General features: G+C 38.4%; 2 protein-coding genes and 1 pseudogene across 2 annotated transcripts; all 3 read right to left on the bottom strand.

Moving 5' to 3' along the window:
• Positions 1 to 49,139: 49,139 nt before the first annotated feature.
• Positions 49,140 to 81,116, bottom strand: GUCA1C (guanylate cyclase activator 1C). Its single transcript, XM_065875871.1, is given in 6 exon segments — positions 49,140 to 49,245; positions 55,635 to 55,768; positions 60,450 to 60,511; positions 60,514 to 60,565; positions 80,912 to 81,065; positions 81,067 to 81,116. Coding segments are annotated over 6 exon segments (558 nt in total).
• A 10-nt stretch (positions 81,117 to 81,126) lies between these two features.
• Positions 81,127 to 266,057, bottom strand: MORC1 (MORC family CW-type zinc finger 1). Its single transcript, XM_065875870.1, is given in 29 exon segments — positions 81,127 to 81,194; positions 94,614 to 94,632; positions 94,634 to 94,717; positions 97,771 to 97,965; positions 105,814 to 105,867; positions 107,320 to 107,407; positions 115,290 to 115,433; positions 118,677 to 118,743; positions 120,871 to 120,940; positions 140,139 to 140,243; positions 147,588 to 147,639; positions 147,833 to 148,080; positions 149,060 to 149,125; positions 168,486 to 168,624; positions 173,633 to 173,738; positions 177,054 to 177,182; positions 195,992 to 196,146; positions 198,352 to 198,495; positions 200,717 to 200,781; positions 203,151 to 203,224; positions 203,926 to 204,005; positions 209,013 to 209,138; positions 249,604 to 249,709; positions 251,499 to 251,658; positions 255,464 to 255,572; positions 256,223 to 256,313; positions 259,473 to 259,541; positions 265,477 to 265,511; positions 266,044 to 266,057. Coding segments are annotated over 29 exon segments (2,862 nt in total).
• LOC136122579 (uncharacterized) lies at positions 204,998 to 206,831 on the bottom strand (annotated as a pseudogene).
• Positions 266,058 to 287,272: the final 21,215 nt, after the last annotated feature.

The following is a 287,272-nucleotide window of genomic DNA, read 5'->3' as shown; positions in this document are numbered from 1 at the left end:
TTGTAATGAGAATGCATCTCAGCACATAGTTGGTACTTGTCTGACTTCTCCTTGAGGCTAAATGTCTAGGAAAAGAACTGCTGCTTTAAAAGGTGTGCATTCTGTAAGTCTCTACAGAATATATTTCTGAAAGACCAAGAGTTCGGTCAAAGTGTGTGTCCTATTTAAACTCATAAGTGCTCTTAAATTGCCCTCCAAAAAAAAATTTTAAAAAAAACTTTCTATCTCTCTCCATTTGGAGTAGGCGTTTAATTCGGTCTCAAATCAACACTGACCAAGGAAATTGTACATGACGGCTATCAGTCCTGCCCTCTGACCAGAGCTTAGTCATGCTTTCTTCAATTGTTTGTGGAACTCCTGAGGCAGTTTATGTACTAAGTTATACAATGATGAGGGAAACTGAGACTCTGCACCCGTTGAACTACAGGCTAGGAGAAAAGATGAGTAACAGGTTAACAAAGAAAAGTGTAGCTACTAGTAAGAAAAATACTATTAAGAAAACAGAAGAAAGAGGTAATGGAGAGAGGGCATCACTGAAGAAGAAATTTTAATTCTGAGAACTGAACAATGAGAAGAAGCCACCCAAGTAAAGAGAGGAAGGAAGAGCACATTTTGTGGAAGAATTCTATCCATATTTGGAAGTGCCTACTTCTGTCAATAATTATTTTCCATTATGAATCTGTAGAAAATTAAATGCTGATGACAAAGTAAAATATTTTAAGTTGTTCACAATGCCATAGGAAAGACAAAAATACTAATATTTAAGTGCAGAAGGAATCAGGTTTCTGATTCCAGAGAAGAGCCAAGAAAAACCCACAACAAATAAAGTTAATAATTACATACTGACTTTAAGTTTTTATGTTTAATTTAAAATAAAATCTTTGCTATCATATATGCTTATGTTGTTGCATTTCTATATATACCATGGTTCAGTAAAAATAAAGTTAGATTGTATTTTTGGCAGTTGTTTTTTCCTGTAATTATTCCACATCGTTCACTTACATTATTTACCTGGCACCTGGAAATATTTGAATTTTTTGCCTCTGGTTTATATCATTTGAATTCCAAAATATTTTAAAGTTTTTTGTACCAGATATATCTGATGCCCATTAGTCAGGAAGGTTTTTAGCTACAAATTTAAATTCTTTAATAGATATAAGGTTTTTCAAGTTACCTATTTCTTGTTGAGTGAACTTTGTAAATTTGTGTCTTTTGAGGAATTTGTCCCTCTCATCTAAGTTGTTAAATTTATTGGCATAAAGTTGTTCAAAATATTCTCATATTATTCTTTTAATATCTGTAGAATTGGTAGTGATTTCACTTCTCTTTGATACTGATAATTTTCTTCTTTTTTCCCCATCTAGAGATTTATCAATTTTATTGATTTCCTGAAGAACAAGTTATTGTTCACATAATTTTTCTATTGTTTTTACATTTTCTGTTTCATTGATTTACCCTCTGATCTATATTATATCCTTTCTTCTGCCTATTTTGTGTTTCATTTGTTCTTTTTTCAGCATTTTAAGGTGGAAACTGAGGTCATTAATATAAAACTTTTCTTGTCTAAAATAGGGATTTAGTCTCATAAATTTCCCTTTTTAAAAATATTGTTTTGCTTTAGCTGCATCCCACAAATTTTGATATGTGCTTTCATATTCATTCATTTCAAGCACTTTCAATTTCCCTTTTGATTTCTTCTTTGACCCATGGGTTATTTATAAATGTATAGTTTCCAAATATTTGAGGATTTTCCAGATCTCTTTCTGTTGTTGACTTCTAATTTAATTCTATTGTGGTCATAGAACATATGACTTGAATCTTTTTATATTTATTGAGCCTTTCTTTAAGTCAGAATACAGTCTATCTTGATGGATGATGGTGTACACTTGAAAAAAAAAGATGTATATTCTATTGTTGTTGGTAGAGTGTTCTATAAATGTCAATTAGGCCAATTTGGTTGATAGAGCTTTTCAAGTCTTCTATATCCTCACTGATTTTGCCTACTTGTTCTATCAATTATTGAGAGTGGAATGTTGAAATCTCTGACTATAATTGTACATTTGCCTATTTCTCCATACTATTCTGTCAGTTGTTGCTTCATGTTTTTTGAAGCTCTATTATTAGGGGCACACATGTTCAAATGCACTGTTTTTTTGATGAATTTAATCTTTATCACTATGAAATGACCCTCTTTATCCTTGGTAGTATTGTTTTCTCTGAAATCTACTTTGTCTAATATTAATATGGTTATTCTAGCTTTTGATTAATGTTAGCATGAAATATCTTTTTATATCCTTTTTCAACCTAGTTACATTTTTATATTTAAAATGCATTTTTTGTAGGCAACATATAGTTTGTTTTGCTTTTTTAAAAAATCCAGTCTGAAAATCTCTCATTTAATTGGGGTGTTTAACCTATTTTCATTTAATGCAATTATTTGATACTGATAATTTTCTTCTTTTTTCCCCATCTAGAGATTTATCAATTTTATTGATTTCCTGAAGAACAAGTTATTGTTCACATAATTTTTCTATTGTTTTTACATTTTCTGTTTCATTGATTTACCCTCTGATCTATATTATATCCTTTCTTCTGCCTATTTTGTGTTTCATTTGTTCTTTTTTCAGCATTTTAAGGTGGAAACTGAGGTCATTAATATAAAACTTTTCTTGTCTAAAATAGGGATTTAGTCTCATAAATTTCCTGGTTGGGTTAAAAGCAACACTCTTGATATCTGTTTTTTATTTGTCCCATCTGTTCTTTATTTTTTCCTCTTTTTATAACTTCTTCTAGATTACATAAGGTTTTTTTTTATGATTCCATTTTTATCTTCATTGTTGGATAATTAGTTACAAATCTATGTAGTGTTATTTTAGTAATTTCTTAGAGTTATTAATAAACATCTCTAACTCATTACAGTCTACATTCAAATGATAGAATACCTCTTTAAATCTTAAAACAGTGAACTTTTACTTCCCTCCTCTGACCTTTGTGCTCCGGGTTTTATACATTTTATGCATTGTTATTATTTTTTACTTTAAAAGGCCAATTATCTTTTTTTTTTTTTTAAGCGGTACGCAGGCCTCTCACTGTTGTGGCCTCTCCCGTTGCGGAGCACAGGCTCCGGACGCGCAGGCTCAGTGGCCATGGCTCACGGGCGCAGCCGCTCCGCGGCATGTGGGATCTTCCCGGACCTGGGCACGAACCCGTGTCCCCTGCATCGGCAGGCGGACTCTCAACCACTGCACCACCAGGGAAGCCCCAATTATCTTTTTAAAAGGCTTAAATAATAATAAAAAAAAATGTCTTCATGTTTAGCCCTGTAGTTAACATTTCTAAAACCCCTCAATGCTTTGTATAGATCCAGGCTTCCATCTAGTATCAGTATTCTTCAGCTTAAAGGACTTCCTTTAACATTTATTTTTCAAGCCTGCTGGTGATGAATTCCCTCAGCATTTATGTATCTGAGAAAGTCTTTATCTGCCTTCATTTTTGAAAGATATTTTCATTGGGTAAAAAACTTCAAGGTTGAGTTGACTATATGTTTCTTTCAGCGATTTAAAGATACTGTTCTATGGATTTCTTAGTTGCATTGTTTCTGAAGAAAAATCTGGTGTCATACTTGTCTTTGTCCCTCTGTGTTCTTATCCTTCTCTGATTGATTGTTTTAAGATTTTTTTTATCACTGGTTTTAAACAATATGCAATATTTTTTAAAATATATTTTTTATCCCATTCCCCATTTCCAGGTTCTTCAACTACTTGCAAATTATCCCACATTTTACTTATGTTTATTTCAGTCTTTTTTTTTTTTCTGTGTTTTATTTTGGATAATTTCTCTTGCTGTGTCTTCAAGGTCACTAATTCTAAAATGTCTATCTGTCAATAATCCCTGAGAGATATTTTTAATCTCAGACAATTTAGTTTTTATCTCTATAAATTCAGTTTGGGTATTTTCTTCTTGCATCTTTCATGTCTCTATCAAACATGTTTAATCTTCTAACTTCTTGTACATATTGAATACAGTTATAACAACTGTTTTAATGTTTTTATCTAATTCTATCATCTGTCATTCAGAGTTTCAACTGATTGATTTTTCTCATTCTGGGTTGTATTTTCCTACTTTCAAAAATTCTTGGTAATTTTTCATTAGGCAGAAAATACTGTGAATTTTACTTTGTTTGGTGATAGATATTTTTGTAATCCTATGATATTCTTGAGTTTTGTTCTGGGAATGGTCAAGTTACTTGGACACAAATTGATTCTTTAGAGTCTTGCTTTTTAAACTTTGATAAGCAGGACCAGAGTAGGGTCTTGCCTCAGTAATAGGCTGAATTTAACTTAGGTAAAAAGCTATTCTGACCCTCTGAATTATGAGGTTTTTCACCCCAGCTGTTGAAAACAAGTACTATTCCCAGCCTATTGTGAGCCATAGGCACTGTTTTCTCTACTCTTTTTTCTAGGTCTTTCCCCAAGCTTTGCTAGTTTTCTTACATGCATGCACTGATCAGTATTCAGCTGAATCCTCAGTGCAGACTCTTTACACATCTCCAGAGTTCTTTCTATATGCAGCTTTTTCCTATTCAGTACTCTGCCTTCTTGGTTTCTCTTGACCTGCAGCTTCATCTCCTCAGTTCAGGAGATCAGTGGTCAATACTTACACTCCCTCTACCTGCTCTAGGGCCTGAAAACTTTCTCCAGGCAATAAGATAGGGCAATAGTAGGGTTCACCTCATTTATTTCCCATCTTTCAGGGATCATTTTTCTTCATTGCCTGATGTTCAAAGTCTTGGGTATCATTGTCTCATATACGTTGTCTGGATTTTAGTTGTTTAAAGTGGGAGGGAATATATTCAAGTGAGAGGATAAATCCAAGATGTTATTCTATCTTGATGAGAAGCAGAACCCCAAGCACCTCATTTCACTTTAGTGTAATTTTACAATATATTTTTAGTGTAATTTTGTGTAATTCTATAAACTAATCAGGACTCTTTGAAACGTTAATTAATAAGCTATGAATTACTGATCATCATGCAATCATTAAAAATATATATATACTTCACCTATGACAGTTCTCAGAGATTATGTCCCAGGAGGAGTATCATTATAAACTTTCACATTTCAACTGAAAAAGAAAATGTACAGAAGAAAATATAGAGAACATTTTTGACTAGAAAAACAGATGAATTCCAAAGTCTTAAGATTTTCACTGAAAATATCTTAAGGTCCCAAAAAGTTCAACTTAAATCTCAAGAACAGGAACAATAACTCATTTTCCTTTGGTATTAAAGGACTTATTTCTAGAAGAGTAAAGGCAGGATGATTAGTTTTGAAATATGCTTAAATCTCTCTGAGGTTTTGCCTTCACTTGATAAACAGAATTGATAATTTATATTAAGACACTAAACAAAATTTAGAGAAGATAACAAGAAAGAATACAAATTTGACAGATGCTCTAGTAATGATGCTTGCTGTTCCTTTAACCTCTTCTGAAGAAGCTGCCTTACCTACTCATAGCTTCTACCACCTAAGACATCATGGCAACACAGTGCATCCTCTAAACCAATCTATAGATTGGACAGTTATCAGTGGGGGCTGAGCCAAAAGGATGCTATTAAACAGAACTGGGGCCTTGGGAAACAAGGCACAATTGCAAGGGGACAGAAACTAAGAGTAACACAAGGAGATAGTTGGTAGAGAATGGAATTCAAGACTCTATAAGTGGTCAGATTAATTAGAAAATCAGTATAACAACTATTATTTATTAAGAACTTACTAAGTGCAAGACACTGGTCTAAGTGCTTACCTGCATATATAATTTAATTATATAACACCCTAAAAGATGGATGCTATTATAATCATAATCTTACAGATGAGAAAACCAAGACTGATAAAGATTAACTTGCCCAATATTGCACAAATAAGTTATAGATTCAGGATTTGAACAAGCAGTCCAAGTCCAGAGCTGGATCTGTTAAGAAGCTGATACCTTCAGTTGGTTAAAAGCACCTTGGGCCCTAGTTCTGGATTGTCCTTACACCCTACCTATTTAATCATAATGCTCTCTCCCTATTTCTAGTATTTAAAATCAAAAGAAGCTAACTAAAACAAATTGAAAAAAAGTATTTCTTAAAAATGTTGAAAAATAATGAAATTTATGGTAGTTTTCACAATACTAAGAACCTCTCTAGTTTAGGACGAATCTAAATATAAGTCCACTTAACTGACAGTCTGTAGCTTTCAATAAACACCAAGACTTCTACCACAAAATGTTCATATTAAAGTGTTTTTTACAAGCTAGTATTTTATTAATGCCACTTGCCTTTAAATACCTAGGCACTTCTTTAACAGTCTTGTATCCCAATTTTAGGGGAAAGAAATAGATGTCATTGCTTCAGTGACTTTGGATGCTAAGTCAAGTTCACTCCCATAAAAGACAAAATCCAAAACAAACTTGCAAAAAAAATTCCAATGTTAAAGCTAAAACCTTGTTTTGTGCTCAATTTTGTCTAATTTTGAACACAGAGTTGAACGTTATCTCATTTAGAATCAGAGAAAATTTTATTTTAATCAAAATGGAAAGAATGGAATAAGAGTTTCAATGAGTACTGTCTTCAGCTGCCTTTGATATAATAAAGAACTCTTAACAAATCAGTATCCATCACCAACCTTGAGAGTTAGTAGATATTTGGTTTGGTTTTATTTTCATCTAACTTGATTGAGACAGTAGTTGGTAGATTAATTTTAAAAACTGGTCCAAGTGTTGAGTAATAAAAAGGTACCATTAGCATTTTAACTTAAAATGTATAAATATTTTTTATTAAACTTTTGATGTAGGGCAAGACCATTTCTTAAGAAAGCCTATGATAAGAGTTCCATTCCATATTGTATAATTCTCACTGCCCATAAAACACTGTCTATAGTCCCAGTTTTAGTTTCTTTAAAGTGAACTTAGAACTTAAAAACATTTGTGATGAAATGTAAGTGCAGAATCCCTCTAGACCTTTTCTTCCAAGACTTTTATGGGAACTTTACCCACATCTAATTTGGCAGCAATTTTTAAGCAAGTAACATTTTTTTTTTCTTGGCAAAATAGTAACTTAATTATCATACAGAAAGTTCTATCCACACCCACATTTCATTAGGACACATAATAATTATCTTATGTAATTACGATAACAAGTATAGCTAGCAAGTTTAGAGATAAACACCGCTGACTCTCAGGAAGTATACAACCCTGGTGGTGGCAGAAATTCAGCAGGCTATAAGAGTCTTATCTACTGGCCTTTACCACACAAGCAATAGTAGTAGCTGAAATTCTACCAATAGAAAGATTAATTTTTGAATTAAGCATTATTGTGTTTTTGTAGTCTTTCTTCAAAGAACAGAGAGAGAAAACTATTGAGCCAGCAGGAGCAAACTGTCAGTAGTTCTCCAATTTTTATTCTCCCATTTATTCTTTCTCAGTATAGAAACTTGATTTTTTAACTGGTGACCAAAAGCAGGCCTTAATATTTCCCCAGCTTGAAAAATTTTAGACAGATCTCTTCCTGACTATAAGTCCCCGACCTCCCTTCTCCTGGAGTATTCAATTTAAAATACTTGTAATTACAAATTACTTCTTTGTCCCCTTTGAAATGTATATAAATTTTCTTAGGAGGCTTTTGGCAGTTTGAGGACCCAGGGGATGTCTTTCTCAAGGTCCTGGGAACCACTTCTTTGAAATGTAAACATCAAGGATGATGGTGCCCTTATTTCTCAGTCTCCTTGGGAGGGTAACTCTAGTGGGTACCTTGCTCCAAGTTGTAAAACTACCTTCTGTCATGGAGATAGGAGAAAATTTACATTTCCTTTGGGTAAGGCCAATTAGCAAACAGGTGGCCTAACTGTACCCGCACCCCAGCTCCTAAAATTTTTCCAGTCCTTTGTTTCAGTGGAGTTGAGTTCAGTCTCCCCCTTCTATTGCAACAGTCTTGAATACAGTCTTCCTTGCCTGTTTAACTTTGTCCTGTGCAATTGATGCTGGGTGCATAGCTGCTGGAACAACTTTCCCCCCTGAAGCTGGGTGTGGCCTACTTAGGTAGTCTTTTTCTCTAGCTGGAATAAAGATGAGACAGCTAACATATGATTCAACAATCCCACTCTTGGGCACATATCTGGAGAAAACTCTAATTTGAAAAAGTACATGCACCCCAACGTTCATAGCAGCATTATTTATAATTGCCAAGATAAGGAAGCAACTTAAGTGTTCATCAACAGATGAATGGATAAAGAAAATGTGGTCTACATAGACAATGGAATACTACTCAGCCATAAAAGGAATGAAATAATGCCATTTGCAGCAACATAGATGGACCTAGATTATCATACTAAGTGAAGTAAATCAGAAAGAGAAAAACATACACCACATGATATCATTTATATGTGGAATCTAAAATATGATACAAATAAACTTATTTACAAAACAGAAACATAATCACAGACATAGAAAAACTTACGGTTACCAAAGGGGAAATGAAGTGGGGGAGGGATAATTAGGTGTTTGGGATTAGCAGATACAAACTACTATATATAAAATAGAGAAACAACAAGGTCCTACCATATAGTACAGTGAACTATATTCAACATCCTGTAATAAACCATAATGGAAAAGAATATAAAAAAGTATATATATATATATATATATATATATATATATATATATGTAACTGAATCACTTTACTGTATACCAGAAGCTAACACAATATTATAAATCAACTATACTTCAATTAAAAAAAAAACAAGATGTGACGGCTGAATTTGAGCAGCCATGTTAGATCACAGGATGGAAGCCACAGGCTAAAGATGGCAGAGAAACAACAGGAAGAGCCTAAGCCCCTAACACATGCAACATCATTCCAATCTTGGACCAACTATATCCAGCTTCTTCAATGTGAGAGAGAAATTTCTGTTTTATTTAAGCCATTGCTATTTTGATGTTTCTGTTACTTCCAGGTGGGCCTCATCTAAGTAATGCATCCACAAACACCTTGGTTTCATTCTTTAGCTAACTTTTCTCCAGCAGGTAATAAGGAGTGCTAAAATAGTGTTGTTTGGGGTGCGGGGGGTTGGCAGAATGAGATCCATTGGTATATATCCATGCACAGTATCTGTTCCATACCAGTCAGAATAATCTTAGAGATTAAAGAAAAGCCAGTTTTCAGGAAGATAAATACATATTGAAATTCCTCACATATGCATAAACTTGTTTCCTCTACATTAAAATTTAGACCTTTTTCTTTTTAATTTAGACTGTTTTATATATGATTTTGAAAACTAAATTTGCATACCGTTATTGATTATTTACAAGTTCAGAGGAAATACAATCAAAAGAATAAAATTGTGCCTTAAGAGATCACTGAAAAGAAACTATTTGGCAAGATATTTTAAATATTTTAAATAAATATTAAACAACTAGTTTGTCACTCTAATCTTGCTATCAAATTGTTAGGGACAATAACACTTGCTGTACTTTTAATTACCAAATTGTTATCAGTTTGACCTAATTCAGTCAGCCCATCTGGCCCTGGAAGACAAGGTTCCAGCAAAGATGTAAATTAAGTGGGCTGCAGAGTTCAACCCTGATATAGGTCAGAGGAAAGCAACAGAGAAGTGAGATCGGATTCTAACCAGGAGGCAGGTGTGCAGCCTCTTGTTGTAGAGCACTTAGGCAAGCAAGTTTCCTTTCTCCTCTAGCCTGAAGTGCCGCAGTGTCCCCTGCTCTATAAGTTTTTAAACCTTTGATTACCTTAAAAATGGAATACCTTTGGGGCTTCCCTGGTGGTGCAGTGGTGGAGAGCCCGCCTGCCGATGCAGGGGGCACGGGTTCGTACCCCGGTCCGGGAAGATCCCACATGCCGCGGAGCGGCTGGACCCGTGAGCCATGGCCGCTGAGCCTGCGCATCTGGAGCCTGTGTTCCGCAACGGGAGAGGCCACAACAGTGAGAGGCCCGCGCACCGCAAAAAAAAAAAGAAAACCTTTGCCTGGGTCTGTTGACATCTTTTTGTCAATTTTGCCATTCTTGCATCCTTTGCATTCAATGAGGAATAACACATACTTCATTTGCAGTATCAGAATGTGGAAGATTAATGCTATATACACCTTCTTTCACTGTTAATAAGTAAAATCCCATTCATCTCTTAGTCCATTTCTGCAAATAAAAATGAGGTCGCAAGCCTGCTTTTTACTTTTTATGCTAAGTAATGAGGTTTACAAAGCCTCGTCTTAAAAAAAAGTACCAGTCTACACTATTAACAAGAAGAGTCTAAAAGAAATGATGTCCCCTCTCTCCTTAAGTTACAGAGATAGAGAGCTTTCTGCATCATAAAACAAATTCAAAAGTTCTGATTTGATAAGGTATTAAATTGAGAACATTCACATCAATCTCGTCTCTTGCGCAAAAAGGAGATTTTGTGAATATTCATAACCATTACCAAATGGTACTGTTCTATTAATATAAATTTGTCCTTGGAAGCAGCATTTGAAGAAAAGATTCTTGTAAGACTTTGAAGACTTTAGAGATTGTTGCCATGCCCTGTAATAACAACCAAAAGAAACTTACAGTTCTGATTAGTTATCTTACCTGAACCGGTAGTATTATTGTAACTGTCATCTCAGTGTTTTTAAACAATATAAATACTTGTTGTACTAGTAAGTCATAACAGGAAATAATCACCGGCATTTTCCAGTTCTCTGACAATCATGATTGAACAACTTAAAGCCAATAACTGCAATTTTTCTTATTTTAACAAGGAGATTGTCTACTAACTTATCAGGAATAACATGTCACAAATATTTGAAAATGGAGGAATAATCCACCTATAGGCAGCCTACAAGTAATATATCTAAAACATAAGGATACAAAAAATTAAAAAGATGAAAAAAGATATAATAAGCAAGTAACAAAAGAAAGCTGACATAGCTATAATGATGTTAGGCAAAATAGACATGAAAACAGAAAGCAATAATAAAGAGGATCATTGCAATTCATAAAGTTAACATTTACTAAGAATATATAGTGATTCTAATTTGTATGTACCTAATATCATATCTAAAGCCAAAATTTACAGAACTAAAAGGAGAAAGTATAAAAATAAGAGACTTTGTTAAGGAGGAAATTTTTCCTCTACACTTACTGGTTCTTCTGGCTGGTATAATAATTAAATTAAAATAAGACAGATTAACAGAAGAAAAACCAATTTAGTTTTGTATGTATGGGGTCCCCAAAAACCTGAAACGCAGAGAAGGGACCAAAGCAGGAAGCTTTTATACCTTTTAGACAAAGAGACAATAAATTTGTGAAGAACTGACAAGACAAAGAAGCTTAGATCTGAGTACTAATTAGTGAAGAATCTAAGCAGAATTTGTTTACATAGCCTTCTCAGCCCTAATTCCCTATCTTTGGTGATAAGGATGTCTCTTTACCTTCTGGTGCAGGGAAGCTACCTTTCATATGGGAGATTTATTTCCTGCTTTCAGGGGGACAAAGGAGGGTCAGAGGGTCCTTCTGGCACTGGCTGTTTCTTAAATAACTAAAATAATCAATATGCCACTTTGGCGTATTTTGTTATGGCCTGCCCTGAGCCACATCAACTTAAACGCAACTTTCTCTGTAATTTATGGATTAATACACAAAGAAATCAATAAGGATTTGGAAGATGCAGAAAATATAGTTAATATTGACCCAATGCAAAACGTATAAGCTGCTATGCTCTGGCAAACTGTTATACTGTGAAAGGGTTACAAGTTGGCCCAGAACTCGATTCCCTCTGTCCTAGGGAGTACAGACAGTTGGTGTCTTGAGCCTCACAGATCAGTCTCATCTGACCTCAAGTAACCTCATTCATTTACCCTAGTAAGACATGATATGAAAATGTTTGAGAAGAACTGAGACAATGGACTTGTATAGAAAACTATATTCAGTAATTAGACATTCTTTTCAGGAACACATGGAACATTTATGAAAATTATTGACCACATTCTAAACCATAAACTAAGCCTCAATATACATCAAAGAGGCAGAATTACACAGACACATTCTTTGACAATTAAGATAGAAATTGATTTTTTAAAAAAATAAGTAAAAAAATCATAAATTTAGAAATTATAAAAACATTTTTAAATAGACCATAGATAAAAGAATAATGAAAGTTAAAACTAAAAGGTAAAACTAAACTCTAATACCACCTACTTGTGTGTTGTTTTTAAGTGATACTTAGAAGAAAATGCATAGTCTTAAATGCTCATGTTAGAAAAAAAATAAGGTGAAAACTGAAGCATTAAATATCAACTGTAAAAAGCTGGAAATAAAAATAAACATCAGTAAGTCTAAATAGAGAAATAAACAAAGGTAAGAGCAGCAATTAATTAGAAAAAGGAAAAAAACAGAATTAACAAAGCCAAAGTTTATTCTTTGATAAGGCATAATACTTTCAAACTTCTAGATCAGTGGTCTGCGACTGAGAGCAATTTTGCTCTCCCCTCTCACAACCTTTCCCAGAGGACACTCTTGTCAGTGTCTGACAACAAAGTGTGATTGGAAATACAACGTGGGGTGGGGAGTGCTACTGGCATGTAGTGGGTAGATGCTAAAACTCCTGCAAAGCACAGGGCAGCCCCCAATAACAGAATCATCTGACCCCAAATGTCAAAGTTGAGAAACCCTGCCTAGTTAGATGGATTAAGAACAGGGAGAAGCCATTAGTACACAGTCTTAGGAATGAAAAGGGGCTCATGTCCACAAATACAGAAAAACATTAAGAAAGATAATTATATTGTTACCAAATGTATATATGCAAAAATGGATAGACATTTAGATAAAATGCATAAATTCCTAGGAAAATACAAATTACCAGAACTAAAGAAAAGACAGAAAAACTAAAATGTTCTATAACTGTTACAGAAGTTGACTCAATAGTTTACAATCTTCCTACTGAACACAGGTACTCTCCTACTCTGCTGGTAAAGAATAAAATACAGTGCACAGTGGAGGGCAATTTGGCAATACTTATAAAAGTTACAAATCCATTTGCTCTCTGACACAGCATTCCCATTTTAAAGAATTCATTCTATGGATACATTAGGATATATTTGAAATGATATTTTTACACAGCATTTACTGCAGCATTATTTGCAACAGCAAAGCAATAGGAATCTTGTTAAATGAACTCTGGTAAAGTCACTAAATGGAATACTATGCAGCTATAAAGAAGAATGAAGACATACTGTGCATTAATGTGAAAAGCTCTCAGGATATGGATTAAATTTTTTTTAAAAGCACAGTCTGTAACAGTGTATAATGTATGCTGTCTTTTGCATAAGCAAGTCAGGGGTGGAGGAATCAGCATATACATATATTTGCATTTACTTTTATTTGTATAAAGAAAAATCAATATACACACAAACAAATCAAGAAATGAGGTGAACATGGAAAAGGTTGGGAGTGTGACTTCTCACCCAGAGAATAGAAAAAGAGAAAAGAGTCCTTAATCTATTTTATGAGGTTATGATAATCTTGATAGCAGAAACAGATAACAATGGTATACGTCCACCCCACTTAAGAATATAGATACAAAAAATTCTAAATAAAAAATTAGCAAAACAAACCCTGCAATTTATTAAAAACAGCTTGACAAAAGATAGCACTTTACCACATTAAAGATCTCAATATATGAAGAAAATGCAACATTTATTCATTAAAAAACAAAAAAAAACCTCTCAGGACATTTAGTCTAGAAAATCAGGAGTCAGATAAAGATGCCTACTATTATTGCTCCTATTCAACATGATTCTGTGGGATTCTTTTTGGCATGATAAGAAAAAATAAAAAGTAAATTTAAAAACTAGAACTATAATAACAGATTATATTATAAACTTTAAAAAATTCCTAAGTTACAGAAATATTAGAATTAGAGAGTTTATAAGAATGCTAGGCATAAAAAAAAAAATCAAACCAAAAGCAATTGCATTTTTACATACCAGTAACAGAATACAGCCTAAAACAGTTACCACTTATAAATTAATTAAACGGTGCCTTTATGTAAATATAGCAGAGATATGAAAATTTAAATGGAAGACATTAAAGTCTGTTTAAATAAATGGAAAGAAATGCCATGTTTGTGGATCACAAGAGTCAAAGTTGTAAAGATATCATTTCTTCCTAAATATATGTATAGATTCAATGCATTTCCATCCAAATTCCAATAGGCTTTTTCATGCAAGTTAGAGGCTGATTCTAAAATTTATATAGAAATGTAGAGGGCCAAGAATAGCCAAAATACTTTTGAAGGAGAATAAAGTTGGGGAGAGAAGTTGGTGCTGGGATGTGAGAGCACACCAAAAAAGAGGGGAGGGGGAGAGGAAGGAGGGAAGTAAGGAGGGGAGGAGAGAGAAGGAGAACAAGATAGAGGGCTTTTGCAAGCATGGGGGAGATGATGGTTGTTTAGGGGGTATCTTCAAAGGGCAGATATATGTGCCTTACTCTTGGGACCCCATATTTGGTGTTGGCTGTGAAATGTCCATGGAAGCAGGGTTTGAATCACAGACATATTGGGAGCGGTGTTAAAGGTTTCTGAGGCAGAACAGGGTGAGGACTCCTGTGAGAAACAAGTCAACAGCAACATGCAGCAGGAGCAAAAATGGTAACAGGGACCTTATGTTCAGGCAACATGAAAGATTCCCTCTAGGGAAGTGGAGGTGCCTCCAAAAACACACTCAGGATTGAATTTCATACAATCTTAACACGTGCATAATTAATTTGATTTACACAATAAAAGCAATGTAACTTTTCCTGTTCCAGAGACTGATCTACTCAAACACCAACCCAAATGAACAGGGTTTCTCTTGCAGAAATAAATCACAGCACTACAGCCAGAGAAACGGGGCAACAGCAAAAATATGGAGCACAACTTCTTTCAAGGCTTTTGTTTAATGATTGCTCAGATTCACCTTGCCTGAGATGGCTCTGACAGTAAGTGCACTAAATATTAACAAAGCAATATAATAAAATTGACTTTTTAAATGTTGACGTTGTTGTGTCCTGATTATTTTATTTGGTGGCTGTTTATCAGTATAAAGCTGTACAAAAGTGATACAAATTTCTGTCTTCAACATTTTATTGGCCTCACTTTCTATCCAGGATAATTAAACAAGTAAAGATAATTGGGCAAATGAAGGTGAAAAAAGCATGGTAATCACTTGTCATTCTAATCTCATCAGCAGATAATTCATCTAGCTCAGACATGCTACTATTTAATGTACCTCCTTTCAATTTGGGTAGTGTTGCACTCTAATCAGGGGAATTAAAGCATACTCAGTTATAGAGGAACGATCTATAAGGTAGGAGGGCTGAAAAAGCTAAGCTCTCTGTATGTGCATTTTGCCTAATAGCACCTGCCTATGTGTCACCAACAAAAGTCAAACTCTTTGACTCTACTTTCAAAGTCAATTGGTATTGAGTGAAAAGTAAATAAATGTTTCCTTAATAATCAATATCTTGTGTTCAGTAAGGAAAAGGAAATGATTCTGAAGAAAAGTGAAAACAAAAGCCTCTGCTAAATTTGAAACTGGCCCATTTTTCCAAAACTAATTAGACTCATATTAAATCATTCCAGTGGTTCTTTGGGCTTTAGTAACTTTATCACGATTTATTCATAATAGCTTTCTCCTTTCATCACTAGATATGGGGGGCAGGGGGGGGAAGCCCACCAAATAACATAATAACAAAGAGCTGTTGGATGTGATAGAAATTTCCTAAGAAGGAAAATATGCTTAATATTATTTTTCTCATCTTTTTGCTGTGTTTTGAAAGCTGCTTATCACAGAACAGGTTGTATATAATGTATTTATCATGTTACATAAAAAGTGAGAGAGTATACAGTGAGCCTAATCATGCTGTGTGTGTTGGAAACAGTTTTTGCCTGAGTAGGGCCAGAAAAGGATTCCTACCAAAAATCCCAAATCCACACTGACTCCAAACTGCTGCCCACTACTTATCATGCCACTCGGCACTTGGTTCTGACGTTTCTACTTTATTTTTGTATGCTTCCAAGGGAGCTCAGAGAGCTCAGAAAAGCACTGCAGTGGGGCCATATGATCTGAGACACAGCACCCCACCCCCAATAACTCTCAAGGGTTTTGTAGGGCCCCTCCAGGATATGCTGCAAAGCAAAGGGCTTTGTCACTTTTCTGACAATGCATAAACCCAAGAGGAAAGCCTTTCTGTTTGTTTTGTATTGAAATTCAATTTCATTTCAAAAATAGAAGTCGAGTCAAATCAAACTATTTGCTATTTGTTGCATAGATTCTTAAGTTCTTCAAGGAATGAAGTTCTCTACCGGGCAGAATGTCAAAAAGGTCAGGGATCCCTTTGATAAATGCTGAATCGTGATCTTGTTTCCATTTTTCTAAGGTGTGCGTGGGCTGAGTAGCTTGTATACAGATGGAACAGTCAAGGAAAGAATCTAAGGATTTCATTTTTAAATGTGTACAAATTTTTGCAAGTCTACAGATTGGCTTAGCACATCAGAAAAGGATCTTCTCCTCTCTGGGCCTCTGCCTTGCCCACTTGCTGCTTTTGAGAGAACTACCCAAAGCCATGTGTCCAGCTGAGATGGTCACATACTATACCACTCAACCCATGGCTGACCCAAGGGTAGTCCCTGGTCACTGGACTATAATATGATCTGTTATATGGATCTTTTTCAAGCCAAGGAGTAATGACAATTCACTGGACCAATCAGATTCAATATTGCTATTTTTTTAGGCTGGAGATTACTGAAAAAAACCATAATTTGTAGTGGGTCTAGAATGAGAAAGACAGTAAGAAGCAGAGGGAGAAAGAATATCTGAAAAATATAGTGGCATAACTCTAGAACAAGGATCTGTGTTAAGTGCTCCTAAAGGCAGCTTTACTAGAATTCAGTTTGTATCACCAGAGCTGCCATCCATCAGACCACTAGAGCTATTGCTGTGTCATGAAGATATTTCTGTCTCACTGAAACTTGGACGCATAGGTCATTTATTAATTCAACAGATATTTATCAAGCACTTAGTATATGCTAGGCACGGTTCTTGATGTGGACAACACCACAGTGAAACAGCAGATGAGACAGCATGTCCCTCGTGGGATGTATATTTTAATGGGGAGAGGCAGAGAATACAAAAAATAAATTAGCAAATTGTATGATCTATTAGAAGGAAAATTATTGTGGGGAAAATAAAGCAAGAAGAGGAACATGGTGGGTAGAGGGAGTGATGGGTAGTTACAGTTTCAAATATGGTAATCAAGAAAGGCCTAAGAAGGTTTGAGCAATGATCTGCAGGAGGTGAAAGAGCTACCCATGAGGATAGCTGGGGCAAGAATTTTCCACATGAACTAAACAGTAACTGCCATGGTTCTGAGGTGGGAATACGTTCAACATATGAGCAGAATAGCATGCAGGCCACTGTGGCAGCATCAGGGTGAGTGAGGGGGAAACAGGAGGAAAGGAGTCAACAGAGGTAAATGGGGGTGGGAGGGGAGAATGTATGGGACCTTATAGGCCACTGTATGGATTTTGGCTTTGGTGACAGGGAGCCCTTGAAAGATTTAGGGCACAGTGATTAGACTATGTTTTAACAGAGTCTCTCTGGCTGCTGTATTAAATTTAGATAGTAGGCAGTCAAGGGGAGAGCAATCATGAGATAATTGCAATAATTCATATGGGAGATGATGATGGTTTGAGCCAAAATGGTAGCAGTGATGAGGAGTGTTTGGATTCTGGGTATGTATTTTGAGAGTGTCCATGTTCCTTTCTGAGTTTTTTAGATTCTTTTATTTACCAAACTCAAGAAGAGAGCATTTGTTTGATGAAAATACATTAATTGAAAAAAATTGACTTCTGCTTCCAGGAACATGGAATGTACATAATTTTCCTATTTCTCCCACTGAATACAACTAAAACCCCTGAGCATTATATATGTGACAAACATAAGAAGACTTGAGAGGTTGAGAGAAGAAGCAGACCAGCTAGGGACTTAGAGTCCCAAGAAACAACAAAGAAGTGAGTTTCTTTTTGTCTCATACGTCCCATACTTGGAACTAAAGAAGCCAAGCAACCCGAAAATGCCAACAAGCCCAAACAGAAGAGCTTAGTCTCTCTAGCTAAGGGACCAGGAAAGAGGCAGCCTAGCAAGACAAAAAGCTTTTAGACAATAACTGGTCAACTCCAGTCAAATACCATAGAGAAAACTGTGGCCTCATCTCCATTCATGCAAGCAAAGGCTAAGTGAGAGGCCTAGACTTCCACACTCATGACGCTGTAAGAGGCATCCCAAAACCCCCACCAGAGTGGTGTCAAGGAAGGCCAGTAGAGAGCCAGGATTTTCATCTCCCTCCCACCTCAGATGGTAACAAGGTCCTCCTCTCCATCCCGCAGGATCAGTGGAGCTCATACAGAGAACATAGACTTCCCCCTTTCACCCAACCATTTTAAGGGAGCCCTTCTCCTCATCACTTGGCAGGGGTAGGGGCATCAGAGGAGGCTTCATGGAGAGTCAGAACACTCAGCATTGCCCAGCAATTAATGAGACCACTCTCAACTGATTGATTAAGACACTCAATAGGTGCCAACACTGAGATGACAGGGATGTTACAATGATCTGAAAAAGATTTTAAAACAGGAATGATAAAATAAAAAGCTTCAATGAGAAATTATGAACATGCTTGAAACAAATGAAAACACAACCTCAGCAAAGACGTAGAAGACATAAAGAACAAAAGAGAAATTTTAGAAATGAAAAATACAAACCTCAAAATGAAACCTCAGTAGATGGGCTCAACAGCAGAATGGAGAGGACAGGAGAAAGAATCAGTGAACTAAAGATTGAACAGTAGAAATTATCCAGTACTTTTTGAACAAAAGAGAAAAAATAGACTGAAAAAAATAGAGTATCAGGAATCTGTAGGATTATAAAAAAAATCAAACATTAGTATCAATGGTGTTTCCAAAGGAGAGGAGGAAAAGGCCAGAGCTGAAAAAGTACTCGAAGAAAAAATGGCTAGAAATTTCCCAAATTTGGCAAGAAACAGAAACCTACATGTTCAAAAAGCTAACCAAACCCCAAACAGGATAAACCCAAAGACATCCATGCCATTAATGGGTGTTGAATTTTGTCAAATGTCTTTTCTGAATCAATTGATATGATCATATGACTTTTCTTCTTTAGTCCCTTAATATGGTGAATTACACTGATTGATTTTTTTGAATGCTGGACTAACCTTGCATCCCTGGAGTGAACTGTTTGGTCATGGTTTATAATTCTTTTACTACGTGGCCGAATTCTATTGGCTAATATTTTACTGAGGCTTTTGCATCTATATTCATGAGGGAAATCAAAACCCCTGCAATTTTTTTTTAGATATAAACAAGTATATTCTAAAATTTTTTTTTTGCTGTTGTTTTGTTTTGTTTTGTTTTTTTGCGTTACGCAGGCCTCTCACTGTTGCGGTCTCTCCCGTTGCGGAGCACAGGCTCCAGACGCGCAGGCTCAGCGGCCATGGCTCACGGGGCCAGCCGCTCCGCAGCATGTGGGATCTTCCCGGACTGGGGCACGAACTGGTGTCCCCTGCATCGGCAGGCGGACTCTCAACCACTGCGCCACCAGGGAAGCCCCTAAAATGTTTTTTTAATGTTTTTATTGGAGTATAATTGCTTTACAATGGTGTGTTAGTTTCTGCTTTATAACAAAGTAAATCAGTTATACATATACATATATCCCCATATCTCTTCCCTCTTGCGTCTTCCTCCCTCCCACCCTCCCTATCCCACCCCTCTAGCTGGTCACGAAGCACCGAGCTGATCTCCCTGTGCTATGCGACTGCTTCCCACTAGCTATCTATTTTACATTTGGTAGTGTATATATGTCCATCTACACACTACCACTCTCTCATTTTGTCCCAGCTTACCCTTCCCCCTCCCCGTGTCCTCAAGTCCATTCTCTAGTAGGTCTGTGTCTTTATTCCCGTCTTGCCCCTAGGTTCTTCATGACCATTTTTTGTTTTTTAGATTCCATATATATGTGTTAGTATACAGCATTTGTTTTTCTCTTTCTGACTTACCTCACTCTGTATGACAGACTCTAGGTCCATCCACCTCACTACAAATAACTCAATTTCATTTCTTTTTATGGCTGAGTAGTATATTCTAAAATTTATATGAAAAGGCAAAGTAACTTGATATAGCTAAAACAATTTTGGACAAGATAAAGTGAACATAATCAGTCTACTTAATTTCAAGATATTATATAGCTAATGTAACCAAGATTGTGTGTCATTGGCAGAAGTTTGGACACATATCAATGGAACAGAATACGGAACCCAAAATAGACTCACATAAATATGTCCAACCAATTTTTGACAAAGTTGCAAAAGCAATTCAATACAGGAAAGATAGCCACTTCAACTAAAGGTGCTGGAGCAAACAGACATCTGTAGGCAAAAAAATGGACTTTGACAGAAGTCTTATATCTTATACAAAATTTAATTCAAAATAGATCACAGACTTAAGTGGTAAATATAAAACTTAAAACATTAGGAAAAATCACAGGAGAAAATCTTTGGGATCCAGAGTTAGTCAAAGAGTTCTTCAATGATACCAAAAGCACTATTCATAAAAGGAAAAAAGTTTGATAAATTAGTGTTATCAAATTAAAAACTTTGGACTTTGAAAGACCCTGTTAAAATGATGACTAGGCTACAGAAAGAAAGTATTTGTAAAACACACATGTGACAAAAGATGAGTATCTAAAATATATAAAGAACCCTCAAAATTCAACTGTTTAAAAAAAAAATCCAGTTGAAAAATAGGCTAAAGACATTTCACTGAACAGGATATACAGATGGCAAATAATCACATGAAAAGATGTTCAACCATTAACCCTTAGGGAAACTCAAAAATATAATGAGATATCACTACATATCTATCAGAATGGCTAAATAAAAAATAGTGGCAAACCACAAGCTGGTGAGAATGTGGAAAAACTGGATTATTCACACATTATTGGTGGGAATGTAAAATGGGACAGCTATATAATCCCTATATTGCACTACAGTTTTGCAAGGTGTTACCACTATGCAAACTGAGGAAATGGTACAGAGAATCTCGCTGTATTTTTCCTACAACTGCATGTGAATCTACAATTATCTAAAAATAAAAAAAGTTTAATTAACCAAAAGCAAGTTACTACATGAAAATCAGTATGGAAACAGAAAATATGGTATCCAATCTGATTCTAAAGTTTGAGAGGTCATGCTGTGCCAACAATTATAGTAACTGTAATTAATTAAAAATAAAATTAAAATATTCCTTTCCAAAGAATTTTATTTTCTTCCAGATAGTAGCACATCTACATAATTCCACCTCCTTGTGCTTTTACAGCAATTCAATCACACATCCTTCAAAGAAACAAGGAAAGGCAGTGATATAAACACTTTCAAGATCTCAGAAGGTATTCTGAAAGTGTCATGAAAGTCCTCCATGTCCACTGAATAATTGAATTACCATTGTTTGTAAAATTCTGAGTTGAACTGTCCTTGCTTTCTTTCATAGTGCTTCTCAAGATTTGCAGTTTTATACTCCTAATGTAATTTATTTGTTTAATAACTCCCACTGGCATTTAAACTCCAAGAGGGCATGGTCCATGTCTGGTTTTATTGCCTCTTGTCTCCGTAGTGTCTCTCTCAGAGTCTGGCAGACAATAGGTCTACAATAGATATTTTATGAATTAAAGAACAAACTAATGAATGTCTCTTTCTGTCTCTGCCCACTTCATCAATCCCACTCTCCTAGCAGCACAGAGACTCATGGACTTATCTTTCTGTCTAAAGAATTCACTGGGCAGTAGGCTCAATGGGGGCTATGGCTAGATAGATGTGGATGCACCTTCTTCATTTCAGTTCATACGTTTAAGGGATATCCAGCTCTACCTGGGGTGATGGCTGCTGCTCCTGCCTCTTATTCCTATTAGAAGTGGTTGGAAAAAATGAAACAAAGAGGTTGTGAAGAAAAGGGAACTCTCATGCACTGTTGCTGGGATTGTAAATTGGTACAGCCACTGTGAAAAACAGAATGGAGGTTCCTCAAAAAATTAAAAATAAAACTACTGGGATTCCCTGGTGGCGCAGTGGTTGAGAGTCCGTCTGCCAATGCGGGGGACGCGGGTTCGTTCCCTGGTCTGGGAAGATCCCACATGCCGCGGAGCGGCTGCGCCCGTGAGCCATGGCCGCTGAGCCTGCGCGTCTGGAGCCTGTGCTCCGCAACGGGAGAAGCCACAACAGTGAGAGGCCCGCGTACCGCAAAAAAAAAAAAAAAAACTACTATGTGATTCAGCATTTCAATTCTGCATATTTACCTAAAGAAAACAAAAACATTAATTTGAAAAGATATACACACCCTAATGTTCATTGCTGCATTATTTACAATAACCAAGATATGGAAGCAACCTGTGTCCATTGACAGATAAACAGATAAAAAAGACGTGGTATATATACACATATACACAGTTGACCCTAGAACAACATGGGAGTTAGGGGTGTTGACCCTAACTTCACAGTTGGCCCTCAGTATTCTTGGTTCCATATCCATGTATTCAACCAACCATGGATCACGTAGTACTGGAGTTTGTATTTAGCAAAAAAAAAAAAATCCATGTGTAAGTGGATCCGCACAGTTCAAACCCATGTTGTTCAAGGGTCCATTGTACAATGGAGTACTACCCAGCCACTACAAAAAAAAAAAAAAGAAATCTTGCCATTTATGACCACATGGGTAGATCAAGAGGGTTTTACTCTAAGTGAAATAAGTCAAAGACAAATACCATATGATCTCACTTACATGTGGAATCTAAAAAAACAAAACGAAACAGAAACAGAGTCCTAGATACAGAGATCAAAATGGTGGTTGCCAGAGGGAACCGCCCTCTGGTGGGGGGTGGGGGTTTGGGAGAAATAGGTGAAGGGGATTAAGAGGTACAAACCTCCATTTATAAAAAGATAAGCCATGGGGATGTGATATACAACATAAGGAATATAGTCAATAATATTGTAATGACTTTGTATGGGGCAGATGGTTACTAGACTCATCATGGTGATCATTTTGTAATGTATGCAAATATACAACTTAGTGATTTGACATCTGAAACTAACTTAATATTGTATATCAACGATATAAACAAACAAAAAAACACTTGGTATCCACTCAGTTGAGAATAATGCAATTGTGCAAAATCACTTTGTGTACTAGTTAATGTAATGTAGATTTGGTTAGGGACTTTCTTTTCTTTGAGCTACAAGACCATTAGTCTGGTTTTCCTCATAACTTTTTTCAGAGAAAAATAATTGATCTTCTACTATAATAACTATAGTACCTGCATTTTAATGTTTCATGATCCAAAACAGGTCACACATTCTATTTTTCTCACCTGATACGACCTTAGCGTTTTAAATTGCTATTCAGTCAGTATATGAGGAATACTAGCTGTGACCACACTAGCTTTGTTGCAATGTATTTCTGCCTAAAAGAATGTAGCTGAAAATACTGAATAATTTTCAAAATTGAAAACAATCAGAGTGTGTGTTTTAATGGACAATCTTAGCCTGTACAGAAAAAAATAATACATTTCCTAACTTTAATCAGAACAGAAGGCAACACAGAAAGCTACTTATTCTCTTTTGTATAGACACCAATTATTTTACACTGCGAGATCACTGAACCATCTGTTATATGTTAATTATGTTGGGTATTCAGTGCTACTGCACAAATTTCACATTTTTTCACAACAGGGACTCTGGAGGGACTCTTGCCCGGAGAGAACAGCAATTTAGAGTTTTTTGTGTAGGAATTACGTTTCTAATGCAACTGTCTTGATTATCAGTCTCCCCTCCAACTCCCCATTTTCCCCTACTACCAAAACACACTTTCCTACTGCTGGTCTTAACTTTGCTCACCTGTCCTAGCCAACCTCATATTAAATTGGAGGATAGATTTTAAAAGGATGCTGTGCGTTTAAGCCCTCAAAATTCATGATTGGATCACAAACTACCTTTATAGACTATTTTGGGGAAAATCCAAGTAACAAATAATATTTTGAAATCAAACTGTTTTGCTTTCAACAGTGTCTTCTTAAATTATCACTGAACAAAACCACTGAACAAATTGCCGTATCTTCTTTATGTAATGTTTCATATATTTTTTGCTAAGCGTAAGTGTAAACCACCAAAAAAGTCTCTCCGCCAAATGAACAGTATTGGAAAATAATTAAAGTGACCAGTGCTTCAGATGGTGATTTTACTGCAGAACAGTTTTCCACGTCTAAACTTGTATGTGGCTTTTTGCAGCTGTTATCATGAACAAAATGTCTGCATCATACATAAAATATCTGTCTCATTTTTTGTTATTATTCAGTTTCAAATAAACTATTTTTTAAAAACTTACTTGAAGTCATTTTCCTATAAATGGACATCTTATTCCTGAGCTTTACCAGCTTTAAATATAGCTGTGGAAAATGAAGTTTGGACTGGCTTGATAGTACACTGTTCATATTCAAATTGCCATCATTTTTCAGCCTCAAAGCTTTTTGTTTGGTTTTATTTCTTTTTTGTGACCAATATACAAGATTGTCATTTAAAATTATGCCGACACAATGTCTAATACCACCTTTCTAAAGAGGCAAATGGTCAGAATAAATATTCGCTGAATATTAGTGCCTGGTAGGTTTCTAAAAGTGTTGTTGGAAAGAAATTAGACTGAGAAAACATCACTGGTTATAAAAATGTAATCAAGAACTTGTTTAAGCCTGCTTCAAATGTTCAAACGAACATATCCGATTTCTGAAAAATAAAGATATATTTCAGTAATATTTTACGTAACCTAGTGGGCTACATCTGAAGGGAAATTATATGTCAAAGGATTTATAATGACATCTAATTTAAAGATATGTTATATTTTGGATAGAAAATATGAACAAGAGCAGAGTTTGTTATATAAACTTTTGGGGAGCATTCTGCCATGTCCCCCTTTAATTAGTGGAATTCTTAAGATATACTGTAAATAATAAAAAGCAATGTAAATGACACTTGGAAAATTTTTTTTCAATCTCTGTCTGCAAACTTTGACTCCAGCTCTGGGAAAGCGTATTTCCCTATAGATTCATGTTGCTCATTAAACGAGATCTCGGTGACTCCGTAGGATAATCATCACCACAGCCTGTAATTCGCCTTAAGGAAAAAAAAAAAAACTACAGACATTTACCCATCTATTTCATTCTACTGCTTGCTGGAAACAGGCACTGCAATTAGAGGGAAAGGAAACATGTAGAGATAAAAAAAAAAAAGTAGGAGAGAGTGGAGGAAGCCATGCTGAGTCAGTAGGCTGAGGTCTAGCTTCATTTATTCATTCAAAAACTATTTCGCAGCCCCTGCCATTTGCCAGCTGGATAATAGCCCTAAGATAGAATGGGGGAAATGAATAATTATACAAAGAAGTGTAAATCAATGACTCCAGAAAAAAAAAAAAAAGGATCTTGTTAGGGAATTTGGGATCATTTACCCAAGGGCGTATCATTTGAGCTAAACTCTGAAGGAAGGTAGTACTGGATAAATGGAAAAGAAAAATCTTTTCTGAGAGTGGTTACAGTAAAGCAAAGGCCCTATGTCAAGAGGAAGCATGATGAAGAGAAATTGAAAGATGACTGAAGCACCCAGTATGGAGGAAGCACAGAGGAAGCACAGTGTGAGCTGAGGCTCACAGAAAAAGCCAGACAAGGTAGAGCCTTATAGAGCCTCATATTAATGACCTGTGGAGGGTTTGAATTCCAATGACTGATGAATTAACTCCCTTAAACACAGGCCACCTGGGCTTGCAATCCTTTCATTGGAAGATAGGCATACTGATCAAGAGCTGGCTGCCCACACTGCTAATCAGCCAGCAGGGATCTGGAGCAGAAAGTTGGATGGCAGAAGAGCCACACAAAACACTGTGGTTCCAGAAAGTCAATTTTCCATCTGCCTGCTGGTGTGAGGGTCTGCCCTTGAGTCATTAAAGTGGTGAACAGAACAGGGTATCTGAAGGGAGACCAGGAGAGAAGTAATAATACAAAAGTGACTCGTTGTTTTCTCTTTATTTTAATAATCTTTGGAAAGTTATACAGAGACAGATTTAAGACCCTGACAACAAATAACTTCCTAATAGAGTGACCCAAAGACTGGGTAGGCTTTCAAGGAGGAAGACTGTTGCCATGTTTGAGATGTTCATGTAGAGACGACAGATGGGTCAGATGCCTGAAGCAGATATGGTGGATTGATATGCAGTAGCCGATCAGTTTACCATTCTTGATATTTCTTATTATGCTGTGAACATTATAGTGTTTAATGGGCGAAATTTGTTGCTTCAGTGGGTGGGAAACAAAACAGTAGAAAAATGACCCTTGTTTGTCAAAAGCCAAGGCAAAGAGCCTTGAAGGACTCAGACAATAAAATTTTTGTCCTAAACAAAATTTTGGGAATATTTGGAAATATATATGAAAAGCCAGGCTACAGTGTCCCCTCTTAAATAAAGATTCTTTAGAAGGAGAGTGTTTAATATGAAATAATAGAGTTAGAAGCTGAGATTTCTGAAAATTATCTGTGCCTTATTTCAGGTACCTGATCCCTGCCTCTAACCTGGCCCAAACCCAACTCAAACCTTAAGGAAGGGGAAATCAAGAGCAGGGTAGTCCTCTGACACCAAGCCCCTTCCTCCAATTCTTGTGTAGAAGAGGAAGATGTGAGGCCCATAACCTCCCCCATGTCCCAAGGACTAGTAAAGAAGACACAGTTCCTATGGCCCAAAGTGGGATAAGTGTAGTATAATGCATTTAATATTCCTGTGAAGCACTTGGATACGGCATAGAAACTTCTATGGGGACAAAAATGTGGCTCTGGCTTGGGTGAACCAATAGTTGAAGACCAGAAGGGCAAGGTCATCAGTAAGTGTTGTTCATTTGTACTAATTAGTTACTACAGGCATCAGTTTTGATTGTGCCTGTGCCATTTTGAGTTTTGAATATTCCTAATATATTTGGATGATTATTCTTGATCACTATGGAAGTCAACTGGATATATGGCAACACACACTAGATCCCACCCTCTCATACATCGGTGTCACCAGCAAAGCCCCTTAACAATTCCCAAGAAATAAAAATAGAATCTGGGTGATAAAATGAAATATCACATTTTTCCTTCCTTTGTGCCTAGTCTAGTTTCACCTGCACATAGGGTTCCACGAGCAGACGCCCTGCACCTCGCCCTTCAGACCAGAGTTCCTCGTGCAAAATGGCTGCTCATGACACCTCATCTCCGCGGGCGAGGGCAGAATTCAAGATGGCGGCAGCAGGCTGCATGCAGAGATGCAGCTCCCACACTGAGATCTGGAGCGAGAGCAGCACAGCCGTGCCAGCCTCACGAGAACTCTTTCCTTCCCAGCCGATGGGATCCCTGCTTTGTAAAGCAGCCCCCAAGGGCCTTTCTCAGGGAGGTCATGTACTCTGGAGCTCGAGCTCGCACCTCTCCAGTCTTTGATCAAAGAATAAAGCTTTCCTTTGCTTCTGAACCAAACTCCTTCTTGTTCCACTGGTTTGAACGACACTGGGCAGAGGGACCCTCATTGGGGAACGACTTGAAAGGGTTGGTAATGTTTAGTATTCAATAAGTTCACCTTACTACAGGCGAAAGAGAGAATGGAAAAGAGTTTCTAAATTGAGATTAGCGTTCTTCTTGGTAGTAGAAATGTAATCTTAAAATAGTTTTTAAGTTCAATTATAGAAAATACATTACACTCCCCACACATCTGACTCTGTGGACTAACAGTTCATGCATACATGAACATTTTACGCACACACACACACACACACACACACACACACAGTCCCCAGAGTTTGTAGCAATGTCATGTTGCTATTTCATTAGTGGCTTTTTGTGTAGATTCACTTTCTGTGACATCTATCAGTATGAGACAGGCAGTGCTAATTCAGTACTCTGTTTACCATCTAAAACAAAAATCTCTTCCTCTTTAGGAGAGGAAAATTTACTTCCCTGAGAACAAAATAAATAAATAAATAGAAATATAAACATATCAAAGTAAGTGACAACAAAAACACTGAACCCAGTCAACTTATGAATTCTCCCAGTTAATATCATCTAGGTGTCAAGACTCATCAAGGATGTTGTTTATTTTATATAAACTTTCCACCAATAGCCCAATTCTCACAGGCATCTCAAACCTAATGAACTGCTCACTAGAGGAGAACAGCCTAAACACCATCCTTTTTAAAATTGGCTGTAGTCGTTTTAAGTCAGGGAACATTGGCAAGCTGTTCCCTGCCTCTGAGCCTGGCTGTCAGAACCATTTCAACTAAAACACATCACCAAAGCAGGTACACACATCTCTTTCTGTCCACATCTGGTTGGTCCCTGATGCATACTTCCACTGTTTTTAATATTTATTGTCTTTCAGTTAAGTGCTAGGGAAATAAGTATTGGAAGAAGCTGTATAGGTTAAAATAGGAAGCTCTTTGGTGAGGTTGGCATTTTAGGAGTGGTGGTCAGGGGGGCACAGAAAGTTGCATTCATCAATCTTACTCATTTTAAATTCATTACTTATTTCACCCTTGAAGCCACAATTGTTGGGGCAGAGTTAGGAATAGAATCCAAGCCTTTTAACTTCAAATCAAGGTTATTTCTATTGCACCAAACTGCTTTTAATCATATTCTGCAATGTGGGATGTGGGAGCAATTTTGGGAAGCCCAATAGTATGGAATCCTCACTCTGCCTGGTACCGTGTTTTGCCAAATGAACTGAAAATAAAAGAACAGTGGGTAAGACTAACTCAGCTGATGGCAGACAAATAACAATAAGTGGACAGCGAAGAACATTCTGATTCCAGGGATTAATGTCCAGAGAGGCCGGGAAACTTGAAAAAAATCATGTTGTATCTCTATTACCCTCATTTTGTACCAAAGTATCATTCTCATACTTAGTTTCCCTTTCTCCAGTATTCCTCTTTCATATAGATACATTTAAAGATTTTTAATAGAGATAATATGTAAATAGAGTCTCCTTTTTCAAAATCTGACACAGTCTTATCTCTTTCTGGTCTTGAATTGGAAATGAGAGTCAGGGATTGATGTCACTATAACACAGAAGATGCTTTGGTTCCTATATGAAATTTTCCATCTTGTTAGTATTTTGAAGTGATCAGGACAAGCTTTTTCACAATTCAAGAGAAAACTTTAAAAACATATGAAACCTTAGAGAAAAAAGGAAAATCTTGCAAGAGTATCTTCCTTCATCCCAAGTAGTGGCTGAACTGCCTCAATTTCCACACCTTTAAGCTATCTGGTGAGGCTGCGAGTACAGATAAAGAATCTATGAAGGATATAATTTCCCCTTGGTTAAAAAAAAGTGATTGATGGAGAAGGCTACCCTTTCATTTTAATTCTGATGAGCTTGGCCTCTACCAGAAGCAAATGCTGTCAGGGGTGCACATTCTGATGGAGAAGGCCTGAGTTGGGGTTTAAGGCCATGGGGATCTACTGACTATGGTTGGAAATTTAACTGTTTAGTATTTTTGATACAATTTTTATTAGTTTTTGAGTGCGTGTTCTACTTACACAACTGCATTGTTTTTGAATAGTTTCCCTCTATTTTTTCCATAAGCCCAATTATTTTTCATGTACAATTTTGCAGAACATGTGGCTTTTCAAGAGTACACATGTCACTTTATAACAGAAAGACCACCGTTGCAGGTTGGGTTCTCTGGAAAGCAGACTCCGAGACAGAGTATTCGTGCAGAATGTTTATTATGGACGATCCGTGAACAACACCTGTGGAAGGAAGTGAGCAGGGATGCAAGCTGAACAGCCTCATCTGACTCCACTGGGTAGCTGTGGAGCTAGAGTGGTCCTTAGACTGCTTATCATTGGTCTGAAATAGCTGGGGTTTTCTACCCTCCCTTTGATCAGTTATTCTGTGTGGGACACCCCCTTCTAGCACCAAGGGTGTGACCTTGAATGAGACAGCTCTCTGCAGTTGGAGCAATTCCAGAAGGAGCTGCATCTGGGGGTTGTCTGCTGAGAACACATTCAGCAGCTGGGGCAACAAGCCCTTCCTTGAAGCAGGATCTGGGCAACATCACAATTGTGATGTAGTCAGTAGATCCCCATAGCCTTAAACCCCGACTCAGGCCTTCTCCATCAGAATGTGCACCCCTGACAGCATTTGCTTCTGGTAGAGGCCAAGCTCATCAGAATTAAAATGAAAGGGTAGCCTTCTCCATCAATCACTTTTTTTAACCAAGGGGAAATTATATCCTTCATAGATTCTTTATCTGTACTCGCAGCCTCACCAGATAGCTGTCCACCACATCCTGAATTATATATAAAACTAGAGACTCTCACCCACCACCCTCACAATTAATCATTCTTGGGATTTTTGATGTGTCCCAACAGACCTTTTCCTATGTATCACTGTACTGTTTCCTCTGTGTCTGTGTGTGTGTATGTGAGCGTGTAAGTGGCATTAGACCATAGGTTTTGATCCATAACTTTTTCATTCACCAATAGGACTTAGAGATCTACCTTGATTCTTTTGGATTAGCAAGGCCCTAACAATATACCACTTATATGAATATTGTTAAGAACTGATATTTGCCAATCCAGTATCCATTCTACCCTTCCTCTTTCCTCCTGATTTTATTTAGGGTGACAATGTGCCCAGATAAAGCAGTACATTCTCCAGGCGCCTTTGTATGCAGTTCTGGCCAAGATATAGAAGTGGAGGTCACTATGTGAGGCTTCTAGGAAAGCTCTTCAAACGCTGCTGACTCAGCTGTCATGTACTCTCCCTCCTCCCTTCTATTTAGAGCATAGTTGTGATGCCTGAGGAGAGTGTCAGGAACCTCCCTGAGACCAGCTGGATGGGAGCAAGGCTTAAGGACAGCAGGGAGGAAAGGTAGAAGGGACCTGGTCTGTTGATGGTATTGTGGATCTGTTTCACCAGCCCTGGACCAACTATCTCCAAATTCTTCAGTGTGAGAAAGAAATCATCTATTTGGCCAAGGCACTCTTATCTATTATGTGCACCAGGAACCAGTCCCTAACTAATGCAAGTATACTACAGTTTACCAATTCCAAGTTGATAATTTGTTTTCGACTTTACAAAGCCACAATAAGCATCCTTGTATAAGTCTCCTTGTGTGTGTGTATGAATGTTTCACTAGACTAGGTTCAGAAACGAGGAATTTCAGGCTGATAGGGCAAAAACATGTTCAATGTTAACCAGAGTGACTCTAAAGACAATGAGATCCTTACAGAACCAGGTTCATTTGGCCCCGAGGCACAGCAAGCCAAAACACTGAGGCCCCGAGGTAGCAGCAAAGAGAGTTTCTTTGCAAGCAGCTAAGCAAGAAGATGGAAGGACAAATCTCAAGTCCTCCTACACGAAGGCAAGGGACTCAGGGTATTTATGAAATAAAGAATAAAAATACAGGGCGGTCTGAGCGGTGGGGAGCATGGGGAACGGTGATTGGAAAAAGGTGCGATAATCATTCTGTGCAGGTGTAATTTGGCTTCTGGGCTCTGCACATTCTGAGGGTGGAGTTTTCAGCCCTCTGATGTTAAAAGGTCACACTCTCGCATGCCTGTTTGGAGGGTTGGAAGTTCCAGGTAGTCCTAACCTGCAGCTCAAAATAGAGGCAGCTGACTCCAAGTTCCTGGAAAACAGCTTGGGCAGACATCTTATTGTTTAGGCTACATGCAGCTTAGAGGACTTACAAGTCTTAAAACAACCTTGATTAGTGAAGGCAGGGGAAGTGGATTTGACTAATAATTACCTACAGTTTCAACATCGCCTCCACTCTTTGTTTTCATCCACCATCAATTTCAATCTTGATATTATTACCTCTACTTTTTCCCAATTGATGACTACAACATTGTTTTATTTTGCATTTTCTATATTATTAGTGGTAAACATATGTTTGGTGAATAACTGTTGCCAAACTATGTACATTTTTCCATTTGGTTACTTATCTTTTTCTTACTGATTTTTAGGAATTTTTCACTTGACATTTAACTTTCTCTTTATATCATGATATTTTAAACCTATGATAAAAAATTAATTCTGGAATTTTATCAATTTAAGTTTAATGTTAGTTGATAATACTTTAGAATTTGGTTTCTATAATAATTAAAATTATAAAGGTAATTTTTCCATAAAACTTTACTGCCTTGGAGCAATTAAGACAAACTAGATTGAATTGGAAGGAAAGCCCAATTTATAGATGAATATAAACCAGTGGTTATGAAATTGTATTAACAAAGTGTTTGGTATAGTCCTTCACTATTCAAAAAAATATTTGAAATTAATGTGCAAATTGTTTAACTTCTAATAGCTATTGCTATATCATTTTGGAAATATTTTGTATTTTATATGTTCCAGAATTTTTCAAAACCACCATCAGGGGGTATTTTTTGGAAATTTATACCTGAAAATTTATAAAATTATTCAGTTTAGTTAAATGTAACAGACATTTATTGAATATATACTAAGTGCAAGGGACCATGGCAAGATTTGTAACATGGGTGGACCTCAAGGGCATTACGTGTAAGTGAAATAAATCAGACAGAGGAAGACAAATACTACATGATCTCACTTATATGTGGAATCTGAAAAAGCCTAATTCAGAGGAACAGAGAGTAGAATGGTGGTTGCCAGGAGCTAGGGGTTGGGAGTAAGAAGGAGATATTGGTCAAAGGGTAAAAACATCCAATTATAAGATGAATAAGTTCTGGGGATAATATACAGAATGGTGACTTTAGTTAACAATACTGTATTATATACTTGAAAGTTTTTAAGAGTGTAGATCATCATATACACATACACACACATGGTAATTATATGAGGTGATGGAGGCGTTAATTAACTTATTATGGTAATCATTTTGCAATATACGTGTATATCAAATCATCACATTGTACATCTTTAACACAATGTTATATGTCAATTATATCTCAGTAAAGCTGGGGAAAAAGGGACCATGGCAAGGGCACAGAATATAAAAAGTGAGTAACAAATCGATTGGAAGGATTGCTGTAATAATTATAAGACCTAAATTTTATTGTGCACTTACAATATATATCTAAATACAATGCTAGGTTAGTTTCAATAAGTAGTTGTAAATCAGAAATTGTCGATAAAGATAGGTACATATCCTTGAGGTAGTTGATCACAAAATCCTCAATATGAAATTTGAGTCAAATAATTAAAATATCTTGATAATTTCCTCTCTAAATCCCCAGCAAATTCCATTTTACTATACACTTAGTAAATAACTTGGGATCATATAACAAACTTGCATTGCACGGTTTGTGGGATCATAGCTTCCCGACCAAGGATTGAACCCAGGCCCTCAGCAGTGAGAGCATGGAGTCCTAATCACTGGAGTACCAGGGAATTCCCTGGATCATATAAGTTTGAAAGTGAACAGTAGTTTAGCAAGGATTAAATATTTCATAAATTCTGGATAAGTAGAGTCCAAATTAACATTAACCGTACCTAGGCTGCTCATTTGGCCCTTAACCAAGTTAAAACCCTGACTTTGAACCTCTGCTCTGTGGAGGCCAGGGAATTGTAGTTGATCTCAGCTAGTGCCTGGAATGGTTTGAAACAGACTTAGCATTCATAAGACCGTGAAATTTTCTAGCTCCATTGCCCATCACAACTTCTCAACATTCCTCTCCAACTGTTATTATTTGCGGGGGGAGTACAGTGTTATGACTTAGAGTATAAGATTTAGGATAAAAAGCATATATTTAAGTCCTGATTTGGGGACTTAATGACCTAAGATCTCTTAAGATGATCTGAGCTTTAATTTCTTCATCTATAAATTAGGAAACTTAATAAAGACTCCCTCAAATAGCTTCTATGAGGATCAAATAGATAACGAACGAGTGTGAAAGTTCTTTGTAAATTGGAAAGTTCTGTACAGATGCTATTATTTGTTGTTGCTGAATTAAACTGAATTCAGCTGATTCCCTTTGAAGATAGTATTAATTTTGCCTTGGTGGAGAAGAACAGCATTGAGATCTGTCTCCACGTCTTTTACGGTCCGTTGATAGTCATGGGAAGTCTTGTTAAAGGTGTGATATATCTATATCTACAAGGACATATGTGTCAATATATCTCTGTATCCATATGGAACCTAGTATCTCTATGACTTATTCTGACACAGTCACTCAAGAGAGATTTGTGTCCAGGGGAAAAGTTCAAGATAATAAACACACCTTGCTACTACTGTGAGGCCTTTATCCATAACAATGAGGAACCCAATTCTAATGAGTTACATTCTATTACATAAAGAATTCCTTTTGCCTAGGTTACAGGGAGGCTTAGTACCTAGAAGTGTCTGTAAACTGAAATGCCCAGAAAGCCAAAGCAAATCTTTTTAATTAGTGACCCTGACTGGTCATATCAATACAAAGTGGTGGAAACTGGGAAGAACTTTTTGTCTAGAGGCCACAGCTGCTACTCAACAGCTGCCCACTATTTCCCCAATCTTCCAACTTTAAGAGAAGATAAAAATCTAGATTTTTATGGAATTTGTTTTCCAATTTTCAAAATATACTGTGGGCAGCAAAAAATGGTTGCATCTGGCCCATGAACTTCTTACTTCGGATTCATGGCCTACAACCAACACAGGCAGAGCTACTTCCTTGTCTATTCCCTCTGAGGCTCCGATTACATCTCAGTCCTTTGTGTTTTAGAAGCAAGACCTGTCTAGGGAGGAGTGAGCAAGCAGACTGACATCAGCGGGTCAGTGGTGGCAGCCTTGGTTGCATATTGTGATCATCTGAAGAGCTTTCAAAAATGCTGACGCCTAGGTCCCAATCCCAGAGATTCCAATTCACCTGACCTGGTTTACATCCCAAGCATGGGAATTTTGTAAAATTTCCCAAGAGATTCTAATGTGCATCCCAGTTGTTGTCACCAGAGTGATAAAGGGAAGTGGAGAGTTTGCCCAACACCTAGAGTAGTGGTTGTTAGTACATTCAGACAGACGCGGGAAAGTGCTGAAGCCTTATGGGGATCCACATCAGAAAAGGAAATAGTTTTGAGCACTGACATTAAAATCCTAAACAGGAAAGGATTTATACAGTATTTTTAGACCATGTTTAATGTTTCAGACCACGATTAAAATTTGCATAGACTCTGCAAAGTTTGTGTTTCTACAATATTTCATGAAAGATGTTTTGCCTTACTTTGTCATGCACTTAGTTCTCTAAAGGAGAGGTAGTTGAACACTGCCACAGGTGGTGTGAAATGAGGCCGAGTACTTTTGGAACTTCAGTGACATATGCTATTCTCGTCTATCCAGCTTTCCCTCCCCTCTGGAAACAGAGCTCTTCTCTGTTGTGGGAAAACCATTCTTAAGATTCAGGGGAGGCTGATGTTTGCTCCCACTCCCAGCACCTCAATATACACCAATTCAAAGAGGGTGAGCACGTGAGCAAGTTTAGCCAAGCCCCCCATCCTCCTGGCCAGTGACTGATGCAGGCAATGACCTGAGAGAGTCAGTCTTCCCTAAGATTTGATATCTGGGTGCTTTCTGGGAGGAAGGGGGGAAAAGACAGATACTGATAGAGTTGGAGCTATAGAGATAAAGAAAGAAATAGAGAGGGATAGAGAGATGGGGGGGCGGGGAGGCTCTCTTTCTTTGGAATGGAGCATTGTAAAAATAATTTAGGTTAGGTTCATTTGCAGCCATCTGTCTCAGCCTCAGGGAGGACATTGAAAAGAATGAGGCCAAGTACAGAGACAATCAGACATGAGAGATCCAAAGAGCTGATACATTCTTTGAGCCCCGTATCCAGCTGTCTGAATGTTTGTTATGTGAGTAGATTCCCTTTTCTACCTAAGCTATTTTAAGCTAGCTTTCTGCGGTTGACTACTGCATTGGAATTAATCTGCATCCTCAATTCCTAAACTGGTGTGAGTAGGGTCATCAATTTACTCTAAACCATGATACACACACCTGGTAAAATGGGACTTAGTTCAGAAGACAGGAAAAATGAGCTTTCTTTTCTACACCAGATTAAAATTTTATCAGAAGGGAATAATCCAAGTGGAAAAATATACCCATTACACCAGCCAGTAAATCTGCAGAGACCTAAGATCTCATCAGGTCCAGTTTTATTCCATATACAGGACCTGAGAGAGGAGCTCAGGGAGCATTAACAGAGGAAGACATACACATCCCCTATCTTTCAGTTCATTCTCCCTAAACTGACTTATAAATTCAAAGTAATTCTAGTGATTTTTGTGGAAGTTGACAAGCTGATTTTACACTTTATATGGGAATGCCAAGGGTCAAGAATAGCTGAGACAATTGCAAAGTAGAAAGCAGATATCAAGACTTATAACATCGTACTAATTAAGAGTATGAATCACTGCAGAGATAGAGATAGAACAGAGCATCTATTATTTTCCTAAACTTTTTGAACAAATTTTAAACTTACAGAAAAGTTGCAAGAATAGTACAAAACAATTATCTTATATCCAGTACCCCACAACCCCTAATATTACCATCTTATGACTGACTTTTAAAATAAGCTATTTTTTATTGGAGTATAATTGCTTTACAATGTTGTGTTAGTTTCTGCTCTACAACAAAGTGAATCAGGTATATGTATACATATATCCCCTCCCTCTTTGACCTTCCTTTCCCCCACTGCCCAGCCATTCCACCCATCTAGGTCATCAAGATGAGCTCCCTGTGCTATACAGCAGGTTCCCACTAGCTATTTATTTTACACATGGTAGTGTATATTTGACAAGTGAAACTGTTTGTTTTGTTTAAATTTGTGGTGTTTTTTTTCCTATTATCTGTGACCTTGAATACTGATTAACAAACACAAAGAAAAGTTTTCAGTTGTATTTTCTACTTTGCACATTTTCTTTCCTGATGACTTCCCAATCTTTGGAGTCTTAGTGTTTTTCCTGTAAATCTGTCTGAACTTTTATATTTTAAGTGTGATGTCACACTGGTACAAATAAATTCAACATATTATTTACCTTTTAATTTTTTTATCCAATAGTTTAGTTAAAAATCTAATACTTAAACATCTTTTTAAAAATCTATTCACATTTTGAGAGCTATATTGCTCTCAATGGTGACATATCATTTTACTCTTTGGGAAATATTTTGAATTCTGAAAAGTGCCAGGAACCATTCATAGCTGGTTCTGGTAACCAGAGTACAGATACACAAATATCATTTTGGTAAAAAAAATGAACAAACTAGAAAACAAAACCATCAGCCAGCTGTGATGATAATATGATGATAACACTATGATTTTCTTGTGTGATTAAGAAACTGCTTGAAAGCAAATTTCAAAAGCATTTTTTAAATGGCAGCATCAGATGGATTATATGAGATCTTATGGAAGTTAATTTGAAGGATAATGGAAAAAATTATTTCACCATTCTGACTTTTGTGACATAATGAAGGGACACATGAGGTGGAAGAAAGGCTCTGCAGAGAGACTCAGAGGAGCTCTGTTAGCTCCAGTCACTATTAAGATGTATAATCATTGGCAAGTTTCACAATTCCTCTATTCATTCAACAAATACTTATTGAGCAGAAGCAAGAGAACTACAGTCCTGCCGCCTGTGGAACAAAAACCACATTCACAGAAAAATAGACAAGATGAAAAGGCAGAGGGCTATATACCAGATGAAGGAACAACATAAAACCCCAGAAAAACAACTAAATGAAATGGAGATAGGCAACCTTCCAGAAAAAGAATTCAGAATAATGATAGTGAAGATGATCCAGGACCTCGGAAAAAGAATGGAGGAAAAGATTGAGAAGATGCAAGAAATGTTTAACAAAGATCTAGAAGAATTGAAGAACAAACAAACAGAGGTGAACAATACAATAACTGAAATGAAAAATACACTAGAAGGAATCAGTAGCAGAATAACTGAAGCAGAAGAACGGATAAGTGACCTGGAAGACAGAATGGTGGAATCCACTGCCACAGAACAAAATAAAGAAAAGAGAATGAAAAGAAATGAAGACAGCTTAAGAGACCTCTGGGACAACATTAAATGCAAAAACATTCGCATTATACGGGGCCAGGAAGGAGAAGAGAGACAGAAAGGACCTGAGAAAATATTTGAAGAAATTATAGCCAAAAATTTCCCTAACATGGGAAAGGAAATACCCATCCAAGTCCAGGAAGCACAGAGAGTCCCATACAGGATAAACCCAAGGAGAAACACACCAAGACACAAAGTAATCAAACTGGCAAAAATTAAACACAAAGAAAAATTATTGAAAGCAGCAAGGGAAAAATAACATACAAGGGAACTCCCATAACGTTAACAGCTGATTTCTCAGCAAAAACTCTACAAGCTAGAAAGGAGTGGCATGATATACTTAAAGTGATGAAAGGGAAGAAACTACAACAAAGATTACTCTACCCAGCAAGGATCTCATTCAGATTCGATGGAGAAATCAAAAGCTTTACAGATAAGCAAAAGCTAAGAGAATTCAGCACCACCAAACCAGCTCTACACAAACGCTAAAGGAAATTCTCTAAGTGGGAAACACAAGAGAAGAAAAGGACCTACAAAAACAAACCCAAATCAATTAAGAAAATGGTAATAGGAACAAACATATCAATAATTACCTTAAACATGAATGGATTAAATGTGCCAACCAAAAGACATAGGCTTGCTGAATGGATACAAAAACAAGACCCATATATATGCTGTCTACAAGAGACCCACTTCAGACCTAGGGACACATACAGACTGAAAGTGAGGGGATGGAAAAGAATAATTCATGCAAATGGAATTCAGAAGAAAGCTGGAGTAGCAATACTCATATCAGATAAAATAGAATTTAAAATAAAGAATGTTACAAGAGACAAGGAAGTACACTACATAATAATCAAGGGGTCAATCCAAGAAGAAGATATAACACTTATAAATATATATGCACCCAACACAGGAGCACCTCAATACCTAAGGCAACTGCTAACGGCTATAAAAGAGGAAATCGACAGTAACACAATAATAGTGGGGGCCTTTAACACCTCACTTAACCAATGGACAGATCATCCAAACAGAAAATTAATAAGGAAACACAAGCTTTAAATGGCACAGTAGACCAGATAGATATAACTGATATTTAGAGGACATTCAATCCCAAAACTGCAGATTACATTTTCTTCTCAAGTGCTCACAGAACACTCTCCAGGACAGATGACATCTTGGGTCCCAAACCAAGACTCAGTAAATTTAAGAAAATTGAAATCATATTAAGCATCTTTTCTGACCACAACGCTATGAGATTAGAAATGAATTACAGGGGAAAAAAACGTAAAAAACACAACACATGGCAGCTAAACAATACATTACTAAATAACCAAGAGATCACTGAAGAAATCAAAGAGGAAATCAAAAAATACCTAGAGACAAATGACAATGAAAACACAACAATCCAAAACCTATGGGATGTAGCAAAAGCAGCCCTAAGAGGGAAATTATAGCTATAAAAGCGTACCTCAAGAAATAAGAAAGATCTCAAATAAACAATCTAACGTCACACCTAAAGGAACTAGAGAGAGAAGAGCAAACAAACTCCAAAGTTAGCAGAAGGAAGGAAATCATAAAGATCAGAACAGAAATAAATGAAATAGAAACAAAGAAAACAATAGCAAAGATTAATAAAACTAAAAGCTGGTTGTTTGAGAAGATAAACAAAATTGATAAACCATGAGCCAAACTGATCAAGAAAAAGAGGGAGAGGACTCAAATCAATAAAAGTAGAAATGAAAAAGGAGAAGTTACAACAGACACCACAGAAATACAAAGCATCCTAAGAGACTACTACAAGCAACTCTATGCCAATAAAATGGACAACCTGGAAGAAATGGACAAATTCTTAGAAAGGTATAACCTTCCAAGACTGAACCAGGAAGAAATAGAAAACATGAACAGACCAATCACAAGGAGTGAAATTGAAACTGTGATTAAAAATCTTCCAACAAACAAAAGTCCAGGACAAGATGGCTTCACAGGTGAATTCTATCAAACATTTAGAGAAGAGCTAACACCCATCCTTCTCAAACTCTTCCCAAAAATTGCAGACGAAAGAATACTCTCAAACTCATTCTATGAGTCCACCATCACCCTCATACCAAAATCAGACAAAGATACTACATAAAAAGAAAATCACAGACCAATATCACTGATGAATATAGATGCAAAAATCCTCAACAAAATACTAGCAAACAGAATCCAACAACACATTAAAAGGATCATACACTGTGATCAAGTGGGATTTATCACAGGGTTGCAAGGATTCTTCAATATATGCAAATCAATCAATGTGATACACCATATTAACAAATGGAAAAATAAAAACCATAGGATCATCTCAATAGATGCAGAAAAAGCTTTTGACAAAATTCAACACCCATTTATGATAAAAACTCTCCAGAAAGTGGGCATAGAGGGAAACTACCTCAACATAATAAAGGCCATATATGACAAATCCACAGCAAACATCATTCTCAATGGTGAAAAATGGAAAGCATTTGCTCTAAGATCAGGAACAAGACAAGGATGTCCACTCTCACCACTATTATTCAACATACTTTTGAAAGTCCTAGCGACGGCAATCAAAGAAGAAAAAGAAATAAAAGGAATACAAATTGGAAAAGAAGAAGTAAAACAGTCACTGTCTGCAGATGACATGATACTATACATAGAGAATCCTAAAGATGCCACCAGAAAACTACTAGAGTTAATCAATGAATTTGGTAAAGTTGCAGGATACAAAATTAATGCATAGAAATCTCTTGCATTCCTATACACTAATGATGAAAAATCTGAAAGAGAAATTAAGGAATCAGTCCCATTTACCATTGTAACAAAAAGAATAAAATGCCTAGGAATAAACCTACTTAGGGAGAGAAAAGACCTGTATGCAGAAAACTATAAGACACTGATGAAAGAAATTAAACATGTTACCAACAGATGGAGAGATATACCATGTTCTAGGATGGGAAGAATCAATAATGTGAAAATGACTGTACTACCCTAAGCAATCTACAGATTCAATGTAATCCCTATCAAATTGCCAATGGCATTTTTACAGAACTACAACAAAAAATCTTTGTATGGAGACACAAATTTGTATGGAGACACAAAAGACCCTGAATAGTCAAAGCAGTCTTGAGGGAAAAAAAAACGGAGTGGAGGAATCTGACTCCCTGACTTCAGACTTTACTACAAAGCTACAGTTATCAAGACAACATGGTACTGGCACAAAAACAGAAATATAGATCAATGGAACATGATAGAAAGCCCAGAGATAAACCCATGCACCTATGGTCCACTAATCTGTGAGAAAGGAGGCAAGGACATACAATGGAGAAAAGACAGTCTCTTCAATAAGTGGTCCTGGGAAAACTGGAGAGCTACATGTAAAAGAATGAAATTAGAACACTCCCTAACACCATACACAAAAATAAATTCAAAATGGAGTAGAGACCTAAACGTAAGACCGGACACTATAAAACTCTTAGAGGAAAACATAGGAAGGACACTCTTTGACAGAAATCACAGCAAGAACTTTTTTGACCCACCTCCTAGAGTAATGGAAATAAAAACAAAAATAAACAAATGGGACCTAATGAAACTTCAAAGCTTTTGCACAGCAAAGGAAACCATAAACAAGACAAAAAGACAACCCTCTGAATGGGAGAAAATATTTGCAAATGAACCATTGGACAAAGGATTAATCTCCAAAATATATAAACAGCTCATGCAGCTCAATATTAATAAAACAAACAACCCAATCCAAAAATGGGCAGAAAACCTAGACATTTCTCCAAAGAAGACATACAGATGGCCACGAAGCACATGAAATGCTCTCAACATTACTAATTATTAGAGAAATGTAAATCAAAACTACAATGAGGTATCACCTCACACCAGTTAGAATGGGCATCATCAGAAAATCTACAAACAACAAATGCTGGAGCGGGTGTGGAGAAAAGGGAACCCTCTTGCACTGTTGGTGGGAATGTAAATTGATACAGCCACTATGGAGAACAGTATGGAGATTCCTTAAAGAATTAAATATAGAATTACCATATGATCCAGCAATCCCACTACTGGGCATATACCCAGAGAAAACCATAATTCAAAAAGACACATGCACCCCAATGTTCATTGCAGTACTATTTACAATAGCCAGGTCATGGAAGCAACCTAAATGCCCATCGACAGATGACTGGATAAAGCAGATGTGGTACATATATACAATGGAATATTACTCAGCCATAAAAAGGAATGAAATTGGGTTATTTGTAGAGACATGGATGGATCCAGAGAATATCATACAGAGTGAAGTAAGTCAGAAAGAGAAAAACAAATATTGTTTATTAACACATATATGTGGAACCTAGAAAATGGTACAGATGAACCGGTTTGCAGAGCAGATATTGAGACACAGAAGTAGAGAAAAGATGTTTGGACACCAAGGGGGGAAAGTGGCGGCAAGTGGGGTGGTGGTGGGATGAATTGGGAGATTGGGATTGACATGTATACACTGATGTGTATAAAATGGATGACTAGTAAGAAAAAATAAATAAAAATAAACAAAATAAATAAATTAATTAACAATTAAAAAATGAAACAAAAAAACCAAATACTTGTTGAGTGCTTACTGCATGCTGGGCTCTGTCTTAAGCACTGGAGATATGTTAATAAACCAAACAGCCAACAACTTTGCTTTGTAGAATTTGTATTCTAATGGGAAGTGGCAAAGAATAAACAAAACAAGCAGTGAAATAGTAGATTAGAAGATAAATTTATTCGAAATTTATTCCGTAGCACTAGTTAAGTAGAGAAGGGCCATAGGGAGCATGAGGGTGGAGAGAAGGGACATTTGCAATTTTAAGTAGGTAGTCAGGGAAAGACCTCATTGAGAAGGTGAGAAGTTAAGCATACAGCTTGAAGGAGGTGAGAGAAAAAGCCAGGTTGCTATCTGGGGAGAAGCATCCTAGGCAGAGAGAAGAAGAAAGTCCCTGAGGAGGACTGGTGCCAGGGATATTTTAGGAAGAGAAAGCAGCTACTATGGCTGAGGTGAGGTGAATGAGGGGAAGAGTCACAGCAGAGGAACTGAGAAAGATACGGGGAATGGGGAGGGCAGATCAGGCCAAGAACTCTGGCTTTTATTTCGAGAGAAACTAGGAGCCACACGACGTTTGGATTGACGTGATCAGCCTTTCGCTTTAGCTGGAGCACTGTGGCGCTCTGCTGAGAACAGGTTGTGGAGGGAAGAGGGTGGGAGCAGGGAGTCTAGTCAGGAGGTTGCTATGATAATCCAGGTGAGGGACGATGGCAGCCTAGAGCTTCTGGTTGTGTGGGAGGTGGTAGCTTGGTAGAGAATGGGGTCAAGTTCTGGATATATTTTTTATTCAATATTCTCATATGGATTGCTCATAATATGATAATCGTAATATCTAAATTATCTTAATAAATTGTGAATAGTTTTGATATTATGTTTCTTAAGATGCTCATAAAAGTATAAAATGTTATAGAAATGTAAAGTGCGTGATCAGAAGGAATGATCGTATGTACTGGAGCAGGGACCAAGTGTACAGTCTGATTGTAAGACTCTTGTCTGTAAATGCATATGAGGGTTCATTGTCATTTGAAGAACATGGGCAAAATAGTAAAAGTCTTCAGCTGACAGTTAGATGACCCATTCCCTGTGGGCATGTTAAAGGTTTTGCCCACCTAGAGATAATAGTTTATCGATGACTCTTTTCTCAGATTTCATTAGAAGAGCCAATTAAATATGGCTTGAGAAGCTAGGGATTAAAGTGTCTGGGACAAGCATATAGTCTCTCTCTAGGCCAGAATGGAATCTATTCCCTAAGAAGTAGGCTTAGCTCCATGTATCTAAGGCCTTAAATATTCTAAAAGTTAGAGAAATAGCATGTACTAAGCGTATACTAGGCCAAGCTCTGTGGTAGGTGCTTATATATGTTCTCTCCTGCCATCTTCATAACAATTCATTGGAGTATTTTTAATCTCATTTCATGAGTGTGGAAACTCAGACACATTGAGGGAAAATGACTTAAAGGGTAATACAGTTCGTGAGTGAGGGAGGTAGGATTTAAATTAGTCTGCAGGCCTACATGCAAGACTGATCTTTTTGTCGAATGTTATAAATGAAGTATGCAGGACTCCATGGCTCCAAAGAACTTAAAAAGATCAATGCTGGGAGACAGTGTGGATGGATGACCGCGGAGGTGGGTATCTCAGAGAGGAGATGTGGGCAGTTGAGGTTTCAACACCTGGTCATGCATTAGAATCACCAGGGATATCGGGGATATCAAAACATTTATTTTGAAAAAGACTTTCAGGTGACTTCTCTGTAGGCAGCCTGTCAATTATCTTCCCTTCCATTCAGGATGGGGAGCAACTCAGATTGAGGGGTTAGGCCCCAAAGTAACAAACGGAAACATAGAGCCCACAGGGAGCAACCTGAAACTCACTGGCCATGAGTCTAAAGAAATCTGGGCTTCATGCAATTTGTGTCAAACAAGTTTTCTCTTAAATTTTGTTTCTAAGCAACTAATCTTTTTGAGGTACTGAGGTGTCATTCCCTGCATTATGAATGTGTCATGGAATCATAGAAAACTAAAGGTGGAAGGGACCTCAGAGATTTTCCCGACACCCACACTGCTTTGTGAGCTGAGCAGACCGAGACTCAGAGGGGTAAATGGCTTGTCAAAAGGTCACAAGAATCCGGGCCACTGCTCTTTCCACCAAGCAATTCTGCCTCCCCAAGTATTTTTCTCAATCTTGTCAGTCATCCTACTGATAAAACTTTGTATTCCCTGGGTTTAGTCTGGATGTCCAATTTTGCCTACCTACAGCTGTCCCCACAGACTCTGAGTATTGAAAAAGCTACTCCCTGTCCACACTGTTTTAACGATTTAGGTTTCTTCAGCAAGCATAAGACTGTAGCTTGGTTTTAAATGTCAGGAATTTTCTGTATTTCATTTTCATTTTAAAGGTTACTCTAATATAAATTTGGTGGGTGAGGGAGGGAGCAGAGGAGGCAGGTTCTTTCCAGCACTCATCTTGTTTCTTTAATGCAGTAACCCTTCCTTTAGGCCTCTTCATTTGCCTCTCAGACATATACTTAATTTTAAACAAACCATATTTTCTCATTTCTTTTCCCATTACACTTATGCCAATACATTTTGGAAAGAAAAATGAAGGAAATATTTGCCCTACCTAAACCATTCTGCTGTCCCCACAAGCATACTCTTCTGCTTTAAACCACAGTTCTATGTCAGTAGACTCTTCTCTAGGGGGAGTGTCCCCTCTCTGTGCCAGAAAGAACCAAGGCAGGCAACAACTACACACCAGTCTCTGACTTGAGGAGAAAGAAGAGAAATTGCATTGGAGAGCTCATTCTCATCTTGCGCCAGCTGCCACTCATCTCTTTTCCCTTCTTATTTCCTTCCTTTGTGGATATTTGGGCCAAAGAAACAGGCCATATTCCTTCTGCTGCATCTTTATGTAGAGAGATGTGAGTGATAGGATTTCGGCCTTCTTTTTTAAGGGGGGGGTATTTTTATAAAGGTAAAGATTATTAGCTCCTTTAATACCTTCCCTTTTATCTTTTTCTCTTCTTAAAATAGAGTCACTTTCCTTCAAAACATCAAAGAATTATTTTTTAAAAAGAGGAAAATACGTTGGAAGATCTAGGATCTCGTTAGATGCTATAATTCTACTGCCCTTTGATAAATGGGAGTGACAGTCTCAGAAGTTAAAGTTGTTGAGGTTCTTCACACACCAGTCCCTACTTGTCATGGATCCCTTGCCTGAAATTTTACTGTAAAACCATTAGTGGGGAAACACATGGAATTCTGATAAATACAATAAAAATTCAAAAAAAAATCACTGGGCAGAGGCTCTGATTAAAGCTTATCATCTAAAGGAGGAATTTAAATTTACTTTAAAATATTCAGTTCATTAAAGTAACATGACCTCATATTTCAATTAGGACTATTTCCTTGGACTGAGCGTCACAATGCTAAGTTACAGAAGAAACCATAGAGAAGAACATGACTTTGGGGAGATATGGTCTTAAGAGATGCAGACTGGAAGGAAAGAATATGGTTCTGTTTTTCCAGCTTTTTTTTTTTGACCTCACCTATCCATGATTTAATCTAAATTCTTTGGTACCTGAATTTCAGCTCATCTCCTTCTTAGGACCATCCTCAGCAAAACTATGTAGTAGACATTATTTTATGATTTGTTTTCTAATAACAGACAGCTAGTATCTTCACATCCTTCAACTATACCCACAAACCCACTTTCCTAAGAAGCTGACAAGTGTATGCCCTGTGGGCTTACCTACTCTTCTCACAGATGAACAAAGCTATTCTTTGGAAAGGGAAGGGAGTACTGCTCTCACTTCTCCTCCATAAGCCTTGGGTCAACTTGAGAAGAGGTAGATCTGGAGTGAGAGCTGGGTATAGTGATGGAACAGAGCTTAGAAATCTAAGAGGCAGCATCCAAGAAAAAACTGAAACCGAACCTGGTAAATTAAACAAACCAGTCATGATTCCAAAGCGGGTGATGAATGGAGGAGGAGAATCCAAGGAGGCAACAGGGTGACTGGAGCCTGAGGAGGCCACCTGAGAACCACAGGGTTCAAAGCATAAAGTGGTAGATGGGACCTGGGATAAAGCAGAGCTTGGATGCTCTTACTATGGTACCTATGGGTGGGGAGGTGTCCTTAAGTTGTCTACTGGGCTTGTCCCACCTATTCCATCTGTGCTGGTAATTAAGCTATAAACCCTCAGCTCCAAACCCATCCTTCCATATTCCTCTCTGTGGTGCTGGGCTGGGGTCCTGCTGACTACATTGCTCTGTTGCCAGCAGTTTCCCTGTTATGCTCAACCTGTAACATGTGATACTATCAGGCAATAATCTGGGAAAATGATCACTTCTTTGAGTCTCAGCTACCAGACATAAAGTGGGGATAACAGTCACATCACTGGGCTATTAGTATTAAACAAGCCCACTCAGCACAATTCCAGAGTAAGGACTCAGTACATAGAGGGAAAGGAAGGGGTGAGTTTCCCACCCTAAAGAGGACTGACCCTTCAATCGGTCAGGGCCCAGGATCAGTCAGGATCCCGTCAGGGAAACAGGAAACACACCAATTATTTTACCAGAGAGAATTTAATACAAAAAAATGGTTTAAAAGACATTGGAGGACTGGAAAAGCACAGGGAAGACACTAAAGTAACACAGAAATGGCAGGGAGCAGCTTCCATCCTAGACTGGGAAAACAAAGGGAAGGGGTTGAGGTTATTAGAACACAGAAGCCTGGAAGGGGGAACTGGGACCCATTTTTATGTGGAAAGGATATTGGGTGCCTCAGAGGAATGTGGGTGAAAAAAAAAATGAAATCAACCACTACTGCAGGATGGGGCTGATGCTGGGGTAAGACTGTAATGATGTTTTCCTTTTCACCTCTACTGCTAGGGAGCTCAGAGTCCAGTGGGTAGCCCACCTTCGCCAAATGAGCAGGACTTTGTGGCATTATGGCTGCAATGATTTTTCTCACCTTACTTTATCTGTGATCATTTTATTTCAACATATTTTACATTACATTATGTACTTTGTAAATCTCCTCAAAGCCTACTGGAAGATCCTAGAATATTTCTACTTCCATCTATATGATCTTCATCTGTATCTTCATCAATATATTTGCCTATAACTTTCCTACCTCCATTTACACTTCATTTCTACTGCCATGTGTGTCTCATCTATAACTCTATCTATAGTTTATCCACATCTGTAACTATGGAGGAGATAGGGACAGTCCACTCCTGTATTTGTAGTTTAAGTTGTGTGTTTTTAACCCAAATTTGAAAGTGTAATTAGGAAGCTTTTAACATAAAGACAGCTTACATCTCCTCTTCAATCTCCACTGTGCTTCCATAAGAAGCATGGCATTGACAGAGGTACTAATGGGCCTGTGATATAGAACCCAAAACTTTAAAAGTTCTAACCCATCAAGAAATCCCATTCATCATTTCATTTTTGGGAAAGGATATAAAAAATGAAATGTCAGAGCTATAATGTCAGGACTGTTTGAAATGTCAAGTGCTTATTGTTGCACAGCCTGGCTGTCTGCTGTTCTGATCAAACCTCCAACTGGCATAATAATTACAGATGATGCATCGCATTTTCATGCACAATTGGACCCAGATTTTTAACAAATCAGATGGAAACATTCTCATTGCCCAGCTGGAAATTTTCTCCTTTTACTACATAGTTTAAGACTTTTCCTTCGGAGCAGGACATTACTACTGATTCAAGACAGCGTTCAGAGTAGGGGAGGAGAAAAAGGGCAGAAAAAAAAAAAAGTTTCTCAACAGACCAGAACTCAGTCACTTATAATATACAGATGCGACAAGAGCCACGAGGCAGCAAACACATGTGCCAAATGCACGTTTAGTCTAAGAATGCTAAGCTGTGGAGACACTGCCCAGATAATCCAGTTCTATTTCAAGATGCAGACCAACTTAGGTGGGCAAGAAAACATACATGCGAGCTCTATTTTGAACTGATAGCTATGGAGGCAATCCTTCAGTTTAATCACCCCATTCTAATCTGCGGAGAGAGGACTAATGTATAAACAGAAGCAACACTGCTTCTGTCTAGGATCTTTATGACAGTCTCTGTGGGACTTAAGTGGGTTATTCATAAGCGGACACCAATGATAATAAAAACCTGAAATCAATAGCACGTATGTACAGAAAATCACATTTCTTCTCCACTGAAAGTTTTGTATCCAATGAAAGCTGGCTAAGGCGTTCCCATAGCCACTTCATTTTCACCTTCCCTAGACAAGCCTTGTCAGATGGTTTGGAAGAAGCCTCTCTCCTACGTCTATCTGGCTGTTTCCCATCACAGATTACTTGCAGTACATTGGAAAGGTCGAAACTCTTGGAAACAACCTCCAGAAGATGCTATTCTTTTTTCATGCCATTGATAAATTCTTCTAAAGTCAATTCTCCCATAAAATAGTAAAAGAACAATTAGCAAGAGCCTTTGTCTAATACCACCCACTAGCATATACAATATATTCACTGGCATTTTTATCGACATTCGTCTTTTTATATCCTTTCATCTCAACCAGACTCTCAATTCCTTGAATGTCCTTATATAGAAAAGCATTCAATGGTAGGGTTGTTAGGTGAAAATACAGGTGACGAATAAAATCTCTTTTCATTTTGAGTTGAGAACATCAGGTAATGTACCTGTGTTCACATATACATTTACATCTCTACACGATATTGATTATTTGACCTTTAATCTTGAAGCTATGACCAAGTCATAGGAGCATGAAAATTGCAGACTTCTAAGATCAGAAGGAAATGACTGTTTGCAAGGCTGTTTTCAATATTCTTCTCCCTGAGGAAATAATTTCAAGGACCATCCAAAGCTGTGCAGAAGGTTAAACGTTTATTCATTCCCTAGTTCTCCTCTCCTTTTCTGATTTTTTGATTTCTCATTGTATCACCTTGACTTAAGCCTTAGGTCTATGCTGACCAGCCCAGTGCTATAAAACTATCGCCTTATACCCATGGGCACCTGCTGACTTGTTTCCCACTACCCTCATCCTACAAGACAACTTTTCAACATTTGGGGGTTGGGCATGAGGGGTTCTCGATTTAAATCATTTGGATTGTAATTATGGGCATATTCAAGTTGAAAGGTACAGATGAATTTTCTGATCTTAAGGAGACTGTACTTAATAGGGTTTGTGGCTTGGTGGGAGGTCAACCAAGGACAAGCGAAGTACACTGAGTCACTAACTAGGGAACATGCCCCTGAGGCAGAAAGTCAGCAGGAAGTGAAAGCAAGTGTTATACTCTCCCTGTACTTTTTAATGGATAAAGACAACTATCTAAATGCCACAATAGTGGCTCAAATATAAAGCATACATCATCACATTCTCATAAGATACTTTCCTTTTGGTTTCCATGGCAAAATACTAATATAGGTTTCGTCTTTTTTTTTTTTTTTTTTTCACAGAGAAATCTAATCTTTGTTCCTTATGTTTTCCTTATGCCAAAGAAGTCTGTGCAAAACCCCGGTAACAGCAGGTGGGATTAGAATTCCCTATGTATCCCAGGGAAAGTCAGGGGATCATAAGTAACAGAAGAATAACCATCCTTTGCAAAGGGAAAACACACTGCTAAGTTCACAACCCGAAAGATTTTTCAAACTTCTAGGGACTCAGCATGACCAACAGAGAAGTGGAAGTGGAGATAGGGGAGCTGAAATCTGTTTTGACCACTTAGTTATAATAACACTTCTCCATTCTCACTGCTGGCAAGGAAAGAAGCTGTATCGGAAGGTGCTGGGAGATAGTTGCCTGTGTTGAAAAGCAATGCAGGTTACTGATGTGGAAAAGAGAAGAAAGAAAATGCTTTTTGCGGATTCTTTTTATTGCAATATAATTGACATAACATATTAGTTTAAGGGGTGCAACATAATAATTTGATATGTATATATTGTAAAATGATTACCACAGTAAGTTTAGTCAATATCCATCACCTCACATAGTTACAAGTATTTTTCTTGTGATGACAACTTTTAATATTTCCTCTTTTAACAACTTAAAAGATGGAATTTTTCGCTGATGTTTCATCACGTTTTTCAAAATACCATGAACTCTGCATATTTGCTTTTTCCACGTTATCACTTACCAAAAAAGAATTTCTCTTTTCCAAATTAAGCCAACCTCTACCTATAGCAACTTATGATGCTTACTATTTCTAAATACTTATTTTGAAGTTTTCCTCGCTCTTTTCCTTCTAAGTCTTAGCATTCATTCATTCATTCTCCGAACATTTATCAAGCCCTGACGACAACTGCCATTTCCATCACTACACGGCCCCACCAGCACAGCCAACCAGGGTTGTGAATGTGGAAGGTGCTCAGAAATCCTAGGCTGACGAATTGCTTTCCTTCTTCTGATATTCTTACACATTGCTTCCTAATCCTCTTCAGTTTGCCTGTGGATTTACGCCCAGACAAATTAGAAGGTTGGTTGCTGGGTCTCCCTAGAAAGGATTGCCTGTGCAGATCCAGAAGCTTCCCATCAAAAGATCGACCAGCCAAGAGCTGAAGCTGCTGAGAGATGATTGAGCTGGAGATCATGGGACTCAGAAGGACCTAAAATCATGTCTGAGTTTTCATTATTTTTTTTTCTATTTAAAAACACATATCAATCTTTGTCAGGCATAATTCAGAATTGCACAGTTTTTATATGTTGAAATATACATATGCACATAATTTATATCCACGTTATTCAGGGCTGTTTGTTGTGTTGGTGAACACATTCGCTACCCCTGGGGACTCTGAAGTTCAGTGCTGTGGATGCTTCTCCATTACTCACTACCAAGTTCAGCAGTTTAACTGGTGATAGGACAGCTGCTCGAATATTGTCTTTAGTCTTGTTTTTGCAATCTGGTTATTTTGCTGATATTTATGGATCATGTATTTCTTCCCATTAATATCTTAAATGTTCTTATAACGCTACCCAAAAATTGCCTCTTCCCTCCAAAAAGTCAAAACTTACTGCACACGCTCACATTAGCATTTCTTGCTCTAAAGAAGTCAACCTAGAAAAGAAGCCAACCTGTGTCAAGGAATTGTTGTTCAATTCTTTCAAATAAGAACCTCATGAAAATTTGTGCTGGGGCTGGGAAATTAGCAAAGGTGGGACTGGAGTGTCTCGGGAGATAAGAAGAACCAGATTCTCAAGGGAGGATGCAGGATTTTAAATGACAAGCTCTGTATTCATTAGCAAGGTGGCACTAGAGGCATTTAGCAGTATTTTATAGCAGAGTGTTAAACGCTGCAGTTTTTTCTCTTTTATAAAGAAACTTGATTCCGTATTATTTCCTGGTAGTTCCCAGTTTCCCAGTTTGATTCCATAGTGTTCCAGTCTAAAACACTGGTCTTTCTGGTTAGTCGCTCAGTAAAAGGTCTTCCATTATGTTCTGTCCCTGTTTTCTTTTACTCCAAATATCTGCTCAATAACCTTTCATTTCCTCTCTTTTCACTTGCATGGTTTATTATTACGAGCCACTTAAGTCTCCTTTGTCCCTGGGCTATTTGGCGCTTTGTTGTCTGGACACTTTCTGCTCTTGAGGTTGTGAACAGTATCTATAAATCTTCCTAAATCATGTCAAGAACGACTCCTAAGCGGCGCATGGTAGCATGCCAATTGCTATACTTCCAAGTAAAGTCTGCAGAATTTCATGCTCGATCATGTATCCTGACTTGTCTTGAGGACCCTTCTGTTTTCATTCTTCAATAATATTGAATGTTGAGCTTCAATTTTCTGTCCTTGTGATTCTCTTCAAGATCTCCTTCCTGGAAGCTTTTGTTCATAAAATAAAAATAAAAACTAACTTGTTGAATTATAGCAATGATACATGCTTATGGTAACAAAAACAAAAAACAACTAACCCTACAGAAAAGTGTAATAAAAAGAAAGAATCTCCCTTTAACCTCTCTCTGGCCCCCCAGTGCTACTTTCCACTGGTAATTAACTTCTGCTAAACAATCTGTGTTTATATTTTGACATTTGCAATGCATTTTCAAGTATATGTTAATTTCCAAACTTGTCTCCTAGAGGCCTTTCTTCCTACAGATAGCATTGCATATTGCTCGTTTCTTCTTTATTTCTTCATTTCCTTTTCATATGACATCTTATCAGACACTCATTCATTTTACAACTATTTATGGAGCACTTATTATGTGCCAGAAAGTGTGAGAGCACAGGAAGTACCAAAGTACGTAAAACAGAATAGCTCTTGCCCTCATGGAGCTTATGGCTCTTCATCATTTTATTATCTTAGCATTAACCCTATACCTCTCTTTTGATTAATCTTCTAACTTTGATTTGCTAATGACCATGATAATTATGTCTAGAATTCTACAGCTATTGTGTATTTTTCTGTTCCAACAGATTTGATGTTGGTCATTCTTTTGCAGACAATTGGCATTCAAATTGGGATTTTCATATATGTTCCTGAAGTTGTTTTGGTTGTATCTGGGTGTGCTGGGGATCTGTGGTTTCAATATTCATTGGATCACCAGATACCAGTAGTGTGCTTGCTGCTTTTTATTTTGAGAAATCAAAAAAGATATAAGTTGGCACATAGGCTACACTATTCTGGTACACCTAATCAAACATCCCCATTTCTCCCAACACTGATGTTTCGATAACAATGATAACAACAGAAATCTTATTTGAGGTATATACACTTAGGCTTGTACAACTGCAAATATTCTCTGTGATGCTCACTTTCCCTTTACATGTGAGTGAAGCACTTTATTCTCCTCTGTCAAATACTGGCAAAGTCCTTTTACACTTCTGCAAATATCAGCCCTCTATGTCTTCATTACTTTCTCTTCCTTGTCCTCTGGTGCACCGAGCTGTCTGTGTTCAACAGAACAATTTTAGCATCTTTTTTTCTTGATACATGGAATGACCCAGCTGTCCCTTGACGAGATAATACAACAGTCTCCAATAATTTCCATGTAAAAGCAAGTTCTATCAGTTTTAATTCCGTATATGCATTTGCCAAGAAAGTGTTTCATTGTTACTCCAGAGTGCAACTAGTTTATTTGATATCTTCATTTTACAATATTTTTTCTTAAAATATAAGTCTTTATATCAGAGGAAATGAATTGTGCGATTAGATCTCTAAACTGTCCAGAAATCATAATGTATCCTCTTCCTTCTGAGATACTCTTACAGGTCAAAGATCCTAGTTCCCGAATTGCAGATAACCTCAGTTGCCTGAGCCCAACACCTTCTCTCTTTCAGATTCACATCCTTTTTCAACTTAGCTCTTTCTATTTCTAGGCCCCTTCCAACTACATTCCCTATTTTATTGGTTCCTTATACTTTGTTCTTGAGGAACCAGCACAGATAGGAAACAAAAAGTCCTGCACAATTTTCTGTTTTCTGGAACATGTTTTCCGACTCCTCAAACTGAGCCACCCTCATACTTCTCTATGGGAAGTCACTTTTCCTATTCCCCAACACCCCCCCGCCCGCTGCCAGCACTACAAGCAGGATCCACGGATATTTTCAAACATTCTTGACCTGTCCTTTTGAAATTCACTTACAATGCTAAGTCTTAAACGTTCATGATGTTCCGTCTACTTCCAGAATACTCATCCTTTGAGCAACGATTTTGACCCTGGGTTGAATGGTTTATCCTCTCTACTCCAACCCCTGCCATCTTGCAGCCCCTCTGGGATTAAAAATGAAAACAAAACACGACAAAATCTCTGGCATTTCTCCTGTTTGATGATTACCATTTTCGGATGCATATTCCAAATAAAGTTTTCAGTGGCCTCACCGGGCCTTCCTCTCTCCATTTTTCTGGTTCTTTTCTAGCTTTACTTAGCCTCCTTATCAACTCTGGGTGGTCTGAATCTGTTCCTTGCAAGCTTTCACATGAACTGACTTGTTCGTTTGGTTTGTTTGTTTTTTGCAGTACGCCGGCCTCTCACTGTTGTGGCCTCTCCCGTTGTGGAGCACAGGCTCCGGACGCGCAGGCTCAGAGGCCATGGCTCACGGGTCCAGCCACTCTGCGGCATGTGGGATCTTCCCGGACCGGGGCAAGAACCCGTGTCCCCTGCATCGGCAGGCGGACTCTCAACCACTGTGCCACCAGGGAAGCCCCACCCCTTTTTAATCTTACTAACATCATATTTTCCACAATTCCAAGCTTTCTGTTTCTCAAGGATCATCCCTAGATATGATGCCTCCATCTCAAATATGCTCATCTCCCAGTTTACAGATTAAAGCCATTTGGTGTAAACACTCTCCCTTCTCACTCCTACCTCTGAAGAAGCGCACCTTCTCTGAGATAAAGAGGAGACCAGATTTTCAGGTAAAAAACGCAGCTGAAGAAATGAGCAGAAAGAGTAGAAATGTAGAAAAGATAGAGCAGAAGTGGAGGCAAGTGTTGACAACTCTTTCCGGAAATGTACTGCCAAAGGGAAGGAAAAATCTGATAGAAGATGGCATAATTGAAGTTAGGAGGGAAAACAAGTTTATTCGTAAGTTGATGAGAAGCCTGTAGTAGAAAGAAATTCCCAGAGCAAACAGCGGAGGGCCCTTCATCTCCTATTCTCTAACTTTTTTTCCTTTTATCTCCCTTTACTCTTCTTTATATATACCAAAGTCTCAATCCCTGTGCATTAAGTGTAAATATGGTCAATAAATATTTATTCAATTCAATTGTATCAACTGGAGAACATTGTACCGGTCAAATTATGAAGCCCCAGTGATATTACAAGTGGGGTTTGCTTGAAAGGTTCATGCTTTTGTCTAAATGGGGCATCTCGCACACTGCCACTAACTCCTGCTCGGTAAGAAAAGTGAGACCAAGGTGAGTAGCTACTTTGCTGTCATCGTTTGTATCGATCTTATGGAACACCAAGTTGGTAAATTCTTCAAGATTCAGAGTTTGCTGGCCATTGAGGGCTTGTAGTGCCTGCAAAGAAACTAAATCAGAGAGTTCAACTCTTCTGGAAGCAAACTCATTTTGTGACATTTCTTACCCCAATGTGACAGAATTGGGGCAATTGTTTATGTCAGTTTTGCTATCCAACCTGTTTCAGTTGTTAAAAACAGATAAAAAGATTGTGTATCAGTTCTGGGTAATGAGGCTTGGAAATTAAATGAACTGAGTATAGTCTAGGTTTTTTCTACAGAACAAAGGGATCCATTCAACATATTAAGTAACAAAAGATTCTAAGAGCCCATTGGAGAAAACATCGAAGTGGTAACTGTCATAAGAATTCTGGACCCAGAAAACAGTGTTCTCATTTTAGACTAATTATCTTTGATCTTAAGATGAATATAAAAGGATGCTCTGTAAGCATCTAATCCTTCCTCTCTGGCTTCTGCCACTGGCACCTTTGGTTTTTTTTGTGCCCTTTTGCAGAGTGATCAACTGGAAAGACAGATACGCATGCCTTGGAAGGACACTGAATTTCTCACACTCCACTAGCAACTTTTCATCATAAAAGCTATCAGGGGACGCAGGGAAAATGACATTTCCAGCTTTCCTAGAGAGACGATTCAACCATCCTTCCCCCCCCCACCCCCACCCTTGCCCCAGGTGATTAAATTAAATGACCCAAATTTGATGTAGAAATTCCTAATAAAATGAAAGAGAGACAGAGAGAGAATGGATTAGTCATCTGGGAATTTGAACATAACTATCCTGATTGAACATGAAGGAATCTTTAGAAAAACTGCTGGCAACATATTTCAATTAGAGGCATGGTCTTAAATAGAACTCTCTCTTGCTGCTTCCCAAGCATTACTAATCCTGAATCCAAGGATCAATCATAATTAACAGTGGCAAAGCACCACTCTTGGCCTTAGCAAGCTAAGATCTCACAGTCAAATAATACAAGAGTAACGGTTAGATACAGGTAGCCTATTAGATGAAAGTTTTTAAGGTTTCTCAGTGTCTTTGCAGAGGCTCCGAAAGCCTTGAAAGATTGGCTAGGCATCCAGTATTCCCACATCCTGAAGTGATACTAGACTGCATGCATAAGTCATAAGAAAAGATTATGAAATTTCTAGAATTTGTCCATCACCCAACTCCAGGCAATATAAGTGAGAGTGAAGGATTGACTGGAAGATTGATGAGGCCTAAGAGGATAATAATTTGAAGGGAGATATCAGGGTGCCTCATACTTTCCCTCTTCTTCTAGGAGAAGCATGGGGGTAGGGCAAGGAGGCATGGTTTGTTTCCTTCTTTCCTTCCTCATTTAGTACATCTACTCTTTCTCCTGCATCTTACTAAGCCCTTCTCTGACCCCTCTGAGTGTGAACAGCAGGAGAGAGGAGAGAAAAGGGGACCAGGAGAGCCCTGACTTGGCAGGTACTGTCATGATCATATAGTTTCAGAGCTCTCCGGATAGCAGATGTTTAAAGACCACTATTTCTCTGAGGCCTCCCACCCCCTTTTCACTACTGAGACTCTCCTGCAACTCCCTAGACATGAATCACGCACTTTTTTAAAAGTATGTGGAATTCATGCATGTTGTTGTACATAGCAATAGTTTATTTATCCTCATTGTTTTATAGTATATCATTGGGAAAATATACCACAATTTAAAGTCATTCTACTGTTGATGTACATGAGCTATTTCCACTTCTTGGTTATTACAAAAATTGTTATGAACACTCCTGGTCAGGTCTTTTGATGATCATGTATACAAATGTTTGTTGAGCATATATGCAAGAATGGTATTTCTATTTCTACCTATTCCAGCTGATCCCTTGAGGCTCCCTCTACAGGCTCCAAGTCTGGGTTTCTCAACATCTGCACCACTGACATTTTGGACTCGACAATTCTTTCTTGCTCTACATTGTCCTGTGCATGGTAGAATGTTTAGCAGCATCCCTGGTCCCTAAACAATAGATAGTAGTAGCACCACACCCTACCCATCTCTCCAGTTGACAACCAAAATGTCTCCACACTTTGCCAAGTGTTCCCTGGGGGAATAGGAGTGGAAAGTCGCTCCTGGTTGAGAACCACTCTCCAGATCTACCTCCAGCTTTCTTCTTCTGAGGATTCCTCACTTCTCCAAGTGGCTCAGCTGGACAAGATCCAAGACAGCTCTCTGCCGGCTTCTTCTCTCAGTGGCCCATAGCTGATCCATGGAGAAACCCAAGCATCCTTTGTCCCAGCAGATTCCAGGAATGCATCCTGCTACTCTGCTGCCACGGTCTGCTCTTTAGATTTCTCACGTGTGACTCAAACACTGGAACATCATGTTCCCCAAACTGCAGGGCACGCCACACCTCACTGGTCTCCTTAAACCCTCATGCTACTGACGTGGGGGCTTTCACACAAGAAATCCTCTCCAGCAGTCCTTCTCCAAAACCCTCATCTTGACCGTTTCATACCCTTAAAGTGAGATTAAGATGTAACTACTTCCATTGTAAATTCTGCCTATAATCTAGTACTTCCTTCGAATCTCTTGATACCTGGGCTGAATTCCATTTTAACATCCTGGTATCATATGTTGAGAGAACTTATGTTATACAGTATGTATTATTCTTTACCCTGTTTTTCTTTCACTTGCCATTATATAGAGAGTATGTTGGTAGACCACTGATTTTTTTTATAAGTACATATTCCATTGCATTAATTTTAAAATTACCCTCCTTTAGGTTGTTTTTTGTTTTTACTATCTTAAATGATTTTGTGATGTAAAATCATAGAACGTTTATCTTTGGCAACATTAATTATTGTTTTTCCTGACCAAAAGTAAGTAACGTTGACCCTAAAAATGAAGATAAATTTTAGCCTGTTAATGCAGACCACCCAATTTCCAGGAATGTTATATCCATTTATGCTCCCTCTACTGTGTGTAAGGGCGCTCTTCTCACAGTGCCCTTGACAAAATTACATCTTATTGTTTTTAATCTTTATTGATTTAATCAAAGACAAATAGTATCCAATTATTAAATTAATTTCTGCTCTGTGCTTTCATTATTTGTTTCCCTACTTTTATTTTGTTCTCTTTCTAAACATTTTAAGGAAAAACTCAACTAGCTACTTAATATTTCTCTTTCCTTGACTCACTAAGCTATACATTTTAACTAATGAAAACCTATGTAAATTTTCCTATAAGATTTAGAAAATAATCACTTTTATCCTTCTGTTCTTCCTAGTTCTTTTGAAAATATGATGACCCTCTCCCTCCCCTGAAGAAAATGGATCACGTGCAGGCAAAATTTTGCCCTTGATTCCAAGGGGGTGGCCAAGGATTCCTAAAGGCCATAGATCCACAGATCCCAGAATACAAACCCCTGATCTGAGTACTGCTTTGGAGGCACCCCCTAATACTTGTATGCTGTATTACTTTTTTAATGTTTTTAAAATAAGTATATTTAAGAGGATATTTGAAAATTTACATGGGGTTGGGAATTCTCTATAGAATATTTTAGATTCCCAATTTTGTGTTGCAACATGTAGTATGTATGCCGAATTTCTGAATTTTAATGCTTACAAAGTTCAACTACAAAATACATCTTAGTACTCTTTCTGATGAGATTAAAGTGGAAGCAATATTAGTATTATCATACTCTTGAATTCTTTCCATATATTGGTTAACTATACATTTGCTAAAATAGTTTTAAATTTTTAACAGCTTTGTCCATTTGTTAAAATATTCAGTCATAATTGTAGCTCTACCCATTGATTTTTCCTCGCATTTTTGCTAAGATTTATACTATGTATCATGTTTGGGACTCAGCTGCATCTATAGAGGGGAGCATTTGGACCAGATCATTTCTAAGATATCTGATTCTGTGTTACAAATTCAGTGTATTACATTCATAATGTTTATTTTACTTCATATCTTTATTCAGGCACAGTGTCCCACTTAATACTCTTTTACTCTGGGACCCATTTTATCTCATACCATGGTAATCACTATCCTCATTCCACTGGCAGAGGGTGGGGCGGTAAGATTTATAAAGGGACTCCTTGAACTTTAGAGGTGGAAAGGATCTCTGAGATCCCTGAGCTATCTATTAGAAAATACTTTAGTCGAGCTCCCAGAAAGATTAGTTCCTCAGGTACCTTTATTCTTTGTCCATGTCTTTTTGCTATATAAACCATCTTGTATTTTAGCTGCTCCCACAGACTTTCTGCACCGAGGCAGAGAAAACATGATAAGTTGTTTTAGGACATCATGTTTACTTTATTATTATTATTATTTTTTTTTTTTTTTTGCGGTACACGGGCTCCGGACGCACAGGCTCAGCGGCCATGGCTCACGGGCCCAGCTGCTTCGTGGCATGTGGGATCCTCCCGGACCGGGGCACGAACCCACGTCCCCTGCATCCACAGGCGGACTCTCAACCACTACGCCACCAGGGAAGCCCATCATCCTGTTTATTTTTCATCTCAATACCCTGCTAAGTTTGTAAGCTTCAGAGTGGACTGCACCCAGAAGAAAATGCTGATACACAATTGCACATTCAGTAACCAACAGGATGGTGAAACTGACATTGCTTCAGCCATTCCAAACATATATCCCGAGAATAGCCGACCACATAGGGAACTGTCACTGACTCCACAGGGAAGAAAACTGAATTAACTATATAATGTCCTGAAAAGGATACTTTACTACTTCACTTACCACGAAGATGTTCAGTAGTTCCCTTTTGTCAATAGAACCATTTCCATCTGCATCATGGAGAAGTTTTGCTTCATTTTTCCTTGTACTACTAGATTTACAGCAGCAATACATCCATCCTATGGAAAGCAAGGTGGAAAGGGAAATAAATATTTAAGACCAATTATTTTTTATTTGCAAAGTCATCATTCATGAGCAGGACCATCAGTACAATTTAATACAACCCACAAGATTTTGGCATAAAACTTTTCCCTGGCACTTAATTTTTTTTTAATGGGTATAAAGTATACAAAAACAAGTAACTTTAAATAGGTGAGTACATTTTTAGAGAAAATGTCTACTTCTTATGACAAAAAAAGGTTCTGAAATGCCATGATGGAAGGCTGAGTCCTCACCACTGAGCACCCTACAGTAGTTGTCTTCTTCTGAATATCTTCAGGTTTTGTCGTCCACTCCGCGAGAAGACCAGGAACAAATATTTAATTGAAGGGAAACATACCAAGTAGCTAAATTCTGTACTGTTTTAGAGAAACTGGTGGAAGTTTTTGGACTGCTAATCTCCAGGATTCCTTTTAATTGCATCGTTTTCAGTATGAATCAAAATTTATTAGCCTCCTTTTTTTTTTTAAATTCTTGGCCTCCCAGGGGAGATCGAACCTGTGCCCCCTGCATTGGAAGGCGGAGTCTTAACCACTGGACCCCCGGGGAAGTCCCCTTATTAGCCTCTTTTTTTCTGTTTTTTTCTTTTTTCTTTTTTTCTTGAGGAGGGACCAGGATCCTGTTTTAATTGCTGCACTACAGTTTCTTGATCGTTCCTCCTTTGTTACTGCATTCCCTCTTTCCTTGATTAGTAGCTGTTTGAATCGGCCCTTTGGAACTCAGGGCAGGTCTAGGAGGCTGAAACCTTTACCCTGGAAATAAGAAATGGGGGACCTGGAAAGTCTTTTGTGCCCAGGAGGGCCCCACAGGGTCCTGCTCGGTTTCAGTAAGAAGTTGAATTCAGCATTGCTTCTTAAATTCTCCAAAAGCATATCAACATGACATTATGACTCCAATAGATTCAAAATTCAGAAACATTTTTGTATGAGACATGGTTTTCAGAGATTGTAACAGCAAGAGGTTTGTGAAGCGGAAAGAGCCTTGAACTTGAAGCCGTGGCAGATTTGGTTTAATCTTGGACCTAATGTGCAGTATAGGAGGAAATTTCCCCTGGTCCTGGTGGAAGGAAGAAAAAGAGGAAGAAAGAGAGAGAGAGAGAGAGAGAGAGAGAGAGAAAGAAAGGAAGGAAGAAGGGGGGGAGGGAGGAAAGGAGGGAGGGAGGGGAGGGAGCAGTATCCCTCAGAGAATCACTTTTACATGTTAGCTCATTTCATATTCAATCAAAGTACCTGAAAGGAAATAATGCAGACATATACCAGTGATGCCGAAATCTTGGCCTCTGTGCACCGGTGCCAAATCGAATCTCAGAGGCAGAGTTTTGGGTGAAGTAGAAAAGAATAACTTTATTGCTTTGCCAGGCAGAGGGGGACACAGTAGGCTTGTGCTTCAAAAACTGTGTGTCCCCAGCCTCTTTTTTAATAATGATTTTTGTTATATTCAATCTTAGAAAAGATTGTTTAAGGGGTGCAAGCTTAGGTGGTTCCCCTCGTTCTGTTTTAAATCTGTAAAACATTCTCAGTTGAAAACAGAAACAGCCTGTGCCATTCTTAAGAATCATATACTTCAAACCTTGCTCAGCCAAAGGCTCAGCTGTTTTGAGAAAGGTGGCCAGCTCTAGGCAGGTGTCTGACTCACTCTCCACTGTTTCTCCATGCGCTTTTAGCTGCTCATGGCAGCATCTTCAGCCCAGGAAAACATGCTATCTGCTGCATTCTCTTTGGAATATTTGGGATATCAAGTCCTATTTACAAAACAGAATGTGATATAACATACCCCTTTCCCTTGGAAATAAAGGGCTTTAGGCTTATTGGTCTGTAAAGTGATATGTGTTTGATTTGAGTCTTAAGCTTTTAAGTCTAGTTCCACCAAGTCTCTAAGAAAAGTAACTGAGAAACCACCAGCAGTTCTGGATGTGAAGCAAGCCTGTTTGGCTGGTTAATGCTTTTTTTTTTTTTTTTTTTAAGACAACAACAACATCTCAGATATTGGAAGCCTGTGTGTTAATCACTATAGCATTGTCTTCAAAATGTATTACACTTTAAAATTTTCTACACTGTGGAAAGAAAGAAAAAAAATATTTAAAAATCATTTCACTACCTTTGGGTATTAGATTTTTACAACAGGCATCTTTAGCCCATCAATAATTAATATGTTTTTTAAGAGATAAGACATCTGCTAACAGATAGGAATCTGGTAGAATGGTTTCCTAAAGGAAGTTGGCTCAAGTATCCAAAACATTAAGTGGTTTTACCTTTTATCCATCTGCCTTTCTTATTGCTTGCTACTGCTTCACTTATTAATCCCTAGCAGAGCTATGGCTGAGACAAGGGAAATACATTATTATAGAGTTGAAATTTATTTAAGATGAATATCGTCTTCAAGATATCATCTCCAGATTTGGTGGGACATGATCATTACAGGATAGAGAGGTATGGAGGATATAAGCTAGGTGGAACAGTATCTAACCACGGGTACATCTGCTCCTAGGTCTTCTTACTCGTGCGTCTCCAGGGCTGACCAATCAATACAGCCATTTCCTGGGTAGTTATTGTGCATGTTTACCAAAAGGTCACAGAAGCATCTTCCCTGGAGGACTGAGCTGGCAAGTTGATATTCCAGCGTTTCCACAAAATCATATATTTCATAATGATTCATTTCACATTGAGTCCCGCTTCAGGAATCACAATTTTCTGTGTCACCTGCATGATGAATGGCGACAGGCTAGATTGAGCAATGTTGTCTTTAGAACTTTTGGTATTTTATGATGAGGCACCATGGGTGGGTGGTCCTAACACCTTCCAATCAAGGCTCTGAAAGCTCTAGGCAAACCCTACCAGGAGACAAGCATAAATATTTTCATTGTGTGGTTTACAAATGGGCAACCTGGGTAATCTACAGCCAAAGTTGATTATGGGTGAGGAAACATTTCTACTTAGACAGATGCAGCCTCTTTCAAAGGCTCCTGCAAGCAAAACATTTCGTGTTTTCATTGCAGCATTCTGTTATGTAGTCAGGCAAATTAATCCTTACAATCCGCACCCTACTACTCTTTTTTCCAATTATCGTCCTATTAAGATTTTGTAGAAATTTGCATTGGTGAGACAACCCCGGTGAATGTAATTTAATAGCTTGTGTTCGTGTTGGAGAGGGTTTTAGATAAATGCTTGTTCTGTAAAACAGAAAAAAACAATTCTTGTCTTCAGTTGATCTACAGATTACAAAGAAGGGTGAGGGGAGATAAAGAGCCCCAGAGAAGGCGAGATGTCTCTGCAAAAATGACTAGGAAGCATGCAATAGAAAATGTCTAGAGACTTTTCTTTGGGCCAACCCAAAGGAACACTGCTAAGATTATATTTCTGTGGTTGAGCTACGGGAGCCCCCATGGCACACAGAACTCTGGAGAAGTCTGACACTTACTGGCCTTGAGCCAGAATGGGGTTCATAAACACTCTGTGTCAGAATCATGTGGGGACAATGAAATATTGCAGATTCCTAGACTCTGACCCCAACAAAGCATCAAAACTACTTGGGATGGGGTCCAAGATGTAAAATGATCCTCAGGTGACTCTTATGTATCCTAAGCTCTGCGAACTACGGACCTACGCTGTTTTTCTTATCCGTGGCTCTTCGTAGGTGATGTTAACATCTAACCAATCACTCCAAGTGGCTCTTATCATTGTGGCTTTGTCTCACATGAATTTAACCTTATTAAGACTAATTAGAAAAATTATGACCCACATGGTTCAGTCTCAGAATAATGACATAGTCATGAATACAGTCCAGCCACCAAAAATTAATTCCAAAATAACAGCAAGTCTTTCATTTCTGGAAAGAACACAACTTGCAAGACATTTATGGGTTTCTTCACAACACCGCCTTCCTCTCCCATCTGTTCCTCCACGTACACCCTGCTGCTCAGTGTTCAGCGATCTCCATGGCCCTATTCTTTCACTGCCAGCCCTACCATGAGAACATTTCATTCTTTTCTTCCACCAACTTCTCTCATAATTCTGCATCACAAAATCCTAAAAAATGAGTTTGGCAAGGGCAGGATCCTCCTTTGAGGTTGAAGGAGAGGGGAAAATTGGGTGCAGACAAAGCCATTCTGGTGAGCCTCAGGAAAGGAGAGTTTGGGAGCCTATGTACAAAAATAATTTTACTCCCAACATGTTTATAGATTTATATATCTTGTTCTTAGGATGGAGTAGATTACAGGGAAGAGTTAAACAGGGGTCAAAATATGGAAACATGAAAGTTTCTCAGGTTCCTGAAGGAGTTTGGCTCCATTAATATGTTATCATTTTGTAGAGGGGGGTTCAAATGAGAGAAAGAGAAAAAAAATGCATGGAAACTTCAAATTTAAGCTTTCTCATGGTCTCTAAAATGTACAGAAAATATAAGGTATACTTTATATCTATAAAGGTTAAAGATTTAAAAACTAAGTTTTTGCTACCACTAAAGAGATGAAATTTTAGAAGTCTAATAAAAAATAAGGAAATCAGTCATGTGTTTTTGTCCAACAGGAAATCCACAGGTGAATGTGTGATCTCCAGGTGATGTTCATGCCCCGCCATAAATCACAGTTGTTTTAAGAGTATAATCAATTTGAAATGAAGGTAGAAAGTTAAATTATAGAGCTGATATGCATATGAAGACAATTGTTTTATTATTTATTACTAAGAATGAAACTTAATATATTTTAAGAAAAGGTCGGGAGTAGCCCACGTCCCAGTGACTGTGCTGGTCACTCTCCATGCATCTCTCTCATTCTAACAGCAGCCTTATAGGTAGCCTTATTCTTATCTTACACAAGAGAAAACTGATTTTCAGAGAGGTTAGATAAACTAGTTAAAGTAGCAAAACTGGGGTATGGGTAGATCCAGGATTTAAGATCCAGTCAGCCTTACTCTAAGACTCTTCATATCATCCAATATTGCCCTCAAAATTCATAACAATTGAATTCTCTTTCTGGAAGAGGTGTTTGTAGACTTGAATAGATGGGACATGTTCAGTGCAGTGGGTTGTTGTGGATTCCTACGTGTGAACTACTTGGTAGTGCAATCATATAAGGTGAGCTAACTCAAGAGCGTCTGAAGATGCTGCACCTTGGGGCCTGTTTCCTTCATACCTGGTGTTGCCCAAGGTAAGGCTGGCCATGTGCTCTAAGCCACTCAGCCTAGGGGAGACTTGTGAGCCTCCACTGCCAGGCCTTCCCTCATCCTGCCACCGTAAGCATCTGGCTCAGCAGGACAGAAGGTGTTCATCCTTCCTCTTGCCCTCTCCTGCTCCCATGTTTGATGAACATTTCTGTCCATTCTGGAATCCTTAGCCCCTCTTTCCTGACCCATGGTTTAGCCTCCAGCACCCCATAGAGAACAGCCTCTTTCTGCTTACAGTTTCCCCTAGGAAATGTTCCCAGCTGCTCCTCCAGGATGGCTGATTGGCTGAACCAGCACACAAACTGGTTCTCTTTCAGCCGATCCTGTTCTTAGTTTTCACCCATGCTCTTGGCTGGGAATCTAGAGCCTTCCTTTACTGTGCAGCTGGTCCTTGCTTTGGTTCAGCATTTCCCCCCCCCTCTTCAGGGCTTCACACCTGCATTACATTCTGCATTACAGCCCTCACTCCTCCATTCTCCCCACCCTATAAAACCTTTGGGTAAAATCTCACTGCAGATATCATCTGATAGGCTCAATATGGTCCCGCCATCATTGTTTGCCTGAGTGACCTTGAGATATGTATATTGAAAGTTATCTCAGTATATTTGAGACATTCTCTTTAGGGTTTTGTCCCAATGATAGAACCATGAATTTATGAATTGGGTAATATCATTAGGGAAACTTGGCTTCATTTCATTGATTCAAATCATAGAATTTTAGTGGAAACAGTCCTTCATTTTGCAGATGAAAAATGGACTGGACTAGTAATAACAATTATAATAATAATCATGACGGCAGTGACAACTGTTGGTGTTGATGTAATCTTTGCTATACATATAGGGCCAGGCATTGTGCTTTACATATAGGAGCTCATTTAACCCTAACAAGGCCCTAACAGTATTAACCATGAAGCGCGGCATCTGGGTTCTAGTAACATTAAGATCGTGGAAATAGAAATGAGTGTTATTACAACAACTAGCCATAAAACCCCGTTTGTTCTAGTGCACCCTCAGGAAATAATCCAAATCCAACAAAAATCCAAACTTTAGCCCAGATGAAAACTATTCCCTTCAACAGCATTAACTTTCTGCTACTTTTCACAGAATCACTATCTGTGAAAAATTCTTGAATCGTCACAGCCTCTAACCTAGAGACATTTAGATGTTTTCATTCTTTTACATGTGACACTTCAGTGACATTTTGCCAGTTGTGGCAGGTCAGTAGCAACATATGAACTGAAATTTCTGCCTGAAAATGGTTACTCAGATGGTCGGAAGGAAACCCAGAGAGCGAGTATAGCACATTATATTGTTGATCAACAATTGTCCGTGATACTTATGTTGCATTTTAGGAACTGAAAAGAAAGTAGGCAATAAGGGTCATCTCTGTCACATCAAATACATGTGAATACTTTTTAAATACTTTTGTGAATTTTTAAAACCTGTTAAGGGAAACGTGATGTTTGGCATTTATGACCTAGCTCATTTTCACCTACTGACACTTCTACTAACAGCAAACATAGTCTCTTTCGGCCATGGAATTGCTGGAATGTCCTGAGGAGAACCTTGCCTCTGTGACATGAGAAATACGATGCTGGCCTGGTAAATTGGTTCTATAATGTGATTGTTATGCAGATCAGACATGGTTGTTCTTGTCTTGGCCGTGACGGTACAAAATCTGAGGATTCTAGGACAAAGCCTTGTCAAACAAGGTCCTGACTGTTAATAGGTCTCCCGGGTATCAGGGAGCCTTGACCATCTGACCCCAGAATGCAGCCAGCAACGTACCCGGCCCACGGTGAATTAGAAGTCAGTCTCGCATATGTTTGGGAGAAGGCAAGATAATCGTCCGAGTTTGATCACTTGTGCACAAGCCAACTTCAGAAGACCTGCCCCCGACTATAGCAACCGCAGCCTTCCGCAAGGAACTTCTTCAACTAGCCAATGTGGGTTTCTTCTTACGAGCACCTGTCTCCTTCAACTGATACTGCAACAGATAAAATAAAAGCCAGCCTCACCCTAACTCAGTCAGCCTGCCTCCTAAGACTGTATTATTTCCCATGGAGGAGGCTGGACCCTAGTTCTTTAGTAACTAGGAGAAGTGGGGATATGGACGCCAGCAGGCTAGAAGGTAGAAAGTGTGTACCTATATAATTCCTGGCTTCAGCACTTTTTTTTTCTTACTATGGCTGTATCTAAAAGAACAGTCAGAGGAACTGTTTCTGAATTAATAGTTTGGGACCCAGAATTCCCTTTTTATATGTATCCATGGTACACAGCTCTTTGTACCAATGGGCCTAGAACCCAGTTTTCTGCCACTCTGCGGTCTTTCTGGTATAACAGCAGTGCTGGCTGCACATTTGAACCCCCTGACAGAGTAAAACAAAACATCATTTTGATTCAGTTGGACTGAGGTGGAGACCCAGCCCCTGGTATTTGTAATACCCCCAGGTGCTTCTGTTACCGAACCAAACTTGGGTCCGCTCAGCTGCGTGCAGTAAGTCTCCAATCTACCAATACCGGGTTGTGCTGAAGGAAAGTGCAGGGTTTGATTGCAAGGCCAAGCAAGGAGTATTAGCGGCTAATGCTCAAAAGACCTGAACTCCCCAGTGGATTTCAGGGAAAGGTTTTTAAAGACAGGGTGAGGGAGAAGGTTGCTGAGTGCTTGATCAGCTTGTGGACATACTTCTAGTCAGCTGGTGGCGAGGTAATCCGAAGTCAACATCAACCTTCTAGTTCCAACCAGTTTGGGGATCTACGTGCTTGTGGTCAGCATGCAGTTTAACTTCTTCCACCTGGTGGGCATTTCAGTATCTGCCCAAGAGCTCAAGGGTGTGGTTCAGGAGGAACTAAAGGTCCTTGACTTGAATGGCTAAGCTATTATTTTGTCTTGCTTGACTGTTTTCCTTTGTTTCTGCGTTTTCTCACTTTTCTGATTAAATTTGCTCTTTGGAATCTGGGGAAGGCCTTAGAAGCTCAAGTTTTCTGTAAGCAAGAGGCAGGCAGAGGACATGGGGTGGTCTCTCCCAGGAAGGTCCCATAGGGTTCTACTCAGTTGCACCTCTAGTATGCAACGAGAATTAAGAACCACAATTCCAACAGATTTTGTTAACATATGAGTTACAACAGCTTAAGTTTAAATGTACTGTACATCAGCAAGTACAGTTGGTATCTTTAACAGGTAAAAGCCTGAGAGACTCAGCCAAAATGTTAATAATCGGTGGTATACGGGAAAAGGCTTTGTAAATTCTAAAGTGCTAAACAAATGAGGTATTTTTATTAATCACCAACAAATGTTTCCTAAGAATGTCTGTGCTGGGAGTTCTGAAGTTAGTAGCCTTGGTTTTCACCCTTATTAAGAGATTTTGGCCTAGTTGTTTACAATCGAATAGATGGTCATCTGTTTCCAGTAAATGTGTCCTATAGCAGTAATTGCAATCACCTTGTAGGCCAGACAACCAGATACAGTATTACAGGCTGCAGGGCAGCCAGGGGGTTAATGATCAGCAACAATTATGACACAAGTTAAAAAGCCAGGTTGCCTACTGCAATTTTTAAGGGCTCTCACACAAAGAGAAGCTAAGAAACCAGGTAACCAAAGGTCACTTCTGAATGTCAAGTAGAGCTGGGGCTCCCTTTCAGGTGTCCTGGGTTAGATTAAGAAGACAGTCAAAACTCTTAAGATGATTCCCATGTAATAAATTTTGTTCTGTGACTGGCAACCATTACATAGGGCCAGTGTTGCCCCAACCAGCAAGGTGAATGTCTGATGCACTCAGGTCAATAAAAGACAAGAAATTGCAGGAAAGCAACCCCTGCACGTGTAGGCATGTCTTGTCGTTTGGAAGTATAACTGGAGCTGGTAACAAGGAGAGTTAATCTGTTGGGGCCTGAGGTCAGTGTTACCTGCATTTTACAGATAAACATACCCTCCTTTTGTGGGCTGTTTATTACACATATTTTCAAAGTTTTCTCCAACATTATTTGACATGAGCTCAGTGATAATGTAGGCAGTATAGGTTTTGCCTCAGTTTGGGGATTGAAGACTTTGACACAAAGAGGTCATGAGCCTTGTCCACAGCAGTAAGGGTCAGAGGTGGGCCAGAAGCCCAGCAATCCCACCCTTCCCAAGGTACTGCCCCCACTGGCCCTTCGGTGACCGGCCGGTGATTTAAGAGATTCACAGAAGGGCTCCTTAAAAAGAGCAAGGACTTCTGATATGTTAAAGCAAAGATTTGATTTGTGTACATATTATGAGTAAACTATTACATTGTAATCATCATTAAATCCCACAGCTTGCCCTTCTCACTTTTCTTCCTGTAAACAGGTTAATCACCCATGCTTCTAAAACTTCCTCACCATTCCCTCATGCTTGATTCCCAGGATTTGTCTGAGGTCGCTAATTTAAATAATCTGAGAATTTGTGTTGGCGGTTTTGTTTTATCCTAGTGTTCCAATGTATCCTTGTTGACAATGTTTTCTGGCTCAAACCACTGCTCTATTTATGGTTTTGTAACAAAGAACAGAACACCACATTGAAACTGTTTCCCTCATTCTTTAGCCTATGTATTTTACTACTTTAGCCCTTCAGGTCAAAAGTTAAGCGTTAAAGAAATGTTTCTTGTGACCGAATAGCTCATTAAGTCCCCTTAAGAAAGTTCCCATCCCGTAGTCCTGGGTTAGTTACAGACATTACTTGTAGATAAATTCACTTTTAGCCTAGAAACCTTTCGAATAAGCAGAGATAAGAGTGGTAAAGTAAAAGTAACTGCTAACTACTTGAATTTTTTGCTGGAGCTCTGTGATCCAGCCCACCTGAGCAAGCAGAGAAAGAAATGGGATGCTTTCCTTCAAGGCCAAGTGGCTCTAAGAAGTCTGCAATCCCGCTTTTTCCTTAGCAGTAGAGAGGCCTGAATTGTACCCCGAATTAAGATAGCTCTTTAGGATATTAGCCCGCCATCTTCTTGGTCTGATGGCTTTCCAAAAAGTCTGTATTCTGGCCCTAACACCATCCCCTGACTTATTGGCCTGCCGTGCAGCAAGCAAGTTGTACGAGCTGGGACTCGGTACGAGTTTGAGTTCCAAACCCACAAATTTAGAGAAACTTCTACCTCCCTTGTAAGCCCTCAGAGTTTTACAGGAGCCAAAGCTTCTGACAAGTCTTTTAGGTCCATTTTCCCCCCACCATTTCTTCTAGACCGGTAATCAGACTTCTGTTACCCCACTTCTGTCTGAGGAAATGGCCTCATCCCTGCCCTCCTGCAGGTCCATACCTAACAAAAGATTATTCTTAGAGAACCCTGGACTCAGTCTAAGAGCTGACAATGGCACTGCTTGGAGAGCACCAGTTACGGTTTGCTTTGCCCTGACCACAGCAAGCCAAGATGCTGAGATACCGAGATTTGAGGCAGTTATATATTTGCGGCAAGGCAGTCAGACGAAGAGACAGAAAAACAGAACTCAAATCTTCCCCGCAGAAAGCAAGGGGCGGGGGTATTTATGGGATGAGGAATGAAGCAGCAGGGTGGTCTGAGGCGTGGAGAGCATGGAGAGGTGGGGACAGGTGATTGGAAAAAGGTGCGGTAATCGACATTCTGCGCAGGCGTAACTAGGCTACGGGCCTCCACGTTCAAAAGGTCACTGAGCGACACTCGCGCATGCCCAGTTGGATGGTCGGTGGTCCTATCTCATCTTAATCGGCTCAGCTCGAACTAGGAGCAGCTGACTCTGAGTTCCTGGACAACAACTCGGGCAAACATCTTATTATTTAGGCTACGTGCAGCTTGGAGGACATGCAAATCTTAAAATGACCTTGATTAGTGAAGGCAGGTGAAATGGATTTAACCCACGGTTTCATCCCCAGATGCCTAGGTGTGGCCCTGAGGGTTGTGCATTGACCTTCACACCTATTACAGCAGCAAGAATGCGGATCAGGAGCCAGAGGGACCGAGGGCTGGTTTTCTGCTTTGAGATTCTCCAGGCAAGTCCCTCCTAGCATCTTGGTTCTTTGAGTGCCTCATTTCTCAGCCACAATGTAAGAATAAATGTAGTCCCAGCAACAGACTGGTTGTCTGCATGGATCAAAAGATACAGGTGAGGCGCCTAGAGTGTGTGCTTCCAAGTTATGCTCTAGCAGTAACCCTCTGCCTTAGTTAGGTCCCCACTGACCCTTCTGTCTCCTACCTTGTACTTTAATTTGAGCTGTTCTCTTGGTTGAAATATTCAACTATTTTGTTAAAGGTGGAATACCATAGCAATTTAGAGTGAAGCCCCTGGAGTCAGACTGCCAGCATTCCAATTCTGCTGTGTAGTTTTAGGCAATTTACTTAACCTCTCTGTGCCTCAGTGTCCTCATCTATAAAATGGGAATGATAAAAATAGTACCTACTTTTACGTTATTGTTGAGGATTCTATAATAAATGTAAAGTGTTTAAGACAGTGACTGGTATAGAAATGTTCAGCAACTGTTACTTTTCTTAGTAATAATTCAATCTCTTAACTTCTTTCAACATCTCAAAATGTCTCAGCTTCTCCAAAAGCCTCTCCTAACTCGGCAACTTAGTTTTCATTGCATCTTCTGATCCCAGTAGATGTACCTTGAATAGCACAACCCTGCTATAGTTTGTTATATTATACTGCCTTATTTTCTTCTTAAGGCATTTAATCTCGACATGACTTTTATCCACTAGACTGTAAACACTTTGGGGGCACAGAAAATCATATCTTCTACCTGCCTGCTCACACACCCCTTCAAAATTTGAGTGTGATTTTTCTATTACCTGTCCTGCTGGGATGGGATTGAAGAGTTCCCCTGGCCCTTCCATCCAGTTTGCCTGTCTAGGCATAGGCTGGATCACTACTCACAATACTGGGCAGGTCTTAAAAGCAGCCTTATAATATCCAAGACTCATCTGGAACCTTGAAGCTAGAGAGTCAGTACAATGCTTTTCCCTCTTTCAATCTGACTCTTCATTTACTAACTTTTATTTTTTGAGGATGCATTTGTCATCTCACTAGATTGTAAACTCCTTTGAGTACAGGGATCAATTCCTATAAATCTTTGTGCCTTCCTTCCTTCCACCATGCCTCCCAGCAGCTCAATAAAGTTTTGCAAATGCAGTGGAGTAATAATATTGTGTATCAAGGATGTGACTTTGTTCCTGGTAATCCCTTCTATCATCCAGCCCTCCCACATTCAGTAAAGACATTCATTGCCTGAGAGATAAGTCATTGTAACAGAAAAGCAGAAATCGAGAGTTCATTCTTAGCTCTTGAGTTTCAATAGTTTAAGCCATTTAGGATTCACAGCATAAAGTTTATGCCACAAACAAAAGATTTGGAAGAACACATAATTAGAGCCAGTTTCTCCTGGCTACTCTCAAGCTAGATAAAAGCTCCATAGGCTGGGGAAGTGTGGAACAGGGAAGGAAAAGAGAATTACAAGAGAGTGGGTTAGGGGCACTGCTCTGTGAGGGTCAAGACTAGTTGGGGGGGGGGGGGGGCGGGGCGGAGAGAGACACACCAGGTGTGGCTGGCAGATGTAAGAGCAGAAGCACTTGTGATTTACTGGGTAGAAACTCACCAAGTTTCCCTGAACCTAACATAGCTTGGGAGGAAAGTCTGTAAGGAGTATCTAGTCAGACAACCCTGAGCCAGCCTAACAGGCTTCCAAGCCTAGGAGTATAAAGTAACTGAGAGAGAATCTGACTCAGGAGGCCTAGCCGTGCGGAGACAGCAGCCTTCTAAGTGAAGCAGGAGATGAGAGATTCTGTCTCAGTGAATACCAGTGTGGACGGGTGCTCCTCTGACCTGTGTTAATACCTTGAGTTTTAGATGCACCCGTGGGGTTTATATGCAACCCTGGTAAGTGGAGGGAGAAATCTCCTTGGTAAAATGGGGACTCAAAATATAAATTAATTTTATTATGAAAATCAAAAGTTACATTTTTAAAATGCCTGAGTGTGTGAGCTGAAATTCTTACCAACGACACAAATAAAAAATACATTTAAAAATTTCCCTTCAGATAATCACTCCAGTTGGGCACTAGGTTAAAATTTGGAAGACACAGTAGCCTTCCTTGGTATAAATACGGGGAAAAGGGGGAGTGAAGGAGAGAGAGAGGAATGGAAAGGAAAGAAGTCCATGTATAAAAGATAGGGTACTGAAGTTGTTACGTCCCTTATTATTTTATTTAATGACTCAGTATATATTTGTTCAACATCCACTTTATGCCAATGTGCTAGGGGCGTAGTCTGCGTTAGCACGTGGGGTTTACAGGGGATGATTAATTCTTCATTTTTATTATTCAGTTTCTGCACTGCTGTTTCACGAGGATGAATTCATGTACCACTTGCATTTAAAAAGAAAAAAGAGACACGAAGAAGGGCAAACTGAAGGTGTAGTGTGAAGCAAGCAGTGTGGCTGGAATGCAAGGAGTACAGGATGAAGAGCAGTGCTAGGTGCTCCTTCATTGCCAGGCTCTGCCCGAACTTCAGCAGAGCAGAAGTAAGTTCAGTGTCATGCACTCTGGATGCATAGAGCCCAGGGTGCAGGGTCATGTCTAGTATAGGAAGTAGTTTCCAGGGAACTGGGCATTTTGCATCCATCTCTCAGTGAAGCATGTGGATACTTAGGTGAGAACAGTGTAGTCCATGTCCACTTTCACTGCCTTTTAGGAACCAGTATCCAGCAACATCTACAATTTCACAGTGTTTCTTGTTTTTGGAATATTGGTGCTGGCCCAGACCCAGCTCGAATGCTCATCAGCCTTTCATCAGCTTCTCCTTTGGCAGTGAGTCAGTAGGCAATGACTCATTTTCCCTAGCAAATCAATGGCGTAAATGTTGGGGGAGGAGGTGGCCCTGGTCAGTCCTTGGAGCCCACTTAACTTCAAGTCCCACAGTCTCACCCTGTGTGTGTTTAATACTGACCACGAGAGCCACACACTTTCATCATGTTGCACTTTTTTTTTCAGTTTTTTTTTCTTAATTGGAGTATAGTTGCTTTACAATGCTGTGTTAGTTTCTGCTGTACAGCAAAGTGAATCAGCTATACATATACATATGTCCCCTCTTTTTTGGATGTCCTTCCCATTTAGGTCACCTCAGAGCATTGAGTAGAGTTCCCTGTGCTGTACAGTTGGTTCTCATTAGTTATCTATTTTATACATAGTAGTGTATATATGTCAATCCGAATCTCCCAATCAATCCCACACCCCCTTTCCCCTCTTGGTAACCACACTAAGAAAGTCAGAAAGAGAAAAACAAATATCGTATGTTAACGCATATATGTGGAATCTAGAAAATATCGTGTTGTACTTTTTAATGGAGACTTCATGTTTTGACGAGGTTACTCACTACCAAGTTTGGGCCAGGCTAGACCCTCAGCTTCAAGTCCATAGGATTTCCATAATGGAATGGACAATTCCTAGTTGTAGAAATGAGGGAATCTATGTTGTTTCTTGCACAGAGACAGACCTTTTTTTTTTGAGGAGAGCCGTTTCCATCACTGACCTCACCTACAAAGATTTGCTAATATCTTTCGTGTTACCATCATTTTTTCCATTTCTTTTTTGTTATAAAATTTTTAAAAAATCAGTTTTAATTTTTTATCATGTATGTACATGTATAAGACTAAAAGTCTCATAATTTAAAACTTTGAACTTTGGGGCTATTTTTTCTTTTATTTACATGTTTGCAATTGAGATGCTTATTCTGCTTATGTCCTGATTGATCAATTTTAGACTTTATTTACTTCCTGTTATAGCAAGTGACAAGTATTTAACTCTGTGACTCCTATACATATCCCAGTGGTGTGCTGGAGCTTATTCTACCTGCTGATAGGAGCTGACTGTTAAATTTTCAGAAAATTTGCAAGTCAACCATTAAATGATTGTTAGCTTGGAATTGGCCATGGTGGGAGTATTTATGCCATGGAAACCAGCAAATGTTATCAGGGCTATTTCCCCCCAGAAAACTAGTTGTTACACATTTCCCAGCATACCACTGTTCCTCCTGCATACTCTCACAATTGTAGATTAATCTAAAAGTCAGAAGTTTGATTTTAACAACTCTGGTAAATTTTGTTCTCTGCATAGCTCATTGGTATACCAAAATTATTGACTTCCTTATTTTATATGGAGTTAATAATTGCCTCATTGTGCTGACACCTTCTGAAGTTAACGGACAATCCACAAAAAGTAAGGCAACCAGTAATTATGTGCTTATGAAGTATTCTTGCCAAACAAATGAATCTGAATCTATTTAAGCTTCAACAGCTAAATACCAGTTTATGGGTAATACGAAGAATAGAAAGCAAATTAGATGACACAAGAAAGCAACCAACTAAATCTAGAATGTAGGATATTCTACAGGACCAACGACTCACTTTTCCTACTAACTCAATAGCATAAATGAAGCAGGGAGGTAGGAAAACTACTATTATAGAAAAATCAGACTTAAAAGTCATAACCCCCTGTTTTCATGTATGGACCTTGTTTGGACCCAAACTCAAATCAAGGAAAAATTAAAAAGTATATTTGAGACAATCAGGAAAATTTGCCCATAGACCAGGTATTAGATGACATTAGGAATTATTGTTGTCTTTGCCATGTATGATAATGGCATAGTAGTTATGGCTAAAAAGTGTCCTTATTGGTAATAGGTGAATAATGAAGTATTCGCAGGTGAAATCCTGCAAAGTTTGAGTAATTTTTTTCTTTTAAAAAACCCTGGGAAAAATATAGGGGGACATGAAACAAAGTGATAAAATTTGGTAACTGTTGATTGAAGATGGATGATGGGTCTATGCAAGATTACTAGATTATTCTACTTAGGTGTAAAATTTTCATAATAAAAGAATGTAATTGCTTCACTCTAAATCTATTCAATAGTTTTCTTTGTGCTTACTAGCCTTGTAACTTTTTTCCAATGTACCGCATCAGATTGGTTAAATATCAGCTAATGAATTAATACTGTTTTTGAAATCCTTAAACATAGATAATCCATCAATGTCATTTCTTCAGGTTTTCCTCCCTGAGTCCCCTTTCTTCCTTTTCAATCGGAGAGCAGCACGTTGGGCTTTCTGCATAGCTGTTGATCTGCACTGCCCTCCTCCATGACCCTGAACTGCCCACATCTGTTTTCCTACGTTGGATTCATTTTCTCCCTCTTTGTTGATCTAGTCCCTCATTTTGCTGGAGCACCTGTTCCAGTAGCTTCCTAAGAAAAAATAAATGTGAAGTAAAACTTTTCAGCCCTTGAATGTTATTTTTTTTCCCCCCACATTTGATTTGGCCTCATACCTTCCTCCTCAAAATTTTGGAAGATTTTCTCCATTTACTTCTAGTCTCCGGTGTAGGTGTTAAGAAACTCAGTGCTAATTTGATTTCCATTTTCCCCCCTTTTATGAAAATCACAAAATTTCTCAGCATATGCTATAGGTTGATCTCTATTTTTGATTGTGCCAGGCCCTTATGAAACATGTGTCTGATAGTGTCTGATTTTTCTGGTTTGTTATGTCGTCTTACATTTTCTCTGGGCTGTTTTTCCATGACTCTCACTCACAGGATATTAGACCTATCAATCCCAATTTAAGGATTTTATTTGGAAAAACGCTGTGTGGAAGGAAACAAGAAGGAAGTCAGGGAAGGTTGAACGAGCTGCCAGACCAGGATGCTAAGCTGACCCAGGTGAAGAGAGCAAGAGAAGGTTGGGTGGAAGTGTCCTTGACACTCCTGAAACTTACGGTTCAACAAATCCGCCAGGGAATCCTTGAGCCATCGCCAGCTGACAGAGGAGACCCCTTGTCTTAGGAACGGGCTGACCGTATTATTTCTGTTGCACTCAATCACTGGTCATATTCTAAACCTGGGCACAGACTCAGCTCAAGTGCAGTGATGGATTTCAAAGCGATGCACCTGGGGCCCTGGTCAATTACCTTTCCTGGAGGTCTGGGGTGCTAACATCATGGCCACTATTGTAAAGCAGGTTTTATTATCATTATGTTGGGTGTGTTAGTCTATGTACTGTGCCTAGAACAGGGGTAGGCACATCACAAGTGCTCAGAAAGCCTTAGCTGTTTTTACTGAGTGCCAAAGAGCAGGCTGCAAATGTGTGTGATTAGCCAAAGAATAGTTATAAACTTTATACTCTAAATTTTGGAATCTATTTACTTTAAGCACTATTCTAATAGTCTTGGTTAACTTGAGTACAAGCCGAAGCCACTTAGAAATGGCAGAGTAGAAAGAGATTGGAAGCTTTTTGGTATTATAACAACCAGAAAGATGGGTAAAGTGTGTTTGACAGCAGGGAAAGGGACAGAAAAACAGTAAGAGCAAACACAACAAAAGTGCATACTTTCAGGGTTTTTGACATCAGGGAACGTAGCTCCAGCAACTTCAATAGGCATAGGTGCTTCTTGGCATTTCATAAATGAAATAACCAATGCTCATAATAATGACTCTAATATCAAGAAAATGTTTTACCAGCACTTTGAGGAAGCAGGAAAGTGTTTTAGAATGTTGCCCATCCAGAATAGTAAAACTGCAGAGGAGCTTCTCAGAGTAAATCCTCCAGGTTTCTGGACAGCCGATAGTTTTATTGATCTAATTAAACATGTGGCTTTTCTGTTTTCCTGTGCATAACTGCATATCATTTCTCGCGATCACCTGATAATGAGCAATCCTTACTCTACTCATCTTACGACCTGATTTTACGTTGACATCTCCACACCTTTCGTGGCATTAGTCATCACTGCCTGCCTAGGTTCACTTGCTCCCTAAGCAAACATGAAATCTCTATGATAAATCATAAAGAGAAGAACTTCCAAGCCATTTCAGTTGAGCTCCTGAGATGGGTTTGGCCATCCCATGACTGTCACTAAGAGGATTCTCACTCCAGTGGCACACAAGCCCCAGACACTTTGGCCACTGTCTGTGCCTGCTTCCTCGACAGCATGTTCCTGTTCTTGCATATGAACCACTGACACTCACAGTGCTTCCACAAACATTGGGCTAACAACAAAATTACTGGCCTGGGACATGACATCAACACCTTTGGAGAATAACTAAAGAACGTGATAGTTCATCTTCTAAACTCTCAGGAATGCCACCATCGGAGCCTAAGAAGCTGCTGTCTAGAGCAACAGACTTCCATTGTGAAATAGGGACGCTCACAGCAGGCACAGTGGGTCAGCAGCTGCCACATGAGTGAGACACAGAATGACAGAGAGGGAGAGAGAGCAGAGAGATACATATACAGGCAGAGACAAAGAGAGACAACATGCCAGTGTGCACACAGGGTCGTCCTGTTTAGTCCAGGCTGCTACCACAAAAATACCATAGACTGGAAGGTTTAAACACATTTATTTCTCACATTTCTTAGTCTGGGAAGTCCAAGATCAAAGGCATAGGCAGATTCAGTGTCTGGTGAGGGCCCATTTCCTGGGCCCATAGACAATGCATTTCCCGTAGACAACCGTCTTCTCATTGTGTCCTCACATGGAGGAAAGGGCAAGGGAGCTCTCTGGGGCCTCCTTATAAAAGCACTGATCTCATTCATGAATGCTCTGCCCTCATGACCTAATCACCCCCCCAAGACCCCCCACCTCCAAATACCATCATATTGGAGTTTGGATTTCAACATATGATTTGAGAGGGGAACATAAATACTCAGTCTATAGCATATCCAAAACCTTTTTCAGAGTTAAAAGCAGAATCTGCCTCATTTTTCTACTGATTTGTAAGCTCCTCGGGGGCAGAGCTGGGTTTGCTTGCAACTACACTAAGCAAAAATTTATGAGGAGGGAAACAGTCATGATAAGCAGGCAGTCCTTAATTCATATTTTAAAACAAAGAACAAAGGACAGTAATGTCCTAAAAGAAATGTTCCTGACATTGCTACAAGGATTCAAATAGCTGTTAATTTTGCATAGGTTTAATTTTCCCCAGTTCCTGGATGTTACCTCCTTTTAAGTCATCTGGTTTTTTTGGCCTAAGGGCTCAAAAGGCTGTATTAGATTCCATACATACTAATGGACAGCCAGTTGTTTTAACTGTACTGAATTAATTATCCCTTCTTTATCTTCTATTATCATGCACAGCCTTCTAAAGTCATCTATTTTTCTACCAGTAGTATTTCCCATTCCCTTTTATTCTAGATGGCATCAGCACATTTTGAAATATACAGATCTAGAAGTAAAACAACTGAAATGTACAAGGAAAAGCAGACAGTAGCCTAGTATTTCAGATTGTTACTTTCTGGCTTATTTTTTTTCTATTCCATATTTTCTTTTCTCGTTTTTATATTTTTTTAAGACATGAAATAAAACGTGCTGCAGCTCAGGAATGAGTAAATTCAAGACAACAGTTGAGTAACAATCTTTAGAAACTAATATTTATCTGAATTTAAAACTAAATTATTTTGTTTTTCCCCAAAATAAATTGGTCAGATATGAAAAAAAGAAAAGGATTATGAAGCGTTCTAACTTTTGATTTGAGTATGAACATGTTGGCTAATTTGTATTTTTATCTGCCGATCTAGATGCAATCACACTTTTAAAAGCAGATTCCTGTAATTTGCTTTTCTATAAAATGTCGCCAATGCATTAAATACTCTGAAAACAGTCTTTGTAAATCAATCTGCACTTATTAGATTTGTTTAAAGGATAGCATTAGAATTCCATGCCAAGATTTAATTTGGTTTTAAAATAACTCCCGGGCTTCCCTGGTGGCGCAGTTGTTGAGAGTCCGCCTGCCGATGCAGGGGACATGGGTTCATGCCCCGGTCCAGGAAGATCCCACATGCCGCGGAGCGGCTGGGCCCGTGAGCCATGGCTGCTGAGCCTGCGTGTCTGGAGCCTGTGCTCCGCAACGGGAGAGGCCACAACAGTGAGAGGCCCGCGAACCGCAAAAAATAAATAAATAAATAAAATAACTCCCTACATGCAGAACATTTCCAAGGGCACAGAGGCTAGTTCCCAATTATCTTCATGCCGGCAGTGCTAAATGTGTTTAATGACTCACCTACAAGCTGTGGGTTCTCTGAAGACCTCCACATTCAGTGGAACACACACTTTTTACCTTAGGCTATTTTACTGAAAAAAGAGGGAAATGGAGAATCATAGCCAAATGATAAGTGAAAGTTCTTACTTTGTTCTTGTCAATGGTATTACAGATTTGATCAACACGTTGACTGGCTTTTTGATTCAGACCTTGCAGACGCAAGCATGTCTTAAATTCACACAGTGTTTGCAGACCGGATGGATATTGCATTTTAAGTTTTCTGTACCACACACAGGTCTCTAGCAGGAGGTGCTGTCTCACCACCAGCTATAGATTCGCTATTCCCCAACATGATTCACAGTCTACAGGTTTTCTCCTGCTGTTTTCATGTAAGGTCTTTCTGGATTTAGTCCCTCACTCTTCACTAAAACTTGAGGTTAACATATGCACTTAGAAACTACGCTAAACCTCTTATGGCTATAGGCTAAGTAAGAATAGAAAGCCAGTGAGATTAATTTACCTGTACAATTTTAAGACCAAGGTCACTTACTAGCTGATGGGATTGTTGCTTACTGCCATTCAGAGATAGAGTTTTCTGTAAAGGACAGAGACAGTATTTTAGAGGGTAACCCTTGCCATATCGTTAGCCATAAGTTACGCCTACATTATTGAGTGGTACAGTGGGGTTTAATGGAAGGAACTTAGAGTTGCAATCAGAAAGTCTGGGTTCTAGTCTTTGTTTACCACTTGTTAATAACTACATTGAACGATTACTTCAGTTAAGTCTCAGTTTCCCATCTGTAAAATAGTATTAAGAGTATCTGCCTTCTCACATCTGAATATTGTGAAGATAAATTTAGATGAAGAACATTGTTTTAAGCCATGGAAAAATTAAACATTCTGAGTACTGTTAAAGGAATTCTATGTACGAGAGGGAAACAGGCAGAGATAACTAGATAATAAGTAGTTAGAAGAGTTGTAGATGTAGTAGGCTGTAAAGTGTGGACTGCACGTAAAGGAAGATACGGGGCTGTGTCTTCCGGCATTGTACCTGTCACTGCCCGCACCCACCCGCCCCACCCCCGCTTTCTGTTCTTGTCTTTTGTCTCTCAAACCTGCATCTAGCCATACCCTCTGCCTGCTGGTTTTATCCCACTCTAGTTCCTGAGCTTATTTGGTCCCAGCCAAGCCCAAATTGCCAATGGACTTCAGAGCTGATCCAATGGGCCTAAGAACTGTATCCATGGTCTAATAATGGAAATGAATTGCCCCGTGTTGTCCCCAAGCCATCTTGCTACCAAACATACTTAGGAGCAACAGAATTATATTATTTCCTCCTGGAGTCATCTGGTCCCAACATGGCTCTCCTCCCCTAAACTTACTCCATTTTTCCCCCCCGATTCCCATGTTGACTCAGTTCATAAGTCTAGTTACTACTTTAGTCCCCATTCCTTAGTCCTAGCTGATTACCTATTTAAAACCCCAGATCCTCAAAGAACTGGAGACACTGGGGCCTAAATGAACTGCCTTGACAGGAATCGGAGAGGTTATGATTAATTTTCTGTCAAACATACCAATATAGACTTTCAATAGAAAATTTCTATTTCATACCTAGATTTAAATGAAGTGTTCAATCAGGTCATAGAAATTTAGAACTTATTCATTTGGAAGTATTACTTGAAACCATTAGAGTACATGAGATTTCTTACGCAGAGTAAAAAGAGAGATGAGATAATGAGGACTCAGCCCTTGGGAATATTCAGTTAGGAAATATGAGGAATATCCTGTAAAAATCTTCAAAAACCATTCTCTGAGGAAGTCCCCCTTCAGACTCTTTCTAAATGTCTGCCAGAAGAATGCTCAGAGGCATTGACTTCTTATCGCCATTAATATTCATTAATCACCAATTTTTAGATTAAAGGAAGAATGGATACTGACGTAGGCAGAGGAAGATAATGAAAGTTTTTAAGGGGCCAAGAAAATCCCTTGTGGAAGGAAAACTTTGTATAGATCAACAATGCAAGGACCTGAGATCCAGAAACTGTTTGATCATATAAATTATGCTTTAAAAAAAACTGCATAATGATTACTTGAAATAAAGAGAATTCTTACACTGGATACAATATTTATATCTCAAAATCAGAAATCTTGCTATATAAAATATTAACTAGTCATAATGGGAAAAAAGATTCATTTTTAATAGGCCATAGAGTACATCTAATTAATTACAAAAAATATAACTATAATATACTAGATATATTTGAAGAAAAATTTTAAATAATAATATGGGTCACTAATGAAGCCCTGAACATACAGAAAGGCATATTTCGGTCTTGGGTAGAAAGACTTATATATATATACATATATATGCACAAAGTACAAAGTACAAATAAAACTTGAGGGGTAGGTACTGAATTGAAACCTAATTCTAAGTTTGAATAAGAATTATACACGCGGCTTCCGGGAAGATGGCGGAAGAGTAAGACGCGGAGATCACCTTCCTCCCCACAGATACACCAGAAATACATCTACACGTGGAACAACTCCCACAGAACACCGACTGAAGGCTGGCAGAAGACCTCAGACCTCCCAAAAGGCAAGAAACTCCCCACGTACCTGGGTAGGGCAAAAGAAAAAAAGAATAACAGAGACAAAAGGATAGGGACGGGACCTGCACCAGTGGGAGGGAGCTGTGAAGGAGGAAAGGTTTCCAAACACTAGGAAGCCCCTTCGCGGGCGGAGACTGCGGGTGGCGGAAGGGGAAAGCTACGGAGCACCGGAGGAGAGCACAGCAACAGGGGTGCGGAGGGCAAACCGGAGAGATTTCCGCCCAGAGGATCAGGGCCGACCAGCACTCACCAGTCTGAGGCTTCTCTGCTCACCCACCGGGGCAGGCGGGGCCTGGAGTTCAGGCTCTGGCTTCGGTCTGAGCGCCGGGAGAGGACTGGGGTTGGCGGCATGAACACAGCCTGCAGGGAGTTAGTGCGCCACGACTAGCCGGGAGGGAGTCCAGGAAAGTCTGGACCGGCCGAAGAAGCAAGAGACTTTTTCTTCCCTCTTTGTTTCCTGGTGCGCGAGGAGAGGGGATTAAGAGCCCTGCTTAAAGGAGCTCCAGAGACGGGCGCGAGCCGCGGCTAAAAGCGCGGACCTCAGAGACAGGCATGAGACGCTAAGGCTGCTGCCGCCGCCCCTAACAAGCCTGTGGGGGAGCACAGATCACTATCCACACCCCTCTTCCGGGGAACCTGTGCAGCCCGCCACTGCCAGGGTCCCGGGATCCAGGGACAACTACCCCGGGAGAACGCACGGCACGCCTCAGGCTGGTGCAACGTCACGCCGGCCTCTGCCGCCGCACGCTGGCCCCGCCCTCCGTGCCCCGCGCCCCCCCCCCCCCCCCACCGGCCTGAGTCAGCCAGAGCACCCGAATCAGCGGCTCTTTTAACCCCGTCCTGTCTGAGCAAAGAACAGACGCCCTCCGGCGACCTACACGCAGAAGCTGGGTCAAATCCAAAGCTGAGCCCCTGGGAGCTGTGAGAACAAAGAAGAGAAAGGGAAATCTCTCCCAGCAGCCTCAGAAGCAGCGAATTAAAGCTCCACAATCAACTTGATGTACCCTTCACCTGTGAAATACATGAATAGACAACGAGTCATCCTGAATTGAGGTGAACTTTGAGAGCAAGATTTATGATTTTTTCCCCTTTTCCTCTTTTTGCGAGGGTATATGTGTATGCTTCTGTGTGAGATTTTGTCTGTATAGCTTTGCTTCCACCATTTGTCCTAGGGTTCTATCCGTCCGTTTTTTGTTTGTGTAAAATTTTTTTTCTCTTAATAATTATTTTTTTATTTTAATAACTTTATTATATTTTATCTTACTTTATTTTATTTTACTTTATCTTCTTTCTTTCTTTTTCCCCTTCCTTCCCTCCTTCCTTCCTTCTTTCCTCCCTCCTTTCTTTTTCTTTCTTTCTTTCTACTTCTACTAATTCTTTCTTTCTACTTTTTCTCCCTTTTATTCTGAGCCGTGTGGATGAAAGGATCTTGGTGCTTCAGCCAGGAGTCAGTGCTGTGCCTCTGACGTGGGAGAGCCAACTTCAGGACACTGGTCCACAAGAGACCCCCCAGATTCACATAATATCAAATGGCAAATATCTCCCAGAGATCTCCATCTCAACACCAGCACCCAGCTTCACTCAACAACCAGCAAGCTACAGTGCTGGACATCCTATGCCAAACAACTAGCAAGACAGGAACACAAACCCACCCATTAGCAGAGAGGCTTCCTAAAATCATAATAAGTCCACAGACATCCGAAAACATACCACCAGACGTGGACCTGCCCACGAGAACGACAAGATCCAGCCTTATCCACCAGAACACAGGCAATACTCCCCTCCACCAGGAAGCCTACACAACCCACTGAACCAACCTTAGCCACTGGGGACAGACACCAAAAACAACGGGAACTACGAACCTGCAGCCTGCTAAAAGGAGACCCCAAACACAGTAAGATAAGCAAAATGAGAAGACAGAAAAATACACAGCAGATGAAGGAGCAAGATAAAAAACCCACCAGACATAACAAATGAATAGGAAATAGGCAGTCTACCTGAAAAAGAATTCAGAATAATGATAGTAAAGATGATCCAAAATCTTGGAAATAGAATAGACAAAATGCAAGAAACATTTAACAAGGACCTAGAAGAACTAAAGATGAAACAAACAATGATGAACAACACAATAAATGAAATTAAAAATACTCTAGATGGGATCAATAGCAGAATAACTGAGACAGAAGAACGGATAAGTGACGAGGAAGATAATATAGTGGAAATAACTACTGCAGAGCAGAATAAACAGAAAAGAATGAAAAGAACTGAGGACAGTCTCAGAGACCTCTGGGACAACATTAAACGCACCAACATTCGAATTATAGGGGTTCCAGAAGATGAAGAGAAAAAGAAAGGGACTGAGAAAATATTTGAAGAGATTATAGTTGAAAACTTCCCTAATATGGGAAAGGAAATAGTTAATCAAGTCCAGGAAGCACAGAGAGTCCCATACAGGATAAATCCAAGGAGAAATACACCAAGACACATATTAATCAAACTGTCAAAAATTAAATACAAAGAAAACATATTAAAAGCAGCAAGGGAAAAACAACAAATAACACACAAAAGAATCCCCATAAAGTTAACAGCTGATCTTTCAGCAGAAACTCCGCAAGCCAGAAGGGACTGGCAGGACATATTTAAAGTGATAAAGGAGAAAAACCTACAACCAAGATTACTCTACCCAGCAAGGATCTCATTCAGATTTGATGGAGAAATTAAAACCTTTACAGACAAGCAAAAGCTGAGAGAGTTGAGCACCACCAAACCAGATTTACAACAAATGCTAAAGGAACTTCTCTAGGCAAGAAACACAAGAGAAGGAAAACACCTCCAATAACGAACCCAAAACAATTAAGAAAATGGGAATAGGAACATACATATGGATAATTACCTTAAATGTAAATGGACTAAATGATCTCACCAAAAGACACAGATTGGCTGAATGGATACAAAAACAAGACCCTTATATATGCTGTCTACAAGAGACCCACTTCAGACCTAGAGACACATACAGACTGAAAGTAAGGGGATGGAAAAAGGTATTTCATGCAAATGGAAACCAAAAGAAAGCTGGTGTAGCAATTCTTGTATCAGACAAAATAGACTTTAAAATGAAGACTTACAAGAGACAAAGAAGGACACTACATAATGATCAAGGGATCGATCCAAGAAGAACATATAACAATTGTAAATATTTCTGCACCCAACATAGGAGCACCTCAATACATAAGGCAAATACTAACAGCCATAAAAGGGGAAATCGACAGTAACACATTCATAGTAGGGGACTTTAACACCCCACTTTCAGCAATGGACAAATCATCCAAAATGAAAATAAATAAGGAAACACAAGCTTTAAATGATACATTAAACAGGATGGACTTAATTGATATTTATAGAACATTCCATCCAAAAACAACAGAATACACATTTTCTCAAGCGCTCATGGAACATTCTCCAGGATAGATCATATCTTGGGTCACAAATCAAGCCTCGGTAAATTTAAGAAAATTGAAATTGCATCAAGTATCTTTCCTGACTACAATGCTATGAGACTAGATATCAATTACAGGAAAAGATCTGTAAAAAATACAAACACATGGAGGCTAAACAATACACTAATAACGAAGTGATCACTGAAGAAATCAAAGAGGAAATCAAAAAATCCCTAGACACAAATGAAAATGGAGACACGATGATCCAAAACGTATGGGATGCATCAAAAGCACTTCTAAGAGGGAAGTTTATAGCAGTACAATCCTACCTTAAGAAACAGGAAACATCTCGAATAAACAACCTAACCTTGCACCTAAAGCAATCAGACAAAGAAGAACAAAAAAAAAAACCAAAGTTAGCAGAAGGAAAGAAATCATAAAAATCAGATCAGAAATAAAGGAAAAAGAAATGAAGAAACGATAGCAAAGATCAATAAAACTAAAAGCTGGTTCTTTGAAAAGATAAACAAAATTGATAAACCATTAGCTAGACTCATCAAGAAAAAAAGGGAGAAAACTCAAATCAATAGAATTAGAAATGAAAAAGGAGAAGTAACAACTGAAACTGCAGAAATACAAAAGATCATGAGAGATTACTACAAGCAACTCTATGGCAATAAAATGGCCAACCTGGAAGAAACGAACAAATTCTTAGAAATGCACAACCTGCCAAGACTGAATCAGGAAGAAATAGAAAATATGAACAGACTAATCACAAGCACTGAAATTGAAACTGTGATTAAAAATCTTCCAACAAACAAAAGCCCAGGACCAGATGGCTTCACAGGTGAATTCAATCAAACATTTAAAGAGCTAACACCTATCCTTCTCAAACTCTTCCAAAATATAGCAGAGGGAGGAACACTCCCCAACTCATTCTACAAGGCCACCATCACCCTAATACCAAAACCAGACAACGATGTCACAAAGAAAGAAAACTACAGGCCAATATCACTGATGAACATAGATGCAAAAATCCTCAACAAAATACTAGCAAACAGAATCCAAGAGCACATTAAATGGATCATACACCATGATCAAGTGGGGTTTATTCCAGGAACACAAGGATTCTTTAATATATGCAAATCAATCAATGTGATACACCATATAACAAATTGAAGGAGAAAAACCATATGATCATCTCAATAGATGCAGAGAAGCTTTCGACGAAATTAAACACCCATTTATGATAAAAACCCTGCATAAAGTAGGCATAGAGGGAACTTACCTCAACATAATAAAGGCCATATATGACAAACCCACAGCCAACATCATCCTCAATGGTGAAAAACTGAAAGCATTTCCACTAAGATCAGGAACAAGACAAGGTTGCCCACTCTCACCACTCTTATTCAACATAGTTTTCAAAGTTTTAGCCACAGGAATCAGAGAAGGAAAGGAAATAAAAGGAATCCAAATCGGAAAAGAAGAAGTACAGCTGTCACTGTTTGCAGATGACATGATACTATACATAGAGAATCCTAAAGATGCTACCAGAAAACTACTAGAGCTAATCCATGAATTTGGTAAAGTAGCAGGATACAAAATTAATGCACAGAAATCTCTGGCATTCCTATACACTAATGATGAAAAATCTGAAAGTGAAATCAAGAAAACACTCCCATTTACCATTGCAACAAAAAGAATAAAATATCTAGGAATAAACCCACCTAAGGAGACAAAAGACCTGTATGCAGAAAATTATAAGACACTGATGAAAGAAATTAAAGATGATACAAATAGATGGAGAGATATACCATGTTCTTGGATTGGAAGAATCAACATTGTGAAAATGACTCTACTACCCAAAGCAATCTACAGATTCAATGCAATCCCTATCAAACTACCACTGGCATTTTTCACCGAACTAGAACAAAAAATTTCGCAATTTGTATGGAAACACAAAAGACCCCGAATAGCCAAAGCAATCTTGAGAACGAAAAACGGAGCTGGAGGAATCAGGCTCCCTGACTTCAGACTATACTACAAAGCAACAGTAATCAAGACGGTATGGTACTGGCACAAAAATAGAAAGATAGATCAGTGGAACAGGATAGAAAGCCCAGAGATAAACCCACGCACATACGGTCACCTTATCTTCGATAAAGGAGGCAGGAATGTACAATGGAGAAAGGACAGCCTCTACAATAAGTGGTGCTGGGAAAACTGGACAGGTACATATAAAAGTATGAGATTAGATCACTCCCTAACACCATACACAAAAATAAGCTCAAAATGGATTAAAGACCTAAATGTAAGGCCAGACACTATGAAACTCTTAGAGGAAAACATAGGCAGAACACTCTATGACATAAATCACAGCAAGATCCTTTTTGACCCACCTCCTAGAGAAATGGAAATAAAAACAAAAATAAACAAATGGGACCTAATGAAACTTCAAAGCTTTTGCACAGCAAAGGCAACCATAAACAAGACCAAAAGACAACCCTCAGAGTGGGAGAAAATATTTGCAAATGAAGTAACTGACAAAAGATTAATCTCCAAAATTTACAAGCAGCTCATGCAGCTCAATAACAAAAAAACAAACAACCCAATCCAAAAATGGGCAGAAGACCTAAACAGCCATTTCTCCAAAGAAGATATACAGACTGCCAACAAACACATGAAAGAATGCTCAACATCATTAATCATTAGAGAAATGCAAATCAAAACTACCATGAGATATCATCTCACACCAGTCAGAATGGCCATCATCAAAAAATCTAGAAACAATAACTGCTGGAGAGGGTGTGGAGAAAAGGGAACCCTCTTGCACTGTTGGTGGGAATGTAAATTGATACAGCCACTATGGAGAACAGTATGGAGGTTCCTTTAAAAAAACTACAAGTAGAACTACCATATGACCTAGCAATCCCACTACTGGGCATATACCCTGAGAAAACCATAATTCAGAAAGAGTCATGTACCGAAATGTTCATTGCAGCTCTATTTACAATAGCCCAGAGATGAAAACAACCTAAGTGTTCATCATCAGATGAATGGATAAAGAAGTTGTGGCACATATATACAATGGAATATTACTCAGCCATAAAAAGAAATGAAATTGAGCTATTTGTAATGAGGTGGATAGACCTAGAGTCTGTCATACAGAGTGAAGTAAGTCAGAAAGAGAAAGACAAATACCGTATGCTAACACATATATATATATATATGGAAGTTAAGGGAAAAAAAGTGTCATGAAGAACCTAGGGGTAAGACAGGAATAAAGACAGAGACCTACTAGAGAATGGACTTGAGGATATGAGGAGGGGGAAGGGTAAGCTGTGACAAAGCGAGAGAGAGGCATGGACATTTATACACTACCAAACCTATGGTAGATAGCTAGTGGGAAGCAGCCGCATAGCACAGGGAGATCAGCTCGGTGCTTTGTAACTGCCTGGTGGGGTGGGATAGGGAGGGTGGGAGGGAGGGAGACGCAAGAGGGAAGAGATATGGGAACATATGTATATGTATAACTGATTCACTTTGTTATAAAGCAGAGATTAACACACCATTTGAAAGCAATTATACTCCAATAAAGGTGTAAAATTATATATATATATATAATTAAAAAGAATTATACACGCAAAGATACAGAGGAAATTTTCGAAAAATAAAATTATTAGCTAGCCCTACCAAAACAACATGGATTCAATAAGAGAAAAGATGAAACAATCAATGGAAAAAAATAGAGATCTTTTTGTGTTTTAGAACTCAGTGCAAATACAAATAGGAATTTAACCTGCGATAAGGTGGTATTGCAGATCATTGGGGAAAAGTTTATTCAACTGATAATTCTGGGACATTATTGTGGAAACACACACACACAACAACATCAGATCTCTAACTTACTCCTGACAGCAAAATAAGTTCTAGATGAATCAAAGATTTAGCAATATGATTATCAAAATCATTAGAGAAAACAATGTAAAATTTCTTTACAATTTTAGCATTGGAAAGTACTCTCTAAATATGACTAAAAGTCTCAGAAGCCATAAATGAAAGGAAATTAAAGCAAACATTTTTGAAAATCTCACATGGCTCATAACATAATAAAAACATTAAAAAATGAAAAATTATGAGAAAACATTTGTGACACACATCATATAAAGAAGATAATTGCCCTAATATGAAAATAGTTCCTATAAATTAGTAGGAAAATATAACCAAGTTGAAAAATGAACAAAGGCCAAATTTGAAAATTCAAATGAATTTTTTTTTTTTTTTTTTTTTTTTGCAGTACGCAGGCCACTTACTGTTGTGGCCTCTCCTGTTGTGGAGTACAGGCTCCGGACGCGCAGGCTCAGCGGCCATGGCTCATGGCCCCAGCCGCTCCGCGGCATGTGGGACCCTCCCGGACAGGGGCACAAACCCGTGTCCCCTGCATTGGCAGGCGGACTCTCAACCACTGCACTACCAGGGAAGCCCTCAAATGAATTTTAAACATGAAAAGGTGCTCAGTCTTACTCCTAAGAAATGTACATTAAAGCTACAAGTATATACCACTTTTCACCTATTTGATCAATGACATAAGAATGCTTATAATTCACGGGATAGGTGAAGGTGTGAGAAACAGACATTAATATATTGCTGGAGGGTATTTATTAATACAATTTTTATGAAGTGTTATTAGGCAATATCTATTAATAATATCTGTATGTACCCTTTGACCCAGCAATGCATCTTCTGAAGTTTATTTAACAAGTATAATTGCATATATGTGAAATGAACATATTTACAAGAATGTTCACTGTTGTGTGCATGTAAATCCAAAAGGATGAGAACATGTAAACGTGAAAAAAAAATGAGCACTAACAATGAAATATCAGAAAGGGAATGTAAAAGAACAATCCGTTTTAAAATTGCATCAAAAAACAATTATTTAGGAATAATCCTGACCAAGGAGGTGAAAGACTTATATGCTGAGAAGTCTAAAACATTAATAAAGGAAACTGAAGATGATTCAAAGGAATGGAAAGATATTCCATGCACTTGGATTGGAAGAATTAACATTGTTAAAATGGCCACACCACCCAAAGCAATCTATAGACTTAATGTGATCCCTATCAAATTACCCATCACATTTTTCACAGAACTAGAATAATCCTACAATTTATGTGGAACCATAAAAGTCCCAGAATTGGCCAAGAAATCCTGAGGAAAAAGAACAAAGCAGGAGGCATAACCCTCCCAGACTTCAGACGATACTACAAAGCTACAGTTATCACAACAGCATGGTATTGGCACAAAAACAGACATATGGATCAACAGAACAGAATAGAGAGCTCAGAAATAAACCCAAACACCTACAGTCAATTAATCTTTGACAAAGGAGGCAAGAATATACAATGGAGAAAAGACAGTCTCTTCAGCAAGTGGTGTTGGAAAAGCTGGACAGCTGCATGTCAATCAATTCAGTTAGAACATACCCTCACATCATACAGAAAAATAAATTCAAAATGGCTTAAAGACTTAAATATAAGACATGATACAACAAAACTCCTAGAAGAGAACACAGGCAAAACATTCTCTGACATAAATCATACCAATTTTTCTTAGGTCAGTCTCCCAAGGCAACAGAAATAAAGCAAAAATAAACACATGGGACCTAATCATACTTAAAAGCTTTTGCACAGCAAAGGAAACCATAAACAAAATGAAAAGAAAACCTATGGACTGGGAGAAATTATTTGCAAATGATGTGACCAATGAGGGCTTAATTTCCAAAATATATAAACAGCTCATACAACTCAATAACAAAAAATCAAACAATCCAATCAAAAAATGGGCAGAAGACCTAAATAGACATTTCTCCAAAGAAGAAATACATATGGCCAATATGCACATGAAAAGATGCTCAACATCACTAATCATTAGAGAAATGCAAATCAAAATTACACTGAGGTACCACCTCACACCAGTCAGCAACAGCCGTCATTAAAAAGTCTACAAATAACAAATGCTAGAGAGGGTGTGGAGAAAAGGGAACCCTCCTGTTGTTGGTGGGAATGTAAATTGGTGCAGCCACTATGGAAAACAGAATGGAGATTCCTCAAAAAACTAAAAATTGAATTGCCATATGATCCAACAATCCCACTCCTGGACATATACCCAGACAAAACTATAATCCAAAAAGATATATGCACCCCAATGTTCATAGCAGCATTATTTACAATAGCCAAGACGTGGAAACAACCTAAGTGTCCATCAACAGATGAATGGATAAAGAAGATGTGGTACATATATACACAAGGGACTATTATTCAGCCATAAAAAGGAGTGAAATAATGCCATTTGCAGCAACATGGATGGACTCAGATTATCATACTAAGCAAAGTAAGTGAGAAAGAGAAAGAGAAGTACCATATAATATCACTTATACATAGAATCTAAAATATGACACAAATGAACTTACCTATGAAACAGAAACAGACTCACAGACATAGACAACAGACTTATGGTTGCCAAGGTGGGGGGGGAGAGGGAGGGATGAATCGGGAGTTTGGGATTAGCAAATGCAAACTATTATATATATGTATAGCTGAATTACTTTGCTGTACACCAGAAACTAACAAAACACTGTAAATCAACTATACCTTAATAAAATAAAATTTTTAAAAAAGAAAGAAAAGCAAAAGCCTTATAAAAGAGAAAAAAAAAGAAAAATGTAAATGTCCATCATAAGATGGATATTTACCTAAAATAAATTTTGGTATACCTACAGAATCGAACAATAAAGAGCAGTTTAAAGACAATGAGACAGCGCTACATATACTGATCCTGATATGGAATGATCTTGAAGATATATTAAATGGAAAAAAACAAAAGCATATTCTGGATGCTATTACACCCATATTTATATTCACATAATGATTTATATGGTTTTATATACATTGACTGCTTTTGGATGAATTCATAAGTAACTAGTAAAACCATGCCTCTTGAGAAGAGTAATTAAGTAACTAAAGACAAGAACGGGATGAAGACTTTTCACTGTACTGTATTCCATTTCACATGTTCTGAATTTTGTACTATGTGCATGTACATAAAAATTATACAATTACACAAACATTTATTAAATGTTTTATTGCTTTTGTCCAAAGTTGCAGACATTTCTAAACAAATAAAACAAACAGTTGTCAAGGAAAATGTAAAACACAATTCTTACATATATGTAATATGTATTCATATTATGCTTAGAAGATTGGTTCTTTTACTATAACTCAATAATAAAATTAACATATAAAATATATCTCAAAGTTCTTTTGGGATGTATATTATCTGCTTTACTGAGTACTGGCTGTAGTGGAGAAGGGGTATAATGTCTTTCTTTTTCAACTCAAGTTTCAAAAGGAGGTGATTCTGTAGTTCTTTGGCTCTTAAAAACCACTGTTTTCCAGTTTTTACAATCTTTTTAGTGAAAACAAAATTTAAGCCTAAATGACATTTCCATCTTTCTTAGCAGCTCACGGGAACTAGAGAACTCTAGAAATGGTTTCTGAAAGAACAGGAATAGTTAGGGAATAGAACTGGGAAACATACAAATTGTAAACCAGTCTCCATTTCTAAAACATAAAATTTTCTTACTGTTAAACAAGATGAACTTTACAATAACAAGTGCAGAGGAGATATTTTTACAGAATCTTCTTTTTTTCTTATTAGCATTTTAAAAAATGGAATGTCTTTTCTTTTAATTTTGAGAAGTACTTTCCTTTTTTTCTGAAAGGAGACTATGTCCTGTACCTGCAGTCATTTTATTTAAAAGTCTTCTGAAAAAGGAGATTATCTTCTTTAAGCAGAGCTTCTAAATAACTGTCAATTTGCTCCAGGTCTCCTGCTGGACCGCCCTGGAAAAGAGAAGCAACAATCATAGGAGGGGAAGAAGCTACAGGGTTTATTCCTGTAATCTGGGTGGCCTTGGACCAGTCTTCCCTATGATTAATGTAGCAACAAAACCCAGCTTGCATTCGAATAATGCTTTTAACCTTTTGAAATATTTTTGCATTTAATCTCATTTTATGCTCACAAGTGGTTAGGAACTTGAATCTTTTTTTTTTTTTCTTCTTCTTCTTCTTCTTTAGTGGAAATTAGTTCAACTGTGCTTTTTGGGGTTTTTTTTTCCCCTTCTATATAATTACTTGTCATATTCCTAAAGCCCCCGCCCTCATCTCATTTTTCTGTTATAGGCTCTCATGAATTTTTAGCCTTAGAGGCAAAACAGACGGGTAGGCAAATTCTGACTTCTCTGTTTCTCCTTTTTCCTCTGCAGCATCTTTTCCCACAACCTTTGGCTTGCTGCCCTGATCTGTCCCCTTTTCTCTTTCCCTCAGTTCTCTATTGGGGTAATCTCAAGCTCTCCTTCCTTGAGCTTCTTGATCCATGAACAGCTGGACAAATGCTCCCCCTCTTTACTGACCTAAGTCTCACTCCCTCAGGCCCAACCATGGGATCAACTCATTCTCCAACTGCACTGATGGACAGGAGAATTTTTAGGAAGGACCTTTCAGAAATAATCCCAATGTTATTATTGTTTCCAGTAAGTGTCTGGCACTATCACAGTTTCTCCATCCCTCATCTGGTTCCATTAAATGTGTTTTTGCTTTGCTCCCTTTGCCCTAGATTTGCTCAGTCTTCTAACAAGCCTGAATTGTACTGAGTCCCAGCTTTGTAACTAGGACGCTGTTTGGGTTTCCATGATACTGATATTCACTAGGATTTCCAAATATTCACTGACCCTGAGGAATGCCCTGTGTGATCCTTTCTGACACCGACAGCTCTCAGCCTGTTCGGTCTGGTCTAATCCTTTGGCTCCTGCTTTCTACCCTGCAGACTAGACTTCCTGCTAGGACTCCAGGTTGATCCTGTTCCCAGGTTCTTCACGTGCTGCCCCAACCGTCTGTTCCAGGTCCACCGCATCTCATGTGTCTGCTCTACTCCATTGTAGCTGCTCGCGCAATTAAAGGCACTGAAAATGTAAATTTCAAGTGGGGGATGAGAGTAAACATATCTGGGCAGGAGCCTTTTGAGTACCTCTCCAATGATACTGGATAAAACATTTCACATTCTGTGGGCTAAAGCCCTTCACCTCTTGACTAAAGTTTGTGAATAAAACAAATTAAGTTAGTATAATTACCCTGGCTACTGTGAGGGAACCCAGGGGTTTGACACAGAAGGAAGAGTAAACTACTATTCTTTCATTCTGTTTTTCCTAGCTGAACAGATTTGCTATTGTGAGAACCAAATAATTTTTATGAACTTTCTTGATAGACAGTGGTATTCCATTACTATGATAAAGAACTTCTTTGGTCTCTCTAGTTGTTCTTGTTAGTGAAACAACAGTCATCACTGAAACCCTACCATGTGTGAGGCCCCACCAGACCTTTCACATGCAAAAACATTCACCACCCTCTGTAGCCAAAAGAACCCAAAGGAGCTCCACTCAAATCCCACTCTCACAAATTGGCTTAGGTAGTACTGTTGACAGAAGGACAAATATAATTACCATTATGTGAAAATCATTAGCTTTAATCATCCTTTTTATTTTAATAATGAAACATTTTAACTGTTGCCTAGACCACCCAAGAAGAGAGGGATTGTCTCTTTTGGCTATATACTTAATCAAAAATACTTTGTGTTTTTATTTTGTATTTTATATAAGAGAAATCCCAGCAAATCCAAAGATGTGTAGTTTTTGAAAGAGCAATGAACTCTCACACTGACTGAAAACCAGACAGTCGGCTTCAAAGTCCACGCTCATCATGTTCAATACTGATGCTCAGCAAGTTTCCTGCCTGTCTCTCCGCGACCCCCTTCCTGGGCAAAGCCGTCCTCCAGGCCTCCAGGCAGGTTTCTCGGGGAGACAGCTCCTGCCCTCTCTCCCTGCATGGCCCAGGAAGGACCTGTCTCCTGTTCCAGACTCAGGGCCTATGTCTGAGTTTTGTCTGGGTCCTGAGACAATTTTCTCCCCGTCAGACCCTATTTCCATATACTTTTTTAAAGCAGGCTAGATGATATCTAAGGAGCTTCCAGTTTACCATGACAATAAACTGAGCCAAAGGGTAGTCTTGAGGCAGCCCAGAGAGTGCCCAGGTGTCCATCACCAGTGCTGGGGAAGCAACACAAAGTGCTGGGTGCTGAGTGTATGATGCCAAGTTGCTCCAGACACAGACCTGCCTTTGCAGGCCCCCAGAGAGCTCTCTGACCCCCTCTTAGGGAGCTTTCCTAGGAGTCCCACTGAACAACCTTCGTTTATACCCCAAGGAAAGCTGAGAAACACAGTCATAGTTCCTGGGCTCACTGTTGATTTCTCAATTTATTTCTAGCATCTACAGAAAGACTTTTCAACATTGGATATATATACTTTAATTTTTGATGTTTTCTCCCCAGCATTTGTATATGCTATAGTAGAAGATGGGTATTTCCTCACTGGCTCAATCTATCATAGAAGCCCAATTCTTTATGCATTCAAATATATAAATAAACAAGAAGAACAGTAATTCATTGTTACATGATATTTTCCTCTAAGATTAGAAGAGTCTGTTTTTTTAACCTCTGTATTAGGATAAAAATTAAAATATTTTGTTGTCTGAAAAAATTAGGAAAAAATTTCCTACTGGAAATATGCTACTGAGGAGACAGCATGATCGAACTATACCAACAGCACAAGCAAAGCGTCTGATTTTTCAAAGGGAAAATATAATAGGCCTTTAAAACAGTGTTCTGATTTATACTTTCAAAGTTCATTTATTTGTGATTTCAATATCCATTAAGAGAGAGTTGGGGCTCGGTTAAGTGACTCGTCCAAAGTCATAAGTGGATGACGACATTAGGAGAGGAAGCTAGCCCAGTGCTCTCTACACAATGTGTGTTCCTATTACTCAAGTAAAATTTCATTTCTTACCAGCTGAAGTTTCTGCAATAATACTGTCAGTTTCACACGAAGATTATTCAGTTTGTCTTCAGTGATTTTTCTTTTTTTTTCACATTGTCCCAGGGATACTTCATTAACCACTCCTCTTCTGTTTGCATCATAGATAATGGATTGCATGGTTTCCTTTAGTTTTTTTTCATATTGGACCATGTAAACATTATGGATCTGGGAATGTTTTAAAAACAGTTTTAGTATATTCTTAAAATATTACTTTCCTCCCTAATAGCAGAATATCATATTCCAATCCTACACATATATACCATGTGTCAACTCTGTACATATGTACTATGGGTGGTCTACATTTAAGATATGTTGATCCCTTAAGGAACTAACAATCTGATGGAAGAGGAAGAGAAAGAAGGAAAAATGCACAATAGTCCAGTAACTATAGTATAAAGAGGCACGCCAAGGTCAGCTCAGAAACCCTTGCTTTGGAATAAAGAAGAAACCTAGTAATGCTTGAATTTGTTCTCCTACCAGGGCTACCGTAGTCTTCAAGGCACAAAGGGGACAGGTGCCTGTGACTACTCGCCACAGCACCAGTAACTCATAGATGACGACAGAGTGTCCAGCCACTTGGGGCTTTAAATGTGTGATTTATAACTCAAGTCTGTAGCATCTGAAAAGCACAGAAGCTACAGTAAGAGGAATTCCTAGTCTGCCACTCTCCTTGGGTTCCCTAATCTGATGTAAAGAGTACGGTTATATACTAACACATGTGACCTTTGCTAATTCAAGAGTCTTGGTTATTTTCCAAGAGCTTGTGTTGCACCTGAGACACTCACAGAATAGAAAGAAGTAATGGAGTGGCCAAATGCTTCAATTTCAAGATGACATTAATTGCCTGTATCAACATTTTGAGAGGGCCGGGGGATATTCTGAGAAAAGAGATACAGGGCAAATCCTGTTTTGATAAACATTTGCATGTTTCAGCAATAAGAAGATTTCTGTATTCTAATATGCTGGGTTGCCAGGAAAATTGTAAGGTAGCCTCGTTTGTCTTCTGGGTCCACCCTGTCCCCCTTCACCCTCCTCCACTACACTCACTAATACATGCAGGCCCTTCCCCAACACTGCCACATCATCCCCTTTAAGCACTCATTGACCTCACACATTTCTCCTTTTTCTATAAAATTCTTTAAACAAACAAACAAAACCCCCTGAGTATACTGAATTCTGTTTAACAGACGTTCACCAACTACTTCCTAAATTCGAGGCACTGAACTTTATTATAGGTGATGCAGAGATATGTAAGATTCAGTCTTTGCCCTCAAGAAGCTTCTAGTCTACAGAATGAGATAATACAAGTACGCAAATATTGTATCTTTATGGGAGAAAATGTATTGTGCCCCAAGTAAGGCACAGATATTATTAGAGTTGAGAGGTGGGTGTGGAGTCTCCATTAAATAGAAGAGCATTAAAGTCCTGACTTAAGGTATTTGAGTTGGATTGACATCACTAATTTACCTCCAGTTATGTATACTATTCATGTGCTATTAACTGAGAGGAATATTTGGGAGCAGGGACCCAAATACCACTCCACAGTAGTAAATAATGGCCACATATGTGTGCATTTATATATATACACACATACATTCACACATATATATCATATGTTGTATTAAAGGTGAGACTTAATTGTGAAATCTGTAGATTGCCACGTAAAGAAATCTTAGATTTCTTTCGAGACTTACACTGCCTGGATGTTTGTGTGAGGGCACAAGGAATTAGACTCTGAAATCCTTGACCTGGCTCTGCCTATTCTTACCTCATTTCCTGAGTTCTAGGCCTCGCCCTTCCAGGTATACATCAAGCTCCCTCCTGCCACAGGCCCTTTGCCCTTGCTGCTCTCTTTGTTCAGCAGATTCAGCTCCAGATATACACAAGGCTCACTGTTGGTCTCAACCAATATGAAAACATGGCTCAGATATTCCTTGCTCTCTGTATCTGAAATAGCCTCCCCTTCCCCAACACACCATCACTGTCTATCCCCTGGCCTTGCACAATTATTTTATGGCACGTCACATTGTATGTTTATTTATGTTTTATTTAAGTGTTTGTTATCTATCTTTCCCTTGGGAATGTAACCTCAATGTAAAAAAAAATTTCGGTTTTGTACACCTCTCTATTTCTAACACCTGCCACATGGCACTAAATAGTGAAGAGTTAGGACAGCAGATGTTCAGAATTCACAGCAAAGGGACTTCAAATACGAGGGCCAAACCTGCCTTGAAATGCAGGCTACATTCTGAGATCTTGGAGGGGCATCCTTTTTTGAACATGCTCAATTCAACCTACAAGAAGTTGATGGCTTAAAACTAAGGCAATAACCACCTCCTCCAAGAAGCTTCATAGGTTCTTCCCGTGGAGGCTTCTGTCGAACCCAGGAAGTGAGTTCTCCCACGGCCTGAAGGTAGGGTAGGGTAAATAATTCAACACAGCTGGAATAATGAGGACAGAGTCATGGACAGTTCAGATGTCAGCAGCCAATAATAGTTCTTAGTTTTCAGAAATTTAGAATCTTATAGCTTTTGCCATCCTAAACAATAGCCAGGAAACACTTTCTTGTAAAAAGCAACAACAATAATAAAACAAACCAAAACAAATAAAATTAAAAATATGAAAAACAATATTACCTAGAAAAAGAACAGTATTGCTCATCAGCAATAAAAAGAAACACACGATTGATATACTTAATGGATCTGAAGGACATTATGCTGAGTGAATAAAGCCAATGATAAAGTGACACCTACTGTATGATACCATTTTGATAACATCCCTCAATAAGTGGTGCTGGGAAAAACGGACAGCTACATGTAAAGGAATGAAATTAGAACACTCCCTAACACCATACACAAAAAGAAACTCAAAATGGATTAGAGACCTCAATGTAAGACCGGACATTATAAAACTCTTAGAGGAAAACATAGGAAGAACACTCTTTGAGATAAATCACAGCAAGATCTTTTTTGACCCACCTCCTAGAGTAATGGAAATAAAAACAAACAAATGGGACCCGATGAAACTTCAAAGCTTTTGCACAGCAAAGGAAACCGTAAACAAAACGAAAAGACACCCCTTAGAATGGGAGAAAATATTTGCAAACGAATCAACGGACAAAGGATTGATCTCCAAAATATATAAACAGCTCATGCAGCTCAATATTAAAAAAACAAACAACCCAATCCAAAAATGGGCAGAAGACCTAAATAGACATTCCTCCAAAGAAGACATACAGATGGCCAAGAAGCACATGAAAAGCTGCTCAACGTCACTCATCATTAGAGAAATGCAAATCAAAACTACAATGAGGTATCACCTCACCCCAGTTAGAATGGGCATCATCAGAAAATCTACAAACAACAAATGCTGGAGAGGGTGTGGAGAAAAGGGAACCCTCTTGCACTGTTGGTGGGAATGTAAATTGATACAGCCATTATGGAGAACAGTATGGACGTTCCTTAAAAAACTAAAAATAGAACTACCATATGACCCATCAATCCCACTACTGGGCGTCTACCCAGAGAAAACCCTAATCCAAAAAGACACATGCACCCCACTGTTCACTGCAGTACTATTTTCAATAGCCAGGTCATGGAAGCAACCTAAATGCCCATCGACAGACGACTGGATAAAGCAGATGTGGTACATATATACAATGGAATATTACTCAGCCATAAAAAGGAATGAAATTGGGACATTTGTAGAGACGTGGATGGATACAGAGACTGTCATACAGAGTGAAGTAAGTCAGAAAGAGAAAAACAATTATCGTATATTAACGCATATTTGTGGAACCTAGAAAAATAGTACAGATGCACCAGTTTGCAGGGCAGAAATTGAGACGCAGATGTAGGGAACAAACGTATGGACACCAAGGGGGGAAAGCGGCAGGGGTGTTGGTGGTGTTGGTGGGATGAACTGGGAGATTGGGATTGACATGTATACACTAATATGTATAAAATAGATAACTAATAAGAACCTGCTGTATAAGAAAATAAATAAAATAAAAATCAAAAGTGAAAAAAAGAATGTTTGTACAGCATGCTACATTCAAAATCATATTCAGTCTCTCAACGTTCACTATTTTGTAACCAGCAAACTGTATTTCCTTCAAGCACTAGCGGCCAGTTTAGCCAGTTTCCTGACTTATGCTTCTTCCTTTCTCAGGCTAACATCTCAATGAGGTTTCTATAAAAGGTAACACTTTTGACAACTTTTAAAGCTCAATATAAAAGGACTTCTGGTTGTTTTAACATTTTAATTAAGGTGAGTATAGAACTGTAACAGGATGAGAGGCTTAGTTCTGCTGGTTAAACTCACTCTTGTAGAGGTATTTGCGGCAAATCAAAAATGGAATTCTTCCAAACCCCATTAATTCAGAATGGAATTAGGATTTGAAAGAAAGGATATTCAACTGAGATTTTAATTTTCTGCCTTGAATTTAAAAAGTCAGAGTTCTGGCAGCTCTGGAGCTCCAGAATCCTAATAAGTTTGCACAAAGTAAGGCAGGACTACAAAATCTATAGATTTTGCACCCTACTTACAAGAAGATGCATGTGTTTGTGTGGGCAGACACTACAGCAAAAACAATCAACTTTGAGTCAATGCACAATAGTAAAGTCCAGATGCATTCAAAGCTACTTACTGATGTTGCTAGGATATGAGAGGATTGCTAATTTCAAGGATTCGATAATCTAGTTGGGGAGAAAATAAAATACAGGAAACTACTGTAATGCAAGGCAGAAAATTTAATTAATGCTAAAGTAGAGTTTTAAGGTCCTCTCAGAACACAGAAGTCAAGATTAATTTCACACGGAGAGACTGAGGTAGGCTTGATGTAGAAGGTAGCATTGATCAGGCTGTACAAAGGGTGGGCAGGATTTCCAGAGGCCAACCGTGGACTGGGAGAGTGGAGAAGAGTATTCGGGGGGACAGCACGGGGAAACGCTCAGAGGCAGGCCAGTCTAGTAGGTTGGAGCAACTCCACTTTGGATGGAGCAGATGGCTTGCAAGAGGAAAGAATAAAAGATGGTGGTTCAGGTTGGGTTGCAAAGGACCACCAATGCTGTCATGAATCATCTGCTACTCTAATAGTTATGGACACTGCTGATGTGGTCAGGGCGAGGTGACCAAAAAAGTTTGTGCTTTACAAAGGGTCCTCCCTTTATTAAAGGTACACACCTTAAAGCAAGGTACATAGAGTTAACCCTACATGGATTTCAATAAATGATTTCAATAGTTTTTATAACCATCCACTTAAAGCCACTAATCATTAATAAAGTCCTTAAGACCAGTTTCATGTGAAGAAAATCGTGATTCCAATTGTTCTGTATTTTGCTTGCAACATCTCCATTTCAACAGGAACTCATGGTCTCTTGACTGTTTATCTTGCTTTGATTCTTTGAACCCCACTTGCCCTGAACATTACGAGGATTCTACTCATCATCTATGCTAACACCTTGAATAAACATTTATTCAGTCTGGCCTCCAAGACCCAACAACTTGGCTCCATTACTGAGTGTAGACACTGAAAAAATACCATTTAGAAACAGACATGAAGGACATGTATAAGCTTGGATACGCTAAGATGTATGATAAACTAATTCTTAGCAAGTTTCTAAGTTTTTTCGTGTAAATAGTTAAATCAGAGTTCCCTAACCAGAAGGTAAGGATGTGTCAAGAGGTCCAGGAACCCGGCTGGTGATTTGTCAAGCTGGCTGCCACAGACAGAGTTGGGACAATTCCTGGTGGGAAAGTAAACAACCTGCCTACCACATGCCCTCCCCACACCATATTTTACTGTCAGCATCTCCCCATATACATCTCACCATGTAATATCAAGGTCTCTAGTAAGTAAACAATCATTCTTTTATGCCAATAGGCTGAGAAGCTGTAGTATACCTACTGCAAGTAATACTTGCAAACTTTATCATAAGGATGAAGTATTACAGTCTGGATAAGAATGAGATGGTATAAAGTGAGGTAGTGAAAAGAGCTTTGGAGTGGCACAAATCTGGGTTCCAATCCTGAATCTACTACTTACTTGCATCACGACATTGGAAGGTTATCTTTCTGGTTCTCCATTTCCTCATTACTAACATGGAGAGAGTGGCACCTGTACATCCCAGAGTTGTGAGAATTAAATGAGGTAACATATATAAAAGGCCTAGTTTAGTGCCTGGAGCTAGTGGCTCTTAATCAATCACAGTGTTAGATTTTTTTTTTTTTTTTTTTTTTTTTTTGCGGTACACGGGCCTCTCACTGTTGTGGCCTCTCCCGTTGCAGAGCACAGGCTCCGGACGCGCAGGCTCAGCGGCCATGGCTAACGGGCCTAGCCGCTCCGCGGCATGTGGGATCTTCCCGGACTGGGGCACGAACCCGTGTCCCCTGCATCGGCAGGCGGACTCTCAACCACTGTGCCACCAGGGAAGCCCCCACAGTGTTAGATTTGCTGATGAAAATAATACTAGTAAAATAATAATAATAATAGTGCTAGAATAGGGTCAAAAATATGTTGGATAAAAGCTGTCTTTTACTCTAATTAGGAAATGACAACTAAGTCTTCACACCGAAAATGTTCAACTACTGCTTTTTCAACAAAATGCTGCTCAGAAAATAAATTCACTTTTCAGTTGAACAATGATGAGAAATTAAGAACCACAATATTCCTTCATTCCCAGTTGCTTATCACAGGCCAGTAGGCACTCAGGCAGAAATATCAGAGGAAAATATATCAACAGGGGTATTACATTTAGGCACACCCTAAAATCCAAACACTTGGTGACACAGCCTTTCTAAGAAGAAATCTAGTTTAGGTTCTAATTTTCATTTCAAGTTTGCCTAGTTATATACTTTGGGGAACTTACGTCCCAATTCTATTTCATTTATGAAACATGAGTATTCAAATATATTCCATTCCCCACAAAAGAGATGAGGCGGCGCCTGTGCTTACAGCTGTGCTGTGCACAATTCCAGGGAGCATCATTCATCTCCCAGTCTTGCATATTATTATGAGAGTTTTCCAGAAGATGGCTGTAAGCATAAGCACTTGGAAGAAGATGCTAGTATATGTGCTAGTGACAGAGCTGGTGCACCTGTTTGAGCAAACAGGTGAAGTGTCAGCAGAGACCTAAGCATCTCAATATTGATCCTGGTGGCGTGAAAAGTTCTAGACTGTTGTGGCCTCCATGAAGTATCTGGGAACCTCAGTGGCTGTACTGGCTCCAATGCTAATGCCCTGTGTTAGTTGGGCCAGGTTCACATCTTGGAGTCTCAGTTCCCTTGACCGTGATTTAAGGAAGTTGAGGGCATATGATTTTTTGAGATATTTCTCTAGTAGAACTGAAAGACTATGGACTCTTCCCTGCCACCACCAAGGAAATCTTTAAGAACTAGATACACAGTATTATAAGAAAACTGTAAAAAAAAAAAAAACAACAACAAAAAACAAAAAACCATCTACCCAGAGAGAGAGAAAGGTTGTAATGAAACACACCAAAAAATACCAGTGATCTTGGAATGGTTTGGGACTATGGATGAATTTCTTAAAATTCCTTTTACTTTCTTTTATTAGCATTATTTTATAGCTGCTTTTAAAATAGAAAAATCATAAACTTAAAAAAACTGTTGATAGAATTTAAAAATCCCAGAGAGATATCAAATTGTCCAAAATAATTAAAGACTTTTGTACAAAAGATTTCTGATTTAGCACAGTGTCTCGAGGATCCAGTGAACCTATTACTTAAAGACTCAGAATGTCATGTTTCCTGTTCAAAATATAGTCCTACTCCAAGTGTTTCATAACCTTTATGGTTTGGAAACATTTGCATCTTTAAAATTCAAAAAGATGTTGCTTTGTGGCATCGGATATGCTACAGATTAATCTAAGTCTTGATAAGTAAATGCAAATTTGATTTCCTTTCAAACCTAACATTTGGAAATGTATATTATTTCTCCTTTGGAATACAGGATCATTTAGAATATAAATGATTACGTTGAAAGGAAGCTTACCTGGTTGAAACACATTTTCAGCTTCTTGTTTGTCTGCTCTGGGCATTGCTCCAGCTGTTTTCATAAATGATAACAGAACAGGATATTAACTTTTAGGGAATGAGCAGTCTACAATAGAGTTATAACATGCAAGTACCTAGCATAAAAAAGCATCAAAGCCTAGAACTTGCCAACATTGGTGCTGTGGGTCTTTTAAGCCAGGGTCTAATTATATTATACAACATGGTTTTAAAATTTTTCAGATGAAAAAGAAAATCAAGGTGAAGGAAAAGTAAATGATAAATAATAAAGCCGTTGGAGTCTAGATATCTTGGATGGGGACGCCACAGAAATAGACCGGGGAGAGTCACTGGCATGTGGGATAGTATTTAAAGTCAGAGACTAGCTGAGGTCACCTAGAAACAACATTTAATAGAGAGAAGAAAGTGGTCCAGGAACAAGCCCTCAGACACACCGACATTTAGAAACCAAACAGAGAAGGAGCTGCCAGCGCAGAGGATGGGAGGGAGGGAAGCAGGAAAATGAGAAGTGTGTTGTCATGGAAGCCACATAAAGAAAGTGCTTCAAGAAAGAAAGAGTGGTCAGCTGGGCTGAAGAGGTCAGGTAAGATAAGTGACTACTGCACTTGTCAGCACAGTGGTCACTGGTGGTTTGACAAGACAGTCCCAGTGACGCTGTTGAGTCAGAAGCCCCACGGGAAAGAATGAGGTGAGAGTAGATGGTGAAGAAGCAGAAACAATGATGTAGGAATTCATCCAGGATCAGATGAAGACATATGGCACCTCTGCAAATTAATCATGTGGTGCTCTTTTCACTGATAGCTTTTCACGTGTATCCATCCCTTCCACAAGCAACACCGAGCACGAGGGTGGCGAAGAAGGCCCCCACCCTCCTGTACCTGGCAGGGTTCTTCCAGTCCCGTGAGCAGCTCCGGTGGCCTGAGGCCTGCACCCCTCACTCAGCTTCCCCACAGCCTGCTGTGACTCAGCAGCTCAGGGACCGCCCACTGTGGGCCAGTGCCAGGCTCACCCTGTGCACCCCAGGTAGCTGCTGATCAAAGTTTTCCTTCCCATCATATATAGTATGGCCTCTGAGATGAGATTTGGTAAATGCAATTTTCTTCATCTTTCCCTGTGATGTCTTAGTGATTCTAACCCAATCTTCACCTCAGTTCCTCATAAAAGGTAGCTGAGGAAGCGTATCTAAGGGATAGGAACTATTTTTGGTGCAGGGAGAGAAGTTAAGGACTATATCCTGTCTCTTTTCATCTCAGAGACTGACTACTCTCAGTCTGTACAATCTTCCCAGAGTTTATTTAAACCTTGGCCATGCTGGTTTCCCATGCAGCTTTAATTCCGAGTTACCCACTTAGTACAAAGATCCCCATGCTCATTCACTTAAGCTATTCTAGGTCCTCTCATTGGTAACCCTTTACATTTTTCTTCACTGAAGATTCAATTCAGGGTGTTCTGTCATTCCCTCAAAGTTCAAAAAAAGTCAGCTTGCCTCCAAACTTGCTGTAAGTTCCTCCAGAGACGTGTGGCCAAATTCTGATGGTAGACAATACTCGGGGAAAAAATACAGAAGAATCTCCCTAGGAATATAAGCACAGCAGAGATGAGAATATACCAGGAAAAGAGAGGCAGCGCTCAACTGTCCGAACTGGCTCTATCTCCTGGGTTTTGTTAAATATCTTGGCAAAGACGAACATTTGTGCCTGCCAAATAGTTTGTTTTTATAAGTGGCATCAAAGTGTTCTTCAAAAGGCATTGACTGGGGAAAGGGAGGTGGCCATGGCTATAAAAGGGCAACAGGAAGAATCCTTGTGGTGATGGAAGTCTTCTGTACCTTGATTGTGTCAATGTCAATATCCTAATTTCCGTATTGTTCTATAGTTTTGCAAAATGTTACCATTGGGAGAAACTGGGTAAAGGGTACAGGGGATATCTCTGTACATTTATCTTCAAATAAAACGTTTATTAAAGCAAGCAAGCATGAGCTCACAATGCCCATCCATAACCAAGCAGTGCAGGAAAGCCTTGCACCTACCTGAATTTCTCCTTGGCAGACAGCTAAGTCAGCATTGCAAAATTCTCGGAGGAAAAGAGGCTGACTACAGGCTTACTGACTTTTCCCTAAGAAAACCAAAGAACTTAACTCTTTGGAGTAATTCTTTCATCGGGGCCTCTGGGACTACCCCTAGAAATCATACATGGACCCTGCTCTTTCCAGACAGCCATGGTCATTGTTCTGACAGGTGCTTCATTTCGTCAAAAGGCAGGAGCACCCCACCCTTCTAGTGTGATGGCTTTTCTAGGATTAATCCCCTAGATGACATACATTTCACTCCTGGGAGAATATGAAATCTAGAAATTTACAGTTACCACATCTTAAAAGTATATAGAGTGTTTTATGTTGAAGTGTTCCAAGAACTTCATGTATATTACCCAAGGGACTTATAAAATTTTTCAATTATAAAATAACATGGCACACAAAGGATAAAACAGCTATTTCTTATATAATTTACATTCCTAGTATTTTAATTATATTATTTGTGGCAATATTCATTTGTAATTTTAAGGAGATTCAATCCAAAAAGTTAAAAATCCTCAGCATTTCACAACATCAAATGTTAACACACACACACACACACACACACACACACACACACACACACACACACAGAGTCCTCAGAATTATTTGCCTGGCTGGTAAGAAGATGAGTAGGGAAGAGGCAGGATGAGAAAGGGCTTCTGGGTATTTGAGCTGAGCAGAAATCAGATGGCATAGAAAGAAAAGCTTCAAGTGGAGTCCCTGGGAAAGGAAGCCTGTGGTCAAGTTTACGGTAGGTTTCGTGGAGGAGAAGTGGTGAGAGGTATTTTTAAATACAAACCACCTCTTTCCTCCCCTAAATCCAGCCTCCCTTCCTCCAATACAGGGTTGAAACCCCTGTACTGGTCCTGAGTGTTGGTCCTTTTCATGGTGGGTATAAATTCTGTGGGGTTTAGATTTAGAGCTAATCAGCAATCTTCCAAGGAAGTATTTCTAGAAAAACAAATATTCGGAGGTGGTGGCATTTGGTGGGGAGTGGGAAAGGGTGAAGGGGCAGGTTGGGGAGAGACAAAGTTCTGAATCAGTTCTGGATTATTCTCAGTCTGTGAAATCTCTACATCAAAATTTACATGAAACACCATTATAGTCTGAATAATGTCTCACATGTGTGTACTATTATTTCTAAAGACAGGTAAAGAGACAAAGACACACAGAGAGAAGGAGAGATTATTTTATAGTGAAACACTTTATGTAAAGGTTTTATTGGAATCACTTGTCACAAGTAGCTCATCATGTTGTATTTTCTCAATATCCTCAAGCTCATTAATTCCACAGACATTCCCTGAATGCTACTAAAACAAAGCCTTTATCTAGTGCACCTTCCAGAGCCTGGCATTGTGCCCCATGCTAGGAACCCAATACATTCTAATTACACTGAATTCAGCCTAGTAGGGAACGCAGACAAGGAAGCAAACTATTCCAGTGACAGAAGGTAGAATGGGAATGCAGCACCATGGCTACCTAGAGGAGGGGCCCAAATTCGTATTTGGGAAGCCCCAAAGGAAGGGTAGGAGTCAGCTAGCTGTGCGGGGCAGGCGGGTACAGCCTGTGAAGAAAGAATGCCAGGCCAACTGCACTATATGTTGGGGAACTGAGTATTTTCTGACGGTATTGAGCACCCTGGTCAAATTCATCCATTCTTTATAAAGTGCTGGAAATGTGCTAAGTGTTGCTATAGGCTTCATATACAAAACTTCATGTCATCTTTATGGAAGCTCTTTGATTGAGGACTTATTCCTCTTTTGAACGTCTCTGGTTCCCTAATTGTTAAGGATCCTCATGTCCACGCCCACCTGTACTCTCCTTTGCCCCTCTCCCTCCAAGACCTTAGTATCCACCTTTGTACTCTCTCCTCCATCTCACTTCTGCTAAATGGCTCTTCCCTTGGGGATTCTGTCCCACGAGACTGACTGGAGAGGAAGACAAATTATCCTGCTCCTGTAGTCTCTAAGCACAAACGCACAGACCTCCGCATTTTCCTTTTCCTGAAAAAATAATCCAGAAAAACTGTTAGATCCTCTTAAAAACTGTAAGCTACCAAAAATCATAAATGTGGGGGCTGAATGTAGATGCTTAAGAACTCTTTAAAAATTCCTTCATTTATTGTCTTGAGTCCCTTTCTTCGATGCAATTCTTCAATGACACCTTCTTTTGTTCCTGAGGAGGGTATATATAATCAAACTTCTCTCCACCCTCAAACTTCAGGTTTCCTTTAAGACAGAAACAGTGATCCTCTAATTCAAAAAAGGTCCTTCAACGATGTCCTCAGCACAGAACTATAGGAATAACCTGGTGTCTGGAGTATCGAAATGTATACTGTGTATTTTGGAGGGACTCAAGAACCAAGTGCTACCATTCAAGGGGAGTCTTTTCTTACCAAGAACACCCCTTCTTCCCTTGGAGCTTTTATTCATAGTTCCACCTCCAAACTTGCTAATAAAATCAGGAATTTGTCTTTATTAACATTATCTCTCTTCTTGGGGATTCAAGAAATAAGTAACCTGAAGATCTTCCAGAGCTATTGTTTGTACCCAGGACTGTAATAGGTTCTTGGCTATAATGCCCATTTCAGTTGAATTCCTACAGAAACCATATCCATATCTACAAGTTTGAGTTGGAAATTTTTATAGAGTTCAACTAGCTGAGCTACAACACTAAATCAGCTCTGTCTCCATATATGACGACCAAGCTTTGAAAAGCTCCAGCTAAGGGCCATTTCCTTTTCATTCCGTGGTCATATCCTTTCTCAACAGGGTAATTTTTCCTTAAGAAAAATCTTTCTTATGTTAATATAACTCTGCTCTTTCTAGACATGAGCAGAGATACACAGAGGTTCCTGGTTATCCTGCTGTTCTTTTTAAAGAGTAAACTAGTTAATAATAAGCTTGGTCTTGGCTAAGGAGAAGAGCAAGCCTCCTACCTGAGGTAGAGCGAAACTCTCTCCTTCAACCCAGTGAAAGGCTATGGAAATGGCATGGCTCCACTTTCTAAAACCAGGAGTCAGGTCCTGGTTTTTGATAGACCTCAATTGCTAATTTTCTTTTTTTTTTTTGTGGTCTTTTCTTTTGCTTCAGTAACTGGCAGCAACCTGTAAAAAGTGACTTTCATTTTAAAATTTATTTTTGGTATTTTTAAAAGTTAAGATAACATGAAGCATGTTTGCACTTTTGTAGAGGTGAAATAAATGAAGCCTGACTTATATCGAGTTTACATATACAACGATAAACTAAAACAAGGCATTATAGGTTAGCATTTGTGAGTAAGGACTATGAGACCAGACTGCCAATATTCAAATCCCAGCTCTACCACTTAAGAGTTATGTAATGCTGGGCAAATTACTTAACCTCTGCATACCTCAATTTTCTCATCTGTAAAATGGGGATAATAAAAGTATCTATTTATAGGGTTGTTGTAAGGTTTAAGTGAGTCAACATATGCAGAGCCCTTAGGACAGTGCCTGGCACATAGTAAGTGCATAAAAAATATTATTATTATTGTTGTTGTTGTTGAAAGTGATCTGAGGTTTGATACTGCTTCAATGTTTAGGACCATTTGGTAAAATTTAACAATCTGGATCTCAGTTTACCTTATTTACCTCTGATTTATTCACACAACTCAGTTGCACCCCATTATTTGAAAACACTTTAACATCCAGTAGTACTATTCACTGCTTTTTACATTAATCCCTTTCAATTTAACTAAAATTATTTTTGAAAATCTACTAATACACGTTGGACACTGTGGAAAATTCAATCTGTTTTCAAAGGAGTTACTACATTTGGGGATTAAATAAATTAATACACATAAAACAAAACATAATGCAAGATAGGAAAATGTTAAACTGAGCATAATTGGGTGATAAAAAAGGATAATAAGAATGACTATTGTTTATTAATTTATAACATGAAACTAATAGAAGAGGCCCATTTAGCAGTGTAGGAAGGGATAAGGATGATGTCATGTTCAAAGTGAACCAAGTGGAGGGAACACTCCACACACTTCAAAGGGCCTGACTGCTCTCTTATCTGTGACAAGCAAGGCAAGTCTGGTGAACAATCGTGAGTGTAAAGAACATGGTCCCCTCCACACTGTACATGGCCAGCCACAATCTTCATGCCTGGAGGAATTTAAAGTCTAGTAAACACAAGGACTAATATGTGGACCAGACAATAGAATAGTGCAGTACAGGGAAGAAAACATAAAGAAGACAAGAAATCTGTTTTCACTGGTGAAATGTGAGAAAACATATGACATGCTGCCAAAGGCAAAAGAGAAAATTGGTAAATGAGGAGCTCCTTTTGTTCCAGTTAAAGCCTTGTGTTGTGTACAATTCTTTTCCCACTGAATATTTTTATAAAACAATCACCACAAAAAAATTCAAGCTGGTACAGAAAGGAGCTTATTTATTAATTCATCTGGCTTTCAGAGTGTTCAGTTGATAACAGTATGATGATTTCAAGTACTAAAAGGTTCTACATGTTCATTAGGGAGATGGTTTCTGGGAAATTTAAATTTTCTATTGATGCCTAATTATAGAGGTGGATGCACCTTAAAGCCTTAGTACACTCAATCAGATTATCTCCTTTTTGATCACATGTAACTCATGAAAATTAATAATGATGATACACTTAGAGGCAGAACAAAAATTAGCCAAGAAAAAATAAAGAAAATGATAATGCAGAGCTGTACATCCAAACTCTGCTGCAACACAACCAGGCAAATCTCTCCAGGCGCATAGTGCGGAGAGCAGCAAAGCGTGTGTGGGTGTCTGTGTGTGTGTATATGTAGTGAATATTACAAAGTGTGTGTGTTATGTATGTAAGTATGTACATATGTATGTGTGAGTATATATATACACCGTGATTAAAAGCAAGAGCTTCCAAATCAGGGAGCCCTGTCCTTAGTAGCTGTGTAATTGTCTTTGTGATTTTGAGTGTTACTCAGTTTCTCTTTTTCAGTTTAGCGTTTTAAAAAAAAAAAAAAAATTAAAAATAATACCAGCCTTGTAAGTTTGTCTAAGGAGCTAATGTATACAAAGCACTTAGGTGACTGTGTAAAATATAATAATGACTCATAAATAGTGGCTATTATTATCATCAAGAAGGCCTGGCTCACTTGAAGCAATGTCCCAATCATTGACATGTCATATCCATACATTTTTTAATAATATGCACACATTTATTCAGATATACACAGGCATATTGATATATAATTTTTTCCATACTACCATGTCTTAGGGAACAATTGACATGCCTGAATCTCAGAACTAGTGAGTAAGAAACCAGGATTCAAATTTAAGGCTCCCCAACATCAAGGATGAGGATCTTACATACGTCCGGACGAACACTGATAGAAGGCAAGAAGATGGTTGGAGAATCCCATTTTCTAGGGACTATACTGTAGGCCATGGCAGTATGAGACTGACATCCATCCAGATCACTGGATGAACGGCCTTTTCAACCTCATAATATTTGTACAACCCTGAGGTCTGGCTTGCTTCTGTCCCGTTCCCAGGCTCGTGCAAGCTTGCCAACCCAGACACTGTGCAGATCTGGTAGTCAGAACTTACTGTTCAGGAATGCAGCACTCTGGCTTCACTCCTTGATCAGTGACTTGTTTCTGGATCCCTAGTGTCATTAGTGAAAATGTGTCCTGATGCAAAGGCCAAGTTGGATCCACCTGAATATAACAAGAGCATCCTCCTTTCTCCTAGGGCAGGACGGATGTTAGGTGTGTGTTCCTAAAGGATGGTAGGTGGGGCCCTCATCCATGTAAGCACAGCCCCACAGCCCTAGACACAGAAACTTCCATAAAGCCCAGGGCAACTGCAGAATGGAATTCATGGCTTCCAGTGGTCTGCAGTCTACTGTCACACACAGGAACCTAGACCCTATCCTGGACCTGCGTAGGGGCCATAGCTCCCTATATATATGCCCCACCTCTAACTTTCTCTTCCTTCCTGTTTCTATCCTTTGCCAACTCCTTTCTTCAGGAAGATTTTGTCAGTCACTGGTCAGAAAGTCAAAGTAACATCCTAAGGGAAAACACTATTCCAGCTAGAGCATGTTGTATTTCCCTCTGCTTGAAAGCCTCTTTCCTCACCCAGGCCCCTCAAAGCTTGTGAAGCCCAACCAAACCAACTGGCTGTACTAATTTAGTGGTGCTTCTGCTACTGTCCCCCACCCGCTCATATGACACCTATTTGAGAGCACTCTTCTGTATACTAACTTCTTTGGCTTGACTGTAAAGCCCCCTCCTATCATTGGTCTCTACCTGGAAAAACTCTGAACCTTGGACTTTACCCCCTCCCTGTCTCCATCCTTTGAGAACTGAGATCCAGACATTTAAATCCCTCATTAACCGTGCCCACAAATGTTAAGATTGTACACTGAACCAAAAAGTAAAACTCAGTTTCTCTCAATAAGTTCAGTAGCTAAAGCTACAAAAAGAGACTTTCTAGAAGGCCATAATGTCATGAGGGTCTTCGTGAGGCAGTAAAAAAAAAAAAAAGAGAGAAAGAACGGAAAGAAAGGGAGGGAGGGAAGAAGGAAGGAAGGAAGAAATTCAGTAAGAATTTTTTTTCCCCCGTTCATTATAAATGGCCCCTATTTGTTTTTGGTTTTTTTTTTTAAACATCTTTATTGGAGCATCATTGCTTTACAATGGTGTGTTAGTTTCTGCTTTATAACAAAGTGAATCAGCTATACATATACATATATCCCCATGTCTCCTCCCTCTTGCGTCTCCCTCCCACCCTCCCTATCCCACCCCTCTAGGTGGACACAAAGCACCGAGCTGATCTCCCTGTGCTATGTGGCTGCTTCCCACTGTCATACAGAGTGCAGTAAGTCAGAAAGGGAAAAAAAAATACCATATGCTAACACATATATATGGAATCTAAAAAAAAAAAATGGTTCTGAAGAACCTAGGGACAGGACAGGAATAAAGACGCAGACATAGAGAATGGACTTAAGGACATGGGGAGGGGGAAGGGTAAGCTGGGACGAAGTGAGATAGTGGCATGGACATATATACACTACCATTTGTCTGTTTTTAATAGCCCTTTCTGTCCTGTCTTCTATCCTTACAAATCCTGGTTCTTTATTACACTGGAGAGAGGATTAACATCCACCATATTGCTGGACCATGTAACAAGAGGGCAGTTAGTGACAACAGTTCTCTTTCAAAAGACATGTCACCCACGTTATATCTAAATCAGTGCAGTTAGGAGACAAGTCATAAAGTCATTCTATTGAATTTTCTCAATAATATCACCACCCAACAGAGAAAAGAATATCAGGAATTGTCACTGCTTAGAAAATTCAACAAAGCATATGTAGAAATATGCTAGTAAGTATCTTTACCTTAAATTAGATGTCAGTTTTCTTACTGTTTCCTTGACAGATGTGCTTTGAGAAGATGTTGTCAGTGAAGAAGCAACTTTACAACCACTCCTCACAGACACGCTGGCTTCGTATCCAGAACTTGAATTTAAATCTTCCACTGGCCTACTGGGCAAAAACAAGCCAAGGTTTATAGTTTCTAAGTAGAAATCACATTAGATACTAATAAATTCAGAAATATTAATACACAACAAACGAGATATTAATACACAAAAAATGAAAGCTAGGACATAGATGTAATGCTGAAAACTGTCATTTATGTAGTTATATAAAATCAATTCTCAGGTATAAGAATTACTATTTATTCCTGACAAATCTTGTTTCAAGGTTTTTGGGTAGCCCCAATTAAATAGAATTGGCAGTAATTTATTCTTAATAACAGTAATCATATACCATTTGTCTCTTATTTGCTGAAAGAGGCTTTTAAACCCAAGTTCTACTTTAGCCTGGGGGAAGGTAGGTACAGAAGGTAGGTCCAGAAATAAAGCAAAGTCAGTTGACAGAAATATGCAGTCAAGATCTGGTGGAAGGAGAGCGTTCCAGGTGAAGTGTAATGATCCTGGGGGAGAAACAAGGTAGGGCTGTCGAGAGACACACGAGAAGGCCAGGGCTGCAGGGGGGGTGTGCACAGGAAGAAGAGGCAGAGAGAGGAGGTGAGAGGCACTGGCCATGGGGTGGGGACTGGAGTTTATTTTAAGCAGAGCAGGTGCTACCATTGGAGGGTTTCTTCCATGGGAGTGAGGTGATCTGATTGATACATGTTTTAAAAAGATAACTGGCTGCAGCATGGAGAAGAGCTCACAATGAGGATGCAAAAAGTAGTGTGTAGTGTGTTAATGAGCCCCAAGGCTTTCAGTACTGGGGCAACAAAAAAGCTCAGGAGGGCTGGGGGACACGCAATACGGGAGGCGAAGCTGGGTAGGCAGGTGGGGGCCAGATCACGTAGGGTCTTATTTGTCAAGTGAAAAGGAGATTTTAGTAATCCCTTCATGCTAACGCCCATGAATTAAGACCACAACTCTAGAGAGTTTCCTATGTTTACAATGTATGGACCTTTTTTAAAAAATTGGATAATAGCTTATATCAAATGGAACATGTTTCTACTGTCAACAGTTCTTTGTCAGTAATTATACTGCCTAACTTCAGCTGATACTTTATATAAGATTAAGAACACTGTGTTATAACTAATGCTTAATTGTCTGTTAAAGAACACTCACACAATGTCTGAAGCCTATTAATTATAACCTCTTTTATGCTGAAATTTTATTAAAGAAGTCCTTAAATTTAATTTTTTTTTACCATTTTTGGGATGCTGGAAATTTGTGCTGGGGTGGGAGGTGGAGGGTAAAATGCACTACACCAGAGCACAGAGATCCCTCCCTGAACCTTTGTTTCTTCTTCTGCCAAATAATAATAGTGCCTGCCTCACAGAGCTGTGCTGAGGATTACATAATACATACACAGAACTTAGCTCAATGCCTACTAACAGTAAGTGCTCAGCAGATAGTACCTAGTTATCAATGTTATTATAATCATCTCCATTATTACTACCACTACTAATGAATTTGATAAGATTCTCCCATTAAGATTGTTTTAATTGGATAATAGTTCTAACATTCATATTGTAGTTATGACTCAAAGATTATTTTTAAAAAAACACAAGTTCATAAAAGCCTAAAAGTAATATATGAAATAATACACACACAGGCAAAAAAACATGTTTTAGTTTTTGGATGGATTTTAAATTTCAACTCAAATTTTAGTAAATAACTTTAGGTTAAAGCATCGTCCATAAAATGACCTAACAACAGCACTGGGGGGAAAATTACATCATTTATTCAATCAACAAATATTATAGAATGCCAACTCTGAGGCAGGTGCTATTCTGGACACTAAGGACACAGTGGTGAGTAAGACAGCCCCTGCTCTTGTGGAGTGAGTTAGTTTCAAGTGAAAATACAGAAAATAAGAAAGCTAGAATGTAAAGTGTTAAAAGAAATAGATAATTGAATAAGATACTTTAAAATAATAATAAAGGCTCTGAAAGAAATACAGTGGGATGATACAATTTGATGGTGTGCGTTATCAGAAGCCGGGTGGGCTATTTTAGATGGAATGTTCGGGAAAGATCTGTCAGAGGCCAGAGTTACAAAGAAGAAAAGATATGAGCCCTGTCCTTCATGAAGCTCACATGCAGAGGGAAGACAGATACTCAGACGACAATTCCACCTGACGTGAGGAGTTGTTCACACTGTGTGTCAGACGTGGTTGGTATTTAACAAATAATTACTGCAGTTGAATGAACTATGATGCAATCTGATCCCCGCAGTGGTGGCTCTGTGAACACCTGAGTCTGTCCAGGAGAATCGGGGCCCCCAACGGAGAGAACACTTGCACTGGGACGTGAATGAAAGGATAACAGACCAGTACACAAGAGGGCATTCAAACCCAGGAAGTGGTGTGGAAAAAGAGGTGGAATTTTGTGATATAACAGAACGGGAAGCAATTTTGAAAGTCTGGGAAGCAAAGTGGGAGCTAACCTGGGAGTCATGAGCACAGGGGGCTTGTGCCATGCTCAGGAGTTTCTGCCTTGTCTTAAAAGTGGCGGGGCTATGAAAGGCTTCTGAGTGGAAGAGTGGAGGGATGGGATTTGAGGGTTAGAGTGACTACTCAGTCAGCAAGTGCAGGACAATAACAGCTCCTCTTAGGTTTGGTTTTGTTTTGTTTTTCTTGTACTTAACTCAGTGTGCCCCTCTGCAAAAAGAACACAGGATTCTTCCCAGCAACACTGGGTCTGAATGCTTGGAAAGCAGCTTAGACAAATTTGGAGCAGCGTGAGGATAAGAATCTGCTTCCTTGAAAACATTTTTTTTTCATTCTATTGGATAACCAAAATATCCAGCTTCTATTTAAAAGTGACAAGAGTCTTAGGTCAAGAAAATTCTAGCATACGACGATTATTGCACATATGTATGGCAATAAGATAATGAGAGACACACAAAAAATCAGCTCATGATTTCATAGTCATACATATATGTGACGTTTTTAGTTCTTTGACTATATTACAATAATTTGAATTAGTTGCTTTCTGTGAGCGGGAGGGAAGTTAAGCCTGTTCCATTTCGTAATTCCCAAATCCTCACAAAAGAAAATGAAAAAGTTTGGGAAAAGGGTAAGAAATCTAGTGTATTCTATTCTTTCCTGTCTCCTTTGTAAAATCTGGTTCCACTCTTCATTGCCTTTGCTTGTTGCTATTATTTTCTTTCTTCTTGTATTTAAACATTGATAATTACTTTTCAACAATATAATTGTACTCCCTTGGAATTTGTATAATTGCAGTACACTCACCTTTCCCAGTTAGGTGACGAAGGGTTTCTCTCTATTTCTGCAGTATCACTGCACAGCTCCTGTTTTTCTTCAAAAGAACATAGACAAAATGAAGAAAGTCAATCACATTTTGGCAATTACACAATGAAGTGAACTGAAAGAAGTGTTAGCAGTTCATTAACAAATTGTATATAATTTGGCTTTGTATTCAAACACTCTTTTGTAAAACTGCACCAATATGTTCTTAAGGCAAGTTATAATAATCTCTTAATAAAGAATCCAAGAGCCTGTTTTTTATAATTTTAGCTTGTTTTTTATAATTTCTTTTTAATGATGCTTATTTTTTGCTATTGCTGTGCACGGGATGACTAATGGGAACTGTCCAGTGTCCCTTCTCTCAGCAGCCTCTGCCCAGACAACCACTTGTCTTCCCCCAGTATCTTACTCTCTTCCATTTTGAGTTCAGGTTCAAAGACATCCTGACAGATCCCAATCAGAAATGTGCCTCTAGGAGAGAGCAGAACTTTAAAGCAGAAAGCGACCTACAGTCATCGAGTTAATCTCACTCAGGGAACTTCAGAATCCGAGGTTCAGAGAGGTTAGTGATTTGTTTACAGTCCATAGAAGAGCGGAAATGCTTTGATCCCCTCGGATTGGTTTCAAGAGTGTCTTGGGGAGCGTGTTAAGGAATAGGTCAATGTGTTCTTCTTCCAGCTAATATCTCTAGAATTCTTTTTGATAACTGTGATCTTGTGCCACCAAGTAAACCCTTGCCAATAAGTTTAGGGCCACTGAAGGCCAAGGGGAACAGGACAGCAACAAGGAAAGTTTTGGATGGTGAGTAAATGGCTGAGGACCTGCCTGACTCCTCTAAGGAAACATAAAAGAGAATAGACAGGTTTTCCAAGCACACTGCAGGCACAGTTGGTTTTGCTCATGATCTGCATGCAAAGTACAATTTCTTAACCCATTAGCCAACTAATTCATAACTACAGTCATTTGAAAATATTTCACAATTCGTTCCTTCCAAATCCAGGGTGAGTATTTGAAATTAAATATTAATTTTAGGATCAAAATTGTATTAACAATTTTTTCATTACAATTTGGAAATCCAACAGGCACATACTTGAAGGCATGTTAATAGTTTGAAACTTCTATAAAAGACTGGCTTTAAAATTAAGAGACCCTTACAAAAGAAATCTTGATTGTGGAATGGCTAACTATCCTAGTTATGATGAAAGAGAAAAAGTGTGATTTCTTATGGACCTCACTAATGGGTTCAAATATAAAGATTGAATGACTGATTAGGTTACCTAAGCAACGAAGTATCAAAGAAGGGAGAGCTTACAACCAAGAGTGAACACGAAATGATAGCATGGATCGACACAAAAACAACTGGAAATTATGGAGTCAAAATGAACTGAGACCTGTTTAGGAGACTAAGAAAGGCTTTAAAACTTATTTCAGAATAAGAAGATGACAATGAAAAGAATGGTCCTGCTGCTTAGGCCCAATGGTATAATTTTACAGTAAAGGAGACAATGGTATAATAATACTATAACACATAATAAAAGAATTCTACTAATAATAATGAATGGACACTAAGAAAATAAAATTTTCTGAGTCCAGCTTGTTTCCAGCTTCTCTATGCAGGGAAATTGTCTTTAGATTGAATATTATCAGATGGCAACTTTATGCTTAAAAGAAGCTCAAGTCTCTCACCTAAGACAAATTACATCCCATGGACATGAAGGAACTAATAAATGCGTTTGTTGAACTATTCTTAGTGATCTCAGAGGAATCATGCAAAATAGGGAAAGAACTAAAATGACTGAAAACAGAGGAATGTCATCGTAATATTCAAAAATAGTTTCTGAAAATTATAGGCCTGATATCAGTTGTCAGCAAATTTCTAAGTAGAATTCAATGAGGGGGTGACAGACGTCCACTGTTGGAATTTCAGGCAGTGAGGTAGTACTGGGGGAAGTGCGCTCAGGCAGGAAGTGTCCCCCTGCCCCTCCAAAATGTGTGAGGTTGGCAGCTCACTCTCTATCCACCTCTCCTCCCACTATTGGAACAACAGATTTAATTTTTTAAAATCTGAACTGCTACCCAACTTCTGATCTATATCCTACATAAGATATGTGGCATAAGTCATACTGAAAAAGACTCAAGACATTACAGCTAATATATGTAAACTGAATTCTTTTTTTACCTTTATTCATAAGAGAAACTTCCTTTTCTTCTTGTCTCAGTGAAACATCAGGGTCACTTTTATCTAAAACCTGAAAAACAAGCTCTGTATTTAAAGCTGTACAAAAACAAAGGACATATAGTAAGGTGCAAAACTGACCTTGAACATCAATGCTCATATCAGAGAGAGACCATAAGGTTGCCAGGACAGTTTAGGGACATGTTCTAAAGGGAGACAATCATACGTGTTGTCAAAAATTATACTGGCATGCAGCTCAAGGATGGTTGCATTATTATTGGGATTTTTACATTTCTACCAATATTTGCATAGAAAACTTACATTTTGGGAATGCGCTTCTTTAGATCAGAGAGACAGAGACAGAGAGAGAGAGAGAGAGAGACAGATGGAGTTTGTTTATGCCACCCAAGAAAACAGATCCAGAAGCTCCTTTCACGTATTTTTAAGTGTCTGAGAAGGTGGGGCAAAGGCAGTAAAAAAAAGGAATCTGAAGAAGACAGGGGTAAAGCAAAAGCTCTGTCTGCTCCTTGATCTGAAGACCCCTGAACACGTGCTGAGACACACTGGGCTCCTGACTCCATCACCTGGTGTGAGGTGTACAGCTCTCAGTTTTCTGGAGCTTACCCATTGTGTGTATCCTTCGCCTTTCAATGCCCCCTCTAAACTGCTAAACAAACGTGGGATGCGGAGGCTATCAACCTTCCTTTTCTCCCCTCCCAGGAAACAAAGGCATATATTTTACACGGCATTCTGGAAACTGTGCTCTGTCAGGAAGCAGGTTAAATGGACACACATGTAACCTAGCAACGAAAGAACTGTGAGGCCGTCCATCACCGTCATTTTCTATTTTATCCAAATTAAGAAAAAGCAAGCCTTGTAGTAGGGGGAAATAAATAAAACTGATTCTAAGTTACTTTGGTCCATTTCAAAATATTTTTATTCTTATACTGTAAATAAATTCATGCCCCAGGAAGTAAATAAAATGCATATATATATTTTTTAACATCTTTATTGGAGTATAATTGCTTTACAATGTTGTGTTAGTTTCTGCTGTATAACAAAGTGAATCAGCTATATGTATACATATAACCCCATATCCCCTCCCTCTTGTGTGTCCCTCCCACCCTTCCTATCCCACCCCTCTAGGTGGTCACAAGGCACCAAGCTGATCTCCCTGTGCGATGCAGCTACTTCCCACTAGCTATCCATCTTACATTTGGTAGTGTATACATGTTAATGCTACTCTCTCACTTCATCCCAGCTTACCTCCCCCTCCCTGTGTCCTCAAGTCGCAGGACAGAAATGCATATATTTTTAAAGTTCATTTTGCAAAATGACTTTAAAATGGTATCTTATTTATTTCTGATGTAACATAAAATCTAAAGTTTTCTCCTGATGTGTTGATATGTAAGGAAAAGCTCCATACTTTGTGTCTTCCCTTTGAAGTGAATATTTTTTGACCAGTTTATAAGCAGCATAGACTATTTCCTACCACAGTTAACAGCAACCACAAGATAAGCTCATGAGAAGAACTACTTCACGCCTTTAGTAATAACCACTTTGTAATAATCTATGATGATCCTACTCAGGATGTGTTCATTTTCTTTGGTAACTTCTCCTTATGACGGAAATCAGACAAGATAAAAGTATCCAAGCTTAACAAAAATGACAGCACTTCCAGCAGGGAACTCCTGGTGGCGGTATTATTAACACAGCCTCTTGAAATTATTTTTGCATTTTATTGTTTGGTTCTCTGCTTTGAGCTCTGCCGTGTGAGGGCTGTTTCCATGAGGGTCAGATATGGTCCCCTCACCCCAAAAGTGTTACTTACACGAGGCTTTACCGTCTCTATTGCAGGAGAGATTTCCTTCTTTTCTTTTCCTTTCTTTTATTTCCTTTATTCTTTGGCATAGTAATGTTTAAAATATTTTGGATAAACAATTCACAGCCTACAGTGTTTCCTTTTAAATGACACTGTGTAAATATCTGAGTTCATAGGATGCCGCCTTTTTTTTTTACAATGTACTTGCAGCTTTGAAGGTCTGGATTTTTTCAAGCTGAGACAAGAAAACGTGCAGTTGTCTTTTCAATGACACTATTTGTGTATTTTGATACTTGTGAAGCTCTTTCACATACATTACTTCATTTCAGCATTAGAAATGCTCTCCAGCCACTTAGGCTTAACTGTGTCTCATACTCTGCAGTTTGAGGATATCGCTTTCCTAAGATTTTACTTCCGGTCATGGAATAGATAATACTTCCCACACAGTAAATGAGATTACAGTTAAGTCTTAACAAGGGGTTTTAGACACCTTAATTAAAATTATGTTAACAATGAGTAGAGTGGGATTTGTCAACTCCCCGAGGCATGCAAAGGATCAGCATGATATCACATGCTCAATTTTGTGAAGTATCTATTTAAGAGGATAAATAAATCATAACTAAGTTAGAGAGAGGAAAAAGAGCATAGCATAGCCAACTGTGTAACACTTTTCTCATGCAACCCGCGTTAAGGAAGCTTAAGAACTGGTTGATGACACTTTGTCTGGCTTCTTTCCTTCTGCTTCTTTGCCCCTCCACACCGACCCCAAACATTTTATCAAGGACCCATAAAGGCTACCAGCTCTTGCCCTCCTGCCAAGTTCAAAGGCCCTTCCTGTTTTTACTCTTCCATGGTTAACATTACGTTCTAGGTGCCTCCCTTTTGTTCATTAGTTTATTCAGTAAAACTGAGTTCCCAGTTTGAGTCAGACACTGTTATGATGAAGACTATGGAGCTCATTTTCTAGTGAGGGAGAAAGATATTAAATAAATAAAAAGATGGATATGTAATAATATAAGTTCTCTGAAGAAAAATATCACAGGTGAGAGAAGGAGAATGACCTGGGTTACCCAACTGCCTCTCTGGGGTCACTGTAATCATCTACACCCTCCTTTCTCCAGGTCTTTGAGTTGCTGTTGATTTGTTTATTCCCCTCAACTTTTTTCTAGTCTTTCCTCGAGCATCTCCCCTCAACTGGGCCTTGCTTGTCCCCTCTATATAAAATTGCTCTCACTCTCACCACACCCACACTGACACTTCCTGTCCCCTTAACTCTGCTCTATTTCTCTCCTTAGCACTTACGATTGCCTACCATGCAACATGTTTTCCTTATTTATCTTGTCTATTGTCTGACTTCCCCACTAGAATGGAAGCACCATGAAGACAGGGAGTAGTGCCTAATTTTTTCCTGCTGTATCCCCAATGTCTAGGACAGTAACTGATGCTCCATATGCTCACAGAATAAAAGAAAGTTGAAACACAAGTCAAGAAAATCCACGTATGTTGCTGGGGGTAGGAAGCAGTGGAGTCCGGGCATTATGAACAACAAAGGAAGAGGCTGTGAAGGAAAAATAAGCTTAGGGTGCTGGAGGCCAAGGAAGGTGAGGGTGACTAGAGTGGAGTGAGAGAAGGAATGAATTACAGGCAGTGAGGACAGCAAGGAAGTCAGGCCAGGTCATGTAGGGCCTTGGAGGGCACTATATTTCATTCTAAGTGTGAACAGAAGCCATTGGAGGGTTCACCTCTTACACTGTTGGTGGGAATGTAAATTGTCACAGCCACTATGGAGAAGAGTATGGAGGTTCCTCAAAACACTAAAAATAGAGTTGCCATATGCTCCATGAATCCCACTCCTGGGCATATATCCAGACGAAACTATTATTCGAAAAGATACATGCACCCCTATGTTCATAGCAGCACTATTGACAACAGCCAAGACATGGAAACAACCTAAATGTCTATCGACAGAGGAATGGATAAAGAAGATGTGGTACTTATATGCAATGGAATATTACTCAGCCATCAAAAAGAATAAAATAATGCCATTTGCAGCAACATGGATGGACCTAGAGATTATCATACTAAGTGAAGTAAGTCAGAAAGAGAAATACAAATACCATATGATATCACTTATATGTGGGATCTAAAATATGATAAAAATCAACATATCTATGAAACGAAAACAGACTAACAGACATACAGAACAGACTTGTGGTTGCCAAGGGGGAGGGGAGGGAAGGAAAGGGAATTTGGGATCAGCAGATGCAAACTAGTATATACAGGATGGATAAACAACAAGAGCCTATTGTATAGCACAGGGGACTATATTCAATACCCTGTGACAAACCATAATGGAAAAGAATATGAAAAAGAATACATGGGGGGCTTCCCTGGTGGTGCAGTGGTTAAGAATCTGCCTGCCAATGCGGGGGACACAGGTTTGAGCCCTGGTTCAGGAAGGTCCCACATGCCACGGAGCAACTAAGCCCGTGTGCCACAACTACTGAACCTGCACTCTAGAGCCCGCGAGCCACAACTACTGAGTCCGCAAGCCACAACTACTGAAGCCCACGTGCCTAGAGCCCGTGCACCACATAAAGGAGTAGCCCCCGCTTGCCACAACTAGAGAAAGCCTGAACACAGCAACGAAGACCCAACACATCTAAAAATAAATTAATTAATTAAAAAACGAAGAATATATGTATATATGTAAAACTAAGTCACTTTGCTGTACCAAAGAAATTAATACAACATTGTAACTCAATTATACTTCAATAAAATTTTAAAAAAAGAAGCCAGTGGGGTTTCTAAGTAGGAGAATAGCATAATCTGACTTATGTTTTGGATGGGATACTCAGATTTTTAGACTGTGGAGGCCAAAAGCAGTGGAATCATTTATAGGGCTACTGCTATAATCCTGGTAAGAAATGTTAGTGAATTGGCCAGGTGGGTAGCTGTGGAGGGGGTAGAACAGAGTATGTGTTTGAAGGTTGATTCAGCAAGATTGGCTGATGAGTTTAGTGCAGGGTGTGAAAGGAGAGAAATTCAGGTGTCGGCCTGAGCAACTGTGAGTGATGGTATTATTTACTGAGATGGGGAAGCATGAAGAGGTCCCTTGGAATTCTTTCCTCTCTTGATTTTGATAACCTTCTGTGTCTCAACTCTTCCTGGGTAATTATTATTTTTCCCTCAAAGAAAATTTCAGGGGGTTAAATTATCACCCTTATGCAAACAATGGCTTCCCAGCATCATCAACCCTAACTTCTCATCTGTGCCCCAGTTATTTCCAACTGACTTCAGGACACTTACCCCTGAATGTCTTGCTGAACTTCAAATCCTCAGTCTCACCTTTGCCCACTTAGATTCCTCTGGTCAAGTCCTCTTTCTGTTTATAATAACATTTTCATTCCAGATTGTGCCATCTCAAAACTGCTGTCACTGTTTAGTCTACCATATGCCTTTCCAAGTTGTGCTATTTTCCTTCAAGATGTTTCACTTTTCCTTGTCTTCTTGTACTACAATCTCCAGGCAGCAGCAACGTACTTGGTTTTTTGGTCTTTAGTTTCTCCTCTTTCCAGTACTGCTTCATTATCACAACATTTTCATAACACAAAGAATTAATTCTTTAGACAAAATCTCCATGATTAAATGTTCCTTCTCAAAACTTGCCTACAGGTCCTGATTACTTTCTCCCTCAAGTACAAACCCTTTTCTGGTATTCAAAACTCTTCTCAATGTGATTCTAAGATATCTGGAAATATTAATAAACATTCTCTATAATAACCAAAAAGTTCTCTTCAGAATTCCCTGTAACCACTAGGTAGACTTCTGCCTCCATACCTTTGCCCACATAGTTCTCTCTACCTGAAATACATTCTTTCCTCCTTTTCTTATGTCTTTCCCACTTTTTAAGACAAGTATAAGTCATACTCTTTCCAAAATGTCTATTTTATTTACTCTAGCACCTGCTGATTTCTTCCTTTCTCTGAAAAAGTATTAACAGTAAATTACAGAGAGTTTTAATTATTTTTAATAGCCAACCCTCATATCTACGGGATCCAGATAAGACTGGGATCCTGTAGTAGCCTTGATTCTTGCCATGACACTTCAAAACAGAATTCAACACTTGGGTCCACCTCCCAAAAAGAAATCCAACTGTACAAAGCATTAATAAATATATTAATTATATAAGTTATATTTATATATAAATATATATTTATATATAAATATAATTATATAACATATTAATTATATAAGTTATATATTCATATATATAAATATATGAGTTATATTTATATTATATATTAATATAATATAAGTATATTAATTAATAAATATACAGATTTTACTGAAAATTGTGTTGAGAAATGGAGGAAATAGTTACACAAGGCAAAAATCAGCTTAAAATTACCATGAAGCAGGTCTACTTTACTTCGTCAATTGTTAGCCTACTCATCTCTCTCTACAAACCTTCCCCTCCAGACTCTCCGATTCTGCAGCACCAGTGTTTTTCTGCTTGTGTGATTACATCCTTTCTCCTTCCTCCCACCCCTTCCCACAAACACAGGGTCACTCTCTAGCTCTACCTTTTCTTCCACAAAGCAATGTCACTCTCTCAATTTTCATTCTTTACTCCCATCTCCTGGCCTACCCAAAGCTGAATTTTCCTTCTTTGGAATTACAAAGGTGTGTTTTAAAAACGTTTTTTCTGGGGACTTCCCTGGCGGGTCCAGTGGTTAAGACTTCACCTTCCAATGCAGGGGGTGTGGGCTCGATCCCTGGTCAGGGAGCTAAGATCTCACATGCCTCGTGGCCAAAAAACCAAAACATAAAACAGAAGCAATGTGGTAACAAATTCAATAAAGACTTAAAAAAAAAAAGATTCACATCAAAAAAAATCTTTAAAAAAATGTTTCTTGTAACACAAGGAATTATTTTCATTCTGTCACAAATCATCCCATTAATTCTCATAATAACCTTGAGAGTCAGTAATATTATTATTCCCCTTCTATAGAAAAGAAAACAGAAGACCATAAGTTGATACAACTGACATGTGGCATGCAGGTCTGAATGTGAACCTGGGTCAATCTGTCAGAGTTCACAGCCTGTCTCCTTTCCATAAAATAATGCTAACTCATGGTTCTGTAGAATTGTCTTCCAATTTTTCTGCTCCTTTAGAGAAGAGATCATGTTTTTTTTTTTTTGGTGTCCTTCAAAATCTCTAACATAGTACTGTTCAGTAAATGTGTCTTGAATTGGTGCATGGTTCCTGATAGTTCACACACTAGCACATGAATATTTAGATTCATTATAAATTGCCCAGGAGATTTTCCTTTAAGTCAGGGGATGTATCACATATTGTCTTTGTGTCTGTAAGTCTGTTGGTGAGTTGATGGATGATGCTATGGAGGGTGAGTATAGGCAATTCTTCCTCCAAAGCCCTTGGGGCAGCTCTGGTTTATATCTCATAAGGGGGCAGCTCTGTCTGTGAAAGTTCTGATACTGTTAGCAACAATCACAGGAATGTGAAAGTTCTGATACTGTTAGCAACAATCACAGGACTATACAGGTTCATATAGAGGCAATGGTAACATCATCACCCAGGAAAACTGACTAATAAATGTCTTGCTTTTGAAATTAAGGCAACTTTAATCATCAGAAATCATGTTATTGCAATATCAATGCAGTTTCCCATTTAAAATAAATTTCTGTTAGAAGAGTCAGAAAAATTTGCCTATTTAGGGTGGATGCAGCTGATTTAGGTACTGACTATGCAGGTTATTTGCTTTTCTTCTTTCTTCACCTCTTTTGGGTTACTGAGTCACCTTTTCACTTTCATTGTTATATAGTAGTGATGCCAAAACAGGGTACTTACTGTCATTTTTTGTCGGTTTGTTTGGGGGTTTGGGGTTTTTTTTTTTTGGCTACCACAGAACATAAACCTAGACACTGGAAACTCATCAACTCTTCCAGACATTCCTCAGCTTTTGTAACATACCACAGAGGCCCCATCAATGACCCCAGGGATTCAGAGTGGGTTGATACCTTTCCTGAGCTGGCATCAGCTTCTTTTGAAAGATGCCCTAAAGAGCTAACCAGATGTAGTTGGTAAAGGATTATTAGCTCATGCCAAAACAGGAAGATGGTTCCATCCATTCATTCCTTTATTCATCAATCTTTCTTCAGCCCCAGAAAGTATCACACTCTGGACTAGATGCTGGAGGTTACACCTTTCAGAGTAAACCCCAGAGACTCCATTGCCAAACTCTTAAAATACATCTGTCAGTGGTGATCTGGCTGTTGAGTTTTTTAAATGTCTGCAGATTGGGAAAATGAAATGAATCCATCTGCCAGTCTGCTCCTGAGGCCAGGTGAGAGGCAAAAAGACCTAAATGACCACAGAGGACAAAGGGGCCAAAGCCAGTCCAACCAAAAAGGTAGTATGGCTCCTGGTTATTAAACAGGCAGGTCCAACCTGACTTAAAATAACCACACCCATAGATGTTCTTTCACTGCCTTAGCAACTGATATTCAGAGCAGAAACTGAAAGAAGGTTATTATAAAATATGGAAAAACAACAAATACTAGCATAGGAAAAAGGTAAATGTTCCTTCATATGAGAGTCAGAAAATATGCATAATGTCAACTTGGAGTACATGCTCCACCAAGATGAACAAAAGCACGCCCATGTGTAAGAAAAAGTTAGTACTTCCATCAGTCTGACTTAACATCTCAGAATATTTTTCCTGCTCAATTTCTCTAACTTACTGTTGGCATTGGTAATTTTATTCCCCTGGTGTTCCTGAATTTCCTCCCAATTGATCATCCGCTTGCCTGACCATCTGCTGTGGTTTGGCAACCTAATTTTCCCAGTCACCTTTCAGAATAGATCCTCTAGGATGTCTATTCTGTATAGTCATTTCTTACATCTCAACTGGTGACATAACTTGAGACTGCTTACCTCTTGGACAAGATGCTTGGGAATCTAGTCCCATTGCTTCATTTTTATTTTTATTGCTTCTATTAAGCATGGTACAGTGACAGCTGATCAGATTGCATTACTCTGAGGGGCACTGGGGTCCTACAGAGCTCATATGTCAAATTTTTGCCTGGAGTAAAGTTGAAGTGCCAATTTATCACATAGCAGTGCACAAGGAGTCTTTAATTGAACTTAGAAAAACCCTTAATTACAACAGTACCACAGGGCATTGCTCCAGTAAAGCAGAGCTGTAGCAAGCTTCACTTAGCTGTTGATTCCCCTGACATCTGTAAGGGGTGCAGAAAAGAATTTCTACTTCCTCCCCATCTGGGGTTAACTGGGACATATTTGAACTTTACACATGGGTTTGTAAATGCTTGAGACAGAAACAGTTCAGAACATCCAGTATTCATTAAAAGAGAGGGCAGGGCATGTGTTTTGAGCTGGAAGATGGGAAATAATAGGATTTTCTGGAGGCCAAGGGTCAGGAGACACCAGCTCATGGGAGGGGTTGGTGCTATGGTTATGACCGCAGCCATATTACTAGACTCATAATCTTGGGCAAGGAGAAGACGCTCCTTTCCAGGAATCATCCCTGAGATGATGATCCTGATGGTTCCAGGTTGACTGGAAAGAAAAGAGTCAGATATTGAGCACAAAAGAACATTACTGTGTAGGTCAGATATGGAGAGAATAAGGTCAGAAATGGGCTAACAGGAAGTTAGCTTAATCTGGGCAAGGAGTGGATGATGGCTTGATTTTTTTTTAAACGAATTCAAGACTCTTGGCTGGAGAATGACCATCTATGAAACTTTGGAAACCTGTCTAAGCCAAAATATTCAAATCCTCACCCCTGAGAAAAGTGTATTTGTGCACTCCAACCCACCTGTATGCAATAGGCTGAACTGATATGGGGGTCAGCCCATGCAGATGGGCAATAAAGGGAGAAGTCATAATGAGGAGTGGTTAAGAAAGTGGGAGCTGAGGTTGAACAGCTAGGGTTTAAGGTGACCAGTTCCTGACTGTGATCCTGAGTGAGTTTATTTTCTTCCTCTGTAAACTGGGGATGAAAAGAGAATATACCCCTCAGGTTATTAAAAGGATTAGATGAGATGATACATGTGAAGAATAGCAGCTGAATTTCATCGCAGCCGCATTGAAAAAGGAAAGGCTAACTCCACTAAAACACACATGCACGCACACACAGAGTAGAATTTCAGAAAAATACAATTTTGCAGGAGCTGAGATAATAAATCGGGATCACACTAGTTGCCCTGAAATGGGGGATGGAATGGTAGCTGTGCTAACAAGATCATGTAAAATAATGAAAGAAGTTTGCTGCAGCACAGACTGATGGCTCCACACATAATGGCTCCAAAGGTCCAATCAAGCAGCTATCTAGGGCATTATGAAGAGGATTAAGAGGTCCTTAAAAAAAAACCTCCTCATTATTTTCATGACAATTTTTTAATCTCTAAAAAAATGTCTGGAGTTTTAACTGAATCCCAGCTGGAAATTGCCACAGCCACAAACGACATATGCAAGCAAGCTCTTACCAAGAGCACTCTCACTGCATGGACTTTGAAAACAAACGGCCCACCCTGGCTGAAAGGCCAAGCACAAAGTAATATCGAAAAGGAAAAAATGCCACAGAAGTGACACCCACAAACTATGTGATCAGAAGCAACTGGAGAGACCCTGGGAGGGCTCACGCCAAGGAGTATTTCCCGGAAATTCTGCTGCCAGTGTCCTCACGGTGACACACAGCCATACCCTGCCTCAGCAGGAGACCCTCCAACACTAACAGTACAGGCTCTTGGTGCTCCAGCCAGGCGTCAGGGCTGTGCCACTGAGGTGGGAGAGCCAACATCAGGACACTGGTCCACAAGAGAGCTCCCAGCTCCACGTAATATAAAATGGCAAAAATCTCCCAGAGATCTCGATCTCAACACCAAGACCCAGATTCACTCAACGACCAGCAAGCTACAGTGCTGGACTCCCTATGCCAAACAACTAGCAAGACAGGAACACAGTCCCATCCATTAGCAGAGAGGCCGTCTAAAATCATAATAAGGCCACAGACACCCCAAAACACACCACCAGACGTGGACCTGCCCACCAGAAAGACAAGATCCAGCCGCATGCACCAGAACACAGGCACGAGTCCCCTCCACCAAGAAGCCTACACAACCCACTGAACCAACTTTAGCCACTGGGGACAGATACCAAAAACAACGGGAACTATGAACCTGCAGCCTGCTAAAAGGAGACCCCAAACACAGTAAGATAAGCAAAATGAGAAGACAGAAAAACACACAGCAGATGAAGGAACAAGGTAAAAACCCACCAGACCTAACAAATGAATAGGAAATAGGCAGTCTACCTGAAAAAGAATTCAGAATAATGATAGTAAAGATGATCCAAAATCTTGGAAATAGAATAGACAAAATGCAAGAAACATTTACCAGGGACCTAGAAGAACTAAAGAGGAAACAAGCAATGAGGAACAACAGAATAAATAAAATTAAAAATACTCTAGATGGGATCAACAGCAGCATAACTGAGGCAGAAGAACGGATAAGTGACCTGGAAGATAATATAGTGGAAATAACTACTGCAGAGCAGAATAAAGAAAAAAGAATGAAAAGAACTGAGGACAGTCTCAGAGACCTCTGAGACAACAGTAAATGCACCAACATTCGAATTACAGGGGTCCCAGAAGAAGAAGAGAAAAAGAAAGGGACTGAGAAAATATTTGAAGAGATTATAGTTGAAAACTTCCCTAATATGTGAAAGGAAATAGTTAATCAAGTCCAGGAAGCACAGAGAGTCCCATACAGGATAAATCCAAGGAGAAACACGCCAAGACACATATTAATCAAACTATCAAAAATTAAATACAAAGAAAACATCTTAAAAGCAGCAAGGGAAAAACAACAAATAACACACAAGGGAATCCCCATAAGGTTAACAGCTAATCTTTCAGGAGAAACTCTGCAAGCCAGAAGGTAGTGGCAGGACATATTTAAAGTGATGAAGGAGAAAAACCTACAACCAAGATTACTCTACCCAGCAAGGATCTCATTCAGATTTGATGGAGAAATTAAAACCTTTACAGACAAGCAAAAGCTGAGAGAGTTCAGCACCACCAAACCAGCTTTACGACAAATGCTACAGGAACTTCTCTAGGCAAAAAACACAAGAGAAGGAAAAGACCTACAATAACAAATCCAAAACAATTAAGAAAATGGGAATAGGAACATACATATCGATAATTACCTTAAATGTAAATGGATTAAATGTTCCCACCAAAAGACACAGACTGGCTGAATGGATACAAAAAGAAGACCTGTATATAGGCTGTCTACAAGAGACCCACTTCAGACCTCGGGACACATACAGACTGAAAGTGAGGACATGGAAAAAGATATTCCATGCAAATGAAAATCAAAAGAAAGCTGGAGTAGCAATTCTCATATCAGACAAAATAGACTTTAAAATAAAGACTATTACAAGAGACAAAGAAGGACACTACATAATGATCAAGGGATCGATCCAAGAAGAAGATATAACAACTGTAAATATTTATTCACCCACCCAACACAGGAGCACCTCAATACATAAGGCAAATACTAACAGCCATAAAAGGGGAAATCGACAGTAACACGTTCATTGTAGGAGACTTTAACACCCCACTTTCACCAATGGACAGGTCATCCAAAAGGAAAATAAATAAGGAAACAAAAGCTTTAAATGATACATTAAACAAGATGGACTTAATTGATATTTATAGGACATTCCATCCAAAAATAACAGAATACACATTTTTCTCAAGTGCTCATGGAATATTCTCCAGGATAGATCATATCGTGGGTCACAAATCTAGCATTGGTAAATTTAAGAAAATTGAAATCGTATCAAGTACCTTTTCCAACCACAACGCTATGAGACTAGAAACCAATTACAGGAAAAGATCTGTAAAAAATACAAACACATGGAGGCTAAACAATACACTACTTAATAATGAAGTGATCACTGAAGAAATCAAAGAGGAAATCAAAAAATACCTAGAAACAAATGACAATGGAGACACGATGACCCAAAACCTATGGGATGCAGGAAAAGTAGTTCTAAGAGGGAAGTTTTACAGCAATACAATCCTACCTTAAGAAACAGGAAACATCCCAAGTAAATGACCTAACCTTGCACCTAAAGCAATTAGAGAAAGAAGAACAAAAAAATGCCAAAGTTAGCAGAAGGAAAGAAATCATAAAGATCAGATCAGAAATAAATGAAAAAGAAATGAAGAAAACGATAGCAAAGATCAATAAAACAAAAAGCTGGTTCTTTGAGAAGATAAACAAAATTGATAAACCATTAGCCAGACTCATCAAGAAGAAAAGGGAGAAGATTCAAATCAATAGAATTAGAAATGAAAAAGGAGAAGTAGGGCTTCCCTGGTGGCGCAGTGGTTGAGAGTCCGCCTGCTGATGCAGGGGACACGGGTTCATGTCCCGGTCCGGGAGGATCCCACATGCCGTGGAGCGGCTGGGCCCGTGAGCCATGGCTGCTGAGCCTGCGCGTCCAGAGGCTGTGCTCCACAACGGGAGAGGACACAACAGTGAGAGGCCCGCATACTGCAAAAAAAAAAAAAAAAAAAAAAAAAAAAGGAGAAGTAACAACTGACACTGCAGAAGTACAAAGGATCATGAGAGATTACTACAAGCAACTCTATGCCAATAAAATGGACAACCTGGAAGAAATGGACAAATTCTTAGAAATGCACAACGTGCCAAGACTGAATCAGGAAGAGATAGAAAATATGAACAGACCAATCACAAGCACTGAAATTGAAACTGTGATTAAAAATCTTCCAACAAACAAAAGCCCAGGACCAGATGGCTTCACAGGCGAATTCTATCAAACATTTAGAGAAGAGCTAACACCTATCCTTCTCAAACTCTTCCAAAATATAGCAGAGGGAGGAACACTCCCAAACTTATTCTATGAGGCCACCATCACCCTAATACCAAAACCAGACAAAGATGCCACAAAGAAGGAAAACTACAGGCCAATATCACTGATGAAAATAGATGCAAAAATCCTCAACAAAATACTAGCAAACAGAATCCAACAACACATTAAAAGGATCATACACCATGATCAAGTGGGGTTTATCCCAGAAATGCAAGGATTCTTCAATATACGCAAATCAATCAACGTGATACACCATACTAACAAATTGAAGGAGAAAAACCATATGATCATCTCAATAGATGCAGAGAAAGCTTATGACAAAATTCAACACCCATTTATGATAAAAACCCTGCAGAAAGCAGGCATAGAGGGAACTTTCCTCAACATGATAAAGGCCATATATGACAAACCCACAGCCAACGTCGTCCTCAATGGTGAAATACTGAAACCATTTCCACTAAGATCAGGAACAAGACAAGGTTGCCCACTCTCACCACTCTTATTCAACATAGTTTTGGAAGTTTTAGCCACAGCAATCAGAGAAAAAAAAAGAAATAAAAGGAATCCAAATTGGAAAAGAAGAAGTAAAGCTGTCACTGTTTGCAGATGACATGATACTATACATAGAGAATCCTAAAGATGCTACCAGAAAACTACTAGAGCTAATCCATGAATTTGGTAAAGTAGCAGGATACAAAATTAATGCACAGAAATCTCTGGCATTCTTATACACTAATGATGAAAAACCTGAAAGTGAAATTAAGAAAACACTCCCATTTACCATTGCAACAAAAAGAATAAAATATCTAGGAATAAACCTACCTAAGGAGACAGAAGACCTATATGCAGAAAATTATAAGACACTGATGAAAGAAATTAAAAATGATACCAACAGATGGAGAGATATACCATGTTCTTGGATGGGAAGAATCAACATTGTGAAAATGACTCTACTACCCAAAGCAATCTACAGATTGAATGCAATCCCTATCAAACTACCACTGGCATTTTTCACAGAACTACAACAAAAAACTTCACAATTTGTATGGAAACACAAAAGACCCCAAATAGCCAAAGCAATCTTGAGAACGAAAAATGGAGCTGGAGGAATCAGGCTCCCTGACTTCAGACTATACTACAAAGCTACAGTAATCAAGACAGTATGGTACTGGCACAAAAACAGAAATATAGATTAATGGAACAGGATAGAAAGCCCAGAGATAAACCCATGCACATATGGTCACCTTATCTTTGATAAAGGAGGCAAGGATATACAGTGGAGAAAAGACAGCCTCTTCAATAAGTGGTGCTGGGAAAACTGGACAGGTACATTTAAAAGTATGAAATTAGAACACTCCCTAACACCATACACAAAAATAAACTCAAAATGGATTAAAGACCTAAATGTAAGGCCAGACACCATCAAACTCTTAGAGGAAAACATAGGCAGAACACTATGACATAAATCACAGCAAGATCCTTTTTGACCCCCTCCTAGAGAAATGGAAATAAAAACAAAAATAAACAAATGGGACCTAATGAAACTTCAAAGCTTTTGCACAGCAAAGGAAACCATAAACAAGACCAAAAGACAACCCTCAGAATGGGAGAAAACATTTGCAAATGAAGCAACTGACAAAGGATTAATCTCCAAAATTTACAAGCAGCTCATGCAGCTCAGTAACAAAAAAACAAACAACACAATCCAAAAATGGGCAGAAGACCTAAATAGACATTTTTGCAAAGAAGATATACAGACTGCCAACAAACACATGAAAGAATGCTCAACATCATTAATCATTAGAGAAATGCAAATCAAAGCTACAATGAGATATCATCTCACACCAGTCAGAATGGCCATCATCAAAAAATCTAGAAACAATAAATGCTGGAGAGGGTGTGGAGAAAAGGGAACCCTCTTGCACTGTTGGTGGGAATGTAAATTGATACAGCCACTATGGAGAACAGTATGGAGGTTCCTTAAAAAACTACAAATAGAATTACCATACGACCCAGCAATCCCACTACTGGGCATATACCCTGAGAAAACCATAATTCAAAAAGAGTCATGTACCAAAATGTTCATTGCAGCTCTATTTACAATAGCCAGGACATTGAAGCAACCTAATTGTCCCTCAACAGATGAATGGATAAAGAAGATGTGGCACAATGGAATATTACTGAGCCATAAAAAGAAACGAAGTTGAGTTATTTGTAGTTATTGAGTTATTTGTAGTATTTTTCAAATGTAAAATAGATAGCTAGTGGGAAGCAGCCACATAGCACAGGGAGATCAGCTCGGTGCTTTGTAACCACCCAGAGGGGTGGGATAGGGAGGGTGGGAGGGATGGAGACACAAGAGGGAGGAGACATTGGGATATATGTATATGTATACCTGATTCACTTTGTTATACAGCAGAAACTAACACACCATTGTAAAGCAATTATACTCCAATAAAGATGTTTAAAAAATAAAAATAAAACCCTAACTGATTTTTGAAGAGAAGCTCAATTAGAATAAAAATTCAATTTTATTATTGTAATAAAATCTGACAACCCCCCCAATAAAAAATGATTAAGGGGAGTAGGAGGAGGAAGAAGTTAGGAAAACAGATCAAACTGTTATAACCCTGAGCCACAGCAGATGAGGTGATCTTGGACAATATAGCTGAAATAATCAGCAGTGGTCAGATTCAATATAAATCTGAAAAGTAATCAATACTCTTATCATTTCACTTGAAATCGCACAACTGTTGGTACAAGAGCCAGAGTGACATGTGCCTGAAACTTGGAAGAGAGGGAAATGAAATGCCCTAATATGAAAAAAAATCCTTTCCAAAGGCAGACTGACAGACATTAACAATACACAAAAGTAAGAACGTGCTGACCGGAATAGAGATGTTCTGCATATAATGTGAAAAAAACACACTCAGAAGAGCACAGGGAGGCACAGGACGAGGGTGCTGGGCCAGTGCCCTTTTCATGTTACAGTTCCAATTGGTAACATCAACCCTGTCATCCCATGCAGGGAGATGGACACAGTGGGCTGTCCTAGCTGGAAGCCCTTTAAATATCCAGGCACATAGCTCACCAGCACCATCAGACTGTAACTGGCCAACCCATGCAGACTGGTATAAAGGGAAAGAATACACGATGAAAGTCAGAATGTAACTTCCAAGTGGACTGAGGCTGGATTTATCTTTTAAATGACTAAACTGCTGTTATGATATAATATGACAGTCTTGGGAGTTTGGATAATGTGAAGTCATTCCTGTGAGATGGACTTTGTTTGTGGAGCTGAACATATATTTTGGAGCCTATTACATCTGAAAATAAGATCCTGGGCTGCAGTAGATTCACCAAAATAATAAAAAGCACCTAATTGCAGCAGGTGGTAGGTAGCCAATTGCTCTTCCTTAAGTGATAACCTCTTGCAGCCCTGCATACCCTCCTTCTTTAAATTTGACAGGTGCAGGGTCAGAATTAAAGCACATACACACACACATACACAACACAAGCACCACAGTTAGCCGATAATTGGGGAGGAGCCCAGGGGTTAAGAACAATCTTTTTTTAATTTCTGAGTTTAAGAAGTCCAGGCAGACAAGCATTCAGAAGCAATTATTTCCTACTTGAACTGCTGCAACCGCAGCCAAACAGAAAAATTAATGGGCATTACTGGATAATGTACAGTATTTGTCCAAATTAATTAGATACCATGAATTTGAGAACAGACCTCCTGTCAGGATCATAGAACACAAATAAATCATACCACACACATTCACACAAGTAACATAAGAACTTGAGAAATATTACATAAAAAGACAGCAAAAAATTTAATATAAATGTCATACCTAATTTGTGAAAAAGCACTTGCTAAAAGCTGCATGCAAAGCTTAGGGAGGTGACAAAGCAATGGCTACATGAAAAACACACAAAGACTTTGAAGATTCTGCAAAGCAGGTCGTGACTAGTAATATTCACAGGTACAGTTATATCACATTTGGCTTCAAAGGGGTAAAGAGGTTGAGTTATTGACAACACCAGTTGTAGTCTTCTGGCCTCTGATTAAAGTTTGACCCTTTTCCTTTTGGAAACATGTTGGTGCTCACTTTCTTCACATCCTGGATTTAACTGTCAATAAATTCTCATTCACAAATCACTCACTCCTAGAGCTTTTCAACATCACTTCAGATACCTTCTTAAACCAATTATAATGATGGATGAAATGATATGATGGTTGGGAGTAATGAGGGTGGCAAGGGAGGGGGAGGATACAGATGAAACAAGACCAGCCATGAGTTGATAATTGTTGGAGCTGGGAAATGGGCACATTCGGGTTGACTGTGCTATGTCTGAAATGTTCCATAATGAAAACTTTTAAAAATAAAACCTCCATTACTGTTATATCATGTGGCTTGTGTCAATATTGTGTTGCTGAAGAACACATAAATTAGGCTAAAGTCAGAAGACATTATGCTCCTCACTGATAATTGAAACTCAATCCACAATCCTAAATAGCATTTTGAGGTAATTTACCTTAAGACATGTATAATGACACAGGCCTTTTCCTGAATACTCTCACTTATATTATTATGTCAGAAAATAACAACAATCATGGCAACTATAGTTATTCTTATTTCAATTGAAATTTAGTTATAAGCTTCTTGGCAACTGAGGTATAAAGAGAAATACAGTGAGTAATAAAATTCATATTCCGATAAAAGAAAATATGAAATTGATTTTTTCCTGATATTAAATTTAAACATTCAAATGAACCTTTTTATTATAACACAAAGGGCTCTCTATAACATAATGGACAGTGTCTTTAACATGGCTTCACAGATGAAGTGTTGCTCATATTCCTTGAGTCGATTCTTCCTATACGCTAAGGGCTTTTACACTTGGTTCAGTGAGGGAAGGCAGCTGGGGTCTAGGGTACAGTAGTCCAGATATGTAGGTCTTTGAAATTGACTACCAAGTTAGAATCAGGGATACACAATCTACAGAAGTAAATGGAAAGTATGTCCATATTTCTTGAAAAGACTTCTCTTAGCAGGACTTATGGCAGTGGCCTAATTTAAGTCAGATTACAATTATACTTTCTGGTGAGAATCCACACTGTGAATTACAGAAGGGTTCAGAGGCTTTGGATTTGGGCATGCAGGTTTTGAGATGAACTTTCAGTTTTATATATACACACACATACACATTAACATAATATTAAAGCTTTCTCACCCTGATAACTAAAATTAAAAGCATTATGGACTCGTGGTCAGGAGGTATAAGTTCCAGTTGTATTTTTACTAGTTTCTGTAGCTTTGGGCAAGCAACAAACTTTCTGAGTCTTGTTTCTTCACCTAAAACCTAGGTTATTCAATTAAACGTTTCCATTACTTGAGGCACTAATGTGAAATGCTTCTTGGATTCCTCTCATCTTTATGGATGTGAATAAATTTCAAGGTGTCATTTAGTCAGTAAAGTTTATCTCACCTGGATTATATCCAAATTGCTGTTGCTGGTTTCAACTTCAATCAGAGCCTTACATTCCTGCACAGGGTTTTGTCTCTGCTTCCTCTTCATTTCCCAGGAAGAGGCCTATAGCAAGGTATTAACAAAAAATATACAAGGATTAGTAGCAATCAGTGGTACACATTAAACCACCTTCACTCTTTCCTTCTCCAGCCTCTAGTAACTGCTGACTTCTGTAGGATAAACAGAGGAAACTCATTTTTTGATCTTTGCCTTCAAGAAGTATGACTTAGATATTCACATGTGAAGGCTAAATAATAGAAAACAACAACAACATAATATTATAATGCAAGTTAAGTATGAAATGTGTGGTGTAGATTATAGTGCTCAATGGTGAATCAAAGGGCTTGTAGTATTTTGCAAAGAATCTGCATGAATTACTGTCTATATACTGAATATATAATGTCTCATATGGATATATACGTTGTTCTTAAAATTTATGCCGATGTCGCTGGGGGAAATAAGATATATATTCATTTCAAAATATCTATGATGGCTTTCTTTTATTTTATTATTTTTTAAATAAATTAATTTATTTATTTATTTTTGACCGCGTTGGGTCTTTGTTGCTGTGAGCAGGCTTTCTCTAGTTGCAGTGAGCAGGGGCTACTCTTCATTGCAGTGTGCAGGCTTCTCATTGCAGTGGCTTCTCTTGTTGCAGAGCACAGGCTCTAGGCGCATGGGCTTTAGTAGTTGTGGCACACAGGCTCAGTAGTTGTGGCTCGCAGGCTCTAGAGCGCAGGCTCAGTAGTTGTGGTGCACGGGCTTAGTTGCTCCACAGCATGTGGGATCTTCCTGGACCAGGGCTTGAACCCATGTCCCCTGCATTGGCAGGCAGATTCTTAACCACTGTGCCACCAGGGAAGTCCCTATTATATTGTTCTTAATCAGTAGACACTGAATATGCCTAGTATCATGTGAGATGTCTGCAGTCATTTAAAAAATTTTTTTGACAGTTTCAACATACATTTTATAAAATATTGGCTATATTCCCAGTATTGTACAATATATCCTTGTAGCTTATTTTATACATTAGTGGTTTGTACCTCTTAATTCCCTACACCTATATTGCCCCCCTTTCCCTTTCCCCACTGATAACCACTAGCTTGTTCTCTATATCTGTGAGTCTGCTTCTTTTTTGTTATACTCACTAGTTTGTTGTATTGTTTGATTCCACATATAAGTGATATCATACAGTATTTGTCTTTCTCTGTCTGCCTTATTTCTCATAGCATAATGCCCTCAAAGTCCATCCATGTTGCTGCAAATGGCAACATTTCATTCTTTTTTATGGCAGAGTAGTATTCCATTGTATATATATGAACCACCTCATCTTTAGCCATTCATCTGTTGATGGACACTTAGGTTGCTTCCATATCTTGGCAATTGTAAATAATGCTGCTATGAACAATGGGGTGGCTTGTATCTTTTCAAAGTAGTGTTTTGGTTTTTTCGAATATATATCCAGGAGTGGAACTGCGGGGTCATGGGGTAGCTCTATTTTTAGTTTTTTGAGAAACCTCCATACTGTTTTCCACAGTGAATGCACCAATTTACATTCCCACCAACAGTGTACAAGCATTCCCTTTTCTCACCAATATTTGTTATTTGTGGGTTTTTTGATGGTAGCCATTCTGACAGGTGTAAGGTGATATCTCATTATGGTTTTGATTTGCATTTCCCTAATGTTTAGTGATATTGAGCATCTTTTCATGTACCTGTTGGCTTTCTGTATGTCTACTGTGGAGAAATGTATACAGTAGTTAGATCTTCTGCCGTTTTTTGACCGGGTTGTTTGTTTTTTTGATATTGAGCTGTATAAGCTGCTTTTATATTTTGGAGATTAATCCCCTGTTGGTTGCATCATTTGCAAATATTTTCTCCCATTCTGTAGGTTGTCCCTTCATTTTGTTTACTGTTTCCTTTGCTGTGCAAAAGCTTTTAAGTTTAATTAGGTTCCATTTATTTATTTTTGCTTTTGTTTCCATTACTATAGGGGACAGATCAAAAAAAATATTGCTGTGATTTATGTCAAAGAGTGTTCTGCCTATGTTTTCCTCTAGGATTTTTATAGTATCCGGTCTTACATTTAGGTCTTTAATCATTTTGAGTTTATTTTATTATCAATTACAAGGAAAAAACTGCAAAAAACAGAGACACGTGGAGGCTAAACAATATGCTACTAAACGGCTAGTGGATCACTGGAGAAATCAAAGAGGAAATCAAAAAATACCTAGAGATAAATGAAAACAAAAACACAATGATCCAAAACCTATGGGACACAGAAAAAGCAGCTCTAGGAGGGAAGTTTATAGCAATACAAGCTTACCTCCGGAAAGGTAAATCTCAAATAACCTGACTTTCCACCTAAGGGAAGTAGAGAAAGAAGAACAAACCAACCCAAGTTTAATAGAAGAAAAGAAATCATAAAGATCAGAGCAGAAATAAATGAAATAGAGACTAAAAGAAAAAAATAGAAAAGATAAATGAAACTAAAAGCTGGTTCTTTGAAAAGATAAACAAAATTGATAAACCTTTAGCCAGACTCATCAAGAAAAAAAGGGAGAGGGCCCAAATCAAAAAAATCTGAAATGAAAAAGGAGAAATTAAATGGACACCACAGAAATACAAAGGATTATGAGACTACTATGAACAACTATATACCATTAAAATGAACAACCTAGAAAAAATGGACAAATTCTTAGAAAGGTACAATCTCCCAAGACTGAACCAGGAAGAAATAGAAAATATGAACAGACCAATTACCAGTACTGAAATTGAATCAGTAATTTAAAAAACTCCCAGCAAACAAAAGTCCAGGAACAGATGGCTTCACAGGTGAATTCTATCGAACATTTAAAGAAGAGTTAACACCTATCTTTAGAAACTATTAAAAAAAATTACAGAGGAAGGAACACTTCCAAACTCATTCTATGAGGTCAGCATCACTCTGACACAAAAACCAAAGATCTCACAAAACAAAATTACAGTTCCATATTGCTGATGAACATAGATGCAAAAATCCTCAACAAAATACTAGCAAACTGAATCCAACAATAAATTAAAGGGATCATACACCATGATCAACTGGTATTTATCCCAGAGATACAAGAATTTTCAATATCTGCAAATCAATCAACGTGATACACCTCATATTAACAAATTGAAAACTAAAAACCATATGATCATCTCAATAGATGCAGGAAAAGCTTTGGATAAAATTCAACATCCATTTATGATAAAAACTCTCCAAAAAGTGGACATAGAGGGAACATACGTCAACATAATAAAGGCCAAATATGACAGACCCACAGGTAACATCCTACTCAATCGTGAAAACCTGAAAGCATTTCCTCTTAGATCAGGAACAAGACAAGGGTACCCACTCGCACCATTTTTATTCAACATAGTTTTGAAAGTCCTAGCCACAGCAATCAGAGAAGAAAAAGAAATAAAAGGAATCCAAATTGGAAAGGAAGAAGTAAACCTCACTGTTTGCAGATGGCATGATACTATATAGAGAAAATCCTAAAGACACCACCAGAAAATGACTAGAGCTCATCTATGAATTTGGTAAAGTTGCAGGATACAAAATTAATATACAGTAATCTGCTGCATTTCTATATACTAACAATGAAATATCAAAAAGAGAAATTAAGGAAACAATCCAACTTACCGTCACATCAAAAAGAATAAAATACCTAGGAATAAACATACCTAAGCAGGCAAAAGGTCTGTACTCTGGAAACTATTAGACACTGATGAAAGAAACTGAAGATGGCACAAACAAATGGAAAGATATATCATGTTCTTGGATTGGAAGAATCAATACTGTTAAAATGACCATACTACCCAAGGCAATCTACAGATTCAATGCAATCCCTATCAAATTACCAATGGCATTTTCACAGAACTGGAACAAAAAATGTTTTAATTTGTATGGAAACACAAAAGACTCCAAATAGCCAAAACAATCTTGAGAAAGAACAAAGAGGCTAGAGGAATCATGCTCCCTGACTCCAGACTGTACTACAAAGCTACAGTAATCAAAACAGTATGGTACTGGCACAAGAACAGACACATAGATCAATGCAACAGGATAGAAAACCCAGAAATAAACCCATGCATTTATGTTCAATTACTGACAAAGGAGGCAAGAATACACAATAGAGAAAAGACAGTCTCTTCAATGAGTGGTGCTGGGAAAACTGGACGGCTACATGTAAAGGAATGAAATTAGAACGTTCTCTAACAACATATACAAAGATAAACTCAAATGGATTAAAGACCTAAATGCAGTCACTTTTTGATATTGAAAAGTGTTTCTTCATACTTGAAAAGGTGAGAAACCACTGGAATGAAAAACTTATGATACAGGGAAAGGTCTCCTTTGATTGGAATGGCTAGAGGTAGACTCAACTTCTTGAGGGCAAAACCTGTTTTATTTATCTCTGAGTCCACAGCACCCAGCCCAGAGTAAATGCTTAATAAATGTTTGTTGAGTGAAATGAATTAATCAAGGAAACTAAGGGAAAATTCAAAGGAATTAAAAGTTGCAGATGTAGGAAACAAATACATTATTTTTATTGGAAGCCCCATCTTCAGGAAATGGTGGGGGGGGATTAGTATAAAAAAAGTGGAATCTTCTGAGAAGTTCAAGTATGTGATAAAACAATTCTCTAGGAAGAACAATTAATTAATTACCTGTATTAAGAGAGCTGAATTGTGGTATATATAAGGTAAAACACTGGCTAATTCCAGAGCCATTTTTATCAAGCTTTTGGAACACATAATAAGATTTAGTTGGAGTGTTTAGCCTGTCTTCCTAATTCCATCTACTTAGGCTAATATCAAAATTAATCACACTTCCTGTACTTCCTCTGTCTGGAAGTGGTAATGCCTATTGTTGTGTTAACTGGATAGGAGATTAGAATGTACTGCAAATAATCCTCAAGTAATCAAAAGCCTTTTGAATTGCAGTTTAAACCTGACTAAATTCATTTTTCAAGTTCTTATCAAAAATTTCACAGTCTTCTGATCTATCCACTTCACTTCCAGATTTTCTTAGTATAGACTATCTTCTGAGGTAAACTTATCTTCCCAAGAGTTGATGTACAACATGTCTTCATTTCTTTACCTTCCACTTGCTAATCAATCCATTCTAATCTGGTTTCTATTCTCTCTAGTCCAACAACAATAGAATTCTTCCTGTGATCATCCCTATTACCACTAAGTCATTAAGTCAATGGACTTTTTAGGCCTTTGCCTGGTTGAGTTAGCCTCTCAACAGAATTCAGCTTCTCTGACCATCTACATCCAATATCTCAACAAACAGGTCAGTGCTCCCTCCTCAAGGCAAACACACAAGGAACAAAGTATCCACTCCTCTTCACTCCACAGGATCACCCTCACCCACACCGTTATTTCCCCACAGGGCCATTGCAATAGCCTTTTAACTGCTCTGCCCACATTCACTCTGCTCTCTACTAATCCATCTTTCATACTCAACCAAAGCAATCTTTTCTAAAGGAAAATAAGATCACACCACTTCCCTGCTTAAAACCCTTCAGTAGTTTCCCGTTGCTTTCAGGATAAATACAAAACCACTTATCAAAGCCTATAGGCCTTCATGGTTCTGATCACACCACAGCCCCCTTTTCCCTCTCTGCCCCACCATAGCTTAGTTGTCTTCTTAAGTTACTTTGTATTACATGTTCCCTCATTAGCAAATGATGTTTGCATTGATTGGAAATGCTCTTCCTCTCCTCTTACCCACTTAGCTGGAATTCGATCCTAAAAGTTATATGTCATTGCTTTTTCAGGGAAGACTTCTCTGTCCTCCCAGAGTCAAATCTCCTATTACAAGGACTCATGCTACTATTTCATAAAAATTACCATAGTAGCATTTCACATTTGTCTGTATAATCATTGGATTGTCTGTCTCCATCACTAGACTATAAGTTCAGTGGGGGCTTGGGACCATATGTGATTTTGCTCATAGTTGAATCCCCTGTAGCTGGCTGGCATACTGAATGGCACATGATAGATGATTTTATATATATATATATATATATATATATATATATATATATATATATATATATATATATATATATATACACATATATATATTCACATATACCTATGTGAATCTCCATATTTAAAGTCTAAAATGTGTTATTCTAACACCTGGGCTCACTTCAACTTTGCGATCACTTGTACGTTGTTTTTGGAGCATGCAATCCACCCATAAAATAGGCCTACAAATCCCAAATCTTGAAATTCCACAGCTAATGAATGGAAATCAGGGGTTAAAGGAGATATAACTATAAAGTAATAGCAACTACTTTTTATACTATAAGCATGAAGTTTTTTAGACATAGCAGAAGTTGAGTATCTGCTGAACAGATGAATTTTTACATTCAAATATGATACATAATTCGAAGTAAAATTCTGAAGATTGTAGACAGATTCAGCTTAGCTTCTTCTATAGTCTCAAGAAAAGACTTAGGACCAAAGTTTCAAAATTATAGGGAACTGGATTTCAAATATTTTAAGAGAATGAGCTACCCAAAAATGAAATGAGAAAGGCTGCCTTAGGAGGTAATGAGTCTCCATCACTAAAGATTTTCAAGAATCCATACCATTTTCCAAAGATATTACAAAGATATCTCACAAATGTGTGAGATATTTCTGTAATGTAACTATTATTCAGAATAATTCCTTCTGAAAGAACCATGTCTGAAATCTTTTCTCCCACCATGCTTAACACAGTATCTTACACAGGGCTCAGTGGATATTTGCTAATCAAATTAGTTTCTTGCTTTCAGAACCTATGGTAACTCATTTGAATATTTTCCATGTGCCCCATATTCACCCTTTAAGGGTGAATTTAATTTTTGGAAAGAGTAAAAAGACATTAGAAGTCAAATTTGATTAAGAAGGCAGATAAACTAGGTAATAAATTTTGGCTTATAAAAGATTTTTTAAAAGGTAGTGAGATAATATCTGTAGTCATTTAACACTGAATCTGGCACAGGGTAAATGCCCACTCAGTTGTAAGTGTTGTTACTGTTATATACTGAATCTGAGGGCAGATTCTCAAAAAGGAATTAAATAAGTGTAACCTTGTAAGAATAAAAGTGTAATGATTCCTTTTAAAAGAAACAAACTCACTTAGATACGTGGAAATTCTAGGGTGGTACATTCATTAAAATCAAGCTCAGCACTTAGTTATATTATCAACATCACATCTCATTTTTCCAGAACTTTGACTACAGGGATAACTACTTATGTAAAATTTGGCTAAGCATTTTTGCTATAAAGCATTGAATGCAAAATCCTCAAGATTACAGGTTTATCCTATACAAATATTTCTCTCTTAAATACAGATTAAAATCTTTATCCCACAGAGGTGTTCTTTAGGAGCCCTTCAGTGCTGATATTAGCAACCTGACTTTTGCTCCAAAAGAGAGAATATAGAAAAAAAAAAAAAGAAATTGGGACCTTGTCCAGGAAACTCAGATTACAATGTGTATGCTATAATTAGAGTGCTTTAAAAATGTGAAAATGAAGCAAAACCCTTACAGAATGCTATTCCTGGAAAAGTGAATTACTATACATTTGTGAATAAGAGAAGAAAAAAAAAAAAAAACACCTGGGATCTCTCAGCTAGTTTGACATTTTCCAGCAGGGCGGCTGGATGTCTCCACTGTTGAGGTTTCACTTTCTTCTGCATAGGCTTCTTCGTAATTTTAGTCTCTGAAACATACTCTACACCGGAATCTGCCTCTCCTGTGTTACTTTTCCAGTCTCTATGGTTGACCGAAAGCTCAAAGGATGAAAGAGACTCTTGCATCAGGTCATCACCGGAAGGCCTGATTCTCTGAATTTTTGTATTTCCCTTAAATAACAAAGAACATGCTTTTAATTTTTGGCAGCTGGCTTATTTATAATTAATTACCATTTCCCTTATAATCTTATGACATTAGATGATATTTATTTCTAATAAAAATTATAAAAATCAGAAGCTTAGAATTTTGGCAAATGTATGTTGCAAATACGTTGGCAAATGTATACAGCTGTAATGGCTCATTCAGAATTTGATTTAGCAGAGCTCAGCTGAGTCAAGAAACGTTCTGATTTTGAGGATGCAAAAGACCCCAAATTGAGAATACACTTCCTGACTTCCTCCCCAACAAAGACTTTCTTGCTTTTGGATCCCTGGTGCATACAGGTCAGTAATCTATTCATCTGAAGTTTGGCTGGGGTTATCAATCCCACCATTTGCCTGTTAAGAAATGTGAAGAAACGAAATTATAAAGAGTTTTCCATAATTTTTTGTGTGTGATTGGTATAACTCTAAAGGTTTGAAAAATTTTAAATTTTAGATAATAACAGACATTTGAGGAATATAATATGACATTTAGCAGAAACAAGAAACAATGTAGAAATTACATATACAACATATTTCTAGGCAAATATATATCCAAGGACAAACACACACTCACTCTGATTTTAAATGTATAATTTTATATAATACACAAATATATATTTTTCTATGAAATATATCTTGAAATATATTGGAAAGAATATACTGAAAAGATACAATTATAAATACATTAAAATATTTAAAATGGTCAATGTCTCCAGGCAGTAAAACAATGGGTGATTTAAATTTTCTTATTTATATTTTATTTTCTGAGTTTTTCCTAATAAACATGTATTACTCTAATAAAGAAAAAAATGATGACAGTGAAAAAATATGTAACAGTGCTTCACTTTCTGAACCTATTAAACCATGATGACATTTAGCCCTTGATAAGTCTTATCCTTCATTTGGGAAATGTTACAAATGGCTCAATCCCACTCTAATTACTCACCTTAGGTGCTGAAGTTTGGCAGGTGGTAGTGAACTCAGTGATCCTAATTGTTGGTATAAACTGAGGCTATTATGGAAAAAATCATTAGACAAATGTAAGTAAAAATAACTTTCAACTGACATATTAAAATAATTCAATATTCTTCATTTCTTAAAGAAGTGCCAAGATCACATACTCTCACCAATCATTATTAAGGAGTCCCTTTCAGTTTAGACATAGAGCAATGATGTCTGACTGGTAGTGACTGGACAGTACAAGACAATCCAATGAAGTGTTATAAATCAAATGTCTTAAAAGCAATACAAGGGGCCACTGTATTAAACACTGTCTCCACAGCCCTCATCTCCCCTCTCTGGAGACCTTTTGTCTCCACTTGTAGGTCCCAGCATCTGGAATAAATCTTGACCTTCAGCAACAGCTCTGTATAGTTCAGAGCTCTGGGCCTGAGCTTCAAGGGACTTTTGAGGATAGACTGGCCTTAATTGTGTCCCTGATAACGGAGATGCTGCCTTACCCTCAGCAACCAACTCCTGCCTTGTACTCAGAGGCATAAGTAGAGAGAGAAAGCATTTGTTTTTCCTGAAAAAGAAGCACCTTCTAAGCTAATACTTTGATGTGATAATTGTTACACTAAAATGATGAGATGTTAATGAAATATTCAAAGAGAAGATAAAGAGTAATGTGGGCCTGCACCCCAGACCCAGGGTCACTCCCCTTGGAATGAGACCCCGGTTAGGAAATCTGCTTGCACCTCCTTTTTGGTGCACCCACTTTCTTTCGCTGTGCCACAGATGCCATCGTGGTATCTAGCACAGTGTCCACGCTCTCTAGGACAGAAAATTTACTTTGCTCTTGTTAATACCCTAACATCCAAACTGGAGTCCTGACTCCAGTTTGGGTTGGATGTTAAGGGTTGGAGCTGCTGAAAATTTTTCCAGTGTGAATGGCCTGCATAGATGTTGAAATAGGGCCTTTTCCTCTGTCCTGAGATCCAAATGGCCCTTGGTGGCATCTTATAAGTTGTAGGTACCTTTAAGGCAACCCTTCCAAACCTGAATTATTTCACCTGTGTACCTGTACCCAACCCCAATCTGTACTTCCTCGTGCAGTCCCTCTTTTGACTAGTAACATCACCAAACACCCAGACATTCAAGCTAGGCTGTCCTGGGCTAATAATCACTCTCAGTCCACAGGTTTGCATTAGCCTCAAGTCACCTCCCTGTTTAAATGACTTTATTGTCTTTTGCTTGAACTATTTTCTATAACCTCCTCATTTTCTTGCTTCCAGTTCAGAGACTTCTCCAGACCTGTGCCACAACCCCTTTCTACACAATATTATTCACTTCATTAAAATCAGGAAGACAAGAGAGAAGAAGAGGGGGAAAGAGAAGGGGAGGTGGAATTCTCAAACTTGGATCCATTTGCTTAGAATCACCTGGTAAGACTTTTAAAAAAAACTATTGATGCCAAGTCCTTACACCCTGACGTTCTAATTCAATTATGTGGGGATGGGGCCTGGCATCGGTAGTTATTAAAGCTCTCTGAGTGATTCTCATACGCAGTCAGGACTGAAACCACTAGCTTAGAAGACAGAGTCTCATTTCGGTAGCACCTGCCACATGGTGTGGCACACAGACCACATTCAATTCAAGTTTGTTAAATAAAGCCAAACAGCACCTAGCATGACATACAAGCGGCTTTCACATGGTTGCAACTAACTTTCTAAATTCTTCTTCTGAACGTTTTTCCCTCCATCTGACACCCCTTGTTGCCCTCATACACTAAATGCTCAGTCACATTTACTATTCCTCAGGTTCACTTTCATGTCCCCATGCCCTTGTATCACCCATTTCCTTTGCCTGGAATGACCTTTCTGATATTCTCCAGTTGTCGAATTTGACTTATCCTTCAAGTCTCAGTTCAAGTATTACCCACTCCGAATTCCTCCTCCTATTCCCCAAAGGAAAATTAATTGCTTTAACTTCTATACTCCCCTGACATTTTTCTGGATGTTTATATAGATATCTCTCACTATATATACAGATTCACATGGAAAAACATATATTTTTAAAAGTGTATTTTTAAGTCTCCTTATTACTCCATTCTCTATTTGTCCAGTTCATATTCCACTAACAAGTAACCACTGCTACTTATTTCTTGTTTATTTTTCCAGAGATTTGCTTATACGTCATCTATAATACAAGCGTATATACATAAGGTTTCCCTGCTTTTCCGAGGTGGGGAAAAATGGTAGTACATTATACACACAGTCTGCATCTTTCTTTTTTACTTAAGGATATATCCTACAGATCTTTCTCTATTAGTACTTAAAAAGCCTCTTCATTCCCTTTTTACAGCTGCATTGTATTCCTTCCCCACCTCCAGTTAGTTTTGAGATATAACTGTCATACATCATTAAGTTTAAGGTAATGGCTTGGCTTACATATATTGTGAAATGATTACCACAATAAGTTTAGTTATCATCCATCATCTCATATAGATACAATAGAAAAAGAAAAAAGTTTTTCCTTGTAATAAGAACTCCTAGGATCTACTCTCATGATAAGTTTCATGTATATCATACAGTGTTTGCTATACTTAACTATGCCCAAAGGTTTCCTTGAGCTCCCTCCCTCTGACCCCTCCCTACACCTCTTCCTACCCCCATCCCATCCATGGGCAACCACTGATCTGCTTTCTCTCAGCATAGATCATCTGCATTGTCTAGAATTTTATCTTAAGTGGAATCATAAATCTTTTTCATCTGGTTTCTTTCACTAGGAAGAATTATTTTGAAATTAATCCATATTGCTTTGTGGATCAATAGTTCATTCCTTTTTATTGCTGAGTTCTATTCCACTGAACGGACATACCACAATTTGTCCTTTCACCTATTGATAGTCACTTGGGTGACTTCCAGTGTTTGGCTATTACAAACAAAACTACTATGAATCAAGACAGTATGGTACTGGCACAAAAACAGAAATATAGATCAATGGAACAGGATAGAAAACTCAGAGATAAACCCACACACATATGGTCACCTTATCTTTGGTAAAGGCAAGAATATACAGTGGAGAAAAGACAGCCTCTTCAATAAGTGGCACTGGGAAAACTGGACAGCTACATGTAAAAGAATGAAATTAGAACACTCCCTAACACCATACACAAAAATAAACTCAAAATGGATTAAAGACCTAAATGTAAGGCCAGACACCATCAAACTCTTAGAGGAAAACATAGGCTGTACACTCTATGACATAAATCACAGCAAGACCCCTTTTGACCCACCTCCTCGAGAAATGGAGGAGGAGAAATGGAAATAAAAACAAAAATAAACAAATAATGAAACTTCAAAGCTTTTGCACAGCAAAGAAAACCATAAACAAGACCAAAAGACAACCCTCAGAATGGGAGAAAATATTTGCAAATGAAGCAACTGACAAAGGATTAATCTCTAAAATTTAAAAGCAACTCATGCAGCTCAACATCAAAAAAACAAACAGCCCAATCCAAAACTGGGCAGAAGACCTAAATAGACATTTCTCCAAAGAAGATACACAGATTGCCAACAAACACATGAAAGAATGCTCAACATCATTAATCATTAGAGAAATGCAAATCAAAACTACAATGAGGTATTACCTCACACCGGTCAGAATGGCCATCATCAAAAAATCTAGAAACAATAAATGCTGGAGAGGGTGTGGAGAAAAGGGAACCCTCTCGCACTGTTGGTGGGAATGTAAATTGATACAGCCACTATAGAGAACAGTATGGAGGTTCCTTAAAAACTACAAATAGAACTACCATACGACCCAGCAATCCCACTACTGGGCATATACCCTGAGAAAACCATAATTCAAAAAGAGTCATGTACCAAAATGTTCATTGCAGCTCTATTTACAATAGCCAGGACATGGAAGCAACCTAAATGTCCATCAACAGATGAATGGATAAAGTAGATGTGGCACATATATACAATGGAATATTAGTCGTAAAAAGAAATGAAACCGAGTTATTTGTAGTGAGGTGAATGGACCTAGAGTCTGTCATACAGAGTGAAGTAAGTCAGAAAGAGAGAAGCAAATACCATATGCTAACACATATATATATGGAATCTAAAACAAAAAAAAAATGGTTCTGATGAACCTAGGGGCAGGACAGGAATAAAGATGCAGACATAGAGAATGGACTTGAGGACACAGGGAGGGGGAAGTGTAAGCTGGGAACAAAGTGAGAGAGTAGCACTGACATATATACATTGCCAAATGTCAAATAGATAGCTGGTGGGAAGCAGCCACATAGCATAGGATGATCAGCTCGGTGCTTTGTGACCACCTAGAGGGGTGGGATAGGGAGGGTGGGAGGGAGACGCAAGATGGAGGGGATATGGGGACATATGTATATGTATAACTGATTCACTTTGTTATAAAGCAGAAACTGACACACCATTGTAAAGCAATTATACTCTAATAAGATGTTAAAAAATTATTTAAAAAATAAAAAAAACTACTATGAGCATACAAGGTATAAGTTTTTGTGTAGATGTATGCTTACATTCATGTGTTTATTTGCTGTCTGTATATCTCCCTTAGTGAAATGTCTGTTCAAATGTTCTTCCCACTCTTTTAGAACAGAAGGAATTTACTACAGTGATTGGTAACAGAAGACATGGAAGAGGCTAAGAAGACTACCAGCAGATGGAAGGTACCCTAGATGTTAGCAAAAGCAGGAAGCTCTTAGAGCCCTCAGGTTGGAGGGACAACAGGAAGAACTGATAGTACCAGTTCTACAGGGCAGAAGCCCAAGTACAGTGTGTCAGCTGAGTCCTCTGTTTAGAGTCTCAAAACTGCCTGTTTTTTAAATGTGTTGTGTGTCTTATTATTGAGTTTTTAAAGTTCTTTATACATTCTAGATATCAGTCCAGATCAGATAGAGTTTTGTAAATGTTTTCTCCCCGTCTGTGGCTTGATTTTTTGATGTGTCCTTTGAAGAGCAAAGTTTTTAAATTTTGATGGAGTCAAATTTGTTAAACTTTCTTTTATAGCCCATGCTTTTGGTATCATATTTAAGAAATCTTTGCCAAATCCTAGGCCACTGAAATTTTTTCCCACGCATTCTTCTAGAAGGTTTATAGTTTTAGGTTTTACATTTGGCCTATGCTGCATTTCCCATAATTTTTATTTGGTTTGAGGTAAGAGTCAAGGTTCATTATTTTGAGGTATATATGACTATCCAAGTGTTTTGGTATCATTTGTTGAAAAAGATTATTTCTTTCTCCCAATGAAATGTATTGGTCCCGTTGTTGAAAAACAATTGACCACAAATGTATGAGTCTATTTCTGTACTCTTTATTATGTCCCATGGCTCTATTTGTCTCTTTTAACACCAATACCAAATTGTCTTGATTACCATAGGTTTATAATGCCTTGAAATTAGATGGTGTCAACCCCACCAACTTTGTTCTTTTTCAAAGTTATTTTAAATCCTCTGCACTCCATATGAATTTTATACATTTTACAATTTCTACAAAAAAAAAAAAAAACCACAAACAACTAGCTTGGATTTTGATTAACATTGGGTTAAATCTATAGACCTATTAGAGAGAACTGACATGTTAACAATATTGGGTCTTCAAACTCATGAACATAGGTTATCTCTCTATTTATTTGCTTTATTTAATTTTTTCATCAGTGTTTTGTAGTTTTCAGTGCAGGTCTTACTCATCTTTTGTCAAATTTTTCCTGAAGTACTTCATGTATTTTAATGCTATTGGAAATGGTATTATATTTTAAAATTTCAATTACAATTGTCTGATGCTAGTAAGTCAAAATAGTTGATTTTTATATACTGATTTTGAACCCTGCAACTTTGCTAAGCTCATTTTATCAATTCCAGTAACTTTTAAACAGATTCCATTCAATTTTCTACATAGACTATCACATCTGAAAAGAACCAGTTTTACCTCTTCCTTTGCAGTCAGAATGCCTTTTCTTTTCTGTCTTTCTTGTACTTCTAGAACCTCCTGTAAATGCTGAATTGGAGTGATGACAGCAAACCTCCTTGTCTAATTCCTGATCTCAGGGGAGAGATTGTAGTCTTTCACTAGTAAGTACAATTTTTGCTGTAAGGTTTTTGTAGATGTCCTTTATCACACTGAGGGAGTTTTCTTCTGTTCCTGATTTGCTAAGAGTTTTGTTTTTTTTTTTATCAGCAACGGATGTAGTTCCTCCTTTTTTGTCATTTATATCTTACTGGATTTTGTTTCCTTTTTGTTTATGATATTTATATGTTATATATTTATATGGTGCCATATTCATATTTTACGGGATTTTCTTTTTTTTGTAGATATTTAGCTATGCTACTAGTTTGTTTCTTAAATACATCATTATAAGAGTTAGGTTTTCCAGGACTAGCTCTTTCCCAGAATTTTCTATAGGAAGGGTAGGTAGAGGATAAGAGTTTAGGCAAGTTTTTTTTTCCACAAGCAAAACCTCTTTTCTTCTAATCTTTATCCAAAAATCACTGCTTCTGCAAATATGGCTTTTTGGAGTACTTTCATATGCATTCCACATCTTCTACTTCTGTGAACCAAAGCAGGTTCAGTAAGGTTCCTGTTGCCTCCCAGCTATTGTAGATAAAGGCTATAGCTTTTCCATCTCCAGATGAACCCTTCTTCAGTAAGTGTATTTGTGTTAATTCTTTAGAGGTGCTATTGCTGTGCTCGTCTTTCCATTCCTCTTCCTTTCCTCCTGTGGAGCTCCTGCATTATCTTGACTGCTTTTGGCAGCACTGCAGTATTTTGGTATATGTTTCCTAGCTTGACTGAAATTGGAGTTGCATTTTTGTTTTCTGTTTTCTTGTTGCTCTTAGAAGACTCCCAGGAAAAAAACAGGAAGATGCTACATCTATATAGCCATATTTATAGCAGAAGCCTCCTATATCCCTTTCTACCTATATTTATCATGGTATGTATCACACTGTCTTATAGTTATGGTAATACGGGTATCTCTCTCAACAGACTGTAAACTCTCAAAGTCAGTTTTTATCTGTAGTACCTATCACAACGTTTAGCACTTTATAGGTACTCAATAAAACGTTGGTGATTAACAGATGCTCCCAGGGTCTACTGCTCATCTCTTCCACTGTTGAAACACTGCCACAAGTCTATTCTGCACTCATAATGTGACTGAACTTCTCTACTACCTGTCAGATGTTATCACATCTTTGAGATGCTTTATATTAAATGCCAGTGTCTTGTTCCTAATATAGCTAAATGGATTGAGCCTAGCCTAGTAACAATGTATGATACACTTAAATCATTTGGGTTTGTATAATTTTGGTGCTAGCTTAAAGATAATTACTTTTGGCTATAAAATTTTACTGTAATGAGTTTTGACCTGAACTACTAATCTCATCACTAGAGTTGTGAGTAATAAAAAAAATTTTTTTAATTCCATTAGTTTTCCTCTTTTTATATTCATTTCAGAGTTGTGTTTCTACAAAAGAACTTCAGACATCATAGAAAAACACAGCAAAAATGTCTCAACTAGGGACTTCCCTGGTGGCCCAGTGGCTAAGACTCCACATTCCCAATGCAGGGGGCCCAGGTCCATTCCCTGGTCAGGGAACTAGATCCCACATGCCGCAACTAAGACCCGGTGTAGCCAAATAAATAAATAAATACAATATTCAAAAAGAAAATGTCTCAACTACATTTTGAATAGAAAAATATCAATAATGTTGGCACATCTTTGTATTTCTTTGCAAAACAGAAATCCATGTAACATAGCTAATCCAGTTCAAATTCTGTCTCAGTTACTTAATGAGTAGTTGTTTACTAGTGGTATCATCTTTATCATCACCATCACCTTTTCAGATTTCAAAGAATCATCATCACCCTAGAAACCTTTCTAATATCAGTATTTATTTTTATATGACACTCATAAACTCTCCCGGCAAGACTGTTACATTTCCTTACATGTTTGGAAAGTCCTGAAAATCACAGATTCAATAGCAAAAGCTGCATAATATGAAGTATCTCTGGCAGCAGAAAACCTGAAGGAAGCTTAACTCAGGAATAAAGAAGAGAAAGTCTGCGGTGCATAAGCATCGTGTGGGGAGCTGTGCAGAAATGCAGATTCTAAGGCTTCTGTCCCACAGATTCTTGTTCAGTCAGTCTGCTATAGATCTCGGGAACCTGCATTTTTACAAACATGTGACATTCTTACACAGATGGCCCAATCATCATAGACTCACAGCCCTGGAAGGCAGGGGATTCTCGCTTTTAATTTTATATCCATGCTTCGTGGGACTGTAGAGAAAATATTTTTATGTTTCTGCACCGTGAAGGCTTTCTGATCAAATTTTACCAAAACTTGAGACCTAGCCTAGAAGAACAAATCTTGGAATTTAATTTATGACTAATTATTAGTGAGAGAGCATCTGAAGAAATTTACCTCCCTGGAGGTATGTGTTTACATTTTAAGGAAGGAATGAGATCTGGGGCCATGGAGACATAGCCGAAGAAGCTAGTCTTATCTTGCCCCCAAAATATTTATTTATATTCCAAAGGGTAAGAGTAAGAACCCAGAATCCTTCTCAAAGAGCAAAGAAGTGTGCTTGTCTGTCAGGGGGTAGTGTAGGGCTAGGGAGATGGCCGTCCCTCTCCTATATAAATATCCAGATTCATTTCTTTCAGAGTTCCATGCTAGTGGTACAAACTCCAGTATATGTAGGATAGCATACGATCTGCCTCATCTCATCCGTTGCCCCAGGGGTACAAATTAGGGCAAAAGGGAATCAGCACGATTATTTGCTATAATTAAATAATGATCTGCTCTGCTCCAGAAACCTCATGTTTGCATTCAGAATAAAATTAATATATATAGATATTTTAAACTTAGCCTGTAAATGAAGATGGGCAACTAATACGCATAGGCTCTAAAATTGGATGTGTCTTCATAAATATCTAGTCTAATCCCCTTTTACTGAGCTGGAGGGGGAGGGGTATACTAGGATCAAGGACTAGTGACATCAGACAGACCTGAGGTCACTCAGCTTATAAACAGCAGAGCCAGGACCTGAAGTTAGGTATTCTGACAGCAGGCCAGTGTACTATCCGCCATATTCTGCTTCCACAGCCTCCTTCTTCAAGGAGCCCCTAAGCATCCCTCCCTCTGCACAGCTTTCCAAAATGATCACTGCCCTCCAACTCTGCCTAATATAGTCAGAGCTCCTCAAAAAGTAAAAAAATCTGATTACCATTAGTTATTAATTACCCAATTTCTCCCACACTGAAGAGCTATCAATCCAAACTGAAAGCAGGAGAGCAGAGTAGTTCAAACAGCTTTGAACTGAGAATTAATCTCATTTTTAATTTTTTTTGGCCATGCTGTGTGGCATGTGGGATCTTAGTTCCCTGACCAGGAATCGAACCTGTGCCCCATGCCGTGGAAGCACGGAGTCTCAACCACTGGACCTCCAGGGAAGGCCTTCAATCTCATATTTTTGATCTAGCTCTATTCCTACCTTGTTTCTGTGACCTCAGCCAGAGAGGCAACACAGTCTAGTAATAGAATGAGGGGTCTGGAGCTTGACTGTGTCAGTTGAAATCACAGTTCTGCAGATTCCTAACCCCACACTTGGCAAGTTACTTCTCTGTGTCTCGGTTTCCTCGTGGACAAAACAGGACTCACAACAATCATAAGGATTCAATGAGTTGTTATATTTAAAGCACGTCATAGTTCCCTGATAACTCAGTGGTTAAGAATCCACCTGCCAATGCAGGGAACACAGGTTCGAGTCCTGGTCCGGGAAGATCCCACATACCGTGGAGCAACTAAGCCCGTGCACCACAACTACTGAGCCTGAGCTCTAGAGCCTGCGAGCCACAGCTACTGAGCTCGTGTGCCACAACTACTGAAGCCCGCACACCTAGAGCCCATGCTCCACCAACAAGAGAAGCCACCGCAATGAGAAGCCTGCGCACCGCAACGAAGAGTAGCCCCTGCTCGCCGCAACCAGAGAAAGCCCAAGCACAGCAACAAAGACCCAATGCAGCCACAAATAAATAAATAAATAACTTTAAATAAATAAATAAAGCACCTCTAAGGGGGGCACATTGTAAGTGCTCTTATCATTTAATCCTTCCATTCAACCTTCTCATTTAAGTTTCCACATGTATGTAATATGTACATTTAGAGTAATCATTCAGGGTAGTTTTAGAATTCACCAAAATATACATAACTATGGAAATCTTAGGGAAGAAACTGGAGAGGAGAAGGGAATTGGACATACAAAAACTATGCAATTATCTTTTACTACAAAAAACCTGCTGTGATCAAACGGTACAGTATATACAGAACCACGTGGCAGATAAATCATGAAGCAAATGAAGTGTGAGCTTCAGGACCCCTCCCTTACACAGGGCCCTGTGTCTCACTTCGTGTTTATAACTTTGCACCTTCTTTTTTGAAGGGGATCCCCCAAAATGTATAAACCTCAGACTCCAAAAAACTAGATCTGCCCTTGTTCAGAAGTATTTCAAATAATACTTAGTTATTTTCAAATGCCAGGTATTACTACTAGTGGTCTCAGCTAGAAGACCTTCTTGAGGATTCTCAGAGTAGAGGAAGGATGATTCTAGACCACTGCAAAGCAAAAGTCATGGACAAACTTCAGTTATTTCTCTTGGATTGGATTAGAACCCCCCAGTGTGTCAAGAGACCCCATGCCCTTTGTTAGAAGGCTGGGCCCAGCCAAGCAAGATTGACTGGAGGAGTGGGAGGTTAAATCATATACTGGTAAGGGACAAGGTGGAAAATGTAACTCAAGTGAGATTAAGTTTAAATTCTGCTTAAGCCTACAGGAGTTAGGACAGAAGAATGATACAGATTCAGATCAAGAATATGATCAGGAAAAAAAAAAAGAATATGATCAGGAGACAAAGACTTAACAAGGTTAAATTGAGGGGCACAAGCTATGGAGTTTGAGTTCAAAATCAGAAAAATCATGAGGTACATTTCCTTAAACTGAATTCAAAATGTAAAGTTGGGTCCTGAGTAAGAAGTGAGATTAGGTCTAACAGATGAGAAACAGTATTCAAGCTCAGAGGGGAGGGCTCAGGAGGGCTGGTGCTCAGAGGTACAGGCTCAGACACACAGGGTTCCTTCAGAGGGAACCAGAGAGTAGCCTGCTCTGCAAGGAAGCCAAACACCTGAACCTCACTCTGAGAAGAGTCAGGAAACAGGCCCTGAGGTGCATCTGGGATACGAGGCAGCCTCTGACTGTTCCTGATTAGTACGTGCACTCATCAAAAACTGGTTGTGGATAGAGTTCAGGTGCTTATGGGCACTGATCAAATAGGTGTATTTGCAGTGAAACCCAAATTAGTATTCTCTGCAGTGAAAATCATTCAGGCAACACACCTAAACCTCTCCTTCTCTCTGTGTCTCTGCAGATGTGACTAAGAATGGCTGATTGACATGCAGAGAGGGAAGTAATGCGGCAAGACTGCCAGCCACTGTCAAAGCTACTTCTGTCCTTCTCAGAGGAAGGATGAGCTCCCTCTGGAGTTCCTACTGTCCCTCAGCAACAACGTTTGGTCACTTATGTGAAACCCAGGAGCAGACAACAATGGATGGCATTCCTTGGTCCCAACCTCCAGGACAAAACAGGGTGACTTATGAAGCCAGGAGCTGGGACTGTCATAGACTCCCCACACCACACTGTTCCCTGAAGCCAGGCTGTTCTGATGCTCCTATCACAGGTACTATCCTGGTTTGTTTAGTAAACTACAGTGCTGTTCTGTCAGGTAGTGTGACATCAGCTCCTCAAGAAACGATGAATAAGAAAATAATTTGACGGACCATTTTCTCATACCATATACAAAAATAAACTCAAAATGGGTTAAAGACTCAAATGTAAGACCTGAAACCATAAAACTCCTAGAAGAGGCTTCCCTGGTGGCACAGTGGTTGAGAGTCCACCTGTCGATGCAGGGGACACGGGTTCGTGCCCCGGTCCGGCAGGATCCCACATGCTGCAGAGTGGCTGGGCCCGTGAGCCATGGCCGCTGAGCCTGCATGTCTGGAGCCTGTGCCCCGCAACGGGAGAGGCCACAACAGTGAGAGGCCCGCGTACCGCAAAAAGAACAAACTCCTAGAAGAAAACATATGCAGTAAACTTTTTGACATCAGGCTTAGCAATATTTTTTTGGATCTGTCTCCTCAGACAGGGCAACAAAAGGAAAAATAAACAACTGGGACTACATCATACTAAAAAGCTTTTGCACAGCATAGGAAACCATCAACAAAAGGAAAGGCAACCTACTGAATGGGAGAAGATATTTGCAAATCTGACAAGGGGTTGATATCCAAAATATATAAAGAACTTACATAACCTCAGTATCAAAAAAACCCCAAACAACCCAATTAAAAATGGGCAGGGAACCTAAATAGACATTTTCTCAAAGAAGACATAGAGATGGCTGATCAACACATGAAAAGATGCTCAACATCACTAATCATCAGGGAAATGCAAACCAAAACCACAATGAGATTAGATGACACCTCACACCTGTCAGAATGGCTATCGTCAAAAAGACAAAAAATAACAAGTGTTGGTGAGGATGTGGAAAAAAGGGAACCCCTGTGCACCACTGGCAGAAATGTCTTGGTGCAGCCACTATGGAAAACAGTATGGATGTTCCCCAGAAAACTAAAAACAGAACTATCATACGATCCAGCAATTCCATTTCTGGATATTTATCCGAAGAAAACAAAAACACTAATTCAAAAAGTATATGTATCCCTATGTTCACTGCAGCACTATTTACAATAGCCAAGATATGGAAACAACTTAAATGCCCGTGGACAGATGAATGGATGAAGAAGATGTAGCATATATACATACAATGGAATACTAGTCCACCATAAAAATAGAATGAACTCTTGCCATCCGTGACAACATGGATATATCTAGAGGGTATTATGCTAAGTGAAATAAGTCAGACAGAGAAAGACAAATACCACAAGATCTCACTCATATGTGGAGCATAAAAAAAAATGGACAAAGCAAAACAGAAACAGATTCATAGACACAAACTGGTGGCTGCCAGAGGGGAAGGGGATGAGGAAATGGGCAACATAGGTGAAAGTGATTAAGAGATACAAAATTCCAGTTATAAAATAAATAAGTCAAGAGGATGTAGTGTACAGCATAAGGGATACAGTCAATAATATTGTAATAACCCTTTGTGGTAGCAGATGGTAGCTAAACATTGTGGTGATCATTTTGTCACATAAAAAATATTGAATCAGTATGTTATACACCTGAAACTACTATAACACTGTATGTCAATTATAATTCTATAAAAAAAAGAAAAGAATTTGGACAAGTAAATCAAGCTAAGGAGTTGAACAGCTGCAGTTCAACGTCTACTGTGCCCAACAATGAGCCAGATGTGATGGTGAGAGGTACATGAGAAGATGAACACATGATACCTGCTCTCAAGGAACTCCTACATTAGTTCCTCATGAGCAATAACATCTCGTCTGCTATGCTGTAAACACAGGGCCAACCAGGGTGAGTATATCATGCATTATCCTTTTTGGAAAGGCAATGCATCACCATAGAAAAATGGGATCTTTGTAGCAAGAGTAATAAAGTAAAACATTTCAATCACAGGGAGTATATTAGCCTCTTGTTAGACAAGAGTCTTTAGGTGTCATAAATTTTAGATCATGGCAGTTTATGTAAGGAGGCTGAAAATTACTCAATGAATAAATATATTTTCTAAGGCATCTGTCTCCATAGTTATACAGATTTGAAATCTCAGCATCCTACACAATAATGACACATTAAAACGATTAAATTCTAAATGGGAAAATGCATCCACATTCTTCATTATAAAGTTGTGCTCAGACATGCCATTTCAATTTGAAAAACACGGCTACAAGTTCAGCAAGCCTTCTTTGCCTCACATTTACCGCTAAAACAGCCAATGTGGGAATTGCCAGACTATACGGTTTCAGTTTGTGTGTCCACATGAGCACCGCAAAAGAACAGAATGCTACTGCTAGAGTTCCTTTCCAACAGGCATGGAATTTTACAAAGGCTATTCATTTGACGCAAAAACTATGAATGTGACAAATGAAATCCAAATATAGTCTCTATACTCCCACTCAAATGCAACACTTTATTTTCACCAAGTGTAAGAACATTATGGTCTCCAAGAATATATGCAGAAGATTTTAAGTCTAACCTACATAACTTCAACCAATCCAATGAAAAATATCTATTATCTTTCTACCTATTTGTGAAGAATCCTTTTACCTATTTGTGAAGGAACAAATCAAATTGTTCCTTCAATTCTTCACTCGTTGTTTGGTGAACACCTACTCCGTAAAATGGCCAGGCCTAGGTGTTGTTGGAAACGCAATGAATAAGAATGGTCTCTTCTTTCAAAAATCTTATAGTCGAATATAGGAGACCGATCAGGTATACAACTAACTATAATACCAGGTAGAAAGTGAAACATGCTCTTGAGAAAGACAAACATCAAGGGCAAAGGGGGCTGGAAGGAAGGAGATATTTTTACAGGTAGGGAAATGAGAAAAAACTTCACACAGCAATGACATTAGTTTGGGATCTTGAAGGACTAGGGAAGGGGCAGAGGTCATTTCAGAAAAAATGGCAGGAACGAAGGCACTCAGCAGTGTGGAAGTGGAGAAAGCAGATAAGGAACATGGGGCAGCTCAGTGGGAGAATGCTGCAGAAGGGAAGAAACTCAGGCCAAAAAAGGAGTAGTGTCAGATTAGAGAGAGCCTGAACTATGGCTCCAGATGAGAAATAAACATTAATCAGAAAAGATTAACCCAGAAAGACCTAGAGAATACATAAGCAATACAGCACATTTGCACAAACATATTGATTATATAAATATACTACCCATGAACTATACTTATGTACAAATGGGTAAATATAGAGCAGGCTTCATTCAGGGAATCAAGTTATCATCTGCCTTATAATGATTTGAAGACATTAAGTGGATTTGAAGTGATACCAAAAATCCCTGAATGAAATGGACCTAAAACTATATTCCGTGTGTTTGATTATGACATAGTTGTCCTGTCGTACAATAGAAGGTAGAAGAGACTGTAAATTGTGAGTTAAAACTGAGAAAGGGGAAAAATTGAGGACTGGAAAATCCTCACATGCAGAGGACTTGACTCTGTAACTCTACCTTATGGTTTTAAAGTTATTGTCTAGGCTTACTGAAAAACAGAATAACAATTATCTAGATGATAGGCCAATTAGTAGCTAAACAATCACGAGAGACGATGAAAATGCTTCATTGCTTGGCCAGCAGGTGGCACTTGTCACTCGATATAGAAGGGTGAGGGGAAACGTGGAGTTAGGAATTCATCTATTCAGAAAGGAGAAAAAGAATGGGCTGTTCCAGAAGCACAATTTATAAAGAGCCCTTGGCTTGCTGACACAGCTTATCAATAACATCTTGGATTTGAGTCCTCCTATTAGGTTTACGGAACTTACACATTTCCCTTAACAAATATGATTTGCATTTTATCAGTTTGTTACCTTTGTCAATGTTCTCATATCCTTTTTGTCTGTATTTATCATATGATACTGTGAGCAGATCGGTGCTGGAATTGGGCAAAAAGGAAACAAAGTCCAACTTCACCATTTAAAGATGTTTGGCTGATTCAAGTTATCGAACTTCTCTGAAATTCACTCCCCTTCTGATGCTATAATTGATATAATTAGCTGTAATGTTGTGGGGATTAAATATGATACCATCTGTGGAAATGACAGCTTTGGGCCTAGCTATTTCATTTTCTCCTAGAGGACAAGATCTAATCATTGAGGTACCTCTTCTACCAGAAGAGTTTTCTGAATCACTGTGAATTTTCGGTAACTAGGGCACCCTGTGGGTAGGACACCTAAAATTTAGACTTTTGTCACCCTACATACCAGTAGGGTGTATGAGGGGTGGAAAAGAGGCTGTAGCTGCTGATTTCTGATACTAGTACCATAATACTACCCTTCCTACCATTATTCTATCCCTTTTGGTTGTCAATGACACAAAACCCAGAACCAAAGAATCTAGATCCAGAAAGGTCTTTGATTTACTAAGTCAACATTTCATTTTCCAGATCAGGATGCCTTCTGCCACTAAAGCTGAAATGCAAGACAGTAAGAAATAGCGTGGGCAGATATAGGTCATTTTTATATTTGCTCCCCAGATTTAATCAATGGATAAGTGAGCATTGGCAGTGGGAGGCAGGAAGAGAGAACAGGAGGTGGGCAAACCATAATTTCATAGCATGCAGCTCATTATTTCCTGATATTGAGAGACTGGGCACCATTAATAGACAGTGGAATCATGGTAATACACTAGCCATTACTTGATTTTCCAGTGGTGCCTACCCTACACCTGAATCACATCTGCCCTGAACGTGAATGGCACCAACGCCCTGTTTTTGTAGCTTTCCCACCCTTCCTATGTCATAGTCTAACAGCACTTCTTCTAAAAAGCAGTCAGGAAGAAAGTAAATTCTCACTGAACATTGGATGGTTTTGAGTCTTTTTTCTGGCATCAGGCAGCTATCACCTAATTAGTTTTTGAATACTTTCATGATTTATTTTTGTGAAAGGGGAACTGAGGTCACCTTTCAGAGGTCCTCTATTCAGTAATTACCATATTTTATAATGAGTTACACAGTTTTTAAAAGACAAATATGTCACACAAATGCTGACTTTATTTTTAAAAATACGTAAGTTTAGCATGTAATTTAAAAGATTGGTTCTATGAAGGAACAAGCCCATGCTCATCTCCAAGTCTACATTTATAATGTTCTTCTCACATATAAAATGCCCTGTACTTTCCCTTTATTTACCCTAAATAGACTTCAAGATACAAGTTAAGTGCCACTTCCTCTATGAAGCTTTTTTGAATGAAGCTGCCCTCACTATCTCCTTGTAATAAACTTCTAATTTAGTTTCCACTATGATCAGACAAGTAGTAAACTAGTACTGTCTTACAGTAGTGGCTATCTTTTAAATAGCTGTCAGACTTGGTCCTCAAAGGGACTGTATATTATCTGAGGGCATATTTTATTTTGTGATTCAACCACTATCTGTTGAGTACATACTACATGCCAGGCAGTGTTTTTGGTAATACAGACAATGAACAAAACCAAAACCAGCCTTGCAGTCACGGGGCTTACATTCTGGTGTTAGAGTCACTCTATTCCCCACCATTCTTAGCATGGGACAGACCCAAGGGCAAGTATGTGTTCAATGACCACATCAAAATCAACTGGTTGCCCGTGGTTAGGTGACCCCTAGCCAAACTCTTCCTTGACTACCACAAAAATAGGGTCAGTGAAGGGCTCTGCATGCTGGAAGTGTGTTAAAGATGCAAGGATTGGGACTTCCCTGGTAGTCCAGTGGTTAAGAATCTACACTTCCACTGCAGGGGGCACGAGTTTGATCCCTGGTCAAGAAACTAAGATTCCACATGTCGAACGATGTGGCCAAAAAAATTAAAAAGGAAAGAAGAAAAAAGATGTGAGGATTATTTTCACAGAACGGGGTAGGGGAGGATGGTGAAGAGTCTTAAAGTCCTTTCAACCGGTAGGAGTATGTTTCTATTTAAGTCCTGCCAAAACTTCTTTGTTTATATCTAAAGCAGACTGAATCTATAAACCTGGCTCAAAATTTTTATGAAAAAATCAACTACCAAGAAAGAAAGAATAAGTAGAACAGATGGCCCAAATCTGTTACTCCATCAGCCTCTATCAAAATCTCTACCTCAATGATGAATAAAACATCCAATCCCAAACAAAGAAAAAGTAGTTAAGACTTAGTGATTGACACTATCACTATCTAAGGGTCAGCTCTGACCTCTGTAAGAAAAGAAATATCCAGACTACAATAAAGATAAAATCAATTCAGGATGTTTTGAATGCCTTCACAAAGCTACAAGAAGTGGTAAGCAAAATAAGAAACAAAACAAATTAAGATATTTCACACTGAAAAGATTTGACTTCACCTAATTGTTTATAAAAATAACCACAGGGCTTCCCTGGTGGCTCAGTGGTTGAGAGTCCACCTGCCGAGGCAGGGGACACGGGTTCGTGCCCCGGTCCGGGAAGATCCCACATGCTGCGGGGCGGCTGGGCCCGTGAGCCATGGCCGCTGAGCCTGCGCGCCCGGAGCCTGTGCAGAGAGGCCACAACAGCGAGAGGCCCGCGTACCGCAAAAAAATAAAATAAAATAAATAAACACAGGGGGTGATATTTTTACATCTGACCTGTTCTCAAAACCACAACCAGATGCTCTAAGAATTGTAAAAAGTTGAGCCACTTTTAGGGATTGAAGAATGCTTAGGAGAATATGTTTCTAAATAACTCTCAGTTATCTTCCCAAAAGAAACCCTGAGACTCCAGACTGAAAAGGGAGGGTCAGGTTTTGTTGTCTGTGATCACAGGTGCTGGTTGACCTGCATGGCAGATCCCCAGCAACGTGGGAGGGGTAAGAAGATGAAGCTGGGGTAGAAAAGAAAGTTCATCTTCTAAGAACCCAGGAATACATGTAATAATCAGGTGGTAAGCCTGGATGTCTTAACTCCCACCCAGAAAGGCAGTTTTCTACTCAAGTAAGCATCTTATTTCCTGACATCTACACAGGAGTCAACATATTTGGACATATGCTGCGGACCTCCTCAATTCCTATTTGAGGAGCTTGACAGGCTACACAATTAAAAAATGCTGAAGTTGGGTGCTAAATTTATAAACAGAGATGTAATTAATTTATTAAGAGATTAAAACAATAATTCTGCATGCCACTTTCACTTGCAACTGTCATGGTTACCTACATTTACTGATAGTAATATTTTATTTATTGAATTTTCTTAATAATTAAATACGACTTTAAATTGCTGTATTAACAGGCTAATATTTTAAAAGAACAACTCTTTATCTCAAAAACCCAGGGAAGAAGCCCAAAGAAATAAAAAGAGCCTAATCTTTGGAGTCATACAGACCAGTGTCCCAAACTTGACCCTGGGCCCTTCGACACGCTGGTTGGCTTCTACATCCTAGAGTGGAAATATATTCCCCTGTTCCTCACACACACTGTTGTGGAGATGGACTTGGATATCACGTACAAAATGTAGTATTATTTGAAGAAGTTCTCTTCCTTTCTGGACCCTTGGAGTACTAGGGATCAACTCTAGAACAGTCCTTAGATCCAAAATTAAGAGGGGGTGACAAAAAAAGATGAAAAAAAGAGGCTACATATTTTACTCGGGTAAAACACATCAGTCAATTTGAACACACAAAATCAACAGCTCAAGACTCTGGGTAGATTTTGGAAAGAATAACTAACGGCTCACCTGTTGATGAGGTTCTTCCAGTCGATTTTGATACCTCTGGACTGACTCTCGAAGTTGCTTGTCTTTCTCATTTTTTGATGGTGATACTGTGCTTGTAGTGCCCAGGGGGATGGAAGGTAGTCGTTGGGTCTGATGACAACTTTTCACAATCAACAAGTACAAGAGATAACATCAGGAGGAAATATAAAACTATTTACTGTCCGTAAAAGATTATTTACTTCTACCAGGAGTAACTTCTCTGGCTTATATCCAAAACTCAAATGCAGCCTTGCTCAAATAGAGCATTATATTGAGAATTTAGGTAATACATGACCTTAAATCTCCAATTTGCTTGGAAAAGAACTTACTGGAAAATGTGGAGGGTAGTATATATTTATGAGAATGGGAGAATATTCATTATTTACTAATGCTTCACTTATCCTGCGTTATCATGAAATGAGGCCTTTTGCAAAAATGTTTTTTAGATAATTGAAGCTTACCTTATTACTACCAAGCGTTTTTTTTCTTCCAAAAAAATTTGGGATTGAAATCTATATGTCTCTGTAAAATACACCAAATAATTCTGCTTCTGAAACATAGAGATCCTTCGTTTGATGACACAGAATCACTGTGAAGACCAGCAACTACTGTGATGGGAGGTGGTACTCAGGGACCACTCTGGGGGTTACGGAGCCACGTAGTGGAGTCCTTCATCAAGCTGCCCGGTGACCTGATACAGCACCCTAGCACCCTCCTCTCCCTGCTGCACCTGATGCTGGTGGGCACTCTGCTTCCCAGCCTTACTGATGTGCTGTCTCCAACCACTAGTAGGTTAATACATGTATTATTGTACATAGTCAAGTAGAATTGTGTTTAAATTGTGATAAAAAGGCTGTGCGTGAGGGCGTCCATCTTTATGGTTACAAAAAATACTAATGATTTTTGAGACATATGGTTGGAGAGGTTTGAAGCCTTTTTTTTTTCCTACTTCTGGTTTCATGGCTATGTTTTGGGGAGCTGAGCTAGCCAAATTGTTGAAAAATTGAGATATCATCTTATTCACTTTGGTATGGAGGCTTGGCAGAGACAAGAAGTTCCATTCCCACTGGACATGGCCTCAGTTCAGGGCATGGCTGGGGACATGGTGGGGGGGTGGGAGGAGGGAACAAAATGCTGAGGTCTATTCTTAGAGCCTGCTTTACACAAGAATGATTTTTCATCATTGGTAGGTACCAAAAAGAGGGGGAAGTTCATGTTCTAAAATAAATGGGTATTAAGCTAGGAAAGGGAGGAGGAAGTTGAAAATAGAGAAAAGGACTTCTCCCACCTGAAACAGTGTAGGAAAAGCAAAGCATATCATACCCACTATATTTCTCTATTTTTCAAGGCTGCAGCATATACTTTTCTTGCTCCCACCAGCAGAGAAGAGTGAGGACTACAATCAAATTCAAATACTACTGTGAAAAAACACTTAATTTCACCCACATATGGTATTTGTTTTTACTGTTATTTTCAAAGAAAGGTGGTAGGTAAACAAACCAGGGGACACCTACCTACATATATATAACCACCTGCAGTGTTCATTTGAAGACATCTGTGGGGTGGTGCCTACACAGGTTTCTATTTCATTTGAGAAAAGAATCTTGTGGCAGCATTAAGTTTTTATTTAGAAAAGAGAAACCTCAGATATTTTATTAAAATGCAATCCATCCAATTGTCCTCAAAGATTTTTAGAAACAAATTAAATTTTAATATGAAATACAAGCCACAGATATTTTTTAACATCCTTTTCAAAATTCAGATATTTGGGTTTAGTCAAATGATAGGCATCATTTTTACCCTGCTGGTGAACCCTATTTTCAATACAAAGAAATGTATAGAATGAATGTAATGGAAGCACACTGATATTTACTTCTTGGGTACTGTGACAAAAATGTGTAGCCTCCCTCTGTGCTTAAGGTGGAAAACAAAAAGAGGCTTCGGTGGTCTGAAAAAGAATGGCTCCTTTTTACCCTGCCTGGGTCACCAACTCTAAATACTACCATTTGTAAAATGGTGTGTTTTGTCACCATAAAGTATTTGTCTGGAATTAGGCTTTCTGAGATAAGGATCCTTTCGGAGAGTCCATGATATAGTAAAGCAGAAGGAGTACAGGTTTTGCATCAAACTGCTTGGCTTCAAGTTTCAGGTTTAGGGAGGAATCCTGGACAGGTCACTGGACCTCCCTTAGTCTCACTGTTTTCTCCTCTGAGAAACAGATAAAGCTCACGTGATTATTGTAAAGAGGAAATGACATAATGTGTAATTGCTATGTAAGAGAGAGCTATTATTATGTTTCCTGCCCCAGTTCTGGTTACACAGACATTGTTCACTCAAATGCTATTCAGTGGCATTAACCCTGAGGACAACTGGCAATTAACTGCTGACAATAAACCGTATTTTCTGTAAATACAGACGATGCCACTTTTCGCCCCATTACTCTGTCCTTCCGCTCATCAAATGTTGCCTAATAAATAACTATATTTCACATCTCATCACTTTAACACACTTATTTTATGTGATTCTATCCAAATCCAATAGCACATATGTATCAGGGTTTTGCTATTTCATGGTTTAGTCTCAAATTATGCATGGCCCATCCAAACATACTGGATCAGAGGACTGAGCGAGGTCATCAGATCAACTCCTCTTCCCTTGGGAATCTTCATCTGCATTGCTGTTAACGATCTCCCATAAAGAAGTGTCAGCTCTCAAAAAACTGCCCGGGCTTCCCTGGTGGCGCAATGGTTAAGAGTCTGCCTGCCGATGCAGGGGACACGGGTTCGTGCCCCAGTCTGGGAAGATCCCACATGCCTCGGAGCGGCTGGGCCCGTGAGCCATGGCCGCTGAGCCTGCACGTCTGGAGCCTGTGCTCCACAACGGGAGAGGCCACAACAGTGAGAGGCCCGCATATCGCAAAAAAAAAAAAAAAAAAAAAAAAAGAAACTGCCCTTATAATCAGGAGTTTTTCTCTACAGCTCCCATTTCTAAATCTCTTGCTATCACTTTAAGCATATTTTTTGTCCTAATCTTTTCAGTGGAAATGAAATACAGATGGTCAAAATTATGTCAGTATATTTAAAGAATCAAGGACTTAAGAAATTAGAAATATAAGAAGATTTTTTGCATTTCAGGCTTTTAAGGTCCATCAGTTTCCTGCCAACATGGCAAATTTATGTTGCCTGTCATCACAAGTGGCAGTGTTGTGATGTGTAAAAGAGAATTAATACAGTTCTGAAACTAATTTTATAACGTTCTGTGATGGCATCATCACTTTTCAAGGAGACGAGGGGGCAACCATGCCAATTCAAGGACAATAGTAAGTTTGAGAAAAGGGAAGCTACAGAGGACACATTCCCAGTTCTGTGGGTCCGAGAAGGCCTAAGACTGGGGTGAGAAGTAATGGGTATATGGTTAGAATGTGGGGAGGAATCTAAATTCTCATGGCTTGTTACCAAGGGGCCCCCAGTGACCAGGGACTTAGATTGTCCTTACAAGGGGCTCAGTTGGACCTAGAAAACAGGCAGAAGGTCCTATTATTACACTCCATCCTAGGTGATGGGAAGATGAGTTAAAGAGAGGTTATATCATTTGTCCAAGGCTTCAGAGGCTAATGAAGCCAGGAGTCAAACCCAGGCAGTCTGGACCCAGAGTCTAAACTCTAAACACTATCCTACACTGTATGAAAGTTCTGAGCTCACAGAAAGTGATCAATATTATTAACTTTTTTTTTTTTTGACACTTGCGGGCTTGGACCAATTTTACTTACATTTCCTAGCATAAGGCTTTCCACGCAGAAATTTAAAAATCAAAACCAAAACAACAACAAAAAACTTCTCTTAAACAACCCTTGGGTGAAAATCATGACAATGACAATGAAAACACTACCTATTCTTAATATTGAAACTGAGCCGCCACTGTGTTCCTATTTGGAAGATATTTAAGTTACAAGTTAGGACTAGAATCACGTTGGGAGTTAGAAGACCTGGGCCAGTGGCTTCATGAACAGGCTTCTCACCCCCACATTTTGGGCTTCAATTTCCATTTCTCTAAAATGAAGAAGTGAGACTATATCACTGTTTTATAATCACGCTCCCTGGAGCTCTAAGCTTTTTAGAGAGAGTAGAGACAGAAATGAGAAGTGGATACTTCTGGCCTCCAGATTCTCAACCTCCAATTAAATCAGGACAGTTCTGTTTTTATCTGTTTTATATACTTGAGGTCAGAGACAAATTTTATTTGGGGGAGAAAAAAAAAAAAGATTCTGCTGCAAACCAAGAAAGGGAGACTGAAAAACCCCTTGGGCCATGTGAAATCTAAGAGCCCCTGTCACCTCTGACATTTTTTGTTAATCTCTAAATATGATTAACCTGGAGACTCCAGGTGGCAGGGGTTTTAGTAGCAGTTTCTAAATGTTTTCTTCTTTCTAATTTTTATTCAGTTGCTCTTTATTTTTTATTCAGGGCTGGATAAAAATAAACAAGAGTTACTACCCTAATGTCTGTATTAGCAATATTGATCCACCTATCCAGGTCAAAGTACTTAGAATAAACTCCATGGAAAAGCGATGCTTCACTTAAGGGTGCCTTTGTTAAAGGGGAGTATTAACTCTTTTGCCCACAAGGAAAAGAAGTAAGTCAAAAGGGCTTGTAATAACATTGACATTCATCAATATTTAATTGGGTTTTTTTTCCTGTTTTAGTCTGAACTTCTTCCTCCAAAAGCACAAAGCAATGAAATCAATATATGACTTAAACAGGAAAAGCACATAGTCTAACAGTTTAGTGCCTCTAGAGACACCCTCTAGATAAGACTCCTGCAGGATAAGATTGTACATTGCGTGTAAATGAACTGGAAGGCAGAACTCTTAAAACACCAGGGTAGGTCTCCCGCTAGTGGAAGCACAGAGCTGCACACCAAATGCTGACAAAAAGTTACACCCAGGACTCTTCTTAACTTGATGGAAAAGAATACTAACGAAATATCCTTCCAGAGGTGGCAAGGAGCTAGAAAGAGTTAGAAGAAATGACAGCTACTAAGCTAAAAATTATCTATGTATCCAGTGTCACACATATATATTTTAGGAATTAAAAATGAATAAAGAATTTTAGAAAACTATCAAAAACTACCTGTTTTCCAAGAGGTTAGCGTTATTAGCACAAATCCAGATGTCATAAATTTCTTTTTCCTGATAATTAGTAGAGGGAGGCAAGACTCTCCATTTAAGGCAAAGATCTAAAATAATCAAAACAAAACCATGTACATACAAGAAAGACCACAATCAGAAGTGAATCTAACGTAGTAAGATGTCAGGTTGCATATACCGAAAGTATGAGGTATTTCAATCCAAAGACAAGTGAATCCTTGATCATATACCATTATATTTGATGGCACAAATAGTTCAGGATTCTATGAGCTACCCTAGGACACCATCAATAAATTATTATTGTTGCTGCTGTTATTATTATTATCGCCATTATTGCTTAAGTTCTTTCCAGTTGGTTTCTACTAGTTTCAGCCAGAAGAATCTTAATAGGTCCCTCTTCACCTCTTCCCAAACCATATGAAGAGCTCCAGTGACCTGACTCTCCCATTTTTTCTGACCTATTATCTATCTGCCAACAATACCACTGTTCATCTCCAACCACATGACTAACATAACAAGGAAAATCAAGCTTTCTCTACCATTTACACATAGTTCCTTGCTCTGCATTTTTTTTTTTTTTTTACATCTCTTATCCTACTCTCCAGTCTACAGTCTTAACTTCTTTATCTCTTTCTCCCTTTCAGTCCCTTCTGGTTTTTAGGACTAAGGCACTCTACTCTCCCCAGGCTATTCCTTTAATCCTCAGTTCCCTCCAGACCCACTGTTAATGGCTCTTGGGTAAATACTTCCCTCTGCTCATATAAGATGGAGGCAGTTTGCACAGTGGTTAAGAATCTGAATAGCCCAGAAAATTAAAGTTATGGCAAACTCACTCATTTTTGTAATTCCCACAACCAATACCTACATCTTACTGCATCTGGCAACACAACAGCAAGCACCAGTTTTTAATAGAGTAGCCCTCACATTAAATAAAACCATCATAGACTATATTGTACAGTTATGTTGTTAATTTTCCTTTGAAATGTAAAATATTTTAAGCTTTTTTTTTTTGGTCAAAAGTGGTAACATCTTAACATACAAATACAAACCTCTTTGTAGTTGTAAGATTTAGCTTATAAATCGTTCAAATTGAAGTGAAAGATTACCAGGTCATTGTTAATGACCTAGTCTATTAAGAATATGTGTATTTTTGTAAAGGAAAAGCACTTGTAGATATTTAATCAGTACTATATGTCTGTTTTGAAGAAATAAAATGCTGCTTAGAGATTCTCTTTAAATATTTTTTATTGTTGTGCTCAAATGTATTTTCTGTTGATCTATGGAATGTCCTGTACAAAGCTGTATGGTTGTACTGTTGGGCTAGACACTTGTGTTTTTTAAAATCTGTACTTAGCCAAATGTATCTGACCATATTAAAATATAGTATCTTTGTTATTAAAAATTTGATTGCAAAAAAGAAAAAAAGAATCTGAATAGCTCCACAATGACTACCTCTATAACTCAGAAAAATTACTGCACTATGTTTCAGCATCATCATCTGTAAAAAGAGATTAATATTACTACTTACCTAAAAGAGTTCCTGAGGATTATATGATATAAAAACAATGATAAAAGCCAACACTGCTAGGTATTATCTGTGATGGTTACTTTTATGTGTCAATTTGATGGGGCCAAGGGGTGTCTGGATATTTGGTCAAACATTATTGTGAGTGTATCTGTGAGGATGTTTTGGATGAGATTAACATTTGAGCTGGTAGAATGAGTAAAGCACACTGTCTTCCCTAATATGGGTGGGCCTCAACAAATCAGTTGAAGGCCTGAATAGAGAGGGAAAAAAAAAAAAGCTGACACTCTTGCAAGTAAGAAGAAACCTCTGACTGTCTTGAACTGAGACATCAGTTTTTTTCTGCCTTCAGACTAGAACTAAAACATCGGCTCTTCCTGGGTATTGAGCCTGTCAACATTTAGACTGGAACTACATCATCAGGTCTTCTGGTTCTCAGGCCTTAAGACTCAAACTGGAATTAAACCAATGGCTCTTCTAGGTCTTCAGCTTGCTGACTACAGATCTTGGGAGTTGTCAGCCTCCTTAATCATGTGAGCCAATTTCCTATAATTAATATCTATCTAACTATCCATCCATCCGTCCATAAATCTATCTATCCTATTGGTTCTCTTTCTCTGGAGAACCCTAATACACTATCCCAAGCACTTAGTAAACTTTACATGTGTGAATTAATTGTATTTTCACAAAACTTCATGATGTAACTACAAATACTAACCTCATTTTATAAATAAGAAAACTGAGGCTTAGAGAAGTTAAGGAATTTACCCAGTTTCACACAGCTCTCAGGTACTGGAGATTGGATTCTGACAGTACCTTGCACATATCAAAAACACTGTCATTTTTAGCCAGTAATATTATCATCCAATAGGCTGTTGCATATAGTCATCAATTTCCTCAGTTATACCTTCTAAGCATCTGTCTGTCATTTGTGTTCCTCTTAAATCTCACTGCCATGCCTTTATTCAGACATTTACAGTTTCTCACCTGGATCCTGGATTATGCCAGTAGTCTCATCAGAGGTCTCACCCAACCTCTGCTCTAGCCCTCCTCCAAATCATCCTGCACTAAGCTGCCACAGCAATCTTACTACAAGTGACATCTAACCAGTCAGGTCCTCTTTGGACCACCCCAGGCTCAAGGCTGGGGAGGTGTTCCCTTGGCCCTGTGTAAATAGCTACAGGGTGATATTTTGTTTGCTTGACCACCTTCCCCACTGAATGGCCGATTCCCTGCAGACAGTAGAGACACATAATAACTGTTCAATGCTTCAATGATATCACTCTCCTTCTGAAAAACTTCTGGTGCCTCTCCATTGCTTATTAAAGTAAAAACTCCTTATCCTGGCATTCAAGGCCATTTAACATGTTTACTCAACCTAACAGTTTTGTCTTTTGTTATTTATTCATCATTCATTCAGTCAGTAGTCAATTACTAAGTACCTACTCTTATTTAACATAGTGTTAAGTATTAAAAATAGAAAAATGACTGTTTCTATTATCCACCACAAAAATATTAGCTGAAGCATACACCTGATATTAACACAGATTTCCAGCTACGTCTCTGCCCTTCAAAAGTCTACTTTAAACACCATGGCAAAGCTACCTCTGTCATGAAGCCTTGCTTTAATCTCCTCCTCTCCCCTTTCTTTGAACCCTCAAACAACTTGAGCCTCTTTTACATCATTTACACTATTTTCACCTCTATTACAATTATTTTCATACTCATCTTAACCTTTCTCCTAGACCCTAATCTCCTTAGAAGCGAAAACCCTGTCTTACCCACCTTTGTCTTCCTCGTGCCCTATTTTTTAACACAACAACTTGCATATTAGGCTCTCACTAAAAGTTTGCTAATTGGAATGAAATTTAACACTCACCACACTGAATAATGAATGGGATGGCCATGGCTTGTCTTCTTTGATATTGAACAGAATCTGAAGATTTCTCCATGTCCTTATTATTCAGGTATCCAAGTTCATTCCAAAACAATGTTAGATTTCTATTACCTAAAAAAAAAGAAAGAAAAAAACAGGTAAAGAATAATGAAAGAAAATAAAATCAGTAAGATAAAGATGATAATAAGCAAAGGGAAATTTGGATATAAACACATGTATATACAATACGATCTCGAACATGTAAAAACTAATACATATACAAAAATGTGATTAAAATATTTGACACTGGTTTCCTCTGAGTATGGGTGAAATTTGTTTTCTGCTTTACACTTTCTCACATTTTTCCAAACTATATGTAATAAATATGCAACATCTTTATAATAAAACTGAATACAATTGCAGTTATAAAAATAATACGCACTTTTATTGTTGCAATAAAATACATTGACACTTAAAACTTTTTTCTTAAATACTCCTAGGAGAGACTGCACTGATTAAACTTAAAAGCCACCCTTAAGACTATTGATACAAATATTTATCATCTTGTCTCACAGTCAGAGTTTCTATTTTATCTCTGGTTCCCTTCTCTTCCAGTCTCTATTGTTTATGCCCTACCCTTGCCCTAGATTCTAAACTTCCTCCTTGCTTAGAACAGTACTTGTCATGGAGGCCCATTCAGGAGTCCTCCTTAAGAGGCTGTATTCTTATCTGTTGATCCAGCAATTGCACTGCTAGGAATCTTCCCTACAAACATACAACACAATGGCCGTATATATCATAGCACTGTTTGAATAGAAAACAAAAAAAAACCCTGGAAACAAGGTAAAAGTCCAGATTAGGGAACTGATAAATCCCATTTTCAAACAAGGGAACATTAGATAAACTTTAAAACACGGAGTTAGAGCTAAATATATTATTGCATCAAGATCTCCAAGACAGAGTTTTAATAATAATTTTTTTAAAAGATGTAAAACAGCAAACCTAGTATAATCAGCTTTTGTAATGTAAAAACAGAGCATATACATATAAAATTTTGAAGGGCACACTTTTCTTTTCCTAAAAGGACACAAAAGAAAGTTTTAGTAGTGGATACCATTGGAGAAAGGACAGAGGTAGAGAGGAAGGCAGGGGAAGGAAATTTCACTTTTCTTTTTTTACTTTCTGAACACTTTGAGTATTTTTACATGTGCATGTATTACTTTAAAAATACTTTTTTGAAAAAAGCACCCACATTTACCGTTCTGTCCAATATGGTAACCAACTGACCACATGTGGCTACTGAGCATTGAAATGTGGCAGATACAGGACATTTCATCAATGTACAAAGTTCAAAGAGTAATATTCTAAAATATATACCTTGAAAATAAAATATACGAAATAGGGCCAGCCTTACATCAACCTTAACAATTGACTGTGTAATCCAGGCAAAATACCAATAAACGTCTTTACACTTTCCTATACCTTTTAAAATTTAAGTTCAGAATGCTATGTGCCTTTAAGACCAGCAGGGAAGGAACTCAGTGTTCAAAAGGGGCTTTGCAATTGAGCTGGGCTGACAGCTACCCTCACAAATTCCCTTGTCTCCTAGCTTGTTTCTTCACAAAATCCCTACCAGCTCTTGCCTCAGATTTCCCTTTGGATTCTGCTTCTTGGGCTTTTCTCAACTCAGACTCTTGGTTTTCTGCTCTTGGCTCAGCATTTGGTATTGGCCCAGCCCAGACTCCACTTTTTCACTGCACACCAGATCCTGAAACACTCTTTAGTGTCTGGAGAAGGCTCGTGAGACCTTGTTCTCTGATTTCCACATGAACTACTCAGTTCTTATTATGTCAAGGCAGGAAGTGCTGTAGATTAAAGTCAGGTGACTTTGAGTGCTGTCTACCACAGACTTATTGTGTAATTGCGGGAAAGCCAGTAAATTTTCTTATCCGTAAAGTGAGTGTTAACAATAACTTGCCTTACATGGTTATCACTAAGAATAAATATGAAGGTGCATTAAAAACAGTAGTGCTGTGCAGAAATTTAAGTTACTGCTGCTCTGTATTTGTTCTCTCTCTAAATGTTACTTCCCCAAGAAGACCTCACCTTTGCAAACAAGGAACTGTGCTTTATCACTATGCATGCCCTCAACTCAGAGCTCAGCAACCTGCACCTAATAAGCCCTCAAAAAATCTTGCTGCCATTCTTGATAAAATAGCTCATTAATGTTTTGTTTGGGATAAAATGGAAGTGAAATAGCATCTCTCCCTGAAAATATTAACTAATCACAGTTAACACAACCCAGCAAACTTATAAAACGAACATCAACTGTGAATCCCAAAATAAACATTTTAAGAGCGATAAAACTACTAGCATGTTAGAAACACAGGCACATGCCTCTCAAGGGTGGGGTGATACCTGCTCTGTGGTCACACCACTCTTACAATGCTTACACGTTACATTTCAGTTCACTTTATGCCTATTTTCCCTCTAGAAAGTGAAATCCTTGAAGACAATGGCTATGTTTAGGATCTTGCTTTCAGTAGCTGACACTCAGAGCTTAATGTTTACTTATAAGACTAAATAATACTAAAGAATTACTGGCTATCAAAGATATAAATGAGAACACTCAGTAACCCAACATCTAATGACCAGGACTGATAGAAGATATTATACTATTCAAAGTAGATATCAGGACAAAGGAAATAACCAGAGATATTCAATCTGGGAATCAGAAATTGCTTTTCCTAACTGCCAATGGAACTTTTTTTTTCCTTCAGATAGCAGCTACTCCAATACGCATAATTTATAATATGTTATTAAAACAAATTTCCATGGAGTGGACCCTGAAGACAAGGTAGATGCTTCAGCAAGTGGATAAGTAAGTTGGCCAGAGAAACGGCAGTAGGAGGAAACATATCACACCAGTGTCTGTTTTCTTTCATGTGTTACTCAGTCTCTAGAGATTTATACAACTAACCTGAGAAAAAAATTCCTCCCATACAAGGGAACCCCCAAAAGTCTATCAGTGGATTTTTCAGCAGAAACCTTATAGATCAGGCAAGAGTGGGATAATATAATCAAAGTGCTGAAAGAAAAAAATAACCTGCCAACCATGAATACATTACCTGTATTGAAGCTATCCTTCAGAAATGAGGGAGAAATAAAGAATTTCCCAAACAAACAAAAGCTGAGGGAGTTCATTACTAGACCTGCCTTACAAGAAATGCTAAAGGAAGTTCTTCAAGCTGAAATGAAAGGAAACTAATTAGTAACTTAAAAATGTGAAAATATAAAACTCACTGGTAAGGGTAAGTATATAGTCAAATTCAGAATACTCTAATTCTATAATGATGGTATATAAATCACTTAACTCTAGTATAAAGGTTAAAAGACAAAGTATTAAAACCATAGCTACAATATTTATTAATGAATACACAATATTAAAATATGTAAATTGTGAAATAAAGAACATAAAATGCTTGTGGGGGGAGGGAGTAAAACAGTTGAGTTTTATATGTGATAGAAGTTAAGTTGTTGTAAACTTAAAATTGACTGTTATAACTATAACATGTTTTATGTATGCCTCATAACCACAAAGCAAAAACCTATAGCAGATGTACAAAAGATAAAGAGAAAGGATTCAAAGTATAATACTACAGAAAATTATCATATCACAAAGGAAGAGACCAAGAGAGGAAGAAAGAAACAAAAGAACTACAGAATAGCCAGAAAACAATTAATAAGATGGCAATAGTAAATCCTTATCTATCAATAATTACTTCAAATTAAGTGGATTAAATTCTCCAATCAAAAGACGTAAAGTGACTGAATAGATAAAAACCAAGACCCAACTATATGATGTCTATAAAAGACTCACATCAGTTTTAAGGCCACACATAGGCTCAAACTGAAGTGATGGAAAAAAAGATACCATGCAAATGGAAACCAAAAGAGAGCATGGGTAGCTATACTTATATCAGACAAAACATACTTTAAGTCAAAAACTGTAGGAAGAGAAAAAGAAGGTTATTATTTAACGATAAAGAAGCTGATTCATCAAGAGGCTATTAACAATTGTAAATACATACACCCAACATCAGAGCACCTAAATATATTAAGCAAATATTAACAGATCTAAATGGAGAAATAGACCACAATGCAATAATCGTAGGGGTCTGCATTACCCTTCTTTTAACAATGGATAGGTCATCCAGAGATAAAATTATAAGAAAAAATGGACTTGAACTATACATTAGATAAAATGGACCTAACAGACATACACACAATATTTCATCCAATAGCAACAAAATAAACATCCTTCTCAAATGCATACGGAATATTCTCCAGGATAGATCATACGTTAGGTCACAAAATAAATCTTAACAAATTTACAAAGACTGAATCATACCAAGTATCTTTTCTGACCATAATGAAACTAGAAATCAACAAGAGAAAGCTGGAAAATTCACAAATAGGTAGAAATTAAATGATGGACTACTGAACAACCAAGGAGTCAAAGAGGAAATCAAAAGGGCAAAGGAAACAATCCATTTACCATCACATCAAAAAGAATAAAATACCTCGGAATAAATCTACCTAAGGAGGAAAAAGACTTATACTCTGAAAACTATAAGACACTGATGAAAGAAACTGAAGATGACACAAACAAATGGAAAGATATACCATGTTCTTGGATTGGAAGAATCAATATTGTTAAAATGACCATACTACCCAAGGCAACCTAAAGATTCCATACAGTCCCTATCAAATTACCAATGGGGTTTTTCACAGAACTAAACAAATAATTTAAAAATTTGTATAGAAATACAAAAGACCCTGAAGAGCCAAAGCAATCTTGAGAAAGAAGAACAGAGCTGGAGGAATCAGGTTGCCTGATTTCAGACTATACTACAAAGCTACAGTCATCAAAACAGTATGGCAGTGGCACAAAAACAGAAATAGAGATCAATGGAACAGAACAGAAAGCCCAGAAATAAACCCATGCATAGCGATAAACACCTACATTAAGAAACAAGAAAGATCTCAAATAGCCTAATTTTATACCTCAAGGACGTAGAAAAAGAAATAAGCCCAAGTTAGCAGAAGGGAAAAAAGAGCAAAGATCAGAACAGAAATAAATGAAATAGAGAACAGAAAACAATAGAAAAGACCAATGAAACTAAGAGCTGCTTTTTGAAAAGATAAACAAAAATGTTAAACTGTTAATAAGACTAGCTAAGAAAAACAGTGAAAAATAAATAAAGTCAGAAATGAAAGAGGGGACATTACAGCTGATACAACAGAACGATCAATACAAAGGATCTTAAGAGACTGCTATGAACAATTATATGCCAACAAATTATATAACCAAGAAGAAATGGGTAAATTCCTAGAAACATACAAACTACCAAGACTGAATCATGAAGAAATAGAAAATATGAACAGACCAAGAGTCAGTAAAAAGATTGAATCAGTAATCAAAAATCTCCCAGCATTTTTTGATTGGGTTTTTTTTTTTTTTGATATTGAACTGCATGAGCTGTTTGTATATTTTGGAGATTAATCCCTTGTTGGTTGCTTCATTTGCAAATATTTTGTCCCATTCTGAGGGTTGTCTTTTTGTTTTCTTTATGGTTTCCTTTTCTGTGCAAAAGCTTTTGAGTTTAATTAGATCTCATTTGTTTATCTTTGTTTTTATTTCCATTACTCTAGTTGGTCAATGAAAAAAGATCTTGCTGCTATTTCAAAGAGTGTTCTGCCAAAGTTTTCATCTAAGAGTTTTATAGGGCCTGGCCTTACATTTAGGTCTTTAATCCATTTTGAGTTTATTTTTGTATATGGTGTTAAGGAGTGTCCTAATTTCATTCTTTTACATGTAGCTGTCCAGTTTTCCCAGCATCACTTATTGAAGAGACTGTCTTTTTCTCCAGTATACATTCTTGCCACCTTTGTCATAGATTAGGTGACCATAGGTGCATGGGTTTATCTCTGGCCTTTCTATCCTGTTCCATTGATCTATATTTCTGTTTCTGTGCCAGTACCATACTGTTTTGATGACTGTAGCTTTGTAGTATAGTCTGAGGTCAGGAAGTCTGATTCCTCAGCTCCATTTTTCTTTCTCAAGATTGCTTTGGTTATTTGGGGTCTTTTGTGTTTCCGTACAAAAAATGGGCATAAGATCTAAATAGACATTTCTCCAAAGAAGACATACAGATGGCCAAATAGCACATGAAAAGATGCTCAACATCACTAATTATTAGAGAAATGCAAACCAAAACTACAATGAGGTATCACCTCACACCGGTCAGAACGGCCATCACCAAAAAATCTACCAACAGTAAATGCTGGAGAGGGTGTGGAGAAAAGGGAACCCTCCTACACTGTTGATGGGAATGTAAATTGGTGTAGCCACTATGGAGAACAGTATGGAGATTCCTTAAAAAACTAAAAATAGAACCACCATATGACCTAGCAATTCCACTCCTGGGCATATACCCAGAGAAACCCATAATTTGAAAAGATACATGCACCCCAATGTTCATTGCAGCACTATTTACAATAGCCAGGACATCTAAGCAACCTAAATGTCCATCAACAGAGGAATGGATAAAGAAGATGTGGTACATACATACAACAGAATATTACTCGCCATAAAAAAGAATGAAATAATGCCATTTATGGTAACATGGATGGACCTAGAGATTGTCATACTGAGTGAAGTAAGTCAGACACAGAAAGACAAACATCATATGATATCACTTATATGTGGAATCTAATAAAAAGGGTACAAATGAACTTATTTACAAAACAGAAGTAGAATCACAGATGTAGAAAACCAACTTATAGTTACCAGGGGATAAGGGGCAGGAGGGATAAATTGGGAGACTGGGATTGACATATACACACTACCATATATAAAATAGGTAACTAATAAGAACCTGCTGTATAGCACAGGGAACTCTACTCGATACTCTGTAATGGCCTATATGGGAAAAGAATCAAAAAAAAAAGTGGATATACGTATATGTATAACTGATTCACTTTGCTGTACGCCTGAAACTAACAGAACATTGTAAATCAACTATATGTCAATAAAACATTTTTTAAAAAATCTCCCAACAAATAAGAAGCCCAGGACCAGATGGCTTCAGTGGTGAATTTTATCAAACATTAAAGAAGTGAATACGTATCCTTCTCTATCTCTTCCAAAAAACTGAAGAGGAGGACACCCTTCCAAACTCATTTTATGAGGTCTGCATCACCCTGATTCCAAAACCTGATAAGGACACTATAAGGAAAGAAAAGTATAGGCTAATATCACTGGTGAACATAGATGCAAAAATCCTCAACGAAACAAAGCAAACCAAATTCAACAGAACAATAAAAGGATCATGCGGTATTTATCCCTGGATGCAAAAACAGTTCAACATACCTAAATCAATAAATATGACACACTACATTAATGGAATGAAGACTAAAAATCATATGATCATCTCAATAGGTACAGAAAGAGCATTTGACAAAATTCAACACCAATTTATGATAAAAACTCTCAACAAATGAATTATAGAAACTATGTACCTCAACATAATGAAGGCCATAGACAACAAGCCCACAGCCAACATCATACTTAACAGTGAAAAGTTAAAGTTTTTCTTCAAGATCAGGAATAAGACAAGGATATCCAATTTTGCCACTTCTATTCAACATAGTACTGGAAGTCCTAACCAGAGCAATTAGTCATGAAAAAAGAAATAAAAGGCAACCAAATCAGAAAGGAAGAAGTTAAAATTTTCTCTGTTTGCAGATGACATAATAGTATATATGCAAAACCTAAAGACTCCACCAAAAAACTAAACAAGGAATTCAGTAAAGTTGCAAGATACAAAATCAACATACAAAAATCAGTTGCATCTCTGTCACTAACAATGAACTATCTGACAGAGAAATTAAGAAAGCAATTTCATTTACAATAGTATCAAAAACAATAAAATACTTAGGATTAAATTTAACCACGGAGATGAAAGACCTATACACTGAAATCTATTGACTGACGAAAAACACTGAAGACATAAATAAATGGAAAGATATCCTGTGTTCTTTGATTGAGAGAATATTTGATTGAAAGAATATGTCCATACTACTCAAAGCAATCTATAGATTCAATGCAATCCCTATGAAAATTACTATGACATTCTTCATAGAAGTACAAAAAACAATACTGAAACTTGTGTGGAACCACAAAAGACCTTGAATAGTCAAAGCTATCTTGAGAAAGAAGAACAAAGTTGGAGACACCACACTTCCTAAGTTCAAGTTATAACAAAGCTATAGTAATCAAAACAGTATGGGACTGGCATAAAAACAGACACATTGACCAGTGGAATAGAATAGAAAGCCTAGAAATAAACCTATACATATATAGCCAACTAATCTTTGACAAGGGTGCCAAGAACATACATAAAGAACATTCTTTTCAATAAATGGTGGGAAAACTGGATATACTCACAAAAGAATGAAACTATTTTATACCACTCATAAATATTAACCCAAAATGAATTAAAGACTTAATTGTAAGACCTGAAGCCATAAAGTTCCTGGAAGAAAACATACAAAAAGCTCTCCTTGACATTGGTCTGGGTGATGATTTTTTTTTGATATGACACTAAAAGCACAAGCAAAAAAAAAAAAAAAGTGGGACTATATCAAACTGCAGTCTCTATATAGCAAATGAAACAATCAAAAAAATGAAAAGGTAACATACAGAAGGGGAGAAAATATCTGCAAGTAATTTATATGATAAGGGGTTAATACCTAAAATGTACAAAGAACTCACACAACTGAATAACAACAACAAAAAAACTCTTACTGAAAAATGGGCAAAAGACCTGAATAGACAGTTTTCCAAAAAAGACATACAAATGGCCAACAGGTACATGAAAAGGTACTCAACATCACGAATAATCAGGGAAGTGCAAATCAAAACCACAATAAGATATCACTTCATACCTGTTAGGATGGCTATTATCAAAAAGAGAAGATAAAACAAATGTTGGGGATGTGGAGAAAAGGGAAGCCTTGTGCACTGTTGGTGGGAATGTAAATTGGTATGAGCATTATGGAAAACAGTATGGAGTTTCCTCAAAAATTAAAAATATAACTATTATATGATCCAGAAACCCACTTCTGGGTATATATCTGAAGAAAATGGAATCGGTATCTTGAGAAGATATTTGCACTCCCATGTTCATTGCAACATTAGTCACTACAGGCAAGATATGGAAATATGGAAACCACCTAAGTGTCCAACGATGGTTGAATGGTTGAAGAAAATGGTGTGTGTGTCTGTGCACATGCATGCTAGAGAGAGAATAAAATATTATTTAGCCAAAAATGTTGAAGATCCTGCCATTTGCTATAAGAATGAATGTGGAGGTCATTACTACTAAATGAAATAAGCCAGACAACAATATATGATATGACTTATATGTGGAATCTAAAAATAATAATAATAAAGTTGAACTCATAAAAACAAAAAGTAGAATGGTGGTTGCTGGCAACTGTGGGCCAGAGGTAATGGGGAGAGGTTGGTCAAAGGGTACAAGCTTTCAGTTATAAACTCAGTAAGTTCTGAGGATCTAATGTACAGCATGGTGACTATAGTTAATAATACCATATTGCATACCTGAAATTTGCTAAGAGAGTAGATCTTAAGCATTCTTACCCCCCACACATGCAACAAGGTGACGTGACAGATGTTTTAATTAACTTGACTGTGGTAAATATTTCACAAGTATTTCATGAATCATGTTGTTCACTTTATAAACATACATGATTTTTTTTTGTCAATTATAGCCCAATAAACCTGGAAAAAAATTCTTGTCTATCCTAGTCTAGCAAGAAATAGTAAAATTAATAATAAAATTTATTAAACTAGGTTGGCCTTAACATATGAAGTGGTATACAATTATGGATATTTTTAATATATGGTTTTAATAAACTATTTTTTGTTAATGTGTATTAATGAAGGTTTTTAAATTGCCCTTTCATCAAGAAGTCAATTAAGAGCAAAAAAGTGAAATTTCAAAATATGAAAAAGTACTTGACTTTTAAAAATACATCTTAAATATTTCCACCCAATGGAGAATGTTATGTAGGTAACCCAAAATTTATTAATTTCATAATTATATTATTTTAACAACCTCAAGGTATTCTGATTTTAAAATTTAGTTTATATTTATAAACAGGAAATATTTATAATATTCAAAATTATAGAATATATACCTTGAGACTTTTGTTTGAATAATCAACAAGCTTGTTAAATTAATGGAATAATCAGGGATCAATGCACACAATTAAAGTCCTGATTTCTAGAATAAGTATCTGAGAAAAGCTGTGAAAATTTAATTTATTGCTATGTATGGAGTACTGTATTCAGAAGATTCCTAACATTTAAATTAATTTGATTAATTTTTCAGAAGCCTCTTAAAACCAGGAAAAATAGTGGGAACTAGTGCAATAACTTACTAAAAAAATTGTCAAAAACCAGTAACTAAAAGAGCAGTTCACGTAGATTTTGCCTCTTAAAAAGAGGAGAAATGTAACAGCCTCCTAGATGTCAGTTTCATATCTATTCATAGAATGTATAATGACATTCAGGGAATCAGTTAGCCAAGTGGAGAAGTAATAAAATTCAGTAATAAACTACCAAAGCAAAGCTTTGATGTTTTCAATCAAAATAAGGAAACCTAAAATGGTTTATGAAATCAAAGCACCAGGAAAATCTTAAGATGGAGAAGGTATTTAAATGAGGTCCCTACCTTCAGGTAGCTCTGCATCTAAATAGATGATTATATTCTATTTTCAAAGATCTCAAATAGAAATTACACATCCATTCTCAGAGGACTGTTGATCATACCTCCTCCTCTGTTGAATATTGTCCTATTTGTCATTACCTTAGCTAAGCTAGACATGAGACTCTTGCTAAGCTGATTCATGGTGTGATCATTTATGGCATCTCTGGGTTAGGGATAGCAAACTGGTTTCAACTGATATGCCAACTCCCATCAGCTGGTAGTGAAGCCTGTACACTCTTGAGGCCAGCGGCCACTTATCAGGAAGAACTGCCATGATGGCTAGAGAATGTGTGGTGCATTTGAGATGAGAGAAGGCCTATATGATCACTTCCCAAAGAAGTCTATTTAAATTGAGGCGAGATGGGGGCTTCCCTGGTGGCGCAGTGGTTGAGAGTCCGCCTGCCGATGCAGGGGACACAGGTTCGTGCCCCGGTCCAGGAGGATCCCACATGCTGCGGAGCAGCTGGGCCCGTGAGCCATGGCCACTGAGCCTGCGCATCCGGAGCCTGTGCTCCGCAACGGGAGAGGCCACAACAGTGAGAGGCCCGCGAACCGTAAACAAAATAAAAATAAAAAACCAAAAAAATTGAGCCGAGATGAAACAAGGCAAGATGTCTTCAGTGGTGCTGAAGGTGCTTCCAGCGCCATTCTTTCTCTTGGCTCATACATGTGGCAGAGTGGGGTTGGGTCAGTCTCATGGTACAGTACAGTCAATGGCAGAAGTAGGTGGCAGCTGCAGTCAGAATACCTTACCTTCTCCACTCTACCGTGAACACAGCAGACTCCACAGACTCCAGGAATCTGCGTAGTTGGTACAACTTCATAGTAAGGTCATTACTTCACCTGACAATGCCGCATCATTTTCGCTTGTTCCATATCAGCTGCTTCCCACGAGGATCTCCTTAAGCTGCAAAAATGATTTCAGAACCACCCCCTGCTCCCGACTTGAGAAAATACATGATGACAAAAAATAAATAAATAAATCATGAATTTAATCATACTTCTGTGTGATTTTACATCTTACTACCCACAACTACATCTATACGTATTTGAAAAACTGTAGCATGTACATGTACAAGACAGAATGCCATCTTAGACAATCACTGGTAGCCAGGGATTCAAGGACTCCAAGCCACCCTCTAAGGTCCCCTAGGGCTTCCTGTCTACCAGTTCAGAACCACATCGTTCTGCACACTGGAGACTAGAAGGAAGATGGATGGAGGTCTCAGGGTGACAAACTTTCAAAAACAAACCTCAGGAGAGTTAGGTTTCTACTGGTTCTTTCCTCATAAAGGAACAATTTTACTTTCCCTTTTTAGGTTATACTTTTATTTCGTCATGTTCATAGCTTTCTTTAGATATACTCATTTTTTCTTATTCTTTCTAAAATGTGGAAATCAAAATTAGACATAATAATAGAAATATATTCATAAAACATTCTGTGTTATCATGGGCAATAGCTTAGTTAGCTACCTAAGTCTCCTCAATACCTGGATTAGCATAATTTTTCTTTCTACCAGGACTCTCTTTACCTTACTCAGACATACACAAAGCCCCCTAACTGACTTAATGGTCTCAAAAGTGTAAAGACTCTTTTTGCTGCTGTTAATACAACTTGTGTTTAATTCTGATTGCACTGTCTTAATATCAGAGTCATTAGATACAGCTTACTCTTTCTTCTAAGGTACACATATACAGACTAATGAAGAGAGTTTTGAGGTCTTGCTTCTGGTATGGCAGAGGAAAATCAAAGTGTAAGAATCCAAGTGTATTTAATTCCAGACAAAAGAAGAAGGGCTGGCTTTTTCATATTTTATTTGCAATATAGGTAAGATCCTCTGAGATATTTTAGCAAGAAACTTCATTGTAGATGTAAAAAATGTCATTATCATGATAATAATACAAACACAGTCAGAAAGAAAAGGAAGTGTAAGTGCTGTCAATGGTGATAATTTCAATTACCAGGTGAAAGCAGTGTAAATGGATAAAATCTAAGAATGTGATCATTTTTAAAAAACAGAAATCTATCCACTGAACTCCTGAACCATCCTGCTGTTTTCTGGGAGCTGGCACAAAGTAACAACTTTAAACAGAATACATATTTATGCCATATAAATCAGTTAGGCAAATGTCTATAATGTTTTTTAATATTTTAATTGTATCTCTAACTCCTCTCAAATCAAGCTTTCAGCCAACGTAATTTGTTTAGTCATATAGAGTTCTATTGTTTCTGCTCTCAAATAGTAAATTACCAACTAACATGGGTAACCAAATAGTAGATGAAAAAAGTTTTTCTTTACAGAAGTATCAGAGTTAATAATCAAAGAAAATATGAAAGAATTAGAATATAAGATTTTGGAAGTCTTAAGGGATCTGAGCTTTGATCATTAACTGTTAATATCATTAAAAGAGAGACAATCGAATGACTTATGGCCCCTGATGGAACACACTACCACCTCTGAAGCATCTTGATGAAACAACAACAAAAAAACACATCTGAATTTGGTCAAGCTGCTAGATTCTACCAATTTACAGAAATAAACAGAATGGAAGAATCTGTTAAACTACACCCAGTAATTCAGTCAGCAAAATTTAAACCATGAAAACTATAAGACAACGAACTCAGTTTTTCCTACAAATAAATTCCCCCTGCCAAAAAAAAGAGAGTGTGAGCAGTAAAGAGAAATATGAGGATGGGGTAGAGGGGCTATGAATTATAATAGAAAATAATACAAAATATAAAAGGTAGGCAGGATATTTTTATGATATTAAGTATTGGGCTTCTCTGGTGGTACAGTGGTTAAGAATCCGCCTGCCAATGCAGGGGACAAGGGTTCAAGCCCTGGTCCGGGAAGATCCTGCATGCCGCGGAGCAACTAAGCCCGTGCACCACAACTACTGAGCCTGCACTCTAGAGCCCGCAAGCCACAACTACTGAGCCCATGCGCCACAACTACTGAGCCCACGCGCCACAAGTAGAGCTTGTGGTGCCGCACACCTAGAGCCCGTACTCCGCAACAAGAAAAGCCACTGCAATGAGAAGCCCACACACTGCCACGAAGAGTAGCCCCCGCTCGCTGCAAGTAGAGAAAGCCCGTGCACAGCAACAAAGACCCAACGCGGCCAAAAATAAATAAATAAATTTATTTAAAAAGTTCTTCCATGTGAAAAAAAATACACACACACATACACACACACACACACACACACACACATGGATATAATTATAAAGTGTCTGGAATGTCCTTCATAACCCAGTTGTGGGGGAGTACGTGGGAGCATGGATAAAACCAGTTTGCCCAGAAGTTGATAACTGTTGAGGTTGGATGAAGGGTTTACGGATTTCATTTTCCTTAAATCTGTCTAATTTTGCAATTTCCCATATATATTACTTTACTAAGGCTGCCATAACAAAACACCACAGACTGGGTGGCTTAAACAACAGAGATTTATTTCCTCACAGCTCTAGAGGCTGAAAGCCCAAGATCAACGTGTTGGCAGGTTGGTTTCCTGTGAGGCCTCTCTCCACCTTCTCACTGTGTCCTCACATATTCTTTTCTCTGTGCGCACCCATCCCTGGTGTCTCTTCATGTGTCCACATTTCCTCTTTGTATAAGGACACCAGTGACATTGGATAGGGCCCAGCCTAACTGCCTCATTTAAAATTAATCACCTCTTTAAAGGTCCTATCTCCAAACACAATCACATTCTGGGGGTTTCTGGGAGTTAGGACTAAAACATATGAATTCAGGTGAGGCACAATTCAGCCCATACCACCATAATAAAAATGTTTTTAAATAAAAGATAAAATACAATATTTTAAAAATACAATAGAATAAATACATAAAATCCGTAACTTCAAAAACTGAATTTAAAAAAATGACTTGCTTCTCAACCTACACCTTCAAATAAACTTGTCTCAAGCCTCATCTTTCAATACTTACACAGGCCTCCTCACTCAACGTGTGTATCCCTAGCAGAATGTTGTGTTTCACTTTTCTTGAAGTGCCTTCCTGAGATCTCAGAGACTTAAGTATATAATAAGAGAAACAAAATTTTGTTTTGAGCAGCTAGCTACATCTAGCTACTGGACTGTTACGAGCTGAACATCTGTGTCCCTCCTAAATTCCTATGTTGATGCCTAACTCCCAAGGTGATGGTATTTGGAGGTGGGGCCTTTGGGAAGTAACGAGGTCACTAGGGGGAGCCATCATGAATGGGATTGGTGCCCTTATAAGAATAGGGCAGAGAGCTCACTCACTCTTTTTCCACCATGGGAGGATACAACAAGATGTCAGCAGCCTGCAAACTGGAAGAAGGGCTCTCACCAGAACCCAGCCGTGCTGGCACCCTGATCTTGGACTTCCAGCCTCCAAAGCTATGAGAAATAAATTTACGTTGCTCATAAACTGGTCAGTCTATGGTATCTTGCTATAGCAGCCCAAATCTATTTATAAAAGAATTATTCATCTAACAAATATTATCCCTTACTTTCAAAATTACACAAACTGAAAACTTAATATGGTTAATTGTCCTCACCCAGTGTCCCATTTCTACCTCATTGGAGGTCATCGGTGGAGGGCCAAGTGCTTGATTTCTGTATCCAGTGCAACAGGATTTAAATAAAATCAGAGAGAAAATATTGGCCAAACCTAACATATCAGGAAGAATAGCACATTAGGTAAAAGTCACCATTAGATTCCAAAAATGGTCCTGACAACATGAAAAAAATGAGCCTAATAAGGTAATAACATTTAATAGGAATAAATGTAGGATTCTACACTAGGGTCCAAAAACACTTACTGGAAAAATATAAAAGAAGTATGGCTTAACAAGAACACACATTAAACATTTCATTAAGAACTTTAATTGGTAATAAAGATACTGAGGGTCAATAGTGTGCTTACTCAGAATATATCAGGCTATAGCAACAGAATTACAACTTAAAGAGATGATGATCCCATTTTATTCAAGGTTTCATCTGAACCTTTTGTTTCCAAGTAATAGACTTCACAAAAAATAATGTGAAAATGGTGAATATATTTAATGCCTTGTCAAATAAAGAATAACAACAGAACGTGGAAATGCTAGGATAATATAAGACTGAAGAAAGACAGAAAACTTCAAATAGAGGGCTGTCATTTGAAAAGGCTTTAGACCTATCCTTCCTGGCCCCAAAGGGGAGAATGATGTTACCCTTGCTAACTCCTCCTTGAGGCCTTCTCTGGCCTCTAAACTGTGAGCTCCTGATCACTGGCTCCCACTTCTTCTTTGTTGGGCACCAACCCATTTCTAATTGTGAAATTGCGTTAGCCCTGCTAGACTGTAAATTCCCAGAAAGGGTGGACCACATCTGATGTGTTGGTCCTATAACACTCCATGCCTGGCACAGACGAATGAGTAAAAGAACATATGAGAAACAGATTTGACATTAACGTGAAAGTATTTTCTAACACAATTGTGCAAAGATTCATGGGCTGCCTCAAGAAGTAGCGATTTTTCTTTCATGGAAAACCCTTGTTCAGGCTTAAAGTGGCTTCCACTTGCCTAGGGCAGGGGTGCGTGAGGTAGAGGGGAATTAAAGCATGGGGTGGGAGGTAGTGACTCAATTAAATGATTTTTAACCTTCTTACCAACCTGAGGCCCTATGATTTGAGTGCTGCTAGGAAAGACTGTGCTTATTACATCATAGATTTCATTTTAGCACGTTAGCTATATTCTGATCCATTTCAGAAAATTTTAGTAATATGCTTCTACGTAATTGCTGCTGCTCAAACTCAAATTTCATTTGATATTTCCCTCTATCTTCTTCTTCTCCTTCTCTCCCTATTCCAAAAAGCTGCTGATTAATATTTCCATTTTACTGTAAGGATGCATAAAGTTTCAGAAAACATAGTAGCAGACAGTGAGGTGAGGACAGACTCAAAGACAAGAAAAACGCTTCTGAGATTCTTAGCATGAACTGTGCCAAAAGTAAATGCAGATTTGACAAATGACACAAATGTCATTACCTCTCCATTCCCCTTTCTGCTGATTCGATTTTTACAAGGGCCCAATTTTCCACAGAAACTGATCAGACTTGCAGCAAATACAAAGACTGCATCTTTTATTTATAAGGCAAAAAATCTACCCAAATACTTTTCATTAAAATGCGTGTCCTGGAATACTAGCTTTCAGAGTATTAGTCAAGCATTACATAACTTTGCTTACTCCTGTGGGAATTAATAAGCAAAGACCTTGAAGGTCGATCTCCTCAGCACAGTTCCTGAGTCTACCAGTTCTGACCTTGATCACTTGATTCAGTTTGCTAATGATGTCTGGGGATGAAATTGCGAGATACGTGAGCAAATGCACATGCTCACTCACTGTCCTTTCTCCATTCTCTGCTCTCCTTCTAGAGGAACATCTTTTGTGAGAGTATCCTCTAGCCCTAAATCAATTCATAGACAATTATGGAATTAGGAAATCAACATGTTATTAACCATCAATAATTACAATACAAATATAACTTACTAATCTTGAATCTTGTTACATCTACTGAGAAGGTTTTGAAAAAGTTAGGTAGATAAGATAGAAACAGGAAGTTACATACAGGGGGGGAAGGCTGGCAAGTCACACCCTGGAGTTGAGAGTACAAAGTTGGGAGGCTACCCACACTCCACACAAAGGAGCTTCCAGAGAAAATATGAGGATGGGGGAAGTGACATAATTTTCAAATGCTCAGCGTTTTCTTTTTGAACCATGTCATGCTAGCACTTAAAGACCAGCAAGTAGATCATTGATTTATACCACCTCACCCTGTATATTCCTATGTGTTCTACAGCTTTAAGCACAGCCAGCCAAATAATGTAGTCATTCCTACATTTAGTAAAACTTCAAACATGTTTCTGAGAAAAAAAAAACACGTGAAAAAGTATGCTTATGATAAGCAAAAGACGTACTCTTCAGAGAAGTGCTTCTTAAACTTCAGTGTGCATACACATCCCCTGGAGATTTTGCTAACATGCAGATTTTAGTCCAGTAGTTCTGGGGTGGGACCTGAGATTCTGCATTTATAACAAGCTCTCAGGTAATGCTGATGCTGCCGGTCCACAGACCACCTCTGAGGAGGCTTTAGACTGTGACAGGAAAATCCAGTCTGGGCAGGAAATCTGTGCCCTCAACGTCATTCCCCCTTTACATTCTTTCCCCTGAGTTCCTGCACTCTTTCCTGTTTCACTGGTATGAGAAAATTTCAGAACCAAGCAGAGTGGGTACAAAAGAAAAGAAAAGAAAATATTCTAAGATTACAACTTCAAATGGGACAATAATAAGATTTTAAGTTGTCTCAAGGTTAGAGACATAATTTTTGATATACATGAATTATCCATACTTCATGCAATTCACTGAACAAATACACAGTAGCCTCTTTCTTTCCATATACGAAGCCCTATGTCTGCATAATTTAAAGGAAGTTTATTTAATTAATGCACAGCACACCACTGTTCAGGTATCTCTGGAGAGTGAGGTGATCTGAAAAAGTCAAATTTTCCAGATAACTAAAGTTTATCTTTTTACGTTTCCAAGCATATGTACTTTAGTGATTTTTTTCATCTAAATCTTTCTGGAGTTAACATATTGAAGACTTATTAGATATACAAAACATGGTTTAATACATCTACAATTATCCAGGGTCAACCATGATTATTCTACAGCATGCTATAACAATACTGCAGGTGCTACTCACGTCCATGTGGGACTCTGTGCAACTCCTACACAGTAGAGTTCTAGAGTGTCCTTTGGGGGTTTCTCAGCCTATTTCCAGCAAACTTCTGCCCCCTCTCTACATGATCAGCTGCCACTTCATAGTGCTCTCTGGTTGCCCTCCTCTTAGAATTATTAATCTGCTGCTTTATTTCTCATGTAATATTCTGGGGTAGATTTTAAGACTAATTTCCCTTATGTTTGCTTTTTTAATGCAGGCACTCTCTTTCAGGGTTTGGGGCTACTGGTTACCTGAATCAGTACATTCATTCCAGCTTAAAGACATCACCAAGTTAATCTCCCATTAAGTATCTCTTACTATGACTACTGAATACTCACTGATTCCAGTGTCCTTACAGTACTGGACCAAGTATCGTCCCATAACTTTTAGAAGATGGTTATATTCTTGGACATTGAGAAATCCCTGCTTATTATGGGATGGTTCCATGATCTCCAAGGGTATATCAACAATTCCAACCACACCTGCATCAAGTCTGGAAGAATAAATACATATAGAAATTATACGAAATTGAGCTAAGGAACCAGAAAAAGCTAATATACCCTCATCTTTCAAAATAAATTTTTTAAAAAACAAATTCAGTCATTTGGTCCAAACCATGTCAAAGTTAACAAGTTATCTTATAATTGTACTTTTTAATGTAAGTCTACGGTTATCCTAGTTGTGCTTGGTCCCATAATACAAAATCTCTTAATACATCATTACTGAATTAATATGGCTCCTTTTCCAAACCTATAAACTGACATGGGGAGTCAAGGTGGGTGGGAAGAGGAGGCCGTTTAGCAATAAACATCCCTAACAATCCCTTACAGCAATAAACCGACATGGTCCTCTTAACAATATGAGCCAGTCACTTTTTTCATCCTCATTTCACCTGTCGGGTTGGATTTCTCCTCATCATTGCAGAGGTACACAGGTGCTCAGTGGGAATATATGGGCTGGATTATCTGAGAAGTAACAGCCTGATGGATAAACTCAATTTTTTTTTTCACATTTTTAGCAGCTCATGATGTATGCAGCTGGGATATTCTGCTTAGTGCTATAACCTGTTTAGGGAAAGGGCATCCAGAAGTCTAGCTCTTCAGGGGCTCCCCAGTGCCCGCAGCCTGGCACACAAGTCACACCTTCCCAATTTGGGGCCGCTGCCCATCATGTTTTTCAGTACTTTCCCCTTCCACCCTGCCCTCCCTTCAGCCAGTCATTCTGTAAGTCTGAATTTGGGCATCACTTCTTCCAGGAAACCTAACTTAAATTCCCCCAGTTTCATTTACTGCCCCTCCTAAGAGGCTTTTTGCACCTGCTACTTGCCTCTAACATATATTTGTTCATTCATTCACGCTCAGCACCTGGCCCTATTCGAGGAACTAGGAATACGTTATGAATAAGAAAGACAAGGTCCCTGTTTATGAAGTTTCTCTTCTATTAAAGGACGACGACCATTAAGGGTGATAAGGGCATTTCAGATGGCAATAAGTTGGTATAAGGAAAATACAGCAGGTGCTGTAATCTGTGAAGAGAGAAAAGGTAGAGAGGGGTGATGGCAGGGGCTGGTTTTAATTAGACAGTCTAAGAAGACCCTCCTGTGGAGCAAACTTCAGAGCTGGTGCCTGAGTGACATGCTAGGACCAGCAGTAAGAAGATCTGAGGACAGAAAGTTCAAGGCAGAGGGAATAGCAAATGCCAAGGCCCTACGGCAGGAACAAGCTTAGGATGTCAAAGGAACAGGGAGCCTGCTGGTGTGAGGGGAATGCAGGCAGAGGCTGGGGATGGGTGGGGTGTGTCCCTGAGCCAGGCAGCAGCCAGATCACTGGCAGACTATGCAAACCAGTTCTATTCTACATGCACTGGGATTTTAAGCAAGAGAATAAACTAATCTATGTTTTAAAAGATCATTCTTGCTGTTCCCACACAATAATAAATACGTATTTATACATTTGTCCATCTCACTGGACTACAAGTTCCTTAGCAAAAGGTAGTAGGTTTTCAACATTTTGTCTGCAGAGCTTAGTACAGTGCCTGGCACAAGATACTGCAATACAAGTGCTTGTTGAATGAACAAATGAGTGAATCACTAATTCCTTGAGAGTGAGGGAACAAGATGAAAAAGTGTCCCCCTGAGCCATCCTACTGCTCGCAGTTATCCTGTCTGACTCTGTGCTTTTCTATGGTCTCTCTTCGGGACTCTACATAATTCATGAGAGCAGCTTGTGGAGTTTCAGACCCACCACCGGGAAAGCACCAGAATGTATTACTCTGGGATCGAAGCAGGCTGAAGAGTGTTAAGAATATACGCTCATGCAGGTAACTGGCAGGAACTCATACATGCAGGGGCTGCACAAAATGTTAACAGGGCTGTGGTATAAGACTATGGATTTTTCTTTTCCAAAATTTCTTTACTCTGCTTATATTATTTTTTAATTGGTGAAATATCAGAAACTTAACCCTAGTAGATGGCACAAGAAATGGTAAAGTTTCCAAAAGCATGCTTTTTCCTTAGAGCAGGCACACAGCTCCACTGACATTATAAATTAGGCAGATGAATGCCTGCACACTGATGGGAAGGGTGGATGGGGGATATGACACCTGCTCCCATTATGATTAATCACTTAACTCCACAGACAAAATCTTACTGCAACTTCCCTCATCCTGCCTGTGCCTCTGAAAACAAAAACATACTTACAAGGACTTCAGTTTCAACTGTGGGCCCACTTTCTCATGCATTTTGATCAAGCGGTTATTACTGTAAATGAACATCCCGGCTTGGCTTCGGTTTTCTATGTTCACACCAAAGAACAGGGTGAGTGTCCTTGCTTTTTTTAATTCTCTAGCATTACATTTAGAAAGTGAAAAAAATATATTAATAAAAATATACAGTTTACAAACTGTTAATAAACAAACTCAGAAGATAAATATCAAAGGAACTATATACATAAAATATACAGATATTTTGCAAAACTTAGTAAGCACACTCGGTATCTCTGTATGGCCAAGTATTTTGCATAAACGTGATAGGCAATAACAATACCAGTCAAACACAAGCACTCTGATTCAAAAATGAGTTTGCCAATTTAAATTTACAAGAACTAGAAAGTTTACAGTTTACAAGAACTAGAAAGTACAAGTTGTAAAATGTTAACTGGTCTAATATGTACGTCACAGCATTGTTTGAAAAATGATGATTTGACCATTTTAAAATTTAGGTATTTCTAACTTTCAGCATGTTCTCAAACCTCCAAATATTCTACACAGATTGGAATGTGCCAAAAGATATTCTTTAGTTTTCTCTCTTTTTCCAAATTCAAAGGTAAATCAAAGTTAATTAAGCAAGTTTACAAGGGCAACAGACATTAGCTCCTGTTTTTTCTGACTCTGTCTGCTATACTATGTTTTATGTGACTTTTGTATTAAAAGTGTAAAAATAGAAAGTGAGACATAGCAGACATGACAGAAACCGTCATAATAACAGGAGGCTGCTTGGAGCTATGAAAAACACCTGGATGTAAGAACCAGAAAGATGGATGTGACTTCAAATACAAGCTTGTCTTTGCAACAATCATGTGACTATGGATGAGTCGCTTCAACTTTCTGTCTCATGTGAAAAATGGGAATAATACCTGCCTAGCCACTTGGGATTCCGTGAGGAGTAAAACGGATAATGTTCAGTACAAACTTGGAAGACATTAGGTGCCTGGCAAGTTATTCTCCTTTCCCAACCAAGAATGGTACCAAATATAATTCTTTCCCTCCACCCATCCTGTAGCTCCTCTCATTCCACAAAAACAGCTTTTCTTTTCAAATTCATGATCATGGGCTATTACAACTGACATACTTACTGGACTGATTAAATATATCTATCATTAAAGGACAGTGACAAAGTTGTATCAGTCCTTCTATATGGATATGATATACAGAGTACATCAGACTTTCTGAGGGAGTTACTGACATGAATTAATATATTATGTAATTTTTAAATGCATATACATGTAGGGTTAAATATATATGAATCAAAGTTTTTCTCAAAAATGTCTACTCTATAATTAGGTTCCCATTGTTTAACTAAATAGAATACTGACTTTGTAAGGGACCCCAAAACAGAGTATTGGAGGGTATGACATAATCACTCTGCGACAGTAAATGGCATACTGATTGTCTTCAAATTTAAAAAAAGCATTGTACTATAAAAATAAGTTCACACCAACTGGCATTATTGTAATAGGATGGTCACCTTTCATGCCTATCACTGTGATGACAAAAAAAGTCATCAACCAGCTTTTTCTTTCTGAAGGCTTTAAAGAGGCCTTTGCTTTTCACTGAAGATTTCTATGACATTTAATTTACATTTATTTTGATAAATGCATAATTAACATTTCAAATTTAAGTTTTGAAGAAAGTTACTGTTACATAGCACATCACGGTTCACACACACCAAAAAATGCTGAAAACTAATAACACTTCCCTAAAAATTTGTTTCTCAAAGTTACCACAGCTTCCAAAGTCTGACTTTACTTGGACAACAGTGATTATTTTCAATTTAACTTGCTTAATACCTGAACTGGACATCAAGTCAACCCTACCAACGTAAACAATGGTTTTGTAATATAGGCTTGCTATTTTTATTTTAACCGTATATAAGTGATACTTTTACTTGAAGCATACTCTATCTTAAATTGTAAGCAGTACTAGAAGAGGGAAGGAACTGGGACCAACCCTCCAGAGTTTAAATGGCAAAGGACACAGGGAAAGAGAAGTTGTCAGCTGGACCCCTGGGCAGTTCTCTTCTGCATCTAATCAAACACTGAACTAATTTTTCACTCTGTATTGAGAAGTTTTAACATATGTGTACATGAAAATATATACTTTATAAATACTTTCCATTGATTACGCTGGTTGAGGGATTTTGACCATATTATGCTTAATATCATAAGACGTCACAAGCTAAGGAAGAGAAACTGTCATAATAATCACCAAATCTGCCTACTCAGAAATCAGAATTAGTTTTAACATAGTACAGAGGATTCTAGCAAACAGAAAATCTTATGTCTTACCTCCGTTTCTCTTGAAGAATCTTCTGCTTTGCTTTTACATCTTCCAAAGCTTTCTGTAATACATCCTGGAGAAGTACATTTGGTTAGGAGAGCACATAATGCCATTAAATAAATGAGAGCTGAGTTGATACTTATTATCCTATTATCTAAAGGTTTCACAAGGGTAATAGTGATAGGTCATATTGCCTAATGCAATTCTACAATAGCAGATACTCAATAAATACTTGATAAATGATTAAGTTCCAATAGCTAAGAAGACAAACCAAATCCAAGCCCACAGTTCTCTCTTTGCACATATCCCAATGTCCTCTCTGGCTTTTAGAGAAAGAGTCATTGCTTCCTGTAATGTCACAGTGGCTTTCACACAAACTATGTGAAAGCTTGGGAAAGTCGTTCAATGCACCTAGACTCTGGCTTTTGTCTGTGAGAACAGAAAATGCTGAATCACGTGATCCATCACTAAGGCTTCCTTCGGGAAAAAAAAATTGTAATTAAAAAATTTTATCAGAGGCCAAAAGAAAATGTCTCCTCTATATCAAGTTCCATATACCCCTAACTAATCCTCCGCAAACTTTCCCTTTATAGGGTATCCCATCCTGGGCTTTCTCCCTTTCAGAGTGCCTCAATACCAGTACCCACCTGTCTTTCTTTTTTTCTCTTTCAATTTGATATACTGGCTGATTCACTACCCTATCTCTGGTATGCTCTCTATAACCAGGCAGAAAATAAAAATGCATTGTTATTATTTCACAAATAAGAATAGACTTTTAATGTGCTCCATCCACTTGATGTGAAAGATGGGCATCTCATTTGATGGATACACCTCTGACTGAACCTTATTTTCACGGCCTTTAAAGTAAAAGAAAATGGTAAATGCTTGTTAAGTATTTCACTTCAAATTCAACCACCCAACCGCCTAGAGGAATTTAAGAGGTCAAAAGCCGAGGTCATTCTGCTTAGCTCTCTTCTCTGAGTTAAAGAAACCAGTGTGAATCAGAGCAACAAAGCAAGCTGCTCAAAGACATCCCTGCCCTTCCTGTCAATGAACTTAGAACACAGAGCAAAGGGGCAGCGAGAGGTAACTGGCTAAGGCAAGAAGAAAGCAAGGTCCTGACCCGTTAGAAAGAGTCTGTTTCTCTTGTCTCCCAAATACATACAGCCAAGGAAACTGATTTTTTTAGAGACAAAATAAAGAAAGCTTAAACTCTTCCTTAAAAGTCAACAACAATAAGATAGGTCTACGTTTACCTTAAAAAAAATAAGTGAAAAGAAAAAGGTAAAAGAATTTGGGGAAAGTCATGGATAGATTTGGGGAATTAACATGTGCTACTCTTTGATTTCATCCCATATTCACGACCATTAGATATGAGAGCTCTTTATCAGACACGCTCTTGAAAGTTTGAGGGCAAATTACAGAAAGAATTCATATACTGAGTGCGCAGAAGAGGATGAAGGAAGGGTGAAGTGAAGCATTTTTTTCTCCCTATACCTCCTTATCCCATGCAAGCACGTAAATATGTCGTGCAATGACTTACTGTGGTAGCAAGCTTGGTACCATATTTTTGGTAAAAGTTAGCAAACTTAAAATACATGTCCTGCTGCAATATTCTTTTTCTCTTAGTTTCTATGCATTATAATTAATAATAATAGTTCTTTATAACCTATCTTACTCATGGGCATATTGCAAGGATTACATAGAATGTTTATGAACTGTGTGGAGCAACTCATAAGAAAAGAGCTTTGTAAGCTGGAAGCATTGTTATTAATATTCATAATTATAGTAAATAATTCTTAGCACTAGAAAGAAGGATTGCTTATTAGTCTTCTCCTTGTTCTCCCTATTTATTTAGGTCCATAGGGAGCTATAATTTGAAGAGATATTTTCAGGGAGACTTGATGGGCTAGTTTTCTCTGCTAGCTTTTCATTATTTTCTCTATCACTTTTCCCTTCTTATTTTTTCTTTTGGTATGCGGGCCTCTCACTGTTGTGGCCTCTCCCGTTGCGGAGCACAGGCTCCGGACGTGCAGGCTCAGCGGCTATGGCTCACGGGCCCAGCCGCTCCGCGGCATGTGGGATCTTTCCGGACTGGGGCACGAACCCGTGTCCCCTGCATCGGCAGGCGGACCCTCAACCACTGCGCCAACAGGGAAGCCCTCCCTTCCTTTTAAAGAAATGAGTTGTGATGATCTTCCTTACTTTTCAATTCACCCCACATTTTGTTCACCTTTGCTCTCAATCTCAGCCTTCCCCCCACTTGCTGAGTTTCCTCCCCTTTCTCTGCACCCATCTATTCTGTTTACCTGTGTTAAAATTAACAATCTTCTGAGCTTGTTTAAAGGTTTAAGAAGTAAGTGATAAATAAGAGTCATCTGTGTACAGGAAAAAGCAAATGACCCTGTTCACCATTTAAGAAGACTACTCTGTGTGTCATACCTTGGCAGGAGAAGACAAAGAAGCTCTGTCAGAGTGGTTTCCTTTGATTTGAGCTTCTTTCAATATGAGTTCAGCTAGAAACAGAAGCAAGATGATTCAATAAAATGAAACCCTTTCAAGCATCTTTAAATGAATATTACATATATATAATATATCCATAACCAGTAAGAATGGCTTACAGATGACAATCTCAGAAAATCCTGTATTCCTTCTATAGCTTTCACACATTCCAAGACTAGGTAGCCATACAGGGTCCTCCAAGGCATGACAACTTATAGGGCATATATATATATATATATATATATATATATATACATACAAATTCAAAAGTCATGACTGAATGTTCGGCTGACTGGAAACTCTCTAAAATCCATGAAATATGGATATAGAGCTACTCCTCACTCCTGGATCATTGCGGAAGGATGGCTTTGTCCTTTTGTGGGAGGAGTGAACGTGTAGAGCATGCCTTCTTAAAGTGGATGCAACACCAGTCTCCAAAATGATCTAACTCTGCATCAGGACAGCCCTAATATACATCAATCTAGTTCCAAGTGTGTATGCAGAACTTGAATTACTTTTATAATAATAACATCATATTTAGACAAAACCAAAGATGGAAAACGTGTTATGAAGTTCCTTAGAGGTAGGAATTACATTTGATTACTTGTGTTTATTCCTATAATGCCCAAAGCAGGGTATGTCTCAGAATAACTGCTCAATTAACGTCTGCTGAATAAATTAACAATAATGATGTAGGCCATAGGTAATTACATACCTATCTTTACTGCTTCTTCTGCCTTTTTAACTTCATTTTTAAATGCTCCTTTAAAAGAAGATGTGACATACAGATACTTTCTGAAATGAAACAAGAAAGAACGTAAGTCAGATTATCATTTTAAAGTTCATAATACAAAAATGTTCTTTAGGAAGACTGTATACTCCAGAGATATGTTATTATTAAGAAAAAGTCATCAAGTAAGTTGCATTCAGCTGGTAAGTCAGCAAAGTTTAGGCCTAAGAAAAATTTCTTGCTTTTTAATACTTGGCAATTTTGCTTTAGTAAGGGAACTTCAGGAGAGATATAAGAAAATCTCTGGCCACACAAATGTTCACTTATACATGTAAACTAGGACAATTTTCTTGAAAAGAAAATTTTCTATGTAACTGCTCCATTATCAAAGTTTCTGGTTAATATACCTAGCCCTCTTACCCAGATAATCACTGATAACTGGATAAACTGCTTCTCTCAGTCCCTAATTTTGTCTGATACCCATGTAGACTCAGGAGCTTAACATTCTCTGATAACTTCAATGTTTAGAAAGGCAGTGAGAGTTAGACGGAGAATTCTAGAACATCTCTTGAAGCCAAAACATTTAAAGACATATAAAAAGAGGCATCTCTTCAGGCAGAGGAGAGAGTCTCCATCTATATTCCCAATGAGCCTATGCCAGGCATAGGCAAAATACTGCTCGTGGGCAATTAGGCCAGCAGCTTGTTTCTGTTACAGTCTAAGACCTAAGACCTTGTGCTCTGCAACAAGAGAAGCCACCGCAATGAGTAGCCCACGCACCGCAACGAAGAGTAGCCCCCACTCGCCGCAACTAGAGAAAGCCCTCGCGCAGCAACGAAGACCCAACTCGGCCAATAAATAAATAAACAAATAAATTTAAATAAATAAACAAACACCGATAGAAAAAGGTAATCTGTGTGTCTCTGCCTTGCAAAAACAGCCTAACACTCTCATGCTGAGCTAGCTCTGTCTTCCACTTCTATCCAGCCTTGGATTCTATCTAATCCAAGTTCTGCCCTCTAGAATTCCAACCTTCACATGGCAGCTTTTCACGTTTTCACTCAGGCCCTGTGTATTCCCTCAGCCACGGCATGATGCTCAATTCTACCAATGACCCCCTACCAGATAACCAGATAGTTAATTGATACTGTGAGCTAGGAAGTCCCTTCCCTCCTAAAGCATCCTCATCTGAACATCCCCCTCCAGACATGGTATAAGCAGGACATGGTTTATTGGTAGTGTTACCATCTTGTTCTTTTCTCTTTTTTTCTTTTATAATTGAGATTGTATTGGTTGTTTTGAGGATCAGTATACAGACATTTCAATCTGTACACAATTCTCAATATACGTACCAAAAATCTAAAAAATCATGTAGTTGTGATTCTTTTCTGAACAGTTATTCCAGTGACTTTCCAGCTTAAAATCTGGAGGCAAATTTCCCTTCACAGGATATCAAGTACCAATACCTTCAAATACTAATATGCTATGACACCGTAAGTCCAACTAATTCACAATTTAATATCATATACACTACATACTCAAATTGTCAGTCGTCCACAGCACATTAACAGTTACTAGAAGAACTGGACTACCATTACCAAAGATGTTACAAAGTGCACAAAATTCTGCCCAGGAGAGCCAAGATCAAGGGGTGAGTGGTTTCCTTTAGGAAACAATTCTACCAAAAACAACATGGGAAGACAAGTAATTTAAAGCATTTAAGACATTAAATGCACAACTGACTCCAAACTGCCATTTAGTATGCTTTGTATTATAGGATATAAAAGCTACCCCCGGGATTCCCTGGTGGCGCAGTGGTTGAGAGTCCGCCTGCCGATGCAGGGGACACGGGTTCGTGCCCCGGTCCGGGAAGATCCCATATGCTGCGGAGTGGCTGCGCCCGTGAGCCATGGCCACAGAGCCTGCAGGCTCCGCAACGGGAGAGGCCACAATAGTGAGAGGCCCGCGTACGGCAAAAAAAAAAAAAAAGCTACCCCCCATCTGTGGAATGTTAAGCTGACACCCAAGGCAATCAAAGCCTCCCATATTCAATATCCCACTATTTTCTAATTGTACCAAAAAATAAACAACCAGCAAATGATTTCACCTCTTAAAAAAGAGCGTTTACACTTAAAAAATGGGATGAGGTGGGACTCCCTCCTTTTTAAAAATGTTTCTAGAGTTACTAGAAAAACCTGCATTTACAAAATAGTTGATAAAAATGTTCCTCTGGATTGTACAAGGAGGGAGACAGGGACCCCTGATAGGACCAGGTGTGTGATATTAATCAGACTTGGCTTCTTTCCTTCCTGCTTCATCAGAAGCTGCGCTCTCCTCGTTTTTAGCTTCTCCATTTTCTGCAGGTGAATCTGTCTTAGTGTCTTGGTTAGCCACTTCAGCCTGTTTTCCCTTTGCTCCCCTTTTCCCTTCTGTTTGTACTTTTTTGTCTTAAGATTTATCCTTTCCTGCCGCCTTTTTTGGCTTCGTTTCTACATTTGCAGGAGCCGGTTTCTTCCTCTTGGGCATCGTGGCGGCGGGGCGGGCGCGGGCCGGGTGCCCCCGGGCGCAGAGCCTTCGCGAAGCTGGGCTGCCTGGCCGCTGCCGCTGCTCCGCCGCCCGAGCCGCTGGGACCCGCGGCGGGGCGGGGGGAGAACGGATGGCTACCATCTTGTGCTGCTCGCTAAGTTCCATAAATATTTTCAGCAACCCTGTCGCACTATCAGCTTAGATTAAGCTTGTGGTCAATGAAAACATCTATTTTTTTTCATGTAAATCACTGTCCAAGTCTAGGATATTAACACAATAGATTTTTAAAACCTGAATTCGGGACTGTAGGTTATTTATACCACATTTATCTTTCGTATTTCAACTCTCTCACATCTTGTTCGCATTATGCCTGATATAAGATACTCCTTCTAGTTCAGGGTCCATTATGAATTCAAACATGCCTGTTTTTTACCCAAGCTATTGATAAAAACACTGAAGAGAATATGATTAAGGGAGGAAACCAATGACATGACACCAAAAATTCCCCCCTAGCACCTTCTGAACTTGTTAGAGACATTGGGGTAAAGGAACTACAGCAACTGTAAGTCCATCCACACAATTAAAATACAATCTTCTTCTTTCTGTTTGCTACGAAAATATAGAGAAATGACTGACCATAAAGTATAGGTATGTATTCTTATAAATAATACTTCAGGGTTCATGTCTAGAAGTTTATTGGAGGCTGGATGGTCAAGTGGACAGAGTATTTAATCATTTTTAATACATTTTACATGCTTCTACTCTGGTCCTATAGGGTCATTCCCAGCTTTTAATTTGTTTCCATACAGCCATTAGAGCTAGAGTGCCTTTTAAGGAAGAAATAAAGTAAGGGTCACCCCACTAGGGGTGAGATAACATGGAGAGAACGCCACATATTTCTTACACAAAACTTTTGCCACCAGAGAAGCTATGAGGAAAACAATATGCAAGTAAATAAGTCAAATGGAGAGAAAGTTAAGCCTAAGGGATAAAGCCATGAAAAATTAAACCTGTCTATACTGTAGATCCCAAAACATATCAGACTTAACAGTTTATCAGAGCCCCATGTAAGTATCAGAGCCTCCTTAAGTATCTTTTAAGGAATAAAATAAATATTTGTATTATATCTACTTCCTGGTAAGATATATCTAAGATATTACACTGAAAGGTGCATTAAAAAATATACTAGGGTAGGAAACAGCCATCACTTGATATAAGTAATTTAGGTAGACGAAATTCAATTTAATAAAATTCCCTCAGAATATAGAGATAAATCCACATTTTCCACTGGCTTAAACCATTTTTTTACCCAAACTCACTAAGAGAGGAATAATTTAATTTGAAAAGATGAGCTATATTGATTGATCCAGGAGACCCTTGGTGCTTCCCAGAAGAATGAGACTGATGAAAAGGAAGTATCACTTTGATATGAATTAAAAAACAAACAGATTTATACAGTAAGTCTCAGGCTTGGTATACTCCATTTTTCAAAATATGATCTGCAGTAGAATCAGAAATCAAAAGTAAAGCTTTTGAGGAATCCATTCGTGTGTGGTCAGGGCATTCAATTCAGAGATCCACAATTTTTCATATTAATATCAATATGAGTGATTGCAAGGCCCCAGAACAGCAACTACTTATTCATGGAAATAAGACAACATAACAAATATGGGTCTGTTATAAAGAATTAGTGTGGTATAGGGGAAAGAGCATGGAATTTGAATTGGTAAAGAATTCGGAGCCAGAAGATTTGAGTTCTTATCTAGTTCTGACATTTATTTATTTCTAAATGATGATAAAACACAACACACAGGGTCACTGCAAAAATTAAATAACATAATGTATATCAAAAGGCGTACATATAGACAATGTACAAGCATTAAATATTCCTCCCAGTAGATAGTAAACTCCTGAAAACTAGAACTAATTTTATCTTTCTAGCACAATCTCAGACTAACAGGTTTTGATAAATGTTTAGAAAATAAATGAATGACCACCCACATACCACACACCAAGAAAAAAAAAACTGTTCTCATAGCATGCATAGTTGTGCAAGATAAGTTATATAATAGGCAAATGTAAGCTTAAAAAAAGCTTATGCTAAAATATAAATGGTAATTAAAATATAAGTGAACCAGATGTACATATGTGCATTCTATATATAAAATATACATACACATATATGTATATGATTTAATAGTTCAAATATATTTGAGTAAAAAGAAAATATAAGAACAGATTTTTTTAATAGAACCCATTACAATCAAAGCACCTAGGAGTCACTGAAGTAAATAACATATTCCTACTTGGGGGGACCATCTAACTTAGAGTGTTCACTGCAGTATGTTACTATTATGGCCAAATATTTGTTTCATATAATTACTCTTCAGCAAACCTTCCAGAATGCAGTTTGAATTTTATTTGCAATTGTAAAAATCTTACTATCAAATTATAAAAATCTTACTATCAAATCACTTTAACAATTGGGGTGGGAGGTATTTTACAAATGAAAACTCTATGAAGATAATTGAACAAAGGTGAGTTACCTGGGTCTGTAGAGGCAATAACATAGGTATTTTGTTTTAACTCTTTTGGCCTGAATGAATATTCTCATCAAAGGGTCAAAATACAGAACAGATGTATAGGCTCTGAATGACCGTCTCTCTGGAAAACTAGAAAAGAAAATATCAAAGGCCATACTGTAGACAATGTAATAATGACATTATTTGAGAAGAAAAAATAAGACTACCAAGTCATAATGGTTACTACTAGCAGCTTCAAGGACTTTTTTCTAAACCTAATGACACAACAAATACCAGCAAATCCTGCAACACTCACACACCCCTAAATACAAGGGCTTCCGTGAATAACCTACACATTGATTAGAACTGAACTCTGGTTGGCAACTAGCCGATTCAAAGTAGACTTACATCAGCAATAGAAAAGATACTTTTCATTAAAGCTATCAGTCCAGAAGGACAAAACCGCCTCAAATATACAAAGCAATCCCCCTGCTCAAACATAACAAAATGAATCTAGGCCCACATGAATGAAATACATTTCCATGAAGTTACTGCAAACAGAGAAATACAATAAAATGTTTCATTTGCTTTGAAAATTATGAACAAGAAACATAAAACTTCATTCTGTAAGTGCAATTAAGTGTTAAAATAAGTATTAATGGCCAGCTGAGGGGAGAAGTCTGATAACATGATAAGTGAAAAAGAAAAGAGAAAAATAACGGGTGGAAAGGCAATAAAATGGGAGCAGAAACAACATAAATAGCCTATGAAGAAAACTACGTTGTAAAACTGCATTGTTGAGAAGTCGCTGTGTTGCTGTATAACAACAGCTCCAGGGACCTTCTATATTAAAGTCTACTTGTGAACTGTAAATCCTCTCCAATTAGAGCAGAAATAAAGATCAAAAACAGGCCCAGCCATGCTTAAGAAGTGGTGCTCTTCATCTACTGGGTCCTAGAAAAGTCTACAGGGGAAGGGCTACAAGGCACAAATAGAAAGCAGGGAGCAGTAAACCTATCATTTTTATAATCCTACCTCAGTCCAGAGGGAGACAAGTTGGTGGAAAGGAAATATAAAGCCTGTTGAGGGGTGGCTGCTCAATGGGGTCACATTATTGGCAATTACTCAGTAAGAAAGAACCAAGCTCCAAGGAATTTACAAAAATGAAGACGAAATCTATAGGCAGTCCAACAGGATTTCCTGGTTGGTTATAAGTTCCTCCAGGCAGGATCTGAAGCTCATTATGAAGTCAGGAATTTCTATTAGTTGTTTAAAAAGAAAGCCTCCAGTAGAATTTCCCAATATAAATTACGTAAAAGTATCTAGTCCATGGCTATTACTCCATAAATACAAGTGCAGCTTTAATGTGACACGAAGTGCTATCTGCATGACTACAGTAATGTAGTCAATTATTAGTATACCAGAAGCTGCACAGTCAAGTAAGTCCTCCCCTGTTAAGAGAAAAAAAAAAAAGTCACCTTGGGACACTATAAAAATTCTGAGGACTTCTGCCATTATTCAAATCCTTTCTGGATCTCCTGATTTGAAATTGCCCTTACAGCTAGAAGCTCCTTCTTTTGACTCTCCTCAAAGCTAACACTTCTTTGTCATTTGAAGGTAAAAGTCAAAAGTAATTCAGAGACAAGTTTGAGAATTTGAGAAATCTGGTGAGAGATCCAACTGGGTTAGACAAGTTTTGGTTAAAAAAATATTATACAAATATAAAATAAGGACACTAATATGTCTACCTCTTAATAGGTCACTTCTTTACTCATTCCATTAATATTTATAGGTAAATATTCATAGCATGTTTGCTGGGGATCCTCAAGACCTCCCCTACGTGAGGAAGATGCGCTAGAAGGTCTCACGGGACTTAGCATGTAATTGTATTCATGGCTAAGCTTTATCATGGTGACGAACTAAGGATATACAGTGGCTCCTATGGAAAAGAGAGGTGATGTCTGGAGGGATCCTCGTGTGGCTTTCTTATGTTCTCCCCCTCTCATGAAGGGTCACACAGAGAATACCCTTTCCCCAGCTATGAAAATGTAGCAACGTGTGTGCGATGCTTCTGCCTCAGGAAGCCCATTAGAGACTCTGGGCCCTCAAGGCTTTTTCATCATTGTTTGTTCTTTGCTTCTGTTTTTGTTTTTGTCTTTTTACTGGGGCTGGTCATATAAACACCCTCTGCCTAGCATGTATAAAAATTCCAGAGTCCCAGAAAAAAAAGTAGATTTTCAGCATATACCATGTTATTTGCACAGTCTGGACACAGTGAGCCACCCTCACCTGTTACAGAAAGTTTTATATCAGTGAGGGGAACTGTTTACCAGCCAAGTTCCCAGAAGCCAGCCAAGGGCCAATCTTGCAAGCAAGACTTCTAGCATTAACCCTTTTCTACACACACACCTACTTTTTTTTTTTTTTTTTTGGGATACGCGGGCCTGTCACTGCTGTGGCCTCTCCCGTTGCGGAGCACAGGCACCGGACACGCAGGCTCAGCGGCCACGGCTCACGGGCCCAGCTGCTCCGCGGCATGTGGGATCCTCCCGGACCGGGGCACGAACCCGTGTCCCCTGCATCGGCAGGTGGACTCCCAACCACTGCGCCACCAGGGAAGCCCCCACACACCTACTTTTGAAAGTTCCTATTTACTTGTGACAAAGAGAACAGCAATACTTCTTATGCTATTATCATGTCAGTGATAGAAAGACAAAGAAGGCTAAATATGACATCTGTATATGAAACAGGCTACCCAATGTCACTTTCAAAGTCTTTATATGATACATAAAGTCCTTCATGATCTGGACCCCAGTCAACTCTCCAGCCTCGTCTCCTGCCAGCTTCAGTCTAGCCATTTAGGACCACTTCAGTTCTCCAGATATGGCATCATGCTTTCTTACCCCCAAGCCTTGACACATTCAATTCTGTGGCCATTTTCAGTGAGCTCCTCTTCACGCTTCAGATCGCACTTCCTCTCAAAGCCTTCCCTCACTCCCCAAGATTGGGTGAGTCACTCTCCGGTGCTCCCCTCCACAGCACTTGCCGCTTTGTGGTGTCGTTGACTGTTTACTTACTTGTATCTCCATCAGGCTGTACCCTCCATGAGGCTAGCATCCTCATCAATAAACATTTGTTGAATAAATGATAATTATTCAGGACTTCCTTGGCTTAATTTAGAACGAACAACAGAGGGTTCCCTATACAAGACTTTTTAATGACTGATCATCTTCAGTGATGATGTTACCAGTGTTTACAAATAAAGCTACCCACTGGGGAAACTGAGATACAAATGTACTCTGTCATCATGGTATCTTCAGAAGATCTAAGGAAAAATATAGTGTTACTCTCCATCATGCAGGAGCTGCTTCATATATCTTCAAGAGGTGTTCATCTCTTGTTTCCTCCTAAATGTCTTTTCCAACCTAAAGTTTTCCAGAAGTATCCATATCTCTCTCTGTCTGTATCATCTTTCTCTCTTACTTTCTATTTAACTGTCTGTAATAAACTGAGAAAGGAAGAGAGCAAGCTCCCTAACATACACACACATACACACACACACACACACACACACACACCATCATGTGACAGACTTGAGAAGGGAAAATTTTCAGGCAGAAACTGGCTTTATAGTCTGTAGAATATGATAGGAGGAGCTGGGGTAATCTATGTGCTTGTCCCCTACTCAGCAATGGGTATTCTCAAAAAGTCTCAAATTTAGCCTCCAGCTGTGGCTGTGGCCTCTGTGTGGCTTCTCTCTTCTCCCAGACTAATCACCCTGTCCTCCTGCTGTTGGAAGTGTTGCTCCATATGTGGCAATATCATGGGTGGATTGGTGTGTTGGGACCACCAAACTATGTTAAGGGTAGGAGAGGGTCCAGAAAGAGGGGTCTCATGACCAAGGTCAAATCTCCTTTACCTACCGATTCAGATTCTCTGTGGCTGGAGTCTGAGAATGTGAATTTTTTTTAAACTATCCAGGTGTTTCTTTAACTCTACCAGTTTTAAGAACCATTGCCTGGTAGACCTACTGGACAGGGTAGTATGTAAAGCAGTTTTCCTGAAAGAAGGGAGCAGAACAATCTCTTGAAGGTGTTTGGACCTAGGACACTCTCCACATTTATCTACACTGGGTACACAGACAACAGACTCCCATCCAGTCCTACCACTGAACTACCTTCCATAGTTGAGAAAACAACTCTAAAATCTGGGCACCAGACTAAATTAGATCCCTTTTGGAGTATCTCTGAAGTGCCATATTTCTATTCATGAAAATACTGTATACTATAACCAAAACTGGTTTATAATTTTCTAAATTTATTGCTAAAGTCTCTATAAAATCTCTGAAGAGTGCTTGAAGTTGAAATTAACAAGGCCTATATTATCTTGAATATAAAGAAGTGCGTAAAGATTTTTAACTAGGTTAAGTTCTGAACTATAAAGTTCTAACCAAATTTAATCTCAGGGTAGGTTATACCTAAGAGAAATGTCAACTCAAAGAGGCAATTTAAAAGAAAAGTTATAAGCTGTGCAAAGTAATGAAAGTGCTTCTGCCATAACCATAGTGTGGCAAGCACTACATTGTAGCAATCTGAAGCTGTGACTTTTGATGTGTTCCTAGCCAGCTCAGTTAAGACATAAACTAGAGACATTATGGAATGCTGCCCAATGACTGTCAATCTAGAAACACACTGGCAACATGACACCTAATTTCAAAACATTACTTAGCACAAAATTTCAACTCCATTACTCCGTATTATATCATTACTTTTGGATGGATTCCTCTAGTTGCCTAAGATCCTGAGCCATGATGGATTCCAGGGGCAAGAAAGGCCCTTTTGATAACAGCCAATTCCATGCCTTTTTTTTTTTACTAGAGTCCGTGGTTTCTTCCATTTTTTCATAAAGTTGAATATGTTAAGAAGATATTAAGTAATTGAAAACAACATGGGCACAAGGAAATTGCATATATAACAGACCAAGTGAAATGGTCATATGATCCTGGCCCCCCAAAAGGGAATCAGGAAAAATGCTATAGGAGTGATCAAGCCTTCACAGTTTGGAAGTCAAAAAAGATTTCAAAGGTAACAGAAGCACTTTACAAAATTTCCTAAAACTCCCCCTCTCAGCCTAATAAAAGTCCCCAGTGATCTTCAGGGATGGAGGACAGTAGAACCCACTACGGAAACTGCCAGCACCTTCCAATGAAAGTATCTGCAATATCCTTAGAAAATTACCTAGACATTGACATTCAATTCAGTTTACCTTAATTCATTTGTTACTTGCTATGTACCAGGCACTGAGTTAGTTTACAGAGCATTATAGTAAGTGCTAGAAAGAAGTGCTATGGGAGAAGAAGAATGGACAGAATTAAAATGCACTGAGAACTTCCACATGCCCAGTACTGTGCCTCTTCTATTTCTACAGCATTCGTATTAAGTAGATGATGCAATAGCCTCATCCTGTAGATGAGAACACTGAAGTTCAGAGACTACAAATAACTTACCGTTAGAATGAAAGCTCTCTCAACAGAATTCAAGCCACTTGGGGGCAGAGATATTTGTTTTCTTCCCTGACATATCCCCAGATCCTAAAGCAAGGCCTGATACTTACACTCAATAAATATCCACTGAATGAGTGAATGTAAAATGAATCTGTCTATAGTCTGTTACTCAGTGGAAGAACCAGAATTTGAGACCCGTTCTAAGTGACTACAAAGTCTATGCTTTTTATAATGTACCTACTGCCTCCAAGGCTGAGTGGTTGGATGCACAGCACTGCTGCAGAGTGGTGGGAATTAGCGGACGGGCTCAGGCAGCCTCCATCCACAGCCCCTACCTGCCTGTAAGCCTGAGGTTCTGGCTCCTTCAACTCCATCCACAGAACAGGATTCAAGGATATGGTGCCCATATTTTCTTATTCTGTATGGACTTTACAAAGAATATATGATATGGCATTAGACTGCAAATGCTGCCTATTCATTCAATTAACCCTAATGTCTCTGCTGACAGACCATGACATCATATAAAGGAATATCTTTTCAAAAATCAAAGACATAGCTAGAATCAAGTTGGTAGACTTAGAACACATACTAGTCTCCTGCTGAAATCCAAGGAAGAATAGTAAGGATGCTTGGGTGCCTAGAGAGGAATGAGAAAAAGGGGAAAGAAGATCAGAGAAATATAGGTGACTAATATGCAGGATGCTGCAGAACACTGTATAGACACTGACTTTTTCTCTGGGTGAAATGGGAAGTCACTGGAGAATTCTATACAGAGACTGTTTAAAAGACTACTCTGGCTGCTACAGAGGAGCAAGGGTAGAATAGTTTTTACAGGGCCAAGGGTGGAAGCAGGAAGAACAGTCGACCAGTGGGAGGACTTCTGCAATAATCCAGGTGAGATATGAGGGTGGCCTGGACCAGGATCGTAGCAGCAGAGGACATAAGTGGTTGGATCTGGATCTATTTGAAGGCAGAGCCCATATGAAAGAAATAAGTTACAAGAGTCCTCCAACTGCTGAGTATGAAGAATTAGAGAAAGCCAAGACCCACATTATGGAATTATTAAAGGTTAAGAGAAAATCCTAAAAGCTATGCACAGGAAAAATGAGCATTACAAAACTTTAATAATTACATCTTCATCAGACTTCTCACTAACAACATGGATTCAAGAAGTCAAACAAGTAATAAGTACTGAGAAAAACAATTTTTAAACCAATATTCCTTTATCCATTTAAATACTGAGGTATAAAGGGGAAATAAAGGTTCGTTTTTTTGAATTTTATTTTATTTTTTTTATACAGTAGGTTCTTATTAGTTACCTATTTTATACATATTAGTGTATATATGTCAATCCCAATCTCCCAATTCATCCCAGAACCAGCCCCCACTTTTCCTCCTTGGTTTCTTCTCTACATCTGTGTCTCTATTCCTGCCTTGCAAAACAGTTCATCACTACCATTTTTCTGGATTCCACATGTATGTATTAATATACGAAATTTGTTTTTCTTTCTGACTTACTTCACTCTGTATGACAGGCACTAGGTCCATCCACGTCTCTACAAATGACCCAATCTCGTTCCTTTTTATGGCTGAGTAATACTCCATTGTATATATGTACCACATCTTCCTTATCCATTCATCTGTCGATGGGCATTTAGGTTGCTTCCATGTCCTGCCTATTGTAAAGACTACTGCAATAAATATTGGGGTGCATGTGTCTTTTTGAATTATGGTTTTCTCTGGATATATGCCCAGTAGTGGGATTGCTGGATCATATGGTAATTCTATATTTAGTTTTTTAAGGAACCTCCATACTGTTCTCCATAGTGGCTATATCAATTTACATTCCCATTAACCGTACAAGAGGGTTCCCTTTTCTCCACACCCTCTCCAGCATTTGTTGTTTGTAGATTTTCTGATGATGGCCATTCTAACCCGTGTGAAGTGATACCTCATTGTAGTTTTGATTTGCATTTCTCTAATGATTAGTGATGTTGAGCAGCTTTTCATGTGCCTCTTGGCCATGTGTATGTCTTCTTTGGAGAAATGTCTATTTAGGTCTTCCAGCCATTTTTTGATTGGGTTGTTTGTTTTTTTAATATTGAGCTGCATGACCTGTTTATATATTGAGGAGATTAATTCTTTCCCCATTGATTCGTTACCAAATATTTTCTCCCATTCTGAGGGCTGTCTTTTCATCTTGTTTATAGTTTCTTTGCTGTGCAAAAGCTTTTAAGTTTCATTAGGTCGCATTTTTTGTTTTTATTTCCATTACTCTAGGAGGTGGGTCAAAAAAGATCTTGCTGTGATTTATCTCAAAGAGTGTTCTTCCTATGTTTTCCTCTAAGAGTTTTAGAGTGCCCACTCTTACATTTAGGTCTTTAATCCATTTTGAGTTTATTTTTGTACATGGTGTTAGAGAGTGTTCTAAATTCATTCTTTAACATCTAGCTGTCCAGTTTTCCCAGCCCCACTTATTGAAGAGACTGTCTTTTCTCCATTGTATATCCTTACTCCCTTTGTCATAGATTAATTGACCATAGGTATCTCTGGGCTTTCTATCCTGTTCCATTGATCTATATTTCTGTTTTTGTGCCAGTACCATATTGTCTTGATTACTGTAGCTTTGTAGTATAGTCTGAAGTCAGAGAGTCTGATTCCTTCAGCTCCGTTTTTTTCCCTCAAGATTGCTTTGGCTATTCGGGGCCTTTTGTGTCCCTATACAAATTTTAAGATTATTTGTTCTAGTTCTGTAAAAAATGCCATTGGTAATTTGATAGAGATTGCATTGAATCTGTAGATTGCCTTAGGTAGTACAGTCATTTTCACAATACTGATTCTTCCAATTCAAGAACATGGTATATCTCTCCATCTGTTTGTGTCACCTTTGATTTCTTTTATCAGTGTCTTATAATTTTCTGCATACAGGTCTTATGTCTCCCTAGGTATGTTTATTCCTAGGTATTTTATTCTTACTGTTGCAGTGGTAAACAGGAGTGTTTCCTTAATTTCTCTTTCAGATTTTTCATCATTAGTGTAAAGGAATGCAAGAGATTTCTGTGCATTAAATTTGTATCCTGCAACTTTACCGAATTCATTAATTAGCTCTAGTAGTTTTCTGGTGGCATCTTTAGGATTCTCTATGTATAGTATCATGTCATCTGCAAACAGTGACAGCTTTACTTCTTCTTTTCCAATTTCTGTTCCTTTTATTTCTTTTTCTTCTCGGACTGCCATGGCTAGGACTTCCAAAAGTCCTAGTCTCTGGTGAATAATAGTGGTGAGAGTGGGCAACCTTGTCTTGTTCCTGATCTTAGAGGAAATGCTTTCCGTTTTTCACCACTGTGAATGATGTTTGCTGTGGATTTGTCGTATATGGCCTTTATTATGTTGAGGTAGGTACCCTCTGTGCCACGTTCTGGGGAGTTCTTATCGTAAATCGGTGTTGAATTTTGTCAAAAGCTTTTTCTGCATCTATTGAGATGATCATATGGTTTTTCTCCTTCAATTTGTTAATATGGTGTATCACATTGATTGATTTGCATATATTGGAGGATCCTTGCATCTTTGTAATAAATCCCAATTGATCATGGTGTATGATCCTTTTAATGTGTTGTTGGATTCTGTTTGCTAGTATGTTGTTGAGGATTTTTGCATCTATATCCATCAGTGATATTGGTCTGTACATTTATTTTTTTGTAGTATCCTTGTCTGGTTTTGGTATCAGGGTGATGGTCACCTCGTAGAATGAGTTTGAGAGTATTCCTTCCTCTGTGATTTTCTGGAAGAGTTTGAGAAAGATGGGTGTTAGCACTTCTCTAAATGTTTGATTGAATTCACCTGTGAAGCAATCTGGTCCTGGACTTCTGTTTGTTGGAAGATTTTTAATGACAGTTTCAACTTCACTACTTGTGACTGGTCTGTTCATATGTTCTATTTCTTCCTGGTACAGTCTTGGAAGGCTATACCTTTCTAAAATTTGGTCCATTTCTTCCAGATTGTCCATTTTATTGGCATAAAGTTGCTTGTAGTAGTCTCTTAGAATGCTTTGTATTTTGCAGTGTCTGTTGTAACTTCTCCTTTTTCATTTCTAAATTTATTGATTTAAGTTCTCTCCCTTTTCTTGATGAGTCTGGGTAAAGGTTTATAAATTTTGTTTATCATCTCAAAGAACCAGTTATATTTTTATTGATCTTTGGTATTGTTTTGTTTCTATTTCATTTATTTCTGCTCTGATCTTTATGATTTCTTCTGTTCTACTAACTTTGGGGTTTTGTTTCTTCTTCTTTCTCTGCTTACTTTAGGTGTAAGGTTAGATTGTTTATTTGAGATTTTTCTTGTTTCTTGAGGTAGGATGGTATTGCTATACACTATCCTCTTAGAACTGCTTTTGCTGCATTCCATAGGTATTGGATCGTCATGTTTTCATTGTCATTTGTCTCTAGGTATTTTTTATTTCCTCTTTGATGTCTTCAGTTATCTCTTGGTTATTTAGTACCATATTGTTTAGCCTCCATGTGTTTGTGGTTTTTACAGTTTTTTCCCTGTAATTGATCTCTAATCTCATAGCGTGGTCATTGGAAAAGATGCTTGATATGATTTCAATTTTCTTAAATTTATGGAGGCTTGATTTGTGACCCAAGATGTGGTCTCTCCTGGAGACTGTTCCATGTGCACTTGAGAAGAAAATGTAATCTGCTGTTTTCAGATGGAATGTCCTATAAATATCAATTAAATCTATCTGGTCTATTGTGTCATTTAAAGCTTGTGTTTCCTTATTTAGTTTCTGCTCAGATGATCTGTCCATTGTTGTAAATGAGTTGTTAAAAGTCCCCCACTATTACTGTGTTACTGCCAATTTCCTCTTTTATAGCTGTTAGCAGTTGCCTTATGTATTGAGGTGCTCCTATGTTGGGTGCATATATATTTATAATTGTTGTATCTTCTTCTTGGATTGATCCCTTGATCATTATGTAGGGATCAATAATATGATTGATCATATTATTGATCATATGATATGATCATATAATATATTGATCATATAATATAATCATAATGATGTATGTAATACAACATACATCATACATCATTATGTATGTATCCCTTCCTTGTCTCTTGTAACATTCTTTTTTTTAAGTTCTATTTTGTCCGATATGAGTATTGCTACTCCAGCTTTCTTTGGATTTCCATTTGCATCAAGTATCTTTTTCCATCTACTCAATTTCAGTCTGTAAGTGTCCCTAGGTGTGAAGTGGGTCTCTTGTAGACAGCACATATATGGGTCTTGCTTTTGTATCCATTTAGCGAGCCTGTGTCTTTTGGTAGGAGCATTTAATCCATTAACATTTAAGGTAATTATCAATCTGTATATATTATCAATCTGTATATATTACCATTTTCTTAATTGTTCTGCATTTGTTTTTGTAGGTCCTCTTCTTCTCTTGTGTTTCCCACTCAGAAAAGATCCATTAGCATTTGTTGTAGAGGTGGTGGTGCTGAATCCTCTTAGCGTTTGCTTGTCTGTAAAGCTTTTGATTTCTCCATCGAATCTGAATGAGATCCTTGTCAGGTAAATTAACCTTGGTTGTAGGTTCTTCCCTTTCATCACTTTAAATATATCATGCTACTCCCTTCTGGCTTGTAGAGTTTCTGCTGAGAAATCAGCTGTTAACCTTATGGGAATTCCCTTCTATGTTATTTGTCATTTTTCCCTTGTTGCTTTTAATAAATTTTGTCTTTAATTTTTGTCAATTTGATTACTATGTGTCTCAGCATGTTTCTCCTTGGGTTTATCCTGCCTGAGACTCCCTGCGCTTCCTGGACTTGGATGGCTATTTCCTTTCCCATGTTAGGGAAGTTTTCAACTATAATCTCTTCAAATATTTTCTTGGGTCCTTTCTCTCTCTCTTCTCCTCCTTGGACCCCTGTAATGGGAATGTTAGTGCATTTAATGTTGTCCCAGAGGTCTCTTAGGCTGTCTTCATTTCTTTTCATTCTTTTTTCTATATTCTGTTCTGCGGCAGTGGATTCCACCATTCTGTCTTCCAGGTCACTTCTCCGTTCTTCTGCCTCAGTTATTCTGTTTGATTCCTTCTAGTGTATCTTTCATTTCACTTATTAAATTGTTCATTTCTGTTTGTTTGTTGTTTAATTCTTCTAGGTGTTTGCTAAACATTTCTTGCATATTCTCAATCTTTGCCTCCATTCTTTTTCTGAGGTCCTGGATCATCTTCACTATCATTATTCTGAATTCTTCTTCTGGAAGGTTGCCTATCTCCCTTTATTTAGCTGTTTTTCTGAGGTTTTATCTTGTTCCTTCATCTGGTACATAGTCCTCTGTCTTTTCATTTTGTCTATGTTTCTGTGAATGTGGTTTTCGTTCCACAGGCTGCAGGATTGTAGTTCTTCTTGCTTCTGCTGTCTGCCCTCTGGTCAATGAGGCTACCTAAGAGGCTTGTGTAAGCTTCTTGATGGGAGGGACTGGTGGTGAGTAGAGCTGGGTGTTTCTCTGGTGGGAAGAGCTCAGTAAAACTTTAATCCACTTGTCTGCTGATGGGTGGGGCTGAGTTCCCTCCCTGTTGGTTGTTTGGCCTGAGGCAACCCAGCACTGGAGCCTACGGGCTCTTTTGTGGGGCTATTGGAGGACTCCAGAAGGGCTCATGCCAAGGAGTACTTCCCAGAACTTCTGCTGCCAGTGTCTTGCTCCCTGCCATGGGCCACAGACACCCCCTGCCTCTAGCGGGTAGGAGACCCTCCAACACTACTAGCAGGTAGGTCTGGTTCAGTCTCCTAAGGGTCACTGCCCCTTCCCCCTGGGTCCTGGTGGGCACACTACTTTGTGTGTGCCCTCCAAGTGTGGAGTCTCTGTTTCCCCTAGTCCTGTCAAAGTCTTGCAATAAAATCCCACTAGCCTTCAAAGTCTAATTCTCTGGGAATTCTTCCTCCCATTGCCAGACCCGCAGGTTGGGAAGCCTGACGTAGGGCTCAGAACCTTCACTCCACTGTGTGGACTTGGTGTGGTATAACTGTTCTCCAGTTTGTGAGTCCCCCACCCAGCAGTTATGGGATTTGATTTTATTGTGATTGTGCCCCTTCTACCATCTCATTGTGGCTTCTCCTTTGTCTTTGGATGTGGGGTATCTTTTTTGGTGAGTTCCAGTGTCTTCCTGTCAATGAAGGACAGGAATGACTGTTCAACAGTTAGTTGTGATTCTGGTGCTCTCACAAGAGGGATTGAGCCCACGTCCTTCTACTCTGCCATCTTGAACCAATCCCCCTCAATAAAGGCACTTTTATGGATATAAAGCTTCCATAAATTTACCTCCAATAGACTCTGATGTAATTATTTGAGAACATAATCCAGTAAATTAACCAATAAAGAAGATACGGTGTGGCAGATTTTGTGGTAAGCAAAAAAAATTTTTCTTAATCTTATAATTTAGTCTAAATAATTACTTATGCAGGGTGTGATAATAATATTGTAAAAATTTGTAAATAAATTTAATATAAAATAATTTTAAAAGAAGGAACTGGTAAGGAAGAGAAATAAAAGAGCATACTAAGGCATTCTTTGTGAGGTATTATAGATACTGATTAACTGTAAACTTTAATAAGAAAACTATATATAAGTTTATATATGTTTATTTAAGATGTAAAGATAATCCACTGAAAGAACAGAATGGAATGTATAATTTTTCAAACATGGAATGGAAAATAAATGAATATTCCTCCTTGAGAAAAAAAAAATCACATCTCAACCAATCTGACAAAAGGGGAGAAAGGAAAAATAAAGCAGAACAAAATAAAACAAATAAAAACCAAGTGTAAACAAATAACAACCAAGGAAGCAAAGAAAAATGAAACATAAAATAAGAAGGCAGTGTAATTCCAACCATATCAGAAGTCATTATACATGTGAATTAGACAAATTTCCTATTAAAAGATAGATGCACTTAGACTGAGTAGGAAATCTAGTTTTATAACACTTATATGAGGCAGACCAAAAACAAAATAACACTGTTGTTAGTAAAGCAGTGGTAAAACATATAGTAGAAGAAGTTAACTAAAAGAAAGAGAGCATAGGTTAATCGTAGACAAAAGTAGAATCAAAGTTATTGGAAAGCATTAGCTGGAACATAAAGGGATATTTTAAATTAATAAAAGGTTCACTTAAGCAAAATGAGATATGTGCCACAAATCTAATGACTCAGAAAAATATACAGCAAATACTAATAGAAGTACAAGAAACATGGACATATTTATAGGCACTTCAGAAATTCTAACACACTTCTCTCAGAAATCGAGGGATTAAGGGGGAGAAAAGATATGGAAGGTTTGAATAATTTAATTTGAAAGCTTGATGTATCAGAATCTCACCTTATCAGAGTGTCACATTTTTTCCAATGTTTAAAACATTAGGTCACAAGAAAATCTCAGCAGATTTCAAAGACCAGATATAATACAGGTTACATTCTCTGATCACCATATAGTAAAATTAGAACAATAAGAAAAAGGATATTTGATATGTCCCAATATAACTCCTGTAGATATTTTAAATATTTTTAAAAATAATTTTTGAGCTAAAGAGAAAATACAATGGAATTTATAAATTATTTAAAAATAAGCAACAATGATAGTTCTACATTTTGAAATCTGTATAATATAGCCATATGCAGGGGGTAAATAAGAGCCTTAATTGTTTAGATTAGAAAATGAAGCAATTATACTCCAATAAAGATCTATTAAAAAAAATAAAAGTAAAAATATATATGAAAAAAAGAAAATGAGATTGAAAGTGAACAGATAAAATACACACCTCAAGGAAATAGAAAGAAGGGAAATAAATCCAAAGAATATGTAAAAAATTTTTTTAAATTTAAAATTTACATAAACCTAATGGACTTAATAAGAAGAATCCAAAATTGTTTTATTTTTAAAGACAGTTGAAACAATTAAATATCTCTAGCCAAGAAAAAGAAATGGCATAACTACATGATAAAAGAAGTAAAAGTGGGCTTCCCTGGTGGCACAGTGGTTAAGAATCTGCCTGTCAACGTAGGGGACAGGGGTTCAAGCCCTGGTCCAGGAAGATCCCACATGCCGCGGAACTAAGCCCACATGCCACAACTACTGAGCCTGTGCTCTAGAGCCCACGAGCCACAACTACTGAAGCATGTGCACCTAGAGCCTGTGCTCTGCAACAAGAGAAGCCATCACAGTGAGAAGCCCTTGCACAGCAACGAAGAGTAGCCACAGCTCACCGCAACTAGAGAAAGCCCATGCACAGCAATGAAGACCCAACACAGCCAAAAAATAAATAAATTAAATTTAAAAAAAGAAGTAAAAGTGGACACAACTATAAGATTTGAGGAAAATAGAAATTTTATAAGAATATTTTCTGTAAAACACCATATCAACAAATTTGAAAATCTAAATAAAATGAATATTTTTATAAGAAGTTATAAATTTGGCCCAAGAATTTTAAAATTTGAATAGATTAACGGTTATAACACAATTGAAAAGTACTGAATGTAAAAAGGAAGTAACAGGACCACAGATTTTTCAGGGGACTTCTACCAAACCTATAGGTAAACTAATGATTCATTTTACATAAACACTTCCAAATCAATAAAAGAGGTAAAATACTTCACAACTTATTCTACTATAGTCTATATACACGAATACTAAATAAGACAAGGATAATAAAAGCATAATTATCGCCAGTCTCATGTGTAAACATAAAAGCAAGAAATATTAAATAAAATACTAGCAAAATCAACACAGTGAATAATACATCATAAACTAGTTGGGTTTATTTGGGCAATGCAAAGATGGTTCCACATCATAAACTCTAATATAATAATACACTGCTCTAACAGATTAAAGGAGAAAAACTAAATAACCTCAACAGATATCAGAAAGCATTAACTAAAATTTAATACCCATTTCCTGATGTGAAAAATAAATAAAAGGTACTCAGTATACTAGGAATAACTGACTTCCTCAGTTTGACAAAAGACATTGATTTGAAGGAAGAATAACTAGAACAAGTATCACACCTAATGGTCAAACGTAAAAGAACCCCACTGAGACAAAAACAAGACAAAAAAGCATGTCTTCTATTACCACTTCTATTTAACTAGCTAATTAGTTAAAATAGGAAAAACAGAAATAAGTATAAGTAACAGAAATGAAGACAAAACCAACACTATTTGAAAATAAAAACGATATAGAAAATTTAACTGAAAACTATTAGAATAAAATGGTTCAGTAAATGTTGAGATATAAAATCAATGGGCAGGGCTTCACTGGTGGCACAGTGGTTGAGAGTCCACCTGCCGATGTAGGGCACATGGGTTCGTGCCCCAGTCTGGGAAGATCCCACATGCCATGGAGCGGCTAGGTCCGTGAGCCATGGCCACTGAGCCTGCATGTCCAGAGCCTGTGCCCCGCAACCAGAGAGGCCGCAACAGTGAGAGGCCCGCGTACCGCAAAAAAAAAAAAAAAAATATGGGCAGGGACTTCCCTGGTGGCGCAGTAGTTAAGACTCCGAGCTCCCATTGCAGGGGGCCCAGATTCGATCACTGGTCAGGGAACTAGAACCCACAGGCATGCCACAACTAAGAGTTCACATGCCATAAGTAAGGAGCTAGCGAGCTACAACTAAGGAGCCCACGAGCCGCAACTAGGAGCCTGCCTACCGCAACTATGACCTGGCAAAACCAAATAAATAAGTATATAAATAAAATATTTTAAAAATTAAAAAAAATAAAATCAACAGGCAAAAAGTCAATGGCATTCCCAACTGTACACTAATAAATAAAAAATCCAAAAAAGAAATGGAGAAAAAAAAAGTCTTATTTGCATGCCAAGAAGAGTCACAAAATACCTATGCATAAACATAACAAGAAATATACAGGGCTTCCCTGGTGGTGCAGTGGTTGAGAGTCCGCCTGCCGATGCAGGGGACACGGGTTCGTGCCCCGGTCCGGCAAGATACCACATGCCGCGGAGCAGCTAGGCCCATGAACCATGGCCGCTGAGCCTGCGCGTCCGGAGCCTGTGCTCCGCAACGGGAGAGGCCACAACAGTGAGGGGCCCGTGTACCACAAATAAATATATATATATATACAAAAGAAGACTGGTTTAAGATGGCGGAGTAGAAAGACGTGCTCTCAATCCCTCTTGCGAGAGCACCGGAATTACAACTAACTGCTGAACAATTATCCACAGGGAGACACTGGAAGTCACCAAAAAAGATACCCCACATCCAAAGACAAAGGAGAAGCCACAATGAGACGGTAGGAGGGACACAATCACAATAAAAGCAAATCCCATAACTTCTGGGTGGGTGACTCACAAACTGGAGAACACTTATACCACAGAAGTCCACCACTGGAGTGAAGGTTCTGAGCCCCACGTCAGGCTTCCCAACCTGGCGGTCCGGCAATGGGAGGAGGAATTCCAAGAGAATGAGATTTTGAAGGCTAGCGGGATTTGATTGCAAGATTTCAACAGGACTGGGGGAAACAGAGACTCCACTCGGAGTGCACACACAAAGTAGTGGGCATATCAGGACCCAGAGAAAGGAGGAGTGACCCAATAGGAGACTGAACCAGACCTACCTGCTAGTGTTGGAGGGTCTCCTGCAGAGGCCAGGGGTGGCTGTGGCTCACTGCAGGGATAAGGACACTGGAAGCAGAAATTCTGGGAAGTATTCCTTAGCATGAGCTCCCCGAGAGTCTGTCATAAGCCCCACTAAAGAGCCTGGGTAGGCTCCAGTGTTGAGTCGCCTCAGGCCAAACAACCAAAAGGGAGGGAACTCAGCCCCATCCATCGGCAGACAAGCAGATTAAGGTTTTACTGAGCTCTGCTCACCAGAGAAACACCCAGCTCTACCCACCACCAGTCCCTCCCATCAGGAAACTTTCACTATCCTCATAGATAGCCTCATTCACCAGAGGGCAGACACAGAAGCAAGAAGAACTACAATCCTGCAGCCAGTGGAACAAAAACCACATTCACAGAAAGATAGACAAGATGAAAAGGCAGAGGGCTATGTACCAGATGAAGGAACAAGATAAAACCCCAGAAAAACAACTAAATGAAGTGGAGACAGGCAACCTTCCAGAAAAAGAATTCAGAATAATGATAGTGAAGATGATCCAGGAGCTCGGAAAAAGAATGGAGGCAAAGATTGAGAAGATGCAAGAAATGTTTAACAAAGACCTAGAAGAATTAAAAAGCAAACAAACAGAGATGAACAATACAATAACTGAAATGAAAAATACACTAGAAGGAATCGATAGCAGAATAACTGAGGCAGAAGAACGGATAAGTGACCTGGAAGACAGAATGGTGGAATTCACCACTGCATAACTGAATAAAGAAAAAAGAATGAAAAGAAATGAAGACAGCCTAAGAGACATCTGGGACAACATTAAACACAACATTCACATACAGGGGTCCTAGAAGGAGAAGAGAGAGAGAAAGGACTAGAGAAAATATTTGAAGAGATTATAGTTGAAAACTTCCCTAACGTGGGAAAGGAAATAGCCACCCAAGTCCAGAAAGTGCAGAGAGTCCCACACAAGATAAACCAAGGAGAAACATGCTGAGACACACAGTAATCAAACTGACAAAAATTAAAGACAAAGAAAAATTATAGAAAGTAACAAGGGAAAAATGACAAGACACAAGGGAACTCCCATAAGGTTAACAGCTGATTTCTGAGCAGAAACTCTACAAGCCAGAAGGGAATGGCATGACATATTTAAAGTGATGAAAGGTAAGAACCTACAACCAAGATTACCATACCCAGCAAGGATCTCATTCATATTCAGTGGAGAAATAAAAAGCTTTACAGACAAGCAAAAGCTGAGAGAATTCAGCACCACCAAACCAGCTCTACAACAAATGGTAAAGGAACTTCTCTAAGTGGAAAACACAAAAGAAAACAACCTACAAAAATAAACCCAAAACAGTTAAAATATGGTAATAAGAACATACATATCAATAATTACCTTAAATGTGAATGGATTAAATGCTCCAACCAAAAGACACAGGCTCGCTGAATGGATACAAAAACAAGATCCATATATATGCTGTCTACAAGAGACCCACTTCAGACCTAGGGACACATACAGACTGCAAGTAGGTGATGGAAAAAGATATTCCATGCAAATGGAAATCAAAAGAAAGCTGTAGTAGCAATACTCATATCAGATAAAACAGACATTAAAATAAACAATGTTACAAGAGACAAGGAAGGACTCTACATAATGATCAAGGGATCAATCCAAGAAGGAGATACAACAATTATAAATATATATGCACCCAACACAGGAGCACCTCAATACATAAGGCAACTGCTAACAGCTATAGAAGAGGAAATCGACAGTAACACAATAATAGTGGGGGACTTTAACACCTCATTTACAACAATGGACAGATCATCCAGGCAGAAAATAAATAAGGAAACACAAGCTTTAAATGACACAATAGACCAGATACATTTAATTGATATTTATAGGACATTCCATCCAAAAATAGCAGATTACACTTTCTTCTCAAGTGTGCATGGAACATTCTCCAGGATAGATCACATCTTTGGTCACAATCGAAGCCTCAGTAAATTTAAGAAACTGAAATCATATGAAGCATCTTTTCTGACCACAACGTTATGAGAATAGAAATCCATTACAGGGTAAAGAACGTAAAAAACACAAACACATGGAGGCCTAACAATACGTTACTAAATACCCAAGAGATCACTGAGGAAATCAAAGAGGAAATCAAAAAGTACCTAGAAACAAATTACAACAAAAACATGATGATCCAAAACCTATGGGATGCAGCGAAGCAGTTCTAGGAGGGAAGTTTATAGCAATACAATCCTACCTCAAGAAACAACAAACAAGAAACCTACCTCAACATAATAAAGGCCATATATGACAAACCCCCAGCAAACATCATTCTCAAAGGTGAAAAACTGGAAGCATTTCCTCTAAGATCAGGAACAACACAAGGATGCCCACTCTCACCACTATTATTCAACATAGTTTTAGAGTCCAAGCCACAGCAATCAGAGAAGAAAAAGAAATAAAAGGAATACAAATTGGAAAAAAAGAACTAAAGCTGTCACTGTTTGCAGATGACATGATACTATACATAGAGAATCCTAAAGATGCCACCAGAAAAATACTAGAGCTAACCAATGCATTTGGTAGTTGCAGGATACAAAATTAATGCACAGAAGTCTCTTGCATTCCTATACACTAATAATGAAATATCTGAAAGAGAACTTAGGAAAACACTCCCATTTACCACTGCAAAAAAAGAATAAAATACCTAGGAATAAACCTACCTAAGGAGGCAAAAGACCTGTACTCAGAAAACTAAAAGACACTGATGAAAGAAATCAATGATGACACAAACAGAAGGAGAGATATACCATGTTCTTGGATTGAAAGAATCAATATTGTGAAAATAACTGTACTACCCAGGGCAATCTACAGATTCAGTGCAATCTCTATCAAATTACCAATGGCATGTTTTACAGAACTAGAACAAATAATCTTAAAATTTGTATGGAGACACAAAAGGCCCTGAATAGCCAAAGCAATCTTGAGGGGAAAAAAGCGGAGCTGAAGGAATCAGACTCTCTGACTTCAGACTATACTACAAAGCTACAGTAATCAAGACAATATGGTACTGGCACAAAAACAGAAATATAGATCAATGGAATGGGATAGAAAGCCCAGAGATAAACCCACGCACCTATGATCAACTGATCTATGATAAAGGAGGCAAGGATATACAATGGAGAAAAGACAGTCTCTTCAATAAGTGGTGCTGGGAAAATTGGACAGCTACATGTAAAAGAACGAAATGAGAACACTCCCTAACACCATACACAAAAATAAACTTAAAATGGATTAGAGACCTAAATGTAAGACCAGACACTATAAAACTCTTAGAGGAAAACATAGGAAGAACACTCTTTGAGATAAATCACAGCAAGATCTTTTTTGATCCCCCTCCCAGAGTAATGGAAATAAAAACAAAACTAAACAAATGGGACTTAATGAAACTTCAAAGCTTTTGCACAGCAAAGGAAACCATAAACAAGACAAAAAGACAACCCTCAGAATGGGAGAAAATATTTGCATATGAATCAATGGAGAAAGGATTAATCTGCAAAATATATAAAAAGCTCATGTAGCTCAATATTAAAAAAACAAACAACCCAATCCAAAAATGGGCAGAAGACCTAAATAGACATTTCTCCAAAGAAGACATACAGATGGCCAAGAAGCACATGAAAAGCTGCTCAACGTCACTCATCATTAGAGAAATGCAAATCAAAACTACAATGAGGTATCACCTCACACCAGTTAGAATGGGCATCATCAGAAAATCTACAAACAACAAATGCTGGAGAGGGTGTAGAGAAAAGGGAACCCTATTGCACTGTTGGTGGGAATGTAAATTGATACAGCCACTATGGAGAACAGTATGGAGGTTCCTTAAGAAACTAAAAGTAGAATTACCATGTAACCCAGCAATTCCACTACTGGGCATATACCCAGAGAAAACCATAATTCAAAAAGACACATGCACCCCACTGTTCACTGCAGCACTATTTACAATAGCCAGGTTATGGAAGCAACCTAAATGCCCATTGACAGAAGAATGGATAAAGAAGATGTGGTACATATACACAATGAAGTATTAGTCAGCCATAAAAAGGAAAGAAATTGGGTCATTTGTAGAGACGTGGATGGATCTAGAGACTGTCATACAGAGTGAAGTAAGTCAGAAAGAGAAAAACAAATATCGTATACTAACGCATATATGTGGAGCCTAGAAAAATGGTACAGATGAACCAGTTTGCAGGGTAGAAATTGAGACACAAATGTAGAGGACAAACATATGGACAGCAAGGGGGAAAGCTGGGGGGACAGGTGGTGGTGTGATGAATTGGGAGATTGGGATTGACATATATACACTAATATGTATAAAATGGATAACTAATAAGAACCTGCTGTATAAAAAAATAAATAAAATAAAATTCAAAATCTCAAGAAAAATATACAAGAGCTATATGAAGTAATAATAATAGCTAACAATTACTGGGTATGAACTATGTGCCAAGAAGTGTTTTAAGCACTTTTTACATCATACATTGCTTAATCTTCACAACAACCTGTGATATAACACTATTATTATTATTACCATTCTCAAATGAATAAATTGAGGCTCTGTGAGGTTAACTACCTTCCCCATAATAACACAGGAGGTAGAAGTATAAATTGAAGACAGTCTCACTACCAAAGCTCTGTTCTTAATTAGTTTGATATATTATGCTGTTATAAAACTCCACTCAGCTATATAATAGAAGACAGGAATAAGAACCAAAACATAAATATGCTAGTTCTCCCCCAATTAATCTATAAATTTAATGGACTACCAATCAAAATGCCAAGAATTTTTTATAATAAAACTTAAAAAGCTTATTTTAAAAATTCATATAGAAAAGAATATCTACAACCATAGACAATTTTTAGGGGTACTTCCCTTACCAAATAACAAAACAGATCATAAGGGCTATGGCAATTTAGAAATTCTAATGGGGGAGGAATAAACAATTACATCACTGAAAAGGAACAGATTATCTAGAATCAGATCCATGTATGGTGGAAATCTAGTTTATATTGACAATGCATTTCAAATAAGTAGGAAAGGCTGGACTATTTTAAAAATGCTATATCCATGAGGAAAACATGAAATTAATCTATCCTTCCCCATGTGCGCACACTTCAAAAACAAATTCCAGATGGATTAAAAGGCTATACAGAAATAAACTACAAATGTTAAAAGAGATTATAAGAAAAAACACATTTGGCTGAGGAAGGACTTTCTGAGTTTAGAATGCAAAAGTAAGAAGCACAGAAAGGAAAACACTGACAGAATTGACCTCAAAAAATCAAAAATATCTATAAGACAAAGGACAATATTAACAATGTTAAAAGTCAAATGGGGAGAGAGAAAAGAAGGTATGTGTATTTATAAAAAGCAAAAGGAAGGATCCTTGCACTGATGCACTGATGGATTTTCATCAAAGTTGGTGGACTGTATCAATGTCAATATCCTGGTTGGAATATTGCACTATAGTTTTGCAAAACGCCAACACTGGGCAAGCTGTGTAAAGGGTACATGGTCTCTCTCTGTATTATTTCTTATAACTGCATGTAAGTCTACAATTATCTCAATGAACATTTCAATTAAAAAAAGGGCAAGTGTCTGACTGGAGGAAAATATTTTCCACATATTTAACACCCAAAGTATTAATAGCTAGACTAAAATATTCCTATAAATCAACAAGAAAAACTACATAATAGAAATATAAGCAAAACACACAAGCAAATTAGGGAAGCAAAGTAAGTATTCAAAAAACATGAAAATATATTTAATTTTGTCAATAATTAGGAGAAAACTAGAGTGCAGAGAAATATTTAATCTACCCGCTAAATTTTTTTAAAACAACAAAAATTCATCGTCTCACAGTTCTAGAGGCTAGAAGTGTGAGATGAAGATGCCACCATAGTTGGTTTTTCTGAGGGCTGTGAAGAAAAATCTGTTCCCTGACTTTTGCCTAGGTTCTGATCGTTTGCTACCTGGCAAAATTTTAAAGATTGATTATATAAATTCTTGGTAAGAATCAGGGCATTAAGAAAACTCAGACCATTGGTTGGGTGCACAGAAAATTTAAGCATTTCACACAATACTTTAGCACTATTTAAATTTAAAATTACCATCACTTAATCTGGCAATATTTTTTCTGAGAATACTAAAGAAATATCAATACTTGTGCATGTGCCCCAAAATATAAGTATAAAGATCAGCATTGTTAAAAGAGTGAAAAAACTGAAGTCCCATCAACAGGAGAGTGCTGATGTATAATATCATGTTATACATTATATTATAGTGTATAGTAACTGAATATTATGCAAAATTGTTATATACCAACATAGAGTAATTGATCAGTATACAGCTATTTCAAAGATTAAGTATACCATCTTTAAAAGCATTATCTTTTAAGATGAAATATAGCATTATCTACTAAAGGGAACCAGGGTTCCTTGGAGAAATGGCTTATTGCAGACAGGGGAAACACGAGTATAATATGAGCCTGGAACATCTTGTGGTTCCAGCAAGTACAGAAATGTTCAAAACTTATGGTGACATGAAAAGAACATAAGATTCAGCTTAAACAGGCTCCTACTAGCCAGAGCCAAATCTAGGACAACTTTAGACACAAAATTCATATTGATAGTGATGGATTATAACCCTTAGAATAAAGAGAATAAGAGAGAATCCATGGATCCATAGTACATATAAAGAGAGGAAGAGCGAGAGGTTGAAAGATAAAACCAAGTGCGGTAAAATAACATTTGTGGAATCGGAGTGCAAAGTATATTGGAATTCTTTGTATTATCTTTGCAACCCTTCTGAAAAGTCTAAATTATTTCAAAATAAAAGGTTAAGAAGAAAAATGTCTGAGTTAAATCTAATATAAACTGACAATTACTAGAAAAAAAATTAGATGATATATTTAAAAACTCAACTTGCAGAATTATTTCTATAGAAGAAGAGAGACTAAGGGAACTGGTGTGGAGAATGAGGAAGCACTATTACTCTGATCTGTGTGTTTATGTAGGTTTGAAAAATTTTCAATAAATTAATATTTGTGTACTACTTGAAGCCCCTCCCTTCATACACACTCCACCCTCTGCCCCAAAGATTAATGCCCCTGGAACAGGTGATAGACGACCAGGTAAACAAGGAAGAGTGAGATATAGGAGAGAATAAAGAAAACTAATACATGGATCCAGGATTCACTGGCATATCTTACCATGAAATTTCAAAATCCCAGTTATGAAATTATAATTCCATACCAGTATCCACATAAAAAAGCTGTATGTCTTATGAATGAAATTTAAAATATCCAAATTACAGAATTATAATTCCACACCTGGCATCTACATAAACTCTCTGAGTAAGGAATGCCGAAGTAGAATTACAACCCTGCAGATTTTGCAGATGCCAATTTATACTAACCACATATGAGGTAGCGATGGGCACTGACTCATTTTAAAACCCTCCACCAGCCTGTCATCTTCCATTTGCTTAGTCCTACTGCACTCTAGCAATACAGGACCTTTGAAAATGACTCTAAATTTCAATAATTTGTATGACTGTGACTGAAGGTTACTAACAGGCACCAGTGAGGAGAAAATGGATTCACTTGATTCTCTTTTGCACAAATGGACTACTTCAAAGGAAAACAATACAACTCGGTGGGGGGGAAAGTTACAAAGGTTTGAGGTGTGGGACTTGGTTCAGAGTTCCAAAAATTACCACAACATAAACTAATAAACAAAAATTGTCTAAGCAGGCCCTAAAGAAGCATCTTGTTTTCTGTTATTAGTCCACTTTTATTCCTTTAGTATTCAGTATTCTCAGCCCTCCCCTGCACCTCCATTTTATTCCAAACTCTTGATTTTCTTCTGATTTCTTACAAAGCTATTTTTCATATCATCTTCTTCCCTTTCTGGGAACTAAGTTTAACATGATATAATTCAACATGATTCTTTCCCTACAGATACAACTGACTTTCTGCATGTCACCCTGGAACCTCTGTACGCTTCCCTGGCACTCTCCACATACCACAGTCACAGATTCAAACTGCAGTTTGATATATCACACATTAAATGCAAACTTCTGCCTCATCTGCATTCTGAAATTCTGAGATGACCGTTATCTATCTACATACAATTTTTTTAATTTAAGGGAAAACAGGTTGTCTTTAGACTGACATTGCCAAAGCACATGCCACTGCCCTGTGCTTAAACATCACTCCTAATGAAATTTTCATGAGGTTACTGTCATCTTGAAACAAGGCCCTGCCAATGGTCAGATTACTGCTCTTAGAGCCTCAGCCCAAAGCAGAACGATAAAGGGTTTGATTCCTAAGTTTAAAACTGATACCAAATACTCACAAGAACTGTATCAAAGTTCAGACCCTTTGACTCACTGGTTCCCATCCAGGGAATCTGTCTTAAGAAAATAATTCAAAAAATTAAAAAATCTATCTGTATGAATATGTTTATTCCAACATCATCCACAAATAATGTGAAACACTGAGACCAATGTCACCGTCCAAAAATACAGGAATTGTTACGTAAATTTTGACGAATCAGTTCAGTGGTCACTTATCAAGAAATCATTATGAAATGAGGCTTATTAAGACTGTATAACTTAGAATAAAGTTTAGAAGCAAATCATAAATGAAAAAAGAGAAACTGCACTTAAAAAACACTAGAATGGAATAAAAAATTAATAATTATGAGGGGCTTTCCTGGTGGCGCAGTGGTTAAGAATCTGCCTGCCAGTGCAGGGGACACGGGTTTGAGCCCTGGTCCGGGAGGATCCCACATGCCGCGAAGCAACTAAGTCCATGCGCCACAACTACTGAGCCTGTTCTCTAAAGCCCGCGAGCCACAACTACTGAGCCCATGTGCCACAACTACTGAGGCCTGCATGCCTAGAGCCCATGCTCCGCAACAAAGAGTAGCCCCCACTCTCAGCAACTAGAGAAAGCCCGTGTGCAGCAGCAAAGACCCAATGCAGCCAAAAATTAAATAAATGAATAAATATTTTAAAATAATCAATTATGATATAGAAATTCTTTTCCTTAAAAAGTTAAAAAATATTGTTTTACTTTTGATTTTACAATAAACAAAATTGGAAGAAAGTAAATAATACGAGGAAACCTCTTCTCTGAGGCCAAACAAAAGTCTGAAAGCCTGGATTTTCCTATTCTTATGTAGAAAATTAAATTATTTTCAGAATCAGCAGGACCACACCATCTAAGACTACAGGTGAAAATTACACAATTGGAAGGTTTGAAACTTGCTTTGGACAGATGTCAAATCATGCCCAATGGCTTTGAGGGGATACAATAGCCAGAAGAAAAAGAAACGGTAAAAAAGTTGTTATATTACAAACCACTTGTTCTCGAAACCAAGATTATGTAAACTGTACCTGATTGGAAGTTCAACGATCAGAAGTCATAAATGGAAAAGGAATCAGAAAAAGAGCCACCTTGGGACAAGATGTATTCTTTCAGCCTTAAGAGTTAATGTTTTTCTAGTCCCTTAGTGAAGAGGAATTAGGTGTTATTGTCAGAATCCACTGACTTTTTAGAAAAGAAAACTACAGTGGCATTATTATCCCATCCCCAGGAGGAGGTACTGCTGTCCCTTCTTGGCACCATCAAGGTGCTCACATCAGAAGCCATGAAATATATAGCATCTTTGGTATAGAAAGTATGCCTCCTCTTTACAATAATCCTTCCTCATAAAACCCCATCCTTGTCTTTAAAAAAACTTCTCTTGTGATTAAAGTGTGAAAATTTTTGTTGAAAAGTCAAACAAACAAAAAATTCCAATGTGAACAATGTTCCATGTCAATTGTACATGTCCTGGGTCTGATCCATTTTCTTTATTTTGTAATTAACTGCCTAAATGCTTTAAGAAGCTTCTGGCTTCATTAAACAATCTGGAAACAGTAAGAATTTTTTGCAAAGAATTAGCTGTCAAATTATTCCTCTAATAACGTATTGTTTCCTGATGCTAGTGTTGAAATGCCAAGGCACTCTGAGAGATAACTTTTGGAAAATTTGAGCTCAAAGCTTTTAAATAGTATAAGATATTGTTTTTTGAACCAGCTGTTAAGCAGAGGACAAGGCCAGCAAGAAAAGGAGGACACAGTAATGGAGTTGCCAGTAACAACTCTGGGCCTCCTTTCTGACATTGGCACATTAATGTTGGCAAAAGGGTTCCCAGCAATTGCAGAACAGTAATTAGGCAGGATATTTTTTTCAAAAAGGAAAAAAACCTCTATTTCTGTATAAATTAAGAATTCCACATGTTAGAATAAAATGAGAAAAAATATAAATTAGAAAAATATAGAAAAGCTAATCTAAAGAGGTTATCAAATGTTAAATTCTCTAACTGGTAAAAGAACTTTCAAAATTTCACCTCCAAGGAAAAAGAAAAAGAAGTTGTCTAAGCTGATGTGTTTACTTGGGTCTCAAGATCTTAGTCTAAAGTTGCACTGTCCAATACAGTAGCTACTGGCCATGTGTGGCTATTGGGCACTAGCCCAATATGATATGTGGTATATGTGTAGAACACACACTGGATTTCAAAGATTTAGAATGGAAAAAAAACAATGTAAAATGTCTCAATATTTTGCATACAGAAATTGAAATTATAATATTTTATATTTACCAGATTAAATAAAAACATTATTGAGGGGAGGAGTCAAGACAGAGGTGTGGGAAGACATGGAGTTAGCATCTCCCCACAACTAGGGCACCTGCTAGCCACTGGTAGGAGACTCTGATGCCCAAGGAGACAGAAGGAATCCCAGAGTGAACTGGTAGGACACAGGGGGACTGGCAGGGGAGGAGAAGTAGAGGCCAGACAAGATCGGCACCCCTGAGGCCAGGGAGATAAGGAGAGGCAGGTCGGGGGCGGGGGGGGGACTCTCTAGGAAGAGCAGGAGAGGAGCAGAGGGCGATCACCTGACCCACTTGGACCAGGGAGCCTGCTGAAATCCCAAGCTGGTATCCCCCCGCAAGGCCCCATCCAGGCTGCGTGGGTCCTGGGGGCATGGAGGGAGGCTGGGGAGATCAGGAGAGGCAGGCGGGAGGGGCCTTCCCAGGCCAGAGAAGCAGGAGAGGAGAGGAGGGCATTTACTCTGCCCACTCGAGCCCAGGAAGCCTACTAAGCTCCCAGCTGAGGTCCCCTGCCCTCTGAGACCAGGGGTGGGAGGCACACCTGGGCCCCTTCTGTTCCTTAGCCTAAGCCCCACCCCCCACAGTCCCCAGGGCCTTTTCCAGCCCTGTGGGTCCTGAGCATTGGCTCCACCCAACACCCAAACCTTGCCCTTGCTTAGGACCGGCTCTCCACAGCCAAGGCCTTCCCCGCCCCCCCCCCCATTTTTTTTTCTTCTTTTCCCTCCTCCTCTTTTTTATTACTGTGGTACTGATGTACCTTCCAGTTACTGACTCATCTATATTTTTATTTTACATTCTCTTTCTATATCTCTTAGCTTCCTAGTCTAATTTTATTTTTTACTTTGTTATTGCTCTCTTTTTTTTTTTTGGCCAACCCACATGGCTCCTGTGGTGGGAGCTGTGACTCCAAACCACTGGACTAACAGAAAACCTCAGACTCAGGGAATATTCATTGGAGTGAGGTCTCACAGAGTTCTTCATCTCAGCACCAAGATCCAGCTCTACAAAATAGCCTACAAACTCCAGTGCTGGAAGCCTCAGGCCAAACAACCAATAAAACAGGAAAACAATCCCACTCATTAAAAAAAAAAAAAGAAATGAGACAGCAAAGCAAGGAGCAAGGTAAAAACCTATAAGACCAAATAAATGAAGAGGAAATAGGCAATCTACCTGAAAAAGAATTTAGAGTAATGATAGTAAAGGTGATCCAGAATCTCAGAAATAGAATGGAAGCATGGATTGAGAAAAATACAAGAAATGTTTAACAAAGATCTAGAAGAACTAAAGAACAAAAAAGAGAGATGAATAACACAGTGAACTGAAATGAAAAATACACTAGAAGGAATCAATAACAGAATAACTGAGGCAGAATGAATAAGTGAGCTGGAAGACAAAATGGTGGAAATAACTGCCAAGGAGCAGAATAAAGTAAAAAGAATGAAATGAATTGCAGACAACTCAGAGACCTCAGGGACAACACTAAACACACCAACATTAGAATTATAGGGGTCCCAGTAGAAAAGAGAAAAAGAAAGGGTCTGAGAAAATACATAAAGAGATTATAGTGGAAAACTTCCTTAACATGGGAAAAGAAATAGTCACCCAAGTCAGGGAAGCACAGAAAGTCCCATACAGGATAAACCCTGGGAAAAACACACCACGGCACATATTAATCAAACTAACAAAAGTTAAATTCAAAGAAAAAGCATTAAAAGCAGCAAGGGAAAAACAAAAAATAACATACAAAGGAATACCCATAAGGTTATCAGCTGATTTTTCAGTGGAAATTCTGCAGGCCAGAGGGGAGTGGCAGCATATTCTTAAAGTGATGAAAGAGAAAAACCTACAGCCAAGATTACACTACCTAGCCAAGAGTCTCATTCAGATTCAATGGAGAAGTCAAAAGCTTTTCAGACAAGCAAAAGCTAAGAGAATTCAGCACCACCAAACCAGCTTTACAACAAATGCTAAAGAACCTTCTCTAAGTGGAAAACACAAGAGAAGAAAAAGACCCACAAAAACAAACCCAAAACAATTAAGAAAACGGTAACAGGGACATACATATTGATAATAACCTTGAATGTAAATGGATTAAATGCCCCAAGGGAAAGACACAGACTGCTCAATAGATACAACAACAAGACCCATATATATGCTCTCTATAAAAGACCCACTTCACACCTAGAGACACATACAGACTGAAAGTGAAGGGATGGAAAAAGATACTCCATGCAAACGCAAATGAAAAGAAAGCTGGAGTAGCAATACTTGTATCAGATAAACAGACTTTAAAATAAAGACTGCTACAAGAGATACAGAGGGACACCACATATTGATCAAAGGATCAATGAAAGAAGAAGATATAACAATTATAAATGTTTATGCACCCAACAGAGGAGCACCTCAATACATAAGGCAAATGCTGACAACCATGAAAGGAGAAATTAACAGTAACACAAAAATAGTACGGGACTTTAACACCCCACTTATACCAATGGACAGATCATCCAGACAGAAAATAAATATGGAAACAAAAGTTTTAAAAGATACAATAGACCACAGACATCTAATTGATATTTATATAACATTCCACCCCAAAGTGGCAGAATACACTTTCTTCTCAGTGTGCATGGCACATTCTCCAGAATAGATCATGTCTTGGGTCACAAATGAAGCCTTGGAATATTTAAGAAAATTGAAATCATATCAAGCATCTTTTCTGACCACAGTGCTATGAGACTGGAAATCAATTACAGGAAAAAAACTGTAAAAAACACAAATACATGGAGGTTAAACAGTGTGCTACTAAATAACCAGGAGATCACTGAAGAAATCAAAGAAGAAATTTTAAAAAACATAGAAAAAAATGACAACAAAAACACGACAACCCAAAACCTATGGGACGCAGCAAAAGCAGTTCTAAGAGGGAAGTTTATAGCAATTCAATCTCACCTCAAGAAACAACAAAAATCTCAAATACACAATCTAAACTGCACTTAAAACAACTACAGAAAGAAGAACAAAGAAAACCAAAAGTCAGTACAAAGAAAGGAATCATAAAGATCAGAGCAGAAATAAATGAAACAGAAATGAAGAAAACAATAGCAAAGATCAATAAAACTAAAAGCTGGTTCTTTGAGAAGATAAACAAACTTGATAAACCCTTAGCCCGACTCATCAAGAAAAAAAGGGAGAGGATGCAAATCAATAAAATTAGAAATAAAAAAGGAGAAATCACAACTGACACTGGAGAAATACAAAGGATTATAAGAGGCTACTACAAACAACTATATTCCAATAAAATGGACGACCACAAAGAAATGGACAAATTCTTGGAAAGGTACAATTTTCCAAGACTGAGCCAGGAAGAATTAGAAAATATAAACAGACCTATCACAAGTAATGAAATTGAAACTGTAATTAAAAATCTTCCAACAAACAAAAGTCCAGGACAAGATGGCTTCACAGGCAAATTCTATCAAACATTTAGAGAAGAGCTAACACCAATACTTCTCAAACTCTTCCAAAAAATTGCAGAGGGAGAAACACTCCCAAATTCATTCTACAAAGCTCCCATCACCCTGATACCAAAACCAGAAAAAGATATCACAAAAAAAGAAAATTATACATCAATATCACTGATGAACATAGATGCAAAAATCCTGAACAAAATACTAGTGAACAGAATCCAACAGCACACTAAAAGGATCATACACCATGATCAAGTGGGATTTATCCCAGGGATGCAAGGATTCTTCAATATACGCAAATCAATCAATGTGATACACCATATTAACAAACTGAAGAATAAAAACCATAGGATCATCTCAATAGATGCAGAAAAAACTTTGCCAAATTCAACACCCATTTATGATAAAAACTCTCCAGAAAATAGGCATAGAGGGAAACTACCTCAACATAATAAAGGCCATTTATGACAAACCCACAGCTAGCATCATACTCAATGGTGAAAAATGGAAAGCATTTCCACTAGAATCAGGAAAAAGACAAGAATGTCCACTGTCACCACTCTTATTCAACACAGTCTTGGAAGTCCTAGCCACAGATATCAGAGAAGAAAAAGAAATAAAAGGAATACAAATTGGAAAAGAAGTAAAATTGTCACTATTTGCTGATGACATGACACTATACATAGAATATTCTAAAGATGCCACCAGAGAGCTACTTGAACTAATCAATGAATTTCATAAGGTTGCAGGATACACAATTAATGCACAGAAATCTCTGGCATTCTTGTACACCAACAATGAAAAATCAGAAAAAGAAATTAAGGAAACACTCCCATTTACCACTGCAACAAAAAGAATAAAATACCAATGAATAAACCTGCCTAAAGAGGTGAAGACTTGTACTCAGAAAACTATAAGACACTGATGAAAGAAATCAAAGATGACATAAACAGATGGAGAAATATACCATGTTCTTGGATTGGAAGAATCAATATTGTGAAAATGACTATACTACCCAAAGCAACCTACAGATTCAGTGCAATCCCTATCAAATTACCAATGGCATTTTTTACAGAAATAGAACAAAAATCTTACAATTCATATGGAAACACAAAAGACCCCAAATATCCAAAGCAACCTTGGGAAAGAAAAACGGAGTTGGAGGAAGCAGGCTCCCCAACTTCAAACTGTACCACAAAGCTACAGTAATCAAGACATTATGGTACCGGCACAAAAAGAGAAATATAGATCAATGGTACAGGATTGGATGCCCAGAGATAAACCCACGCACATATGGGCACCTAATTTATGACAAAGGAGGCAAGAACATACAATGGAGAAAAGACAGCCTCTTCAGTAAGTGGTGTTGGGAAAACTGGACAGCTACATGTGAAAGAATGAAATTAGAACGCTACCTAACACCATACAGAAAAATAAACTCCAAATGGATTAAAGACTTAAATGTGAGACCAGACACAATAAAACTTTTAGAGGAAAAACATAGAAAAAACACTCTTTGACATAAACCACAACAATATCTTTTTTGACCCATCTCTTAGATTAACAGAAATTTAAAAAATAAACAAATAGGACTTAATGAAACTTAAAAGCTTTTGCACAGCAAAGGAAACCATAAACAAGACCAAAAGACAACCCTCAGAATGGGAGAAAATATTTGCAAATGAAACAACAGACAAAGGGTTAATCTCCAAAATATACAAAGAGCTTGTGGAGATCGATATCAAAAAAACAAAGAATCCAGTTAAAAAATGGGTGGAAGACCTAAATAGACATTTCACCAAGGAAGACATACAGATGGCCAAGAGCCACATAAAAAGATGCTCAGCATCACTAATTATCAGAGAAATGCAAATCAAACCTACAATGAGGTATCACCTCACACAGGTCAAAATGGCCATTATCAAAAATGCTAGAAACAATAAACGCTGGAAAGGGTGTGGTGAAAAGGGAACCCTCCTACACTGTTGGTGGGAATGTAATTTGATACAATCACTATGGAAAACAGTACGGAGGTTCCTTAAAAAAACTAAAAAAAAAAAACTAAAAATGGAACTACCATATGACCCAGCAATACCACTGAGCATATACCCTGAGAAAACCATAATTCAAAAGAAGGCATGCACCACAATGTTCACTGCAGCACTATATACAATAGCCAGGACATGGAACCAACTGAAATGTCCATCAACAGATGAACTGATAAAGAAGATGTGGCACATATATACAATGGAATATTACTCAGCCATAAAAAGAAATGAAATTGAGTTATTTATAGTGAGGTGGATGGACCTAGAGACTGCCACACAGAGCGAAGTAAGTCAGAAAGAGAAAAACAAATACCATATGCTAACGCATATATATGGAATCTTAAAAAAAAACATGGTGCTGATGAACCTAGAGGTAGACATAGAGAATGGACTTGATGACATGGGGTGGGAGGGCGAACCTGGGGCAAAGTAAGAGTAACATTGACATATATACACTACCAACGTAAAACAGCTGGCTGGTGGGAAGCAGCAGCATAGCACAGAGAGAACGGCTCGGTGCTTTGTGAGGACCTACAGGGATGGGATAGGGAGGATCAAGTGGGAGGGGATATGCGGACATGTGTATGCATATGGCTGACTCGCTTTGCTGTGCAACAGAAGCTAACCGGGTATTGTGAAGCAATTATTCTCCAATGAAGATCTATTAAAAAATTATTAAATTAATTTCATCTGTTTCTTTTTACTTTTCTTAATGTACCTCCTAATAAATTTATGATGACATATGTGGTTCATATTTTGGCTCTCACTATATTTCCTTTTTTAAAAGAATTTTATTTTATATATATTTTTATACAGCAGGTTCTTATTAGTCATCCATTTTACACACATCAGTGTATACATGTCAATCCCAATCTCCCAATTCATACCACCACCCCCCACCCCCGCCACTTTCCCGCCTTGGTGTCCATCTGTCTTTTCTCTACTTCTGTGTCTCAATTTCCGCTCTGCAAACCGGTTCATCTGTACCATCTTCTAGGCTACACATATATGCGTTAATATACATTTGTTTTTCCCTTTCTGAGTTACTTCACTCGATAGGACAGTCTCCAGACCCATCCACATCTCTACAAATGACCCAATTACGTTCCTTTTATGGCTGAGGAATATTCCATTGTAAATATGTACCACACCTTCTTTATTCATTCGTCTGTCAATGGGCATTTAGGTTGCTTCCATGACCTGGCTTTGTAAATAGTGCTGCAATAAACATTGGGGTGCATGTGTCTTTTTGAATTACGGTTTTCTCTGGGTATATGCCCAGTAGTGGAATTGCTGGGTCATATCGTAATTCTATTTTTAGTTTTTTAAGGAACCTCCATACTGTTCTCCATAGTGGCTGTATCAAATTACATTCCCAACAACAGAGCAAGAGGGTTCCTTTCTCTCCACACCCTCTCCAGGATTTGTTGTTTGTAGATTTCCTAATGATACCCATTCTGACTGGTGTGAGGTGATACCTCAGTGTAGTTTTGATTTGCATTTGTCTAACAGTGATGTTGAGCAGCTTTTCATGTGCCTCTTGGCCATCTGTATGTCTTCTTTGGAGAAATGTCTATTCAGGTCTTCTGCCTATTTTTGAATTGAGTTGTTTGTTTTTTTAATATTGAGGTGCTTGAGCTGTTTATATATTTTGGAGATTAATCCTTTGTCCGTTGATTCATTTTCAAATGTTTTCTCCCATTCTGAGGGTTGTCTTTTTGTCTTGTTTATTGTTTCCTTTGCTGTGCAAAAGCTTTGAAGTTTCATTAAGTCCCATTTGTTTAGTTTTGTTTTTATTTCCATTACTCTAGGAGACGGATTAAAAAATATCTTGCTGTGATTTATATCAAAGAGTGTTCTTCCTATGTTTTCTTCTAAGAGTTTTATAGTGTCCGGTCTTACATTAAGGTCTCTAACCCATTTTGAGTTTATTTTTGTGTATGGTGTTAGGGAATGTTCTCATTTCATTCTTTTACATGTAGCTGTCCATTTTTCCCAGTACCACTTATTGAAGAGACTGTCTTTTCTTCATTGTATATCCTTGCCTCCTTTATCATAGATCAGTTGACCATAGGTGCATGGGTTTATCTCTGGGCTTTCTATCCCATTCCATTGACCTATATTTATGGTTTTGTGCCAGTACCATATTGTCTTGATTACTGTAGCTTTGTAGTATAGTCTGAAGTCAGTGAGTGTGATTCCTCCAATGCCATTTTTCTTCCTCAGGACAGCTTTGGCTACGCAGAGTCCTCTGTGTCTCCATACAAATTTTCAGATTTTCTGTTGTAGTTCTGTAAAAAATGCCATTGGTATGTTGATAGGGATTGCACTGAATCTGTAGATTGCTTTGGGTAGTAGAGTCATTTTCACAATATTGATTCTTCCAATCCAAGAACATGGTATATCTCTCCATCTGTTGGTATCATCTTTAATTTCTTTCATCAGTGTCTTATAGCTTTCTGCATACAGGTCTTTTGTCCCCCTAGGTAGGTTTATTCCTAGGTATTTTATTTTTTTTGTTCCAATGGTAAATGGGGTTGTTTCCTTAATTTCTTTCAGATTTTTCATCATTAGTGTATAGGAGTGCAAGAGATTTCTGTGCATTAATTTTGTATCCTGAAACTTTACCAAATTCAATAATTAGCTCTAGCAGTTTCTGGGTGGCATCTTTAGGATTCTTTATGTATAGTATCATGTCATCTGCAAACAGTGAGTTTTACTTCTTCTTTTCCAATTTGTATTCCTTTTATTTCTTTTTCTTCTCTGATTGCAGTGGCTAGGACTTCCAAAACTATGCTGAATAACAGTGGTGAGAGTGGACATCCTTGTCTTGTTCCTGATCTTAGAGGAAATGCCTTCAGTTTTTCACCATTGAGAATGTTTGCCGTGGGTTTGTCACATATGGCCTTTATTATTTTGAGGTAGGTTCCCCCTATGCCCACTTTCTGGAGAGTTTTTATCATAAATGGGTGTTGAATTTTGTCAAAAGCTTTTTCTGCATCTATTAAGATGATCATATGGTCTTTATTCTTCAATTTGTTAATATGGTGTATTGCATTGATTGATTTGCGTATATTGAAGAATCCTTGCTTCCCTGGGATAAATCCCACTTTATCATGGTGTATGATCCTTTTAATGTGCTGTTGGATTCTGCTTGCCAGTATTTTGTTGAGGATTTTTGCAACTATATTCATCAGTGATATTGGTCTGTAATTTTCTTTTTTTGTAGTACCTTTGTCTGGTTTTGGTATCAGGGTGATGGTGGCCTCATAGAATGAGTTTGGAAGTTTTCTTTCCTCTGCAATTTTTTGAAAGAGACTGAGAAGGATGGGTGTTAACTCTTCTCTAAATGTTTGATAGAATTCAGCTGTGAAGCCATCTTGTCCTGGACTTTTGTTTGTTGGAAGATTTTTAATCACAGTTTCAATTTCACTCCTTGTGATTGGTCTGTTCATGTTTTCTACTTCCTCCTGGTTCAGTCTTGTAAGGTTATACCTTTCTAAGAATTTGTCCATTTCTTCCAGGTTGTCCATTTCATTGCCATAGAGTTGCCTGTAGTAGTCTCTTCGGATGCTTTGTATTTCTGTGGTGTCTGTTGTAACTTCTCCTTTTTCGTTTCTAATTTTATTGATTTGAGTCCTCTCCCTCTTTTTCTTGATGAGTCTGGCTAATGGTTTCTCAATTTTTTTTATTTTCTCAAAGAACCTGCTTTTAGTTTTATTGATCTTTGCTACTGTTTTCTTTGTTTCTATTTCATTTATTTCTGCTCTGATCTTTATGACTTCTCTCCTTCTGCTAACTTGGGTTTTGTTTGTTCTTCTTTCTCTAATTCCTTTAGGTGTAACATTAGATTGTTTCTTGAGGTAGGCTTGTATAGCTATAAACTTCCCTCTTAGAACTGCTTTTGCTGCATCCCATAGGTTTTGGTTCGTTGTGTGTTCATTGTCATTTGTCTCTAGGTATTTTTTTATTTCCTCTTTGATTTCTTCAGTGATTTCTTGCTTATTTAGTAACAGATTGTTTAGCCTTCATGTGTTCGTGTTTTTTACATTTTTTTCCCTGCAATTGATTTCTAATCTTATAGCATTGTGGTAAGAAAAGATGCTTGATATGATTTCAATTTTCTTAAGCTTACTGAGGCTTGATTTGTGACCCAAGATATTATCTATCCTGGAGAACATTCCATGTGCCCTGAATAGAAAGTATAATCTGCTGTTCTTGGATGTTATGTCCTATAAATATCAATTAAATCTATCTGGTCTATTGTGTCATTTAAAGCTTGCGTTTCCTTATTAATTTTCTGTATGGATGATCTGTCCATTGGTGTAAGTGAGGTGTTAAAGTCCCCCTCTATTTTTGTGTTACTAGCGATTTCCTGTTTTAGAGCTGTTAGCAGTTGCCTTATGTATTGAGGTGCTCCTATGTTGTGTGCATACATATTTATAATTGTTATATCTTCTTCTTGGATTGATCCCTTGATCATTATGTAGTGCCCTTCCTTGTCTCTTGTAACATTCTTTATTTTAAAGTCTATTTTGTCTGATATGAGTATTGCTACTCCAGCTTTCTTTTGATTTCCATTTGCATGGAATATTTTTTCCATCCCCTCACTTTCAATCTGTATGTGTCCCTAGGTCTGAAGTGGGTCTCTTGTAGACAACATATATATGGGTCTTGTTTTTGTATCCATTCAGTGAGCCTGTGTCTTTTGGTTGGAGCATTTAATCCATTCAGGTTTAAGGTAATTATCAATATGTATGTTCCTATTACCATTTTCTTAACTGTTTTGGGTTTGTTTTTGTAGGTCTGTTTCTTCTCTTGTGTTTCCCACTTAGAGAAATTCTTTTAGCATTTGTTGTAGAGCTGGTTTGGTGGTGCTGAATTCTCTTAGCTTTTGCTTGTCTGTAAAGCTTTTGATTTCTCCATCAAATCTGAATGAGATCCTTGCTGGGTAGAGTAATCTTGGTTGTAGGTTCTTCCCTTTCATCACTTTAAGTATATCATTCCACTCCCTTCTGGCTTGTAGAGTTTCTGCTGAGAAATCCTCTGTTAATCTTATGGAAGTTCCCTTGTATGTTATTTGTCGTTTTTCCCTTGCTGCTTTCAATAATTTTTCTTTGTCTTTAATTTTTGCCAATTTGATTACTGTGTGTCTCAGCATATTTCTTCTTGGGATTATCCTGTATGGAAATCTCTGTGCTTCCTGGACTTGGGTGGCTATTTCCTTTCCCATGTTAGGGAAGTTTTTGACTATAATCTCTTCAAATATTTTCTCGGGTCCTTTTCTCTCTCTTCTCCTATGAGGTCTCTTATGCTTTCTTCATTTCTTTTCTTTCTTTTTTCTTTATTGTGTTCTGCAGCAGTGAATTCCCCCATTCTGTCTTCCAGGTCACTTATCCATTCTTCTGCCTCAGTTACTCTGCTATTGATTCCTTCTAGTGTATTTTTCATTTCAGTTATTGTGTTGTTCATCTCTGTTTGTTTGTTTTTTAATTCTTCTAGATCTTTGTTAAACATTTCTTGCATCTTCTCGATCTTTGTCTCCATTCTTTTTCTGAGGTCCTGGATCATCTTCACTATCATTATTCTGAATTCTCTTTCTGGAAGATTGCTTATCTCTGTTTCATTTAGTTGTTTTTCTGGGGTTTTATCTTGTTCCTTCATCTGGTACATAGACCTCTGCCTTTTCATCTTGTCTTATCTTCTGTGAATGTGGTTTTTGTTCCACAGGCTGCAGGACTGTAGTTCTTGCTTCTGCTGTCTGCCCTCTAGTGGATGAGGCTATCCAGCTCTCACTATATTTCTATTGCACCACAATGGTTCATGAAATGAATCAGACTAGATTAAATTCCTTTAAAATCCCTTCTAGCTCTAAAGGGAACCCTCTTGCACTGTTGCTGGGAATGTAAATTGATAGAGCCACTATGGAGAACAGTATGGAGGTTCCTTAAAAATCTAAAAATAGAACTACCATATGCCCCAGCAATCCCACTATTGGGCATATACCCTGAGAAAACCATAATTCAAAAAGAGACATGTACCACAATGTTCATTGCAGCACTATTTACAGTAGCCAGGATATGGAAGCAACCTACGTGTCCATTGACAGATGAATGGATAAAGAAGATGTGGCACCTATATACAATGGCATATTACTCAGACATAAAAAGAAATGGAGTTATTTGCAGTGAGGTGGATGGACCTAGAGTCTGTCATACAGAGTGAAGTAACTCAGAAAGAGAAAAACAAATACCATATGCTAACACATATATATGGAATCTAAAACAAACAAACAAACAAAAATGATTCTGATGTACCTAGGGCCAGGACAGGAATAAAGACACAGATGTAGAGGATGGACTTGAGGACATGGGGAGGGGGGAGGGTAAGCTGGGACAAAGTGAGAGAGTAGCATTGACATATATACACTAACAAATGTAAAATACATAGCTAGTGGGAAGCAGCTGCATAGCACAGGGTGATCAGCTCGGTGCTTTGTGACCACCTAGAGGGGTGGGATAGGGAGGGTGGGAGGAAGACGCAAGAGGGAGGGGATATGGGGATGTATGTATACATAGAGCTGTTACACAGCAGAAACTAACACAACATTGTAAAGCAATTATACTCCAATAAAGATGTTAAAAAAATAAATCCCATCTAGCTCTAGCATGCTGACACTAAGAGACTATAGGTTCAAGCTAACAAATTTTAATTTCAAAGTTACTTTAGAGAAATCCAGGGTTAATTACTATTTCATATTTCTCCACACTTTTTCACCCATGCCCACTACTGTTTTCTCAATTCTGTTTCCTATGGATCCCCGATAGCCAAGAAAAATGAATGTCCATTTATTTATTTATAAACTGCAAGTATACAGTTCATAGGGCCATTCTGAATTGTCATTCAGTCATATTCCTCTGAATCACCTGTGGAACATATAAAAAATATTGATTCCTAGGCTTGATATCTGGAGATTCTGACTCAGTACATTTGGTATGAGATAGGATCCTATACTTCTCAAGAAGCTACCTACATCACTCAGAGGCTCAGCCAGGTTTGGGAATCAGTTGTCTAGCCTAACTTACTTCATCTGTAGCTGGGGTAAAATTAATTGTTCTAGAGACAAGGCCTGGTGGCCCCCAACCTGGAGCAAGGATGTAGAGCTCCTAACTCCAGCTCACTGCCATTGTTGACACCTGTTCTGACAAACACTCATATTACTCACTCCTCAAGAGCTCCAGCCATCAGTATATCTTCCTTGTCAGTTTTAACATCCAACTCAGGTTCTCCACTAAGCAGAAGCTTCAAGTTATAAATAACCAGCAAAGTACCTAGAGGAAAAATAGATATTTGACTCGTCAATATTTAACTATACTATGTGTTAGTTATGGTGCTATTATCTCACCTATGGAATTAAGCCTGCTATAGACCAAATTTCTTTTTGTACTTCCGTAAATAATATGCTTGGATAAGTTCCAAGATATACGTCTTATAGCAAATTCCACTCTCTGCCAAACAGTGTTGAGTTTCTACAGTATAGCGCTTCTTTTTACTATTCATTATGTCTTTCAATGTGGATTCTTAAACTTTGGAGCTCTATTCATAATTTGCATTACAAAAACTGTTAGAAGCCTGAACCAAATTTGTATTATAGGCAAAGCTCTCACTGGCAGAACTGAAATCAATGCACATAAGAACAAAGATGAATTTTCAACATTTGTATAAATATGAAGTACTGCTTTTAGATCCTGAAACAGGTGTTGGTAAACTTTTTCTGTAAAGGGCCAGATAATAAATACTTTAGGCTTTGCAGGCCTCTCACATCTACTCACAACTCAACTCCACAGCTGTAGCATGAAAGCTGCCATAGGGAATACACAAATGAATGATGTGGCTATTTCCAATAAAAATTTATTAACAAAAACAGCTATGGGGCCGATATGACCTGCAGGCGCTAGAGTTTGCTGACCCCTGCTCTAAAGCACAGTAAACAAAAAATCCAAATTCTTTATGAAATTGATTATAATATCAAGACATACACCATTGTCAGAGAAATTTTAAGAACAACGAATTACACTTTTTTTTGGTAATACTAAAACAGAAGGGAGAATAGCAGAGTGACTAAGAATTTGGACTTGGACTTGGGAGCCTAAATACTTGGGTCTACATCCTGGATCAACCATTTACTAGCACAATGACCTCAGGTAAGTTTCCTAACCTCTCTGAACCTAAGTTTTCTAATCTATATGATGGAGCTCATGAGGTACCTAAAAGACTGAGTTGTTTAGAGGACTAAATGAGTTAATTTTTATAAAGCATTTAGAAAAGTATTCAGGAAACAGTACATCTTTCATTTATATGAGTATTTCACAATTAGAAGGCAACTAAGAGATTACATTAACTGTCCATAAAGTATGCCACATATGTTAATGAAATGAATATTTATTTAATTGCCACTATTTTTCCGCTGTGAGAAAGGGAAAAAGATGACATTAAACATCACTTTTAAACAAAATGACACAGGTTTAGAGAAGAAATTTTGAAGGTAACACAGGCCAAGTCACAAAAAAAATCTCAGAATTTTGCTATAAGCATAACATAAAACAGAATTTTAATATAAACATAACAGAATTTTGCATATAAACATTACAAAAAGTAGAATGCAAATAGTTTTCTCTAGAGCAGGAATCTTTTTGCTTCCAGATATGAAAAGTGGTAGAAGTCTGGAGGAAGACTGGCACAGAAACCTGGATTCGTTTTTTTATAAATTGCTAACTCTCTTATAAACCCTGGCATCATCTAATCTTGGATGCTGCAGTAAAGCATCTGGTGCAGAGACTGTGATTCCCTGCGGTAATAGCCTGTATCATCCTCTTCTTATCCAGTTTCACCAAGCTCACACAAGTACAAACCTTTCTCCCAGTGTCAGGGACTTAAGAATGATTCCCGTTTGGACTCTCCTGAGACAAAACTTATATAAATAAAATGAATAACTGCCCCATATGAGACTCCATGTGATATTGTAAATAGAAGAGAATACGAAATCATATTTATAGTCTTTCATAAGACACTGAAAACAAATACTTTCACATCAAAATTTCAGGGTTGTGATGATCTTACCACATTTCCCATAGATCACATCAAACTGCTGCATCAATTCAGCTTCAGTTTTAAACGGAGAATACTTAAAAATTATAGACAATTCCGTTGAGAATTTCTGAGGATCATCTGTGACAGATTCTCTGGTTCTTGTTAACCATGAAGGTATTGGAACCACAACCTATTAAAAAAACACACATCAATTTACTATGAAATACACAAAGAAAAACCATCATTCTTTTGTCTGATCCTAATTCAGTTCATTTACCATGCAGCCAAATTATAAAACACTAGGTTAAATGTTTATTTTTCCCAGGTATTCTAGTTTTATAAGGAAGAGACACATGACAAATATGTATACTTGGAGTCTTATCCTAAAATGTTCCACTGTAGAATGTGGGAACAGATGGAATCTACCTCAGTCCCCTATGGAATTATGGGTAGAATGGAAGAGGGGACAACAGTATCAGCATTTTAGAAGTTGAAAAGCATATCCAAGTATGACAGCATATCCAAGAAGTAGGACAGCATATCCAAGTAACCAATCTAAAGCCTGTGCCAGGCAGGAGAAGCACTAGCCTGATTTACAATTCAGAATCTGCTAAAAGGCTCAGAGATTGATGGCATGAATTAACTCTGGAGGTAGGGTAAAAGGAGAAGAGAGCTAGAAGTAGCATCCAGGTCCCCACCTGGCAATAGCTCCTCCCCCACCTCCACAGGGACTGATGTTTATTAATTGGAAAGAGTGGAACAAAGCACATCTGAATTAGAGGATATATCAGGCACAGTTGGCAGGGGACCTTACTTAGATTAGAGGGATTAAATAAAAGTATACATATTGGATGCTGAGAACCCCAGATCTCTTCTCTCATTTGGCTCCCAGGAAGCTGTCAGCTAGACCTTCAGGCAGAAGCCTGTAAGAGTCTTCTTTGAGATATCTGACCAGCCCAGAAGGAAAGACATGAGGCAACTTATATTGAGGATTTTCCAATAAAACATCCCAGTTAGATCCCATTATTGTGACCTGCATAGCTGTCAAGCCCCACCCACACTCTCAGAGCTTTCAATTGGCACTTTATTGAACTAATCTTTAAATTATTCAGGATTAACAGTCATCTAAGAAAAGCCTCTAATGTGACAGACAGAGACCAAATAAACAAGCACAAACAAAGCAACTCAGTGGTAACAAAAACCATAAGAGGAAGATGAAAATTTCAGGGGAAAAAAATCAATTGTAGTTAATATCTTCAGAGCTCTAAGAAGAAATACTGTATCCATGAAACAAGAACCACATATCTTTAAAAAGGAATATTGAGAGACTAAAAAGACTCCTTAGAAGTAAAGAATATGATTACAGAAAAAATTTTCTTTTTAAGGGTTGGAAGATAAATGTAAGAAAATCTCCCAGAAAACAAAACAAAAATATAAAGGACAGAAAACAGGAGAGAAAGGGTAAGAAAACTAAAGAACTGTCTCTAGACATCCAAGAGCTAAGAACAGGTATTGTAAAAGGAGAGAAAAGATAATATGGATGGAAGAAAATCATGCAATATTACAGGAAAATATCCCAGAATTAAAGGACATGAGTTTCCAGACTGAAAATGTTCAACAAGCACCCAGCACGATGGGTACAAATAGACCCACCCAAAGGCAAAACACTGAAATCAGAACAGAGGGGGAAAAGCCCTCCCAAAAATAGAGGGGGAGGGGAGAAGAATGGGTCACCTAGAAAACTCAGGAATTTAAATGGCTTCAGACTTCTCAACACTAGAAATTATAAGATCATGGAACAATGCCTTCAAAATCCTGAAAGAAAACTAATTCCAAGAAAAAACATCAAGCCAAACTATCATTAAGTATTTGGGTGGGATAAAAACATTTTCATGCATGTGAAGTCTCAAAATATTTTACCCCTCATGCACTCTTGCTGAGAAAGCTAATGGAGGATATGTTACACCAAGAAGAGGGAGCACACTAGGAAAGACCTGACACAGAAGAGAAGTAAAGAGAATTGCCAGAATGATGGCAGGGGCATATCCCAGGATGGCAGCTGAATACCAGCCATGGAAAGCAGGAATGTGAGGTGCAGTACATAAGAAGATTCCAGAGTAGAGTTCTTCAAGATGGTGGAACCATCAAAATAACAGGTTGAGACTGGGGTTAACACAGTGATAAAAGACATATAAGACCAAGCAAATATTCAGTGATAGCGATAAGCATACAGAACACTAAGCAGGCAGTTAGTAATTATTAATTAAAAGTTTTGCAGGAGAGAGAAAAATCATAGTTTATGACATGGTATAATTGTATGTAGTGCCTGTATAGTCTCTAATGTAAATAGTGAATATTGGCACAACCAAAATTACAACTGAGCCATACTGAGGGTGGAGAATAGGAAGGGTATGTATGTGTGATGGGAGCAAAGAAAAAGAAACAGATAAATCCTCCCCTTTTACAGTGGGAGGTTAACAGAATAGATAATGCCTAAATCAAATCAAGAAGTAGCAATACAAGCATGTTATATAGAGATTTACAGGAAAGTAGCAAAAGAATCAGCTAATACTGTTGAAAGAGACTGCCTCTGTAGAAGTGGAAATGGAAATGGAAAGGGGCTGCAGGCTTTAGTTTAAAAAAAATAAAAGGAAATGGCCCATCTTAGGAAAACTATAACCTCAGCTTTGGCCCAATTTCCCATGTCCTTTACATACAAAAAGTACAATATAAATGCTTAAAGTATTGCTTTTCCTCAGGTCAGAATCCCACTCAGCTACTCCCTATTGCTTCCAGACTATTCCTGTCAACCAGCCCCACTCCACTGCTGCCAGTGGGCATGCTGGGCTCCTGCTGGACAGTCCCCCATCTCCACACTGTCCCTCCAAACCCCACAGTCATCTCAGGTCTGAGACTTGCCACATGCTATTTCTCACCATATACCAGCCTTTCCAGTTACACGTTGTCCTCTCCCCATAAAACCCTCATTGGCCACTCAAGGCTCTCTCATCTCTCCATCCATATCACTGCTTTTGACAATTGAGTAACAGCAGGAACACATACTCATTGAACAGCATGCTTTTTAAACACCCCTGTTTTTTTATTTATCCAGTTCATACGTGTCTGCCTTATTTGGTGATAAGGCTGAAAATACTGATGGTCGGGTGGTCCCGCTTGTTTTCTACCTTCCACAGGGTCTACCCAGTGCTAGGCAGACAGCAGTTCCTCAACATGTATTTGCTATATTGAATTATAACTGATGTTCATAATACTAAACTCAGACACTGCAAATTAATAAAATGTCTCTGGGTCAGCAAATGGAATTGAAATTATGGTCAACAGAGTTACAGTTTTAAGTCTGGTTTGCATTCAATTTCTTTAGATGTTGTTTTCCAAGTCTTTTGAATCCAATATTCTATTTTTAAAATGATACTCTAGGGCTTCCCTGGTGGCGCAGTGGTTGGGAGTCTGCCTGCCGATGCAGGGGACGGGGGTTCGTGCCCCGGTCCGGGAGGATCCCGTGTGCCGCGGAGCAGCTGGGCCCGTGAGCAGCTGGGCCCGTGAGCCGCGTCCGGAGCCTGCGCGTCCGGAGCCTGTGCTCTGCGGCGGGAGAGGCCACGGCGGTGAGAGGCCCACGTACCGCAAAAAAAAAAAAAAAGATACTCTAATTTACAGACAAGTGGTGGAAATGTTTTGCAAGCTTCTTCCAAAAAGCTCATTGTGCCAAAGGGAGCCTCTTATTCTAGAAAATTTGTGTACATGGATAATAAAAATAAAGTTCTGAAAACTGTCTAGGAGTTACAAACCTACTCAAGGAAGGATAAATAGGACAGGCCTCCAATGACCCCAGAATGGCCAGCTACCCTCTCTCCATTTCTCAAATATACTCTTAAATTTCTAAAGCATAAGAACCCACGGTAGACTTTACCTCCTGAAACGGTAAATGAAAACAATTCCATTACCATGGGAACTGAAGGAAAATTCTCAACACTTACCTCACTTAGACCTTCTCTTTCACAAAATGTCTGAGAAAAAAACACACAGGTCATCGTTTCTTCCTTCTTTGTGAAAAGAATAAAGTCTTTTCCAATCCTCATGGATCCACTATATTAAAAATCAAGAACATAACGGTTTACATCTCAAACACTAGAAAGAAGGAACAGGCGAGCATGATATTGTGTACTGTACCAGGTTGTTCTTTTCACAGAAATAATTCCCCTGTTTTGCTGACTCATCACCAAGAGTGTATAAGTATGATTTTTTTTTTTTTCTCAAAGCAGAGCAGAATTTGAACTAATCCAGGCCCACATTCTGGCTTGAGATAAGGTGCTGTCCAGGGCTCCAGCAAAGAACAATCATCTGTCCCTGGCAGGTGCTACACAGGTGATCGTAGCCTCATGTCCTCACTTTTCTTTGAGGCAGACCAGTAACATAAGCTGTGGACACATATAACACCTACACTAAGATACACGTTGAGAAACAATAGGACATAGAGGTGTGATGAAGCTTTAAGCTACAGGGGTGCTACTTCAGCCATCTCTGAAAAAAAGATTCATCATCTATTTAAGAATTAAATTTTAAATTTTAATTAAATTTTAAAACATTGTAAAGGTTCAAGTCAGTTATGGGTAGTGGAAATTCTAAAACAAGATAGGACTCTCAAGTTTATATTTGTTTCTAAAATTTCCTTTAACCAAATATTATTCCCAATAATCAAAATCAATAATATATGCATTAAGGAAAACAATTCTCACCTTTTAAGACCATTGCCATATTGCCCAATAAACTTCAAACTTGGTAACTGTTTCTTGGATGTTCCAAAGTAAATGATATCTGAAGCTTCCTCTATAATTGACAAAGACATGTAAGTGGTTAGGACTTATGAGTCATTCACACCAGCCAGAGGTCGAGTTGTCAGGATGTCACACATATATTAGAACAAATCCATACTTCTTGGGTCAGTCCAAAGACAAGGATCCTTGTCAGGCCCCATAATCTCTGACCAGGATCATAACAGCAATATATTGAAGGAGGTCAGACAGACCTAGCCATGTGACCCTGGGGAAGGAGAGCCTTAATTTCCTTTTCCCTGGGCTTCCCTGGTAGTGCAGTGGTTAAGAATCTTCCTGCCAATGCAAGGGACATGGGTTCGAGCCCTGGTCCGGGAAGATCCCACATGCCATAGAGCAACTAAGCCTGTGTGCCACAACTACTGAGCATGTGCTCTAGAGCCCGTGAGCCACGACCACTGAGCCCACGTGCCACAACTACTGAAGCCCATGTGCCTAGAGCCCATGCTCTGCAACAAGAGAAGCCAGCACAATGAGAAGTCCGCGCACCACAAGGAAGAGGAGCCCCCACTCGCCACAACTAGAGAAAGCCCACGCTCAGCAACGAAGACCCAACACAGCCAAAAATTAATTAATTAATTTTTTAAAAATTTTCTTGTCCCTAAAAGGGAACTACTAACACTTATATCACAGATTTGTTGATGAAGATAAATGAAATGAATTAAATGAGATGATGTGTTAACCTTAAAGACAATACATGCCATTTAATAAATGCTAATAAAGGTCCTATAATTATTTGTACCACTAGTAATTTTCTATGCTTTTGGCACTTATCCAGTCCCATGTGAGACTGAGAAGGGCAGAATAGCTTTTGGTCTGCTACTAACTGGGAAGGGCTACTTATTTCAGACTTTGAGAGTTATTCTCCTGATCTCTCCAGGGCATTCTGGAATTCTAGAGAAGAATCCCCTGAACTTCAGAATATACATACCTCCAAGAACAGGAATGCTCCCAGGGAAATAGGAAGAGATAGAAATGGGTCTCCCAATTGGGCTACCTGAATACATGCTCCAGAATTGCCCTGAGGACCCTGTGTCAGTCTGGGGGCAGACATGCTATAGTTCAGTGGCACGTGGCATGAGGTGTGTAAAGACACTCTGCTTGTCTGAAGCTAACTGGACATTTTATCACATGTTCTTATTAAGGGTTGGCTATTAGATGAGCGTATCCATAATGATAATATTAGCTACTGCTTATTATTTAGTATGTGCCAGGTACTATATCATATACTTTATTTGCACCAACTACTTAATATTTATAACAAGCCTACAAGGAAGATACTATTATTATTATTATCTACACATTACACATGAGGAAATTTAAGTTTTAGGAGTTTATGTAACTTTCCCAAGGTCACACTGATAAATGGTACCCACAGAAATAGCACCCAGAGTTGCAGAAGACCAAATCCCATGGTTTTTATCACACACCATACAGACTCCCATGTATGGTGGCCAGAGTTCTGAGCACAGGGACAGAACACTGAATAGGACAGGCATGACCCCTGTCCTCAATAACTTTATGTCATGGTAGGAGAAAGAAGTAGACAAACAAGATCCTTTCGGAGAGCACTAAGTAAAGGAAATAAAACAAGGGTAATGTTACAGGGAATTAACAAGAATGTAGCCTGCAGATAGAATGCTCAGGCAAGGCCTCCTTCATAAGGTGTCATCTGAGATGAGATTTAAATGATGAAGGGCCAGCCAGGTGTGGCTGGAGCGCTGTGAGCAAGGAAGTGCGAGGTATGAGAAAAGGTCAAAGAGGTGGACAGAGGCCAAATAATGCAAGAAATTGAAAGTGTTGCTGAGGAATATGAATTTTATTCTAAAGTAATGGAAAACCACTAAGGGTTTTAAGCAGGGGCATCAATATGATCTATTAAAAGAAAAAAATGCACTCAGGATTGCTGTGTGGGAAATGCACTGTAATGGGGCAAGACTGCAAGTGAAAAGAGTTTGGAAATCACCGCAGTCATCTTCTAAGGGTCAAGACTGATTGATCTCAGCTTGGACAACAGATGGATTCTATTTTCAGTCATCAGAAAAACTCTTCCAATTTATCACCTGAGTTCCAACATTAATAAAGAATTGCTCTCAACACTACTGGGCCTTTTTAAAATACAACTGTATATGTCAACTGAAGTGAGTTTCTTCTGAAGATCTGAATATTTGTCTTACCTGTGTTTTGATTATTTTGTTTGTGGACCCATATAAAGGAGTTGCTTCTTTTTTTAAGGAATTGCTTTAGAATATGTCACACATAGTCTTTTACCATTCAGACCAAGGGGGTCTTTGGAGACTCAAAAGAAGATAATTGCCTTATTTTTTATTCTTAGCTTCTATCAGCACAGATGATCATTCTTTCCTCTGGTGTGGAACTGACCAGAACACTACCATATTATTTGAACTCCCTCACTGTTTGTTAAATCTGTGGTCAAAAAGCCTAGCTTGAGGGACATACACAAGTGTTATAAGAATTCAGGGATAAGGTATCCCAATTCATGCAAATCCTTTATCTGAAGGAATAACATCTCAGTTCCACAGCAAACAATATTATGTACCTATTCTGTGCTGTCTTTTGCTAGCCTTGAAGATACGAAGATAATCATGCAATGCATTGTAGGTGTTTTCACTATGCTGAGAACATTCAAGAAGCAACTAAACCTTTGAATGTGCAGGGAAAAAACACAAACTGCTAAAAACAAGGAGAGGTGACCTCTACCTCAAGGTTAAACAAAAAATTTAAAATAGCCTAAAGACACTAGAAACTGCCTCGGGTCTCTTGCAAGCAGTACCTGAAGGGTGTGCTAAAGACAATCTCACAGTCTGTGTTTGTTTTCCATTCATTCCCAGATGCTGTTCCTTACAAGAAATCTGTGCCCTGTGCCTGTCATTTTTCTGGCAATATTGATTTACATTCACTTTTGGTCTTGCTTTAGATGGTTACAGTGAATTTACTCTGTCAGCTGGAATATTTAAAGCTAAAAAGCTCAACAATATGTTAAGTCTGGGGTTTATTTTCCCTAATAGCTCCATACTTGTTTATATATTTATATATATATATATATATATATCTCAATTTATTTTTATTTATTTTATAGGTTTTCAGGCTGTTTGTTCTAACAGCCAGGTAGGAATCTAGATAATTCACTTACCAGGGCTCATACCACATCCATCATCCAGGAAGCACAACATGAATCCACCCTGCAGTTCTTCATTATCCACTGTAAGAGAAAGCAGTTATTACTAATAAATAGGGGGCTTAATTTGTTCATCAGACAGTCATGCTGCTCACATAATTATTTGTCCTCCTCAAATGCAGCCACTGAGTGACAGAGTTATGACACAAGGATAAAGCTCACAAAGGCATCTTGGCTACAGTTTCATGAGAAACTGCAGGGGGAAAACAATCATGCAACAAAAAGGCTTTAAATTAACATAAAACATGTACATATTAATAAATTATGTATACAGCATGACATGCCCTGTTCTGGAATCTGACTGGTCCTTTAAACTTCAGGTATTTTCTCCCTGGGGGAGGGAATAAAGGTAGCCAGTGATGTGGCCCCAGGATCCCTCTATCAAATTGATCAATCCTGATGCCCTTCCACCAAAGCACTAATTCTAAAGTCAATCCAGGTCATCCTTATTAAATTCATCAGGCTCTCTTCCAAGTAGCTAATTCCCATAAGAGCCATTCGTGCATGCTTCTTAGTGGCAGAAAATATTTGCCTCTTGAAAATGTATTTGATTTTTGAAAATAGCTAAGTTATTTGGAGTCAATTTTGATGATTAAGAGATATTAAATTACATAATATAATCTCTTGTTTAAAAAATGTTGAAGGTGTAACTAAAAGTAATGAGAGTAATGTCAATGCACAGTTTGTAATCTGGCTCTTGAAGTAATTTCAGCATTTGGATACGTGAATTCTAGCACACCTCTCTCTTTTGTTAACATAACAACTTTATTGAGAAATAGCTTACACACAAAAGAGCTACACGTTTAAAGTGTACAATGTGACACATTTTGACATACGTAAATACGTGTGGAACCATCACCACAATCAGGATAGTGAACATGACCATCACCCCAGGTGTTTCCTGGTGCCCCTTGTAGTCTCTGCCTTCTGCCCCTCCCATGCCCTGTCACCCCCGACCCCATCTCCAGGCAGCCATGGATTTACTAACTCCATCCTTACAGATTCATTTCTAGCACATCAGTTAAGTCAACTCTGGGTTCAATGGTCACCTCTAATCTACATTTTTTAAATGTTCAAAATAATCTATAAATACATATCTAAAAATCATACCCAAGTTTTCTGGGTTCATAATTTTATGCTCACATGTCCACTTGTCATCCCCCCTCCTCTCTCTAATTCACCTCCTGTTTACAAACCCTTTGAATCTTCCCTACCATCTCATTTCCCCAGTTCTTCTCCCTACCTGGTTCTCTGGTCTGCTCAACTTCTGTGCCAGAATATTCCTCCCCGCTTTAGGTATTTGCTCCGTTCAGCTGTCCCCTGACTAAGGCTGACACTTCTCCACTGTTCAACTCTTGTTGAGTTCTTTGCACAATGCGATAGTTCTCAACCTTGGCTGCATATTTGAATCACCGGGATATATTCTAAATTAATTGGTCTTGGATGCAGTTTAGCAATAAAAACTCCTTCCTACTATCCTAAGGTTTATCAGAACTGGCAACCACCTAACACAAGCCTCAGCCTGTGACGTTGCAACAGTTGATTTTGCAGCTCTTGGTATATAGTTCTCACGTAAGAAAGCAGGGCATTTCTTTGGTGAATAGGTGGGAAAGGCTCAAAATTCCCAAGAGTCTTAACAGAGTGCTTAATTTTTCTATAAATTCCCATGAAGGCCTGCAGACAATCACAGCCTCAAAATTTAACGTTCCCCAAGTACCCACTCAGAGGCTTGGCCTTGTTTGTTTCAATTCCTTAAAACTATGTATTTCAGATCGATTTCTACTAACCACTAAGCATGCATGTCTGAAACAAACCACAGCACCTTCTCCCCAAGCAGACTGCCTCCTCCTTCTGGTATGTCCTGCTCAATAAATGGCATCTCTCTGCTATTAGGCTTCAGCTGCCCAAGTCAAAGCCTCAAGATCAAGTTCTCCACCTCTTCCACCCATGTAGACATGTCTTCTCCATTCCACCTCCTCACATCTCTCAAATCTGGCCACTTTCTCCATCCCCATGACACTGCCTTAGTTCAGGAAACCACCCCTCTCTTCTGGATTCCAGTAGCGGCTCCCCCACTTCTTGCTCCCACAAATCAGAGCACGCCGAGAGTCTGCAGCCAGTCATGCAGTTCACCCCTCTCCTGCTTATAACACTTGCATGCCTTCCCACTGCCCACAGGGTGCAACCCAACCAGTTAACAAATCTAGCTTGCCTTTCATCACCTGACCCTCCGACCTCTCTGTGGTGGTGAATTTTATGTGTCAACTTGGCTAAGCTGTGGTGTCCAACTGTTTGGTCAACTCGATGTTGCTATGAAAGTACCTGTGGATACAATTAACATTTATAATCAGCTAATTGTAAGTAAAGCAGATACCCTCTATAATGTGGGTCAGCCTCATCCAATCAGTTACAGGCCGTAAAGGCAAAGACTGAGGTTTCCCAAAGAAACAGCAATTTTCTGCCTCAAGACTGCAACACAGAAACCCTGCTTGAGTTTCCAGGCTGCTGGCCTGCCTGAAGATTTAGAACTCAAGACTGCAACGTCAACTCTGACCTGGATTTCCAACCTGCCAGCCCGCACAATCATGGGAGCCAGCTTCTTAAAATAATCTTCCTCTTCCTCCCTCTCTACTATATGTATATCCATAGATAGAATGAGAGAGACTGACAGAGAGAGAGAGAGAGAGAGAGAGAGAGAAAGAGAAAGGGGCAGGGAGAGATATCTATCTACTATTGGTTCTGTTTCTCTGAAGAACCCCTCCAAGCTCATCTCTTGTCATCCCCTCCCCTGCCCATACTGCACTCTTCCACTTCCACACAAATAACCACCTGGGACTAATCCTGAACATCTCAAACATTTCTTCAACACCATCAGGGTGTCCTATGTTCTCTCCAGATTCAAGCGACTATACCTTCTTCTCCTTCGTCCTTTCCATCCTTGATTTTCTAGGTTAAGGCCTATTTTCCCTTTAGGTCTCTAGTTCATACATGATTTCTTCCAGGAAGCCTTCCTAATCCTTCCACATCATCAGGTGCCCATAATGAATGCTGTCTTTCTAATCTGTGTTTCCCACTTTTCAAAGTATATTCAAATACCCGTTCATGCATCTATTTCTCTTTCAGACTAGTGGTTCTTCCACGTTTGGGGACTCAGTTGCCTCAGAGATATGATGAAAGCTCGACGGCCTTCTACCCATAAAAGTGAAGCTGCACACAATATCTTCCACAGACCCCTTTACTAGGATGCCAATTCCTTAAAAGCAGGCACTGTATGTACTCAGCACTTGGCCCAGTGCCTGCCACTTGGTAAGCACTAAAAATATGTACTGAATGCATATCCATGTTTACTAGAATAATACACACAGAAAGATAAAACATCCATGGCTAAACATATTCAGTTTGAATTTTATAGCCCTCAAGTTACTTGAAGAAAACTTAAGACTGGAAAGTAATTCACATGCCTCAGTAAATAATTTTAAAACTAGTCCAATGCTTAGATTAATTATGTACCCCCATACCAATTCTATCGGTGCATAAGCCCTGGCCCTAGTTTATTTATTTATTTTATTTTCTGAAGAAAAATCAGTTTGCTAGGTTGATAGCCATATTGTGGTTTGCTGCAATAACACATATTACCTAAATAAAGAAAGAAGTGCCCCTTTCAAACCAAACTGCAAAGATTCTTTTTTATTTTTTGTGACAATGCCAAGTGCTAAAGAAAGGGGGGTGAAGTAAATACTGCCATGCCCTGATGTCTTGCACAAATCCAAAAGAACATAATGTGTGAATTCTGATCACAGTTGTTGTACTTTCTGTGATTCCAGATAATTCTTCTCAACCCTTCAACCCTTCAATAATATGTGTGCTCTTTATGAAATTCAGCTCGAATCTTTTCTCCTTCCTCCACTGCTAGGACCACTGCCTTCGTTCAAATCCTCATAAAATCTTGTGTAGATCATCCATAGCCCCACTTCCCTGCTATCGTTCTTTCACACTTCTACAGACCATCTACAAACCATCCTGTATGCTCTAGCTAGAGTATCTTTCTTTAAAAAGAAAAGAGCACATTTCTATTGAATAATTTGCCAACTGACATTGCTCAAAACTCTTTAATGGTTCACTGGCTACAGAAAAACAAACAAACAAAAAATCTTAGTATGGTATTCAAGGTGCTCATCCATTTGGCTCTAACACTCAGCTCTAGTCAACCAAGCCCCATCATTGTCTCCTGGATGCTTTTTCTCCAAATATATACATGGCTCACTGCCTCATGTCATTTAGGTCTTTGCTGGTATATCACCTATTTAGAGCAACTTTCCATGAGCACCATGTGAAAAATAGTACATCTTTCCCATTCCTCTCTGTTCTCTTATCCCACTATGTTTTGTTTCTTTTTAGCACTTATCGTGACCTGGTATATTATTTATTTGTTCACTTCTTTATTGTCTATCTTTCCTCATTAGAATGCATGTTCCATGAGAGCACAGGCTTAATCAAACACTTTACTCATTGCTCTATCCCCAGCACCTAGAAAAACTGCTTGGCTCATTCATAATAGATACCCAGTAAATTGTTATTGAATAAATGAATGAGTCTCTGAACTAGTCTACCTCCATTCTTTTTTTCACAATAATTCCTCAGACAGGACTATTCTTTTCTTCCTACACTACCTGACAAAAATCACATCCATATTTCAAGCCCTGGCTCTTTAATATGGGGTGTTCTTTCTCTGTGTTCCCACTATGCTTTGAGTCTCTCCTAGGCAAGAGATGCTTATTCTCTTTTACTCTTATATAATTGGATATATATATGGAAAGACCACCCTTTCTCCACTACTGGCATTTCCTTCTATGCAGAATGGAGTTCAATCAGCAGTAGTAAAGGGGCCCTTCTCTGTACTTTGACCATTTTTTCCCTGAAGCAGTGAGCTCACTCATCTGACTAGTAATTTGGGGAAAAGTAACTTAAGAAGGTTCTGCTCAGATCTCTCCTGTTCCCTCTGAGAGCAAGCTGCCTGCAGAGAGCGTGACTCCACTAGGTGGGCGAGTGCCTGATGCTCTCCCACACTAAGCTCCACACTCCAACCTAGCATTTATCAGCAATGAAGACTACTCTCTTATTTGATTTCTCAAACTTCTCAGAACCTGGGAGTAGAAAGGGAAGAAGAGTGTCATTTATTATGTTTCTTCAGATCTCTCAAGATGTCCATGTCTCTCTTCCTCGTGAACCAGAAGCACCCACCTAGCACAAAATCTTAAAACATTTAGAAAACTGAATTGAACTGAGTTGCTTTTTAAATAATGATAAGACTTTATATCATGGACCACATTCTCTGGCCTGTGACCAACAGCCAATATTTACAGAAGAGCTGATAGAATCTGGGTTGGGGATCAGTTTTAACACCATAGGCATTTCTCCAGGTAGTGTTAACTACAGGACTGGATCACAAAACCTAACTTCCTCTGCATCATATTCAGTGAAATGAACTAATAAGTGCAATAAATACTTGGTGACTGGAAATGAAGTCAGTAAAGAAAACATGCTTGGTTTGAATTTCATAGCCTTCAAACATTCATACTACACATTCACTTACACACTTTAAAACTGTGATATGTTGGGAATGATGTATACTTAATTATGAATAACCATTAAGTTAATATGCATTTTAAAATAAAACTGTTTTCTCGTGGCAGACAAACTGACTGCTCCAAATCACTGATGCTTTCACAAAACCCTGGAAGATCCAATTTTGTAAATGAGTCCTCTAACAAGTGAACAATTTCACTCAAAGAGTATATTGTTCTCAACCTGGCTCCCCACGGGGTCACTGAACTCACAAAGCACTTAGATTACATTAAAAATCTATAGAATGTGGTTTGATTTTCATGAAATAAAAGAAAATCAAAATAACTACAGGCTTTTCCATTAGAAGAAAAAAGGAGAAAGCAAATCTGCTCACCTGAAAACACATCCAGTCTTGCAGCCCCTGCATCTCTGAAAACAATATAAAAATACTGCTTCAGTATGAAATTGTATTTTTAAAAATTACATTAATCTGAATTGCTCATGTGACATATGATCTACTGTCAGATAGCAAACAATGGAGAAATCTGCTTAAATTGCTTTAAAAACACTAAAATGTTTCACCCTGCATTTGTAGACTAAGACCTATGATCACTTGTAATTTGAGAATATTACAAAGCCTGAAACTCAGAAATTTAAAAGAAGAGATGGAATTTAGTGGTAGTTACACAAGAAGCTCAATAAAATGGATATGAACATAAAAAATGGTTGGAGAATAATCCAGAAGTCATATGAAGACTTTCATGATATATTTTAGTACAAAAAGAAAAAGAAAATTACTAAGTACTGTGTACCATATAATCACATTTTTAAAGAACATATATGATATTCATGTGCATATCTGTAAGGAAAGAAATCAAATGTTAACAGTGGTTTTCTCTAGGTCAGAGGTTGGCAATCTATGATCTATGGGCCCACCAGCTGTTTTTGTGAATAAAGTTACGGGAACACAACCATGACCGTTTATTTACATATTGTCATTTACCTATTGCTTATAGTCTGCCTTCACACTACAATAGTAGAGTTGGGTAGTTTCAACAGAGAACACATGGCCTACAAAGGTGAAAATATTTAATATTTGGTCTTGCACAGAGAAGTATGCTGGACACCCCCTCTCCACAAATGATGAGGTTACTGGTGCCTTTTCTTTTTTTCTTATTTCCTTAGTTTTCAACAATTCACAGATATTATTTATGTATTTTCTTAAATTACTTTTTAAAGTAGAAACTTTAAAAGTAAAGGAGAAAGAGCCAGAAGATCCTGCTTTCCACATGAAGGCTGTGAGAGAAAGGAGAAGGACAATGAGGGCTTAGCTGACGAGGAAGTGGGTATGTTGAGGGAAGGAAGAGTCTAGAAGGAAGCTCAGAATAATAACAACCAGTGGGACTCTAATGGGAAAATCTGAGTGTCTCCCAAAATTTCCATCAGTCCTGACCCAAAACTACCCCAGATAAATTGGAGTAGGTACAAGTACAATGTACCTGTTCTACAAAGTTGGCCCCTTAGCTCCTTCCTCTAGCCAACTGCTGCTTCTAAGTGCCTCCTCTAAAGAAATTCTGGGGTTACCACTGTCATTTCTTGGGCATTATCCATGTGACAAATAAATATTAAACCTTCCCTTCTAATCCTTACCACAGACCCATGACACATAGGTATCATTATCTCCATTGTATAATTACACGTTATACAAAGTACCATGTATACAATAATTGCTCAATAAACGCCACTGTACTGAACGGTTTTTTCCATAGAAACAGTTTCTTCATAGAAAAATTCCATGGGATGAGACAAAGAACAGTCATTTACCTTTACAGCATATTAAGACATTTCATAATAAGCTTTGTACTTGAGACCAGCTACTTTCTCTCTGAACATGTGTTGTATCAGGAAGAGTCCCCTAACAACCCCTTCCTATCCCGCCACATTTTTTCCTCCTCTTTCCACAACATTCTTTTAATACCTTCCAGTTCTAATTTTGACAACTCCAGGAAATCATCAAAATCTTGAATACAATGATATAAAATAACGTCTTAGAGTAACACAGGGACTTTATGAAGACCTCTGTAAGACCAAGCAAGCATCTCGCGTAAGTCTGTTAAATAGCTTCATTTGCTGTCAATTACTAGCATCTAAGCAGCGGTGACAAACTTCAGTGTGCCCTGAAGACAGAGGAGCTGAAGAGTTCAGGCTGGCCGTGGGGAACACTGGGAATGGCAAAGCTGAAAACACAGGCTGGTCCCAAGAGTGCACCTGCTACACACCTGATCCCATTGAGGAAGGCAGCCTCAAGGTTGGTACGTCTAATCTTTAAAAAAACACAAAAAAAGCATGGGATCCAGATTCTTTTATGTGGCACCTCATGTTTCTCAAACTTTACAAACAATTCCTTCCTTTCTTTCTTTATAAATAGCGTGCAAACTTTCAGTATGAGTCAAATAAACATGAGACAGGCTGGACTTGTTCGGGGGCTGCCAGTTTACAAATGCTGCTTGAAGAATTGCTTGATTGATCACATTTCCCTCACTCCCCTGAGTCTGCAGTCAATCTTTCTTTGCTAATCACCCTCTCTACTCCATAAACCGTTCCCACTGTTCTATTTCTTCTACATTCTGATTTTACTTGCCCTCCTTTGTTGAAATGAACGAGTGAAACAACTTTATAGGAGAAAAGACAGTAGGCAAAAGAGACAGATGTGTTCTTTCACAGTTACAGATGTCAAGTTGCTGGAAATGGACACTGAGTAGGACAGAGGACTAATGGATACAGGAGGAGCCTTGCTTCAAAGCTTTGGGCAGAGGCAAACGGTAGAAACCCTGAATTCCTGCAGAGACCAACCATGAACATTCACGTGTAGTAGCCCCATCTCTGTTAGCTCCACCTAAGTTGCATTCACAGGTCTTCTGACCAAGCAAATTTCTTTTTCTCCTCTTCCCTCCTTTTTTGCGATGACTGTGATTCCATCAGTTCTGCAGAGTTTCATATAAAGAGGAGCTAGGGACTTTTTACTTAGCATTGAGCATGGCTGTGCAGGAAGTTCTAGATGGCTGGTTAAATGACTACACCCTGTGGTCACACTCAGTCACCTCCCTTCAAAGGCCAGAAACGAAAGGAAAATGCAAAATGCTGTAATACAGTCATCAATCAGTGGCAGGGAATTCAGATCTCCCCACTGAGATCCCTTATCTAACAACCGCATACTACTGCCTGGGTGGACTTTGCTTTCTGCAGAAAAGGTGACAAAATCTTCTGTCACAGGCAAATACAAATATAAAAAAACCAAATGCCATATTCAGCGAGCTGAAAAACTGACTCCTTCACAAACACACGATTGAGCAGGTCTTAAATTGTTAAAGAGATTTCCTTAAACATCAATACCTTTGTCAGAGACAGTAAAATGGGGCAAGGGAGTTCTGTAGCCAGACAGCCTGAATTTGAATTCTAGCTCTACCAAATATTAACTGTATCTCCTCGAATAGGTCATCTAACCTCTCTGTGCATCAATTTCTACAACTGGGGAATTCAAATAATGATTCCCAGGTCAAAGTGCTGTTGTCAAGAATAATGAGTTAATACCTGTACATGAAGAGCTTAGAACAGGATCTGATACACAGCAGGGTATCAACAACACTTAGCTCTTTTCTCCTTAACTATGCAATTCACTTTGATGCAAACTTCAGTAAATGCCCAAACCCAAATCTAAATTCTCAATACATAGTATACATTGATACATAATTCAAATAAAATCCAAATGAATATCTGCTATTACATGGTTATAAACACAAAAACAGATGTCCAGATGAATGGATAAAGAAGACGTGGCACATATATACAATGGAATATTACTCAGCCATAAAAAGAAACGAAACTGAGTTATCTGTAGTGAGATGGATGGAGCTAGAGCCTGTCATACAGAGTGTAGTAAGTCAGCAAGAGAAAAACAAATACCATATGCTAACACATATATATGGAATCTAAGGAAAAAAAAAAAAAGGTCATGAAGAACCTAGGGACAAGACGGGAATAAAGACACAGACTTACCAGAGAATGGACTTGAGGATATGGAGAGGGGGAAGGGTAAGCTGGGACAAAGTGAGAGAGTGGCATGGACATATATACACTACCAAACGTAAGGTAGATGGCTAGTGGGAAGCAGCCGCATAGCACAGGGAGATCAGCTCGGTGCTTTGTGACCACCTGGAGGAGTGTGATAGGGAGGGTGGGAGAGAGGGAGACACAAGAGGGAAGAAATATGGGGACATATGTATATGTATAACTGATTCACTTTGTTATAAAGCAGAAAGTAACACACCATTGTAAAGCAATTATACCCCAATAAAGATGTAAAAAAAAAAACAGATGTCCAATTTACCTGCACTTCAAGTATGATCATAAATACAAACTGAATAAAGATGAATAATTCCTCCTTTCATCTGTTCTTTTTCCTATAATACCTTGATTTTATAGGAAATCAAGTCACAAAGCATTCCAAGTGGGGAAATGACAACGTATTTTCATCTCTTAATATGACTAGACTTGATTAATGTCATAAAATGCCTTTGTCCCTTTGAATAACCTTTGTTTACACATAATCCTTACCTTGCATTGTCCAGCAATTCAGCCAGTGCTCCGAAAAGGAAACTGTGAGTGGTGCTGATGAAGAAATAGAGGGAAAACCAAAGCTAAACCAACTCTGTAATCAACGTAAAAGGTTCAAGACACGTTCAGACAATGTTCTCCAGTTCTAGGCAGATAATCAATTACGGAGTTATTCTAGAAACTACTTTCTCAGCATGGTCAAGATTCTGAAGTACATGACGAAGCCAGGGCTAAGAACACTATTGCCAAAATATCCTGTCTACTCCTAAGAAAACAAAGACTTCAAGGACCTGACTGTACTTAAAGCAAATTTTGACATTTTAAAATTGCTTGATAAGCATTTACTCAAGTTTTTTTAGAGAATGTTTCATTAAAGCTGTATTATTTAAGGCCAAATTACTTCTGAAAAACCTTGATCAAAATCCAGGCTCACTGAAAGACCTTAAGACTCCATCTGCAGACACAGGCACTGGCAGGGGACCCTGTTTGCACCACTAATCTACACTTTTCTGTGCAATCTTTTCACCTTGGACAACCCTGATCCTTAAATAATCTCACAGATTACCAGGGGTCACTCTCCCCTGTATCCCTCTTGCCAAGTCCTGGGCAATAGAACACACTAGATAGCCATCCTTATTTATACTTTGAAGGCTGAATGCTCCTCTGGGGTGATATCAAGCCACCTTCAGGGTCCCACACTTGCTTTTCATTTGTTGTTGTGGATATTTCAATCAGCAACCTTATCGCAGCATTAAGGTAAGATTCAGCAGGCAATTTTCTTTTTATATTTAGTAAACAGGTAGCAGAAGCAAGAGAGACCCATTTATCAAAAAACATCTGCTCGTTTGTACAGGAGGAAGGATAATCTGCAATGTCTCAGTGACTCCAAATACCTCAGGCCACAGGATGATATGTTAGCTCAAAATTTATTTTAAAAAAATATATACATATATCTATTTTTGGAATTTTAAACTATAAACACATGCTGATGAGGGGTCTCTTGACTCCAGTCAGCTTTCAAATTCGTCATCAGAATAAACCTACTATGCTTCTAATGAAGAGACAAGTTTGTGAACCCCTATCCTCATTGCTTAGTACACCATTCATTTGACTCTTAATTATACCCTACAGTAGAACTAACTCCTTTAATGGCAGACATCAGATGTCTCTGATTTCTGAGCTTAGCTGCTCTTATAAAATAGTGGCCTTTTAATAAATATTCACTGTTCGTGAAAAAAAGCATAAACCTACTAAATGCAATTATTGCAAAAAGGTGTCCTTCACTCAAAAGAAAGCTAGTACTTAAAAATCTAGAACAGAGCAAAAGAAAAGTGTTGGTGACATGCTTTACAAAAGCAGCACTTCAAACCACAAGCCTTTCTAAACAATCCTTCAGGAAAGTAACTGCAGTCATTCTGATCCCCCCGCCAAAAATGCCATATAAGCTTCTGTACCATTTCACTTGAGATTTTTACTGACTGCCTGCTATGTGCCAATGTGGGCAGACATGTTCTTTACACTTTACGGGCTCAAGTTAGTGGGGGATATGAAAAATACACAAGTAAACAAACATATAAAGATGAAAACACAGATTATGATTCAATGCTACTAAGAAAGAGGTATGAGGAAGAGTAACTGGTGAGGAAGGGAAAGACTTTCTTCACAGAAGACATAAGCTGAACCCTGAAAGATAAGAGCTCAGTCCCTTGCAGAACTGGAGTGAAAATGCTCCAGCAAGAGCAGGAGGTACAAAGACCTTGAAGCAGAAAAGAGCCAAGCAGGCCAGTCTGCTCTGGCTATGGTAAAACGGGGAGATCACAGCAAGACATGGGATGGCCAGGTCGTGCAGTGCTTCCTACTCCATGGTTAAGAGCTCATACTTGGTCCCCATTCAACTGGAAACCACTATCATGCCTTAAGAAAAGTGACACACCTTGGGGCTTCCCTGGTGACTCAGTGGTTAAGAATCCGCCTGCCAACGCAGGGGACACGGGTTCGAGCCCTGGTCCAGGAAGATCCCACATGCCGCGGAGCAACTAGGTCCGTGAGCCACAACTACTGAGCCCACATGCCACAACTACTGAAGCCCACGCGCCTAGAGCCCATGCTCCGCAACAAGAAAAGCCACCGCAATGAGAAGCCTGCACACCACAAGGAAGAGTAGCCCCAGCTCACCGCAACTAGAGAAAGCCCGCACGCAGCAACGAAGACCCAATGCAGTCAAAAATAAAAATAAATAAGTAAATAATATTAAAAAGAAGAGTGACATATCTGGTTTAAGTTTTTAAAAGCTCACTCTGGCAGCTTTTAGGAAAACGGATCATAGGGGAGCAAGAAGGGGAAGCAGAGAACCTAGTTTAGAGGCTACAAGAAATCCAGAGGGTAGATGGCAGTAGAGATGGGGAGAAATGGATGAATTTGAGACACAGAGGTGGCATGAAGAGGACTTGATGATTGATGGATTGGATGTGGGGGTGAAGCAAAGGAGGAATAAAAAATCACTCCTGTTTTTACTGAGGCCAGTCTCAGATAAGAATTTTATCTCTGGGAGCTGAGACTATGCCAATTTGTATCTGATTTTGTTGCTGTGGCTTCACGCTGCTGTCACTTTTGTTGTTAAGTTACCAGACCACCAACTGATAATGGGGTAGTATGGGGGGGGGTTGGGGAGCAATAGCTATAGAAACTATGCAAACTGAGGCTGAGGAACTTTTCTAAGATAAAATTCACAGTCTTTCCAGCACTCAGCTTATAATTTTTCAACTTGCTGAAAATTGCTATTTCTTCATTCTACCTGTCTTCTACCTGCTAACTTTTAACTACTTGTACCATCCTTTCCAACTTGAAATCATTCTCCATGATAACAAGATAAAACTAAATATCTGCTGAATATTGCCTGTTTGTCTTATTCTGTTGTCTGTAAAAATTACACTGTTTTTCCCAAGCAGCAAGGCCAGGATTCTTTACATTTCCATTTCTGTGGTTTCAGATCCGCTGCATCCTTTCTATCAATCGGTACTTTCAGTAAATACAAATTACTAAAAGTTTCCAAAAAACTCAACATACCACTGTGAATTACACAGCACTCACTGCTATGCTTTGCTCTGTTGGAAATAACAGATGGACAAGAAAACCTCTGTCATCTGCCTCTGCAATCTGAATATTCGATATAACACCTAAAGAGTAGCCAAAGGGGCTACCGGCCTGACAGAAGAAACAGTGCCCTAGTAGTAACTAAAATGTGAGATTCCTATCCCTCATAGAGGTTACATTTTCAGAAAGACTCAGGATGCAACAGCGGCTGGAATCGATAAATACAAATTACTCTTTGGAGGGCAACTTTAAACTTTAAAATGTCAGTGTGTTAGGGAGAGAAATCATTAGAGATAGGCCAGGATGGTAGAATGAGGAGATGGACAAACGTCTCCATTGTGTGGACAGGCTCCCCCGTTCCGGCTACGCCAGGGTACTCACGAGTTGGCGTGGATGAAGTCCAGATTCAGCTGGGCCCGCCGCAGAGCGGTATACTTGTCGTCCATGGCCTGGAACGCGACCCGCGCGACGCTCGGACACCCAGACGCCAGGCCCAGCAGCCTTTCGCCCATCTCCACGCCCACGCCCTCGCCCTTGCGCAGACACCTGGCTCGGCGAGCACGCGCTCCCCCTGGTGGCCGGAGCGCGAAGCTCACCCTGCACTGTGGGCCCGAGTGTCTGGCAAGTTAAGTCTGGTCCTGATCTTGGATCCACCTGGTGATAAGGCGTCTGGGCTAGGCTCCTCTTCCCGAATTGAGGTTTACGTAACCTTACTAAACACTCTTTTCTATCATTCCCCAGCTGGAAAATGGAGCCCAGGGCTGGGGATAGAATTCGATCAGAAATGATCGCACACACACATACACACATAAACACACAGAATGGGAAGAATCTGGGAGGCGAGGTCGGTAAGGGAGCTGGGGACGGTAGGGAAGGAAAACGGATAGTTTCCCTTTTGCGGTTGTTACACAGCAGAGGTCAAGGCCCTTTGTGTTCTCACCCCAGCACTTACCCATGTCCCTTGGGTTGTGTTTTCTCCAGTTGAAAGAAAGAAAGAAGAAAAGCGGTCAGCCAGAGAGAGAAAGGAAGGAAGAACTAAAGGCAATCAGAACAGAATGTGGAGGCTTGTGTTCCGTGAGAACCTTTTTCACCTGTCAGCTGCCATTCAATTGTTTGATGTGCTGGCGCGATTCAAAGAATAGACATTCTGTATTGTTCCAAAAGACAGAATTGGGCAAGTGGAAGGTGGAAAGGGGGGATTGGGGATAAATATAAGGAAGGGCTGTGTATGCCAGCTGTCCAAAAGGGGATACAAAGCACTGAGTCACCAAAACCTGAGCTGAAACAAGATTTGTCAAGGATGTGTTATGGAAAGGTGCTGGCTGGGATGACAAATTAGTAGGCCTAGTTGACCGCTAAGTGTTCAAACTCATTCATTCTAAGGCACTATGACTTGCAAATAAGGTAGTTCAATAGTACTCAGCAGATGTTTTATATGAGAGTTTTAAAATCAGAAACAAGCATCTATGGAATAAAGAAGTTGGACTAGATGTGTTTGTGATTTCCAGGCATTACACAAGCAATGAGGCTCACAAAAAAAAGAAAAACAATGTCAGTTTTGGGGTACTCATTCTACTTCCAAAGAAAGAAGTTTATCTGTTACTACATTTGTAAGACTCAGTAGAGGAAGAGAGAATCTGAATGGCAACCCAAGCGCACATGGTGCTCTGATTTGAAAACCGGTAGTAAACACAAACATTTCAAATAATTTTCCTGATTGCATTTTTGTTTTAACAGTGGCTATGATGGTGTTTTGATAGCAAAAGTCTCTTTACTAAGCAACGTGAGCTATCTTTCCAATTTTTCCTTTCATAGAACTTCAATGAAAGTGTGATATTTTATTTTCATTTTATGGGTAAGAAAAGCTTGACAAGCCTCTTCTGGATTTATTTTATTACCCCCAATTTCCAGCTGCTACCTCAAAGAAATTTACTTTTGGGAGGGCACCAGAGCCACTAGCCTATAATTAGTAATGGGCTGTAATACCTAGTTTCTACCAGAGGGAAGGGTGTGATTATCACAGAAGCACTCCGTCTAATAATCTGAGCAGAGCCCTCCTACAGTAAGTGGGCAGTCCCAAAGCACTAGACATTTCCGGTTGGCCTGGATGACAGACACGCAGGGGGGATCTATTAGATGGTGCTGAAAAAGAGCCCTGAGGTCATTGTGCACAAGCCACCAAAAGCCTTTTCCCCATTTCAACTCTGCTTTGCCACTCTGCTGTCATAAAGGCAATTCGTTTCCTCTTTAAGGTATACTTTTGGGATTGCCTGTCTCAGCCACCCCCCTCAGCCCTGCCTCAGTATTCATTTTAACATTACTTCATGATAAAAATACTAGGGGAATAACAGGGAGGAGAAATTTAAAATGAGAACATCATCTGCTTCTCTTATGGTTGATCCTGATGTTGAGAACAGTCAATTTGGGATATGAGACTCTTCAGCTCTTCCTAACCAAGCATTTCAGCTTTGCAACATTCATGTACGAGTCACAAATGGCGGCTCAAATTTTTCAAACTCCACTTTCCCCCTTTCGCTTAACTTTGTATGAACCAACATATCATTACTCTACACAAACATGTTTAAACACAAAACAAAGTTTATAAACATAAAAAACGGACACTTGTACCTTCCAACCATGCACAACGGTGTGCCATCTCCTAAGAACTATAAGAAGTGACATCGTCCTAAGATAATAAACACAGAAAACAAATGCTATTAAGGTGATAATGTTGAAAGAGGCCAATAACCCTCAATCGATAATAATGAAATGTCTCTGAAAGCACCTCATACCATTATGGCTCATTTTCTTGCTTTTGTGTGAACCTAGTCAGTGTGTTTTCATCTCTTCCAATCTACTCCAGGTTAGACAATGGTGGGGTTTTCATTATAGAAATTCTGTTACCCATATAATTGACCATCTTTATATTCCCAAATATTCAGCCCTGTGATAAGCATCCCCGGAGACGGTGGAAAATATGAGGCCCAAAACTTGCTCAAAGAATAGTGATGGTATTAAATGAGTTAGAAAATATGGTATTCACTCTGGGTTGGCTAGCCCACTAGCCATTTTCCCAACTTTCCTCTTTCTACTATCAAAGCTGAAGACTTACTTTTCTAGACTCCCCTGCAGCAAAGGTGGCCATCTGACTTAGTACTCTTGGATAAGATAAAAGCAGAAATGTGTTGAGTGGTTTCTAGAAAACCATTAGATAAAAGGCACAGTCGCGGCTGGTTCTACCCCCCTGCTTTCTTGTTTCTGCTTTAAATACAGGTGCAATTACAGGATATTGAGGTGTCATTTGCATCCATGAGGGAAAGTCAAGAGAATTGCATGAAGCAGTCCCAAACATTCTTGAATTACTGAACCAAAGCCAGAAGTCACTCACCTCCAGAGTTTTCATTATGAAACAAAACTTTATTGGATTTTCTTTTAGTTGTAGCCAAAACTGTTCTTAACCAGTAGAAATAAAGACAAAGCATAATGCCAGAAAGCACCAGAAGCATACTTTCTTTCCATCACTGGGCATCAGCAGATTATTTGTTATGAACTGTGATTTATAAGTCTTTTCTTGCCAGAAGTGGTAAATGTCAGTAGAGAGGAAGACACTTGCAGGAGCCATTAGAACAAAGAGAGAGAGGAAGGGGCAAGACATGTGTGTGTATACAGAATATCATAACTAGAGTTGTTAGACTAAAGCACAGGAAGAGACAGTGTTGGCCAGATAAGGAAGGAGAGCATTAAAGAGAAGTTGGAGTGTCGGGATGAAATTTATGTTTTGAGTGATGTATAATTTTGAGCCATTATTGGCTCATGCAGTGAATCAGTCATTCATTTGGTGAGAGCCAGCTCCATGGTAGGTTCCAAGAATATAAAAATACAAATATCACGTTTCTGGTTACAGTTTAATAGAGGCAGAGTGTATCAGGTTTCAATGTAGGAAACAGAAACCATTCTGCATACGTCAGACACCAAGTAATATGATGCAGGGAAATGGATATTGACAAAATCCATGGAAGAGATAGCAGGGCTCGAGTCAGGGGCCCACCACAGGACCGCTGAATTCAGCCTCACACCATGAAGCTTCAGAACAGAGGGCAGCAGTCTCTGCCCAGCTACACATGAGGGCGGTTCCCACGTACAGGAATGCTGAGGCTGGCCATTGTCTCTGCACAATCACATCCCATGTCCTGCCTAGTAGCAGCAAAACAAAACAAAATCTAAGTATAGTTTCTAGTTTTTCAGTCTCTCTAACTGGAGGGATTAGAGAGAAGGTGCTTGAAGACTAAGGGAAATGATGCACAGTTTCCACCACACTGATGGACTTTTAAAGCCTCCATTCATGCATGAAGGTGTTACAGGTCCTGTGAGAGAAGTTTGGGTTCCAAGGAGGGAGGTGGGTTAGGAAAGATTTCAAAGAAGCGATGGCACTTGACTAGTGCCTTGAAGGATGATCTTATACTTGTTGGGTGAACAGAATCGGGATTGGCATTTTAGGCAGAGTGCTCAGTTGAAAAAAGGAAAAATGTGAAGCTACACAGACATTCAGTGGGCAGCTCACTGTGTCCGGAGTGAGGGGCACAAAGTGGGGCAGGAGAGGAGGGGGCGCAAGCTTCAAGAGGACTGGGAAGGAAGTGGGAGTCAGGTCATGGTGGACCCTGAATGCTGTACTGAAGAATTTGGAGTGGATCTTGCGGGGGTTGGAAACCAGAGTCAGGCCTTCAGCAGTGGAGGGCTATGAATGAATTTGGGCTTTGTAAGGATTGCTCTGGCTGCATGTGAGTACTGGGCTGGAGGAGTTCAAGCCCGGAAGCAGGAAGGCTAGTTAGCAGAGTGTTGTAGTAGAAAGTGAGAAATAGCCCCCTGAGCTGGGGAGAAGTTGATACTATGTGGGAAAGAGATGAACTGGATGCCCTGATAGTTTAGGTAGCCATAAAGGTCATCTCTGGAAGACTTGCAATAAAGTGGAGAAAAAACCGTGGAAATGAGGACTGGAGCGGTGCCCATGGAGAGAAAGAGATGAATAAGAAAGGTCGATATTAGGAAAACCTGGGAGTGGGCATTCCTAAATGGGACCACAAGATACTAGTAAACGCAAGGAGAAAATACAAGTTTGGTTGGCTTAACTTAGTCCCTCAGGGGTCTGAGGGAAGCAGGAAAGAAAGAAAGGGCAAAAGTTACTCCATAGTTTTAAGTTTGAAGTCCTGGGGAGATGGTCTTGCCATTGACAGTATTGGGTAAGGCACCCCAAATTACCAGTTTGAAAGGTAGAAGAGAATGAGTTCATTTTTGTCACGTTAGGATTTCGCATGGAACCAACAGCATATCCAAGTAGAGTATTGTCTCACACTTTAAATAAATATGTGGTTTTCCTGTCTTCAATGGAGTTAGCTAACAACAGGTTGTCATTTTTCAACAAAATGTAATTTTGTGTTATGGAAAATATTAGTGAAGTTATTGAGCCTTGTGTGCCTCTGAAGTCAGAGGCTGAGAAGCTCGTGGGAATGGGAGAAGCTGGTTAAAGATACCAGGAAGAAAAGAGATACACTCAGATGAATGTACGGGGAAATGTGAATTTTGTGGCTATGAATTAATATTTGTCAAGACTGATCAAAAAAAATCTGCAAATAAATTTTCCCTCCTGAACCCCCGTTTACATACAGATGTCTAATTTGTGAATTGAGGCTGTATATCAACTCAATAGGCTGCCTAGAATTATACACTAGCCTTACCCTGAGAAGTCAAGATAGTGTTTTCTATAATTGTATTTCCTGGGATTTGTCCATTTAAAAATGAAGGGGAAATAATGTGTCCAGATCCCTCTCAAACTTGTTCCATCTTCTTTCAACAAAACCCTTTTATCTATAAAACAGAAATAGAGTTACAGATATAGAAAAAAACTTATGGTTACCAGGGGGTAAGAAGGGGGAGGGGAGGGATAAATGAGAGACTGAGATTAATATATGCACACTACTGTATATGAACTAGATAACTAATAAGGACCTACTTTATAGCACAGGGAACTCTACTCAATACTCTGTAATGGCCTATATGGAAAAAGAATCCAAAAGAGAGTGGATATATGTATATGTATAACTGATTCACTTTGCTGTACACCTGAAACTAACACAACATTGTAAATCAACTATGCACCAATAAAAATTAAAAAGAAAGAAAAAAGTCATTGCAAATAGCCAAACTTAGTGCATTATTAGAATGCAAAGTGATAAAACAACACACGTTGATCTTTGGGGCACTCTGTAATGAGTCTTTTTTAAAGTTCAAAGGTGGAAAAAACCTCACACATGTAAGTAAGACTCGTACCCTGACCTTTGAGAACAGCAGTTACAGACATGCAATGAATCACTGACAATTCAAAGGGAGAGGTAAGCACATTTTCCCTGCTGTGGCAAAAAGAACCACCTCTTAAAATTTCTTATCTAACTCAAATTGCAGACCTTTGAAATGAAACAAATTGTCCTGTATGTTCTCCAATGGACAACTTTCAGTCTGGGGACCTTTCTTACCCATAATTGTATTGTCTCCCCGCCCCCCAGAACATACCACAATAACATCCAGGAAATGCCTGGTATATTTCAGAAACTTAAATAAACTTTTGTTTTTAATATAAAATTTGCTGACTATTTTTACTATTATCATATTCCTCCCATATCAAATCACCAGACTTCTGTTATTTGAGGTATGCTCAAAGAATGTTGTAATGAAAAACAAGTTTTTAGAGCAGGGACAAATTTTGTCTACAATCAAAACTGCACAACAGTTTTAGAATAGTTTTTGGTTTTATTTTACTGTTGAATTTCAATTATCTTTGTTCTACCATAAATATAACAAAAAAGTAATGCAAAAAATCCAACATGTAAAAGAAATGAGCCTGTGATGTGATATCAGGGCTCACCTATCATCAGCCTAACACTCTACCATCTTGTTATTTACACTCTACCATCTTGCTATTTGTAGCCTGATATTTCCTCAACAAGGTGTGAAGCCTTTCATTTCACAGATACTGCTGGGGGAAATCATATGGTGTAGCAGAGAGGAATTACTGAATGTGGGCTGAATGTGGAAGTAACTAGTTTCAAGGTTCCCAGTTCAAACACTGATACCATCCTGCTCTTCTGGCTCAGAGGTATTTTCTCGATATCCCTACCTTGGATGGGGACTGGAGCGCCGTCCAGAAGAGGCAACTTGCTCTTACACCTTATCCCAGTGATATGGTTAATGATGGAGCATCTTCCTGGGTGTGGTGACTGATAACATATAATGCTATTGGAAAATATCTAATCAACAAAAAATGCCAACATTTTTGTTGCACATGGGGATTGAGAGTTCATAACATCTCTCGAGTTTCCAAATTCCACACCTTTTCACCCCAAATCATTCAGTTTGAGTGTGGCACAGGGAGGTTGGGGGTGGGAAGTGAGTCATTGGTTTAGAGCCTGAATCCTTTTCACAGTGGCTTCCTGACTTTGTATCAGTTTCTGTAACATGCTTCTCTCCACCACTCTTTATTTGGGGGCGCTATTTCTTTCTCTTTAACTTTCTCACTTGTTCCTCCCCATTCCTAGGAAAAGCACTCTCTACCCTCTGATCACTAACCACCGAATTGGTCAATTGGGTTGTTGTCTCTATTCAGAACACCACTTCCTGCCAAAGCTAATCACCCTATCATTTAAGGGGCCCCCATCCCTAGGTAGTCTCTCACCACTGAAAAGTCATATTTGCAGTGGATATCACCACTCCAAAAGTGGTATTTCCTTTTTTCTTGTACCTAACTCTTATAGATAAAAATCCCCATAATACCTGAGGTGATAAGTAATTATTATTATCAACTTTCCACTGGCAGGATCTTCCCCCACAAAGAAGCTTGCCATCATATGCTGAGGAGTTCGAGGGACTGGGCTCATTAGACTTGGCTGGATTTATTAAATATTGCCTCACATTATTTTATAACTTAGGTATTCAAAAGTTTCTTCAAGACAGCTATGTGCATGATAAAATAGTATATAGTTGGTCATTTACCCACCCCCTCTTCTGTCTTTCACTTTCCCCTACAGCACAAACATACCCCAAACTCTGTCATGGTCTTGTCTTTATAACCATATCTCAATCAGACCATAAAATACCTTTGTTTAATTATCTTAGACTGAGTCTTAACGCTTATTCTTTCTGTTTGTAGTCTCTTCCTTTTTCTCATCCTCCTTTTCAGGATTGCCCCTCCATTCTTATCCCCACCTAAAGCTCTCTTCTTTGTGGCATCATAATTCTCATCTAGAGTAACTAAAGGATTAATCCTGAGCAGAAAGTCTGATGGTGACGGTAGAGAATATGACATCTCTCTGACCTAAAGGGGACTGGGACATTGAAAGCCATTATACCTCTATTAAAAGTTAAATCTCTATTCCTTATAGTAACCCTCTGTATGGGGATAATCACAATTCCAAGAGCCTTGGAACCTGCACTAAATTTGATTTTCTAGTTCCAAAGGATAATATTCTCAGGATTGCTTGAGAACTATATTACAGTGGATAACAAAAAAATGACTATAATAATGCATTTAATGCCTATTATATGACCAGGAATAAACCATATAATCTGGTTTTAGGGCTCATGAGAAATTTATGAATTCTATCTGAATAGCCTGCTAAAAATGAAACCAGTGCTGCCACGGTACAAAGACCTCTTTCCAAGCTCCCTAATTCACTCTTGCCCATTTATACCTGTCCCAATACAGTTTGCTTCCATGGAAAAGAAATGTATCCATCAACCTGGTGGTCAACCTCCGTGGGAACGGGAACTAAAATTTTACATTAGCCTCAACATGTTGACCCAGAGATATAAATAATTCAACAATTTTTAAATCCCTAGGATGGAATCTGAATCAGGAAAGACAGAAAGAGAGGCTTGTGAGAGAGCATTTCTTCTCTTTCTCAAACCTCTCTTTTACTGAAGAGAGAAAAACAATTTCACCATGGAAAACATCATCAGCTGACAGAGTCTCAGGGGGACTCTTCCTCCATCCACTATTTTTGGTCAACTTTCCAAATACTCCTATTCCTTATGGACAAACAAGAATTGGGAAAAGCAAAACTACCCAAGTTTGAAGGTTTTTCTCTTTGCTAACTTGTTATGGAGTGAACCATATCACCCCCAAACTTTATGTATTCATATGTTGAATACCTAGCCCCCAGTATCTAAGAATGTGACTGTATTTGGAGATAGGGCCTTTGAAGAGGTAATTAAGTTAAAGTGAGAATGTTAGGGTGTGCTCTAATTCAGTCTGATTGCTGTCCTTGTAAGAAGAGGAGACTAGGACGAGGACACCAGGGATGTGTGCGTGCACAGAGGGAAAGCCATGTGAAGAGGCAGCAAGAGGGAGGCTAAAGAAAAGCTGAAACGAAGGGTCTCAGAGGAAAGCAAGTCTGTCGACACCTTGATCTTGGATTTACAGCCTCCAGAACAGTGAGAAATAAATTTCCTTTGCTTATGCCATCCATTCTGTGGTATTTGCTATGGCAGCTCTAGCTGCCACATTACATGCCCTAGCTGTAATATGCTCTAGCATATTACAAACTAATACCCGCCACCCAACAACAATTAATGGGAAGCAATTTCTACCATTCTTATGCAGACACTGTGCCAACAGATGTTCTCCTTTTAACCTCTTGCCCCTTCCAACCCAGGACTCAAGATTTTCTGTTTATGCTCCCCAATCTGCCTCCCCACCCATGGCATTTCATTTTCAAATGCCCTCATCCATAACCTCCTATATCTTAACTCCCCCATCTTTTCCTCAAGGAACAAGGCGTTTCAAGCAATACTTTAAATCCTTTAAAGCCATTCCTTTCCCTGGAGAATCCAGCTGTTGTTTCAATACACTAGACCGAAACACATGCCCTTACATTTTGATCCTGAGTAAGTCACACTGGTAAGGGCTCAATTACAGGTTGCAGCAGAGAAAAAAAGCATCATAAAATGATAGAACAGCCTTTACTTCAGATCTACACTAGATTATCAAGTTTATCTTCTGAGATTACCAGAACCATGGGAACAGATTGCTTCCCTATGGAACTAATACTAATACTCACAGAGCCACCTGCAGAGAAAAATCCAGCCCCATTCACTACTGCAGTGATTCTCAAGAAATGCTTTCTTTGCTTTTAGTTTAGTGGAGCATGGAAGACGTAGCAAATGACAGACTGTGTTTTGATAGTGAGCCAATTGGGCAAGGTCCCTTGATAGTTCTGTTCTCCGTAAACTAGCTAGCACATTGCTGACACTCAATAAATGTCACATATCATCAACTATCAATTATTCAGTGTATAATGAGGAAAATGCCTTGGCATGCATTATCTCAAAGCTTAATCAAGAAGTTGTGTGATTCTGACACCATATCATAAAACAGATTGGTGTTTTTACTTAAACTGCTAGACTGTATACATTTGTATTAATGACACGTCTTTAAATTACTCCAATTTGTTTATGGTGACAACCAGTAGAAATCACTGAAATTATTGAACATCAATAACATAGAGGATTGCTTAAGTACAATATTCCCAGATGTTATTGTGATAGCCTCAAATGACAGCTGACTAATGTATTGTGTCCATTTGAGCACCTTGATCTATACCCATCCTCTTTCCTTTCCTGGAATTTTCTTCCTCCCTCAACTGTATTTTTCCTCACGAAAAAATCCAGTTAGCCTCACTCGGAGACTTTCCCTGAAATGATCTTCTCCCACACATGAAACAATGTTTGACATATCTTTGTAACTCTAGTACTTGGAACAATGTATATGGAATGTGTTCAAAATAGATGGATTCTGAAAAGTGCCTAGATCATTGGAAGTACCCAGTAAATAGGTGAGTGAAGGAACACCTGAAGGATAAATCTGTAAATTCCCCATTGTCTGTCTTCATACTGCTCTATAGTGGGTGTCCAGATTAGCAAATAAATGGGAAAGAGGGAGGCGGAGGAACCCTGCACAATAGGGGTAGCCTAGATCTCAAGATGACAATGAGCCTGGATAGTGGGGAGCTCTCCCCTCCTCCCCAAACCAGAAAGGATCAGCCCAATCTTTCAAAGACCCTGAACCACCTACATCTAGTAAAAGAGAAGTCTATTAGGCAAGTCCTTAAACTTCACCAAACCACATTAAACCGAACGCATCTTAAGCTGTAGCAAGTTTTAAAATCTGTAGCAGTCACACTGAAAATGAATACAAAAGCAGAATATTTTTCTCCAACATTTTAGCTAATATCTCCAAATGAATCCAGCTCCTGCTATTAATATATGAAGGGAGGGGGTACATGCCCCCATGTCCTGACAACAGCATTGAAAAGTCAATAGTTATGATGGTAAGAGGGAATATAGTGTACTTAAGTGGAGGGAAAATGTTAAAGAAAGACTATACCTTCTATTCACCTACAACAGGGCTTTGTTTTACTCACAAATGGAGAAAAAAAATAAAAACAAAAACAAAATCTCCAGCTTCCAAGGCAAAACAATATTCTACATAGTAATTCAAAAACAGTTTCTGCATTCTACCAACTAAGCCTGAATCTGACTTCTTGTGCCTCACTCAACAGCTACTTTCTGCCCGTAGGACAGACTACAGAAACTCTCATTCAATCTTGGGATATAGTTGCTGTGTCATTCTCTGCCTAAATGTGAAACAAAACCATGAGTGTAATGGGCTATTCCCTCAGTCCTAGGAGGGAAATGGTACCTCTAAGAGGTTTGACCTGATAGTAATGACATGTTAATACTCTATCTTAGAATACAAACTATATCAAACCCATTTGCAGTCAAATCAGTTTAAAACTGACTCCTTTTGTTCTCAGGTAGTAACTCTTTGAGAATCTCAAATAACTTTACAAAACTAAGTGCTATCACCAGCTTATTTTCAATAGGTTGAATGCTGCTGAAAGCTCAGTACAATGTTTATAAGGGATAGTATCCTCTCCTTCAACACGTTGACTAACCTTCCACCTTTTCATGATGCTGATGATGTCATTGAATCATGCTAGGCTACACCATGCTCCCCATCACTTCTTATCAGAATTTTATAAATGAGCATTGCATTCTACAAATCTTTGCAGTTTGTTGGGTCTGATTGCATTTGTAGCATGACTCAGAGCAGAAACTAAATTGAGTTTGCTCCTTGGTAGAATAATATTTTCTTGTTTAAAAAATTTTTTTTATAGTATTAGATCTGATTTCACACATTTTTCTTCTAACATTTATATGGAATTTTTACTGATATGGAAGAGGTCATGGGATATTACCAAGGTCTGTCAGACCATATTAAAGTAATAATTTCTAAATATAAAGCATCAAAGTTGTAAACAGACTCCATTGGTGAGTTTCATTAATTCATGCCACTTGATATTTCTGTTTTTCAAATATAGATATTCCAGTTTCGTTTCCAAGAGCATTTCTATGTCTTTATAATTAAGATTACCAATTTTTATGGATCTAGCTTTTTTCTTTCATAGATCATAAGAAGAGACAAGTTATAGGGAACACTTCGAAAACCAAAGCTTAACATAAAAACAGAACAACTACATTTTAGCTTTGTTTTTTGTTTTGTTTTGTTTTGCTGCCAGTAGGATAAGGCTGTATATTGAGAGACTAGTGCAGGAAAATGCTGACTCAGTTTAACGCAGTTCAATTTAATTTGAATCAGTTGATTCAATTAAGTTCAAAGTTCAATCATGTTTACTGAGGGCTGTTATATGAAGCTATTGTATGAAAGGCCCTGTGCTAGGTGCTGAAGGCATACAAATAGGAGTCAGATGCAGCACCAGCCTTCAAGAAGCGTGTAATCTACTCAGGAACGTTTTAATGTACATACATAACCATAATACAGGGAGGGATGGCCTATGTACTAAGGATACGCAAATGTAAGAAAGAGCAGACAAATCTGATCTGGGGGATCAGAGATGGCTTCATTCACCAGGAAGGACAAGATTTTCTGGCCTATGAAGGATCAAATACCTTTACTTCCTTTGCGAACCTGAGTTGCTGAGGCCACCTTCACCTGTGGGCCAAATTGGGGTCACATTCACCTTAATTTGTTTCATTTCACTGGCTTTTGCCTCTAAGCACAAGCAGCGCTCTACTTCTGCTTCAAAGTTTCACCCTGTAATTTCTGGACACTCCTTCAACAAGTTATTAAATCTCTCTGAGCCTCAGTTTACCCATCTGTAAAATGATAATACCTTCACCATAAAATTGTCACTAGGATTCAGTGAGACTGCATATATAATTTATGGAAGAACTATTATTACTTTACACTTGCATTATACACTTCAGCCAAAATAACTAATGACCCATTTTGTGAAAGAAATAAAAGAGATAGGATGCAGCCCTGCTCCCATCCCTCCTCCAGACAAGGCTCATTTTAGGTGTCAAAAGTTGAAGAATGATGGAAAGAAGAGAAGAAGAGGGAAAGATGAATTTCTCCTTTGGTTCTATAAACTTTAAATAACAAGAAAGTACTTTCCCTTTGGTTTTCTTGAGGTTCTTCTAGTCTATCACACAGGTGCCTATTTATACCACTCCATCAAGTAATAAACAAGGAGGCTTACAGAAGGCAGTAGCTGTTGCACCAACAAAATCTTTTCTAGATGGACACATGGGATAGGCTGCCAAGACTCTGCTGTGCTTATTTCCAGATACCTGTCTTCCCAAGCCCTCCATCAGTAATTGGAAGCACAGCTCCCAGCTAGGTAGATCCAGGTTTCTAAACACTCTATGATTCAAAGGTAAATATCCAGAAAGTCATCTCCTACCACTTTTCTATCCCTACACCTTACTTGTTACAGATTGCATAATCTTGATGAGACTGGCTAAAAGATGCATAGTTTCTGTTAAGAATAAACTGTATGATGATGAAATTATTCATTTAACTGTTAATGATGCCACTGAAAAAGGGAATTCTTTGAAAAATAAAAATAAAAAAAGTGTTCTGATTGTATTCATTATACACTTTTGTTGGAAACAAGCAAATTTTACCACTCAGTTAAACATTCCTTTGTTTTTAATTAAACTTTTTATTTTTAGATCTATAGAAGCATTTGCACTAGTAAGAAATAATACAGAGAAATCCCATGTGACCTTCACTGAGCTTCCCCCAGTGGTAATGTTTTATAAAACGATAATGCAGTACAATATCACAACCAGGATGTTGACATTGATATATCTACTAATCCTATTCAGATTTCCTCAGTCTTATATGTAGTCATTTGTGTGTGTGTGTGTGTGTGTGTGTGTGTGTGTGTGTGTATGTAAGAGAGATGGAAAGAGGTATATTTAGTTCTATGCAATTTTATCATGTTTTGTGTGTGTGTGTGTGTTAGTTTCAAGTGTAGGGCAAAGTGATTCAGTTATACATATACATATATCCATTCTTTTTCAAATTCTTTTCCCATATAGGTTATTACAGAATATTGAGTATAGTT

This window comes from Phocoena phocoena, chromosome 4 (genome assembly GCF_963924675.1).
Source record: "Phocoena phocoena chromosome 4, mPhoPho1.1, whole genome shotgun sequence".
Lineage (NCBI taxonomy): Eukaryota > Metazoa > Chordata > Mammalia > Artiodactyla > Phocoenidae > Phocoena > Phocoena phocoena.
This window is presented reverse-complemented; position numbering and strand designations above follow the sequence as displayed.